The sequence below is a fragment of the Rhinolophus ferrumequinum genome, chromosome 19, assembly GCF_004115265.2.
Source record: "Rhinolophus ferrumequinum isolate MPI-CBG mRhiFer1 chromosome 19, mRhiFer1_v1.p, whole genome shotgun sequence".
Taxonomy (NCBI): Eukaryota; Metazoa; Chordata; class Mammalia; order Chiroptera; family Rhinolophidae; genus Rhinolophus; species Rhinolophus ferrumequinum.
Genome location: NC_046302.1, coordinates 34,677,743 through 34,966,100, shown reverse-complemented (window position 1 = coordinate 34,966,100; position 288,358 = coordinate 34,677,743). Strand labels below are relative to the sequence as shown.

Sequence of the window (288,358 nt, the reverse complement as noted above, 5' to 3'; positions counted from 1 at the left end):
GATAGGTGGCTACCATCACTAAAGCACTGTGAAAATCTGTGGCTGCTCTGGGGCCAGCTCAAGGCAGAATTGTACAATATAAGAGGTTGGGTTTGGCTCTTCTCTGTCCTCCTCCATGCGTCATACCTGTCCCAAACCCTCTCCCACTCCCTTCAGGAACATCTCCCATTTATCTACTTCACCCCTCTGTACTTTTTCCCTCCCTTTTATGCCATCACAAATTCATCCCAGGCCAGTGTGAGATTCTCAGTTAACAGGGAGAGACCACGCCTCAGGAGCACATGCATTTGAACAGGGAGAAGACTGTCATATAACCCAGTGGAGTGACATATTTACAGTTGAATTTCCAAAAGATATTTTGGCCCGAGAGTTCTCTAAATGCAAATTACATCGCAGACCATCTGGGTGTTCAGACAGCTCTGGAAATGGCCTACAGAGGGATAGGCACAGACAAGGCTGGCTCTTGGAAGTGACCCTGAGGAAGGGCATGAGACAGGAGCTGAGCCCCAGCCTCCAGGAAGAGCTGTGACTAGGGAGAGTCAGGGCAGGCTGCCAGTCACTGGGACGAGCTGGACAAGAGGAAAGCAAGCAAGGAAACTTCTGGGAAAGAGCCATTTGGCAATAAGTCACATAGATGCCACATCTGACTCATATGGTAGCTTGTGGGGAGGGAGGTCTTCTGCCTGTTCCACAAGGGTCCCTAGGAAACTCACAATAATGAGCAGCATCAATACATAACAACGATTCAGCCTCAGTGGTGAACCAAGCCTGTATGATGAGGACAACCAAAATAGTAACAGAAAGATACCTGAATATTCCCTTTTTTTTAAGTATAAAATTAGTATTTTCTGTTTATGTATGTCCCAAGAAAAGGCATAAATGTATCTTCAACCACAGTCTTTCCTTTTGCAATGAGTATTTTTATATTCACCACAGACGAGTAACATTTCTACTTCAGAGATTCTCTAGAAAGATTGCACTGTAATTAGAGATCCCGTATATGGGGGAATAATGTGGAACAAGTACAGATATGGGAGGGACAATACCAAGGGCGAACACGGATTGAAAAATACAACAGCCAGCAGACTGTATGACATGCGTTAGGAAGAGACCAAGGATGAACATGGAAGGCCATGTCTGACTCAGCTTACCAAGAGGGTTTGATGGATAAGGAGATTATTAAAACACCAGCCAAGCTTCTTCCCATGTTACCTCACTCAACCCACAGAGCAAACTCACAAGGCTGGTGTTTCATGTCACCTCATTTACAGATGTAGAAACTGAGGCTCAGAGATATTAAGTACCTTGTTCAAAATCAGAGAGCAAGCCAATGACAGAGCCAGGATTGGAACCACTCCTACACATCTCACTGTATTCCGTAGATTTTGAATGCTGGAGAAACAAAAAGTGATTTGAAAACATATAAGGGAACGTTAGTTGACTAATAGGAGCCCATAAGCCCTAGGTGGTACATTAACAGACTTCTACATGTCTGCAGCTTTAGGGAAAGTTTTAATCTGACATTACCAACACAAATGGATTAAATCCCAAAGACTCGGAGAGAATGATGTCATACTCTTGAATGCTAATGCTTTCTTGTTTTTGGTTGTTCTTATTGTTAGGTTTGTCTGTTTGTTTGTCTTACTTAGTAAGTCCCCATAGGTATGAGAAAATGCCTCGTGCTTAAATGAATACTAAAATAGTGCTTCAAATGCCTTTTTTATTTATGGTGTAATCTGCTGAGTTCCCAAGAATGCACCATAGACTCACTGCCTTTTCAAAATAGGGACCATCTAAGCTTGTATAGCAAGTCTTCACCCCATGTTGTCAATAGGTTCTGTGACTAAGAGAGACAATGTATAATAAAACCAGTTTTACCATAGGCTAATTGATATAAACAAGAGTTAATTTCCTACGGCATCTCATCAATGTTATAACAAAATGATGTTGAATGTAACAACGTTATTCGAGGACCTGCTGTGTGTGATCAATAACACTCTAAATGTGTTTATTCACCACTCTTTTCCTAATTATTAAGTTTGGGTGTATTTCAAAAGACATTTAATCTATCTCTGAGTCATTTAATTTGAGCCCATTCAAATAATTCAGAAGTAGACTGCAAGAAATATTTGCTTTTCTGGTAGTAACATACCTTAAAACTTGGTTCACTGAGCCAACATGAAACAAATCTGTCAGTTTTCAAGTGAATTTTTTAACTTTGAGGTTGAAAGAATAGATTGTTAGCAGACAACCAGTACTTCCTAACTTTATTTTCTGTGCTAAAATCTGCAGTCACTCCACAACATTTAGGAGCATGCAAGAGGCCCAAGAATGAGTTAATCTTGTGGGATGCTTACGTACTCATGGCACCATCTCTTCTGCCCTGTGTTCATATCCCTGGGTCAGTATTCATGTTTTTGCCCTGAGGCCAAACTGTGCTCTTTTTTTCTATGCAGCACATTTCCACATGAACCTCTTAGGAAAAGTCTGCATTCAATAAAGAAAAGCCAAGTCAGAAATAAATCATAATATTAAGTTACAGAGGAACATGACTGAATACTGAACAACTGGTATACCACGATAACACAATTTAGGGCAGCTATAAGTAAAATCCAGGTCAGTATCAGGAAGCCATGCAAGGTGTTCCTTATTGAACAGAAAGTCACTATGTAAAACACAAGTCAAATGAAAAGTACATGCAAGATATTTTATCCCATCTGAAGATCAGTCAATCTTCCTAGAGCCACACAAACGATATTTTTCCCTGTGATGTGGGTACTGAGAAACAAAAAATTTGTGATCTCCCAACTAGGATGTGTCCTCCAAGTTTGTTATTAAAATAGTTGAGAAAAATATAAAAAGCCTTCACTAGAATAATGGCCAGGACTGTAAATCTCTGTATAGTTCAGATGTGGGGTCTATTATAGCCTGAATGTCTGCTGCTTTCTTTAGGTTTATGGACAGCCACAAACTTTCTAAAGGGCTAGGTTGATCTTATCATCCCAGGTTGAATTTTTCTGCTGGCCATACAGGAAGTAATTCAATCTCCCCAGTTTGATTTATCAGGTCCTGGATGATCTGGCTTCTTCTTACGTCTCAAGCTCTCCTCCAGCCACTCACCTTCAGGCACACCCAATTTTCCGGAAAAGACTTTTAGGATTCTGTGACTTGGCACATCCAACTGGGAAAACTTTGTCTCCTCCACACCCCATATCACTTTACTAATCTAATCAGTCGGGCTTACTGGATAGAAGCCATGATGTAGATATCTTCATACCTGTAACTCCAAACCAAAGGCCCAGAACCTTCTAGAAACTGCTAGATAAATTTTTTAGTATGTTGAATAAAAATCTCCTTACTAGGACCTAATAATTAAGACTTTCCACAGCATTCTCAGCCAAGAGAAATTTAATACATTCAAGGCTTTGAAAATTAAACTACTTCTCCACTCATTTTGTTAATATACCTGTTATTTGGCTAGAGCTGAGGCCAAGATTTTCCACATATTTTAAGTAATATCACTGCAAGTATGTAAATGGAACAAAAAAGTTAACATGACTGCAGAGCTAGAGGCTGCATGATGACTTCTCACTTGATGCCTGCACATGATGTGAGGGAGAACATGGAGAACCTCCAGTGCTGATTCCACGGTTACATGCTTACACTTATTTAATAAGTACTTTATGTTAAATATCAAGCTCTAATCACTTGCCATAAATGGGAGCTGTATTGAAATGAGTCACGAGGAATTTTAGCTTTTCATCTTGGCAACATACCCACAAGTTGGTAAAGATTCACTGGATACATACTACGTGTCTGGTGTATATGGGAACAAACACCCGATTTTTTCCTACACTGGTTTCCCCCAAATTCTGGAACTAAAATTTTTTAGTAAAAATAGAAAATGAACTTTTTTTTCAGGAAGCACAGATTGAGGTAAATAGACCAAGTTGGGAGTCTGCATGTTGAGGATATTATGGAGAACATCCTGTGTCATTTTGAAGTAATTTACAGACTTTGTGCTATAAGACACACTGATATCCCCATCGTTGTCCTCTACTGAAAGAGAAGCAATCAATTCTCCTTTCCTGCATCTTGTCTTCCTAAATCCTGCTGAATGTACATGATTGCAATCCTCTTTGGAGAGATTTTCTCACGGTAGGATTGGAGCCCGAATGATGCGGTGGTATTAATAACTATTAAAGAAATGTAAGCTGAAAGTTCAAAGGCAAATCTATCCCAACAAGCATCTCCCCAGAGGAATTATCATTCTGTTACAGAGTAAAAATCCTCCGTCACTGTTTCATTCCCCGCAGGTAGCCTGGTTATGTGGAACTCTCCACCAAGAAGGCCAGATGGACCGATGAGGTCTTTCTCCAAATTAGTGGTGGATTCACTGGGCTTTGCCTTTCTGACAAGCAAGGGAGTTTGCCACCCATTTCTATGTTGCTACAGGAAAATAAAATCGGCTTTCTCAGTGATGTGCATCCCAGGGCCTTTGTGATGAATCAGCTTTCATAGATTCTTTCTTTGACCTTATTAAGGACAGACACAGCAGATAATTTTCATAATGCAGCCTCCAATAGATCAAAAGTATTGCTTCCAAAGACTGCATAGCTGAAAAGACTAATTAATGTTTCTTTGGGGAGGGAGCTAGAAAAGTAGTGAGAAGATGGAACAATTTAACCAGAGCTTGGGCAATAAAATGCTGGCCTTAATTTTTCTTTTTCTTATCTGCCTGCTTCACACTGTGAATCAAAAGCTGCACGTTTAGCCTGGCAAAAAGAACCATAACCAACCCACAATCAATGGATTCCGAATGAGAACAGCGAGCTGAGCATCTGTAATAATAACCATCAATTATGTGAAAACAGTTTGATATACGGTAGGATATGTGAAAAGTTTGATACAGGGTATTTGTCTAATCACCCCTAATGAGAGGGTGTGGTGTGTATCCCAGAGACCTTTGATAAGTAGACAGTATAAGATTCTCTTCAAATAATTGCATAATGAGGATGTATGGACAACTGCGTGGCCTGGGATATATAAAATAGTAAGGGCTAAGAACCACATATGAGTCTGAAGGGAGGAGCCTCTAACCTTCCCTGGCATGGCATATGATAAATCAGGTGCAGAGTTAACTTTACTAGAAAGAAAGATTTGAAAGCGGGAAAAGTGTATTTGTTCAAAATATCAACCCATAGCAACAACGAAAGCAACAACCAAAAAAATTCCACTACCTACCTCCCAATAACCAGAGAAATAGCCAGTGAATGATTCAGAACAGTTTCAGCCAGGCCCCCAAATTTCATATGATGGGCTGTAAATCCTTGTCAGAGCCTGCTCTGATGCCCCTCAGTTATCCTGCTTCAGCACACTCCTTTTGAACTAAGAATTCTGGTGTCTCCTCAGCACAGAGAACAACAGAAATCAGAGTGTGCATGCTTTGCTTGCAGTCTACCCAGGCAGCAGCATGAAAGAGAGGGGACATGATCCTGCCACCAGATTCCCCTTATCTGTCTAAAGACAGACACTCCAAAAGGAACTCAGTTGTCATTATTCCCCTCCCCAGGAGTTTCACCAGCCAGGGAAGACTGAGTCTGGTCAAGGAGAGGAGACAAGAAGTTGAAACTACACCCAGACAAACTTTGTCACAATCATACCGCCCATCTATTCCATGAAGGGCCCAGTCATCTTTCCTAAAAATCATTTACTCTCCCGTAAAATGTCTACACCCTCTTTCCCCTTTCTCTGTTAAGATGGTATTTAATCCCGAATTCTAAATCCACCTCTTTGCGTTCCTCATTTTACCCCTAATACCTTCCATACATACATGAGTTATACACGTTAATGAACTTGTTTGTTTTTCTCTTGTTAGTATGTGTTTTATTATAGGACTGTCAGCCAAGAACTCAGAGGGATAGAGGGAAAATTATTTTTCCTCCTCTACAAAGCTGTGTGCTGCGCAGCCTGGGTCAATATTTCACAAAAACAGAAAAGTCCTGAGTCAGCTAAGAGTGGCTAGCGGGTAGCTAAATTCTTAACAGATCCAATTTTCCACATTCCCTTGCCATATAGTATGTCTGCCAACTCAGGACGCTCGTGAGACTGAAGAGGTACTCTATTAATAATGATATCAGGTCAAGAGGAGTAAATGAGGACTGAAGCAGGCACACAGGACTATGGTTACCCTATTCACTCCTCATGATCTGAAGACTTTGAGTAAATAGAAATATACCAACCTCTCCAAAACATCAAAAACCAAGAGTTCAAGGATTACAGCTGCACTGTACGTTTTGTATTCAGTCCTTCACTCCGTTCTCTCTCCCTTGCGTTCCCTCCCTCGCTCTTTTTTTCTTCCTTCTTTCTTCCTACCAATGTGTATTAAGAACTATTTGATAGTTTCTGTGCAGAAAGTGATGATAAATCAGAAACAGTCTCTGTATTCATAGAGCAGGGAGTCTGAGGGAATACCAACATTAATAAAATAATCACACAAATACACATAAGTTGCGATTACAAAAAGGGCTGTAAGAGGAGGTTCAGGTGCAGAGTGCTTGGGATATGTATATGCATCACACAGGACCCAATGAAGAGCCAATAAGGTTGCTCAGTGCTTCTGCTAATAACAAATCATGATGGTCATCACAATGCAGCCACCACCTCTCTGTCCTCTAAGGCCATAGGGACCACTGAATACTCCCTCAGAGCACTTCACTTTCCGAACTCGTTTTCATCAATCCCAAGAGTTGTATCAGGGTTACCTCATTTGATCTTCAGTTTAAAACGACACCATAATTTCAGTCACTTTTATCCCTAGCATAGTTGGGTGACTTTGAGACAACAGAGGCTATCCACCCTCGAGGCAAGGAAAGGAATTGTTTTGTTCATAATATGGTTGGAGAAGTAAAAACAAACTCAGCTTGATCTTAATGGCTTTCCTCTTTGGAAAGGAGGCACCCTATAAATATATGTATGTGGATGTTATTATGTTAATATTGCAAATGGAGACTCACAAGAGAGAGCTAAGCAGAGCCCATAAAGAAAGAACAGAGAGAGCCAAGACACGCCATCAGAGAGACCTCTCATCACCAGGCGTGGCTTCTTGCTGTTTGTCAGCTTAATCTTAAACCAAGCCCTAAAGTTCACCAACGCTTCTGTAATTTAGATTGTAACACTTAAAATCTGTATAATATTGACTCAGGCCGAAGTCTTCTGTTGTCTGTGAGGGGGATTTTCCTAAGTAAATTAATATCATGAAGTAACTTGCTGGGCGCTAGCTTGAGAGATATTTAAACAATATCTCTAAATTATTTCCAAGCATTTTAGCAGCACCGACTTACGTACAGACTATAGAAACGAGAAATCATTATTTCTTTTAAAACAAGTCTCCTGTAGAACACATGAAAGATGTTTTGTTTACATTTATCTTCAAACTTGGGGGAGTAAGACTGAAGTTTTTTAGAAAAAGAAAGTTTACATTTCATATTTAGCACTAATATTTCAATTTTATTGTAACTCACAAAATATTGGACACGAGTGATTAATGCAGTGTCCTAATCTGCTGTTGCCATGGAGATGCTTAATAACGTCTGCAGGAAATATCATGATGCTCATGTTCCCGCACAGTGATGGAACTCATTTTTCAACCAGGACTACAAGAGGGAAGTAAGTCTTTATGCTAAAATGGAATCTCCTCACCACCCCAACGCCCAAACACCACAAGTCTTAAAGAATCTACTTCACCGAGAAGATCCAAGTCACAAAAAAGTTGCACCCTGGAGCTGAAGGCAGCAATTCTAGACCCCTAGAGGGGCAAAAATCCTTCACCAAATGCAACCAATAGAGGTTCAATATTGAAAAGCTTTATTCTGAGTAAGTGTTTCAGCACAGACCATGCCTTCATAATAGGGCCTTTAAATCACGAGCAAGATCCACAACTCTTACGGCATAGACGAGTATCACAGCAACTCACAGGACAACGACACCTGGATTCAAACTGGCTCCTTACCCACAGCATTTAGGATCATCACCAGCTCCTTACGACAGACGCACTGGGGACCAATTCCAGGAGTTTTTATCTCTTACTAGATAGTGTACATTGCATATGGTCATTTTCTTTTCCGCAAGAGACCTTTTCATTATCTTCTTAAGTCTTAGTTTTAAAAAGGAAAAACAAAAGTCCTCCATTTGGTGTAGTCGAACGAGGCAACTCCATATTGACCTCAGACACAAGATCCTGGGATCTGGACACCGGGTAGGAAGACCCTCGATAACTGAACTTGCCTAATTTCTACTCGGCTGTCCAACAGGTTTCAATCACCCATATCACTTTGTTACCGCACGCAAAAGTGTTCACAAAACTATCCTAAAGGAGAAAACTATTATAATTTCTACTTACACGTTCATAATCCCCTTGTAAGATGTATTCGGTATGAGTTTCATAATGCTATGAATAAATAGGGATAACTGGGAGGCGAGCTGGAAGTGTTTAGTGCTGGGGTGTAATTTAAAAAACTAGGGGACTATTGCTCTAGACTAGATGAATCTTAAGACAGGATTACATATGCTTTTTCTTTATAGATTCAGAACCAATCTATGTTGCTAGAAAATAGTAGACAGGCAATAAGTACATGCTGAATAAATGAATGAAGTGATAAGTGAACATGGGCATGAACTTTACTCCTGTACTCTGTATCAGCCTATCTTCATCAATTAGAGAAAAAAACTGTCAGAACCTGATCATAAGAAACAACTTCAGTGAGCCTAACCATCGGCTCTGTATATAGGAGACACAGCCTGACCTTATTAACCTCTCATCTGTCACCAGAGCCCCTTGGAGGAGGCCCTGATACCTGCTGAGGAATGCTGGCCCTTCTTATCGGCAGGCTCCCCACAGCACAGACAACCTTGCACCTTGTTATATGAATACATAGGACTTGGAGAGTTATTGGAGAAAGTTTTAGTCGCTAAGAAGGAAAGAAGTAGTCTGGTATAAGCTGAGAAAACATTACCCAGCCCAAAATATGCCCTTCTTTCCACCTAGAATAAACCTGGACTTGCTTGCTCTGCCTTGTCTCCAGGTTTGTTGTGATTCTGCCTGAGCAAAACGGTGTGGATTTTGCTTTCTTATCTCCCCATTCTTCTGCTTTTATTCTCCCTTCTGGACCTCAAGAAGGAAGGCGCTGCAGAGGACACAAAGAATGAGGACAATGTTCATGAACTCATGTGGAAAGATGGCCAATAAATATTGTAGAATAACAAAAAGCAAGACACAGGATGGTGTATATATGGGGAAAGAGCCTGCAAAGATGAATGGTGCTGGGCCAAATATCCAGGAGCCAATGTGGAGTTGTGACAATTTGGACCTCAAAAAAAATAATGAGTTTAGTTCAATCGAAACAGATTGAATCAATGAAAAGTCAATGAATACATCATGATACTATAAAACAGAAAGTCACAGAAATCTCACTTGTCACCATTTGAGGTAAGTATTAACACAACTCCTCTGAAAACTGGGAAATAAAGGAAAATAATTGATTGTTTATCTTGTTTTTCTGGTAGAAACTGGCTTTCAGGGTAATAAAACAACATACTTAGTGAGGAAAAAATTCTTTACATATGAATCTAAGCTAATAAATAAAGATGGAGGGGTGGAATTTTTAAAACATTTCAGAAACTATAACTGCTTCAGGCAAGGATTATCAATTGGTGTCAAAACCAGTAGGTGAATAGGTAGTACAGTAATACATTCATAAAGACAAAGACACACCACACAGATTACCTTCTAGTCACAAGAGAACAAAGTAATTCTAAAATGGAGGGATGAATTTTAATTCAGAGGTCAATGTCAGTATCACTAACAATGGCTGAAACATATATCATGTGTCTTCTGGCATCCGAGGATAGTATATATACATATATCTAAAATCAGCCAGACATGTTTAACTTGAGTCCATTAAACCTTTCAACATAACTTCCAGTACATGGGAAAGACATGCGATATGAGATATGGGCTAAATCACACCATAAGCCAGACAAATGAAGACATTCTATAGGACAATTGACCTATTCTCTTTAACAAGTCAGTGTTATAAGCAAAAAGGGTTGGGGGAGGAAGGAAGAGGGCTATACTAGATTAGAAGATACTAGAGGCAGAGGTGTGCTGGTAAATGTCTCACAACCAGTTCAGAATGCTGGGGAAGCCCTGAGTTGCAGTATTTGTCGATTTTCCTGCTGTAGACACCCCCACCATAGTGACTTCAAGTTACATGTGTGACATCAAACAGCTCATGACATTCCTGTGCATGGAAAAAGCAGGTGTATCATGCCACTGTGTAGGGGACATAACGAGGTGGTCCTGGACTGATACTGGAGAAACCAACTGTAAAAGTCATTTGACTGTTATTGAGGAGAGTATTTGATGAGTCTGTAATTCAATAAAATGAAAAGGAGGACATCATTAATGAAAAAAAGCAGGTTGCAGAACAATATATACAGTATGATCGCATTTGGGTGCAAAACATTGTAGACTTGCAGAGCTGGTTATACAACAAGGTGTTAACGGAGATTTCCGGGTGATGAGAACGTGTTGGTTTGGGATTTTTTTCTAAATTTCTCTAAGATTCAACTATACACCTCAACTGGTCCTGTAACATTGGGCTGTCACATTATAGGGATATTTTAAAAAGGGAGGTAATAAATGAAGCAAAACGGACATTTTGGTGCAGGAGGTACCAGGATAGATGGCATTTGAGGCATTGATGTGTCTCCTCCCATCCTTCAAGGAGCTTTTCTTGGCCACGGCATCCTAGTTACGGCCTCTGAAAAAAAAACTTGGCTGCACTTGTAAAAGTTCACAGATAAAAAGAAGAACTCACAGCTTGTATGTTTTCCCTCTTTCTTTGAAATTCTCGGTGACAACTACAGCCCAGTCCATTGTGAGTTCTCCCTTAGCTTCAGCCTGACAAAGCATTTTTTCCTTTGTTTATTCACTTGTTCACTTACTCCTTCACTCTGCCAACTGTTCTTGATCTCCAGCTACTTGGGAGGCTTGATGAAGACACTGGGCAGAGATGGAAAGATGCAGGATGTAAGTTCCCGGCCCTCAGTACCTCACCAGGCATGCAATTTATTCCTCTTCCTCTTCCCCATGATGGGGTTGTTTAGAGGGTGAAGACCATCATTCATGTGTCTTAGTTTCTGTTGTAAAGTTTAGCACAGGACTGTTTACATACTAGGTACTCGTAAAATAATTACTGACTACCAGATGGACTGACTGTTTTTGTAACTTCCTAAGGCAGTAATTAAACATAACAACCAATAGAGGCCATTGGTTGGTCATCTCCAAGTATTTCTGATCATGTACTCTCCTCAGTTAAATTTGGTTTTAAAAAGTGAGCACTCTCTCTCAACACATGCATATTTATCTATGAATTATACTCATATACATGTTACATACCACCATACTAACAATATGTCTAATTTTTTCTGATTTCTAGACAAATTATTTTATTTCCACTTTTTCCAAATTATTTCCATTTATTTTATTATTCTGGAAAATACTGGGCTAAACTAGCCTTCCTTTTTCCATTTTTCTCCTCTGTGCCCTTCTTCAAAAATCCACAAGGGCAAATATAAAATTCTCATAAAAAAAAAAAAGAAGAAGAAGAAGGATATAGGAATTGCCACCACCCTGAGTTAAAGGCAATTGTCCCAGCCTCCTACATCTAAAGGAAATGTCACCTGATGTGTCTTGTTCTCATAACTCCCACTCACACACACATATACCTCTTCAATCTGGAATGTTAGCCAAGTAAATATAACTTTGCTACCCACTACATAAATAATACCAGCCACAATGCCGCTTCAAATGACTCCAGATGTGCTCTCTTCACTTGCCAGAGAGAAAATAACTTCGAGCTAGTGTCATTTCAGCAGAGAGCTAACTCAGTGATTTTCATCTGGATGAAATAAGGAAGAACTATCAGGACTTGTCTATCACTCATGCAGGTGAGATAGGGACAGAAACAACCGCTCTGTCAAATTGAACGACCTCATGCTTTAGCACTCTTAGACTCCGGTTTAGCATCAAGATGTCTCAGGCTTTAAATGAAATGTCAAATATAATTTGGCTCTGGATTCCCAAGATATATGATTGCCCTTAGAGAAAACTTGATAACTCAGCATTCTTGTGTCAAGTGTGTATCTACCTGATAGGCTACTCTATAAAGGTGGTCCCCCGCACTCTCCCTCCACCACCTAAAAACCTTCAGCCAGCATGATGAGCTATGCCCCATTTCTTGCTTTAATGGGCACGAGACTTCACAACGAAAAATTTTATATCCAGGAGGAAAAGGCCACTGTTCAGAGTTCTCTTTGAGAATCTAATCTGCCCAGAATATGACAGCCCAGTATTAAAATGCAGAGACTTTCAAAATCTTGGGACACAGTTGGCTATGCTCACAACACATAAGTAGGCATGTAATATATATATATATAGATATGTAATATCTATATATATATAGAGAGAGAGAGTGTGTGTGAGAGAGAGAGAGAGACACAGAGAGAGACAGAGAAACAGAGAGATACCGAGACAGAGAGATATCTATAGATATAGATATATAGAGAGATATAGATATAGATATATAGATATAATCCTGTTTCCTGTTTCCTTAAGGCAAAACAAACTCACTGCCTAAACTTTGAAGGGCTGAGGGGCTGACATTGGTACAGCAGCTATTGGACAATGGTGATAGATAGAGGAGTTAATGCCATTAAAAGACTCACAGTCTGATCAAAAGTGATATTTTTTGGGAAATTAACATGGTAGATAAAGAAATCTGATAGCCTTAGCCTTGAGTGTACATAAATATTTTAGTAGAATTTGATCTGTAGCAAAGGGTCTTTCTCTCACTGACACATCAGAGAGTCAGGAAGTCCAAACTACATACGTCTGGTATGCTGAATGTGAATACCACCAGGAAATGTCTCTGGAAGGGACGACGAGTCATCCTCTTCTGAACAGACTGACTCTGAGGTTTAAAATGCATGGCATTACTCAGAGTTGCCTCCTATAGTAGCAACTAACTGCGGAGCATGTCTTACTCTACCTGCTAGCTAGCTGTCACCTTGGAAACCGAGAAGCAGAGCCCTGAGGTATGCGGCAAGTGGATTAATAAATTTAAATAACAATTCCAGATAACAAGAAAATATATGTCACAGATAGTTCATGATTAATTCCTAAACCAGTTGCACAAACAATATATGCTTGGAAATAAGCGCTCCCTACATTTTCTCAGGTTAGAGTTTTATAGACCATTTTCATATACCTACTTCATTCAGTCTTACAGAAATGACCAAAGATGGACCGTGGACATATGAACCTGCCCCACTAACACCAAATAAATACTTTTCTATTCATTTACCAGTGTGTCACGCCTCTGGAGGGGTACTTAGACGGTGAAGAGTTCGAGCACACAAGACAACTGGGCATCTAAGGAAGGTGTAAGAGGGTAAAACTTTGAAGGTAAGTAGGATTACCTGGGGGACCTGAACAGGTTTCATATCCTACCCATAGCCCTGGGGTCCACACAGCCGTCAATCACCAGGTTCTGTCCAGAGGTCCTTCTCCAAGCAGCCCTCCTCTCCATGGCTATCCTGCCTTAAGGTCTCCCATCTAGGCCTGGCACACATCTCTTCAGTGCTCTCCCTGTTTCCCTTCCTAGGCCCCTTCTGACTAGCAAATTACATCACATCACACCTCTATGGTGCTTCAGTGACACCCTGGCCTGGCCCCCTAACCCCCCACCCCAACCCCTCGGCTCCAGGTGGCTTCTGCAGTCTTGACTCCCCACTCCTCCCCAGCAGACCTGACTGGCACACTTGCTGTGCTTTGAGTTCACCACTGCCTGTCATCAAAGCTTGTTCTCATGAATGCCGACAATTTCCTCCTCACAGCCCTTCTTGAGGAAACCCCATTGTCCTAGAGCCCCCTCCTCCCCAATACCAGGCTGCCTGAAGCACTGCAGCCTTTTCCTCCCCTTGAAATTGTTGAGTGTCAGGCTCCACGGAACAGCTATCACCATGGTCTGGAATAGTTTGTATTTAATGGGACATCTGCCACTGTCCTAGAATCATGGCTAAGACTGAGGACAATGAATAAGTACGGATACATTTTAAAGAGAAGCTAAGACTACTAGCCATTCAGGTTGTGTAAAAGAACACTAGAAATGTGAGAGAAAGTTCAGTGAAGAAATAGAAAGTTCTTGGCTTTTCTCAATCAAGGGACCGGAGGAAAGACTTGAAGACCACGATTTACAGATTCTGGGGATGGCTGCAAAAAGGGGAGGCTGCAGTCCCACTCCCCAGTGGGATACTTCCTGTGCCTCCAGATCACAGGCTTCAAAGCAGCCAGGGGTCCAAGTGAAGCATAGAGTGAGAGTTCTTAGAAGAACTTGAGTTAGGAGACATGTGGACAGAGACCAGAACCTGTTTCCTACGCAGAGGACTCTGGCGGCATAAGGCTTAATGATCCAGGATGGCAGGGAGAGGGCAGCAGGCTGCAGCAACACTGTTGGGCTTGACCAGTGCATGGCTGAGAGGCCAGATGGCCAAGAGGGAGGCAACTTGATGAGATCCTGCCCAAGAGGGCTGGATGCTTGTGGACTGACCTCCGAGGGACAAGAGCTAGAAAGGGGTTGCCAGGGGTCATCCAGAATTTCCTGCGTCAGGAAATTGCATGGCAACAATCCCCGTGTTGGGGGTACAGTGGGGGTGCTGGTCAGCAGAGCTTGTGAGCAACCTACCAACATGTCCCCCCCTAGCATCTGGACACCTGCTATAGGCAAGGGAGAGGCTGCCTGCCTTACAAACCATCAGCCATGGAGTTCTTGCCACCTTCAACCATGCAAAGTCTAATGTATAACCTCACCTCTCCTCCCTACTATCCCAAATTCTTGAGGAACATGAAACAGGATGGGGGAAAGGCAACGGAAGAAAGACAAAATCGATCATACCCGTCTCCCTGGTCACTAAGCCACAAGGTAAACCTATTCTGGGGGAAGGAGAGAAGCTTACATTAGATGTGATCTTGAAATGTTGAAAAGGGGAGAATGAGACTTTTGAATACCTGAAAGGGCCTCTAACTACTCAAAAAGAAGTTAAAAGAGATTGCACAGCTATGGAATCTGCCCAAGATGGCATCAAGAAACAAAGAAAGGAAATATGATAAAGCAGGCCGAAAAAATAAGAGTATATGGCCATTTCTTGTTTATACTCTACAAACTTAAGCTCAAGTGATAGTAATATTTTATTTTTTACATATATGTGTATGGGCACATATGTATTAGGTTGGTGCAAAAGTAATTGCAATTTTTGCAATTATTTTTAACCTTTTAAACCACAATTACTTTTGCACCGACCTAATATATGTGAGTGTGTAGAAAGGAGCTGTATGTCTATGTGTATATATGGAAGGATACATACAAATATCCTTTCCATCTGTAGGTTTCTGACGACAGAGGCATATTTGTTCATTTTTATATGCCCGGCCCTGGCACACTGCTTACAGTAAGACTGAAGATGAGGGCCGCCGGGGTGGACACAAACATATTATCTGGCGTACCCACAAGGGTCAGGTTGTCAGACACAGCATCCTGGGACCACACTTTGCTCTTTGTTCCCACAACAGTCACTTCCAATCAATGCTGTGAATCCAGGAGGAATTCTAAGAGGGTCTGGAGTCATTAGATACCCCTTTCACCCTCCCAGCTCTACTCATCTTCCAAAGGCCCACAGAGATGGGATGATAAATCCTGTGGACAGGAAAATACACTCATGTGTCACTCGGCCCCTTTATCTGAGGGTTTCTATCTGTCCACTGTGTCCAAGTGACAAAGGCATTCGTTATGAAAATGGAACCTCCCAAGTCATCTTTTATAAACATGACTTATCTGCACAGCCAGGTTTGTATGAGGTCCCAGCAGTAAATGAAATTTCTAAAGGAAAATGTGAAGGTAAAGTGGGTGGATGAGGAGGCAGCTTTGGGGTATTTTCCTGAGAAAACGACTTAAAAGTATTCTTCTAGGCATCTATTGCTGTGTGACAAACTACCCCAAAATGTAGTAGCTGCAAACAACTGTTTTATTTGACTCACTCTTTTGTGAGTCAGGAATTGAGGAAAGGTGGCGCTGGAGCTCTGAACCACGCAACATCAGCTGGCTGGTCGAGGGAGCAAGAGTAGTGGAGGAAGAAGGGTTCACATCCAATATGGTATCTTCGCTGACTGCTCCAAAGCCTGGGCTGGATGCTGGCAGTTGACTCTGGCTGGTGGCTGGGAGCCCAGCTGTGGCTGTTGGCCAGAGACTGACATTTGGTATCTCCGTGTGGCTTGGGCTTTTCACAGCAGGTGGTTAGGTTCCAGAGAAAGTGTCCCAAGAGCGAGTGTACCAAAAGGCCCAGGCAGAAGCTGTGCAGTTCTTTTGACTAAACTCAGACATCCCAGACATCATTTCTGCCACATTCTCGGTCAACCAAATCATTAGAGGAGCAGAAGTAGACTCCATCTCACAATGACAAGAATAACAAAGGATTTGCGGCCATTTTAATATACCACAGGGATACTGAGATGTATTTCACGTGAAGGGAGCTGACTGCCTCTTTCTTCACCTGCCTTTACGTAAAAGTAGTATAGAACAGATGATAGGAAAATAAAAGCTAGGTCTTCCTTATGACCTTGAGCAAATCATTGAATCGTTACACACACACACACACATACACACACACACACACATATTTAAGCATATACCGCAGGTGCCAAAAAAAGTACACATTTTAAGAGATATTATCTATGTATTACTTTTTGAAGTTGAATTGAATTATGGTAGCAATGTGGAGTACGACCTTTGCTCAAAAGATGGTGTTAATCAAATGAACGCTAGTGTCATTCATTGTGTGACAATTTTAGTACAGTTGTTTTTTTTCTTAGAATGTATGTACATTCTTTTGGCAGCCTCTGTATTTACTTAATTGACATTTTAAAACTCATTGATGACATATAAAATTCAGAAGATCTGCCAGCATTGCAAATACTGCCTGAAATTGAGGGTTGGTCGCTTTCTTCAGATGGGGCGGCCACTCTCTAGTCTTCCCACATCACTTGGGTATACCTCAGGCCAGGACCAGATAGGTGTTACAATGTGCTTCTCTATCACATGGTATAAGAGTTAAGAGCACAGAAATGGTGGCTTTGATGGCATGTGTTCAAATCCCAGCTCTGCCTATTATAAGCTCTGTGACCTTAGGTAAACTATTAACTTCTTGCCACCTTACTTCCATTGTCTGTCTAATAGGGATGATACCAGTGACTTGCCTCACAAGGTTTTATGAAGATTAATTGAATTCATATATACTACACGATTGATACATAATTAATATAATAGTATATTAATTATATATGTTGAGCTGTGCCTACTATGTATTATTCTCATTTTCACAGTACTATAATCATAGTAAAAATCAAATGAAAGGATTAATGTAAAATTACTTTGAACATGTGTAGGCATAATACATAAGTATTAGATTATTATATTCTTATTACACGCAATATAGAATATTTCCGATAGATGGTTTCTCCAGTCTTCTCTAGAATATTTTCAGGGCAAGAAATTTACCTCATTCGTGATAATCTTGTGACAATGGCATCCACGGTTAGTGGTTCTGTGTTTCACAACTTCTTCCTTAAATCAAGCCTACGCGAAAGCCACGCTAACATCTCTCCAAACAAGTGAATTTGCTCACTTCTGTGATCTTCCATAGGTTTTAGTTTCTATACTCTTCCTTTGCAATTGACTTCCTTATTTTCTTACTTAACTAATATATTCTCATTTCAAATATACATCATGTGTCAGACCCTGAGCAGGGGCCCAAGAACAGTGCCCAGCTCCCACATGAGAGAAGTTTAGAGATCAGTGCGCCTGCCTGCGTGTAGTATAGAATGCTACAGGCCATAACTGTGTTTTACTTTTTCCTGTATAAGAAAGTAGCACATCGCCTTTTATTTCTCTCATGTATTACCAGTTAATTAGGTGCTTCCACAGACCATATATCAATTGATTCCGGGTCAAACAACTCTTGAAATAAAATATTAACATTATTCCAACATTAGATATGAGGAAACTGAGGTTTGTGCAATACTCTATCCACGCCACCCCTCTGACCCATCTCCAGAGCTTGGCATAGGGTTGAGCCCCAGAGGACCCTTGAAAAGAGTGTTCAATAGATGAATAAACCATATCTGAGCCAATGATGTTCTGGCTACCATTGTTCCCAACGCTGAGCAGCTAGTCAAGTTTAAAGACAATGTAGCCTGTTAGAAAACAACGCTTCTAAATAAGAGGAGTATGAGACCAGAGGGCATCTCCAGGAAAACTTGGGAATCATGAATTGTCTCATATGTTTGACTCTATAAAAGTCTATAAGACGCATTTGGAGCATGTGGGAAGAATTAGCAACAGATATGTTAAAAACTGACCACATTTTTTAAATGAGGCAATTATTAAATCTGGAATAAACAAAATGCATATATAAGAAAGCAAACATAATTTATGCACAGCACATGGCTCAGAAGCAAATGAAACAATCATACTGAATTAACTAAATATATTTACATAACCATATTGGAAGAATGGGAGGGGTAGAAGAGCGGTTGAAACATGCTAAATCTTGTTCTGCCATAATTACAAAATAATAAGGACTGAAACAGATAAATCAAGAAATAACATTATTAGTACATTATTTAGGATTATGGATTCAAGGACTAGAATTATTAAAATAATTGAAAAACGCTGCCTCTGGGGAGCAGGACTGGGGTGCCAAGGCAGATGGGATAGGAACGAGGATAGTGTAAGCCGTTTAGAACTGCATTATTTGATTTTTTTAACCTCACATAGGTGTCACTTTTATTTTTTTTAAAATTAATTAACCACAAAATGAAAATGAGATACCACCTCACACCCATTAAAAAAGAAGAAGAAAACTTTTCTATACTATAAAAAAAGAAAAAAAATACCACATAAAATAAAAAGCGTTGGTGAGGATGTAGAGAAAAGGGTATCCTCATACAATGGTAGTGGCAACATAAAACAGTGCAGCCACTATGGAAAACAGTGTGACGGTTCCTCAGAGAAATTAAAAACACAATTACTGTAGGATCCAGTGATTCTACCTTGGGATATATACCCAAAAGAATTGAAAGTAGACTCTCAAAGAGATATCTGTACACCTATAATCATAGCAGCATTACTCACAATAGCCAAATGGTAGAAGCAACACACGTGTCCATCAATAGATGAATGGATAAACAAACTGTGACAATATATACAATGGAATATCATTCAGTCTAAACAGGAAAGAAATTCTGATACAGGCTACAACATGGATAAATCTTGAAGACGTTATGTTAAGTGAAATAAGCCAGTCACAGTAAGACAAATACTACATGATTCCACTTATGTGAGATACGTAATCAAATTCAGAAAGACAGAAAGTAGAAAGGTTGTTGCGAGAGGCTGAGGTGAAGGAGGAACGGGAAATTGTTTAATGAGTATAGAGGTTCAGTTTTGCAAGATGAAGAGTTCTAGAGATTAGTTCCACAGCAGTGTGAATGTGCTCAACACTGCTGAACTTTACACTTCAAGATGGTTAAGATAGTAAGTTTCAAGTTATGTGTATCTCACCACAATTAAAAGGGTTTTTTCCCTAATTAAACAAAACATCAACAAACAAAGAAAATACAGCCTCAAATGTGATGAGGTCATATCCATGCGATAGTCAAATACTTACCAACCACTATGGCATGGTCATGGAATAATCAGAATGGACAAAAACAACTGAGAAACAAAAAAATTCAGCAACTAGCTACATGCTTACTCCATAATATTCAAATCCAAGGTTTGACCTTTTGTATCTACTTGTGACTGTTTCATGCCTTGAGATCTTAGTGTAATTCTGGAGGAATTGAGCATATAGCAGAAGTCAGGACACCCACATATGATGTGTCAGAAAGATCACTGAACTTAAAATCAGAAGGCCCGAGTTCAAGCTTTGGCTGCTTAGCTATGTCACTAATCCTTGGCTGACATAGCTAACAATAGTTACCTACAATTCCTGGGACATAATAGGAACTCAAGAAATACTTATTGAATAAATCAAGAAAGAAAGAATGCTTAAAAGAGATAATATGAAAGCACATTATAATTTATATTCCGCTGTAAACATAAGGAATTTCAGTAAAATTACACTTTTCCATGCCTAAAGTATGAAGTATCTGGTTATGACTTGCGGACTCCCTTAGGGCCCTGAAATCACCCCATTTCCAAAGTGACCACTTATTCTTTGAGGATTTTTCTAAGTGCACATTATGTATTACAACAAGCTCTGAATTGTGTTGCAAAAGGAGAAATCAAAATTATTCTATGAACACTCAAAGGTGTGACCCTTTGACCACATCGGGTCACCTCTGCATGGATAATCTTGGCACCTGTACTTTTGGAAACTTTTTGCAAGTATAATTGATATTAGAGGTCCAAACTCACAAAATCACAACTGAAGGTGTTCCTTGGGCTAACTTGCACACTCAAAACCTCAAATCCTTGAAAACTAGAAATATGACCACGGAGATTTTTTTGCAGCCTGCTCCAGGTTGTTCAAACCCGATATGACCTCTTTAGCTTCCAAAGTACCCAACGAAGTTGGGATCAACCCTCTAGAACTGTCCTCAATAAGCAATCCAGGTGAATCATCAACTGCATTTATCCTCTAATGAAATAAAACATAAAGTGCACAAAACAAGAAGGTGTTTTATACTAAATCTTAAGTCCTCTAAAGCATAAATCAGAAAAATAATACTGTCTACAATAGTTAACTTCAGCAGGATGTAACACAGGAGGGCACTGAAGCAGCTGAAGACATTGTTAAAGAGAGGTCTTCAGAATCGTAAGGCCAAGGCCTTTTGAAACTTGAGACAGGTCTTTTGAAACTTGCTCTTCCACCTAAGGACAGTCCCAATTACAGACAGTACTAGGGATTCCCTTGGCTTTCTCTTCCTGCAGCCTCCTCCCAGAATTATAAATTGCAAAGACCACTGAACTAGTAAGTCCAGAGTCTTGGATTTAGTGGGTTTTTTTGCATTAAATAGTTTGGTGCGACTGCATCTATAAATTAAAGAGTGTGGTTAAGATGGTCTCTCAGGACTCTTCCAGTTCTAAGATTTTTCAAAGAAGTAAGTCTGTTCCCCCTGTGGTGTCCAAAAATTTCATAATTAGCCAAACTTGGTGATAACTTCTTAGAAACTGCTGGCTAGAGGGAATAATAGGAGAGAGAGGGGAGGCCATTTGGTTCAGAAAGTCTTCTCTCAGTGTTTTAGGGCATGGGGAGGGGCTGCCATTGACAATCTTAGGGTTCATGAATATTGCTTGGTGACTATACACACACTTTGGGGGTAAAAGACTGACATCCAGTTAAAGTAAAAAGGGAAAAGATGTTTTAACCTCAATCACTAAGGTACTGGAAGAAGGGGGAATTGGAGAAGTTAGCAGATTGCAAGGGCTCATGAAGATGTACTCAAAAGAGCCAAATCATTCATCATTTCTTCATTCATTCTTCCAACAGATACTGATTTACTCCTTCTATGTGGTAATAATTTAAAACAGTGCCGAAAAGCACCGTTCTATTTGAATTGTGTTTTATAGTTGTAAACACTATTTTATAGTTTCATCTGATTGTCTTAACAACTCTATAAGGTGTAAATGGCAGGTTAGTATTTATTCCTTCTTAAGAAGAGAACAAATCTCAGAGAGATTAAATGAGTTTAATAAATATAACAGAGCTAATTCACTGAAAAATTGGGATTACAATTCAGGTTTTCTTATTCCCGCTCTTATGTTCCTCCTATTAAATCACACGCCCACCTGCTCCTACAAGGTCCTCCTTTCACCCTATAAAGGGGGTGGCCTTTGGCCCCAACATGTTAATGCCCTTTTCCTTCCCTTGGTTACTTCAAAACAAAGAATTGACAATAAAAGTCCTATAGGAGTTCATATTGGGTCTAAAAGGAGGTGGAAATGTGCATTTTCTTCCCAAGAGGTAACATCCTGTTATCCCTGGGCCATAGAAGAAGAGGCTGAAGTTGGGCTCCTGACTCTGACAGTAGCTTTAGATGAACTTCTCTGGACCTCAGGCCTATGTCTGCCAAACAGGTGATAACACCTGCCGAATCCAATTGGAGCTTTGTTTCTAAAATCATATCAGGTACAAAATGCAGAAGCCCTTTGAAAACAGGAAGTGAAGCCATAAATGTGGTGTGGTTATTACGGTTGTTAAATGTGTGGCAGGAGAACAGATAATAGCCAATGCTGGCTTGAGTGCAGGCTTGGAGATCAAGCAAATTTAGAGGAGGGGGATCTTGATACAATTCCTAAACAAAGGAACCAACTCCATAAGCAGCTCAATGCTTGGAAAATAAGGGACAGTTGGTCTCACAGCTTGGCCAAGCAGGAGAGCTGGCACAAGTCCTTAGATCATCGTCTCTGCCTGGTGAATCGAGGGGGCCTCGCCAGGGGCTGGACGTCAGCCTCCTTCTGGCTGGAGAGAAGCAGGGGAGGTTGTGACCACCTGTTCTCAGGATGTCACTGGGCCTCTTGCACGTTTTGCTGCAAAGGCAAACAGAGTTCAAGCCAGGACCTTGGCAAAGTCACAAAGCAGAAAACCTCTGCCTCCATCCTCCCCCACTTCTTTTTCAATCTCCCCATTTCCTCACCTCAGTGACCCCTGGCAGCTCACAACCATGACTCTAGTCAAAGCCACCATGTGGAGACTTTGATACCCCTGCTCCCAAACTCACTGAACCTGCAGTGCCCCTTTCTCATCCTACACTCAGGAAGCTGCCAGCTGGAAATCTGAGCTGATATGTAGCTCACGCTGAAGACCTTATAAATGATCACATTTAAAAGTAACTTCTCTCGGGAATATTAGCATGTTAATAAAAGACTCTAATTTTCACAAAAGAAAGAAATCATGAATGCCAAATAGATTGTCGCCAGGAAAATCGATGAGGTCACAGGTTTGACGTCTTGAGGCTAAGGCCAGAGGAGTAGTGGAAGAATTCTAATTACTCCCCACCAAAACCTGGCATTTCTTGGTCCTGAGAAACTTCTTAAAAAGTGGAATAATTAAGCAAGAGCCAAAAAAACAAATACGAAGCATATACACGTATGACAAAATATTAGCTTTTATCAATTCCAAATGATGAGTAGATAGAGGCTGTACTTCTCTGTTTTTTTGGGGTATTTTTGTTTTTTAGTTTGTTTTTAATTAAAAGAATAAGTAAAATGGGCTCTGGAAACATCAAATGAGGAATGCAATGTTAGTAAGACAAGTAGCTCTGTGGTTGCTGTCGCAAAGGGCTCCGAGTGACACATGTAACAACTCTGGATGTTCATCTAGATTGTTCCTTTAATGACCTTTTCAACAAACTAGAACCTGGTGAAGGAAGTTTGAAGAAGCTGACAGCAGAAACAGCTAGGGAGAACCTTCAATTAGATGATGCAGGTTTGACATCTATAAAAAGGGAAAGGGAAGGAAGAATTGGGTAAGAAAGACCTCACGTTGCAAAGCAGTTCGGTTGGGGCAGATGGTGGTGGTGGTGGTGGGTTCCCTGAACTCATTGGAGTCCATTAGAGAAATCCCTCATCAGGCAGGCGTGGCCTGGTTTGAGTACCCCTATTGTGCCCGCTCATTGCCTGGCAGCAGCCCAGTGAAAATGTGACCTAGTGTGAACCAAAGGTGTGACAGCTGAAGGTAGTCAATCAGCTCTGCTCCCCACAGCAAATTCTAGAGAAGAGAGCGCTGGGTGGGACATCTCCAGGGCTCTCATAGAGTGGGACTGTCAATCCTATAACCCCACACACCAAGATGGGGACAGATGATCCAGGCAAGACCAACCAGAGCCCATCTCTGGAGTTGACGTGCAGACGTTAGAAGGAAGCAGCTCATTTTTCCCACTGGGGAATCTGAAGTAGGTGAATTCAGCCCTCCTGCTTTCCTTGGCACATAGGGGAAGCCAAACTGCTTCAAGGAGAAAATAAGAAAAAGCAGCAGGAAAAAATAAAGTTCAAACTGGGGAGCGCTGAAGCCAAGAGCCATTAAACATCTTCCTTTTATTTTTCCTTATTCTAGTTTGAGTTGTATTTCTGCTACAAATAAAATCGTACTCTGCCTAATATCTGCATGTTTTCATGGTAATTATCGCAACGCAGCAGAGCCGGACAGGCCTTTACAGGTCACGTGACCCTCACTGAATATCATAATAACCTGAGGAAATTCGTTTTGATACCTCAGTCTGGACCCCACTGCAATCCAAATGAATCAGAATTTCTACAGGTGAAGCCCACACATCAGTTGCTGTTTTCATTTTAATTCTCCAGGTAATTCTGATGTTTACCCAGGGTTCAGAACCACTGGTCTTATCAATCCTCATTTTTGCAGATGTGGAAACTGAGGTTCAGACATAAGAAGTGACTGGTTCCAAATCCACAGGTTCTTGGAGATAGACATGAGTTAAATGCAAGTAAGGATATTTCTAATCTGATCCCTCCTTCTTTTTAAGAATAATATATCATCTTTGAGTACCAAACATTGGTTTCATCCCTGAAACCAATTCTTCTATAAGAAGCCTATGTTACTCTGCCTCTCCTAGTCCTGGAGTTATTTATTTAATTATCAAAACAAGAAGAAATTACCACTCCCTGAAACAACACCCAAGTACGAAACAGAAAGTGCGTTTCTCCATCAGCACAAGTCACGACTCCACTGTGCCATCTGATGGGAATCCATTTGTCTCCTTCAGCGCTGTCAGCCACTTGGCACTGGAGAGCGAGTGAAGAGGGATTCCAGACCGAGCCTTGCCGTGGAGAGCAGCACAATCAGGAGAAAGGGCTGCTGGTGTTCACTGCACGCTGCTCTGACACACAGTGGCCCCTGGTTTCCAATAGCCTGATATGATGATGCATTTCCGTTGCCCTCAGTAGTTCCTGCAACTCAAAATCCAAGTAGATTCCTCAAGTGTGTGTCTTCTGAAAAGCCACCCTCTGGCTGAGTCTTCTTTCTATAGGTATTTCATAACCACTAAGCACTTTATCATCTAAAATATTAGTAGGAGAAAGCAGAATGCAAAAGAGTGGTGTCGTTGCAACTAAGTAAAATGAGTAGGAAAAAAAGCATGAGGTCATGATGACATGTCTAGGTTATGGAGCTTGGGATCTAAGACAACATGGCAGGCGCCGAAATAAAGGAGACTGAGCAGAAGTCTAGGCAAGCTGAGGGACGAGATGATAACCAACTGTCTGAGGAATATTATAACGGATCAAATTCAAAAGTAACTTGTCTCAGGGATATTAGCATGTTAATAAAAGACTCTAATTTTCCCCAAAGGAAGTAATCATGAATGCCAAATGGATTGTCTCCAGGAAAAAGGCAAAGGTGAACGGGTATAGTGGACAGACCCAGGAAGGACTGAGGAGAACATGAAAGGATCAAATCCCTGGAAAGGGGATTCATGTTGTGAGGGAAAATATTTCCAATGCAATGACAAGTCTACCAGGAATCGTTGTTGAAGGATGGAGTAGAAGGCACTGTAAAATACGACTAAGGACCAAAACCTTCTGAATCTGTCACTAACCAGCGTTATGACTTTCAACATTTTACCCTCTTGGGCCACAGTGCTCTGACTATAAGATAACATGGGAGATCTAGGTCAGTCAATGTATATTTATCAAATATCTTATTTGGGTCAGGCACTGTGCTAGACATAGGACATTCAGTGGCTTGTCCAATGGAACAAGTAACTGCCTTGTTCTCATGGGACTTTGGTCTAGGGTAGTGGTTTTTAAACATTTTGACATGACCCTATAAGAAATATCTAAATATATTTTAAATCAAACACTGCATGTGTGTGTGTATAAAACACAATTTTCATGAAATAATATCTAACCTTATGTTTAGTGTATTTTGCTATTGGTTCCGTTCTATCACATTTTTTATATGCTGTCATTACATTGATTTCATATCTGATTAAAGGGCTGTGATCAGTAGGTTGAACAACCTAAATCTAGAAGATACCCTCTAAGATTTCTTGTAGCCTTTTAATTCAGTTATTCCATCACTAAGATTTCTCTCATCTCTCAAGCTTCTCCAAGAAAGCAACCATTTACTTAATCTTTATTTAAGCCTTTTGTAATCATGTGGAGAATTACATTCACCTTCCAAATCCAGAAAAGTCTCACAGGTGGAATATTCTTGGCAATGGCACACGCCACTTCTACTACATCCTGTCTGTGACTTCCATGAGTTCCCTGACATTGAATAGCTCTGAAGTGCTATTGGTATTTTTTTTTCAAGTTGTATACTCTCTTTTTTGTTGGTAGAGAAAATCCACTTTCCTCCAAAATCTCAACTTCATGTAGCAAACCACTGCACATGGCAGAATGTACATTCAAGACCAACATATTGACCAGGTATTTCCAGGAGAATGCCTTTCCTTCCGTCATTTTGCGCTGGTGGAGCTGGTCTTTATCTAAGAACACAGTGTTTGCACCAAAAGGACTTTTCCTACAAATGAGAGAAACTTTTGAAAAAGAGCTGTGTACCGGAATGGAAAAAAAAATTGCCAATTTCTGATAAAGAAATCATGCTTTTTCTGTTTTTCCATAAAACCAGAGCAAACTGGTCCAAAGATGATCCTTCATTTCTGTGTTTGGTTGGTTGCTTGTTAGTTTTCCAAGAGAAAAGGGAAACTTCTAAAAGTGGCAAATACAAGGAATTTTTGAAATGTACATTATTAAGAATGTCCAAGAGGCCCTAACACTCTCTCTTTATTAATTAAACAGTGTGGTCTCATGGAAATGCCATGGAATCAGAGTCAAAATATAAGAATTTGAGTCTGGCTTCATTTATATGCATGTTGACACAAATGATGACTAAAAGCCTACAGTCCCCACTGAGGAATTTGGAAAATATGCAACATTAGTTAATAAAAGATAATAAATAGGTAGAATGAAGGGTTTTTATAAGACCTGCGTAACAAATATGAAATCTCTACCACCTATGAATTCCACGAATGTCACCTCCCTCTTGTCACACATGTCAAACACGTAGCCTGCCAACTAACGGAACAGGGATAGGTCAGTGGAGGATTGGAGGTAACGGAAGCATTATATTGAAGGTCTCAGGCCATCTCAGGGTACGGTAGGATTTCTAGAGTGCATGGAGAGGGGACGCTAGTGATTATCTTACCGTGGAAATAGTGGGGTGAAATAATAATTCTGTTTGAGTCAAAAATACTGCTTTGAATCCCACATTTTCTGCTTTCAATGCTAATCTCAGCCAGGTTCCATTTCATATTAATCTCAATCTCCTTATGTATTTTTTTTTAAAGTAGCCTTGTCTGCTTTACCTATGTAACCTCCTTGTTTAATTAAAAACAGATAGTTCTGGTAAAAGAATTTTATAAAATTTGAAGTGTCTTAGAAATAAAATTAATAATATTCATTCCATAGACATGTATTGAGAGCGTGGGCTAGGGCTGAGGAACATAACTGTGAGTAGCCGGGCTGCTTTCCCCAACTATTTGTAATAGCTAAATGGGAAGAGAGAGCGAGGTGAGGTTTCACAAAAGAGGTGATATATAAGCGGGTTCCTGAAAGATAAAATGTAGCTCACCAGTCACAGCATGAAGCAGGGTTGGGGGAGGCACGGCTGGAGGAGAGACTTTAAGAAAAAAGAAGATTCCCAAAAGAGAAATAGCATAAGCAGAGCTCTGCAGTCGGTTCAGTTTAATCAAATGTATGTGCCTTGAACTAGGGAACTACGATGAACATGACATAGGTTCTGCCCTCCTTGGATAGACAAGGTCGATGTAATGTAGTACATCCCATGTGAGAGGTGTGCCCAGGATATTGCAGGCGAGTCAATCAATACCTAAAAAGTTAGCCAAGGAAGAGGAGATCACACCTCAGACCAGGAAACCAGCTTATATGAGTGCATGAGAGGATGTGAAAGCATGTAGCATGCAGGAGGAAAAAATGGCCAGTTGTAGGGGAACAGCAACAAGAGCTCAGTCTGTTTTATGTTAATGGTGATGGAAAATAAAGATGGCTGTGCATGGCTTTCGTAGACAGCGAATGAGTTTATTCTTTATCCTGTGAGTGGTGGGGCACAGACAGTCTTCTGAGCAGACAAATGATAGTGTCAGGAAAAATAATTCTAGAAGCAGTAAGCTGAACATGCCAAGGTGGAGAAGAACTGGAGAGAGAAAACAGATTAGTCGGCTCCAAAAAAAAAAGAAAATTAAAAAAAAAAAAAAAAAAAAAACAGGCCTGAAATGGTGATGGACCAGAAAAAAAATAATGGCAGAAGAAATGGAAGGATCAGACATATTTTTCTCATCTATCCGATGGAGGGGGAGTTCTTTCATAATATTAATTGAAGGCATTTACTAAAATTTATTTCATTTTAAAATTCTGATACCAGGCAACTTTCTGCTGTTTATTCTTCAGGATGCATTATAAAGATCAACATCAGAGCTATGAAGCATTGGAAGCCCAGCCCTAAGATGGACCAATGAGGAGACTGAGACCAGAAAATAGAGAGGAATGTCCTAAATCAGTCAATCTTGATGGCAGATACAGGGAAAAAAGTCCCATTCTTGCGACTCTTTTTCACACCAGAATTTCATCCTAGGAACCATCCACCATTGTCCAGAGAGACCAAGATACACAGTGAGACCAGGCTCCTGACAGAGGTGGTGGAAGCTCTCAGTTCTTGGCTCTCCTGGTTGCTTGAAGTGAGAGGCACAAATCCTTCATCCCTCAGGCACAGCCCTCCCAATCACACATTCACTGACAAATGTTCACCGAACCCTGCTAAGAAACAATGCTGATGCCGGAAGCTGGAAATGCAGAGACAAATAAGTCCCAGGCCTGTGACAGGTCTAAAGCGAATCCTTAGCAAGGTGGGCGGCAATGTGCTGAGCATGCACCCACCAGCTGGTGGAGTCTGGGATTGCTTTTGCTAAATCTGGAAATGTTATCCATAGCCCGGTAATCAGGCCATGCGTTCACTGGGGTGGAAGTGCTGATTTGGACCTCAGTCTCTCCTGGATGAGAAGCCTTAAAGCCTGTCTTGTCAACTTCTCTTCCTGAAATCTTTAGCCATTGACTGGGAGCCTGGTTGCATCCAGACAGCCAACCTGCCATGGGCCTGACTTCTAGCATCCTTGCTGCTCAAAGACAGTCACTGCTATGTTTCACCCAATCAGAATCTCATGAAGTAAGTCTCAATTTGTCGTACATTTGCACCCAAGCAGTTTTACTACAGGCCACCTCCTCAGGGGTCAACCTAGTCAATTCTCTTAGTCCCAATACTGCCTGGTCCAAGGTACTCCTTTTCACATGCTCCCTGCTACAATCCCAGAAGTGCCTTAGAGCGACACCACCTGAGACAGGACAAAAGATGTGGAAGACATCATTTATCAGGAAACCCAGAATAAAATGGGGCTCCTCTAGGTACTGGGAGCAAAGTACCAGGAAGCAGAACAGAAGGCAGATGCTGTACAAAGTGCTGAGCCCAACAAACAAAACCCAGATAAACATACAGTTGTTTGGATACTGCTTCATTTCACTCAGAGCTTATTTAATCTGGGCTCAACTGTCCCAATTAAACTCTTTGGGTTATTTATACAGAAGTGTTGGGCTATTGTGGGTATTCTCCACTCACAGCTACCAGGCTATTTGTGTTTCAACCTATCACTAGGGTTCTCAGAACAAAATGAAAAGTGAAACAGAAATAAACCACCCAGAACCATCAAAAGGGCGCTCCTCCCTCCTCTAATGAGCCACCACAGCCAAACAAATGATGCTTTCAAATAATGCACACATATTGCCGTAGCCATGGAAACACACTAAGCAACAAAGAAACCTTGACCTTTCCCCATCTGTTTAGAATCTTCACAATGACACATTAATTTAAACATATGAAAACAAAAAAGGGGGGAACATAAACATTACATTTTCTATAATTCCCAGGCAGCACCTAGCCCAGTGTGGATAAACTCCTACGTGAAGAAGGAAAGATGCAGTCAGTTTTAGCCCAACACTCCTAGGTGGAACCCGGGTGACATTTTACTGGCATTAAGCAAGATGACTCAAATATGCTCTGCTGCTTACGGAGCGATTCCAGGAAAGGCTCCAGAATGGACAGCAACAAGAACAAACACTAGCCAGCATAAATATTCCCAAGAGACGGTAATGGAGATCTCTACAAACTAATACACTGGGAGAGCTAAAGCTTTTTTTCCATGCAGCTATTGTTAGCAGCCTAAGGCTGAAGACAACTGAGACAAATTGAGTCCAATTCTATCCAATCCAATAAACATTGAAAGAGGCCATCTCTGTTTTCTTGGATAGATAAGAATTGGGTATAGAAGAAGTATAGGACACAGGTTCTGTCTCTAAAATAGTACATTTCTTTGTAAATAAAGAGATGTTAACTCACTTAAATCAATTACAAAAACTGTGAAAGGTAAGATGGATGTTGGAAAAGTAATAAAAGAAGGCCTGTCAAGTGTCACTAGAGCTAAACTTGGAGATAGAGGAACATTTTTCAATAAGTTAACTGTCATATGAGTAGCGAGATGAGTCTAAGATGAATTTAACTCTTTAATGAAGGAACCAGCTGGATGGCAAAGCCAGTGTGAAGGAGTTGTGAAACTGATATGTGTTAGTGGGGAACAAAAAAAAAAAAGAAAAAGAAAAAGATTGCAAACTTAAATTGAAAACCAGTAATGTCCTACAGAACAATAAAACCATAGCTGGGAGGTATCTTTTCTACCCAATAAAAATAATTTGCAACATATAAATCTCCCACAAGTTAGCCTCCAATTTTAGAGAATCCAAACCCTGATCAAATAATAAGTAATAAGCTTTAAACAAAGTTATCTTCCTCCGGAGTGTGGGATGACACTTGGGTGGATTTGTTCCAAAACGCTCTAGGCTGACACTGAAAGGGCATGCAGGATTCTTTCTGCCTTACTTCCAACTTTGGGAAATTTTTCCTTAACAACGGTAGAATATAAGTAGAGAGCAACAGTGGAAACAAACATCATTAAAACTGAAGGAAGAGGAAGGATGACAGGGTCATTATCCAACCCTCCACTCAAGTGCATTATTAGGAGAAAAACAATACTCTCAGCTACGGACTGAATAAGAGAAAATAAGATTCAGTTTTAATCTGAGAAATACGGGCTTGAGCAGATGATCTCACAAGATTAGAATTATGTTAAGAATCTTTTTTTTTTTTTCCATTTGCTAGAAATCCTTGTTGGTACGTTACAAAAAGACTAACAATGGAGTAGGAAATCACTTTTGAGAATGACTGACCCCAGTGGAAAAAAAATAAATAAATCAAGAGCTACCTACAAAAAGGAATTTATTTGGTGTTGTTTCCCTTGGAGATATATAAAATGCTCAATACTTGCTGTTTTCAGTGAAGAGCTAACTAATACATTGAATACAACCGATACGTACTCAAAATGTATATCACCCTTCAATTTCAAGTGAGAGTGGAAGAAAGGGAAGGAACAGTGGGGAGAGGCAGAAAAATGAAGGGCAGTAGAAAGAAGAAGCATGAGGAAAAGACTGGACAGGAATCGAAAAGACAGAAAAATGAAGGCTAGGAGGAACAGGGGAAGGGGGCAGTTGAGACAGGGGAATCAGGGAAAGTCACAAACAGGGAGGGGGAAACATACAGAATATGACATTAAAAGAGCAAAGTGGGAAGGTATAGGCAAGAACAGAGCGATGTGGTAGAACTGAAAGTAAAGGCAAAGCTGAAATTTCCATTTCCTTATTATTCACTTGCTCTGTGGATTTCTTTGTGATGGGGTTAGAAGGAAGCCTGTGATCAGCTACTGGACCATTAGTCAAAGTTTTCAGTTACTCTATTCCTTAAACCCAGAGGGGAGAAACTGTACTCCAATTCATAAGGAAATTATCACGCTGCCTGAATGAAAGGAAGCTGGAGTCTGAGACTGAGTCCCTGAGATAACAGGTTTCTGTTCCCAACAAAACGTAGCAGCTGAGAAGAGGTGGCCCATGTTCAAGGCCCAGCCGGGCTTTCACCCCACAGTCTCAAGGCCCCTGGCCACCTCCTTGTGTGTCAATAGTAATGTGCCCTGTATCTTGAAAGGAGGTAGTCAAGTTCGAGTGAAATGACAGATGAGAACACACTGCCAGGAAGTTTGGCAGCTTTCCATGCCCAGTGGTGACCTCCGTTGTCTGGGTGGAGCAGGTCAGGTAGCGGCCATGCCCTCCAGGCCACAGGACACACACCATGAAGTCCCTTCTGTTCTCCTGCTTCTGGGACTAAGCCTTGTCCCACTTCACCCTCTGCTCCCCACACAACCCACGCTGCCTGTAAGTGGTTAACACCAATTACAGAGCCGCTGCTTGGAAGTTTTCTGCTTTTCATTTCTGTTTAATGATGTATTAGCCAGGGTACTATCACGTCGGCTTACTTAACAGCATTTCCTGGACAATAAAATGTGCTTGGCGCCCACCTCGGTCCACAAACCCCACAATTAAGTAATCGTTTGTCCTCACAAGCTTGACAGAAACAGGAGTTTGAGGCGGGCTGGGAGGAGCTCGGATTATTAAAGTAATAAATAACCTGGATGCCCCCACCACGCCACTGCCTCCCCCTTCTTATTTACTTCCTTTCTGTGGCTTAGGAGATGGGAAGATGGGGGACTTAATTGCTTGGAAAGAAAGTTGCCTTAGAATTGCACAGCACTCTCATCCCAAAAACAATAAAATAAAACTAGGAGGCTCTAGGACTACAGCTTAATAACAGCTCTGTGGCTGGCTGGGCTGGGCTTCTTGGCAAGTGCTCGCTCATTCTGTTTCTAGAAGAGCTAGACTCACTCCCATCCATGAAGGCACTCAGTGAGGCCGACAGCCACCACGCTGGCCAAAGGGAGGCCCTCTGAGATGAGGTTCTCATCACCCTGTCATTTGTTCCATGCCCTTTATTCTGTTTTTAATTATAAGGTTTTTTTTTTTTCCAAATCATTTGGCAAATATTATTTTAGGTGTGGAAATCCCTGGATTGTACCCTGTACTTAATATTTTTAAATGTCATTTTTTTTCCTCAGCATTCTAGCTCATTTGATCACAAGTTTATAAATTATCACAAATCCGTGCATGGCTCAGTAACCACTCATTTATCCAGTTCTTATCTTTTTAGATTATTCTTGTATCCAAAACATTATATAAAAGCATTATGCAAGCAAAGCAGTTTTCTAGAAAGTCAAAATAGATGTCATATATATGTACATTTTTTTCACTGTATTTTACACATGATTCTCACAAATATATTTATGTACTTTCCCAGTCCCAATCTAGAAAGTAATAATCATTCCCACAGGCATATTTTTAGGGACGACTCTTCTTCCTACTTCTCTTGTCCAAATTAAGCTTGTGAAATTCACATAACAGTAAGTGAACCATTTTTAAGTGAACAATTCAGTGGCATTTAGCACATTCACAGTGTCCTGCAGGCACCACCTCTTATCTAGTTCCAAAACATTCTCATCCCCCCAAAATGAAACCCCATACCCATTAAGCAATTCCTCCTTCTTCCCCCTACCCCCAGCTGCTGGCAGCCACCCATCTGCTTTCTGACTCTGTGGATTTATCAATTCTGTATATTTCATATAACTGGAATCATGTAATATGTGACCTGGTTTCTTGTATTTAATGTTTACAAGGTTCAGCCACGCTATAGTGTGTATCAGTACTTCATTCCTTTTTATGGCCAAATAACATTTCATTGTGTGGCTGGACCACATTTGTTTATCTATTCATCCATTGATGGACATTGGTTGTTTTCGATTGTTGACTACTGTGAATAGTGCTGCTATGAACATTTGTGTACAAGTATTTATTTGAACACCTGATTTCAATTCTTAAGGGTAAATACCTAGGAATGGAACTGAAGGATCATATGGTAATATTATGTTTAACTTTTTGAGGACTGGACAGACTGTTTTCCACAGTAGCTGAACCACTTTGCATTTCCATCAGCATTGTACAAGGGTTCCAATCTCTCTAATTTCATTTCATATACAATGGTCACAAAAATGTTTATGTATTTTCCCAGGCCCTAGTCTAGAAAGTAGTAATTCTTCTTGTGGGCTCACTATTAGGGACTAGTCACTCCTCCGTCTACTTCTCTTATCTAAGTTAAACTTGTCCAGAAAAACACTTAGTATGGATGTTCCTAATTATAGTACCTCACAGTTAAGCCCAAAAGATGAAAATTTCCACTCAAACGTAGTCAAAATTGCTGTAAAGAAACTTTGAATATTTTAAATGTCAAGCACTGAAAAAGGTATCTTCAAATATGCAAGGTCCCCAAAATTTTCATATACCCGTTCCAACCTGGATTCCAAACAGGTTCGCTCAGGGCTGTCATTATCATGTCCTCCTGGGCAATTGTACTGGAAGCAGCTGGAATGAGTGGGAAACAATTTTGTACAAAGAAAATGAAACAGATTAAAATCAAAGTAATTGCTAACTTAATCATATAACAACATAGAAAGTGAGAAAAGGAACACTCAGAGTATTCTTTACATTCGTTATGGGCATACGAATGTAAATATGATTATTAATTTCACCAAAAAATGATAATATAAAATTATATCAGAAGGATGGGAAAACAAAGAAGTTGGTAGCAGGAGAGGTAAATTGTCAAGTATTGTAAATGAAAGACAACAAATGATATCTAAAATGAATGGATCAAAAGATAGTAATGCACATGAATGTTTCAGGTGTTTATTGATATATAACAACTCACCCTAAAACTCAGCAGTTTAAAACAACCATCGTGTTATTATTATTTTTCACATGTATGTATCTCTAAGACTTTTTACAGAATCAACTCCATTAAATAATATGTGTGACAAATTATATTTTCAAGATGGCCTCAATAGCTCCAACTCATGCATTCTTTTTGCATTGTAACATTGACATTCTTCCCATTGAGAGGTGGTGTCTATATTTTCTTTCCTTGAATTAGGGTAGGCCTATGATTGTGGTGGAAGTGAATTATGTGATTTCTGTGACTAGATCATAAAAAACAATTCCACTTCCTCATGAGCCTCCTGGGACATTTGGAACCCTGAGCTACCACGTAAAATGTTGGAGGCTGCCATGTTATAAAGAAATTGATGGCATGTAGACAGGCCACATGTAGGTTTGCTAGCCAACAGTTTCAGCTGAGGTCCCAGGAGGCTCACGTGCAAAGACGTTTTGGTTTTAGGATCAGAAAATAGAAACTCATTTTCAAAAATGAACTAGAAGTATGAATACACACACATACTATACAAAAAAGACCCCAGCTCTATAACTTCGTATACTGCCAAGTAAGTCATCTGATTTCTACGAGCCTATCTTTCCTAAACTATAACACATGAAGACTAATAGCTTCCTTGGTTGTTTCACTGTATTGTATTTATTTAATACTGTGATCTGCACTGATCAGTTCTCTCTGCACCTCAGTTTCCTTTCTCTATGTGTAAAATGAGAGATTTTTGATCTTTAAACCTCCTTCTGATTATAACATTCTCTGTATCTATGAAAGTAAATTAACCATTCTGAGTGTTGGATACATGGAAGTATCTTATGAAGAAAGAAGGAAGTTTAGTTTCAGAAAGATTCCAGAAGCAATTGAATTAGCCCTTGCAAAACAGGTGAGATTTAGTATAGAGAGAAGAGAGTTGGTTTATTTCCTTGGACGAAGCTAAGGACAGATATTGGACAGTTGTTCTAGCTGCATCTTGCAGCACTATTGGCATTTAGTATTAATTCTAGGATAGACTAGGTATGAAAGAAATATATATTTTGATTTCTTGGTGATGAATATTTATTGAAGGTTATCATGAACACCTCTAACCGTACCTAAATCTAAGCTGTTCTCATTTCTTCATACCTCTACCCCGAACTGTGTATTCTATTTTTTTGTGACTTTTCACAAAATTTAAGGATGCCCATGGACTTCTGCTTCTTGCCAAGAAGGAGCAACACAAGTCATATTTACCTTCCATCTGAAATATTTTTTTTCAAAAGCAGTATATAAACAGTTTTCAAAAGACAGAACATCAAGCACTCTAGAACAGTGATACCTGAGAAACAGGAAACATTACTCTCTCAACTTACTGCAAAAGAGTGTACAGAGAGCGTTATAAGGAGGTGGAGCCCAGACAGAGCCCTGTGGAGCCAGGTGGTCTCCATGAGTTGAACAGATAGAGCTGGGTGTCTGGGAAAAAACAAGGCAGCTTGAGTCCAGAAGACGAGTACCAAAGTACAGAAGGTTGCACAGGAAAAAAAAAAAAAAATTCTGAAAACCTGCAGAGTCCCTTGAGTATTCAGCATGTGAGGATGTGTATGGGAAAACTAATTCAGGCTGTGAAATGAACCATCTGAGATTAGAAGAAAAAGTGCCCAGCAACCATACGGGGCTGGGAATAGTACCTGTTCCCACCTGCCAGACTTGAAAATCTCATAATTCAGGAGGCAATGTGGGGACTATTTAGAAGGGTCTTTCTCCACTAGTAGGGAGAAATTAGTCCAGGGCAAAATGCTGTTCTGGTCTCACCTAACAGAAGTTTAAAGTCATACCGAAAATAATCAAACTATTTCCAAGTATTTTAACTGTGTACTAAAATAGAGTTCACAAAACATCTATAAAAATACAAATCTATCCAGCATCCCCAAAAATAAAATTTACAATGCCTGGCATCCAATCATAGAAGCCAGAAAATACACCCCTTAAGAAGGAGAAAAATCAACCAAAACTCCATTTAACAAACAAGAACATTAAAATAGTTATTATAACAACTAAAAATTTGGATATGACATAAAAAGCAACCATAGTAAGACTCTCTGAAAGGTGAAAAGAATGCAAGGACTTGTGATACAACATGACAGTGAGTTCACTGGGTTTTCTTTCATTCTGCCATACGTCAGGGTGCTGGAGAAGTCTGAAACCCAGAACTCTAAACAGACACAAAGTTCCCAAAGAAGCTCATTTTCTCTAGCCAAAGTACTGAGAAAAGATCGACCTGACAGAATAGAAAACCTTTTTGACAATACTCACCCTACTCCAGCCAAACACCAATTAAAAACAAACAAACAACACTCAGATTCCCTCCTTCCTGCACTTTCAGAATTTCAATAGGGCCAAGAAAGTAGCAGATTATCCAATACCCACCCAGTGGAAAAAGGTGGTAGCGCTCCAATGTTCCCACCAGGGTGGTGATGGCAGGACTAAGTGAGGAACCAGCCCCACATGCCTGTGCAACACCAACAAGGAGGTACAAATTCATGCTTCACTTTCTCCAGGGAGATGTCATCAGGGCCCAAGCAGAAGGTTACATACACCCTACTCATGTGCAATAAAGCAGTGAGATTCAGCACTTCCCTTTTGCCAGGGGGGTATCATCAGGGCCTAGCAGGAAACTAAATATTCACTCCCCAACCTGAACCTATGTACTGTATCTAAACAGGGTGACAACCTGCTACGAAAAGAAGATTAAATAGGATCCAGAGTCTCACAACATAATACCAAAAATGTCAAGGATATAAATGAAAACCCCTCTTTAAACCAAGAACTAGGACACTTACAGATTGAATGAGAAAAGACAATCAATAGATATCAACACATAGATGACTCAGATGTTGGAATTACCCGACAAGGATTTTAAAGCAGCCATCATAAAAAGTTTTCAAGTAGCAATTATGAACATTCTTGAAAGAAATGAAAATGAGAAAATCTCAGAGGGAAAAAAAAGAAAATTTAAAAATAACCAATTAAGAAATATAGAAATGAAAAATACCATAACCAGAAAAAAAAAACCACAAAAAAACAAAACTCTGACTAGACAGGCTCAAAAGCAAACTAGAGACAACAGGGGAAAGAATCGGTGAACTTAAAGACAGATCAATAGAAATTAACCAAAATGAACAACAGAAAGAAAAGCAATAGAAAAAAAAAAAATGAAGAGCACTTCAGGGACCTCTAAAACAATAACAAAAGATCTAAAATTTGCATTACTGGACTAGTAGAAGGGGAAGAAAACTGTGGGATTTAAAAAAAATATTCAAAGAAATGATGGCTAAAATTTCCCAAATTTACTGAAAGGCATAAATGTACTAATTTAAGAAATCTGAACCCTACATAGAATAAAGCCAAAGGAATTCACACCAAGACATATCATAATCAAACTTCCTCAAACCAAAGACAAAGAAAAACTCTTGAGAGAAGTTAGTTTTATCTGTAGTGAACAAGAGCTATTTTGATAACAGATTTCTCATTGAAAACATGGAAGCCAGAAGGAAGTGGCAAAAAAAGCCCAGCCTTTTTCCAAGTACTGAAATCAAGTATCTGTCAACAATAAACTCTATATCAGTAAAAATATCCTTCAGCAACAAAGAGGGAAATAAAGTCATTCTAAAAATAAATATAAGAAAACTTTTTGCCAACAAGCCTACTCTTAAAGAGTAACTAAAAGAACTTCTCTAACAGGAAGGAAGTAGTAACAGAGCAGAAAGAGACTTAAACATAATAAAGGAAGAAAGAACTAAGGAATGGATAAAAATAAGAGTAAATATAACATACTATCCTTTCCCTCATGAATTTTGTATATTATATTTGATGGATGAAGCAAAAATGATAACATCATCTAATGTGGTATTCAATGTATTACAGAGGAGATACTAAAGACATTTATGTTTTGAAAGTGGGAAGTATAAAGTGACCTAAATGAAAATAAGCGTTTTTACATTTAACTGGAAGTTATAAAATGTTGATACAAGTTGACTGTGATCTATTACATATATATATTTTAATATCTAGAGCAACCAATAAAAAATATATACAACATTATATTTAAAAAATACTAGGGATAAATAAAAATTCTTTAAAAAGTTCCAATAATTCACAAGAAGGCAAGAAAAGGTAAACAGCGAAACAAGAAACAAAACAAAAAAAAAATAGCAAATTGAAGCACTAACATTTTAAAGAGTTAATTGTATTCCAGGTGGTAAAAAAAAAAAAAAAAAAAAGTAGAGATATAGATGATATGAAAAGCAGCCCAACAATCTTCTAAAGTTGAAAATTCCAATGTCTGAGAAGAAAAAAAAAATACATACATATGTAATGGTAGATTAGCCATTCGATGACAAGATTAGTGAACTTGAAGATAGAGAAATAGGAACTATCCCAAAGGAAATAAACCAAGGGGAAAAAAAATTATCTTTTTTTAAAGAGCATCAGTGAGCTGGAAACTATTTCAAGCAATCTAATAAATATATAATTGAGTCCTTAGGGGGAAGAGCAGAAAAATATATATATTTGAAGAAATAATGACGGAAGCCCCAAAACTTGATGAAAACTATAAACTCACAGATCCAAGAAAGTCAACAAATCCCAAGGACAAGAACAAGAACATGAAGAAAATTAAATAAACCAAGACACATCATCATCAATTTTCTCACAAGCAGTGGTAAAAAGAAAAATATTTCCCCTGACGTCAATGGAATAGAAATAAATAAAAAAAGATATCTAAGAATATCCATGATACTTGCAAACTAAATAATGCATTTCTAAATAACCAATGGAATAAAAAAGAAATAAAGAGAAATCAGAAAATATTTTGAACTGAATGAAAATAAAAGAGCAACATATCAAATTGTGTGTGATATAGCCAGAACAGTATTTAGAAATTTACAGCACCCATCACCCATTAAAAAAAAAAAGTTCTCAAATTAATGACTGTAGTTTTCACCTTAACACACTACAAGAAAAAGAATAAATGAAACACAATGTAAGTAGAAGACGGGAAATATTAAAGAATGAAATGGACACCAATGAAAGTGACGAATTCTGAGATTTGAGAATCATAATGGGTTCCAAGCAAGACAAATAAAAATAAATTCATGCTAAAAATTTCTCAGTGTACCTGCAGAATGTAACAGAAAATGAGAAATTCGAACCGCTACGAGAAATGACTATTTCTCTAAAAAGAAATGACAGACTGATACCACATATTTTTATAAGCATTAATAGATGCCAGAAGACAAAAGATTAACATACTCAAAGTAGTATGGATATTACAGTCAGACAAGATTTTGACAGAGAACTAAATGATCATCCAAGAACAAAGTGCAAAATAAAAATGTTTTTCAGATATACAAAAACTGGAAGTGTTACATAATGACAAACCCTTAACAAAATGACTATACAAGAGATATTTCCACAAGGAGGGAACTGAACCCAGGAGGAAAAAGAAGAATGGAAGAGGCAAAGAAGATAGTAAACACGTTGGGAAGTATAAATATGTACTGAGGTTTAAAAAAAGAAAAGATAATGTTGATTAACTTTGGAGGGTGTTTCAGAGGAGAAAAGATACTAATTAATTTTAACATTTTTAGGATAAGCATACATGGTTAAAATGTAAGAGTGACCAGAAGAATACAAATCAAATGGATAATTCACAAAGTAGTAGAAGTAAAAATGGAAATTGAAATCTCAATCATTCTACCAGAAGTGAGAATAGGAGGAGAGGAGAAAGCAAAAAAGATAACAGAGTCTACTTTAGATTGAGGGCTCAGGGAAAGCTGCCCTCTAGGAAACGACAGTTGATTGAGATTTGAATGACACACGTCATGAGGCCTGCAAAACTCTGAGAGAAGATCGCACTTTCTAGGCAGGGATAAGAACAATAGTCAAAGCTCTAAGTAAAGAGTAAGCATGATTATTTGTGGGATAAGAGCCTAGTACATGGGAGGAATGTGGAGGAAAAGATTCCAACGTGGGCACATCAAGTGCATTAGGATCTCTAGGAAATCAAAACTATTCTTTTTCTGAGATGGAGTCAGGAAGGTTTGGTGGAAGAGAGGGCATTAGAATCAGGTGAGGTTGTGTGGGTTGGGGGTAGGTGCCGCCCAGGCAAAGGGAAGAAATGGTAAGCAAGCTCCGAAGTTAAAGGAAGTCCAAATCCTGGAGCTGACTCGGTGCCAGCTGAGATCACCAAGTACTCTGTGTACCCTGGTGGAGCGTCCTCCTCCCCATGACTCAGATCCTCCGTTTAATCCCTATGTCCTTGTGAGTGTTTGCCCGGTCCCAAATTCCCCGGTGTGAAGGGCAGAAGTAAAGCCCAATTTTTTCCCTCCTGTATAAAACTGAATGTTAAATACCATTTTCCAGGCTGATTCCTACCATGCTTCCTGGGATACTCTTCTTGACTACCCCAGAGATTCTAACTGGCCTTCACTCTTCTTTCTTCACCTTACCAACTCAAGTTCTATGTCAGCGTGTGTGTGTGTGTGTGTGTGTGTGTGTGTGTGTGTGAGAGAGAGAGAGAGAGAGAGAGAGAGAGAGAGAGAGAGAGAGAGAGACAGACAGCCTGTGTATTGAATCCCAATGTCATTCTTCTACTTACCTTACAGAACTGTAAACACTTTAAAATAGGATTGAGTACCTTAATCCAAGGAAGAATATGTGCTCCATTTCTGACATCAATATATGTGGGGAAATCACAAAAGTCCCAAATAATAACATCCACGTAGGGAAAGTAAGCTTGAGAAAAAACCCGACCTGTTTAGCATCTGTAATTATCAAACAGACTCATTGAATATTCAAGCTACATGCAGCCTTAGAAACAATCCAATTCGACTTCTTTGTATTTACCTATGAGAAATTGATGCTAAGACAGGAAACTGGCTTTCCTTATCTAAAAGCAGAGCCTGCCTTGAAATCCAGAGGGTTCTTAGTTGTGCAAAGGCCACAAGAAGGAACAGAAGAAACCAAGTTTTCTTGTTATAATAAGATAGCTCTAAAATAAGTCTAAAAGATCAATCCTTTAAAGAGAATTAAAGTACCGACTAGGAGGAAATATTTGCAAACTGACATATCTGATAAAGGACACGTATTCAAAATATACAAACAACTCTTAAAACTCAACAGTAAGAAAACAAACAATCCAATTCAAAAAAGGGCAGACAAGCTGTATAGACATCTCACCAAAGAAGATGGCAGATGTTAAATAAATAATGAAGAGATGTTCAATTGCAAATTAAAACAAAATAAGACACCACTACACCCCTATTAGAATGTCTGAAATCTAACATGCTGACAGAACCAAATGCTGATGAGGATGTGGAGAATCAGGAACTCCCATTCATTGCTGGTGGGAATGCAAAAATGACACGGCCACTTTGGAAAGCCGTTTGGCAATTTCGTACAAAGCTTACCGTACATTTGACATGTGCTCTAGCAATGGGGTTGCTAAGTATTTACCAAATGATTTGAAAACTGATGCCCACACAAAAACTTGCACGCAAATGGCTACAAAAGCTTTATTCATAGTTGCCAAAAATTGGAGGCAATCAAGATGTCCTTCAACAGCGTAATGGATAAACAAACCAGTACATCTATGTAACAGAATATTATTCAATAATTTAAAAAAACCCAAAAAACAAAAAAAACAGCTATCAGCCACAAAAAGACATGGAGGAATCTTAAAAGCATATTGCTAAGTGAAAGAAGTCAGTCTGAGAAAGCTAAGTAGAATGATTCCAATTAGAGGACGTTCTGAAAAAGGCAAAATTACAATGACAGTAAAAAAAAAAAAAAAAAAAAAAAAATCTGTGGTTGCCAGGGGTTCAGGGCTGGGGCAAGGAGGAATGAGTAAGTGGAGCACAGGGAAATTTTAGGGCGGTGAAACTGTTCTGTATGATGCTATGATGCTGGATGCATGACACTACATTTGTGAAAACCTATGGGACTGTACAGCACAAGAGAGAACTCTAATTAAACTATGGACTTTCGGTAAGATTAATGTCTTACCAATGTTGTTCCTCAATTGTAAGAAATGCACCAGACTAATGCAAGATGTTAATTCTAGAGGAAACTTGGCTGAGGAGGGAATTATGGGAACTCTCTACCTTCTGAACAATTTTTCTGTAAACCTAAAATTGCCTTAAAAAATAAGTCTATTCAATATTTAAAAAATTAAAAAGTGTTTTTTGTTTTTTGTTTGTTTTTTTTTTTTGAAAGCAAGTCTCAACAGTAACTAGGACAGAAATATTTATCATTCAAACTATCAAAGAGATAGCAGTATGATAACAAAGACTAAACCCAAGCATGTGGCCAATATTTGTTTATATTTATAAACTTAACATTTACTTACAAGAAAGAATATTTGGAATAGAAAGATAATATTAGCTGGACAAAAGAAACAGGAATTCCAAATACTATTACATATTTACAGATATCCTGTAAATCAGACAGAAGTTTCAAGATATTTCTCTTTATGACCTATTCTAAGTTACTACCAAATCCTTATCCAAATCGTATAATTTTCTTTCATCTTCTCTTTGTTTTTGTAAGCCCATATTTTGTCTGGGATGTTATATTTCTTTCTTAATACTTATCTGTATTTTTTTTATCATGTATTAATAAATCAAAGTTTTAAAAAAGGTCCAACTGTCAGAAAGTTACTTTATAAACGTTGCCTCTAAAACATGTGTTCAGAGATTTGCACTAAATTATGGTTAAGGGAGAAGTTAAGAAAGACCCTAAAATTATAGAAAGAGGCTTTCTTCTTTTAGTTATTTATGGGGAAAACAAACTTTCAGGCTTTGGCAGTGCGCCCAACCCCTCTACTAGCTTAGTTGGCAGCGCCATCTAGTGGAACAACTTGTTTCTACTTTCAGTTTTACTAGCAATTAGCTAGATGACTCCAGAGAAGTCATTGAACTGCGTCAGTTGTCTCTTGCATAAAATTGAGGATAACAGTGCTTGCTCCGTCTACCTTCTCAGCTACTGGGGTGAAAAAGATGAAGTAGCACACAGCCTCGGGGTCTTTATTATCACTTCATAGCTGCACTTGAAAGATGAAAGTTAATTTTTGCTCTAATTCTAACAGAAAGCAGAATCCTCAAGTCACGTGAATTTAGGTAAGTTTGGCTGAAAACTATTGGTCTTCTCCCCTTCTAGGACTGTGGCATATATTAACCTAATGAATGCATCTGAAAAGGTATGAAATGGCTGCTTAGGCCCCAACAACCTTTATATTGCATGTGGCCCACACAAGCCAATTAGGAAGGAAAATGAGCCCAGTTCCGATACAATCAGAGGTAAACCTCAAAGGAGGCCACGAAGGGGACGCCATTCTCAGTGAGTAAACAGACAAAACCAAACTTGGACTTCTACCTGTCTGGGCACAAAGGTCACACCGGGGATTCCACAGCAGTTGACATGCCCAGTCTGAGGTCCCCTAATTGCCTTTCCTTGCCTGTGGGCCATCTTTGTTTCTTTCTCTCTCATTCATATTCAGGACCATGATTTGGAACCTTGAACAGATATGCAAAGTGTTTCTTAAATGTAGACAATTGAAATATAAATGTTCTTCCCCTGAGCTATTAATTATTTTATAGCTTTCCCCAAGCACCCTCCGTATAAACAGCGACTTAAATGGTGACTATAAAATGTGAAGAGAATTTTTTCGCAGTTTTTCTGCCCCTGCTTCTCAGGTGCTTGTTCCATCTACACCCATTCCTCCCCTCTCCAAGTATATAAGGAAGAACTACACCAAAGATATGCTTTTTTGTGAGATTGTAAAGAACCAGATCTTTCAGTACAAGCCCTGCCACTAATCACGCATTTGACCATGTTTAAGTTGCCTTAACACTTGGGCCTCAGTTTTTTCATCTGTGGAACAGAGTTAACCAACTAACTCATTAAAAGCATCAGCAGTGCCTGGGATAGTAAGTCCTCAATAACAAATATTTTAACAATAACAAATACGGGTCTTTCTTGTTTCTGCACATCTTATAAGCAGAGGCATTGACTCTCTTTGTTCTGGACTATACTCTTAAGGATGTGTATGTATCAAACAGCCTTAGAACTCTCCCTCTAGAGCCAAGGGCAGCTTTGTTTGCTGCCCAGTAAATGAGTGATAAAGATAATGACTGCATCTGAGGCAGAGGTTGGAAAGGTCTGCTTGTAGCCCATTAGAAAATACTGAAGTTTCCTATGTTTGGGGTTTCTCAGCTGTGAGACAAACCCCTACGTATGTAGCATTGACCTGGGTTGGTCCTTGTCACGTCAGAAACTGAAGACAAGGGGGAACTGACAGGAACATGAAGTTCAGGCTGCTTGCTGTGCTGTGAACAAATGAAGTCCTTTGTCTCTGACTCAAAGGACTCATGGCAGATGTGCCAGTGCCCATGGAACTGGGCTGACCAATTTGTTAGCTTGCAAGGTAAAAATCTTAGACCCTTCACAATTCTTTACATCACTGCTTCAAGTTTGTTTTCTAGTCCCCTGAATGAGCCCCCTAGGCTATTAGTCAGCCAAGGTGAGAACTCAATGAAATGGACTCCACTTAGAACTTGACGGAATCGATTAGCTATTTGATAAGAGAAAAACCATTGCTTATCTAAATTAGTCTAGTTTTCCTTTTTTAACACCAAACCAACCTGTGTGTAAATACTTGTATGTATACCCTGAACTGTCCTCTTATTTGAGCTTCCCTTGCCCACCAAAAGAAGAGAGCAAGTGTGAGTCATTAATGATCAGAAACATCAAATATTGGTTATTCACTATAAGCCAGGAATATTATATGCACAACTCAAATTATTACAGTTCTTGAATGTTTTGCCATTTTACAGAATGTGAAACTAGGTCTCAGAGGTGTTAAATACCCTGCAAGGGTCACACAGTGTTTTGCAGAGCTGGATTAAGAACTGAATGTTGCCTGACTCCAAGTAGGTCCAGCTCTACCATCTGATTCTTCAAGACAAGGTAGAGCAGAGAGTCATCCTCAAGAGTGTGAGTACGCTTCTCTACCACAAATTTCTCTTCTTCTCCTATCCTTCTGCCCGCAGTTCCATCATTAGAGAAGAGAGACAGTGCTGCATCGTGGGGAAAAGCATTTCACATGAGATGAAATGAACCCTCATGTCTTGGGGCTGACACTTACTGTGGCTTTAAATCCCTTACCTCTCTGAAAATCAGTTTGATCATCTGTGAAATATATAATAAAATCTGTCTTTCTTATCAAATAGGCTTCTGTAATTTAGCAAGAAAAATCAGAATGAGGTAATATATGCAAAAGCACTTTTTCAGCCAGGTTTACTTTTGTTGTGGAAATTCTTAAAGAACTCCATTTTTTAAAAAATTTTTTTATCTTGGATACTCAAGGTCTTAAAAACTGTCCATTTAAAACTCAATAGAAAGGAGATGAATTTTAAATGATAACCAGTTGACAGTAGAGCCCAGAATAAACCTTTGAGGATTAGGATACACTAGTCCTGTAATCAGGTGGTAAGAAAAGAGAAAGAGGTGGGAGGGCTCCGATTTCACACATTTGCCTACATCCAGCATTGACTTCAAAAGGTCACACATTCCAAGTGCGACAGGAAGGAAGGAGCCGGAGACTGGCACTGAGTCAAATACCGTGAGCTTTTTATCTTCATTTCAAGTATTGATTTATTTTCCAAATAGAAGCTGGGACACCAAATCAACTAAGAGCATCCATCTGATAAAAGATATGCAAATATCTTTATAAATACACAGTATCATCTATAATGTTGACATGTCAGATAAAGGCACCAACTTTCACTTAAAACTAAATTCTAAATACAGGATGCAGATGCAGAGGTTTCACACATACACACACACAATCTATTTTATTTTCGGCTCCACAGGCGGTCACAAATTGCATATATTATTCATAGACCTCCCAATCCCAACTCACCTTCACATATGAACCAGAGTTAAATATTGAAGGAACCTCCAACACCAAGACTTGAATTTTAAAAATCAACCAGATTATCAGAATTGCCAAGAAGTACTCTGAAAATGCAATTAGGGCACATATTATCTCTGAATGTGTTCAATAATAACAACAACAAAATAATCCAAACAAAATAAACCTGGTCAAATATTTGCCAAGAAGAAGCAGTCCTGGGCTACGTCCCAAGGGCCATCAACTATTTCTTTTGCATCCTTAGGAAAAAAATGGGGATGTGGAGTCCCTGAAGGCAGGGGGAGGTCCCACCTGGGGAAGGTAGGACTGCACAGAGGTGGCCCTAGGATTGATTTGTCAAGTGACAAGTGACCACCGAGGCAGCTCTCACTTGGCCCAAGCCAGCCCTGAGCTGGGAATCCCTGGGAGATGATGGATGGTTCTGCACTGACTTTCTGAAAGGAAGGTGCCTGTGGAGAGAGATCCCAATTTGCAGTTCTTTTGTTCTTTTGTTTTGTGAGCGCTGACCTCTTACTGCCTCCTCCTTGTTTTTTTCCTTCTCTCCTCCCCAGGCTTTCCTTCTTCATATAATTCTATAATGCCAAGGGGAAGTCAGAATAAAAATAAAGAATAATCAGGGTCAAAAGACCAGAGGGCCCATGTCTGATCTATCTTGTGTGGCTGATGAAACCTCAGGCTCCACAGTACCAGACAAGACATCAATGGAATCGATGTGGCTAAATTAAAACGTGCAGAACATTCGTGTTTTACATGCAGCTACTGGGAGAGAGGAGGTACAGCCAGGAGGGTCATAAAGACCAAGTACAGGATGGGCTGGTCCACCCGGCTCTGAGACTGGCAGACAGGGAGGCCAGCAGAAGCTGATGAGAATCCAGGCATGAAATGCATAGAAAGAACAATCAAACCTGATAAACACTGATAACAGTGCTTATTATGATAGTTCAGGTTGGAGGGGTCTTTTATCTGATCATAAACAATGTGCTAATTTTAAAATTTGGAAAACACAGGAACCCTAAAACACGGCAGGGCTTTCGCTGAATGAGTGAATGTACCCAGGTGGGCCAGTGACTGACGGTTCCACATGCAGTGCACACTGATGGAGTCCTCACTACTGGACGTTACCTGTATGGGATGTGCATCCTTGACACCTTTCAGTAGCCAAAGCACAGAACACAATAGCAACTCAATGCCTGAAATGGACAAACTCACTTGCCAAAAGGGAGATATGGACTGCCCAGGGGCTAACAAGTTGGCGTCTTCATTCCCATTGGGCTTCAGATTCCCACTGAAATCTCAGTCAAAACATCTGGACACTGTTTGAGGCATCAACCAGGATTTTAAAAGTTTTCCTAGTTCCCTGCAAAAAGGATTAATTACTGTATATATTTAACAAGGCAGTATGTCTCATCAATGTTTCTTCTAATCCAGCTGAATGCATAACTTTAATATTTCACTGTCTAACAATTCAACATTTCATCTTCATGAAGCCTAGCTCAAAGAAAGTTCGATAATACTGTTTTGAATCAGCTACATCCTGTCCAGTTAATAAATCTAAAGTACTTAAGTCCCCCACTCAGAGTCCCAAGTCTCCTGTTGAAGAGTAACCCTCTTTGTTTCTGCTACCCAACCTCCACCTTCTGCCTTAAGCCCACAGAACCAGTGGGTTCACCCGAGTGGCACTGTAATTATGATAATAACTGATACTTACACGGCAATTACTACGTGCCAAAGAGCTGTTGTAAGTGCTTTACATGCATTAACTCATTTAACCTTCACACAACCCTATGAGGTAGGGTCTAATACTATTTTATATGTCTGGAGTGGCTTGCTCAGGGGAACTATAGTCTAAGGAGAAGAGGAGAGAAGAAACACTTAATCCAAGGACATTTACTCAGCATTGAAAGGTTGAAGAGATTCTGAGCCCAGCTGTGTTTCTCACTGAGCTTCTCCTGTGGTCCAGCTTCTCCTGTGAACTAGCCCTACAAGTAAGTGGCAAGGAGAAGAGACTACAAGTAACACTTCTATGGGTCCCCTGCAGGAAGCAGAGTGCTCAGTGGGCTGGTATCTGACTCCAGGAAGACAAGAGATGGTCAATGCATGATTGCAGGGACAGTAAAAGAGAGTCACTTCTTCACTGGGCAAAATGTGCATAAGAATTTCTCCTGGGCTTGATGTGGTAAACACAGGAGAGAGAGCTCGCGTATCCCATGCCAGAAAACTGCCAGGAAGGATAATGGGTTCCAGCAGACAAAGAGTCTGCTTCAAAGCAAATTTCCAAGAGAGAAGGACTGAGGGCAAGGCAGCCGGCTAGAGGAAGTCACTGGCAGTGGAGCCCCTAACGGAGGCCTCCAAGAAGCCCACTAAACGTGCACATGAGAAAGAGATAGCCTTAAACACCTACTGGACCCAAACATCACAAAGCTGTCTCAGAACAGTACCATTCAGGTGCTTTCTAGTCCTCTTGCCCTCTGCCCTCCTCATCTCCCTACTTTTGAAGGGTCACAAACCTACATTAGCAAGATGGGATCAGAGAAGTATAGAGAGATGAATGGTGATCCCTCCATCCCCTTCACCAGCCTCATGGTTCTTGCCTACATCCAACTATCAGAGGAAGACCACCACAGCAAAGATAACACAGCTGCAGAACATTTGGGTTAGGGAGAGAGAGAGGGTAGGATCCAGGGGGGCTGGAGGGAGGAAGACAGGGAGGGTGAGAAATAAATGCACTGTATCCCACCATCACAGCCAGCACTCTGCAAAACACACTCCTGACAGAGTATCAAGGACTAAAAACAGAAGCAACAAAGAAAGGGAAAGAGGAACTGCCAAGGATTTATTAGGACAACAGATATCAATTGCCACGTCTCCAGGAACTTGAAAAATTAGTTGGGTTACTAGAGAAGAAGCATTTCGCTTTCAGTATGACTGATAGCAGGGATCAAAAAGCAAGAGTTAGCAGAGCATTGTGAATCCAAATAAGCTGCTTAATGTTGCTGAATACAAAACGAAAAACAAACAAACATACAAAACCTAGATGGATATTTCAATCTTGCTTCTTAGAAGGTTCAAATAGAGAAAAATGGCAAGTTTCCTTCGCCTAACACTGCCTCTTTAAGTTTTAAGAGTCTATATGATATTAGACTAATTGAGAAGATAAAATATTTTTTGGTAGTACATGATAACATGGTCATGACAAAGCCTGCTACCTCAGTGAGTGAACAAGACTGGAATCTATATAACACTCTGCTGGGACCCTCCCCACCGCCTCCACCGACTCCCCCTTCCTCTGGCTACTGCCCTACCCCTCATTTCCCATAACTCAAACTTGTACTTGTGCCTACTATTGGGAGACGATATATACACTACTCACGTGCCCTCTTCGCACACTATTACCTGAGACATTGTTTTTTCAAGGGATATCTGTGGTCAGCTGCCACTCAGTGTAGTCCAACAGATCAGGGTCTTGCCTGGCTGTCCAGGAACTCTGGTCCCTGAATTTTATTCCACATCAAAAGACCCACCCACTGCTGACAAGAATGCTCTTGCTCGAATGTCCACTGTCATACTCTGAGTACTTGTCTAGATCAACCCGCTGTTGTTTAGTGGGTGATGGTGGGTTATTGACTTCCAGGTAGCAGGGCTTCCTCTTTCTCTTTACCCTAAAGTAGACTAGGAGGTTCTTTTCCCCTGAGGTATTTCAGGTCACCTTATAGAGTCTGCCCTGGGAGACGAGGAAACCGCTTGTTCCTTTCTTGGCCTCTCCTCTGCTCATCACAGCTCAAAAGACAAAGTTCTGGAATCACAGCTTTCACCTTCCTTTTCCCTGTGGAGCATGATTCAAACCTTTCACCCGGTTGTTTGTAACGATAACCAGTGCAGTCTGCAGCACCCTCAAGCAAAGATACCCCATCATGACACTCTGCATAAGAATGTTGCCGTTTTTTTTCCCCAACCAGAACCTTAAATATGGTGGCGATCTGTCAAGTGAATGGATAAATGAATTGGAAAACTATAGAACTAGAGAGAACCACAGAATAACAAAATGTTCTTTCTTAGATAGGGATTATTAAAACCACCCCCCAAAGAAAATCTTCAAGATTTTCTAAGTTTTCAATGAGATCACACAAAGATCCTTGGTACACACTCAGGTATGACCTCTCCCCCACCAAAAAAAATATTTCCATTGTGCAAATGGATGACACAAATTTTCTTTAGACAATGGTGTTGCAAGTCACTCTTTGTTCAGGCCACATTGAGGTATCACCATAAAGTAGATTTTGAGAGAGCAACCCACTACCACCATGAGTAGCTTAGCAGAAATCTTTCTTACTTTCTTCTATATGCATATAGATAGTCCATCCAAGCCGAGGCCTCTCAATTGAATATTTTTTCTATTTTTTTTTTTGTTCTCAAATCTTTCTCAGCTATGCACTCACACTGCCCCATCCTGCAAAGACAACGTCAACACCAGAAATTCCATGATCTCCAAAATCTTGGCTTCAAACATCCCACTCCATGACTATCTCCACCTACCCTTGAAGCTCTGCAGCTCACTCATGCCCATCACAATATTTTAAATATGGAGACCTCCAGTGTACTGACCCCACCACTTTCACAATCTACCCACTCTCCTATCTACGGTCCTACCCCTCTTTGTAGAGCTTAGATAACGTGCCTCATCAATTCATGCTCTCTCTCAAAAACTCCTGAATTCTCTTACTCTGCTCTACCTTCTCTGCATTCATGGGACCAAACACAGGCTCTGGACAATCCCCAATGATCTGATTTTTCCATGCTTGTAGCTGAAGATTGTTAGAAAAACAGAAATTACACAACTGTCTTCACCTTATTTCATGATTACAGTCTCAAAATGGACAATGGATACTGCCAATGATTTCCTAGGATGACTGTCCTAGCCTGAGCCATCTGGCAAGAAAAAGAAAGAAAAGGCATCCAAATCAGAAAAGAAGAAGTAAAACTGTCTCCATTTGAAGATAACCTGATCTTATATACAGAAAAACCTAGACTTCACCAAAAAACGGTTAGAATTAATAAACTTTACTAATAATCAGTAAAGTTGCAGAATACAAAATCAACATACAGAAATCAGTTGTGTTTTATTAAACAAACAACAAAATACTTGAAAAAGAAATAAAATCTCAAATATAATAGCATCCATAATAATAAAACACTTAGGAATAAATTTAACCAAGGAGGTGATAGATCTGCATGCTAAAATCTATAAGATACTGATGAAAGAAATTCCAAACAACATACATACATAGAAAACTATCCCATGATCATGGAGCAGAAGAGTTAATATTGTTAAGATGTCCATGCTACCCAAAGCCATCTACAGATTCAATGCAATCCCTATCAAAAAACCCCCAGGCATTTTTCACAGAAATAGAGAAAAGAATCCTAAAACTTATATGGAACCCCAAAAGACCCCCAAATAAACAGAGAAATCTTGCAAAACAACAAAGCTGGAGGCATCACATTTTCTGATTTCAAAGTGTACTTATTATAAAGCTATAGTAATCAAAACAGTATGGTACTGGCATAAAAAGACACATAGGCCAATGGAACAGAATTCAGAGCCCAGAAATAAACCCATGCATATATAGTCAACTACTATTTAACAAGGGAGCCAAGAATACAATGGGAAAAGATAGTCTTTTCAATAAATGGTGCTGGGAAAATTGGATATTCAATACAGCAAAAAAATGAAACTGGATCCCTATCTTACAACACCCATAATATTTAACACAAAATGGATTAAAGACTGAAACATAAGACCTGAAACCATAAAACCCCTAAAAGAAAACATAAGGAAAAAGCTCCTTGACATTAATTTTGGTAATTATTTTATATATATATATATATATATATATACATTTATATAAATGTATATATATATATATGTGTGTGTATATATATATATATATATATATATATATATATATGGCAAATATGACCAAAAGTACAAGCAACGAAAGCAAAAATCAACAAATGAGATTATGGCAAGATAGAAAGCTTCTGCACGATCAAGAAAATTACAAGACAACATAAAAAATAGGAGAAAATATTGGGAAAACCACATCTCTGATAAGGGGTTAATATCCAAAATATATAAAGAACTCATACAACTTAATAGAACAAAAATACAAATAATTTGATTTTAAAAATGGCAAAGGACTTGAATAACATTTTTCAAACAAGATATTCAAACAGCCAACAGGTACATGAAAACATGCTCAACATCACTAACCACCAGGGAAATGCAAATCAAAACACATCACCTCACACCTGTTAGAATGGCTATTATTAAAAAGACAAGAAAAAACAAGTGTTAGTGAGGATATGGAGAAAAGGGAACCCTTATACATTTTTGGTGGGAATGTAAATTGGTACAGCAACTAAGGAAATCATTATGAAGTTTCCTCAGAAAATTAAACATAGAACTACCATATGATCCAGTAATTCTACTTTGGGGTATATATCTAAAGCAAATGAAATCATTAGCTCATAGAGATATCTGTGCCCCTATATTCATGGTAGTATCATTTACAATAGCCAAGACATGGAAACAACCTAAGTGTCCATGGATGGATGAATGTATATAAAAAAAAAAAAATGTGGTATACACACACACACACACACACACACACACACACAATGGCATTTCCTTCAACCATAAAAAGAAGGAAATCTTGCCATTTGCAACAATATGGATGGATTTTGAGGACATTCTGCTAAGTGAAATAAGTCAAAGACAAATACTGTATGATCTCACTTATTTCTGGAATCTGAAAGAAACAAACTCATATAATAGAACGGTGGTTGCCAGAGGTAGGGAAATGGACGAAGACGGTCAAAGGGTAGTAACTGCCAATTACAAGATGAATAAATTCTGGGGATATAATTAATGTACAGCATTGTGACTATAGTTAACAATAGTGTATTGTATATTTGAAAGTTGCTACGAGAGTAGATGTTAAAAATTCTCCACACACACAAACAATTGTAATTATGTGAAGTGACAGATACGTTAATTAACCTTATTGTGGTAATCTTTTCACAATCATTCCACAATATAATCTCTTTACAAACCTTTCACATCTTTCTTCCCTTATTACTGTCAGCTAATAACCTTCCCTACTATTACACTGGAAAATTGAAAATTAAAATTAAATTCCCTCCAATTTATCAACCTTCTTATATCTTCCCCCTCCTCTTACGATGGAAAAATCTCTCTCTTCCCGTCGGAAACAAAATTCTCCAGTTCTCTTGGGGGATGGCTTCTCACCTTCTTGGCGATTCCACTCCTTTATTTACAGGTCCATTTGCATTATGAGTCTTCCTTCTTGTGACTCATCACCGTCATCTTATGGCTCTGTTATCATCCATGTTAAAAAAAAAAATCATCCTTTTATCCAATACCCTCTTTCATCTACCCCTCATTTATCTACAACTCAATAGTTAGAAGAGTTGTATAAAATTACTGTCTCCACTCCTACACCTACCCTTCACGCTATGACCACTCCAGCCTGTCTCTACCTTTCCACATAAATAATTGTATCAACCGTCCTTCAAGGAATTTACATTCTAATAGGAGATAAAAATGATCCTACGACCATTTTCTAGTATGCAATTTACATTCCCTTAGTAACATTCCCTAATATTACTCTCTAACTGCTGTTTTCTTTTCCTGTCCTTGGAGATCTGCAATGAAGAACTGGGAATTGGGGAGATGCTGGTCAAAGGGTACAGACTGGCAATTAGAAGATGAGTAAGTGCTAGAAATCTCGTACACCACATAGTCTGTCAACAGTACTGTATTATAAATTTCAAAGTTACTAAGAGACTAAATCTTAACTGTCCACAACACAAAATAGAAGTGATAAATATGTGACATGAAAAGGTGTTCACTGATGCTACTGTAGTAATCATACTGTAATATATAAATATACAAAACCGATGCATTGCACGCCTTGAAATTACAAAATGTTATTTGCCAATTACACCTCAATAAAATATATATGTATGAAAAAGAGTTGCAGATGGAAGCCTCCTAAGGGGCACTGCTGTGCAATGGATGGCCTTAACTTTCATACTGCCATCCCCGCCCCCACAGCACAGGAACAGATTTCCCTGAATTTCAGGATATGCATCGGGTTCCTTGGCTGCTGTGTGCTTAGCACACCACTGTCTTCTTTCAGTGTTCCAAGTAAGTCCTGCTTCAAATGGAAATCTTCAATGATGCCTCTTGAAAATGTTAGTGTCCCCACTTGCAGTTGTAGGTGTCACACATTTCTCTCCTTCTTTCTTCGAATCTCACTGAACGGCATGCATTGTGGGCCCACCAGCATTCCGTGCTCACCAGGCACTGTAAAGGCTAATGGACTAGAAAAGAATGGCACTGACACGTGTACTGTGGGCATCTCCTCTCCTCCTGCACATGCCCCACTGTCCCATCAGACTTCACTCACAAAAACACCAACCCAAAGGTAAAATTGTGAAGGCTTTTAACACAGCCACAGCAGAGCATTAAATTAGGGCCTTCTGAATGTGGAGTCCCTGGCAACCTCATATGACCCTGAAGCTGGCCCCGGTCATCAGCAGGTAAAGGGCATTTAACTCCACTGGGCTGGATGAGATTACTTATGAGAATGCAGATAGAAAGAACAAAGGGCCCCGACCACAAGCACTGTGGTGGTTAAATATTTAGAGGTTGACCAAAGGAGCAAAAGTCCACAAAGGAGTCTGAGCAAGAGCAGCCATGGAGGTAAGAGGGCATGATATGAAAACATATCTGGCCATGATGCATTAATTATGTTTTTCTGGGATCCTCATTCTGTGAGAGACTGAATAGGGCGGCACTGATGTCTGAGGATCTCACTATTAAGATTCCGGTATAATTACCAGTATTTGGGTGAGAACGGCAGAAGGGAGTCACTTAGTTGCAGACTAGAATATCAGTGCTCTCAAAGGGAAGGGTAATAACACTTGAGAACAAGCTCAACACAGATTTAGAATTCAGAGATGCTCGTAAGAAAATTTGAGTTAGGTGCCTGTACCCATGTTCACCAGATATTTGAGGGCTAATTCTGCTGTTTCTGTGTTAGCACGTGTATGTGGCCTTTTTTTTTCCCTAGGAAAAGTCAAGCCAAAACCTCTACCCGGCAGTGGATGGTTGCTGCAACCTATGAAATAAACCAGAACCCTGGATATTCCTAGCATATACCGGGGTGCCAAAAAAAAAAATGTATACAAGGTCAGACAATTAAGTTCACGAACTCATCCTAGAAAAAGTGCTACATACCTCATTGCTGAATATCACTACGGTCACCTTCGAAGTACTCCCCTTGGGAAGCTATGCACTGACGCCAGCACCTAGTCCACCCTTCAAAGCAATATTGGACCCTTTTTCTGGAATGGCTATCAGAGCTGTCGTCGTATTACCCTTGACGTCCTGAATGTCATCGACATGTCTTCCTTTCAATGTTTCCTTTATCTTCAGGTAAAGAAAGAAGTCATAGGGGGCTAGATCAGGTGAGTACGGAGGGTGTTGCAATACAGTTACTTGTTTACTGGCTAAAACCTCCCTCACAGACAGTGCCGTGGAGCTGGTGCATTGTTGTGATGCAAGAGCCATGAATAGTTGGAGAAAAGTTCAGGTCGTCTAACTTTTCCATGCAGCCTTTTCAGTACTGCCAAATAGTAAACTTGCTTAACTGTACAGATGGTACCAATTCATAATGAATAATCCCTCTAATATCAAAAAAAGGTCAGCAACATCGTTTCAACAAGTTCGCGAACTTTATTGTCATACTTTGTACACATAAGTTGTATTCATCTTTTGTTATTGGTATATTTTATTACAAGTTCAATAGTTTTTTTTCATTTCTTAAAATGTGTATGCACTTTTTTTGCACTCTCTGTATTTTGAGATGGGAGGCTAATTCCTCAGATGAACCAAGAAAAAGAGTGACAATAGACCCAGAATATCAATTTGGCTTTCTCCCCACTAACTTCAGCATCAATTTATCAGAACTGGTACCACCACCCACATCTGCTGTATATAACAGGACAGAAAGGACAGGGCGGGGGTTACCTTTTTGAAGGGAGTTCAGTATTCAAAGAGAGGTTATTCTTCTCCTTATGGTGAAGGAAATGGTACTTTCTCACTCCACGACAAGGAAAAAGGCCCCAAGAGAACTGTTCGTAAGTTTGGAGGTGTCTGTTTATCCGCTGGGACTTGTCGTATGTTTGATTTCTGCCTCATGCTCTATTTTCCAGTCACGAGTGTTTCTTGAATTGAAGAGCCCACGTCTCAAATAATGTACAGACTTAAATAAAGCATCATGCGGTCAGTCTTTAAAGATCTAAGTCTCCTTAGCAAATTGGACGTGTGATCCAGCACTGGGTAGGGCTGACTGTTAAGGAACCACCCCCGGGGGGCCTCCTGCTCCTCCTCGGCTTCCTGGCTCCTCTCATTCCTCTGCACCTGCCCAGGCTGTTAGGTCACTATCGTGAGCCACGCAGGAAAGCAGTGCATTATCCCATTACCTGGGAAAGCAGTACTGGAGGGGGTGGCGCCTGCCACGTGCTGGGAGGCCCACAACCGGCGGATAAATACACCGGGTGGAGGTAGAGACCCATGCTGAGCACAGGCGAAGGCCACGTAAGACCAGGTGGAAGCTTCAGCCTGACCGGAAGTTACCCTTGAACTGCCTCTTCCTGCTGCCTCACCTGGAGGCGGAGGCGGGGCCAGGCGGAGTCTCCCTACGTCTCCCACCACAGCTGCCCGCCTCCCTGAGATAGAGAACAAATGTTTCCTTACCTTCGAGTTGTTTTGGTTGTCCTTTTCTTAAAAGCAGCCTTGCTGAGGTCAACTTGACATGTCAAAAAACATAATTCAATAACTTTTTGCGAATACTGAGTTGCGCAGCCATCACCCAAATCCAATTTTAGAACAGTTCCATCGCTGCATAAAGTTCCCTCAGTGACCCTTTCCAGTCCATTCATGTTTTCACTCCCAGCCCCTGGCAACCTCTGATCTGCTTTCTACCTCTGAAGATTTACCTTTTCGGGAAATGGGAGCTTGCAATCTGTGCTCTTTTGTGCCTGGCTTCTTTCACTTACTGTTAATATTTTTTAGGTTCATCCATATCGTTGCTGAATAATATCCCATTGTAGGCATGTATTACATTTTGTTTAGCCAAGCACCAGTTGATGGACATTTGAGTTGTTCCACTTTGGGGTTATTACGAATCATGCTAAGAACATTTATGTGCACGTTTTCATTTTTCTTGGGTAGCTATCTAGCAGTGATAGATAGCTAGGTTTTGTATGTTAAGTTTGTTAAAAGATTTAAAAGAGAATATTTGATCAAGAAGCCAGCTTACTGAAACTAAAATTAGCTAAAGTTGGTGAAGGAATTTCCAATTAAAGTTCTTGAGAATTAACCATTCTCATACTCATTTTTGAAACTTACTGAGCTAGACTTTTGTACTAACCATTCAATATCAGGTAAAGTTAACTAAACATTGGTTTTCTTTGATGACCGGTAATGTTGCAAAGAATCATGATTATGAACATAAAAGGCATAGCTTAGTGCTGTGTAGAAAAATGGGGCTGAAGGTATATAGACATTAGGATATACTTTGAGATTTTAAAAGTTGATTTTACTGAATTCCTGAAACTTAAGTTGCTTGGTTTTGTGTTTTTCTTCTCAAAAGAGAGAACAGATTTCTTAAAAAGTGTGTGGTACCTAGTTTTACAGCACAGAAGGTAAACTTTGACACTCATAGATTCTGTTGATGATGGCCCAAAGAATTCCAGAGGTTTGGGAGATGCGGGTTGTACAAAGCATTATGAGAATGAAAGTGGATCGTGAGGTCTGGGTTTCTTCAGATGACTAACAAGTGACTAGTCCTGATGGTCTCAAGGCAGATAGTGGTGCTGATCTAAACTGACAAGAATTTAAGAAACAGCTAAATTCTAGTTAAATTCTATGGGTCATTCAGATATGGGTTAGTCTACCTATTTTGAGCTTATGTATATCCATATCCCCTCCACCCGTTTAGAATCCAGAGTTTTAAAATGGCAGAATCAGGGTGCCATATTAACTCTTTATCAGAAAAATCAGACACCTTATTTGGGGAGTTACCTTGTAAAATCAGACAAAAACAACAACAACAAAAAAATCGGGACTCCTTGGAGAAGGCTGACTCTAGGGCTGGGGCAGAGGAAGTACAAGATAAGCCTAGATCCTCTTGTGACAAAAAGTACGGAGAGGCTCAAAGGATATTGGAGTCATGTCAAGGGACACAGGCACCAGATTGAATATATGTCAGTTTTGGGTCAATTTTACCATCAAAATAAGCGATAATAGGAATGCATTTATAATAAAATAAAATATGGATTCATAGAGTCCATACTAATATACACAAACAATTGGTGAAAGGAGAGTTCTACTGTATAGTAGAATACTAACCAGAGTACAAAGAATGGAACTTTTAAAAAATTTTTTATCACCATTTGGCTTTCACCACAGTAATACTTGATTCAGGCAAGAATCATCAATGTATGCTAAACGTGGTGGGTGAAAGTGTGGTAAAGAACAGGATATTTACATAGTTCTAAAGTATCTCCTTACAAAACACTTTAATTTACTAACTTTAGAATGGAGAAAGCTGGAAAGCACCATCTTATCCAAGTAATAAGTTATCCCCACCAGGAATAAAACAAATTGGTATCATGTGCCTTCTGATAAGATTCCCTGAGAACACAGCATTACTTCCAAAGTATTCTTTCCAAAAATGAATAAAAGTTGAGCAAAATTAGACAAACCCAAACTGTGGGTTTTTCTACATAGTAACTTCCTTGTACTTTTAAAAATATGTCAAGGTGAAAAAAGACCAGTGGTCTGAGGAACGATTTCAGATTGAAGATTTTCAGATGCAGCAGTTTACCTTCTCTAAGTGGTCACCCAGGTGGGACATGCACCATCCTGAGGCTGCTCATTCCATTTTTTAAAACTTTATTAAATATACATTTACCTTTAAAATATCAAGTCCATTCTTTATTTAGATTCCTTCAATTTTTAGCTGTTCTTTTTCAGTTCTAAGATCCTATCCGGATGGTATACATTCTTTATGGTGAAGTGCTAATATATCAAATTATTCATTTTGGAAAACTAATGTATGTTTTTCTATTTAGAGTGCATGTTGTTTTAGAAATTAGCCAGCTTAAAACAAAACAAAAAATCCACCTAAAAGTCTTGGTCTGGTTTAGTTTTTTAAAAATTGCAATGTTAGATCTATGCTTAAGAGTATAATATACATGATTATAGTTTAACAGTTGCATGGTTAAGCTTTATTTTGCCTGTACATTTTTACTGTATGATTTATTTCCCACCTCAAGACAAGTATGAATATTTGGCATGATAACGCAACTCAATGTCTTAGAAGTTTAATTTACTAGCTACTGCCTGTACCTTTGGCAATAGTCTATGACAAAAAAAAATAATAATAGGCTTTGTTTCTTTGGGGATTCAAGTCTAATGGACGTCATACACACACCAGAAGTCAGTACTACTGCCGTTGCTTCTGAGAAGAGAAGAGCAGGAGAATTTGATGCAAGAGCATGATCACTGGAATCTGAATAGTAACTCAACTTCAAATCCCAACTCTGCTCTCACTGGCAGCCTAACCATGGGCACATGATTCAACTTAAACTTCTGGAAAATGAGAAGACAATTCTACCTCACAGGACTGTTACACAGAATAGTGAGATAAGGCATAAGAAACAATTAGTATAGTGCTGACATGGAAGAGTAAGTAAGCCCTTATACGTAATGTTGACTGCTGTTATTACAATATATACCCAGCTGACAACTCTGTACTACAACTGAACTGGGGAACATCTAACCCTAGTGTATGGAGAATGGCAAAAACCAGGTTGTATGTACTCTTTACTTACGAATGTGAGCCACACTTGACTTCTTTCTTTCCCATAACCCTCTTCTCAGTGGCTGCCATCCACATTTTGTCTCCTGACTCAGAACTCTCACTCTAAAAACTTACCATACATGACCGTGGGACTCACACTTTTTAATTAAAGCACTGTGTCCTCACGAATACATTTCTCAAAAATCAAAGCAAATGTCTTCGTTTTCAAACACTGTAGAACTTGTCAAAGCATCTGGATGGCAATGACAAAGAAACATAGACTACATTATAAAGACAGAGACCTCTGAACAAGAAACCAATGGAATTTGGGGGAAATAGGAGCAGCAAAGAGGTTTGCTGTGAGCAACAGAAATTGAGATTGATAAATCCCTTTCCTTTCTGATGTAGGCTCACTACACACAGCCAACTACTCTCAGCAAAACCACAGTCACTGCCCACCCTCAGTCAGTACCTGTCTTCCTTCCCAGAAAGCTTCATCTCCCTTGTAATTCTTATTAACTTGCACTAAATAAAAGGTTACTCACAGTCAACCCTCCTCACTAGTTGTCATTGTTTACCTTTGGAGATTTCACGTTAGTCCAAAAATTACTTACAGAGATCCACTATAAACATGCTACTATCTATGCAAAGTGTGGAGTTTATAAAGATGATAGTTTTGCCTTACAGTCATTCAAACAGGGATCAGCAAACGATGGTCTGAAGGTCAAATATGGCCACACCATTTATTTACAAGTTGTCGATAGTTGCTTTTGTTACTAATACAGCAGAGTTGAGTTGTTGTGACCAAGACGATATGCTTCCCAAAGCTGAAGATAACTTACCATCTTGGCTCTTTACAAAATAAGTCTGGCAACTTCTATAGCAGATGCAAGTATAACAAAAATGTCCCACTTTACTAAATTCCAATTAAAAAGCTATAATTATAGTTCAGAAGGTTGGAGAGGTCCCTTTCAACAGGGTTGTTTTGAGAAAACTTTTTGGAAGACATGCCAACAGACATAGGACTGAAAGATAGAGAATAGACTAAAAGTTTCTAGGGAACAAAAAATGATGTAAATATGTGAAGCAAAGAAAAAGCAAGATAGAGAATGGAGCTTGCCCATTAGTTTGGGCATAAACTCTCTTAGGAAGATTTACAAAGGTCTTTGCATCTTTACCATTTTTCTAATCTGCATTACGTGTTTTATACAAATCACATTCCATATGCCTCTAGGATGTCTCCTGCTTGTATGCTTCCTTTCTAGCTGGTAACTCCACTCTAAAGAGGCACACTCACAGATAAGAATTTGGTGACAAACATCACAATTAATGGTAGTCTCTGAAACTGCCTTAAGTTAACCTTCTTAATCTTTTCTGACATTTGATAATTAATATGTATTCGGCACCAAAAGAATGAGATATTCTTTTTCTTACAAACCAAAGTCACATGACTATGCAACATACTAATTTGGAAAGATTATTATTGTGTTGCTTTCCTCATTTGTGTGCATTCCTTTTTTCCCAAAGTTGCATGAGGCAAAAAAGCTAGATGGGTTAGTAGGAATTGTAGTCTTAAAAGACAAAAACATAACTTTGCTTAAATCAGAGTGGATACATTACATTAACAGGTCTAAAGGAATTTGAAAACTACTTTTGCATCAAAAAAATTTTATTTCAGAAAGACAATCTATGCTTAACACGTACATGTAAAAATATCTCAGGCTCAATCCCAAAAGCTGTTCTTGTATTTCTATTTGTCCAGTTATCCAAATATGGCTGCATTTTCATGTCCTGCTTTATGTATTTACAACTTAAAAGAACTGTGAACTATAGGTTTCAAAACAAAACAATATTTATAAGAGAAAATGAATGTTTTATTTGAAATATATACAATTCTTGAACTGTAAAAGAAAGAGTGATATACCATGTAAATCTTTAAGTATTGTAAATCAGGCCAAAACAAATACTGGGGGGGGGGGGTAGGCGGGGGTAGAAAAAACAAAGGAAGACCTTTTCAGAACTGAGACAATTAACCCAAATTCATATAATTAACTGCTTTCCAGATGTGAAGAGATGAGGGAAAACAGAATGTTTCAAACTCAAAGACTACAGTGTTTTACTATTTCAACATAAAATTCCTCCAGAACTCTCATACGTACATGATCCTGGAACAAGCTTCTCACTTCTTAAGTTTATTAGCAATCTGTACATTTGAAAATAAATATATACAATATTTCAAAACAAACTCTTCAAGACCATATTTAAGCAATGACATCCATAGAAACTTAATTCAGCCACCGTGTAACAATTAGGGTAGATGGTATCTTGGAGATTAAAATGTTCTCTTTTTTGCTTGTTACTCTCAAGTCTTCATTCTACACAGATGGCATCTAAAGTAGTTTTCTTACAAGCCAAGCATCTTGATAGGTCAACCCAGTTTCATTTTCTCCAGTACTACAAAAATGAACAATAAATAAACAAATAGAAAATAATTAGCTTCACTGTTCACGAAGAGAGATAAACAATAATCTATAGTTTTAAAACAATGCTTAGAAAGAGATAAACACATAATTCTTTAATAGAAAAAAAATTAGCTAGTTCCAGGCCTTTACAAAAAGACACCCATTAAAAAAAAAGTGAAATAATTACTTTACTAAATGCCATGAAGAAGATTTCAATTGACCAAAATGTGCAAAATTCCTGAGACTTGGCTTAAACATCAGTTTGCATGAGAAAATATTGTAGGAAAGGAATGTTTGCTGACTGTAAGCTCAAGATCACTCATTATTATTACATGGTAGCACATCTAGCACTAAGAAGGCAAAAACCCCAATGAATTCTGCAATGACAGACAATATTTTGAGACATGTACACATATCTTGGGGCAACATTTTTTTTTTTTTAAGAGTGTTTTTCCAGGACCCATCAACTCCCAGCAAGTCATTGTTTCAATCTAGTTGTGGAGGGCACACCTCACAGTGGCCCACGTAGGGATCAAACCGGCAACCTTGTTGTTAAGAGCACCTGGCTCTAACCAACTCAGCTAACCGGCCGCACCACCCCCTTTTTTAAAAAAAAATTTTTTATCGGTGCAACATTTTTAGAGAGACTGTGAAAACCGTAGTTTATTCCAAAGAGCCCTTCCACAACTACTTCATTCCACAAACCACATTATTCCATAACCACTTCATTCCAGAAATGGTGTCAAACAAAATCAAAGGCAGTAGTCCTGAAAGAGTAAGACAGGCCCAGTCAAGGGTTGTCTTGGGGCCAACACGTTAACAGTGTTCATTGTTAAAATATCAAGTAGAAATGAAATAAATCAACATTTTCAGCACCTATTTTGTGCTGGGCACCCTTACCACATTATCTCATATAAGGCTTATAAAGAAGTTATCTATGATACTGCCCTCTCTTATTTTCTCTGGAATTTAGCATTCACTGAAATTGAAGGAAGGCTACCTATTACTTTTGAGGACTATTTAGTTAGCAAAAATAATCAGTAATAGTTAATGGTTGTCTTTAACATGTACGGCTGCTGTCAGTCTCTCAGTACAGACAACTCTCATCATTTTATTTGGGTAAACATACACTGAGTGAATGCACATCGCAAATGCCCTCCTGTTCAATAACATACATACCGGCTTTATCTTGGAGGGATTGAGAATGCCATTTATGTGTAACCAACCTGTTTCATGATGGAAAAACCCTCACTAACAAATGTTTGTGTGTGCGCACATGTGTGCATATGTGTAGAAATGTGAAAGATGCTGACTGATTTTAATTTAAAGTGGCAATTCTAGAAAGAATATGGCAAGATTTACTTTTAATGCTAATAAAAGGAATGTCATTAAGAAGCTGTTTCAATGCTTTCTTAAAGGCAATATCAGAGAAAGTAAAAGTAAACTTTTCAAACGGTCTTTAGCACAACGCACACATTTAATCGGTGCCTACTACGTGCCAGGAACTGTTTAGGTTCTGTGAGAGACCCCAGGTTACTTAAGACGAAATGTTTATATATAGAAAGAGTAGTACCACACAAACACACACACACAGTTGGGCAAATGAGTGGGGAACTCACTGTAGGCAAAGAACAACGGTGTACTGAGTGGTGAGGAGGAACAGTGACGGGTTAATGGGCAGGAGGAACTGTCATGGGGGTAGCTCATTAGAGCTACACAGAAAAGGTTCTTTGTCAAGGCTGGTGGAAGATAAAAATTAAAAATGCAAGTTAAGGGCAGCCAGTTTGCTCAGTGGTTAGAGTGCAGTGCTCATAACACCAAGATTGATGGTTCGATTCCCACATGGGTCAGTGAGTGAGCTGCGCCCTCCACAACTAGATTGAAAAAACGACAACTTGACATGGAGCTGATGGGTCCTGGAAAAACACACTGTTCCCCAATATAAATTTTTAAAAAAATGGAAAAGAAAATTCAGGCTAAAGTCAAATTGTGAAGGGTCCTCACTGACATGTTAGGAATTCTAAATATCCTGAAACAATTAAAAACTGCAAATGTGTGTATGTACCTTTGTATGTGTGAGAAAAACGCTCTTAGTGAACAGAAGGTCTCTGATACATCTCCTAAATACTTCAAAGTGTCTATGTCTGTTGAAAAAAAAAATGTCATAACTGTGTAGCAGAGCCAGTCTCAATTAGTGACCACCCTGGACATTGGAAGAATTTATATAAAGGGGTTTGATGTAACACAGAGGAGCAGGAAAACAACAGTGTAACAACTAACTGTATAAAAAAGTTATTGAAGTAAACAGGGAAATCTTACCATGGATTACATTCAAGCGTTTGAAAACGTTCCTTAGAGAAGTTAATAAAATTAAACTTATATGAATGAAAAATAAACTGCAGCACATTTTAGTTGAAAATTATGGGACATTCTGCTGACTGTTGCTATTACAATAATTAACTGATCTTAAGACCTGAAGACATTTGTAATGTAGCAAGTGCCTGTATTATGTTTTTATACATTATGGGTTTTGATGAGCAGTTGTGTAGCAGTGCTGGCTGCAATGAAACAAGGGCACATGTAGGTCAACAAAATTCAAGCCTGGCTTTTGGCCAATGTGCACAATACATGTTATCCCATATTTATCTCGGATTAACTGTTCCCAATGCCTCCTTTTGGTATCATACTATTGGCTGTTTGCACAGCTGATTTTTATCTTTTGGTAGTCAGATGGGTGACTTAGGAGAGAAAAGATTAAAGGTCATTTTTTATTTTGAAATTTACAAATGTATTTTCAACAACTAGCTAGTCACGACAAAATGTATTCCTATCTAATAAAGCTTAGATGTACACTGAGAAAAACATTGTTTAGAAACTATTGTCTATTTCTACAACTCACGGTTTGGGTCTGAATCTGGATTTTGTCACCTATTAACCTTGAGACCTTGGGCAAGTTATTTAATCTATCTAAGCCCCAGTTTTCCCATCTGTAAAACAGCTCTGGTGACACACCTACTTCGCAGGTGTGAGGATTAAAAGAGATGATGCAGAGAAAGCACTTTACATGATTCCTGGAGCATTTATGTGCTCAAGAGGCTGTTATTATTGCTATTACTGTTGTTTCTGTTTTTGTTCATATTCCTCCCAGGATACTTGGAATAAATTAGGGATAGATCTGGGACACAAAATGATACAAAATAGGTTTGTATGATACACTGGTATTATGTTATTATTTAAGCCACTGGTCTGGGAATCATCTGATTCTTCAGAAAATCATTTACTAAATTAAAAACAACACACACAAAAAAACCCATTTGATTTAGAGAAGAATTTCTATTTGGCCATAGAATTCAATACTTTGTGTTTTATTCAACGAAACAGTTTACATTGCTGTTCTTTATTCCTAATGGTAAAATAAGGTCCATATAATATAAGCTTGGAAATGATGCTCTATTCTCTTCTCCTCAGGGCACCGTTTGCATCGACGCCTTCTCCAAGTAGATGAGAGAATAGTGCAGTTACAGTGGAAACATTTACACTGGGTTTAGGTCAGCACATAAAGGTAAAACAGGAATATAAATAAACAAAATTACCCAAGAAAAGCCCTTCAGAAAGCAACATGTTAGACACAGACATCTCTTAAAAAGTCCACAACGGGATGTTTTCCCCCTAGTACAGTACTGATGCAAAAACAAAAAACAAAACAACAGAAAAAACCCGTTTCTTTGTTTGAGCAGCCGATGGGGAAGAAGGCTTGCACTTGAGAGGCCATGTTGCACAAAACAACATGAGCCGGCAATACTGGAGTCACATTTAACATGGTTAAGATGTCATGTCACAGGAGGCACTTGGGATCAGAAACACTCCTGAGAGAGCGACATTTATTAGAGGACATATGCTCTTCAGGGGAAATGTCAGGCAGAATATAACCACACCATTTTCCTTCTTTCATTGTTTTTTTTTTTTTTTAATCCATCTCCCACCCCCTGCTCCCAAGTACATATAGTTAAATTTTCTTCAGTTAAAGGCACATAAGATATGACTACACATTCACGTGCCCTCTGCCTGGACCTGGGCTTTTCCTCTTTGAACACCATAAGGGCTAAGGAGGGATTGTTGCCAAACGGACAGCAGTGATGTATAGTTAGTTCCTTGAGCTGGAACTCAGGTTCACTTTCTATACCCAATCTGTTCTTATTTTTTTACACTCAATCTGCAAAAAATACATCTTTAACATCAGTTACTCTACCAAGGTTCAGTTAAAGTGATTTAATAAGTATTAAGATTAATGGAAACCACACCCCATTCTCCACACTTCTACCATCAATCAGTGAAAAGAGAAACAGGCAGGTTAGAAAAAAAGAAGAAAGAAAAAGGGAAGAAATGGGCTGCAGTGTGAGAGATTACCACTGAAAGTTCTAGTTTTAGACCAGTTGGTGACCCAAACAGAGTGATCTTTACCTTTTTTGTACAGGTAAGACTAGAAACCCCTTTAAAGATCACTTCAGCAGAGAGAAGAGTTCCGCTGATGTAATTTCAAAGACAGAGACCCAAATTAAAGGGTTTTTCAATGGAAAATTTGTAGCACTAATACGTAAGTGTTGCTAAGCAACAAATATTGCAGTGTTTAATCTCTATACTTCCTAGGAAATGGCATGATGGAAGAAAATTTTAAAAAAATTAGCATTTTAACATCATAGTTGGATCTGACAGATTTTGTCTTCTTTTAGAATATCAGTTCTTTTATGCTGACACACTATAACTTTTCTTAACATTTGGATCAGTCAACCTCCACTTTTAAAAAAAAAACTGGGTTCTACAATCCATAGTGATTACTAGGAATGCACTAAAATTAGCATAAGTCAATTACCAATAGGCACCCTTATAATAAATGCTATGAGTGGCAAAATAAAAGATGTCTGTTATCAGAAGCTGAGTGTGCATGTGACGTATTAGTATCAATACTAAGTAAATATATATAGAAATCTGAGTTTCAGAAAAAAAATCAACTTTAGAGATTAGTTAAGAACCAGGTATGCTTCTGTAATTTGACTAGACTTATGGGAAACGAATACTTTCTTTAGCATCTCCTGTGCCCTTCAATGCCTAGCAAGTTCCAATGAAATTTAACCACCTTATTCCTATTTTGATATTGTTTCAGTGGCACAATTTATGGGCACAGGTGACATACTTAAGGAAGCATTTTCAAGTTAATTTCTTAGGATAGTGAATTTGGGATTCTGGTGAAGAACATCTGCTCAGTAAGCTAGGAAACCACCTCAGTCTCCTCATCCATAAAAGATGATAATGCTCAAACTCCCTTTGATGGTTACAGTTAGAATTACAGGATACCAAGAAATGGGGAAGCACTATATGAAGTACAAACTTCAAATAAAATGAAGCTACTGTCCCAGGTATTATCCCAAATAATGTGTCAGTCATTATAAACTAGAGAGCTGAGATATGATCTATAAAACTTACCTGCGTAAATACCCTAGCCGCGTTGAGCCCGCACTCTGACCAGTCTGGGAGGATGGTGCTGCTGTCCTGAACTGGCTGGAGTCGCCCAGGTATTTGCTCTGGACTTTTCTATTCATCACGTTATTGACTTGTTTTTCTACACTATTTTCTTATCAAGAATATATCCTAGTCCAAAAAAATCTGCAACCGCGGCCAAAGTAATTTTAAATAATAAATTATCCAGGATTTCTGTGTCTTACTGTGTTTCCCCGAAAATAAGACCTAGCTGGAATGTGTCTTTTGGAGCAAAAATTTAATATTAAGACCCGGTATATTGTGTTGTATTGTATGGTATTGTATTATATTGTACAGTATTATATTATATTATAAAAACCGGGTCTTACATTATAGTAAAATAAGACCGGGTCTTATATTAATTTTTGCTCCAAAAGACGCATTTGAGCTGATTGTCCGGCTACGTCTTATTTTCGGGAAGGCACGGTATTAGGTGAGTGGCAGTTAAGTCTTCAAAGGTGACACACCTAAGTCCCCTGCTCTCTGCGTTCCTCGCCTCCCAGCAAGAGGCAGAATGTGTTTCTTCCTCCTGTGAGTCTGGCCTGCCCTTGTGACTTGTTTTAAGAGCACTGCTGCTCTCCCCCTCCCATCCCACTGGGGAAGCCAGCTGCCATGCAGTGCAGCTGCAGCTCCAGCTAGACCGCCGCATGGTGAGAATACTGTGAGCCCAGGGGAAGATCAAAATTCAAAATTCAACGTACGGTTTCTACTGAATGTGTGTGACTTTCACACCATCAAAAAGTTGAAAAATCTTATGTCAAATGCTCATAAACCGGGGACTGTCTATAGATTAAAATGTTAGTAGTCAGAAAATGACAGGAAAGGATCATTACAGAAATGGTTCAAGAAACTGACGAGGCTTGATGACATAGTGGATACTGGCTGAGGGAGAAGTCCAAGCAGACAGGCTTTGACCTTGGGTAATTAGTAACAGTATTATTAACTGAATGTGTAAAGTCAGGAAGGCATTCCTGACAGGCGTGGGAAGGTATGGGAGAGGAATGTGGCCTAATTTTCCCGTTTGCTAACCTTTTTTATAATCATTCTCATTACGAAATTCATAATTAATATAGGTTTTAAATCTGAGGTTTATCAACATTGGCTAGTGTGAAAAGGTCTTCCCTGAGACATTTGTATGGAAGATTCTGCTAACAGTCAGTTTACGGATAGACTGTCTCAGTGTGTGGTGCGCACTGCTTTTCTCAGCTTCCAAACTCCTTTCCCAGCAAGTCACCATTCCCTAAAACCCAACAAGTGTTGAAGTTTCACTTACCAAAGCCTCTGCTAGACCCCAAGTCACTCTCAAGAAGGCTTTATAATCACCACTGACTACAAAGAATGGATACACCAGGGTTGACGTGAGCTCCCAATTTACTACACAATTTCACATCCCAGTGAAATAAGAAAATTCCAGTGGGATGTTTTAGACTTAATCGTGCATGGAACATATTCAGATCAGCTGGCTGGTGAGATGTTTAAAAAGGCTTGACCGAAAAAAACAGAAAAGATACCAGTTGGCAGGAGAAAAGTATAGCTCTGCAAGGATTCTGGGGAACGTGGAGAAGCTGCGATAAAGGCACTGACCTGGGCGAACTTGTGAATCTGTTCCACCACAGCAGCAAACAGAGCATGGACACTTTCATCAATCAGACTCTGCATGTAATGCACCGCCTCTTCATCGGACAGGTCTAGTCGGAATTTATCCTGAACCTACAAGGTTACAGTCTGTTAGTCTTTTGAATAAAGAAGAACGGACATATTTTGAAGAAACAGAATTAAACTGATGTAGGCATTACAATAGATTATGAGCTATTTCTATTCCCAATAAATGATTCACAACTTATAAAGAGTTCGGAATGCTATTCATTTGAGTAGGGAAGTTTGTTTCTGCTATATGTTCTTTATATCACCCTATCCTAGTTGCCTGCAAACGTTTTTTAAGAAAAAGAAAATATGATTCTGTTAGGCCCTGCAAATTCAAAAGTAGATTAAAAAAATAAACACATAACCCTGTTCTTTTAACTCAGAAGTGTGCTTCTTTTTTTTGCATATCAAATCTAGAACTACCATATAAGTTAAATTGTGATTTTTATTAACAATCGCCTTTACATTTTCCCTTATTCACTGTGAAATATATAGGAAGGTGAGATTACATTAATATTCTCCCTTCCCTCACTGCCTATACAAGAACAGGAACTGTGTCTGTCATTGGCAAAATAAACTGAACTACACCTTCTAAAATGTCTCCTTGCCTATACTCGTTCCCTGTGCTTCAAAGAATGACTTCAATTGGCCCATAATTTCCAAAGAGAGAGGGATTTTTCTTTAGGTTCATATTTAAAGTTACAGTCGATTCTCAATTAAGTACTAGAAAAATTAGTAGAGATATAAGTGAGAATGGTTCCCTAAAATATAAAAGTCAGTGTTACTGAATGACTACTTTGTGCAAAGCACAATACATGCAGGATTTCACTTGACTCTCAGATGGCTCTGAGGTAGACAGTATCTTCATCTATAAGATGCAGAAACTGAGGTACAGAGAGGTACAAAGCCAACCCGGGGATCCTTAACTGATGATAACAGGCTCACGCTTCCAGACAATGTCACAGCACTGCACATAACCATTATACTCGACTTCTTTCTCTGCCTATAATGACTCACATCTACGTCTGAAAGACAGGCGAAGAAAAAAATGGGATTTCCAAGTGGATAAAAAGTAGTCCACACTTAGTAGTTCTCTTTAAAGTAAAACTACTAGAAAACTAGGAAAGGACAGACATAACCGATGGCTCTAGCTCAGCATCCGTACCCCTTTACTGGATTGAAGGTATCAGATGATCTGACAGTTCTGCAGGCTCAGGATAAGTGAGTAAAGGAGAGGTAGACATATAAAGTGAAACAAATTTCTGTAGAGTAAGATCTAAGGATATATCTTCAATGAACTAGCTCTCCCATTTCTGGATCCCTGTTAATGACAAACATGTTCCTTGAATTTAATCCTTTATTTCCCTTTACTTCTAATTAGAGTGATCATGTCTTGACAATTTTGGAACTATTTTTAAAGACATCAAAAAACTACAAAGCAGGACAAATCAAAATAAAACTTTAGCCCCATTTATCATTACTTGCATTCTTTTATAAGTGTCTGAATTACAAACAGATGATATATGTATTTGGCATACAAAGAAAACGTGATTTGTCAAATATGAAAAAAAATTTCTTTTATAACAAAGGTTAACTGCGTATAAACGGTTGACTTGATATCACATATACTGACTTTGTTATTGTACCCTACGTCCTTAAGGTTCTAATCATTTTCTTCAGGCTACATTCTCTGTTCTTCAGATTATGTAATTTTTATTGATTCATCTTTAGGTTCACTGACTCCTCCTAATGCCATATCCAATCTGCTTTTAAAGCTATCCAATGAATATTTCATTTTAACTATTATACTTTCAGCTCTAGAATTTTCGTTTTGTTTTTCAATCCCTAGTTTTTATTTCTCTGTTGAGAGTCCTATCTGTGCAATCATTATGCATTTATTTTTCCTTACGCCCTTGAAAAGATTTGCAATAGCTTATTTAAAGTCCTTTTCTAGTAACTGTCACATCTAGGTCATCTCAGGGTGAGGTTCTACTGAGTGCTTTTTTTTCATTGACTGTGGGTCACATTTTTCTGTTTCTTCCTATATCTAGTGATATTTTATTAGATAGTTTTAATGTGATAGAGATTCTGAATCTTGTTGTATTCCTGTGAAGATTCATTTAAGCGGGCAGTCAACGTGGCAGAAATCACATCCAAACTCTGTCCTCCCATTGGTAGTCAACAGCATAAAACTCTGCTCAGTGCTTTAAGCTTCTGGCCACTACTCCCTGCTCCCCTGGGACCAGGGTGTCTGTATAGTTTCAGTCAGTCAGGATTTGGGACAATTTTATATGCAGATGGGGGGCGGGGTTCACCACCTCTGTAACTTTCATCTTTCCAGAACTGTGCCCTAACTTCTGGGCTATCCGTTGGCCCCTCATTAGGAAGTCTGCACCCAAAACAATCTGGAGATTGTCTTCAAGTAAAAGGTTACAAACTTGCAAATCTCAGCCTCCACAGTTTGTCTTTCAAGGGTAAATACCCTTTTTTGGTTATGCCTGTTCATGGTTACTCCTCAGTGCTTCCAAATGACATTTTATTTTTTGTACAATATTTAAAAATAGCTATCCGGATCAGTGTCCTTGTCTTTGAAATCGGGTACTCCAATGCTCAGAAAATTGGGGATACACCAGAAGATCGAGGGAAACAAGTTAATATTCATACTGTCAATTTATCCTTCTTGTAAATACAACCACCACTCTAACATCCCCTAGCAACCTTGTACCATATTTGAACCATCTCAACCACCAACCATTCACAGGAAACACAACAGCTTCTCTGCAAGACAGTCAGTCACTCAGCCATCAGTGGGCCACTATCTACATTTTGAGGAGCCCATTTTACCATTATCACTACCAGCTCTTCAAATTATCTAAAAGTGCCAGTGAACATGTATTCCTTCATTTTAGTCTTGCTTTTCTGAGTTACTCATATAAATTTACCCTTTTTTTTTTTTTGTAACAGTTACCAAACCTATAAAGATCCTGGTAACACCTTCCTCCCATTTTTCTGTCAGCATTTATACATCCTGACTCTGTGGTGTGTCTGTATTCATCTTAAAGTTTAAACACTGTTTAGAAATGTTATAGAATATGGTGGGACTAATGATTTTCTTCATCTGTGTACTACATTTCCAATTGATTATAAATTTTACAGGCTTTTATATTAGCCACATACCAGTTGGTTCTTATTAAGCTTGAAATCAACTGGAAGTTGAACAGCCACCAACGAAAAAAATCACTTGCTGTATGTGCCATGATGAAAGATTCCCTGTTACTGTTAAAAGCTTTGGAAGGTTTTTAATACGAGGTATGTGATAAAAAAATACAGTGAATGCTGTTGCCAAGTGCCATCCAACAGAAAGGCAGCGATCTTCAATACGGGACACGCTGTGTCGAACCTTAGTAAGAGTGTGTGACAAGTTTCAACTTGTTCAGTGTAGTCAGTTGGGTGTGGGCTACAGTTGAGAGCAGTGTTTTAAAGTGTGTCGTAAACCATCCTCCATGATGACAACGCTCCATGTCACAAATCGCTTCTTGTATATGACAATTTCTGTCAAATACAAACATTACAGTGTGTCCTCATCTACCTTATTCACTGGATCTAGCACCGTGTGAATTCTGGCTCTTCCCCAAAGTCAAAATGACCATGAAAGGTAAACGTTTTGAATCGATTCAGGACTCGAGGCAGCCACGACAACGCATCTAAAGACACTCAAGAAAAAGGACTTCCAGAACTGCTTCAAAAAGGGGCAAGGACGATGGGATAAGTGCATTCGAAGTGAGGATTAATGGCAATGTGTCTTTTACTGTAATAATTTTTTTTATTTAAATATTCACCATATTGTTTGATCACACCTCGTATAGACCCTAGCCTTAGGCAGTTGGAACTAAATGAGGCAAAATAAAATAATTTCAATTTTTCGGTTCTTATTTTAAAACCAGTCTCTTATTTTTAAACATGTAATGATATTAGAGATCAGGTCACTTCCTTCTTGGTTTCTAATTTCTAATTCCTAGATGATAAAAATTAGTGATTATCACTCTGTCCTTTTAAAGCCCTCATTTATAAAGTGAAAGTAAAATCCATTTCATACATTTTATATAATCTTTATTGAAATTTGACTTACAAGTAGAAATGAACCGTTATATTTAAAGACCTATCTTTTTAAAGCTACCAGAATCTACTCAGTTTTCTCTTTTACTTTTGATATTCATTCTTATTGTAATTCTTAATACAGAAAAAACAATCTAGACCAAAAATTCAAACTTCACATTATCACTTTACGTTTGGATATCTTATCTTTAAAAGCGTAAAATACTGGTAATATTAAAAAAAAAAAAACTGAAAATAATTTTATGGCGTATTATAAGCATGATTTCAAATCTTGAAGTTATAATTTTCTAAAGACAGTCTCAAATAACATCCTCTTTGCCAATAACAAAAAGGACAGATTTTACATGTGGTTGCATCATTATTGTATTGGACTATGGGAGAGGTTTTAATCAGGAAATTTTGTATTGTATCTAGCCTATAAATACCGCTATTGTTATTTATTTACCAAAAGGCAGCCTAACTTTCCTAGTCCAACACTAAAGGGTAGTGTAACCTCTCAAATTGTGCTGGGGAGGTAATTATTTATTCTCTTGAATTATTAGGCTATTGTCTACTAAGTTATCTACCTGCTCATTTCAATTTTCCACTCACAATAAAATAATGATGTAAGAGTTAATGTGAAACATTGACAAAAAAACCATTTCTCACAAGATGCTGTAACTGGCAAAATCTGCATGCTCTACAGACTATCATTCAAGTGAAATGATTCTAGAAAGGTTGTAATTAATAAAACATACTTGCTACTCAATTAGCCCTTCCTAGCAAGTAATAGAAAGTCTCTGATATATCTAAATCTCGTTTTCAGCTACCATTTTTACACTTAGTACCTTTTAAGTAGAGAGAACATTTTTTATTGTAGCCCAACACTACAATTTTCTGAAAGAAGATTTACTAAATATACGTCCTTGGCAGCATAGCATTTTAAAAAAAAGCACGGGCATTTCTCACCAGAGGTATCCACTGTAATAGACACAGTCGTGGTGCCAACCTTAGGCAATCAGAGTAGTGTTCCTAAAGTTAACTGAGTTCTTTGTATTTCAACGAATTACCAGTTGCTGATGTCCAATCAAGTATTCATATCTGCTACAAAGGACAAAATCTGATTTCTCTGTTTTCAAAATGGAGACCTGTCATGTCATTTTTTTCTTTTAACTTCATGGACCTCAATTTGGATACTTAAAAAACAAAACAAAACTGGAGATTCAATAGCATAGTTTTCTATTGAAATTTTAGTACCCTTATACTTACAAGTTAAATGAAACATTTAACGATTATCAAATACAAATAAAGAGCAACACGTTTTCCTATATTTTAAAACTACATATATTTTTCCAATCTGTCCTTGAGGATTTAACATATTGATGTGAAAAGACAGACAACCTGAAGAAACACGATCCTGGCTATTATATCTGCTCTCTGATAAATATTGGATGACAGATACTTTCCTTTTTATACTTCACACTTCTGGCAATGAGACATAACTCCCTGTGCCAGAAGATTCTTTTGGGAACCATAACGAGGAATTATTGAAGTATGTAGAAGCATAAGTAACCTCATCCAGCCTGTGATCTGTGACTCTACTCAGTGGTCAGACCAAACTTGTGAGAGGTTAGGGGAGCTAACAGCTAAGCAAGGGTCTCCCACAGTCTTCATATGCTTTGCACATCGAAGGGGCTGCCAAGCAAAACATGAGACCTCCTTTTATTTCTAAAGGACAATGTACTAAAGGTGAATTTGAACAAAATAAAACCCATAGATTTAGCCTGAAGTTCTTGAACCACACTGGAATTGCACAACTTTTAAATTGCAAGTTCTATGTGCATGCACACCCACAAACACATCCATATCCCCGACCCCTAACACGCCAATTAGTACTATTAAATGTTGTCTTGGACAGCGTTTTGATGAGCACTGATCTTGCACCCACCCACATTTACAGGTGTATAGAGCCATTTCCCAAACAAAACACAGCAACACATTTGTAGAGAAATTATGTTGTTTTTATAAGGAGCACAGTGATTTCATTTATACCTAATCTTTACCCTTTGTCTTTGAAAGCTCAAAATACACTATTTCGAGACTAATTTAACATTCACTAACACAGAAGAAGGCTTTTGCTTAAAATAATTTAGTGTTTAGCATCTCTGAAATAATAGTAACTTTCATTAAAATAAAAAGCAGACATTCCCCTTTAAATTTTTCTTATTCAAAGTATTAGAATTAGCAAAATGTTTTGCCTTGTATTCATTTCTTAATAATTTAATCACAAAAGTAATTACAACAAAGGAACAATTTTCAGTCATAAAGGTGAAAGGAAGAGTTTTAATCTAAATATTACTTTTTTGCTGTGTTCATTTCATTACTTGAGCTGTATTAGAATAAAAAAACAATTCCTTACTTGAAAAAAAACAGAATTTAATGTAGAGTAATTAAAAAGAAAAATGATGAAAACTGAACCCCCATTCAACAACTGCTGAAAGAGAATCAACGCTGTAAAGAATTGTTTCTAATAAGACACATGAATATTATTAAAGAAAAAAATTTACATTGCCAAAATTCCATGAGAGTGGACATTATGGATTGCACATTTATTAATCTTCTAGGTACCAAAGGTAATTTAATTTTACAGGTCATTTGAAATAGATCTTCAGGTAATTTTTAGCTGCCTGTAATATATAATTTCTTTCTTTTAAAGCTTAGCAAAAAAAAAAAAAATCAGTTTGAAGAACAACACAACCAATTAATCTTTCAACACAGAAGAGTATTATCTCATCAAACTACTTTGAAAAAACTTGTTACCAGTTTAAAAGGTTTCTTTTTTATTATTGATTTAAAGCAGGGGTGTCCAAACTGTTTTCAACGTTTTTCACCAAGGGCCATACGCGGTAAAATACACAAACAGCCGGGCCACTCACTCGAGGTGAAGGACGTATTGCCTCACCTGGTTTATTTAAGGAAACTAAATATATTTTTGGAATTTGCTGCGGGTCAATAAAAAATGGATTGCGGGCCGCAGTTGGCCCACGGGCCGCAGTTTGGACAGCCCTGATTTAAAGGAATACACAACTGAAAAAGCATTGTTAAGTGGTCACGTTTATCCATTAAACTAGTTCTCCTTTCCCTTAACCATTTTTTTCTAAATAGAGATTCGTATGTATCAAAAAGTTCAGAAAAGTTTTAAACTCCTTGAAGGCATAGGTAACGGTCCTCTTTCAACACACCCTTCCTAGTAGCAAAGTTAATAATTTGCTGGGGAATATATATGTTTTTTATCCCAAATATTTTAACTTTTCTTCATTTACTAGTACATTCTACAGAATCTGACTAAGAAGTCTCATTTCCATACTACAGGTTTATAAAATAGCTCCCTTCAATTTATTCAAAAGAGCTGACACACACCTTGTCAGTGAGGCCTTTTGCTGGCTACCAAATCTAAAATTTCCAGCACCACTACCAACCCAGTATTTCATTTCTTCTCTCTTATTATTGTTTTTCTCTGTAACAATGATCACTACAAATATACCATATACTGGGGTTGCCAAAAAAATGTACACACATGACTTGTATTCCTCTTTTGTTATCGGTATATATTGAATATTATAATTTTAATACAGTTTTTCCTTTCTTAAAATGTGTACACATTTTTTTGGCACCCTCTGTATTTTACCTACTTACTCTTGTTTTCTGTCTATTTCCCTTACTAGAAGGTAAGTTTCATGAGGACAGGGCATTTTGTTTTATTATCACAACACCTCAAACATTGAGACAGTGCTTGGCACATAACATACAGCTCAATAAATTCTGTTGCACGAATGAATGAAGTATAAAGGATATTCATGGAAAGAATATACTCAAGTTGTGGGGAAAAAATTACCTTTGGAATAGAGGAATGCAGGTGAGTACAATTCAACACTAACTGTATTTTTATTCATTAATAAAAGAAGATTTAATAGGGCAAAATGTTAATATTTGTTAAATATGGGTTGTAATTAATGGATGTTTGTTATATGAGCATTCATATTTTTTATGACTTAAATATTTCATATAAAAATTATTTAAAAAAAACTAGTATAATCAGTTTGCTCATTGTTGGAAATTAATCCATCCAATTCTATTAGCACTATAACACTTTGCTTTTATCAATATGTGTTATTTTTATTAGACTACTGGGATAATAGTGCTCTAAATTATTAAAGGATTAAAACAACTTCTGAACAAGCTTCTCAAAGCACCAAGCAACAAGCAGCAGGCACACTGAGCCACGACCCGTTACTCACTGATGTTTGTGATCAAGGAGTACATTTTAAACTGTGACCCTATCTCACATTTTGAGGCAAAATTGCATTTTCTAAGATATAGGCAAATCAGAATAACAAAAATATATATTCCATATATAAGTAATTAGATTCCAAATAAAATTAAACAAATTTGATATATACTAAAATAAGTTATAGAGACAGGAAAATATTTTTGCACATTGTTATGATTACTCAAATAATTTGAATAATCTGTACCTTCCTGAAGCCTTCATTCTCAAAAGCGCTACTCTGTTTCTAGCTGGCTTCCATTCATGAGGCCAATGTAAAAATTTTCCAAGTCGTAACACTACAAAGTAACGTCAGCAATCATTATTTCATCAAAGTATAAAAATCTACTTCTACTTCATTAAAAAGCCAGCCAATATGAAGCAAATTTTAGCCTATTCCAGCATAACTTTCCAATATTATAATGACTTTAATGTCAAATTTATGTTGCAATTGATTACTTCATATTCTTGATAAAACAGCAGAAAACAAAGAAACCTTTTCTGAAATACCCTTTTGGGGGAAAATATGGTGAAAAACCTTTTTGTCAAGGTGCACTTAATTGAAGCTAGAATAAACAGGTAGGGAGTATTAGTCTAAAGAAAAAATGACTAATGTACATGCTTTTTTCCTTCATAAAGTGATTTCTTCATATGTTAAAAAATAGTGCCACAAAAATACTGGTAATAAAAGGGCACTGTCCCTAATAAAATAATGATTTTTCAAAAAGAGAATCCAAAATGGAACAAAAAGATCTAATAAGAACAAGAACATGACCTAACTGGCAGAATAAACTGGAAGACTCAGTTTGACAAACACTGTTAGAATTTTCATAAATAGCTTTTGAACATGAGTGAAGTCAGGGAAAAATGAACATATGACAGAGATAAACGGGTTTAAAATAAACAGCAAAACAGACCCTGAATACAGCAATGCAAAAAAAAAAGCAACATTTGAAATATGGGGCAGCCATCAATTATAGCTAAGGAAATTTTTATCAACTAACTATATTTCTTGATGAATAAAGTTTAGTCAATAAAAAAATCCATAAAATGACAAAAGTAAGGCATGTCCAAAACTAGTGTGATAAGTAGCCTATTTGCTATGTGGGGTGGAGGGAGAGGTGGTTACTGAAAAAGTGATTGCTGGATAAAATAATAAATGAAATCCTACTAAGAGCACAATTTTATTAAATGGCAAAACAATGAATTATTTAAATTAAAATTCCTCTAATTGCTTGCCAAAGACTTAAAAATTAGGTAAAAGAGATTAGCCTCATTCATCTTTGCAATGGTCTGAATATCTGTGCCTCCCCCGAATCCATGCTAAAATACGAATGCCTAATGCGATGTATTAGGAAGTATAGCTTTTGGAAGGTACTTAGGTCACGAGGGTAAACCCTTCGTGAATGGAATTAGTGCTCTTATAAAAAAGACACCACAGAGCTCCCTAGTTCCTTACACCATGTGGGGACACAAGAAGTTTGTGACCTGAAAAGGACCCTCACCTGACCATACTGGCACCCTCATCTTGGATTTCCAGCCTTCAGAATCGTGAGAAATAAATTTCTGTTGTTTATAAGCCACCCAGTCTCTGGCACTTTGTATAGCAGCCTGAGTGATCTAAAACAATGCTCCATCCACAAGGATATCTTTCCAATGCTCGGTCAGTTATGTCAGAACTTAGGGCTTTTCAGACCAATTATTTTCAACCAGAAATTCCATCAGACACTGCTACTGTCCTTTAGTTATTTTATACTTTTACAAGTTAAAAAGCTATACTATCGTTCTTTGAAGTTCAGTATTAATAATCATATTGGTATTTAAGATCATCTTATGTTATCTTTGGGTAAATAAAGTGCTTGATATATAGCCTCTCCCTCAACCCCAATGAATCAGAGAGTCAGAAATTAATTTGAAAAAAAATCTTCAAATCTGTTACCCTTTGCTCCCACCTTTTACTGGAACTCAAGGTAAGATAGTTTTGAATAACTATTCATCTACATGACAGCTTTCCTTTGTTCATCTCTTTGCAGGTTGAGTTAAAAAGGTCTCTACTGACACAGTAAGAAACCTCTGTAACGTTGGGTATAGATCGGAAGGATAAAGAATGGTGCTGTCTCCTACATGCTATTACAATATTTTGTTTCTGATCCTTAGTACGCTTAGCCTGGGAGTGCCAGGAATCAGGTATCCTACTAGGAATAGTAAAGAAGAGCTAAACTTTTCAGGACGAAGAGCAAGGGCTGTGGTAGAAGGCTGTCTCTCTAGATATAGTGGCCTACTCATGTGACTGTGGGTATGAATCGAGAAAGGGACAGCACTGGCTGCAGAGGTCTTGAGGGGAATGTGAAAAAAAATTACACATGAGGTCTCTGCCTTATGTTGTCATTCTAGGGCCAGGATAACAAGGGGGAATTGGTTGTTAAAACCCTAACATCTCTTGTATATATGAAAAGTAGACTGCAATTCTAAGGATACATAAAAATTACCTTTTTCACAGTTTTATCTGGTTCAAGAGCAATGTCGGGAATGTTTGCATCCACCATCAAGGAAAACAAGTTCAAAATCAGATTAGAATACCTAAAGGAGAATGGGACAGAAAAAAAAAATAGCAATGTGTTAGAATTCTGCAGTTCTTCCTTGTAACAAGAACACCCCTAGAAATACTGGTAGCTAGATCTTTATAATAATTAGTATTACTCCTATGGAGAATAGAGTGTGGGAGTATTCAGCAGCTGTCTCAATGAAAATCAAGTCCTGAAAAAATATCTTATTCTGGCTCCTGATAGAATGCCTGTTCTAGGTTCCACACTACGGAACAAACTTTTGGAGTAACCACCTAAGAATGACATTCGTCTCAGTTTCTAGTAAGTATATTCTTTTTGAAGGGGTCTAAGGAGAATCACTTCCTACATAATTAGCATTTTACTAATAAACAATGAAGATTTGTCTTTGCGAACTGATGACAAGACTCGGCCCCTCGAAGACCACTTCAGTGTCATGGGTAAATGAGCAAGAGAAATCCTGTCATCCCACTCATCATTCATGAGTATCCTCCAGGGACGCTAATCCCCACTCTAGGAGCTACAGCGACTGGTTTGAATAGAAGCAATCCTAAGTAAAGCAGAAAAGAGCTAGTAGTCTACTGTATTAAAAATGGGCTAGATATTTAAATAGTGTAATTTTTGGATTAAGCTGACCCCTCCATAAACTAAAGGTTTATCCTCGCAGGTCCTCAGACTTTTCATCTTCCTCCAAACAAGGAGCAAGATTGTTACTATTCCAAATGCTCGTTTTCAGAGGCAGGGCCTCATGGGAAAAGGTGTACACAGGTGTGCACTGGGTACAATCCTCCTCCAGCTCCAGAATACTCTCTCCTTGGGCAGTTATGCTCTCAGTGGTCCCTTAGCACGACAGTAATAAAAGGAGATTCAGATGTGACTTTGGGGACAGATGTGAGTAAATAAAGCTTTGGTGTCAGGCAATGAAGGCTTTTAGCTGGTCTCAGTAATAAGTGTCAACACAAGCGCCTTGCATTGTCTTCTCTTGGGGAGGGAGGTCAGGATTTCGGAGGTCAGGAATCTTTATCCAGCCATCTACCTATTCACAATATAAAAAAGCACAACCTGTTACATAAAACTATCTAATACTTGAACTGTAATGATAATGGAAGTTGTAGACAAATATGAGTATCCATATGAACCTCAAATGACCTATTTTATCATCATTTTTGGATTTTACATTGCCCACGAAAATCAGAGGTACTATAATGAAAACTTCTACCTTGATGTAATCTTCTAATCAAGTTAGGCCCTAACTCACTTATTCTCTTTAAAAAAAAAGTTAAATACAGGTAACCCCCATGTAACATGGCACTTCTATAATACGGTTTCACTCTAACACAGTTCAAGAATTTGGGAAAACCCTCGTACAACACGGCATCCTAGAACACGGTTTCATCCTAACATGGTTTGAGAATTAGAGAAATCCCCGAATAACATGAAGCGCAATAAGAGCTTTTAAGAGCAAAAAATATCTCATTCGAAATTAGGGAAATCCCCGAACAACATGGAACCTAATAAGAGCTTTTAAGAGCAAAAGATATTTCATTCGAAGTTAGGAAAATCCCCGAACAACACGGAATATAATAAAAGCTTAGTAGTGATGACGAAGAAAACATTATTTAATATACATTAACATGTTATACTTTTGGTGAAAACTGCTTTAGTAAAGATTTTTCTCAATTATAAAAATATAATAGTATGTGTGTTTTTTTTTAATTTTTGGAACCTAACCCCCTTTCTTTTTTGTACTAGTTCTTTGTTTCATATAACCCGGATTCACATAACACGGCATTGTTTTTTTTTTAGGGACCTACCAACCATGTTATATTGGGGTTAGCAGTAGTTAAATAGCTTTCACCCAGCTTTAAGTCACTGACTTTCTTGTAGGAACTGATAAAAAGTGTATCACAGATGTTATTCCACTTCTACTCATATTAATTTTATTCATTCAACCAACACATATTTACTGAGTACTCACTCTATACACTGCTCTAGGCACTAAGGATATAGCGGTGAACTGAACAAACAAGGTCCCCACATTCATGAAGCTCACATTCTGGAGGAGGCTGGGCACTCACACAATAAACTGATAAAGATAATTTAGTATCCAGTTGACTGGTAAAAGATTTTTTTTTTATTTACTTATTTTTTCAAGATTTTTAATTAAAATATAGCTAACATACAATATTATATTAGTTTCAGGCATACACCATAGTTATTCAACATTTATATACCTAAGGACGTGATCACCATAAGTCCAGCGACCATCTGACACTGTACCATGCTATCACAATATTATTGACTATATTCACCACGCTGTACGTTATACCCCCATGAATTATTTGTTTTATACCTGGAGATTTGAACCTCTTATTTCCCTTCACCTTTCACCTTCTTTTTAATTTTTCAGTATAGTTGACATCAATATTATTTTATATTAACTTCAGGTGTACAGCATATCTCAATAAAAGATTCACAAATGGTTAGACATTTATATCATTTAAGTGATCCCCTGACTAGTCTAGTACCCACCTGGCACTATACATAATTATGGTAAAAGATTTTTAAAAAATAGAAGAAACAGGGAAATGGTCAAAGGTTGATGGAGTGGGGCGAGGAGTCATCCTAAGGAGGTATGGCTTTAAGTGTGCTGAGAAGCAACTGAGTGGAGTGGCACACTCAGATAAGCATTTTTGAAAGCTCGCACCAGCCATCTTGTGGAGAATAAGAAAGGAGACAGGGGAACTACTTCACAGACGTCCACATGGAAAAGAAACAATACTGAGGTTATCAGGCTTTATTTTGGAGATGGAGTGGATGGCATTTGCTGATGGTTTCAGTAGAGTAGAGGCGATAGCACAGAGGGACTAAATGTCACCAAGGATTTAGCCTAAGTATAATAATAGGAAACGATGGTTATTTAACGAATAATAAAGAGTGAATGAAGGAAGAACAGGATTTGAGGCAGAGAATCAAGAATTCCATTTAAGACATAGTTTCAGATGCCTATTAGGATCTTAGCAAAGATGCCAAGTAGGCAGGCAGATAAATCTCAGAGGAGATATCAGGACCAATGGTATCCAACGTCATTAGCATTTAGATCCTATTTAAAGTTGCAAGACTAGATGAAAATGCTTAAGGAGAGAGGTTAAGGGGAAAAAGATCCAAAATTAAACTCTTTACACTGGTAATGGAATTTCTAGGTAGTTCATTATGTAGAGGTCAGGCAGAAGATGAAAGAAATCACCAAAGAACCAGGAGTGGCCAGTAAGGCAAAAAGAAAACAGGAGAGTGGGCCCCCCAAAATATAAGAAAGGTGTTCAGAAGCAAAGACATGATCAACTATGCCACAGCTGCTAGAAGAAAAAGTGGCCACTGAATGTGGGAGAAGTAACTGTTTATCTTGATAAAATTAGTTTCCACAGCAGAGCAGGACTGGAAGCCTTACTAGAGAAGGCTGAAGGAAGAAAAGGAGGCAAGTAAGTGGAGACAGTGAGAATGGAACTTTTTAAAGTAGATGTGCTGTGAAGGAAAGTGAAGAAATAGGGCAGCAGTACCATGTTTAGCAATATTCCTGGCCTCTCCACTAGGTACCAGTGGCACTCACCCAGCTGTGACCACCAAAACTGTCTCCAGACAGTGCAAAATGTGCTTTTGGGGGCGGGGAGTGGGAGGTGGGTGGTGGTGGTGGTGGTGGTGGTAAAATAGCTGCCAGTTGAGAACCATTGATTTAAAACCAATGGCGAGACTATCATGACGGTTGGATTTTCTTCAGTAACACATACCCGTTGCACTGCACACATGAAATAGGAAGGCAGACAGCTCTGAGGAGGGTTGGAGTTTCAGCAGGTGAGGTTATAGGACTGGATTAAAAACGCCTGAAAGAGTTTAGAGGAAGGGGCAGTAAGAGTGTAGGGCCATAAAATTCAATGGGGAAAGGAGGAAAGTGAGAATATGAAGTAGATTGTAAATGGAAGTGTCAACGAGGTTTAAGACTTGTAGAAATGAGGACACATTCAGAACGAGCTGCAAAGGATAGGTGTTGGTCAGAGTGGAAAGCTTGGGATGGAGATTTGTGGAGGGCTAAATTCACTAATACTGATGAGAGGGAGTGGCCAGTGTTGGCTCTAAACGAGGACGACGAGGCCCTGAGAGGGCACGTCCTGGCCGGACCATCCATGTGAAGGCTGAAGTCAGTGTCAGTCGTGGCGAAGACAATGAGTTCTCAGTGAATGAGAGTGACTGGGAGAGAGGCAGACGATGGTTAGCAGTGGACAGTACATCTGATGGTGTGATGTCATAGTGCGGGTATGTCTATGCTTTCCTTCTTTAAGAAAAAAATAAATAAATAAATGGCAAGAGAAGAAACAGTTTGGATGTGGCAACAGGGAGCAAGAAGGGCCTCGAAGTCTCTCTCTAAGCGTTGTGCTATGTAGGATATGGAAGTAAAGGATCTGCTTGAGAGGCCTGCAAAGACCACGGTGTCAGCAGAGTACAGCCAGCTGCTATGTATTATGGGATGAAAAAAGATGCTTTTTCCATGAATCCTCAATTATTCATAGTCTGCTTTGTTGATTATATACATTTTCTCCCAATTTTGCCGTAGCAGAATCTCAGGAATCTACACAGGGTAACACAGGGAGGGGAATACAAGGCTCAATTTTGAAAGACGCATTTCAGAGGTTCTCAAATGGCTGCCCATTATGAGTCACCGGAGGAACTTCTTGAAAATATCAGCACCGAGCCCCAGTCCCAGATGGATTAAATCTGATGGGGCCCAGGACGGCCCCTCCCTCCCCATGTTCCCCAGGTGATTCTAATGGGCAGGCAGGATCCATGTTAAAATGTCTGCCTTTATGTGTTTCTTTTTCAAAAGGCAAATATTAATTTGTTCTGGATTATATGCTGGTTTAAATTTAACCACTCATGTTTCTATTATTATAGCAAAGGGAAATAGAATATAAATAAATATAAAATAGAACAATCTAGAAGCTTAAACATCCAGTTACTTTGTGGATAATTTTTCACTACCTTAACTGTATTAATCTTTTTGTATCTGTTGCCATTAACCTGCATTTTCCATTTAAGACAGAACAAGTGACCCAAAACAGATAGCATATATTAGTCATTCAATATCCTACCCAGAAAAATGTATTTAAAGGTTACTAATAATCTTTAAAACCATTATCAAAATATTATAACATTATGTTTAAAAAAATGATAGAGTGGGAAAAGTGTGCAAAATGAAGTCTAGAGAAAGACGTAAGGATGGACGTCATATAATTTAGGTTTTTTAAAAAGGGGTGGGTTGAGTATAGAGTTCAAGAAAAATGTATCCTTTCTCTTACTCATGTACACCAACCACCATGCTACTCACCGCATGTAAAGATAGTCTACATTTTCCCATAAAAACCTTCAATATACTAAAAATAGAAATGCATTTAACCACAAAGAGCTAGGTTCTTACAGTGATTCACAGATCTATTTCCAATACAACCTCTCCAGTTTGCATGCAACAAATACCAAACTGGACTCCTATTAAAAAAAAGCTTTATTTAATAATTGTACTACATTGAGGAGGGAAAACAATGCCATTAATGATGAAAGACAGTGCGATCAATATATTCACTGCTGTTTGGTGACTAGGCAAACAAACTTTTGTCTATCAGGTGAATTCCTATGTCCTAAAGGACATTTTTACTAACTGAATCATATTCCAAAATACAACATTAAAAAAAAATGTTAATCATAATATTAGGGTCCAGATAACTGCAATTGAAGCACACTGAACTTTAAAAAAATAAAACAATTGTTATGAAGACTTAACATAAAATTATCTAATCTCTTTGCGATTCTTCTCAACAGTGAGGAAAAGTTAACTTTGGCTCCACATTAATAAGCTGTCTCTGTTTCCTGATGCTGCAGAATTGCTGCTCACCCATTACCAACGCCAGTTGATAAAGTGCAGTGCCCTCTCCCTGCTTTCAGTAAGACAGAGCATCTCCAACATTTCTCTACTTATCATTTCAGGTCATCCTGTCTGTCTCCTCACTGAGATCGCCATGCTTCCATCTCGTTTTCTGTAGGCTCTGACTGCTTTAAATTAAAAAATCCCAGATATTAAAGTAGAACTCTCAATCCTCTGAAGTTGCTTCTGCATCACCAGGCAAATCAAAAGAACACTGATCTTCTCATTATTCCTTTGGCATTTCTGGAAAGTAAAATTGAGCCACTGTGCCACCCAAAGGATAAAGAACGTGGTCGTTTGTAAAATGCATGTTAAGAGTTTGTGGCGTGTGATAGAGAATGAGTTACCAACGAAGGCTTATTAAGTCAATGAACAGATTAAACCTGATTAATGTAGGACAGACATTTTCCTACAACCAACAGCATCAACATTTGCTAGGCACAGAGCTTCACCCTGGATGGGAAGCAGAAATTCTGGGGGTTCTCATACAAATACAGAAGTATCTCCTTCAATGAACACACACTGAGTGTCTATGTTCTAACCACTCTATGTGAGTACATGAGGTTACAGAGACAAAATGGAGCTGTCTGTGGGTTGTATTTTCACCTGGAAGAGCATACAGCGTCGCCTGGGCTGGGATTTTCAGTTAGACTAAGAATATTCATTTTGAAGAGTTAGGTTGAAACGGAGTTAGAGACAAATGATCCTGTCATGTCTGACTAATCATCAGAGCCGTATCCTGAATTTAACAAACATAAATTTTTGTTTCCTGACGATATATGTTCATTCCTAAGTAAACTAGGATGAAAGAAGCAGAGAGATCGTGGCACTGGAGGAAAAAGGAGAGAGAAAAAAACAACATTTTTTTTTTTTAGTAGAATGACTGATGAGGTGCTAAAGAGAGACAAAATCATTGTAACGTTTATTATTCATTCATTTACAAACTTCTAAATGCTCCTGATGAGCAAACAAAACGAAGGCTGATAAAGATGCTAAGGAATAAAAATGACTGTATTGATATCACTCTAAATAAGCTAAATACTTCATTGATAAAGAAGTGGGAATCAGCTAGGGAGAAGAAAAATAACCCAGCTGGTGATTATAACCCTTCAAGGCTGGCCTTGGGGAGATCTGAATGACAGGAAGCTATTTAACATTTTCTCTATCCCAGCACTGCCAAAGAACACAGTATATTTTATTAAAGTGATTTCAATCCACTGATTTTGAAGCCTCCTCCATCTGCTTAATTTTGTGTAATGCCAGCTTCATGTTTGGTGAGATTTAGCAATCAGATAATTAATGGGAAAACAAGAAATTCTATCTTTTTTCCTATAATATCCGAGTGTTTATCAAAACAGATATCAAATGCACATTAAGAAATATTGTTGCCTATGTCATTCTGAAAAAGAATGACGCTAAAGAATGGATACATTTGAACAACTCTATTTTTCTTGCTCTATGAAATGAATTTACCAAAATTCTCTATGTCAAGCAAATCAACTTACCTTCGAAGGTGGAGAAAAGCCGTGTAACACTGTTTACGGAACTCCTGGTACTGCTCACTTTGCGTGCCCCCCATTCCTTCCACCATTTCTTTATTCAGCTTCATTGGAGGAGGAAGAGGCTTCGGATCCCGGCCCAAGATATATCCAAAGTCTATGTGGAAGAGTTTGCCTGGATGTTGATAAAAAAAATCATTTGTTTCCAGAATTATCTTAAGGAACTGGGAAGGGGATATGTCATACAATTGGTAAAGTGGTGTCTCTTGATAAAGAATATTAGATGAAGGTGCAGTCTATCAAATTGTTTGATCCTCTCTAACCCCAGGCTTGGGGGTGGCCTTCAGAGCAAATTTTAGTTCGTTTCAAACCACATTCATTCAGATGAAATTACACTTAACATCATCCCACAGTGACATTAATTTAAAAATTTAAATCCTACTTTTAGATGCCCACAATCAGAGACAGCCAAAGCCTGGACAAGGTATTAGCATCAATAATATCTTGTAGCAAATCTCTCATGCTGAAGCTTAAGCTAACTACCCTTTATACAGCAGAAGGCCATTTCTTTTAAGTATTCTTAAAATGAATCCTTCCTTTAACTTATCACTATTCTTCACCCCAAATCCCCACCAAAAAAATCCTCCAAATTTCAAATTACATCCTGACCTCCATCTAAACCATTTCCAACTAATGTGTGTCACTCATTAAATTCAGACTAAGAAACCAAGCACGATAGTCACATCTGCCAACAGCTGGGTACTGCTGTTGCGCCCATAAAGACAAACCCTGGAGCAGTCACCTAAACTCATAGACCAGATATCAAGAATGTGATTATTCACTTTACAGAATGACTCATCACAGAATTCATAAAGCATCTTGTGATTTACAGGTAGGTATAAAGTAGCCATACATTTTAACACAAAAAGCAACCCCACGGATCCCACAATTTTAGATCCACGCAGGCAGGGACTTACATGCCTGTTTGTGTGTTGCTGTATCCCCAAGCTCAGAATAGTCTCTGGCACATAGTAGGCACTCGTTGTTGAATGAAGGAATGAATTCATTTAAAAAGCTAACGCGCCCACTCTTGTTTACCTTGTAATACATTATGACCTGTTTCATCTGGAAACCAATCCTCAATTGTGTATTTGAGAAGCTTACCTTTTTCCTTCCTCCTCAATGGTCACCAGCGAAAAACTTTTCTTCCTGAACACATGAGCTGCATGTGTTCGGTTTTTGCACACTTCTGCTATCTTGCAAAATATTTATATATATTGACTATACCCATTCAGACGTTACCTATACCCTCTTCTGTCTACCTCTTTCTCTGAACATTATTACTCTTCTCTGTGAATTTTTATACTCCATCATTAGATCACTGTGGGGAAATATAAAACAATGGGCACGGAACTGACTCTGGTTGTACTAATGAAGTCCTAGGTCCAAAGATCAATAGCGCTGCACAGACAGGCACGCTGAGCCGGTAGTACAACTATACTTTAGTACAACTGACACCTCCATGTCTCACTTGATCAAGCACGTGACTGAGCAATTGGCTTAGTCTTTCTAAACCTCACTTTCTAAACTGCAAAATAGGTTAATACTGCTAATTACCTCATAAGGCAGACTTAAAAGAGATAACCTATCTGATATTTAATATGGTACCTGGTATGCAGCAAACACTCTAACTGGTAGCTGTCATTATTCCCAAATAAGTTATAGATGAGTCTGTCAGCAGAATAACTACCTAGAAAACCTCATTTAAGTCAAGAGTGGTTACAGCTATAGCCTTGCCCCATTTTAGAAGTTATTTCCCCAACTCAGAGAAAAAAGCCATTTTAGTCTGACTACAAAACTAAAATCAAGCTATTCAATATCTACTGACCAGGTCTCTTAAATGTGATTGCAAATGTTTATCTTAAATACTTCAAAACATTACTTTTTTTAAAAAAAAATATTTTAAATACTGAACTTCATACAATATAAGTATTAATAACTACAATTTTAAAGATGTTTCAAATATACTGAATTGATATTTATATGTCCCTTATGCCTGAGATCACAACTGGCAGTAATTAATAAAATTAAATGTTAAAGGCATAAGCAATCTTATTTTTTGCAATGCTTTCATGCATCTTTCTTACAAAGAAAAACTAAATAATACATTAAGTTGGAAATCTTATGAAACTTTGAAAATGAGAAAGAACTCAAAAATCTACCTAGGCCTAATAAAAAAAAAGTCTAAATTTTAGACAGTAATGAAATTAAAGTAAAGATTCAAGATAGATACTGGGACTATGTTCATACAACAGTAAAGAAAACTAGATTGCAAATTATCTGGAGTTGGCAGAAGTTGCATTAAATTTGGGACATAGTGTTCACACATAAAGAGAAACAGTAGCTTACATATGAATGCTCATATAACAAGTATTCAAAGATTTAACCACTACCCTCAGCTGGCTGCAAAAAAAAGTAACCATTGCCCATGAACTATTGCCCTGAAAACCAGATTTATCCAAATCATGTCCTTTTTTTTTTTTTAAGCTTATACAGGCTTTAAATGTTCTACTCAAAATAGAGAACTGGTGAAAGCTCCATTAAGAATTTTTAAGAAAATGGATCTATCTACTATAGTAAATGACAAATGGGGACATAAGATGAGAAGAAATGATAATTAGAAATAGATAGCAAGGAACCTACAGAAAACTGGAAAATGGTTTTGTTCCCCACCCCTCAAAAAATAACAAAGGCACTAACAGCTTTGCTAAATGGTTCCTCCAGCTCACACTGAATCTGCATGCATTTCGTAAGCAGTTATTAATGAAGCTTCTACCTCACCTATTTCTACTCAAACACCTTAGCTAAGCGCATATTAAAATTATTCGTTTACTTATCTTTCTCCCTCACACTAAACTGTTAATGAACAACTAAGAGTCGTATAATCAAGAATCTTGTTTTATTTATTTTTGTTATAGTTCTGAAACCTAGGATAGTACCTATCAGACAGGAGTACTCAATATGTCTAATTTGCATTTATTTAACCAATCACATCTTAGTTTTAGGTTTACAGCTTAGATAACTTTTAATAACACTGTGAAACCTGAACATTCTTATGAAAAGTTGTTTTGTTTTAAAATTTTTTGTGTATTCATTTCCATGAAGATCTACAATAAAAATAATAGAGGCCGAGTCTGGACCATCTGGATGCTGCTTTACTAATTGGCAGTGTCTTGTGATTTCAGTGCTTTTGACTGGGTTAGTATCAAACAGCAAAGCTACTTTAATTGTGTTAGGCTAATACTAACCAAAGCAGAATGAGTTTCACCTTGATATTACATGACAGCATCCTGAACAATGGAGGTTATGAAGTACAAGTCGAGAAAAGTGTTGTAAGAATATTCATGTGGGATATGATATTAACAGCACTCTGAACTCAAATTCACTCTGCAGGTGACAATTTAATTTCAATATTACTTCTGTCATACTACTGTTGTTAGATTAAATTTAGCTATTTGTAACATGACTTAATTTATAAATCTGTTTTTATTTTACAATCATGTAAGAGTAGAAGTACAAAAAGTTAATAATCAGGTTTTATGTTTGCAAACATTTAAGATTGTAAAATGCAATATTCCAACACAGGGGGATTCATTTCTATTTAAAACAGTTCTCTGTATTACTCAAGATTGAAAAATACCTTTTCAGAATCCCCAAATAGGCTTCAGAGGTCTCTAAACACAATGAAATCAATTTCGGGGGAAATCCACAGAGTTCACCAAATTCCCATATGAAGTCCATGATTCCAAAAAGATGAGAAATTAGTTTTAGAATAAGGAATTTGAGAATTGTCGGACTCACTGGGAAAGCATCATCTCCTAATCTCTTTAGTTTAAAGGAATATGTTGTCGTTGAATTTGGTGAAAAGTCCATTATCAACTTCTATTAAGGATTTCATTGCCTTCAACTATATGTGTATAGTTGAACTATACCTGTAACTATATCTGTCCAACTAGCTAAGCACTTCATTTTGTGCTTTACTCTCATTCTGGAGCCCCCATTTATTTTCTACCTTGTTAGACAAACACCATTCTACTCTTCCAAAGGTAAAGAGATGAGGAACATACATTATTATAGGCACAGATAAACTTCCTTGGTTTTATTTATTTAAATAACATTGTTTTGTTCCAGTATAATTCCTAATGATACTCGCACTTGAGTAGATAACCATCTGACCAATCTTTAATTCAAAACTGCCACCCTTAATAAGCCACGCTATCCTAGTATCAAATGATATCAGCCATCACACATGCTTTAGTTAATGGGCTCTGTGCTTTTAATAGGAAACCCAGCCCCGATTTTCTTCATTTCATTACAGGCATTACTGGAATTCCAATGTCAGTTATGCATCACTGCTTACAAATGAATAGTGTATTTATATCCCTCTTATAGGAAAACTCTCAAAGAACAGGATTACTGCTTAATTATAAGGTATAAAAAATGCAATATCTAACAATGAAACCATTATTATGCTTCGCAAGTTCGAAGAGTCATGTATTTTGAAAAGAGACTATTAATGTTTTTTTTAAAAAAACTATCCTCTTATATACCAAAGGGAATGGCTCTTTTAAAGTTAATATCTATAGATGAAACTTGTCAGGACTTTTAAAGTGCACTTCGTGAAATTAAGAAGAGATGATTAATTAATTCAGGAAGTGTGGTCTTATTCAAATCTATTACCTTAAATAGTCAAGAGGTAAAGAGTACATAAAACAAACTGAATGTTGACTGTAAATTCCTCCTTATGTCCCTGACTTGTTATACAAAGGGAATAAGGGGAGTTAATTTAATTTTCCTGTTATTTGCATAAATGACATGAACTCATTTCTAAAATTAGTTCAAGACATTTGTAGTTTTAGCATTAAACATAATAGATACTGCTGAAATTAATAGTATTTCATAGCAGAGTTTTTCTAAATTTCCATTTTGTCTAATAATTAAATGCAACCATCTTGAAATTGTTAATTATTCCAGTTTTCACACCTCTGCTTACTCCACACCTATTTGACTTTCTTCTTGTTCCCTATACTCCAACCCTAGTGTTCTGAAAATCCCACAAAATTTCCAAATTAAAAAATTCTTCCTGCCACTCAACTTCAGAGTAAGTTTCCCATTCTCCCAGTGATTCTGTATACAACCTGACATGTTACTATTTTTCCAAAAATGCCTTTCTATCTCATGTGAATGTTGTATTGTTCCTGTTGTCCTACCATAAAACCTAGAAACAAAGATGGTGGCGAACAACTATTTATTGATACAATGGAACCTGTTATTTTTGGAATTAAAAATGCTCCCTGTACCTACACTCCCAATACCCCAATACTTATGAATGAAACTCTTGTGATATACTTGGTTACAGGTATCTCTCAATTATAGTTAAAAGCATAGAAATGATGAAATATTTTTCAATAGTTTTTGAGTAACACAGAACAATAAGACATACGTAAGTACAGATTAGTATAGACATTCCAATTATCTGCTAAATGTTTCATATAATTTATTATTTCACATTCAACTGTTAAGATGGCTTCTTATGAACAGTGCCAAAAGTATGCTAACTGATGAAAAGGGGACAAACCATGTCTACTAGACAGTATATATGACTATACAGTCTATTTCCATTAAGGAAAAAACCAAATTTTTAAATGTTATATGTTTTTTCTATAGTCATTAACCAATGAAGGTTTTCCTCCTGAAATACTCTTTTCTTCTAGAGAACTGTTTAATGTCTAAAGCAGAACAGTAACCCCTTGAAGATGAAAAACAATGGCCTTCAACGAGCAATTCTAAAATATTTTGGTCTCGGGACCTTTTAAAGTATTAATTAATTTAAAAATAGTAAGTCAATAATATTTTAACATAACTTGTTTTTTTAAGAATAACTTTTCTAAAACAAAAAAATAATTTAGTGGGAAGAGTGTCATTGTCTTACATTTTTGCTAATCTCTTTAATGTCTGGCTTTATAGAAGACAGCTGGATTCTCCTATTTGCTGCTTTTATCAATCCACTATGATATGTAGTTTCGATTGAAGTAAAAGAAGAGAATCTAGCATCCAAATAGATACAGATTTTACAAAGGGAAAATAATTTTAATACCTTTTTCAGATAATTATGGATAGTTTCTTTGCGACTAAAACAAATTTTCAGGTCCTACCCTATCTACTGAATCAGAAACTCTGAACCTGGAGCAGTCTATTTTAACTCATTCTCCAGGTGGTACTGACACAGGCCAAAACTTAAGCTTCTGATCTACTTAATACTGACTAATACAACTCTCAACTTAGGTCATTGTGGAGGATACAGTGGCAAGATGAATTAGCTAAATGAACCCAGGGTTACACTTACCCTGTATTGTATTTACAACTATATTACCTTAAAATTTGATGCATTTTTTGTTCTAGGGGTCACTAAGAAAATGTACTAACTTTTTAATAATCTGGTTTATGGTTGCCAGTTTATAGTTGAACTTTGAATGCTTTAAAGTACATTAAAATTTGCCTTTTCCCCAAATTGTGCACTGGAAAGCAAAACACAGTGTCAACCCAGCATTAAGGAATACATCACCTGATAAGAAAACTTACACAAAAAAATTTAATATTCAAATCTACAATTTTATTTCAATGACTGAATTAAGCTTTGCCATATAAAAGGTGATCCAAAAAGAGACAGAATTATTTCCCTCCACAATCTGACCTCAGATCATTTAACCAGCCTATATATATATTAGCAGCAAAGACATTGTTTAATTCAGCTACTGGGGCTTTCACTAGAATGCGTTTTTCTCCATTTGACTGTCCATTTGCAATACCTTCTTCATGAGTCAGCCTAAGTTATTTTCTTCACGAAATAATTTCTACATCCTTAGGATCACAGAATATAGCACCTAATCATTTTTCATTACTTCTTTTTTTTAAATTTTATTTTATATATTAGTTTCAGGTGTACAAAACAACATAATGATTAGATATTTACACCCATCACAAAGGCTGATAAGCCCTCTCTCCCCAAGTACTACCCCTCTGACATCATATATAACTGTTACAATAATTGTTATAACTGCTCAGCTTCAGGTGTACAGGGCAGTGCTCAGGCATCTACACAATCTATGAAATGATTCCCTTGATCATAATCAAAATGCCAAATGTTAACGACAAAGAGAAACTCTTGAAAACATCAAGAGAAAAGCAGTTAGTTATCTACAAGGGAACCCCCAGAAGACCCTCAGCTGATTTCTCAACAGAAACTTTGCAGGACAGAAGGAACTGGCAGGAAATATTAAAAGTGATGAAAAGGAAGGATCTACAACCACGATTACTCTACCCAACAAGGCTATCATTTAGAATTGAAGGACAGATAAAGAGCTTCCCAGACAAGACAAAGCTAAAGGAGTTCATCACCACCAAACCAGTATTATAAGGAATCTTAGAGGGGCTTCTTTAAAACAAACTTTTAAAAAAAGCCCACTTGCAACACCATTTACATTTTCCTTATCATAAGGTTTCAGTAACCATGAGAAGACTGACTTCTTAATACTGAATATTCAAGAAACTTTCAAAAGATCAGATTTTAAATAATGTCTAAAAAGAAAACTGTTCACATGAAGAAAAGTCCTCCTCCTTATTTAAACATCTGAAGTAATGATCAATAGACTAAAAACATATTTATGGATAAAAAGGGAATGTCATATGTTTCTGGCTCTTTTTCGCATACATCAATTGAGAAAAAACAATTAAACTGGTAAATAACAATTAAACTGTCCATAGTCTATAATAATAAGAGAGACAAGAAACAGATTTTTCATGAAATCCTAAAAGTGGATAAAAATTACATTAAAAAATAGTTCATTTATTCATTCTAAAAGCACTTACTGAGTGCTTACTAAATACATAAAACTTTTTATATTCCCTTTTTCTCATTTCCCAAAGAATAAACAAGCACATTAAGAAAATAAGTATGTACTTTTAGGTTTTATAGTATAATCTTCCTAACTGAATAACTTAAACACAAACAGCTAAGGAGGCACCATCTGAAGAGTAACTAAGTTCCTTCTGTGTAAGAAGATTTTGAACACCACAAGCAACAAAAAATAAAACAAAGTACGTTTCTAAAATATCAAAATTTACCTTCAAACACAGAAACACAGAAACATTAAATTAATGATCAAATTGACTGCCTTCTTTAATATAAAAGTTCCTATACTACTGAAATAAAGAGCCACTCAAAAGAAAATTTAGAAAGTAGTAACTTAAAAAAGTTTGGCTTTTAGGGTGGGAAAGAGGAATTTTTTAAATAAATTAATGATCTTATCTCTAAAATTACGATTCCAAATATCAGCCACATAAGTCAAAAATGGAAAGCATTCTTATTTCTTAATGGCAAAACTAATGAACAAAACCCTAATAGCTACCCTGTTTCCCCGAAAATAAGACCTAGCCAGACCATCACCTCTAATGTGTCTTTTGGAGCAAAAATTAATAAAAGACCTGGTATAATATAATATAATATAATATATAATACTGGGTTTTATATAAGACCGGGTCTTATATTAACTTTTGCTCCAAAAAACGCATGAGAGCTGATTGTCTGGCGAGGTCTTATTTTCGGGGAAACACGGTATGTGCTCAGTACCACAAAATGATTGAAAATTCTAATATGTTACGTGTCTAATTCAACCCTCATACCACCAGGAAAGACGTTCTATTATTATTTACATATTCAGAAGAGACTAAGTCAACATATTAGATAACTTATCCAAAGTCACACCAAAGGTGGAGGGGCAGTTTAAACCCAAAGAATTTGACTTTAGAGCCTGACATATTAACCTATGTGAGATGTTCCTAAGAATTAAAAAAAGGAAATGAATCAATTTCATATAAAAGTATGGTAAAGATTAGGACAGGAAGCATTAAAAATTTTTTCCAATTAGGATAACAATAAGAATGACTATTTTTCTTTACTTTGAGCTTCCTAACAGAAGGCTCAAAGAGTATTACTCTGAAAAGCCCTGACAAAAAGGCCACCATTCCTCCCACTATACAAATGAGTGTAATTCAGATTAGAAGGGCCATACTTAGGACCTACAACTAACTTTCCAGGTACTACAGATACTTAGCTCCTTGCTTTCATTTGTGAACGTTTTTTAGTTATTTACATATTGATTGTACATGTTCATTCTATTATTTACGTTTGTAAACCATGAACAATGAACAAGTGTTTCATTTATACTGGTCTTCCCCCACCCCTGTGATTTTCAAAAATGAACTTGTCTCCAAGGAGTTGGGATAAACCCAAATCGTGTTTCGAGTCTTGCCACAAGTGATTGTTCTGAATAAATTTAAAGCTTCCTCAAAATACATCAGAAAAAAATCCATTTTTTCAATCACATTCACAACTTAAATTTTATGATTCCGTGCTTAAATAATGCTATATTAATGCATTAGTAAGTGAAATATTATTCACTCCAAATTTGCTTCAAGAAAACAATGTTATAATCGACCACAGGAAAATACACTGACAAAGGAATTTAGTGTTATATTTATGATGGATACACAGCACCCTCTGCTGTACAAAATGAAGAAAACATCAACCAAGCTAAAAGGATCCAAAACCAAATAAAGCACGGGCAAAACAATTTCTTGGAAAACTGTAATTGAGACCCGTATTTCACATTTTTGCATACTACCACTGTATAGATTTTGAAATTCTCTAGATTCAGTGAAGCACTTTCCTTTACACACTCCTAAGTTTCTCAGTCTGACCCTTTTCTGTCTCATCTGTATTTACAGGGTGGAACAATGTATTAGGGTTAAGTCCAAAAAGACCCCAGTGAAATGAAAACTGGGTGTTTCTTATTCTACCTCTCATACCAGAGAACTGGACACAGACAAATCAGTGGAACTCTGATTCCAATTCCAAACTACTTTCATCCAAAGCAGAGGCATAGACTTTAAACCTACCCAAAATGGCAAATAAGAACAGAAGACAAAAGATGCCGTACTTTGAAGAATGGAAGAAATGTTACTTTTCGTTAAAAAAAAAAAAAAAAAAAAAGCTCCAGTAATAGAGACAACTGTACAGTTACATAAGATAACCTAAAGTTCTAAATTTTCAATGTTACAGTCTTTATTGAAGATACAATGGTCCCAAAATATACAATGGAAGATGTATCATCGTATTCAAGCACTGACATGTATTTCTTGCAATGAACCACGTTCAAAATTCATTTTGAATATATAACAGTTGTCTAAAAGTTTATTTACCACTTATGTGTAATTAATATAACAAAACTGCTTTGAAATATATGGACTGTTAGTAAAAGATAACCAAAGATAAAAAAATATTTGCAAATCAATTATCATGAATTTCTAAAAGTTGAAGAACGCATTATAATTCCATTTACCTTGACACAATCACACTTTCCTTATATAATATAATTTTATTTAAATTAAACCTGAAAATTGAAAACATTTATCTTAGTAAAGATTTAAAATGTTAACTATATGATACACCTAGATGAAACGTTACAAAGCAGTTAAGAAAAAAACAACACAAAGAAAGGCATTTTAAAAGAGAATGTGCCTCTTACCTAGCACATTTTAAGGTAAGGTTTGTTTTTAAAGATAAATTTGGAGCACCCTCTAGTGGAAAACTGGTAACAAGAAACTTAAAGCTTCTGTTTCTGAAATTTTATAATTAAATTTCCATAAAACAAGGTAATTGTGACCTGGGCCACAAAAATACATTAGGTAGACTCCTCATTCCAAATCTTACTCTTAAAATACCCTCATCAACACGCAAACGCACGCACAGGCACTCACGCGTGTCAGCACACATATGACACCAGTTCTAAGTCCAACAGAAAAAGTTCTATCTTATCAATTTCCAAAAGAAAATACAAGTAAGACCTGTGAATACAACACCATAGATGTATGCTACTCTGTACATACATTTATCGTGGTTATAAATGATTAAATCATAGAAACAAATGGAATCACTTTGGTAACTTGATACACATGGTTAGAAGATTCAACCAAAAAGAGAGCTAAGGAGGTAACACAGGAAAACTTCTTGAAAATTACAATTCTCTCCAAACACACTGTAACATTTTATAAATATCCTTTGCTAAACTAGCGAATTAGGTAAGAACCTCCAGGACAATTTGATTCCATTCCTTCAGTCTTGGTTATGAAAGGTATTGCTTCGCCTTGACACAGATATGGTTCCCACATGCCACCTGTACTACAGATGATTTATTACATTAGCTATTTAAAATTGAATCGAAGAAATTGCAGACTGTGTGAATGAACAGGGTTATTCTATTAATAAGTACACTACCCACTAATATTATGTTAAATCCTTAGTGTCACAATTTGGGAGGAATATTAACAAAACAGAAAATGTCCTTATCTGAGAGACTATTTAATTAAGTAATTTAAAATCTATTTTCTGAGATAGGCTAAAATAACTTGAATTATTTAGCTCAGGGAAGAAAAGCCTACATACAAGAGCAGATATATCGATTCATTCATTAATGCGACACTGATTTATCAAACACTACGGCTAGGTGTAGTTCAAGTTCAAGGCTCTGGAGGCATGGTGGAAGCTGGGTGAACAAGGTCCCTGTTCTCATGGAACTTGCATGGGAGAAGATGACGCTAGGAAATCAACAAGTTCCACGAGAGTCAGGATTTTTGCCTGTTCTGTTCATTTTGGTATTCCCAGCACCTACAACAATACCTGGCACACAGTAGATGCTCAATAAATATTTACTGAATTGTAGAAAAAAGATAACTTCAATTAGTGATGTGTTGTATAAAGAAAACAAAACAGAGAGCAATGGGGCAGGGTGGGGTGGCAGGTATATGTTATTTCAGATCGGAGAATTAGAAGAGGCTTCCCTAAGGAAATGCCATTAGAATTTTAATAACCAAAGTGAGACTTGCAAAGATCTAAAAGAAGAGCTTCCCAGGAAGAGAAAACAAGGGCACGGGGCTGAAGCAAGAGTGGTTTGACATTTACACTTGATCTTAGCCAAAAGGCCGAGAAGCGATGGTTTGACATTTAAATATTCAGACTGGTTTAAGTGTGGACAAACCACGGCTGCCATAGTGAAGAGTCAAATTTTATTCAAATAGTTTGGGCAAAAGATGGTGGTGGTTTCAAATGAGGTCAAAGCAGTGGAGGAGAGTGTAAATTCTTGATCTATTTGGGAGGTGAGGAGGAGACCTGATTTGCTGGTAAGGTCAATATGGTGAGATGAGGCCAAGAGTTATATTGAAAACGACTCCTAACTCTGGTGCTTCAATGACTGGGTTGCTAAAGCTACTTACTGAGATGGGACAATGAGACGAGGAGCAGGTTTTAGGCAGGTTGGTGGAGGAAGGGAACAACCTTTACAACTACCTATATAATTAAGAGTTCAAGTAAGCGATTGCACATTTCAGTGTGAAGCAATTAAAATGGATTGAGTTAGAGAGCTGTAAGTTTGGCTGTTGTGTCCAGAGATGATGTTTAAAGCCACAGGGCCACAGAGTTATCAATAAGAAAGGGGAAGAGAATGATTACTCCATGGAAAAGTAAAGAATTAAAGATAGAGGTGAAAGTGAGTTAAGTCTGATGAGAGTTTAATAAGAGAAAGAACACTCTAACATTCTAACTAGAGCTGTACAGTAAGTAAGAGACTGGACTTTCCACAAAGAAGGCATTACAAGAAGCAAGGGCCAGATGGCCATCTAGAGAATTACTTACTTACAAAGGGTGGGAGTTTCCCCCACACTCCTTTCACAGGTACCATTTAAAGAGACTTTTAAGACTCTATGATTTATCTTCACTTATGCAAATTATTTTGTTACTCAGTAGATTCTCAGGTGAAAAGTCAATGGCTTATAAAATGTATTATCTACTAGCAGCTATTATATCTTACCTGTTTTTGTCAGCAAAAGGTTATCCAGGTGTCTGTCTCCAACTCCGAGTATATATGTGATCACACAATATCCAGCTGCAATAAGAGTTCAAAAAATTGTGAAAACCACAAGCAAATCAGGTTATACATAGCAGTGAATATAAAAGCAGTTTGTGCTACTTTAATTTCAATTTGCTTACTACTATTTTTGATATCTCATCTAAATTCTGAAATCAAATTTGTAATCTTCTTTGACTCTATGAAGAGTGTATCACTTGAAACACTAAAGAAATTATTTGCAACAAAAAATATCGCGTAGAATTTTGTCAACGTATAAAAGTCACTTGTATCAAAAGTTAAATTAGGTTTCAGGAACCTTAATTATAACATAAGTCTACCACTCTCATTTCAAATTGGACACATGTTGATGATGACAGTGAAAAAGAAAAAGAAGTGTCTACAGAAACATACATGACTCAATCAGACCACAACTGTGCTGTCTACAAGATAACAAAAGTAAATGCAGGGTTTAACAAAAAAATAGAGAATCTTGAAGCACAAGTAGATAGAAAAAAAAAATGAATTCACTTAAGTGGTAAAGATATTTATAAAGTTCACACCATAACCTTCTAAAGAATTAGGAAAAATTATATATGACCAGGGCTAGGGGCAGTGTTATTGGCTCTAGCTTTATTATTTTATCTTTGTCTTCTGAAAAGTCTGGAAACTTGGCACGTGTTCAAAATGATCAAACAAAATTTGGAGATTGTTTTTTCCTCCCTACTTCTCCCATTAGTAACCTGACAACAAATGCAACTTGCAAACATACATGTGACTACAGCAGTATTTACAAAACCATGTTTATTTCACCCAATATGTAGAAAACAGACTGGACTACCTGTTAGTGACCAAATTAATCCTGTCTAAATTCAATAAACATTCAAGTTCGTTGGACTCAGGGTCTGAAGGCCATTCCAGAAGTCCAAAAGTGATGTAAGCGATGCTAGAATCATTGGAGTAATTTTTAATTATTAGTAAACATAGATACAATTTATTGAAGGCTAGGCTCTTAGTGAGGTACGTTATTTTCATCATCACTAGCCCCTTTAAGTATTAGGATCATCCTTCAAATGAAACATGTCAGGCTCCAGGAGTTAACAGGATTGTCCAAGGTCAATGGGTCGGAATTTGAATTTAAGTTTGACTCTGAGTTCCTTGCTCATGCCATTTTTGCATTTTATAATTCCTCCTCCCCAAAGTGGCTATTTTGATAGGCATGATATTCAACAAGATAGTTAAGCTAAAGTATATTTGTTTAGAATAGATAACCATATTCTAATTGCAGAGAACGTTACATATTATATACTTCAAAATATATCCGTATCTACAGAATGAATAGAATCTACAGAATGAGTAGATCACATACTACCATTCGAAAAACGCTTCTAATCATATCACTAGTCTACTAACAATTTTTACTTAATTGTAACATAACAGTTATAGTTGACTGCAAGCAAATCAGTGAGTCTCAAAATATAGTAGTATGTCAGGGACTAATAGTTTGCCTACACAATATCCTATCTATACTTAAAAAAAAAACAAAAAAAAAAAAACAGGATTTATGCGGCAAGACTGCCTAGGTAAAAGACTACATTTCCCAGATTCACTTGCATGGATCCGTAACATAATGTTCTGGAAATTAATCAGTGAGCAAAGTTTTCAAATTTTAGTCAATATTTATAGGCTCTGTTTATGTGTATATATATTCCAAACAGGAAAAAAATAAACATTCCTTTACTAAACAGATTTATGATGTAAAAACGTTTACAGTGACTATCTGAAAGTCAAGTAAAAAAATACAAGATAACTGTTGGAGGGTACGCAAAATATCTTACTTAATAAGGTACTGAAAGCTAGGTGTTGTGAATTAAAGATGACCACACATTTTTTAAAACTCTTTTCATTCACGGTGGGAACTATACTCCTTTCCCCATGAATCCAGGAAGGCTCTGTGACTGCTTTGACTAATAGAATACGACAGAAATGACAAAGCACCAGCTTGCCAGTCCAGGCCTTCAGAACCAACAGTTTCCCTCTCCTGTCTCCTAGAATACTCTTCTTAGAACCCAGCTCTGAGAAGCTCCAGCATCAGAAAGGCCAGGTGACATCATTGACAAGCCCAGCTGAAAAACAACATGAACTACCTGTCACGTGAGTGATCTACCACTGAGTTAAGTCTTTAGACGATCTGTAAGTTTTTCAGATCATAGAAAACACAGACTTGAAATCAGAAAAAAACAGGAAAGGAAAAAAGCAGGGGGAGACAAGAAGGAAGGAAAAAAAGCAGGAAGGGAGTGAAGAAAAGGAGGGAAAAATACAGAGGAAGAGCAAGAGGGAGTAGGAGAAGGGAAACATTTTGTCTGGAATATTTCAATGCTTTTTTTTAGTCTTACACTGTTACGTGATCATTTTTATGAGAAACATAATGACATGTAACACATGTTCTATTTCTTCAGTGAAAATGAGAAATTAACAACATAAAGGATTCTAACAGACATACACACACGTTTTATTTTAGTGTTTGCAAATTTCCTAGGAATACATTTTATCTATACCTCTCAGCCAAAAATGTATCATCAAGTGTAAATTTGGGAATAAATTATGGGGTTCAAAATAATCTAGAATACTACTTCACAGGAGCACTGTGAAAAATTTTTAAATGTCTTTGGCTCCTTTGTCGAAAACATTTTTAAAAAACATACAATGGAGAAAAGACATCCTCTTCAATAAATGGTGCTGGGAGAATTGGAAAGCCACGTTCAAAAGAATGAAACCAGGTTACTTTCTGTCACCATGTACAAAAATTAACTCAAAATAGATCAAAGACCTAAACATAAGACCTGAAACAATAAACTGCATAGAAGAAAACATAGGTACAAAACTTGGGTTCAAAGAGGATTTTATGAATTTGACCTCAAAGGCAAGGGAAGTAAAAGCTAAAATGAACAGAGCTATATCAAACTAAAAAGCTTCTGCACAGCAAAAGAAAACATCGACAAAACAAAGAGACAACCAACCAAATGGGAGAAGATATTTGCAAACAACGCCTCCGATAAGGGGCTAATATCCAAAATATATAAGGAACTCATATAACTCAATAACAAAAAGACAAACAATTCAATTAAAAAATGGACAGAGGACCTGAATAGACATTTCTCCAAAGAGGATATACAGATGGCCAACAGACATATGAAAAGATGCTCGACATCACTAATCATCAGAGAAATGCAAATAAAAACCACAATGAGAAATCACCTCACACCGGTTAGAATGGCTATCATCAAAATGATTAATAACAAGTGTTGGAGAAGCTGTGGAGAAAAAGGAACCCTTAGACACTGTTGGTGGGAATGCAGACTGGTGCAGCCGCTATGGAAGGCAGTGTGGAGGTTCCCCCAAAAATTAAGAATAGAATCAACATATGATCCAGCAATCCCTCTCCTGGGTATCTACCACAAAAATCTGAAAACATTTATCCTTAAAAATATATGGATTCCAATGTTCATTGCAGCTTTATTTATGGTGGCCAAGACATGGAAACAACCAAAGTGTCCTTCGGCAAATGAATGGATAAAGAAGATGTGGTATATATACACAATGGAATACTCCTCTACCATAAGAAAAGAACAAATAGTGCCATTTATGATAACATGGATGGATCTTGTGATTATCATGCTAAGCAAAATAAGTCAGAAAGAAAAAGTCTAGAACCACATGACTGCATTGATATGCGAGACATAATGCGGGATATAAAACTGAAAGCAACAAAGGACCAAGACAAACAAATAAAGAAACAAAAACTCATAGACACAGACAATAGTTTAGTGGTTACCAGAAGGTAAGTGGGGAGGGGGTGGTAGAAGAGGGTAAACGGGGTCAAATATATGGTCATGGAAGGAGAACTGTCTCTGGGTGGTGAACACACAATGTGGTATATAGATGATGTATTACAGAATTGTACACTTCAAACCTATACAATTTTACTAATCATTGTCACCCCAATATATTTTAATTAAAAAAAAACAACTTAAATGTCATGTACAACAAAGCAATGTATAAACATAAAATGATATGAACTTTAAATATACTTGTTATATGTCTAGAAAGCCTCTACTTGCTCCCCCAGCTTTGATTGCTCCAGTACAGGTAAAAATATGGACATAAACTGACATAAATATTAATATAAAACAAGAGTAGCATATACCACATAACATTCAGGGCTCAACTCCATCATCAACTCCTTTATTTACCCTACCTTGAACACTCTAGGTATATACTTAAAAAAAAAAGGCAACAAAAAAATACTTTAAGAAAATAAAAAATAATTCTCTAGAATGTAAACTTCATGAGGACAGACACATGGGAATTAATCCCTATGGCACGCTGCTACTTATTTATTTCCAGGAATGGACCGTAAACACTAATCTAAAAATACCATGAGAAGCACCTTCATAACACAACACTGTTATCTTACCTCTGGAGAATTAGCTAAAGCATGAATATTGCTGACTGAGATTTCTCCCGCAGTCTACTTAATTGTAATTACTCAAACACAGGGAAAATGTAGGGGAAAATTAACAGCTTCCAGGAAGAGATAATTTGTAATGATAAAATAGAGAAGTGATTACAAAGATACATCCATTAAAAACTAAATAGAATTTATACCTCATTACTACCATTATATCAAAACATTAATGATTTCTTTCATTGATATTTTGTATTCTTTACTCTTTGTATGTAGCATTTAAGTTTGTTATGGTCTGAATGTTTGTGTCCCCCCAAAATCTACATGTTTTAATTCTAATGCCCAATATGACAGTACTATAAGGTGGGGCATCTGGGAGGAGATTAGATAATGAGCCCATCCACCACCAGATGAAGATACAAAAAGAAGTATTCCACCCAAAGAAGACCCTCATCTGACCATGCTGGTACCTTGATCTTGGACTTCCAGCCTCCAGAAATGTGAGAAATAGATTTCCGTTGTTTATAAGCCACCCAGTCTCTGGTATTTTGTTATAGAAGCCAGAAGGGACTAAGACAAAATTTTAACATGTTCTACATGTATAAGAATATGGCAATATCAAGACAGCAGACACTCCTTTATTCTAACATATCAATGGAAAGCAGTAGTTTGAAAAACTTACCACAGCTTTTGACATAAGTGTCCATGACCTCAGCACTGATCCCATATGGCCCATTCTCACTTGGTGCATATTTTCTAAAAAAGTTCTGAAAAGTTATTATTTACATGTTTACAAATTCAATACAATCCTTAAGCACACTGGAATTTTGAAATTGTAAATAATGACCATGGGTGTCTGATCTAAAATTTAGTCAGGAATTATAGAAGGCAGATTTTAGGGAGCATATTCCTCTGGAATCAGTCTAATGCTATGCTTACAGATTGCTAAGACTACACACACACACACACACACACACACACACACACACACACATTATTCATATGCTGCTCCTTCTGTGCCGTAGGAAAAACATTACATAAAATAAATTATATAAAATAAATTTACAGCTATATCTCTATACTTAATATATCACTGTGTTTCATCTATCTCCTGCAAGTGAACGTGAGTGAGTTTGTTTTTAATTACAGTTGGCACTCCCTATCCACCGGTTGTATATCCCCTGACTCAACCAACCCCAGAGAGAAAATATTCAGGGGGAAAATGGTACCTTGTTGCTAATGTGTACAATGTAGTTAAGGCTACTATGTTGCATGTGTACTGCGCATGTACAGACTTTTTTTTCCTTATCATTATTCCCTAAACAATACAGTAGAACAAGTGTTTAATTGTATTAGGTATTGTAAGAACGAGGGAAATGCAAACTAAAACCACAGGAAATTACCAAACTTTAGAAGTGTGACAATACCAAGATTAAGCAAATACATATAACAATGAGAAACTCAAGAGGTACAACTATTTTAGAAAATAATTTTTAATTATCTACTAAAGTTAAAGATGAAAATAACCTATGGCACAGCTACACTATATACACAGATCAGACAAAGAACCAACAATCAATATACAAACTGTCATTACTTTACAAAAGCATAAATGCACATAGCAACACAATTGGTAACTTTCTTGAACATTTACTTCAGTTAGAAGCCATGTTAAAGCTCTGCATGCATTTCATGTCCTCTTCAGAACAATCCCAGAGCCAAGTACTATAAATGATCACCCAAATTTTATAGATGCAAAACCTGAGTCTTGAAGTGTTTTGTGAAAGGGTCCCCAAGACCTGTGACAGGTATGATTTTTCAGATGGAGTCACAATCTTAACATACAGCTCTAGCACAACTACGGTTTATTACAGCAATAGGCACTGTCTGTCTAGCAACCATCAAAATTTTGAAAGGAAAGCATGTTTGCTATAAATCACATTATTTGCACAGTACAGGGATAGTGAACCACCTGTATCAGTTAGGGAACAGAAGGATCATACTGAAAAGTCAAGTTCCCAGATCCCAACCAAAGGCTAACCTTGCAATCAGGCCTTTCTAAAGGTAGTAGTCTCAGGCCTGCTATATTAAGTATTTTCTGCACAAAGAGTTAAACAGTCACTCAGTGTTACATAGCTAGAAAGGTGCAGAGCAAAACTTCAGCCCCACGCTGTTTGATGTTCTGACCCTGAGCTTTTAACCCCAAACATAAGAACAGAATAACTACTACTTGCTTTGCCAAGAAATCAGAGTAATACTTTTCTACAAATCTAAACTCTATACTGAATTACTGGAATACTCTATACTGAAAAAGACAAAAACACACTGTAGCAAATGTCCTCTGTCAAGCCCGTCTCTGTATTATCTTTAATCTCAGACATATCAATTTTTCTGTGTAAATTACACACATTTTTCTTACATAGGGAAAAAGAAAAATTATACTTAAAAGATAACAAAAATAAACCATTAATATATAATCAGAGCTAATCTATGTATTTAAAATGCAAAAAAGAAAAAAAAATTTCAAGGATATATATACATGGCTTAGTTGAGAAACTACTTGCCTTTCCTTGTATTAAAGGAGAACAAAGAGGTTGGAGATGGAGGATAAGGGTCTTAAAAAAGAAATTGTGCAAAACATGCACAAGCAAAAACATCACTGTAGCACTATTCTGAATAACAACAAAAACCAGAAGTGATCAAAATGTTCATCAATGGTGAAATTATAATATTTCATTCTTTGAAATATAACCATAAACTTTTAAAATGTGTTCATCAATTAATTCCTGATCTCCTATTCTGTGCCAGGCATGGTTTAAGGAATCGAGCATCTGTAAATACTAACACAGAATAATTTCCAACTGTTAACATTGTTTACTTCTAAGGAAAAAAAAAACTTGAAGGAAGAAGAGTAACTAAAAAGAGCCTTTAATTTTTAACTCTACACACTTTCATAATGATTGAAAGTTTTATAACAAGAAAATATTCATGAACTGCATAAATCTTCAAAATAGATACTGTACCTGAATGCTTCCTTCCGTATCAAGAACTTCAGCCACAGGAACTGACTGGATAAACTGCATGAAGCCTACAAAGAAATATGCACAATGCATTAAGCATAGTTCTTGGTTAAAAAACACAAATAAAGGTTCTGCTAAGAATAACTTTTATTTGCAAATGTATACACTACACACTTGATCAACTAACTTAAAGAGATCTGTAAATACTAAGTTTATAGTGACATTTATATCATAGTTACTATAAGGAAACTTTTTTTCTAAATTCAGCTAATCTAATCTGTATGTTTCTCTAGGCCAATTTCTATTATTGTACGTAAGGAACACAAAGTAATAGACCAAGCGTCTTAAATCTGGCATAAAAATTTCTTCTTCCTGTATGCTGTAGTTGTTTTGTTTTTAACATATCAATTAAAAATATTCCATTCCAAATTTAAAATCACTTTAAGAAATCCAAAATTATGTAATATCAATTGCGTAACCCTAAAACTGTATTATGTTCATTAGCTTTTTTGTTTTATACTCCATCTTCTGCCATTTCCTGGAAATGATATGAGAAGAAAGTATAAATCCTTTTAAATGATCAAAAATAAGGGGACAGAGATAGAATTCAGGAGAATACAAAGGAGAAAACCTAAGTCTAATCATCTGGAAACAACAACATGAGTGCAAAACAACAAATCTATGAAAAAAAATCAAAGTTGAATGAAGAAACCTATTTCAGGATCATAAACAATTGTGATCTGGTTTTGGTGAGCCTTATATCATAATTATTTGCATCCAAATTGGGAGACTGGATACTCCTCTTAAATATGAAATGTCTCTTTCATTCTTATATCATAAATAGGGAACAGTCTTCATTAATTCACTTAAGATTTGTACTGTTTTTCTACTATGTAGCAAGAACTATCCTAGGTAAGAAATAGAGCCTTGACCTGGCCTTCATAGCCCATACAAGCTTGCAAGTTTTATTGGGATAACGACTATGAATGGGAATAGTGTAGCAAGACCTAAATTACACTAGAGATCAGAGGGCATGTGACAATTTGAGCCATGTTTTGAAGGATAATGAAAGTTAACAGGTAAAGCTATGGAGAAATGAATGATAAAGATAATGCACACAGTCTGTGTGAAGGCCTTAGGCTGAAAAGAGCACAGTGCATTCGAGAAAATAAATGGAAGCTGGCCAGTGTGGCTAAAGCCTAGGAAGCAAGGGGGACGGTGGCAAAAGGGAGGCTTCGGACAGGAGCAGGAGGAGTGTCACGCCATGCCAGAACTTGTAAACTAAGCTAAGCCTTTTTTGTCTTTGTCCCAAGAGCAAATAAAAGCTAGTAAACCAATTTATGCAGGACAGTTAAAGAGCATATTTGCACTTTTAACAAGATCATTCTGAGAGGAAAAGGAGAAGAGGAATTAAGCCATCAAAAAGATTTGGGAGTGGCTGTGGGAAGGGCAGGAAACCTAAAAGAGATACTGTATTGTGCCATGTATAATATGTTCCTGTGTACTATGCAGACCCACGTTTTTGGCCCAAACTTTCAGGGGGAAAAAAAAAAATCTTTCGTTTTAATTTTTCAATTCAAATTTTTACTTGTTTACATTTAGGTACTTGTTTTTTGTATTATAAAGGATTTCAAAACTTAGTTTTTAACATATTATGGTACAAGAAATTTTATGTAACAAACAATTACAAAACACAAGAACACATACAAGATACAAGAAAGTTTACATACCGGTAACAAATTTACGATATTAATGCATCATAGGAGGCCAAGAACTCTTCGTCAAAGTTCATCTTAAGTTCAACAAAACCGATTATCATAATCCATGGTATTTTTGCATACGGATACCGTTTCCCCAAAAAGAAGAGCTAGCCAGACAATAAGCTCTAATGTGTCTTTTGAAGAAAAAATTAATATAAGACCCGGTCATATATAATACCGGTCATTATATAAGACCTGGTATTATATTATATAATTATATCTGGTCTTATAGTAAAATAAGACCGGCTCTTATATTAATTTTTGCTCCAAAAGACACATTAGAGCTGATTGTCCGGCTACGTTTTATTTTCAGAGAAACATGGTAATATCATTATTGATTTCTAGAGTTACATTTTTAACTCATAAGCATAAATAAAAGAATTAAAAACATTTATATGTATAAGGAATTAGTACTACCCACGTAGAATGCGCATCCTTATTCTTCTCTCACAAATCTGGGCAAAAAAGTGAGCATTATACATGGCAAAATATGGTACTTTTGTTTCTCCAAGGTATCTAAGGATAAGAAACTCTAAGAGAAACAAGACTATGGAATTTACAACAGGCACTAGGCTAGCATTCCTAGGGAATCTTCCACCGAACTTCCAGAGGTTATTCAATCTCAAAAAGACTTGGATGCTATAGATCTGTATTAAAAACATTAATAAGTGGCTTTTATAAGCAGAGCACAGTACAAAGCCACTCTGGTCATAGTATTTCTGAAATGATGATTTGAGACACATTAAGAAAGTACTATGAATTATAACCAGTTTTGAATGCAAAGAAATACATCATTAAGGTTTTAATTTTTCTCCCAAAAATTGTGTTTAATGGTTTCAAAAAGGAAGAGAGGGAGAGGTAGGCAGGCAGGTTCAACTGGTCTTCAGTGCTACAAATGAGTTCAATCTCGAATATTCTGAATAACTTTCAATTAAAATAGGAAAAGCATACTCATTGGACAGTAAAATAAACAATCACAATGTAAAATAAACTTACCATGTTTTGTACTAGTGGCTAATACTTTATAGGGTGTTAACTTCAAATCCAGATTTTCTTTCCGTAGCAGCTTGTGATCAAAAGATAAAATACGTTAATCAAATGTAAAGACTGTTATGAAACAGTTTTTCAGGTGAGTATTATAAGCAGTTTAATATAAGAGATTTAGGAGGTGAACCAATATTAAGGTTTAACTAAATTATTTAGTTAATTTAACTTCCTTCATCAAATGGATTAAGCACTTACTTGATGGTATGCTACATTTTTTGTCTTATTCTAAATCACTGTCAGTAGTTAGCAATGAACACTGGATTTCCTTCTAGTGATGTATGCAGTTTGTTTTTTTTTCTCTTCATAAAGTACTTTAGAACTCAGAAAAAAGGAAATGAGGGCGAATATGTTTCTTTAAAAGTCAGGGACAGGGATGGGATTTTAAAAAGAAGATCTAGTTGACTAAGCGGAAGGAAATTACTAACTCTAACATTGAGAGAACTTAATTGGGAAAAACGTTTTTATAAAAAAGAACACACGCAGTTTCATTTTATACTCCTCAGAAGGGCCATTCTGCAGCGTACACAAATAGCCAAATTTGTTCAAGGTCAAGTGGACACTGCTGAGCTCTGTACCTGAATGTTACAAAAATACCCTGTGTCCATATGCAGCATATGCACTAAGCCGTAGCTTTCTAAAATGAAATAATGTTCCCCACCAAAATAAGGTTATGCTCACCTTGTCCATGAGGGAAATGATTTGAAGAATAAGTTGATCTTGGCGTAAATCATCCCCATGCTTAAATATAACTGGATATTTGCCTCCATCTTCTGTCTTAAAGAATAACTGTGCAGGCATAAGGGCACTCTGGAAATAAAAATATTGTTTTCAAGTTTAGGTGTAAGTTCATGCATAAAAATTTACTATACACAAAAGAAAATGCTGACATGTAAGGTTAACAGGTAAACAGGACCTAAAGAAACAAGACGCGTTAGGGTCCTTTGGAGAAAATGGTGAGCTAGCTAGTAATAGTCAGAAGACCACATGGTGTAAAGACCACAAGGTCTTGGGTCAGTTATGGATAGGAGTCCAGGCCCTGCCAGACAGGAGCTAGATGGTCTTGTGCACATTCTTTGATAAGTTTCCTCACCTGTCATATAAAGGCAACACCTCCTCTGCCTTAAGAGTCGTTAAGGCAATCTGAAACTGGAGAAGGTCAGGAGTCTGGCACCATGCCGGATAATGTGTTTGCCATCAGTTCTTGTATTATTAGTGACATACTGGAGTGAAGGAGGTAGAACAGTGCGGCATATAATGCACCAGATAAAAAGTCAAGAGCCCTGGTTTCTTATGGCAGGTATGTGACTCCCTGTACAGCTAGCAGACTCAAATTATTCTTTATAAAATGAAAGGAAATCTCTAATACCTTTATCTTTTATTCTGGAATAACTGTAGGCTTTCCCCAGAATCTTTCCCTTAAGTAGATAAAATCTCTAACTTAGTTTAGGTATATGTTTAAATCAAATAACATAATTAATTCTCCTTGAAACAAAATCTCACATTGAGTAGCCCCCTGAGGGACCGCTACTTTGGAGATAAAAGCTCAGAAAACTGTTCTGAGAGATATGCTCTATTAGTTTTAATCACTGAGAAGAAAGTATATAAGATGGAAATTTGGAGAAAGTTATAATAATCCAAAGAAAAGAAATGAGTCTGACAAGTAAGGAAAACAAATGATGATAACCCTAATTTACTTTTGGCCATGAGAAATAACAGGACAAAACGTATCACATAGAGGGATGAAAAACTATGTGATAAAGCAAATATAATAAAACGTTAATAACAGAATCAAAGTGGTAGGCATACAGTTATTTACTATATTCTTTCCCATTTGTTGTGTTTAAAAATTTTCCTATAAAATATTGGGGGAAAAGGCATCTAAAATGCTTTATATATGTTTAGAACTTATAACCTCTAGTGGATGGAAACTCTGAACTTCAAGTTATCTTAAATTTCGAGTATCTTTTTATCACTCCAGGCAAAAATATATTTTATCAATGACCTTGTATCCTAGTTCACAAAAGCTCAAGAAGAATAACTGGAAGTGATCTTCCTGAAGCTAAACGACAAGCAAGAGGAACTTTGGTGTGATTTCCCTTTTCAGATTCAGATCTGGTTCTGCACTTTAGCTTTCATCTGAAATCGAAAGCTAGTAGATGACAACCACAAGGTAACTTCCACCGCTTTAAGGGGTTCACTCCCCATAAAGATCTAGCTCTGGCTTTTACGCTAAGGGCCATAAACACCAAATACTAGGTCCATAACCTTTTCAGCTCTAACTTCATAAAGGGACAATAAGAATTCATGGATTCTCCTGCAACTGTGTGAAGAAAATCCAGGGTATGTGCAAGCATATGGGTAACTTTCAAAAGTATGTAATCCATCACTTTCACTGGACTCTCGAAGGCATTCATGACACAAAAATGATTTAGAATTACTAAACGAGAGTTATGTAGCAAATGCCCCAAAGCCATTAATCCTAAATTTCAACTCAGCATTTTCAAGAATGCCCACATACTTTGCCTTTAAACACACCCTTTAAAAAAATCTGAACTACGTAGTTCTTACTGTAACGACACCCCCTTTTATAAACCTAACTTGTTGTTTGATGATCCTTTCCTTATCTGATACAAAGCAATTTCCCAATGCAAATTATGCCCTTCACTACTTAAAAATAAAAATGAAGTTACAGGAACAGATATCAGATAGACAAATGTTAAAAAGTTAACTGGGACTCATCCTAAACATGCAAACTTATGAGCTGAATACATAATATAAAATTTTCAATTTAACTTTTTTAAAAAGAAGCTTACATGGTGTGGCTCTGATTTATAACTAGTTCAAAGAATTAAAGATTAAAAAACAACCCAGTGAAATAAAAATATTTTACACATTTCACACTTAAATGCTTACTGGTAATACAAGATCTTAAATAAAAACACACTGATAAATAAAAGGTGTCTTTTTTGTCTAGCAGTTATTAAATCAGATACAATTACAGATATTACCTGCAATGTAACCATTTTCAAAGGTAGTGTCTCTGTTCTAGCTTTAAAGAATTAGGTTCCAATCATATATATTAAAGGTCCATCACAATTACCTTGAATAATGTAGCTGTTTCTGGGATTATTCCTCTAATTTTCACCTGGGGTTCTAAAGGCAATGGGATAAGCTCCACATCTGACAAGTTCATCTTTTCATTGTCTCCAAGCAATGCCTGTAGTCTCTCGTTCTAGAACAAATCAGAAAGGATTAATTAGGTTAAAATGGAAAAGTAGTTTATAAAACATGGTAAAGACATAAAGACTGATTCTATTAACTTTAAAATATCTGCAAAGCACAACAAAAATATGTGCAATGTAACATAACGGAGACAGTGTTTATGTGAGATAAGCACTTATAACCCAGCTGACAAGAGCAGCAGCATGCATGAAAAGGAGTAATTCTCCGACTATGAAAAAGCTGGACTTTCATAAGATTAGGGACTACATTTCTCTTGCTGTGGCTGACAACCAGGAGTATACCAGACCTAGATTTAAAGATTAAATTTCTGTTTTCAAAGGCTTTGTGAAGCCACAAAGAGAAACTGTAATTTCATTTGAAGCTTAATTTTCCATGACCAAAATACTAAATGAGCATGTCATTATCCTGAGCGAGTGCATGTTTTGGGTTGAAAAAGTAAACTCAATTCACTTGGAGGAACTTGAATGCTACCTTTTACTGTTCATTGACTCTGATCAAACTTTTCCTAAGATAACATCATTTATTGTCTTTAGCTCACATGACTACTGCATTGAACCAAGATTTAAGAAACTGAGAAACTCAAGTCACAGTGAAACAGCTTAGCATCTGTAGGGTTTAGACTGAACCCTTCCATTCAATTTCAAGAACAATCTATTTCCTTTGAAAGTTGTAAGTCATGTAGCCTTTAAACAGGTGCGTTTATTCTTTAAGGGGGAAACCTTGACTTGTGAATCCCAGAAGCATGAAGCACTTCAACCGTGATCCCACTGAAACACATATGCATCACAGGAGAGAACTCTGAAATCAGTGAGACGGGAATTCGGGAAAATAATGTTTCAAGGACCCCAAGACATAAAATTAAGTTCTTTCCCTTCAGTAACACCCCAATCCTCCTTCTACATCATGGAGAGTTCCAGTTCAAGTCAACTGAAAACTGGTATGAATTTTTACATATTCCTTACAAAAATTAGTACATCTACCTAACCAAATGTACTATTGGATGTACTAGTATGAAGCAATGTCAACTAATCTGAATTTCAAGCTATCATCACCAATTTCTAGTTGATGTGCTAATAAGCTATAAAATAACCAGAAAGCAGACAATAAGGGCGAGAAACCCAGCCACTTCCCACCACCTCCACTGCTGTAAGCCCCGGGGTCCAAGGCACTATCATGTCTCATCTTGATAACTGCAATAATCTCCTGTTCTTCAACCTTTGCCTCTTACAGTCTCTTATCAAAAACAACTAGAGTGCTGCTGCTAAAACAAAAGTCAGCTCATGTCAGTCTTCTGTTCAAAACCTGCAACGGCCTCCACTCGTACTTAGTGTTTAAGCCCAAGTCCCCCTAACGGCTTACAAAGATCCACTCCACCTTCTTCCGTATTATCTCTGCCCTCATCTCCTATTACTCTCTCACATACTCCCTTTGCTCTAAAAACACCGGGCTTCTTCTTGTGTCTCAAACATGTCGCACATGTTCCTACACCTTTATCCTTGCTGTTCCTCTGGATGGAATAGTCTCCTCTAGATATTCACAAGGTTTACTCCATCACCTGCTTCAGGTCTTTGTTCCAATGTCAAGTTCTCAGTGAGGCCTTCCCTGACCATTCTATTGAGAAGTGAAACACTGCCTTACTACTGGAACCCAGCTTTTCCGATTCCCCTTGTCTACTTTATTTTTCTCCATAGCCTAAATTATACCCAACATACTATGTATTTTACTTAATCATTTTGTTTACTTTCTCCTCCAACAGGAATGTAAGCTCCATAAAGGTAGAAAGTTTTATATTCACCATTATATCCCCAGAACCTAGAAAAGTGCTTGGTATATGTACAGAGCAGGCATGCAATAAATTTTTACAGAACAAGTAAATGAATAGTACCACCTAAAGAATCACAAAGTGAAAAAGACTACTAAACTTGCAAAATAAAAGCTTTAATTTTATAAAAACATCAGTGGAAAACACCTTTTTGTTACAACTCAAACATCTACTCAGAGACCTCTTCTAAGAAGAGTTTTTCCTAAACTATAAGTTGAGACAGAAAGAAGATAGCAATAATATTATCATTTCTTTTACCCATTTGATACCTAACTCACAGACTACCTTGCCACATATCTAACCCTGTTGTACTCACCATATGTCTCTCCCAACTTCATTACAAGGGGTGAAAAAGCGCTAATATGATTTTAAATTATTAGCAGCAATCATTTCATTATTAGTAGTAGTAACACAAATAGAGGTAGTACAGAGTCATCTTGGCATTCCTCCACAGAGCTAAAGCTTGTTTCTGTGTAAATAAAATTGTCTTTTACCACAACACAAAAAAAGTCTGAAAAGATTTTTAGCCAATGTTGAGACTATATGTGAGACAGTCTAAGTTGAAATATAGGCTCTGTGGCAAAACAAAATTTATTTTGGAGGGGTGACGTCTGAAATAGGTAGTCATTCTCCAGAACAGATAAAACTGAGGGGTCTCATGTCTCATCTTGATGACTGCAATAATCTCCTGTTCTTCAACCTTTGCCTCTTACAGTCTTGTGTGGTAAATAGAAGAGCATATTACCCCAAAACAAACCATGCCTTAAATATATGCCCCAAAGTGAGTCACAGTAACAGACTCTCCCTCTGCTGGTGGGCGTTTGGAATCACAAGGCTTCTCACACAGGCACTTCTGGGCCTAGAGGCTCCAGGGGAACACAGCAGGGATTTAGTTATTTAACCACGGTTTATGATTCCTCTCAACAACAAAGAAAATGCCAACTGAATAAAAACGTGTTTTTCCTCAGCCTAGTTTCTCCTTCCTAACCTTGTGAACATTATTGCACGTACATATCTCTGCTAGCAATTCTCGTTAGACCTGGTCCCCTGCCTTTGAATTCCTGACTCAATTTTCCACATTCTCCTCTCTCCACTTTCCTCTCACAAGCCTGGAGAGCTACAGTAGCATGTACTGTGATTTTTAACAAAGGTCACAAAGAAAGATCTGCCTATTATGGGATGAGGTAAAGAGAAGATACCAAGTGAGTCCTTCATATCATTTAGGCTATTGATTAGGTAAAGGGACATATGAAGAACAGATACTCATCTATTCTCATCAAGAAGCCTCATTGTTGAGAGCAAGATCAATGTAATAGCCATAAGAACAGATACAAAACCAGAACAACTAGTTCTGCAACCTTAGGGAAGTCACTCTAAACTTTCATTTTCACTGATGAATTCTAACCTAAATGATCTCTAGAGGTCCTTTCCATGTCATTGAATTCTATTCTAGGATGCTAAGATTCTAAAATAAGAGCCAAGAAAATACTGTAGGTAAAAATATGGACTCAAAATGGCTGGGTACCGATCCCAACACCAACACTTACGAGCTGAAGACACTGGAAAAAATTACTTAACCTCTCTAACCCTACTTTTCCTCATAATTGGGATAATAATAGTACCTAACTTACAGGGTTGTTGTGAGGATTAAATCAATACATGAAAACTCATAAAACATGATCTCATATATAATCAGTACTTTCAAGTTTTCCTATTACTATAATGACATGGTAAGAATTTCATAAAATATATCAACCCAAAAAGAAAGTACCAAAGCTCAGTATTTTACGATGCCAAGACATTATCAGTCATCAACAGAAAGCAAAGCCCATAGGTTTACCTTTTTCTTACGATTTCCGCTTTCCCGCTGCACTGCCTTCATGAGGTGCACCAGCCGATCTACAAACGTCTGCTGTGCAGCCAGCAAAGAACGCATAACTCGGACAGACTTATCACCCTGCAGGGATTCCACAGAAAGGAGAATTAGTTCTGTGCAGCATAATGACCAGGTCTTCTTTAATAGCATGGGTGATCTTTATTTACTCTTCTAGTAGCTGCAAACTTCAATACAAAATGTAATTGAAAAAGATTATCTTGATTCGGAGATAATGACAAACCTGCTCTTTTAGTTAAATACCACCAACTCTTCCACAGTTGAAAATTATCTGAGTCTTCCATGAACATTAGAATCTATCGAAAAGAACATTTTTGTGTTTTTTCCCCACATACAACCATGTAACAAGATAGAATTAATTTACCCAAAATGCATTACTTCACTCATTCATTCAATAAATATCTGGACGTCTATGTCTTCAGAAATGTGCTGGGCATATGGCAGAAACAATATTATCTCCAAGGGACTAACAATCTAGTAAAAATGGAACATACTCAAATAGCCACATATTACATGCTTGCTTAGTAAAATATAAGTCATAAAACTAAATGTTATAGTCGTATGTAGTGAGTCCCAGTTCCTAAATTATAAAATACGTTTTCTCATTTTAATCTTTCATTTACACTGATAACGGCAGCTGGGCAAATATTATCATCTCCAAGGGATGGGAGATTTCAAAGATGGGAAATTCCCATTTCAAAGATGGGAAAATTTAAGCTCAGAGGAACTGAGATTTCTTTCTCACAAGGTGAGAAAGGCTGTAGGTGATAGAACTGAGATTACAAAAGAGGACCAACTGCTTATTTGCTAATCAGTTTGATATAGATCCTGAGCGCCAAGAACTATATAAAAGTTACATCTTAAAGAGTTCATAAGAGGTGATTTAAACTATTACAAGTATGAAACTGAAGATGAAAGATGCTACCAAGTAAAATATTTCTGTAAATCAGATTAAGGCTGTGAGTTTTCTTTTCATTGCCTGTGCACCCTCTACTGGCTGAATGGTGACACTGCTTTAAGAATCACACAAACACCAGGGGGAAATTGCTTTATATATCTCTAAAAACTGTTTAAAAAGCAAAAAATATATATATATGTATATCAGTTATATGGAAAGTATGACCATTATCTACAATATGACCACTGCCATATTTCTGAGAATGTCCCTAGTCTTGAAAAGAAAAATAGAAAACATCGATGGAAATGGAAAAACAGAGCTTTGGGGATTTTTCTTCCATGCATAGGTTTATTTCATTCAATCGGGGATCAACAAACTTTCTGTAAGGGGCCAAGGATAAATTCGTTAGGCCATACACTTTCCATTCCAACTGTTCAACTGCTATCATGGTGCAAAAGTGGCCAAAAACGATATGAAAACAAATGAGCGTGACTACTCATATGTTCCAATAAAATTTTATGAACACTGCAATTTGAATTTCACATAATTTTCCTGTATCACCAAATATTATTCTTCTTTTAATTTTTTTCAATCATTTGAAAATATAAAAACCATTCTTAGCTCATGGGACATGAGCCAAACAACATAGCTCAAGGCAAGAGGCCAGATCGGGTCCATGCACTGTGTTTGCCAACCCCACATCAAATCGTTACCTTCAACAATGCTTGGCTGAACCGTCTCATTACGTTCAGGTACATCTCATGGGTCTTTGGATCTCTCTGTTGAGTATCTTGATCTTCACATTCCACTATCACATACCTTAAAAATATATTAAGTCATTCAGATGATTTGAATGAAACTGAAATTCATTCTGTAAATACTTATTATGCCTTTCCATTACAGCAGATTAATTCACAGGTGCCAAATAATTAAATGGGAGTAAGGAGACTAATTTATCATCACTCATTTAAAAGTAGAAAGTTAAGGAACGTATACTATCATCTATAAAAGGAAAATTAATAACAATGCCTTATTTGCACAATATCCTAGATTTTCTAAAATTTTGGTGTCAAATCAAGCATTTTCTCCTAATACTTTATGAGTACATAGAGCGTCAACATCTTCAGAAATCACCTAAGCTCACATATCTGCCAAGTGACACTAGACAAGAATATTTTCACAACCTATGTGATACTTTCGGTATTACGTAAGAATCTCTGAAAACCAATCTGAAGCTATTCCCCTCATTAATATCCTTCTGAAAGATGAATAAAAATTTAAGTTGATTCTTCCTTTCCCATCAAATTTTCCCATTTCTCAAAAACCCATGTATAATCTTCAATCTTTTCTATCATAAAATTGTTGTCTTAGACAGTCAAAAGAAATTTTAAATATTTTCTTAAACCTAAACTACATATACAACTACAAAATCATATAAGCAGTAATCTGGATTAGGTCTTTTTAAAAATAAATGTTATTAAATTTATTGAGTTAACAGTGGTTAATAAAGTTCTATAGGTTTCAAGTGTACCATTCTACAATAATCATCTGGATATCATATTGGGTGTGCTCACCACCCAAAGTCAAGTCTCCTTCCATCATTATATATTTGACCTCCTTTATCCTCTTCTGCCTCCCTTCTCTCCCCTTTCCCTCTGGTTGAATTAGCTCTTAGAGGTCTTCTAATCCAATGTTTCTGTTTTGTTGTGTGTGTGTGTGTGTTTCGTTTTTTTTTTTTTAAGTATAGTTTCAAGTGTACAACATATAAGGTGTGCTTAAAAAATACATTAACTATTTAAATTTTAAAAAATAGATTACAGTAAAAGACACATTACCATTAATTCCCCTCAAATATACTCCCCCTCAGTTCGAACACACTTATCCCATCATTCTTGCCATTTTCTGAAGCAGTTCTGGAAGTCCTCTTTTGTAACTAACTGTCTTTAGTTGCGCTGTCATGGTTGCCTCAATGTCCTGAATCCATTCAAACGTTTACCCTTCATGGTCATTTTGACTTTGGGGAAGAACCAGAAGTCGCACAGTGCCAGATCCGGTGAATATGGTGGATGAAGACACACCATAATATTTTTACTTAACAGAAATTGCTGTACCAGAAGTGATGTGTGACATGGATTGTTATGATGGAGGATGAAGTAAAGACACTCACGAAAGAGGACTTCCAGAACTGCTTCAGAAAGTGGCAAGAACGATGGGATAAATGTGTTAAAAGTGAGGGCGAGTATTTTGAGGGGGGTTAACGGCAATGTCTTTTACTGTAATAAATTTTTTTTACTTTTGTAAGGGGAATTTATCTGGAAATTGGAAGAATCAACAGAGCACAACGCATATAAAAAAGCCCATTTTTAAGCAAATTTGTAACTTGAAAAAACAATCTCAAAATATTCTGAGGACACTATATCGTTTGAGAACTTCCAGCCATTGGGTAATTTCTTTGTATCAGCTGGCATGTCTAATGATGGCAATCCCATGAAAAGCTTTGTCATTTTTCAGTCTTCCTCCCACACGCCTACGTCTTATTTCCAGATGATGCTTCAGGGAGGATGGAAGGTCCATGACCTCCAAGATTAGTGTCGTCTACTGAAGCATCAAGACCTGGCAAACTGAGCACACATCATATGGTGAGTACCAATATTTGGGGGGGCAGGGGGTTAAGAAGATATTTGAATTTATGCCCCTAATCAGAAGGGTTTTGTTATCTGGTTTACACTGAAGACCTATTTGGGTCATTCTGAGAATAAATTTTCTTCTGTATTAGGAAACCTCATCGTGAGACTTGAGATATACTGGTTTGGAGAGTTCCCTCAGTTTTTCCTGGCTTTGAAGTCCCTGACCTTGTAATGAGGTAAGGACCATTGGAGGCAGATGAATCTTGGGTAAGGAATCTAGTAATGCAGTTCAATTTCAATCCTGGCTGTGCATTCATCTATACACTGCTTAATCAGGTCTGTATCTGTGAGATTTTTTTGTTTTTCTGGAATAGAGTTCTGGCTTAATTTACTATATACTGTTCTTCTTTAATGATGTCTTCCATCTGCCCTGATGCCGCCTGCCATTTCCTCGCAAGCCTGAAAATTCAGTGGTAGAGGCAGAGAACTTCTTGTCATGTTGCTGCTGTCATTCCCCCATTCTTCCTTCCCCCATCCACAGAAGCACCACAGCCCCAGGAGGGCTGAGAGGAGGCGGTGCTGGGAGCCAAACTGAGCCTGGGCAGATGGAGCTCCGGCATGCCTGGTAGCAAATATTTTTTATTTAAACATTCACCGTATCTTTTGATCACACCTCGTAGCTCCCTTCAGAGGATATGAAGAAACTGATGCTAGATGCTATATCTTAAATACTTTCAGTAGCCCAACATACACAATATATACTCTTATATAGAGAAATGTTTTGAAGTTTGATAAAAATAAGAGCCTTCCCCTCCCAACTTCCCAGTGTCATGCTTTACCATTATAATAACAGGTGTTCTGGAAGTCCCAAGTTGTATCACCTAGAATATTCTGTCAAGTGGTATGAAGAACTGAACCGTAACACCATATCCACCATATCATGTTCCCAACAAGCGTTGTAAACCAAAAATTCAAGAAGGCATTCTTGAATCTTGAATCAAGAAAGCCTCTTAGAGACACAGGATATATATGACTAAAGTAAAATTAATTAAAATTAAATAAAATTCAAAATTCAGTTTCTCAGTCATTCGATCCACATTTTGAATGCTCAGTAGCTATATATGCATCACTGCAGATTAATTCCATCACTGCAGAATGTTTTATTGGACAGCTCTGTACTACACGAATAAGCTAACAGCAGTTAAGATAAACTCGTATTTCCTATTCATGGTATTCCAAGATGTTTGGTCACTTCAGGACACTACCTAAGAATGTCGCACAGTGATTCTAAACTGTAAAACTGTCAACTATTCAAATCCAATCTGTAGCCTTTTATCCTTTAACGTCCTTGACTGCATGATCTTAGTATATTGATTGTATTTTTCTGTGTTTATGTAGCAAAGTAATTTCTAAATGAGCAATACAGATGACACATTGTACAGTCTCCATTGTTCTGTTTTGGTCTTCTTGGTCACCAAATAAATACAATGGCCACAGTGATTGCCTGTGATTGAGGGTACATGTTGATACTCATGATAAAGATCAAGTATCAAATACCTTTCAAAATCATTCAAGCCAAAGTTCTGCTGCAAAGATAAAATATCTAAAATAACAATATCTAAATTTTAAAAAATTACAATAAAAGATTAAAAAATCTAAAATAAAAATAACAGCACCATTTACAAACTGTGAAGGCAAATTAAGATCAAGACTAGAAGACCTAGATTTGAATCATTTCTGAATTCTCTTCACAGCAGTATGCTAGATTCTACAAATCACTCTACGGTATGCCCTTTAAACCTGTCATCTTCAAGTTAGAAAAGCAGACAAAAGTGTCCCAGTAACCATTTTAAGATGACATCAGTGGACTACCATACCTGTTTCCTGGTAATTTTGTTTTGTGGGGCAAATAACCTTTATTACTTTGAAAGGATTTAACAGTTATAGAAAATATGTCAAAGCATCCAAAGTTTATTTTCAATTTCAACATACTGGTATAGCTATAAAAATAAAATACTGAATGGATTTATAGATCCTGATACCTAACACTTTATAGATTGGAGACTATAACTCCCCTCTGTGGCTTAAAAGTTTGACACTATTCATTTTAAAAGGATTGTTTGCACAACAATAGTCCCCTAAGGATTCAGCCATAACAGAAATCCCATTTAAACGACTGGAAAGGGAAGAAATGAAAAAGGAAATTCAAAATGTTCAAAAGGTAATAGCACAATCAATTAAAATTTGTATTTTAATACATTTGTTATAATAAAGTAAAGCTTAGGGTGAGAGGCACTTAAATTGTCACATTTGATTAATATTTTTATACTATTCTGTCCGTGATCAAAGGAAAAGACTGATCATTTTAAACCAAATGTTTGAAATGACTTCCCATACTTTCACCTACAATCATTAATGCAATGTCTATCAAAGTCAGAAGTCCACATCACCCGCTTTTTTCCCCCATGAGTATTTCTGAATATGTAACAGGAGCGAACTTTAAATATGGGAAAAACAATTGCTGCTCAGAGAATGAATAGGCATAGCACATGCCACTGCTTCAATGATTCAGAGATACAGTAGGAAAACATAAATCAAATCTAAGTTTGATGGAATGTTTATAAGACTGGGAGCTGGGGCTACACTTTGTTTATTATCTGTGGAGAAAGGTTCTTTCTGAACAGAAATGGTTGCCTTGTTCAAAACTGCTCATCTAATAGGTTTCCTACTGTTCAGCATCTTTCAGAATGGCTTGAAAACTCGTCCTATTAGAAAGAAGAGATCAAAGATACTATCACCACTAATTTTAGGTTTTACAATGAAATCTTGTCTATAGTCTAATCCAAAGAATGCATAATTTGCAGGTGCACACACAGCTCTTATAATAGTAACCAGTGTAGATTATAAATTCTGAGCTAGAGAAAACTTTCCATGAATATTTTAAGGAAATAACAATACCTATAACAAAATCTTACCAAATGACTTAAAATATATAAAATCTTAATTTTAAAACAACTAAGAAGCTTACCAGTACCTATTCAAAAACTCGGGAACATGCTCCACACATTTTTTAATTTCCTTTTAAATATTTACTTAGAGTTTCATGAGGAAATATTTTTCTATAACACCAGTGAACAGACATTTACTTAAGAAGTCAGGTTGGAATATGGAGAACATTCATATGCAACAGGTTACATTCAAAGGAAGTAGTAGCAATTTGGTAATGTGAGAATTTCTAAGTAAACTTTTTAAAATAAAAATGGTGCTTAATAACTAGCCAAAACATTCTGTGGGTATATTTTCAAGAACACACTGAAATTTACTATGAGAAAAAATGTTTTATGAATATTATATTAAACTGCTAAAGTAAAAGCAAGGAACTATTTTTCTCCCCACTTCTAAAGCCAAGAAAAATCACAGAGTGTACAAAAATGACAGATTTAGTCAAGATTACTGATAGTGGTTTTCTTTTTTGTAAAGAGAACCATAAAGACTGAAACTAAATAATTATTTATTGTTTACGTAAATAATAGACAAGTGTGTTTGTAAAGAGCCCTTTAATTTAGTTACCTGTTTCTTCGCTTCAGGGTGCAGTGTGCAGGATAACATTAGGTTTGGAGAAAGGGAGAGTAAAGTTAAGGCTTGATTTGACCTACTAAGACAGTTTTTCTAAACTCAGTCTAAAACAAGACAGTGTTTTATTTTGCCATGGAAAGCAAAGTGCCTCATTATTCTTCAAAAATTATGAGCTTTCAGAATGGATGCCTATTAATTTGTACTGTTTAAATAAACACAGTAAACTGAGCTGTAAGGTTAGATCAGAGATCATTTCCACAGTTAAAAAATATCAAGGATATCAAGTTTTAAGTATTCTCTCAAACATACGAAAAAGGCTTCAGGTAGGGCTTACCCAGCTGGCTCTTCCCTTTGTTTGCTCTGTAAAACTGGATAAGGCACTCTTGTCTAGTGTTTAATCCTAGTGCTTTTTTTTTTATCATTGAACCAAAATACTTCTCCCAGTGGCTTACGCTTCTTGTCCCTTACACTTTAAAATTTGGGACAGATAAAGCAAACCATGCTTCATATTAATTGTGTCTCAAGAAGTCAATTAACCTTTCTATGCCTTAGTTTCTCCCTTTCCTTTGAATCAGAAAAACTGTTCTCATGTAAAATAGAGGTATTTATACTTGCCCTATGTAACTTCACAGGGACAAATAAGAAAAGGTCAATGAAAATACTCTGTAAATGGCAAAGTGCTAGATGAATGATCTAATCCTAGTTCAGGTTCTTTCAAGTTCAATTACATCATGCCTCTGCCTCAGTTTCCTCATCTATAAATTAAGTAACTTCAAATTGAAATCTTTTGAGTTTTGTATGATTCTAATGTTTTGGTAAATAATGTGAAAACACACTCTGAAGGACTATGAAGTATCATACACTACTTAAATAGCATAAAAGGCAAACAGATATCAAACTGAAAAAAAATTACCTTACCTAATTTTATCTTAAATACTGGAAAGTCAGTGAAAGGAAGAGAAACTATGGCACTAATAAGCATTTCCATGAGAACAACTGTAAAGGAATAGAATTAGATGTACGAGGTATGATCAAAAAAATACAGTGAATGTTTAAGTAAAAAAATTTATTACAGTAAAAGACATATTACCATTAATCCCCCTCAAAATACTCCCTTTCACTTCAAATACTCTTGTCCCATCGTTCTTGCCACTTTGTAAAGCAGCTCTGAAAGTCCTCTTTCATGAGTGTCTTTAGTTGCACTGTCATGGCTGCCTCAATGTCCTGAATCATTTTGACTTTGGGGAAGAGCCAGAAGTCGCACGGTGCCAGATCCAGTGAATAAGGTGGGTAAGGATACTTCGCAATGTTTTTTATTTGACAGAAACTACAGTATACCAGAAGCGATGTGTGACACAAGAGTGTTGTCATGATGGAGGATGATTTACAGCACACTTTAAAACACCTTCTCTCAACCATAGCTCACACCTGACTGACTGCACTGAACAAGTTGAAACTTTACTAAGGTTCGATGTGCCACTTGCCGCATTGAAGATCCCTGCCTTTCCACTGGGTGGCTCTAGGCAGCAGCATTCACCACATTTATTGATCACAACGGAGAGGCTCTGTGTCACACATCACTTCTGGTACAACAAATTCTGTCAAACAAAAACATGACGGTGTGTCCTCACCTACCTTATTCACTGGATCTGGTACCATGTGACATCTGGCTCTTCCCCGAAGTCAAAATGACCACGAAAGGTAAACATTTTGAATTGATTCAGGACATCAAGGCAGCCATGACAGTGCAACTAAAGACACTGATGAAACAGGACTTCCAGAACTGCTTCAGAAAGTGGCAAAAATGATGGCATAAGTGTGTTTGAAGTGAGGGGGAATATTTTGAGGGGGATTAATGGCAATGTGTCTTTTACTGTAATAATTTTTGTTTATTTAAACATTCACCATGTTCTTTGATCACACCTCGTAAATACTGCATTTAGTCTTTTGACGATTGTTCATACCTTATTTAAAACTGACTTTATGTATACAGTATGGGAAAAAAACAGCCCTAAAGAGTGACAAGAAAATAAACAGAAAATTATATTCACATACCAGTATAAATAATTAGCCAGTGTTGAGTTTTTGCAGGCTCTTGATATCAAGAAGGTGCAGAGATCTTGCTGAAAGAATGAAAGGAAATGTATATGTATTACCTTCAGCTATTAACAAAGAGGAACTAAGAGAGTATACATTTGCCTATCAGTTTTTATCTACACATCTTATGTCAGAGATCAGATTTCATGCATGGATCTATCCCTGCCTCCCTCCATCCAGTATTTATTCTAACTCAATATTTATTCCATAATGTGAGAGGCTAAGGCTGCCATGGCTCACAGACTTCCTTGTCCTACTGGAAGCTTAATATTTAGTGTAGGAGAGAAATATTAAAAGAAATAGTCCTGGAAATAATTTAGACAGGAAAGTCAACAGAGGCAGCAATCAGGACGTGATATTTAGGCAAGACCAAAATGACACTACGTACTAAGGCCCTGAACTTGACTGTTCAAGGAATTTTTAAAAGGCCCAATGTGGCTAAAGTAGAGTGAACACTAGACTAAAGGAGGCTAAAAAGGTAGGCAAAGTCCGGGTTGTTCAAGATTTTTAAGGTCGCATTACTGAGTACAGACTTTATTTCCAAAGCAGTGGACACTCAACATAAGATCTTAAGGAGGAGAGTGACATGACCGGATTCACACTTACTGCAAAGCACTTCAGTCGCTCTGACAGGCGCACACCTGACATCAGTTAGTCCACAAGAGCTAACCGTGAGACTGGAGATAAAGAGGCGTGGACGGACTTTACAAAATATTCTGCAAGTATAATTAATAGGAATTGCTGATGAAGAGGAAGTAGGAAAGAAATACTGTAACTCCCAAATTTATGGATTGGGCTGATTTGTTATATCACACAGATGAAAACTGCAAGAGAGGAACGGGCTAGCGCGTGGGCAGAGAGCTATATTTTAAAATACTAAGTTTGAAATACCTGTAGGATATACAAGGGTCTGAGATCCAGTAGGTTGATCATTTGAGTATATGAATCTAAAACTCAGGTGAGAGAAATGCACTAGAAATATAAATTTGAGTTTACCAGTACAGCCTAGGGCGAGAGTATAAATTGAGACTGGAAGAGGACCCTGAGGAACATTAAGATGTCAAGCAGTGGAGAAAAAGTGCTGACAAAGGAAACTGAGAAAGAACAGCGAGAAGTGAAGAGGAAAACAAGGGATGTACGATATCATCTAAACCATGAGAAGAGTTCCGTATTCAAGGGAGTGATTTACTTTGCTGAATATTGCTGAGAGGAACTGAAAACTATGCACAATCATAAACATTAAAGTCATTTACTACTTTAGCAAAGTAAGTTTTAATATAATAATGGGAAGTAAAGGCCAGAACGATGAGCGTTAAAGACTGGAGAGAAAGGAAGGAGAGAGTCAGTAGGTACAAACAACTCCTCTGAGAAGCTGGATCATGAAGAGAAGTCAGAAAATAAGTTGCTGTTCCGCGGAATGTAGTATCAAGAAAGAGTTTTTGTTTTCTCATTTCTGAATTTTTAAGACAGGAGGTATTAACACACATTTGTATATTTCCACCAGGAAAAGAAGAGAGCCTATCTTTGAAAGCAGTTGTATTTCTTCTGTGTAAGAAAACAGAAGCAAAAGACGGGAAAGGGTTCATGTCTGTTAACCTGTGATGGGAAATTGGGACCATTCTTACCTATGGTTTCTGTATGTTTCCATTAAGTATGAGCAGAATTGTCACCTGGAGATTGGGAGACAGGGCATAAAGAACAGAGCAGAAAAGGTACGAAACTGTCACTGCAGAGCAGGAAGAGCAACCCAACTAGAGAAATGTAAGATGGCAGACTGTGTAGTGTGCCAGCCTGACGTTTGTGGTCATGAATTTATAGTGATAGCAACAGCTTAGCTATGTTCTTTTCTTCAGCAGTATTTAGGCACAGAGAAATTAAGCAATTAAATATGCTTATCAAGAGTTAAGGTTTTGCCAGAGGAACTGAAGGACCAATAAAAGAATGATTAAAATGATGAGCTATGGGATAAAAGCTATATTCAGAGAAAAGCAAATATTAAAGGGGGCTGATGAACAAAGAAAGGGGTAGAGATCAATTGATTAGAAGTTTCAATGCAGTATGGGTACTTAAGAAAGTAAGCTAGAGTAGTAAGAGCTTGTTATCAAAAAGCAGATATGTCATTACTTTCAGAGGTGGCAAGAAGTCATATTTCCAATTTTAGAGCTAAAAGTTTAGCACTAGAGTTTAAATGTGTAACATTTAAAAACCCAGTAAGGAAAACTTAATCAGAAAGCCATAATATAATGCTGACTCCATTAGTTAAAAAGGTAAAATCTAAGTCTAAAGTTTATCTTTGACTATGAGAAGGACACTATACTTTTCTATAGTGACATACAATTTAAATCAAAAATGTGTTTCATCTGACACTGCTTTTTTCATTAAAAATATTATTTACAGAGTTTAAATAGGGGAGAATTAAATTGAAAAACTTTTGTGAAACAGGAAACACATACAGTACAATTTTAAATTCAATTTGGATGAAAATCAATGTGGATGAGCAATATTTTAAAAAATTTAAACAATTAGATGAATCTTCTTTAAGCAAAAAAAAGTCACATATTGAAGGTCAGAGATGTAAGAAGAAATAGTGAATAAGGATACAGGTAAGTACTTCTAAATAGTTATTGATTGTATACAATAAAAATTATTAGCTAATCTGGGGGTTAAATGAGATAGAACTAAATCACTAGATAAAAATTACATACAAGTAAACAAGTGTACTGTTTTGGACAAAGGTAATACTGATTACACCAGACTTAAAGTTAAAGATAGATGTTAAAATAGCTAGGATAACCAGCAAAAGAATCAATATAGACAATATAACCTCTAAGCTGGACATAGAGATGGAAGGAGAGGATCCAGCCAAAAACAGGCAAGAAAAAAATATGTTAAGAAAAAACAGAAAGTACCATATAAGATGGCGAACAAATTCCAAATACAGCTCTAATCACAGTAAAAACAAATGTGGTAAAAGTTCCAGTTAAATAAAAGACAGGAGTGTTAACCTGGATTAAAAACCAAACTCAGTTAGACGATGTTCTTAACAGAGAAATCTAAAATACAAAGCCACAGAAATATTGAAGGAACTGAAAAGTATACCAGTGAATACTAATAAAGACAAAAAAGACTTGAAGGCAAAAACATAATTAGATATAAAAATGTTTATTAAACAGTGATAAAAGATTCAATGTATACTTGAATGCACCTACTAAAATAGCTTCAAAATAGTTAAAACAAACACCGAGAGAAATACAAGAAGTTGATAATTGTACCACTATACAGGGGGAATTTTACTCTGATTCTTTCATAGATCAATTAGAAAAAAGTATCAGGCAAGGGTACAGAAGATTTCAACCACACTCCTAAATTTCGACTAAAAGTAATATATATGCATTAAAAAGTCAACTAAGCTTTCTAATATCAAAGCATGTATTATTTTAAACATTAGGGGTATGAAAGATTCTTCTCAAATTAGAAATCTTAGGAAAAAAATTCAACAATACATACTAGATCAGCTTCCACAAAGGTACTTCCAAATGTACTTTTCAGAGCAACACTAGCCAAATAAGCCTATTTTACCTCAAACATTAGTCTACTTATCTATAAGGATTTAATTTTTTGACTAAGTTAAAAACAGCTTCTTAGTATATTATCCTTTTTTCAAAGTCATCCTTTTTACAGTGTAATCACAAACACAATTACAATAATGTTCATTAATATATTAACGATAAATATTCTGAGTTTCCTTAATAAAATATTCAATGTTATTTTCCTATTGGATATGAATTCATTTACTGGTGCTCAGAGCACCAATAAAATGCCTTGAATTGAAGATTACCTGGCACTTTTTTCTGAGAGGTAAAACAGCGTGCATATCATAAAACAAGTTATTTAATAACATTGTAATATTTCATTAATCAAAGTTCATGTTCTAAAGAACAACATAAAATATGGATCTGGTAGGGATTCTCCTATAGGAAACTTGAAAAGCTCTGTACTCACCTCCAGATTTTCACCATCTGAACCTTCTTTTGTTTTAGATGCAGGAGGAGGGGAAGACACTGGAGGAAGAGGGCTGCTTATAATTTGGGAGCTGAAAAAATAATAGGGGATATTTCTGATATGTAAATATTCTGTCTGCAAAACAAGACAGACATTTTTTCAGCAGGGTTCAGCTCAATTTTGTCTGGTTAAAATGTCACATCTTAAAGTGAGTACTGTGCAAAACTTGTCATATTATGCTCTGGAAAAAGAGGTCCCATAGTCATAAAATATGGGTAATAGCCTCTTGGAGATATATGTGCAAGTCTGCATATTAAAGGTTTTGATAACTATTGTGGTTCCAAAAAAGAGGGCATTATACTTTAAACCAGCATTTCAGCATTTCCCAAACATATAGGGCCACAAGACCACCCCGACCCCTTTTTCTCCTTTTTATAAAATAAAATTAGTGACGAGTGGACCATAATTTGGTAAATACTGGATTACAATTTACATCCTGTCATAAAATCTTAGACTTCTAAAAAGCATTCTAGGTGCCATAAGGAGAAAGGTAAATTAGCATAACCAGAAATTGTAGGCCTCCAGTGTACAGTGGGAGAAAATATAAGGGAGTTTCTTTTCCTAAATATAGAAGAATATAAAGCAGGCCAGGGAAGAAAAAGTTTTTTTTCCTGTTTTTCAGTTCTTCTCTAAATGAAAAACAGAAGATGAAAAACAGCAATAACATAAATATAAAGGAAATTTTAGAAATATAATCATGAAGTCATGTGATAATTGAAATAATTGGACTGATTAAGGAAATCTGATTCTAGATCTCATTCTGTCATTAACCAATCTCATGACCTTTACAAAACAAGTTGATATTGATGGGCTTCAGATTTCTCACCCAAAGATTCCTATTTATCTCAAATTCTAAGATTTTATGGAAAGCACAATGGCAAAGTAGAAAGAACAGGAACTTGGGAGTCAACTCTACCATTTGCAAGGTAGATATATGACTTTGGGCAATTTACTTAACTTCTAGGTAAGTCTTTCATATCTAAATTTGGGAAATGAATATCTACCTCAGAGGATTATTGATGAGAGTTTTAATTGTTACTATTGTTAATAGCTGACTTTTAATTCAAGAACATGCTGTTTCTTTAGCATAATTACTAAAGAGGTGAAAAGCAGCCAGTAAAAGAAATACAACTCATACAATAAAATATTTGAGTTCAGTGACATGCCCAGTCCTTCATTTTATCTTTGCATGAGCAGTAAAGAGTATCCAACCCTTAACCATGTCGGACAGTTTTCTAAATGCTTTATGTGTATTAACTCAGTTAATCTTAAAGATCGCTTACTACTGCTATATCCTCACTTTTAAAATGAGAAACTGGGACCACATAGAGAATCATGTAACTTACAAGTTTATACAACCAGTTAAGTGGCAGAGTCAAGATTTTAACTTAGGTATTCTGATTCCACAGCCTGAAAACACTGCTCTGTAATATAGTAACTTGCATTCTGTGAGTTCACAGACCATATTCACTGGTAAAACTTCAAACTTAGTACCAACTAGGGTTTGGTACATCTGAGGAAAACAAAAAAGAGAGTGTTTGAAAAGGGGGGAAACTATCAGATTTGAAAGTAATTCCTCCCAGGAGATCCATACCTATCTATTTCTGTAGAATTTATTCCAGAACTGGACACACTCTCTGACACTGAACCCTGATTATCCTTCTTGGTAGGTTCTAACCCATTCTTTATATCATCAAAGTTTTCATATTTGAGAGCTTGGACCAGCTGTAATAGGTACATCAACAAATCCTGGAAAACAAACAAACAATAAGCTAATATTAGAAAAACAAATGCAATATGATTATAGACATAATTTATTCCTAAATATCAAGCTAGCAATTTACTTGTATCTACCACTTATCTATTTATTAGCTGTGCTACCTTTGGCAGTTTACTAGGATACCTAACCTCTGGCGTCTCACTGGGTGCTGATCTATAATATAGACATAATCATTTAAGCCTTAGAGACGAGTTGTGAGGAAAAATCTGTTAATAGAACAAAAGTCACAGAACAGTGCTTGGCACAGAGTAAGTGGCCAGTAAATGCCTTATTTGAAGTAGTATACAAAAAGCAAAGGAAAAAATAAAAACAAACAAAAAAAAATGATTGAAATGATTCATGTAAACTAAGAAATTAAGGAAAGATACTTTTTTTCAACAATAGATCAAAAAATGGCATTTTATGTTTAAGATTTCAAAAGAAACTCTAAATTTTCAACTTTTCAAAGAATCTGCTTCATAACCTTTCTGATTAGAATTTTTTAAAATCCTGCATTTTTTTCCCCTGAAAGCTCATGTTTTAAAGAATTTACTTTCCTGACAACTACCAATAATGGCTTGAAGAAAACAAATCCCTAAGCCTAAATTTCCCATATTTTTATTGACAACCCATGGGACAACTGGGACTAAAAAAGTGTCAACATAGTAGCTGTTACCTTTCTGAGTGTTCCCCTAATGTAAAAAGACTCTTCAAGTTTAATGTTTAGAACAGAACTATTTTCTATCTTACTCTGTAAATGTAGTCTTTATCCCTTCCCAATGACTATAACAAAACTCCAAAAAATTTTTAAAGCATCTAGTGTCTTCCAGTTCCATTTGTCACTCACCTACTTAGCCCCTTGAAACTTGTAATTAGATAATTTTGAGACTTTGCCACTACCCATTCAATTTCAGTTTCCTCTTTTAGCCCAGAAACCTGGGTAAATCCCCTGTAAAATTTCATGGCACACCCTTTCCTTTCCTATTTGTAACAACTATAGCATTTGTAATTACTTATGTACTCTTTGTCTTTTCCGCTATATTACTAACTCTGTGAGGACAAAGACCATTTCCCAACCACCTGTTTTCCCTTACTTAACACCATTATTTATTTTTTCACAGATTTTTCTTACAATGACATAATCAACACTTTCACCATTACCCAAATACTGACAGTAATACACATGATTTCTCCACTAAATATGTTTTTTTCCACAAAAAAGTTAAACGGGAGGTTAACTGGCTTATTAATTCTTATTCAAATATATCAAGCAACGTCAGCAGCTAGAGAAATCAATTGACTGTATCAAAGCACCTCTGTAGTGTACTGTTTATAAAAACTTTTTAATTAGAGAAATAAACATCTGATTTTCTATTATTGTATTTGAGATTTATGTCATTTAATGGCTATGGGTATGCTCCCATGCTTTTTCTAAGAAAAAAGTGAATCACATAATAGAAAACTAATTAATATATTTAATGACAAGTAACCTTGGGAGGTTGTAGGTTAGTCAGTTTCACGACTAGCCTTTATTACCAAGGAATGCTTCGGAATTGGCGCTGAACATATCACCTGTTGTGCTTTCCCAATGACAGAAAAAAAAAACTTACCACATGAAATCAAAAAAGCAGCACTGTTATGAAATTCCCCAGGAAGGAGAAATTCAGAGGAAAACTTTCCTCTTTGTAAGTCACTCATCATCATCTGATTTGCTGGTCATCTGGTATTCTATATTCAAACTACACTTTCCTTCATTTGCATGGAAATGAATTAACTTCAATAGTAAGTACAAAGTCTGTTTGCTCATTATATAGTCACATCTTAAAAAATATAAAATTCCTTCAACCATGAAGGACACAAGCATACAAGTAAAACAAACAAAAATCAGGTTTCCATCTCAGGCAATTCAATAAAAATTTCCCAAGAGCTAGGAAATATTATCTAGATAGTGATCACCATTTCTCTCAAGAACAAGTTAATTCTATTGCTTCTAATTCTAGTGCTAATGCAAAGTTCCATGTCAAAATCATTCACTGACTTCTCATTTCTTATTGAATTAAGAGTAACCCCTCATGTAGACATTTACAGTCAGACATGGGTTCTGATCTTGCCTCACATACAGATACATATGTTCCACACACCTGTTAAAGTGAAATAATTTCTGTTTTTCTTGCATGTTCCAATCACCTTGCCTTTGTTAATATTGCTCTTTTCACTTGAAACTTATGTCCAAGTCTGAAAATTCTATTCTTCAGGGTCCATCTCAAATGCCATTTCCTCCTCAAATGCTAATGGGAAATCTCTCCTTTTGAGTCATATGTCAATAAGAAATATGGCTTTAAAGATTAATTAAGTAAAATAATAGCAAGTCAAATTGAGAAAGGTATTAAAATACTAAGATTTAATTTATAAATATACAGATAGTATGACATTAGGAAATCAGCATAGATTTCATATATAGTATATATTATATATAATATACTGATGTTTTTCAGATAACATGATGCTATATTGACAAAAAAAAATAGGAACCCACCTAACATCTATTAGAAGTAATAAGAAAACTCACTACACTGGAATGGTCAAACATAAACATTAAAACCAAAACATAGTTTTCCATTTAACTAACAAACAAAAATAAGAGATAAAAGGGATAAGGGTAGTTCACGATAGTAACGATAATTGTCGCAGAATAAATCTAATTTTTTTAAAAATGCATAAAATTTTTACTGCCTCACAACCTGAATAAACAACTTATGTCTCCAGGAGTATCATAAACATGTCGATTTTTCCCTAACATAAAAATTTAAGGTAGTTCCACTTAAGATTTTGGTAGTATTTAAGAAAATGACAGAATTATTCTAAAATTCTTAGCAAGAATACATGTACAAAAATTATAAATAAAATTGTAAAAAAAAAGAGAGGATTTGTCCAATCATGTGTGTTCAATTATGAAGTCATTGTCATTTTGTTAAAGTATGATATTAGCACAAAAATAAGATTTGTAGAGGATTATTAGCAAAATATAAAAGGCATATATATTTTGGACTAATAATTCCAATGCAAGCTACTTGTTCAAAAATATGGATATATATATATATATATATATAAGTCTTTACTAAAATACAATTATAGCAAAAGATTGAAAATAACATAACTGCCTATCAGAAGACAATGACAGGTTAAATAAACTATAAAATACATTTGCAGTAAAATATTATGTTGCTGTTTAAAAAGAATAAGGTAGATCAGCAGGAGTCCATAAAGTCTAGAAAAACAGGATTTTTTTTTTTACAAATTAAACATGCCCTTGACTTCATTTGCCTTAATATTCATTTGCCTGTTTCCAGACTTACGGACACCAAATACATGTGTATATAATGAGAAAATGTCCAAGATTATACTGTTCAGTCAATAAGGCAAGTTTTTAACAATATATTTATAGGATATTCCTATTTACGTTAATTTTTAAAAATAGGTGTATATACTATACATGCATATATATACTTGCAATTTGCAGAGAATATATGGAAAGATATATGAGTGGCTACCCTTCTGGGGTAAGAAATGGTTGGAGGAGTAGGTTGTCAAAGGAATGTTACTTTCTATATTATTCTTTCACAATTAAAAAGCAAAGGTTAGGGGGGAAGAAAAGGTTAATATTACAGTAAAGAAATAAACCAAATGCTGTGGGAGCAGAAAAGAAACAAACAAAAATTCTGCTTGCTTCCTGGGATGGTTCAGAGAGGTTTCCCAGAGATGGTAAGGTCTGTGCTACAGGTTGAAGGATGAATAGGAGAAAGACATCTGGGATGATGAAGAAACACATGCTACTGGAGAGACTGTGGTACATTCAAGAAATTAGACTAATTGTCCAAACATAAAACACAGTATTTTTCATTCAGGTTTTCCAGTTGTCCAAGATGTAGATATTTAGACAAACTGACCTCTGATGTACCTTTTGACGCTATGATCATATGATTCTAGTATTTTTTGCAATACCAAAAAACATTTGGAGTTTATAAAACCATAAATACTGTACTCCGCAGATACAGCAAAAAGCAAGAGGACATCTCAAACCAATTAGGAATGAAAGGCACGATATGCCTGATTTTAGCATGAAATTTACATAATATAAATATGCAATCTTTCTGCATATGTGCATGAGTACAGTTTTCAAAACTTTGCCCCACATAATTTTTTCTTCATAAGTGTCACGTGACATAAGCAGCTATTATCACTTTAAAAAAAAAAATAGGAAACTGAGATGAGACTAATATACAGTGTTCCCAAAGACATATATATATGTATGTATATATATTAGGTTGGTGCAAAAGTAATTGTGGTTTAAAAGGTTAAAAATAATTGCAAAAACTGCAATTACTTTTGCACCAACCCAACACATATATACCCATACATATATATGTACACAGAGTCAGAGAAAAGACAAAATTCAGAGCTTAATATACATCTAACAAATAAATAGTAACAGAATTAAGAGACCTTTTCTTTAGCTGAATATATACAATTAATTACTGAACTAAGTTCAGAGAAAGGGAAATCATAACATAACTTAATCACCATACTATTTATGCTATATCTCTAAAACCTAAAAAAAAACTAACAATTAGTGAACCATATTTTGCAGTTTAGAATGCATGCAATGTTTCTATCATTATCCTCTACCTCATAACGAAAATTATAAAGTGCTCTAGAAATAGCTCAGTATTTGCATAAATGCTGTTAACGTCTCTAAGCGCGTGAAGAAACTAAAGTCAGACTATCAAAAAATGATGATTTACAATTTTTCGATTTAAATTCTGAACCCACCATAGGGGCTGTTTTGACTACTCCCCAGAGGCCTTTATCTAAACTGTATGACTCATGTCAGCCATATACAGAGAATTAATGACTTAAAAGAAATTTCTAATGAACTTCAAAATAAATATTTCAATATTTCAAATAAATACTGTAATACATTTTTTTACTTGTGACACAGTAAAGACAATTTAGAAGAAGATAATATGCTGAATAATGATGCTTAGAATTGCTTTTTGATAGGAGAGTGAAAAACATCCTATGTGAAAAACATCCGCTGATAAAATGATATAATATCGTGAGATTTGTCTCAAAGTAATCTAGTGGAGGTAGGCAACGGTGGAAGAGAATAAGTGATGTTATAGGTGACTCAAGACTGGCTGTGAGTTGCAACTGCTGAAGATGGGTAAATTACGTGAGCATTCACTATACTATTCACTGTTTAAATTCTACTATAATTAAATACACACGTATAACACACTGAGCTTGATAAATGCTGTGTTTTGCTGCTTCTTGAAATTCAGATACCACTGCGAATTCAAACCGATTTAATTATTTTTATAAATGTCAGATCATAGATGTGCTATGGAATCCACATTCCTATATATATCAAGGCTTGAGAAGAGTTATCCCATATCCCATAAGCCCTATAAGCTAGATTATGTTATGTTTGACAGCACATTCACCCTATAAAAATTAATCAATAAAAAATACTGCTGGATTACTCTCCCTCATTAGAATTACTAAAATTCAAAATCCAGCAATACTTTGTGTAAATAGAGTTCCTCCTTCCCTGTGGCCTTATATGTATATAAAGAGCCAGCATAAAGTTCGCAGTCTTTGCTTTCCAAAGGACTCAAAACCACCTTCAGAAAATCTGCATATACACACAATTGTCAGCAGCTGAAAGTTTAAAGGAATTTGAAGGAGAGTTAGATGACCATGCATCTCTATGTTTTAAAGGCCCCAAGGGCTTTTCAAGGCTACAATTAAATGTGGCTTGTTGTATACTGACTGATAGAAGGGATCTGAATTACTCCCTAGCTGGTGCTGCATTAAACCATTTTTCATTAGAATTCCTTTTTCCAGACAGAGCAATACAAGCTCTGCTGCCAGGTAAATGTCCTGGGAGAGATTGTCCTATCACAAAACAGATCAGGAAGTAAATTTTCATTTCACAGAGGAGTCCTTGGAGGAATATTTTAATTTTACTTCTGAAAATACAACTAGTATATCCTCTTCCCTTCTAAAAAAATCTCCCCACCTTCCCCCTCCCTCTCCCTCCCTCTCTCTCTCTCTCTCTCACTCACACACACACACACACACACACACACACACACTCTCACAGTCTATCTAATCAGGCTGTAGTTTAAGATGTACCCAACATGAACAATGACAATAACGTACCTCGTCATCCGCCTGTCGCAGCCGGGCGACAGCGTAACGCCTGACTGTTGGGTTAGTGTAATGGGAGGACAACAGCTCCAAGGAGTCCTCTACATCCATGGGCTTCCATTTCCCCAGAAGTTCCAATGCCTGCTTGGCCTCCTGAGGGAGAGCCCAATTAACACATTTCAGGAATTTTGTCAAAGCCTAAAATCAGAAAAGATGTTTAAATTAGAAACAGCAGACTATTACCTGGGGTAGGGAAGGTCGAGGGTGACTAGACAGAGTTCCACGTGGTCCTGATGGAAGGGCCACAGAGCCCACGACAGGCTCCTTATGTAAACACTACACAAAGTGACACACAGGATCCTAGAAAAGCACTGCGGGACGAGGAAAAAAAAAGCATGTTGCCTGTAGCTTTACAGCTCAAAGTACTTTCAGCACCCTATGGATTTTTACAATTTCTTTTATTTTTTCTTCACCGTGCTTTTGTTATTTTTAAATACTTCAGTCTCAAGACATAGATATAGTTGAGGCATGCCTCATGAACTCTGAGATGCTTTTGAGAAGACCTTCATTTTACATCTACGTGTAACGTAAAACGAAGCAGCCAATGAACGAAACACTCCAAAGCCAAGCGAGGGGAGAACCCACACCACTAACCCCACTCTTGAACATTTCTCCAGGGTCACTAGTTTCCTAGACACTCACATACTCATGAGGACTCAAACTAAACTGAATATGTTATTTCTCTCTTGATGCAGAGAAGTAACTATTTAAAAAGACAGACAATCAAACAAAAACTCCACAGAAACAAACAGAAAAATAGATAAATACAGAAGCAGCAGCGAATATTCTTGATTCCGCTGGGTGGCTGCAGCATTTTTCTGGAACCTTACTTCTTGAGATAGATGGCATACTGAAGTTTTCACCAAACTTTCAGGTAAGTAAATTGCCTCAGAGTATATCACTCATGGCTGCATACATAATAAATGCTTTTTAAAGAAAGCTGCGTATCTGCTTTCTATAAATAGCAATCTCTATTGCCAGGTCTCCCTACTGGCAACACTTCCCTGGCTGATCCCAAGACGTTTTCTTCTTTCTCTTCCTCTAGGAATTCATCTCTTAAACAAAGATAACTTTAAAAATTTAAATTCCTGCTAAAATCTCTTCATTCGTAAACTAATCAAATTCTCAAGAAAATATCCGCTGGGATAACAAAGCACAATCACTGGTTAGTGTGGCATAAAATGAAACTTCATGCCCATTCCCTAACTTATTCTTGATATAACTAAATTTTTTTAAAACAAGGCACTACGGAGATTATCTAGTCCAACGTTCAAACTGCATATAATTTCAGAGAAGTCAAGTGGCTTGATCATCACCTCAAAATGGTGAAGAAGCTGAGTCCAAGTCCACTGACGCTCAGCCCGTGCATCTCCCACTGGGGGGTCCTCCTACCAAGGCCATCTCCTAATTAGCTAAGCCCCTACCCCTCAGAGCCACAACTCCGCCAACACCGATCTCCTAAATCCATTCCCAATTCCTGTCAACTATTTCCTAGCAATATTTCTTGTTTCCCCTCAGACTGATTCTCTCTATACCACACATCTGGAGTTTGGAACAGCCTTCCAGCTAAGAGCCTCAATAACTGTTACCCGTCTAAGCATTTCATACAACCTCTCAGAAGCTCAAGTTGGAAGTGATTTTGGCACAAACTTCCCACTGTCAGCAGAAATTTACCTTGTAACGTTCCTGACATAAAGAGGTCCAATATTTTCTTTATTCCAATGACTAATCTCCAAAGTGTGTCTTACATTTATAGACAGGGAAACCATTTTTGTTGTTTTATGAACAACAAAACTATAATGAACCAAAAGACAACAGTGTTTTCATGTAACTTCTTCCCATTGGTCAGTTTCACTGTCTAGAGAAAATGACAGTAAATTTAAGCCCCTCTTCACATAGACAATGTTTCCAATGTTTGAAGATGATTGTCATATGGTTATAGTGTGGTTTCCAGATCAATGATCTAATCACTCTAATCTGTAAAACAAACAAAAAACAAACAACAACACAATCTTGGCTTCTGTCTCAAAACTCCACTGGTACCTCTCACCACAATCCAAACCTCTAACTCTCAGTGAGCTAATTCTTGTTGTCCTTCTGATTCAACCAAGTTAACCTAACTCCTGTCTACAAGACTTCCTTATGCTCATCCAAACAGTAGTGTCGTGTTCTGTAAGGCCAGGATGTCAGAACTTCAATTTTTCCAGGCAACTTGCAGCTCTTCTATAGGAGTTGTGTCAATCTTGTTACCTTCATTTAAATGATGCTCTTCTAACCACCAAATGCTTTTGTGGGCAATCTCATCTCTACAGCTGGAATCTGCATTCTCCAAGGATAGCTATCCATTTCTCCTGTACCTCCTTCCTGCACACCGTTTAGCACAGTGTTTCTCTCCAAATAAGAACACAGACCGCCCTACTAACTTATTCCACAGGAATTATTTTTCACTTCTAAATTGTATTTCTAGGTTGAATGTAGAAACAAAGCAATACTTCTTAAATAACTACAGCAAAAGCTCTTCCATTTCATAGTACATCAGCAGTCTTAACAGAAATGTGCAACTGTGTGCTTATTATAAGCAAATCTTGCAGCATACTGATTACCCAATTCAATCACTGAAACAATCTAACTCCTAGATTCTCAGATTTACAGATATACTAAGATTTACAGAGTACACTACAGCCAAGAAACTTAAATTCCACAATTTTATAAAGCTAAATGTTACAAATGTAAACAAAGAGGTTAGCAGAATGAAGATGGAAACAAGGAGAAGAGGAATTAGAAAGAAAGTATAAGAATAAAGGGCAGCAATAACAATGATGATACTTAATCTTGAATGCTTTAAAGACGCTTTATTGATCTATGTAAAGGTATGGGATTCAAACGCAATTTTATCCCTAGAACTTCCACAGATAACTGGAATGTATTTACAAGCTGCAGATCCAGGGTGTTTGGGGTCAAATCCTACTTCTTGGGTCCAACAATTACTGAGTCATTTGGAGCACATTATTTAACTTTTAAGTGACCTATGTCATTAGATTGTGGTAAAGATTAAATATGTTATCTAATGTAAGTGTTTAGAATAGTACCTTGTATATAATAAACACTTGACAATTGTTAATTATTTTATTATCCAATATTATGTTATTCTATTTCTGATGTTGAGTCCAACCTTAAGTGTTAACATCCGAATATTTATTACCATGTTTTCTATTAACAGCAATAAACACTTCGTTACCTTCCCTTTCAATCTTAGAATCATCTCACTGGCAACTGCTATTTTTAAAAACACTATCACAATCACTCCAGAGCTAAAAATACTATTATATATTTATCATGTATATTTCTAATTTTAACTTCTACCAACTCAATTATTGGGCATTTCTACTTTGTTGCTAAAGGAAAACCGATTGCTCCACTCAAGACACTTCCAATACCAAAAGTGTGGGTTTTCCACACCATCCAATTCCCTGATTCTCTGTCGACACCAACTGGGTGTCCTATAATGTAATTCGATTCTGACATTAACTACCTGGAAGTCCAAGGTAGTGCAGATTCCAAGGGTAAAGGGTCAGTCTCACAAGGCTGTGTCTCATTTCAGATGACAATCTTGGGTCCCCAATTCTGTCCAACTTGGCTACAAATCCTTGTGGAGGGTTCCTCCTTGTGGAGGGCTACAAATCCTTGTGGAGGGTTCCTTGTGGAGGGTTCCCACCACACCCTCCTCAGGTTTGATAATTTGCTATAATGGCTCACAGAACGCGGGGAAATACTTTACTTATTATTGCTGGTATATTATAAAGGCCACAAGTGAATAACACAGATGAAGAGATACACTGAGCAAGTTCTGGAAGAGTCCCTAGCACAGGAGCTTCTGTCCCCGTACAGATTAAGGTGCCACCCTCCCGTCACATGGATGTGTTCACCAACCCAGAAGCACTACGGACCCCGTTGCTATAGATTTTTATGAAGGCGCCATCATATAGGTATGACTTATTAAGATCACTGGCCGCTGGTGATGAACTAAATCCCCAGCCTCTCTCCCAGAGGTTAGGGGGTGGGGCTCAAAGTTCTACTCTCTAATCACAAGGTTGGTTCCCCTGGCAATCAGCCCCATCCGCCAAGAGACACATCATTAGCATAAACTCCAGTATGGTTCAAAGGGGCTTATTATGAATAACAAAAGATGCTCCTCTTCTTACCACTGGGACATTCCTAGCGTTTTAGAAACCAAAGACCAAATTTATATTCTTTATTATATCACAGTATCACAGTTCTTCTAATACTTTCAATTCAAAACATTCAAAAATAAAAGCAGGGGTAACCAGTTTGCTCAGTGGTTAGAGCGCAGTGCTCGTAACACCAAGGTTGCTGGTTCAATTCCCACATGGGCCAGTGAGCTGTGCCCTCCACGATTAGATCGAAAAACAACGACTTGACATCCTGGAAAAACACACTGTTCCCCAATATTCCCCAATAAATAAATTTTAAAAATAAAATAAGAAAGCGTCCCCTCACCCTGATCCTTCTACCTGACGTATTTCCTTATTTCAGGCACTCAGGCCTAAGTCCTGGGAGTTGTCTCCAAGTCATTTTACACAATCGCCTCTCCTTCCCTTGGCCTCCAATATTGCTCTCAAAATCAGTACATGAGTCTTCTAATTATGTCTCTTTTTTTCATTCTCAGCTCTGCTCCAATCCACCCTGGTTCGTCTTCCTTAAAACACCATTTGCTCAGATAAGATACATATTTTGTTGCGTTCGTGGTTTCCTACTACCAGAGAAATCCAACGCCCAAGCATAGAATTCAAGGCTCATCACAAACTTCCTCCATCTTTTCTATCTCATAACCATCCCTTTGAACTTTCTGTCTCTGCACCTAACACTGCTGTACTCATGCTTTTGTTCCCCATGAAAAATAATCATTAAGAAATACCAGGAAAGCTTATTCAGATGTTAAGATCAAGCCTTGCTCTGAGAAACCTCCTTCGCGCTGACCCTGTTCTACTCCACATCTCCATTATAGTAATTACCTAAAGGTTTACAAAACAAGTAACCCTTGATCAATTACTATGTGTCTCCATTTTGATTGTACATAAACACCTTTTCTCTAAAACAGTTTTACTTTATATAAAGACAGAGAAACGGTATCTTGAAGCCCAGAGTCCTGAATAATTCTAGGCAAAGGACTGATAAGAAATGCTTGCTGAACTGAATTCATGTCTGCTATGATTCACCACCAATTTCTTGTCGGGATGCACAAATACGACCACTTGTGTCCTGACAGTCCTGACGTCGCTGCCTCGGTGGCTGCTTCAGACGCAACCTCCTATGGACATTCAGTGCATCCCTACCCCTTTCACCACATACGACTCTTCCTACTGCATTTCCCCCCAGCCATAATGGAAAGACATTTAGTTAACGTAAGTTATTGTTAATCAACATTTTTATAAGAGAGGCCATTCACCATGGTAAAAGCTAGTTTTGAAAAGTTACAGTATTCACACTTTGAGTTCCATAAAAATGAGTCACTTCTTACATGCTATGAATCACAAAATTTAAAATACTTCATAAATTTAACGGGTTTTGTTGGACAAAGTTATTACTGCAAACTTTTAAGGTATAACATCAAGTCTAGACTAGAGGGTTTTCATCCGAAACACTTAAAACTGTGTGCCAGCAAGGCCTGGCACACAGTCATTGAGAAAAATATAGGTGGAAAGACCAAATTTAATTAAAAAATAAATAAAAAGTATAACTCTGTAAGAACCAATTTCCACCAATTTGTTTTTCTGAGCACTGCTTTCTCTCTAGAAAATCATTTCAGCCTCAGGGCCCAAATGCCAAATAACCTAAATCACTGTTCCTAAGAAACTGACACTGAAAAGAATTTCTTTGTGTAAATAAATCAAGGGACAAAGGTACAAGAGTATTTGTTTTCTACAAAACCCGTTTTAAATTATTACAGAGATACAAATGTGGCTGTGTGAATAACTCCTCTGGTCACTTCAAGGCCAATATATATTTGGTTGACTGAAAAGTGCTTCCCGAAGATTAAAAAATACCGTTCACTCCACTCTAGTGATCATAAAAATCCTATCATATGTCCTGAGAATTGAAGTTTCGAAAACTTGAAATCAACTAGTTAAATGAAACTTGTCACACACTTTATATCACTTGAGCATTTTCTTTCTTTTGCACATATCTAGAAGTAATTGAATTTCAGTGGGAAGTGACTACTTGTTTAAACAAACAATTTTTCTTGCAAGCCTTTCTATCTAAGGCAGTTCTGCTCTGTAAATCCATTCTATGCTTCTTGAACTTATACATTCTAACAGGTTTAATTCAGTATCTTGCTGTGTATTTTAGACAAGATTGTGCTGCATTCAAGATACAATTTCTGTTACCACGCTTATTCTTCATTTAACAGAGTAACATATACTAACTCAATTTTTTTTTCTAAAACACAAAATCACAAACCTGCGATTCTATTGATGAACATTTCCTTTTTTGCAGGGATGAAGAGAATAACATGCAAAGCAATGGAAAATTTAAAATTCTTCTCTTATTCTTATCATGGATATAAGGAAAATGATTAGAATTCATCTACAAAGAATTTCCAAAGGCCTCAATCAAAGATAAGGATGAAAAGCTGAAGAGTTCAGATGAGCTGCAACTGGATTTTTATCTTTACTTTGGAAACTAAAGAAAATACAACTGTTTCAGAAAAACAAGTAAATGTAGCTAAAGACCATCCCATAAGGCCATGAAACATTCATTCATTCTTACATAATCATATAATGCCTTTCTGACAGATACTAATTTTTCTTTCTTTTTTTTTTTAAATAAATTCAGAAGAAAATGATAAGTTCTGCTATTTAGCAAGTCTAGAGGCATCTCAGCTTTTGTAAGCAAACACTTTATAAAGGGTGATAAACAATTCTGACCCTAGATCAAGGGACTTTCCCCTGGATGCACAAAATCTACCAAGTGCCACACAATATGCCCGCTCATATTCAAAGAACTGGGTGCCTTTTTGAAATAACTTTGATACTAATTTTCTTGATGCTTCTCAGTTTTACCCCCAATGCATTTCACAATTTCTGCCATGGGCATGATGCTGCCAATATTTTCTCTATAATCCTCTTTTCTGTGTCTTCAATGACTACCTTCTCTTCTAACTCATAAATGTGAGCATATCAAGCAACAGCATTTATAAACTTTGTGATTCTACACAGGTTCCTTACTCCGTAAGACTCAAGTTTCCTCATCTGTAGAACAAATTGTGTGTATGTGTGGGATGGCAGGGGTCGGGGATGGGGTGGGAGGGTGGGATTTAAAAGATCCCTGGCACATAATGGCTATTTAATTGATGCTGGTTATTATTATGATACTTTAAGAGTTAGCCCTTGAATCTATGTTTAAGAATTGGCACACTATTTTAAGAACTGGAAGAACTTAAAGTTCACTATCATTTAATCGATGCATATTAAATATGAGGAAACTAAAGCTTAAGACAGGTGAAGTAATTTGCCTGCAGTCAAAAAAGGCTTCTTAGTGGCAATAGTAAGACTCAAAACCAGGTCCCCAGACTACTTACTTCATCGCAATTCTGTCTCTTCAGAGACTGCGTACTCCCTGGTTTCTTTATGGAAAGCAAATGTTCAGTTCTGACCTAGCCTCTACCCTGCACTTGAAGTTGGCTGACACTCTACCAACTCAATTTCCACATTTCAAATAACATTTCTCATACTCTGTCTCTAGCCACATTTCCTCCAGAAATCTATAGATATTTTAATAATGTTAATATTTTGCTAATCACCTAGGTTCAAAGAGGAGAAGAATGAAGACAGAAGTGAATCAACATTTGTTCTTCACCTACTATGCACCAGGTACTCGGTGGGGTTATTCACCTATAGTATTTCACCTATGAAGAAGGAAACCCAGCTTCTTTAGAAAAATGAGGAAACCACGCTTCCAAAGCAATTTACCTCACCTTACCTAGGAATAACAAATTGTAGTGCCAGAAACTAAACCAAGTCTCTGACTTAACCCATTCAGGCATTGTCTATGCATCAACAAACGGGTACGTGTCTGTGTGAGTATACCTCTATAATTTTTTTTTAATGGAGTATCATATATATTGTTCTGCAACGTTTTAAAAATTTAACAATAACTGTATTTCCTTGGCAGTTTGACCTCATCTTGTTCATCAACAAATTTCATAGATAAATTTGACATAGATGAAAACATTCAAAAAACTCACTTTTTCTTGATTAGTAAGATAATATCTGAACTTCCAAACAAGATCTTGTTCTTCATATGTAAGTTGCTTGGTTGGTGGATAACTCACAATAATCTACAAAAGAAAAAAAAGAACTACTTTTGTCAAATACATTCTTTCTGTATGTTTCCTATATGTATTTAAAACTTGTCATTTGTCTAAACATATCTATACTAGAACTATTATAAGCAAGGATAACATACAGGCAGCCAAGTAAGACTTAAATTTGCTGTACTTATCAATCCAGAAAGGGTATTATTAGAGTGGGAGGGGGAGAAAAAGATGAAAAAGTCATACTCCATTTAAAAGTATATAGCTATAGAGATGATTTAATTCAACCAGAAACAAAACAAACCAAAATAACAAAAGCCTCCCCCCAAAAGGGAAAAATCCAAACAATAAATGTTTCTCTCATCGCATTAATGTGTGTGACAATGCATGTGTGCACACCCAGGCCCCCGTTAGGCAATGCACCTAAAAGCCAGGTTCTAAGACCGCTGTGTCACAAAATTTTATACTATTTGTACCTCTGTCTCCAGAAAGCTCAATAATAATAAAACTACAGAAATGTGAAATTGCTGAAATCAGGTAGGGTTCATTAACCTGGAAAAAACATCCATCTAAATCACTTTTAACTGAAGTGTTATCACATCCCTTGCAACCAAAATACCCATTTAATTATTTTTACATTAACATTTTATGAATTCTTACATTTAGCTGATCTCTTGTGGCAGCATTAGGTTTGAGATCATGGTCAGAAGGTCCACTTCTTAAACTCCGGGCAAGCTTGTGGTGTTTGCTCTCAACTAAATTCTCCTAAAAATTATTTAAAAATATTAATCAACAATGCAAACTTGACCAAAAGCAAGATTCAATAGCCAGTTAGGAACAGAAAGATATTTATTTTAGACCATTTTGTAATACTTAGTATTTTATTTTTGTTACAACTTCATAGTCTCCTAGGTATGTTTTAAAAGTATATCACCATCGTGAGATAGGGAAACTAAGCATGCTTTATGCTTTACTGGTGCCATAATACGCACATGCCATTCCAGCTTCTTAAAACATCTACCCCTCATTCTCCCGGTATTCAGGTTTTCATCCACTCAAACATCACCTTCACTCTAAGATCTTCCCTGACAACCCAGAGTAAAGCATCTCCTCTTCCTATGAGCTACTAACAACCTTGTGATATCATTGTAGCGTGTCATCATCATCTTAGCAGTTTAACCGCCAGGAGTAACGGAGGACAATGACCATGGCACTTCAATAGACACATGTACTGTTAACTATTTCACCTGTGGCCAAAAAGGTGTGTTTTTAACATACTGTCTTTTCTTAAGGAATTTTTAGTTTATTTATTTTTGTGTGGGTGAACTGTCTGTCAATGTCTTTTTCCTAATTTTCAGTTGGCTTTTTGATCATTTGTTCTTCAGTTTCTAAGAGGTCTTTATATTGTAAAGATTCAGCCCTTTGTGATGTAAGTAACAAATAGTTTCTCCCAATTTGTCAGTGATCTTTTGACTTTGTTATGGTATTTTTGCCACACAGTCAATTTTTTAATGCAGTCAAATTTATCAATCATTTCTTTTATTGCCTCTGGATTTTGAGTCATTGTTAGAAAGATTTTCCCTACAATTCAGAGTAAAGTACTAGTAAAATTTTACTTTTTTAATATTTAAACCCCTGATCCACTTGGAGTTTTTTCTTCTTTATGGTGTGAGGTATGGATCTGATTCAATTTTATCTTTTTCCAAATGGCTAATCGGTTTCCCAGCACTATGCTCCAGTGATGAAATACCACCTTTATCATATACTAATCTCCGTATTCATTTGGATCTATTTCTGTGCTTTCTGTTTTGTTCTACCAATCTATTTGTATATGTACATGTGCTAGTACCACACTGTAATTATATAAGTTTTATAGTCTGTTTTATTGTCTGATACAGTGGTATAACCAGGTCAGTGGCACTCAGTTACTTTGTTAAAATATATCCCTCTATATAGTAAAGGGGAAAGGAAAGTGGTCTACCTTTTTAAAAAAAGAAACAAACAAAAAAAAACTTTTGTTTTGTGCTTGCTTGCTTATATTTAAAATGAAAAACTTTTAACAAGCGCCCTACTTTTTGTTTGTTTTTAATTACAGCATTCATAATGTTAAAGCTGTAACTGTTGATGAGCATTTTCTTTAGAAAAGAATACACTAAATATACAGACATCTCATTTACCTGACATTTTGGTATAAGTCACACAAAATTGATACCTATGATCCCAATAACAAAACTTGTTTACTCTTGGGAATTTTGTAGGTAACGACCAAGTATATACATTTGTGTCTTTCAAATATCCAGAATGCAAAATATTTGATTTTATAATGAAAATTCAGTGTCAATTTTAGATATATCAACTCAATATTATTATGCTGCATTGGGACTGTGAAGGTATATAGGGTATTTGTTTCTAAAAGATTCCCAAGCGACCTTTTTTTTCTAACTTTTTACTCTTTTTTTCCCTATCTCTTCCTCTGATGTTAGACCATTAGCCATTACTTCCTGCGTGAATGACCGGTATTTACCTCTGTCATCATGTTTTCATCTTCCAATGTGCTACTTTTAATCTATTACTTTGGTCTCATTAGGAAGGTAACTAATCTAATTAGAAATTCATAAAAGAAGAACAAAATGGTTCAGAATGATGGAAATGAGTTATGAGCATGAATATCACGGTATCTATTTTGCCACTAAAAGGATTTTTTGCCTGGAACTTTCTATATCTAAAGTCATGTAATTAAACCTCTGTTGCAAAGCAGGAATTCTTACTCTTTCATATCCATGAGAGCTATCATCTCACAAACTCCAATAAGTAGGCATCTCAAAACCATCTAAGATGCCATGATTCAAACTGAATAGTTCTAGTAACTACAATAATCTTCCATATTTTGCAACCAACCCACACCCCTAAAATTTTCACCCTTTGATCCTAGTGTTATATCCTGGTATAAACTAAGTCCCTGTCTTTACAGTGACAATGTTTTAAACACAGGCAGCATAACTCATTTTATTGCACTTTGCTTTATTGGACTTCAGAGATTTTTTTTTTTTTTTTTTTTTAACATAGTGAAGGTTCGTAGCAACCCTGCATCAAACAAATCTATAGCACCATTTCCCCATAGCATTTGCCCACTTCATGTCTGTGTCACATTTTGGTAATTCTCGCAATACTTCAAACTTTCTCATCATTATTATATTCATTATGGTGATCTGTGATCAGCGAACTTTGATGCTACTATTTTGACTGTTTTGGGGTGCCACAAAACTACCCTTGTAAGAAAGTGAACTGAATCGATAAATGTGTGGGTGCACTGATGCCCCACTGACTAGGCATCCCCCCATCTCTCGCCCTCTCTTCAGGCCTCCCTCTTCCCTAAGACACCACAATATTGAAATTGGCCGATTAATAACCCTACAGTAGCGGCTAAGTGTTCAAGTGAAAGGAAGAGTCACACATCTCTCAGTTTAAATCAAAAGCCAGAAATGATTAAGCTTAGTGAGGGAGGCATGCTGAAAGGCAAGATAGGCCCAAAGCTGGCCCTCTTGTGCCAAACAGTTAGCCAAGTTGTGAATGCAAAGGAAAACGTCTTAAAGGAAATTAAAAGTGCTACTCCAGTTAACATACAAATGATAAGAAAGCAACACAGCCTTATTGTTGATATGGAGAGTTTTAGTGGTCTGGATAGAACATCAAACAAGCCACAACATTTCCTTAAGCCAAAGCCTAATCAAGAGCAGGGCCCTCTCTAACTCTCTTCAATTCTTTGAAGGGTGAGAGAGGTGAGGAAGCTGCAGAAGAAAAATCTGAAGCTAGAAGAGTTTGGTTCACGGAATTTAAGGAAAGAAACCATCTTCGTAACATAAAATGAGAGGTGAAGCAGCAAGTACTGATGTAGAAACTGCAGCTAGTTATCCAGAAGGTCTAGTTAAGAGAATTAATGAAAATGGCTGCACTAAACTACAGATTTTCAATGTAGAGGAAACAGCCTTATGTTGAAAGAAGATGCTGCCTAGGCTTTTCATAGCTAGAGAGCAGAAGGCAATGCCTGGCTTCAAAGCTTCAAAGGACAGGCTGACTGTCTTATTGGGAGCTAATGCAGCTGGTGGTTTAAGTTGAACCAATGCTCATTCACCATTCTGAAAATTCTACAGTACTTAACAATTGTGCTAAATCTACTCTGCCTATGATCTATTAATGGAGCAACAGTCTGAATGACAGCTCATCTGTTTACAACATGATTTACTGACTATTTTAAGCCCACTGTTGAGAACTACTGCTCAGAAAAAAAGATTCCTTTCAAAATATTACTACTCATTGACAATACACCTGGTCACCCAAGAGCTCTGATAGAGATGTACAACTATATTAATGTTGTTTTCATGCTAGCTAACACAACATTCACTCAGCAGCCCTGGATCAAGGAGTAATTTCGATTTTCAAGTCTTATTAAGAAAAACATTTTGTAAGGCTACAGCTGCTACAAACAGTGATTCCTCTGAGGGATCTGGGCAAAGCAAACTGACAACCTTCTGGAAAGGAGTCCCCATTCTAGATGCCATTGAGAATATTCGTGATTCATGGGAAGAGGTCAAAACATCAACATTAACAGGAGTTTGGAAGAAGTTGATTCCAATCCCCATGGATGACTTAAAGAGGTTCAAGACTTCAATAGAGGAAGTAACTGCAGATGTGATGGACGTAAGAAGAGAACTGGAATCAGAAGTGGAGCCTAAAGATATGACTGAATTGCTTCAACCTCATAATAAAACTTGAACAGCTGAGGAGTTGCTTCTTATGGATGAGCAAAGAAAATGGTTTCTTGGAAGGAAATCTACTCCTGGTAAAGATACTGTGAAGACTGTTGAAGTGATAACAAAAGAGTTAGAATGCTACGTAAACTTAGTTGATGAAGCAGCAGCAGGGTTTGAGAGGACTCCAAATTTTGAAAGAAGTTCTACTGTGGATAAAATGCTATCAAACAGCAGCAAACGCTGCAGCGCAATCATTTGAAAGAAAGAGCCAATCAATGTGGCAAACTTCACTGTCTTATTTTAAGAAATTGCCACAGCCACCCCAAACCTTAAGCAACCATCACCCTGGTCAGTCAGCAGCCCTCAATATGGAGGCAAGACCCTCCACCAGCAAAAAAGATTACAACTCACTGGAAGCTCAGATGATGGCTAGTATTTTTTAGCAGTAAAGTATCTTTTAATTAAGGTATGTACATTTTTTTAGACATAAGGCTATTGCACACTTAACAGACTACAGTATAGTATAAGCATAACTTCCATATAGGCACTGGGAAACCAAAAAATTCATGTGACTCGCTCTATTGCAATGTTTACTTTATTGCAGTCGTCTGGAACCAAACACGCAGTATCTCCAAAGTGTGCCTGTACCTGTTCTCCCAAGTCCTCACTTTATGACCACATTCCCTAGCTCTTTCAATAATCCAAATAAAATGGCTCCCCAATGCTGTATCATCCTAACGTTATTTTTGCATGATAGTATTTCTTGTAAGAATCCCATCTGAATTTGATTCCAGATAGCTGAGTGGATTTATAAATCAATTTTAGATAACTGAGGTATACTTTTTAAAAAGAAAGTGTATGATGTGGATCTATGATGTGGATCTAAGCTATAATCATGAATAAAGCACTTTCATAAGAAAGGTGACAATAACTCACCATAGACATCTGAGGGTCAGGAACTTTCACTATCTCAAAGCTGGTTAAAATTGGAGATGACTCATCACCATCCTGGATTACAGTGTAATAAGTTAAAACATACAAATAAATAAAATGTAACCAAATGGTGAGAAACAAAACATAATAATGTACACTTCAATGTATTTAATTCTATTTCATGAACATCATCCCTTCCTTTAAAAAAATTAATCTTCCTTCAACTGTATTTTAAAATACGTATCTATTTTTTACCTTTTGTTGCTGATAAGACTTTTTGAGAAAAATGAAATCTAACAATAAAAATTTGTAATCGGCTTTAGAAAGATGAGGTCTGGAAATAGCAGATTGCTTTTTTCTTTTTTTTTTTTATACTTTGTTTATGACGACAGCGACTCAAAAACAGTATGTCCTAATTTTCAAACATGGAACAAGAAACAACATAATTAAAATATGGCACAATGGATGTGTTGCATCACTTGCAAAAACTACTAAGTGGATGTTTGTATGTTTGTAACTTCAAATGATCACAACTGAGTTCCATTCAGAAGTAGAATTTTAAGTGTGGGATTAAGGTTACTCAAATTTATACACAGCTAGAGACTCAGCAGCATTGATCCTGAGAGGGGTGCCTACTTGACATAATGTAAACTTAAATAATGAGAATCAATTCTTAAGAAATAAAGCTGTCTTATTTTGTTGGTATTATCATTTTTGAAGAATGTTGGCTTTTATTTTTATCCAATTCAGGCAAGAAAGGTAATTCAGCATAATAAATGTCACTGCATACATACTGGAAAAGGCTAAACTAATTAATAATTCAGGTTAAATTCATTTCCTCACATTCGTACAACTAACATCAAGTTTTTCTGTCAATTTCCAAATGCTACTGTATTTTCAATTTTAGATATGTTCAACAAAATCAGGACAAACTGAATGAAGGGAAGTACTTTGTGACTTGACTTTAGTTCAGTAATTGAGTCTTAGAGAAAACCACAAATTCCCACAGCCGTTGTTTAACAGGCTGGTTCTCAGTCACAACACCAGAAAACACATTTATCAGCCCAACTGTGACAAGTAATCTTCACTAAGGCTATCTGTCACAAAAGACAAGTGACAAGAAAGTCTATTTCCATTAGATTCAATACACTGGCCCAGCAATCTTTACACTAAGTGGAAATATGACAGGGTAGGTACACAGGCATTAATTTATGAGCAATTTTCAAGAAGCAGTAGAAAGAGGTCGAGAACCTTTTCAAAAATACTTGAAATACTTCTAATTTCTATTCTGTTATTATTTCATCTATTATCAAAGCTGTCTTTCAACAGATCCTTCACATCTCCAATGTTCAAAAGTACCACCTCCATTAGCATGCTTTAGCAATATAAACTCCAGATCGGCAGGAAATATTGCTTTTAATGAAATCACATATAGTATAAAATGTAAAATATAATTTTATTAAAATGTATCCATGACAAAATTTCACTCACCTACATTTCCCTTTCTTTTTAACATAGTTTTTCTAATGAATTAAAAAACGTTAGTCTATCTTTCTACCTTCTTTTTTTCCCTAGGGAATATCATTTATAAAATAAAACACTGAAACAAATTAACATTTCCTACCCTTTTACTAAAGGAAAGGGAGACAAGCTTAAGGGAAAAAATATAAACTTGAAAAATATAATAAAAGTGATATAAATTAACTATATAAACCCTATACCTCCATTATGAAAACATCCTTCAAATAATAATTTATAGTTATATTTAAAAATCACTTGTGACAGCTTAGCAAACAACACTAAAATTTAAATCTAATTTAAAAGTGCTGTTTCTAATAAATATATTGCATATAAGCTTAGCTATCGGATAGAAGAAATACTATTCTACTATGCCATGTATCAAAAGTCTGTCCTCATTCACAGTGATTTTAAGCATTTGTCTAAGCATTTCTAAAATAATTGAAGGTACCTGATTTATGTGGTTTTGAACTATGCATAGAATTATTTCTGTAGCACTTAAATGAAGACCCTTCAACAAGCATTTAAGGCACAGGTGTTTTTAAAGTAGCTACATGTCAAACATATTTTACTTTCTTTCACACAATGAGCAGACCAGAAGAAATCCAGAACTGGATATGTGTTATTACTCAGCCTACTAATAACATAATTTTCTTAATTCTGCATATATTATATACATAAATGCAGATCTATAAAGTCTTTCACACGCATACTTATGTTAGGGTCACATATACAATTCCAACACATTATATATACCCTCAAACAACAAACAAATCCTTAACATTTAACAAATTACCATTTAAAAATGATTCCTTTTTTACTTTTCAAATGAATTCTAATTGTTAATAAAGCTATTGCTTTAATGTCCTACATGTCAATTTGCAGAACAATTAATCATAAAGTTTTTAATCTCTTGCACATTTATTGAATTCTGTAAGCCAAAACTGCATTACATGAATGATCGGCTTTTATAATCTTGTTGTAGCTATATGATTTGATTTGTGCATACATAAACAGCTGCTGCTAACAGCTGTCTACTGCCATCTTGCAACCAAATAATTCATCTCAGTGGGAACAACAGTAATTTTTTTTAATGGTTCCCCTCCCCTATACTTTAGAGACCATAAACAATTCCAAGACAAATTTACCTTTTCATAATAAACAATACCATATTCCTTATCATCACACTTGACACATCGAAATTCAACCATCAAGTACATGAAATTAGAACTTCGTTTTTCACTCTAAAAAAAAAAAAAGGTTTTTTTTTGTTATGTTTTTAAAGAAAAGTGATCATCTTTAACACTCTCTTAAAGAATCAGTATATATTGTTATTCCCAATTCAGTAATACATGGATCTATAAAGTACAACTTAAAATTTAACCAATTTTTATTTCATTATTATAAATGAAATTGTTCCATGTAGCGCTACTATTTTATTACATACTGCCCTGCTGTTTAGCCAGTAGTACCCACTATTCACTTATAACTCCCTCCTGAAACTTAATAACACTGCTGCTTTATTCAACAGTCTGGATTTTATTACATAAAATCTTGACAGTATTTTGTATGCACTTGTACGTAAACTATTTTGTTTCCAAAATAAATATTTTTTTTGTACTTCTAACAATTTTGAGCAAAGAACAGCTCATCCTTAAACCATATGATTACTCTAACTATAGCAATTACTAAAAGTATAACAAAAATCAAAAGTAAAACAAAGCATGTTACTAAGGACTGAGGTCAATTATTTTCAACACATATAATCTTTACAAGTTTTTCACAATTTATAAATGGTCTTAAGATGACTTGCAGTCGTTTGTAAATTTTTATCAATAAACTAAGTATACTGGGAAATGGTTACTTCTTCCTGAACATAAAAAAATGTTGACTCTGTGTATCAATTTGTCCCCTTAAAAAAGCACAAATACTATGTAAATAATGAAGTCTAAAAGGATAATTAGTCTTGACCCCAAACAGTTTTTAAAATAGCTTTAAATCTATAGGTATACAATCATAAAAGGCTAAAAAGGTCATTTAAATTGTTCAGCTTTATGAAGCATATTATATAGTCTATTATGGTAATGGTGATGGTCTCTGTCTTTTAAAGAGGAGGGTGGGGAGAATGGGAAAGGCTGGACAAAGTGAGCCCTAACATTTCCTTTTCTACCCTAGGGATACCTAAAGTGAAGACTAGAAAAATATGGATAAGCATTTTGGTTAAACTAGTTTTAGAGGGTGATTATTATAAAAACTCAAAAGAGTAAACTTTTCTTCCAGTTTAAATATATGAGAATGCACTATAAATAATTTTGTAAAAGCTGCCCAGTATTCACACTGAATATAAAAGTTGTTAAATACCACTAATTTCTTTTTAAAAAATGAACAATGCTAGCATACAACTTTTACAAGTGTTCGTTGTAAAACTAAACATTACTCTCTTTCCACCTCCTGAAAACTTTTCAGAGAACACTGATCTGTGGAAGTCACTCACTATAAGCTATGCATATCATAAAACTGGTATTTCTCTTTCCAGATGTGATTAATATAATTGTTACTTCTGCTTTCTAGATAGCAAATGTTAGGCCAAATACCTAGTGTTTCAGTGCAAATATAGAAAAAAAGAAGAAAAAATGTGTTCTAACTTTTGAAAAGAGTTTCGTTCAAGCATCTTTTACACATATTCTACACCAATACACAAGATCAAGAAATAAACTACTTGAACCATATAACTTTATTAAAGGTTCAGAGTCCTATATGTAGTACATAAGACAAGAAGTATCTTAACTAGGAAAAGGACTTGCTAAAGATGATTTAAGGTCACTGAAGACGTAGCACTGTGCTGAATCTGAGCTGCCATACAGAGTTAGAACACGCAAGTGAGGCATCAAACTTATACGGGCTTCACTTATGTGATATTTATTATACTTATAATATCCACTACCTACTTCATGGTTGGACATAACATTAAAATATAAGAAAGGCAGCTATCCCAAGTTTTCTATTTATTAATATAGAACTCCCAACTACATGTTACCCCAATAATCCCACATTTGTCAGATACCTGGCAATGAATAATTATTCTTAAAAAAATCTTGATTTAAATATCTGGAGAAAATAGTTTGAAATAAAAAAGAGAAATACAACCCACCTCATTTATCATTTCAATTTCTCTAAATGTCAATCTGTCCAGCCAATCTACTTTCACCATGTGTCCTTGTCGATGGGCTTTGGTGAGCTGCAGAACAAATATAATGGAGAAAATGTTAACGTACATCTCACAGAAAGAAAGATAAAAAATAGTAATGCTCATCCTTTCAACACCATACTGGAAGTGATGGCTAGTGTAAAACAGAGACTAGGAATAAAGAAATAAAACTGTCTTTGATCAGAGATGACATGATCACTTATGTAGAAAATATGAGAGAACGGACAAAAAAAAAAACTCCTGAAACTAATAAGCAATAATAACAAGGTTACAGAATACAAGGTTACTACACAAAAGTCAATTACTTTTCTACATACCAGCAATGAACAAGCGGAATTTGAAATTAAAGACACAGGGGTATGTAAATTATATCTCAATACAGCTGTTATTAAAAAGAAAAAAAAAAGCAACATTTACATTAGCACCCCCCAAAATGAATCTGGTGAAAATATAACAAAATCTATAAAAAATCGATATGAGGAAAACTACGAAACTCTGATGAACGAAATACAAGAACTAAACAAAAGCAGATATGGAGGGTGCCACAAAAATGTATACACATTTTACGAAAGGAAAAAACTATATTAACTCTAATACTCAATATATACCGATAACAAAAATGAACACAAGTTACGTTTAACTTCTGCAATTATAAGAGGCACTCAAAGTGGTTACCATCAGCATCCAGACACTTCTGATTATAGCAAACTACTCTTGAGCATAGATAACATCTCTGAAAATGTGTACACATTTTTTTGGCACACCCGGTATATTCTTGCTTATAGATAGCAAGATTGAGTATTGTCAGTTCTTCCCAACTTTATTTATAGATTTACTAACATAAAAATCCTAGAAAGTTATTTCGTGGATAACAAAACGATTGTAAAGTTTATATGAAGAGACAAAAGATCCAGAAGAGCCAATACAATATTGAAGGAAAAGAACAAAAATGGAAGACACTATCCAACTTCAAGAATTATTATAAAGCTACAATAATAAATGTAAGGCAATTTGGCATTGGCAAAAGGATAGAAAATAGATTGAACAGAACAGAGAGCCCACAAATAGACCCATGCAAATAAATATAGTCCACTGATGTTTGACAAAGGAGCAGAGGCATTACAATGGGGCAAAGATAGTCTTTTTCAACACATAATGCTGGACTAATGACATCCACATACAAAAAACTGAATCTAGACACAGAACTCAAAATGCATCATAGGCCTAAACGCAAAATGCAAAACTGTAAAACTCCTATAAAATAACATAGAGGAGAAAATCTACACGACCTCGGGGTATGGTGATGACTTTTTTAGATGCAACACCACAGACATGATCGATGACTGAAATCATTGATAAGCTGGACTTCATTAAAATTAAAAACTTTTGCTCTGTGAAAGATACTGCCAATGAAAATAAGAAGACAAGCCACAGATTGGGACAAGATATCAAAAGATACATTTGATAAAGAACTGTTATCCAAAATACACAAAGAATTCTTAAAACTCAACGAAAAAATAAGCAACCGGATTAAATAACAGGCCCTTAACAGACAACTCACCAAAGAAGATACACAGATGACAAATACGCATATGAAAAGATACTCCATATGATATGTATCAGGAAAAATGCAAATCAAAACAACAGGATATCCCTAAACACCAATGAGTGGCCAAAATCTGGAACACGGACAATACCAAATGCAAGTGAGGATAGAGGACAACAACTCTCGTTCATTGCTGGTGTGAAGGCAAAATGGTACAGCTACTTGGGAAGGCAAGATAGGGGGTTCTTCCAAAACTAAACATAATCATACCATAACATCCAGGAATCACACTTCTTGGTATTTTCCTAAAGAAGCTGAAAAATTACATCTACACAAAAACCTACACAGAAATGTTTATAGCAGCTTCATTTGTAATAGCCAAAACTTGGAAGCAACTAAGGTGTCCCTTAGTGCTGAATGGATAAATGAACTGTGGTACTCACAACAGTAAAGTATTATTCAGCATTAAAATGAAATGGACTATCAAGCCATAAACAGACACCGAGGAAACTTAAATGTGTATTACTAAGTGAAAGAAGCCTATCTGAATGACTGATGTATCAGTCCAACTATATACATTCTGGAAAAGGTAAAACTGGAAAAGGTATAGAGACAATAAAAAGATAATTGGTTGCCCAGAATTGAGGGAAGGAGGGTTGAACAGGTGGAGCACAGGACTTTCAGGGCAACGAAACTACTCTGAATGATACTAAATGATGGATACCTGTCATTATACATTTGCCCAAGCCCAGAGAATGTACAACTCTAACAGTGAACCCTGAGGTAAACTAGGGACGTTGGGTAATAATGATGTGCCAGTGTAGGTTCATCAATTTTTTTTGTTTTTGAGTTTCATCAGTTGTAACAAATATACCACTCTGGTGGGGAATATTAATAATAGCTATGCATATATGGGGGCAGAAGGCATGCGGGAAAGCTCTATACCTTCTTCTTAAAATTGCTTTTATCTCACCTTCACATTTGATACATCCGGATACGTATCAGAAACCATACACAACTATCAAGATAAGAAAGGCTTGGGCTAATGACCAATCATTATGTTTTGTTAAAGAAAAACAATTAAAAAAAATTTTTAAATGTCCACAATCTGACATCTAAACATGTCAAAAAAGTCATTTTCACTTGTTTCAGAATTCATGTTTGCCGCTAATATTACTTCCTATATAGAAAGCATATTCCTTGCTTCCCTATATGAATACTAAGGATGACTCTTCCCAAACTTACGAATAGCAACCAAAGAACGTATAGTCAGGACAGCAGTACCGTGACCTGATAAAGCCACTTTGGACAACAAGTTTAAATTATCCTAGATACATTCACATTTGTGTATCATTATTTACAATAAAGAAAATTTAGACATAAAAGAATGTAAATGTCCATCTACAGTGGGAATTGTTAAGTAAACGATGGTACACACACTATGAAACGCCACAATCAAAAAGAAAGGAAAACCAATATACCCCGATAGAGAAAGATCACTGCAATACTGTGAATGCAAATACTGTGAATGCAATACTGTTTGCAAGTCTGCCTCCTGCACCGGACTCTGAGATTGAGAGCAGAATTCCTAGATATTTCTCTGCTTGATTTAGTTTTATAATTTCTGCAGAACTGGAACGTTACCACTCAAAATGTCCCCTAGCCACCTGTGCTATTGATCTACTACTATGTAACAAAGCACCCCAAATCTTAGCGCCTTAAAACAACATCCATTTTATTCTTTTTCAGGATTCGTGGAGAAGTCATCATTTTGAAGGACACCTGGATATGTTTTTTTCTATTGGTCTAACAGTCTCTGCTGAGGCTGTTGTCATTTGGTGGCTGGAGCTGGAATGTCCAAGAGCTTCACCTGCATTTTCTAATGCCTTTGTGGAAGAGGGTGGGCTCAGCTAGCAGACCTGGGTGGTGGGGCCTCTCTCTTCCTGCTTCTACTCCCAGGGCTGCGCCATCTCCACGGTCTTTCAACACAGTCACTCCATCAGGGTAGCAAGACATCTTACATGGTGGCTCGCTGTTCCCAGAAGTGCAAAACCAGAAGCGTTCAAGCTGTCTTAAGTGTTAGGCCTAAAACAAGCCAAGCATCACTTCGGCTGCATCACGTCACTGAAAATGAGTCACACAGCTAGTGCAAGTCCAATGCAGAACGGTACGAGTAGAGGGAGGCACGTTTCATGGAGGACCGTCTTTGGAGACTAGCTAGCACAGCACTTCTTGGGAAGTCCAATCATAGAACCGATTGCTCAATTTACAAAAGAGCAGGGGGAGAGAATCTGGAGATGGCAGAGTTCGCTCCTGGCTGGATTTTAGGCAGCAGGGAAAAGTCTAGAATTAGCTTTCATAACTCCTAAATGATTGGCCACTGCTTTCCTCTCCAAAATAATCTACAACGCTCTGACTGACAGGCTACATTCCTGCTACCCTTTTCAGTTCTTCAAACCATAAGAATTTTTACTTTTCTGACTCAATGCAGGTGAAATAATTAAATAATTGGATGAAAAGATTTTACTAAAAATTTTGTAAAACTATAAAGCACTATGCAAATCGTTAGCAGCTATTGTAAACGCCCCAAACCTATGTCATTTCTTCTCTCACAGGTGATGTTAACAACGTAGAAAGACTTGGCTATTTTTCTCCAGTCTAAAGCAACTTCTGGTTCTCTCCAGGCTGGGAACTTCTATAGATAATGAAGACCAAAAATGAACTTTAACAATTTGTATTTCATTTTGTTTCTGAAATGCCAGTGACCTATATCTTTCAAAAGAGAAAATCTGCATTCTGTTGAAGAGCAGGGTAAAACTAGTACACTCTGTTTCAAATTACTTGTGAAGAAATCATCCTCACTAGGGTGCCCATCCTAGGAAAAAGATGGGTCAAGAAATCAGTGCATTCTTTCTTTGTAAGAAACACAAGTTTCTACAGAATCCACAAGAAGTCATATAGCGCTCAGAGGAGAAGCCCACTGTCACAAACAGCATAATTACTGGACTTGAACTTCTCCCAGAATTAAACAGCAAGGGGTTTTACAAGCTATTTAAATAATGAGAATCTGTAAGAATGAAATAACAAGATGTTGAGGAAACTGCTTGGGGTACTAATCATGTATGATGAGGTTTAATGAGGACAGAAATATGTGCTTAAGGAAGATGTCTCAGAACTATAGGTGTTCAATACAAGTGTCAAGGACAGAACTAAAAGTAGGCCAACTTGCTGCATTGGATATAGACTAAGAACAGCAGGGAAAATGAATGTCAAACCAGATCGTGGTGTCGGGAATAGACAGACTTCCACGATCACTACTCACAGTGCCTTGTTCCTTATTCGAATCTATAAGCTCCTTGAGAGCTAGAGCTGCGAGTGGTTAAGAGAACCTAGCACTTATTCACTCAAGAATTTTTTCTTTATTGAAAGGCCTTCCAAAGTGGAAGGGTGATAACATTGAAATTAAATGTTTGTATACTTTGGAATTCAGCTCAAGAGCTTTGGGGAGTCGATGTACGGCAAGGGGGGAGGAGTGACATTTCAAAAGGAATCTGGAGAAGAGAATGATTCAGGCCCTTGGTCCCTTTTCCCTAGCATTTATATACCGGTGTATTTCACTTTACGGAGCTTCATTTTATTGTACTTTAACAGATTGAAAGCAAGACCCTCCACCAGCAAAGATTACAACTTGCTTCACTGTGGTGGTCAGGAACCGAGCCTGCAGTATCTCCCAGGTATGCCTGGATTCTCAACATAAATGCATACATACCACTTGATTGCTGTTGGTCAGTTTTAAACTTCTGTCAGGTCCTCTGCTCTGGAGATAATCACAGAATGTGAAGAGAAGCAAGTTCCCTGCCCTCCAAGAACTTAAAGATAGGAATGGGGGAGCCGTTCTTATAGTAAATGCCTGTGTGTGTAACTACAAATTGAAACAGTGAGATGAAAGTAATGAACAGGGTGCTGTGACAGAAAATAACGAGGTTCGTGCAAAGGCCTCTCAGGCAGGTAACATTTAAGCAGAAACTTGAAGGATAAGGGGTCAGCTAAACCAGCAGGATGAAATCGTCCAGCAGAGGAAATAGCTTGTTTGTCAGCATGGTGCTGACCTTGGTGTTCCCAGGCATTAAACAGAGATGGTAGTTCTCAGTAACTATTTAACTGAAAATAAATCAAGTTCTCTTCAAGGTGGAGAGTAGGAAGATCTTTACATGCATATATGCTTATTGCGAATCAGCTTTCTTGAGGTCATCATGATTTAGATTTTTCTAGACATTACATTTAAAAAGCCTGAAAGGGAAAAGGAAAGAGTGAGAAGGACGGAAAAACAATGTTTATCTATTTCAAGTCTGCCCACAAATCTGTAGAGGTAAATGGAGAGACAGACAGATGGACAGACTCAAAAGGAAACTGGAGAGATGATTTCTGCTTTACAAATTTTCCCTAGCCAGTTTCTTCCATGTTCACATACCTAATTTATCTTTACAAAAGACACCAATGAACACGTATTTATCAAACAATACTATATACATGGCCCAAGTTCACAGATGCTATGAAAGGTGGGTCAGTTTTGTTTGCTTATTAAAAGGTGGTATAATTGCTTAAGGAGTTTAATAGCTAGCTTTGAAAACAAGATGAACACATAAGACGAATATAATAGAATAAAAAAAATCAAAGATGTATACTAAATTTTGATCCTGATTTTAACTACCCACATATACTTGTGATGATGTCTAATAACTTGGAAACACAGCATATGAGCAAATCAAATAAGCCATCTAAAAACAACTCAAAAGAAAAATCCTCCCTTTTTATTTTCAAGCCAATAGAAAAATCTAAAGTTGCTAACGGCTTTACAAAAGCACAAAATTGCAAACATTTTGAATACCCAACCACAGTACATTACTGAAATGAATTATGGCATATCCATACTATGCAAAATCCTGAAGTCTTTACAAATCATGCTATACAAGTACACCTTGTTATACAAATACACCTCACTTAACAACATTGATAGGTTCTGTAACTTTAAGCGAAACAACATGTAACAAAACCAATCTCACGACAGGCTAATTGATACAAACAAGAGTTAAGTTTCTAAGGCTTGTCATCATTATAAGGAAATGACGTCATTTGAGGATCTGCTGTATCTTAAATGACTTGAAACAAATTTGAGATGCCATTAAGTGTAAAAGCAGAATTCAATTAAACACACACACACACTATGATCCCAATTTAAAAATAACTACATATACATTCATACAGAACATATGATTTACTGAAAGCACATCAACTAAAATATTAATGATAATTATTTCTGAGAAGAGGGTCAGAGGTGATCTTTATAGTCTTTGTGCTTTAACAATCTTCTATTACTGCAAAAGATGTATATTATCTTTGTAATAAGGAAAAATGTTATTTAAAAACTAACATTTTTTTAAACTGTAGAAAAAAATCTCTCTTGAGAAAACCACTAAAGGTCAGCATTTATTAGGATATGATAAATAGTTATTTTACCTGATGATAAAAACTCAAAGAATAAAAATGTATTTGATTAATGATACCATCTGAAATGAAAACCAGGTAGAACATAATTGTTCTTTCAAATTATTTCTTCCAAGAGCCTTTCAACTAGGTCCAACTAAAGAACCATATAAATTAAATGATGCTACCATTTTTCAATATGTGGTTAATAAAAATTCCTATAATATAGAAATTTATAAGCTTTAGGTACCAAATAACCTTACTTATGTCAAAAAAAAAAAAAAACTTTAACAGAAGAGTTGCACAATAAATTGATTCCCCTCCACCAAAAGTAGTTATATAATAGGTGATGCTTGGTCTACCGTGTTCCCAAAACACCGAAAATAAGACCTACCCCGAAAATAAGCCTCAGTTAAGATCGTCAGTCAGACGGACGCATTTAGTACATTACGACGATGTTCCAGAAGAAGATGACATAACTGTATTTGAATAAACGTAGATTGTTATACATGAAAAAATACGACATCCCCTGAAAACTCGCCCTAATGCATCTTTCGGAGCAAAAATCAACATGAGACCCAGTCTTACTTTAGGGGAAACAAGGTAGATACACATATACTTTCATAGACAATCTAAGGGGGAAAAAATGACAAAGCTGTATTTTTTTTTTCCTTTTTTTCTCTGCCACTTGAAAAACAAACAAAAAAATCCAGCCTCCTCTGTCACCAGATAGAAACCTTAGATTCACAAAGCCTATGTGAATGTTCAAAATTTCTCTCTTGAAGCATTTATAGGAATATTGGCCAACAAACGTGCTTGGTACTACTATATGCAAGAATATATTTTTTTCCAGCATGATTTTACAGGGTTGTGTTTATTCAACTACCTCATATCTTGTTCCTCTAAATTCCCTCAAGTTAAAGGCCATTATGTAACCTTTTCAACCCTAACACTTTCCTCAGCCTAGACTAGAAACTGAGCTGAATTAATAAATACTCATTGCACAGAATTCCATTATTAGTCAGCTAATCCATTTGCATAATGCACTATAGCTCACTCATAAATTTCTATTATTAAAAAGTATAATTCTTCAATAAACATAAGACAATGAGTCTTATCTGTACTGAATCAAATACAAGCAATGCAGTAATTTATAATTCAAGACAAAATGTAATTGTATGTAAGAATTCATTTGAACTACTGAGAGTAGAAAAGGAGTTGTGTGTATATGTTAGAGAATTTGCATACACGCCCGTGTATTTAATTCTTAGGAAGCATAGGAGTTACTTCTATCTTCCTGATTAATGAAGTCTTAGCCACAAATCTTCAATTTTACTTTGAAACTCTACATGTAAATCTTATTCAGGAAGAGTGGCATTTGCCTCATAAAAGTTTCATTCAGCTAAAGTTCTCAAAGATTAATCTCGTCTTAAAACCACGTTACTTCAATTTTCCTGGGAGAAATTATAGTTGTAAAGACAGACAATAGATTTACAGGACATAAACCAATATTCTTTTTAGAGTTCAATCTTACCCTCACGAAACAAATTTAGTGTACTTGCTACCACTGATTTCAAGACAAATCTAAAAGTTTTGACAGTCTTAGAAAACAGTTAGCAATCCAAAATGACTGATAAAAGGAAGATTCTACTATATATCATTAGGAATAAATTTCTAAGAGATTCCCAAACCCTTCTTTTATGACACAAAAGAATGGCAACACATAATCAATTCAAATAAGCTATGTTTATAAAAGTTACGCATATTATTTATACAAAAACCTGTAGCTAAGAGGTATTTTTGATGATGTCAATGGTGTCACTGAACAAGTTTCATAGCCTCGAAAATTTCAGCAGCTGTCATCATAATCTGTTATTACTGTCATTTACAAAACATTTGAGGAAGGAAATAGAACAAAATGAGACTATTCTGCCCAACTCAAATTTTATAGCCAGGATTCTGGGTTTTTTTTTTCATTTTTAAAGCTACAAATGTCTCCATTAATATGTCTGATCACTGTTTTCCTTCCTCTAAAATATAGGCATTTAAAAAACAAGATTTTTAATTTTTTTTCCCTTGTCATTAAAGTATATCACTATAGACAAAATATATAAATGGGGCACTCACATTTTTCAAGAACATGAAATTATTTCTACTGTACTTATTACAATATGGTCAAGTCACAATGGCTTGTTTTACATTGTAGATAAAATGTAAATATAACAGATATATACAGACAAAACCTTGTATGCATTTTCTATGTCCGTTTACTTAATGTGGGTTACATGATTTCGAGTACCAGATTCACATTCCAAAATTGCTATACTTGGTCTAATGCTATACTGCATATACTGTTCCATAACTAATAGTTCATAAATGAACTGGTTGGAAAATAGAAAACTAAAGATTATCAAGCTACCTCAGTTATGATCTAAATCATTATCACTATGGAAAAAAAGACACTTTCTTTATGTGAAGAGACCTAATCAAGTACAGATATTACAAAGAATACCAACTTCCCAAGAAAAGCCCTAACATAAAATCAACTCAAAGTATCTCTAAGAGTTTAGTGTTATATTCTGAAAACAGTAAATTACGTAATTACAATGAGGAAGAAAAATCATTAATAGGTCCTACTAAATAATTTATACTATTAAATTAGTTTTACTAAGAATGTTCGTTTATTCATGAAAATGATTTCACATAGCTGCTGAAAGGTAGAAATATATTCAGAACCCAAGAAAAGTATACTTAATCAACTTGCTATGCTATGAATAAAATGGTCTCTGAGGTTGTTTCTTTTTCAGAATAGCTAACAATAATAATAATAATAATAATAATAATAATAATGGCATTATTATGATTCCTAATATTAACAGAGGGATTGGAGTCCAACTGATCATATTTTATCAATGAAAAAATATCCACAAATACAGAAATAACTGGTTATTCAATGAGCCACCACGAGAGCTATAAATCAAACGTTTTGACTGCCAGTCTCTGCCCAGTTGTAATGTATCTCATTACTATTTAAATCTTCAACCAGTTTTGATAGTTCTATTAATTTTAAAAGCATAAAATAAAGGTTATGCCTCCATTTTTCAAAACATATCCTTGGATAATCCCATGTTCCCCATTTCTCTAAAATCTAACTACAAAAATATCATTATGTGCATACAGGTTTTAAAATACACATAAATCATTAATTTGATAATCTATCCTAGAATTTATAACAAAAACTGATGTCCAGTTTATAACAAAACTCATTTCTTAAATCACAAAAAAACAAAACATTTACCGATCTCATTTTCCAATAAATCTCTTCCGTTCTCTAGTTTTGTCTAACATCAACAGCAGATAAGTAAATAATGTTGAGTTTACTTTCCAGTGTCAATAATGTAGAAGACAAAGATAAACTGAAAGTCCTCCCACAACAAACAGCTAAAAATGCAAAATAACAGTAAAATAGGTGTAACAATTTAGAAAAGTAACCTCTGTAAAGGATGAATTTGCAATCTAAAATTATAATCCAATAAAAGCTAAAGTCAATAACCATAATAAAAACTGGAATATATGCACCAGAAATGCAGATAATAGAAAATTTGAAATAAAATATTTCCAAATAAAATAATATAAACATATAAAAAATAAATCAAAGAATCAAAACACAAAGAAAAGAACAGGATGTTATTACTATAGGTATACACAGAAAATGCCAAAAAAATGTATACACATTTTAAGAAAGGAAAAACTATTAAAATTGTAATACTCAATATATACTAATAACAAAAGATGAAAACAAGTCACATTTGACTTCTGCAATTACAAGAGATACTCAAAGTGGTTACCATCAGTGTCCAGACACTTCGGATTACAGCGAACTATTGCAGCATTGACCAAAGTGTCCACTTGCATACATTTTTTTGGCACCTTCGGTAGTAAGCCTTCAATTTATATGTCCAGCCCAAATCACCTCTTGTGAATCAGTTTCTCTTGGGATGAATTCACCAAGTCTCTCTTTTACATTCTCAAATTGTTAAAATATCTTGCCTTTCCTCCAAGCATGTTGAGAACCGTTTTCTTACAGTCCAAGACTCATCTCTAACTTGGTTCATTATTTCATTCCTCGATTATAATTGTAATCCAAAAGTATAATGTGACAACTTTAGTTTTTTTCCCCAAAGTTCCTGTTACTCCCCTTTCACCAACTTGTTTCTTCACATAGGTTATAATTAGTCCTGGAATAGTCGTGTCTATTTTTCCTCAACCTTCTGAAAAATTATCCTGTGATTAAGCAATAACTTGGCGAAAGCTTGGGTTAAATAAATGAGACTTCACTGCTAACTTTCTAGGTGAAAGTTTTTTTGTTTGTTTTTTTTTTTTTTGCGATCACACAAAGAAACTATCAGTCACTTCTCTACAGCTCTAAAATGTTTCTACAAATTTATCAGCATCTGTTCTTTTTATCTTTTATCCTTAGTAAAGGGGTCTCACACGTGTCTGTACCCTGAAGTTCCTATATTTTGTTTCTTTGAACAATATATATCCTGTTTGCAGTCGTCTTTCCTTTCCTCCTTAACCTTAGTTCTTTGAGGTCTATGGGTGAAAGAAATCTTAAGAGCAATTTTTTTTTACTGCTTTTGATTTATGCATTGGCTACACCAATTGAAGCCGTAAGTATTGTTTGTAACTGGAGTCCATTCACAGCACAAATACGTAATGGATACTCACCACAGGTTAGTCACTGCTCACTAAGGTACTGGGCACCATTTTTTATGCCATACCTGAGGACCCACAGGTGTATATACATTGTTTTCATATTCCCTCTGCCTCTTCTCCTATTTTCAATTTTAATCTTCTTGATGAGAACAACACCATGCAAAGTCTTCACTATCCTTAAATTTTAAACACACCACTGGTACTTATCTTTGGAAAGACATTTACAGAAAGAATTTAAAGACCTGATTTTAAGTCCTGGTTCTATAACTTAGTAAACATGAAACCTTAAAAAAACACTTAAGTTCTCTAAGTTTCCATCTCTTCATGAGTTTAAAAACAATGTGTGTATCACGAGTTTGTGTCGAGGCCCAGGGCAGGCCACCCCAAAATACCCCACAATGACATGTCGATTACTTTGAATGAAAAGTTACTTGATGGCATCCAGTCCAAGAAGGGAATGTGGACCCTCCCTTGTCTCCTTGAATCAGAAAAGTAAATCTCCCCTGTGAAAGGTGGCCTCCTTGCTCCAGGGGTGCTAAGAGAGAGAGACACCTTAAAAGCTAAAGTTAAGGAATCCAGGGCCGAAAACCTCATATAAACAAACCCTGTTACTCCTTTACTAACTTACTCTGCAAGCTCAAACTTTGTTTAATAGAGTCCTTACTAATGAGTAGCCAAACCTACAGTGCCTTTGTCCTCTTATTTCTCCACAAATTTATTGTTTCTTTGTCTAAAAAGTATAAAAAGCTGGCTGGTTCATCATTTCAGAGAACATCATCTATCATCTCTCATGCACACATATTAACTTGGTTTTTCTGGTCTTGTGTTAGTTTTATTATTGATAGAACTAAAGAAGGGGAGAGGGGGGAATTTCCCCCTCCCCAACATATATTACAAGTCCAATTGTTACACTTGTTAGAAGCAAATAAAAGCAAATAAGAGAAAGTAATAACAACAGCTAACATTTATTAGCGCTTAGTATTGCCATGCAATATACTAAATCCTTTAAATACTTTATGTCACTTATATTTAGTCTTCACGATAACTCAAAAAAGGAGATATAACTATTATTCCTATTTTACAGATGAGGATTCCATGGCTTAGTGAAGGTTAGGTAGCTAATCTAAGATTACATTTAAACCATAGACACAACAGAATCTGAATGAAAAACGGTCTCCAAAGCCATGATTTACCCATTTCTCCATTTCAGTTCTCAATCTATGCTAAAGGATTTTATAGATATTAAAGCACTTTATACATGCAAGGTGATTATCATTACACTTATTATTTTGTCTCATAATGGCCCTAACAATGGCAGCATCGACCTCTTCATATACTTTGTTGCCAACATTTAGAAGTGTGCCTTCGACATAGCAGGTGACCGGTGGCGGAGATAAAGAGGACTTGTCCACATACTTAAAATACAAATCTTGGTGAGTGACTCTAATTAATGCCTCAAGACAAGTACCCATCCAATGCAATGTATTCAATTGCGAAGTGTTTTCTTTCAAGGACAAATATTTCAGCAGGTCAAATAGTACTATAAAATAATTTAAAATCTAGAGCCTTAATCCCACCTCAAAAAATTATGTGACCAGAAAATATCTTGTTACCTTAACCTCAATTTTAAAGGATTGTTTTGTGATCATGACAATTTGGTAGTTTGATGCAATGTAGCCAGTACAGTCAAGTAATCCTGCAACTAGAAAGATAATGTCAAAAAAGCCCTTTTAAAATTTCCCCCAAACTGCAGTGGCCAGGCATCTTTGTGAAGCATGTAAATGCCTAACTATTACATAGTTTTGTACACCTGAAACAATTTTTTTAAAAAATGCAAAAAAAAAAAAGAATTAAGAAAACATTAAAAGTAATAATAAAATGATTAAAAAAATTTTTCTCCCAAACTAAGAGAAATACCTCTCAAAACTTTCTCTCCTTCAGGCTAGTTCCTTCATGGCTCACTAAGAAATCAACAATCTCCTGAAGACTAATTTAATTTCCAAGGTGCCTTGAAAAATGGCATCCTGGGTAGCAGACACAAGTAATATGATTACCAGAAAGACAGTAACATGGTTACTCATCCATTACAAATTAGTGAACGGGCACTGTAGGCCAATGCTGTCCAACTGAACTTCTGGCAATAATGAAAATATTCCACATCTGCACTGTCCAGTAAGTAGCCGCTAGCCGCATGCGGTTGTTGAGCACTTAAAATGTGATTATGGTAACTAATAGAGCAACTAAATTTTTAATTTAATTGTCACATGTGAATTGCGGCTATTACCTTAAACAGTACAGCTCTAGATTATAAATAACCTTTTAAATTGACTGACAGGAACCTATTCACAAGATACTATGTCGTTATTTCTGGATGAACTAGAAAAAGCCAGTGCCTACTGTTATGAACCTGAGGTCTGGACCTTGGACCACAGTGACCCTGTGCAGGCAATCCGAGGGCAGCCTGAAACACCCCCACATCTTCCCACAACTTCACTGCACCAAGGCTCACAACATACCCCAGCCTCTCTGTGTCACTCAGACCACAAAACATTTTTCATCTAGTCCTTACTTTCTCTTTGCCGCCTCTTAATCAAATTGACAGAAACGAAAGCACATGCCAAAGGCATCCAGCAGAGATGCTAAAATGAAAAGGAGACAGTTGAGAAGCATGGTTTTGCACTAACCTTTCACGTCTAAAGACGTGGATTCAAATATAAATCAAACACTAAAGCTGGGCAGTCACATCCAAAACCCCAGGTGGATATGCATTCTAGTCATAAAACTCTTATAGTATGACAAGCTGAAAAACAGAGCAGATGGAAACAATGGGCAAATCTGCTCAAGGCCACAATCATGAAAAGGCCGGAACATGGGCAATACAAGTATAAGTGATGCTCCAGAAGTCTGGCCTTTGATTACTTTCACAAACCAATGCAAACAGAAAGATACTATAATAGTAAAAATTCATTAGGGAACTCTAGGGATGGGAAAGAGAGGATGACAAGAAAGATGGGGGAGGAAGGAGTATATATTACTACATGTATGTCTTCCTGTTCCCTACTAAGTCTAAGAAATCCAGTTACACACAATAAGAACTAAACTGGAGACTAGTCAGTTTTGTTTCCTTTTCTCACACTACATAGTTTTCCCCAAAGGAAAACTACTCATGTTCACAAAATGATGTAAAATCATTAGAGAGGTTAATTCCATTAAAATTCTTCTGAGAGGATTTGATTTTTTGTAAACTGTTAAACCTAGAAATAAGGCTTTTAAACTGCATTTATTCACATTGCAGTTATAATTCAACTTTCATCGCTAAGCAGTAAGTCAGAGTAAGAATATTTAGTCCAGCTTGAGTTTGAGGTTCTTTGCTTAACAATTATCTAACGCCATCTTTTCACAGGCCATTTAAATAATAGTTCATCTTCATTTCACAGTCCTCTTGTCCCATTATCCCCAGGCAGCCAAGACTAACGCATTTCTATAACTGAATAAACTTTCTAACATTGCAGTTTGAAAACTGTCGCTATGCCATTTATTTAGGCTCATGGGTACAATGCATGGTAACTCTGCTTTCCTATTATTAAGATTTATGTACACCTTTTTACTCTTGAGCCAAATGCCCTCTCAACAATTAGAAACAATCACAGTAAATTCACTGGCTGGAAAATCGAAGTGCAACAACAGGATATAAACCATTCAGTTCTAAGCATGTAAACCTCATCTATTTGAATACTCATTTCTTTTCTTATAATGGGAGTGTGAAAATTATATGTATTACATCTAAACTTTCTGTTCCTTTTGTATGAAAACAGAAACATGAGCATACACATTCTTGCCCAGTTTTTAAAAGTGTATTGTACCAAAAACAATTTCAAAATGTTTTAAGGAAGGGAATGATAATGTAACTGAACAAACTTTTTAATGTGGAACCAGAAAAATGAGATGTGGGTGAGAGGGAAGAAGAGTGATAGGGAAGCAGAAAGAAAGAGAGCTATTGTGTCACAATTTTGAAAACAAAACAAATATTAAGTATAATTTTAAATTCAAAACATAAGAAGTATCAAAGTATACTCTTTCTCTGCTAAGTTTAGAAGTTAGGACCATAACAAATATCAAAATATCAAAGGGACTTATACTCAGGAATCCAGTCTGAAAACTTTAAGAAGCCAGCACTAATCAAACAACAAAAATAAAATCTAAGAGCACAGCCATGTCACTCACATTGGGCAGGCCCTGACTAAAACTTGAGGCACGTATGTTGCAGAAGAAAAGAAATGACGTGAACACAACACGTTCAATTCACAATTGCAAACTGATGACCACATGTTTATTCTCTACTAAAGTGATAACTATAAAATCCAGGTAAATAAATAATCCCAATTTTATGCTATGTCAGTACTTTTAGAACACAGAATATGAATAGCTGCATATACACAGAACCTCAGAAATCATTCCTTCTAAACTTCTGATTTTACAGGCTCAGAAATTATTTTCCCTGAGCTGGTAGGATGGCAGATCTCTGACTCACTAGTGTTTTTCCCACCGTAAATTGCTTCCAAGTGCTCAACCTTCCAATGTCATCAAACCTAAGACATTTTAAAACACTTTCTTCAATAGCAGCAGGGAGGTAACAGGTTCTGAAACCTCCTCAAAGCACATGACCAACTTCTGTAGAGAGGAGAATGAAACATATTAGCCCAAAGTGCCAAGAAATAAAAAGAGCTTCTTTCAAAGAGGGAGCAGTTCCTTCAACAATGCTACAAACATGATGTATTTTTACCCTTAAGAAAAGTAATTACTGGTTTTAATTGTTTCTATTTAGTTCCTGGGGAACATGAGTTAACACTAATGCAAGCTGTCACAGCACAGCAAGCTCTGAAGTCTCAAAAAGTACAATTAATTCTATTAAGGGCAAAGAACTTTGAAAAGAGCTCATCTCCAATTAGCATCATAAAGACTGTAAGATGCTTACTCTCATTAATTTTTATTCCTATTTTAAAGATTTAGAAACCAATGCATAAAGACTTACTTGAAAATTGTTAACCACTCTGGGTAATACAGACAATATATAAAATTTTAGTAACTACCTCTTGAAAAAGGAGAACCCAACTTGCCATACGCTATCATATGAAGAATTTAGACTATCGATTGTTACCAATTAACAAAAATGCTAAGGAGGCATCTTCACAACACCTCATTTAGTTCTGCATATGCTTAGTCATCGGTTCTGGAATTGCAAATGTGCACTGATACCCCATACAATTCTTTCAGGGGTTATTCTTTCAATATTAAAAGTTGGTCATTATTAAGTCACATCTTTTTTCTACCATAAAAATCAAAACATAAAAACGAGAAATGTATGCTATTAACACTGTGCTACATTAAAAAGCCAGAAGTCCCGTTCAAACAATTTCCAATGCTGCATATACTGCTGTTTGAAGAATGTCATAGCCAATTGTTATAAAAGTTATTTTTGAATCTCCCATCGAAAATAACTGGAAAAAAATTGAGAACATATGAACAGCAGCTTATATAGTTCATTTAATGAAAACCAAAGTGGATGAATTTCAAAACTATACAGCTTTGTATTTCTTGACTCTATCCATTCCCCCTCAAATTTAGTTTTCTATCCCTAATATGAATTATAATACTGTTCTCGACACAATTTAAGAGCACTTGCTTCTTCAACACATGCTTCTTTCCTCTTGCATTTGAGATTTAACCGTTTCTGACCTACAGGCTATAAATGAGCTCAATCTGATGAAATTTCCATTAACTATTCAAGGTTTATAAAAGTCCCAGAGTAGTTTAAATGAAAGTTCATCACTAAGATAAACTCTTAAAGAGAAGGCAGACACATGAGAAGCCTGAGAACATTCGTAATATCACATGAAAGAAGGTAAACAAAACTCAGAATGAGTGTTTGTGAAAATTATATTTATTTATTTATTTAATTATGGAGGAGGGAAGGTGACAAGTGATTTGGTTAAAAAGCCTGTTAGGAAGACATGACATCATTTTTGCATAAAAGAGCTATGCGAAGAGACACAGAAGGGATTTGGCAGCAAAAATTTTATGTTGAAGCACGAAGCCTAGCCAAGGCAAACACTTCCTCTTTTCTCATACAGATTTTTACCGCGCATAGGTTGAGGTAATCAGCTGTAAAACGCCTGGTATCAAACCTTCCCCAGACGTTAAAGACGCACACGTACTAACAACATTGCAAAGGAAAATTACACCTAAGAATTAAAAGAAAGTCTCTTAAGAAAAGAACTGTAAACGGATCTTTAAACAGTATCCAGCATAGTGCTGTATGAACAGATACTGACAAAGTAAGTCATACTGTTCTGATTTAAGCACAGAATTGACCTTAGCTTTTGTATTTCTAAATGAAAATACTTCATTAAGCAATTTTGAAAACGGGTGGAGTGGAATGAGGGCAATTTAGACTAGCTAATAGTATAAATAGTGTATGGAATCTTCACTTCCAAACAATGTTAAGAATCTCTAGCATGTAACACTTGCATCTTTAAGACTAAGTCAGCAAAAAAAGGTGGGCGGTCCTCTTGAAAATATCACCAAAAGCTCCACATTTTCAAATCTGATGGCATTACAGACACAAAAGGCCATGTAATATATGATTTACAGGAAATGTTGAGAATAAGAAAAGACACAAAGATAGAAAATAAATTAATAGTTACTAGGGGAGGAGGAAATGGGGAAAAACTACTAATGGATACATGGTTACATTTTTTTGTGAAAATGTTTTAAAAGTAAATAGTGGTCATGACTGCACAACTCTTTGAATTTTCTAAAATCTAATGCACTCTACACTTTCCAAGGGTGAATTTTATTTCAATAAAACTACCATTAAAAATTAAATTCAAATTAAAAAATAATTTGACAGAATTCATAATGTTCATTTATAACACAACAGACATCATTCAGAGCCTTCCACTTGTTCCAATAGCTTCTTTTTTACCTTGGCAAGACGGCTCATCTGATCTTCTGAGAGAGTACTGCTTGTTCTGCCAGGAGTTTTGGTGGGTTCTGATCCATCTGCTTCTACATTAGGCCAGACTTTCAAGTCATGCATCCCCTGGCGAAACATGCTAGACAAAAAGAGAATGTTTAGGGTAGAAGTAAATGAATGCAGTTCATTATAAGAAATTTTAGATCCCTTAAACAGAGAGAATTCCACACTAGGAAATGCATGTCTCGCTTGCCAAGCTTTAAGCCTCCAGTGGCTTGTAAAGTAATTAACTAAGCAACTAAAATCCATGTAACAGTGTTTTTCACAGGCCATTTTTTTCTCCTACAAGCAGTTAGAACTTTTAGAGAGATTCTAAAGGTAAACTAGAAGGAGAGAACGATCACTAACGGACCATACATCCTTCATCTTTTCGGTGGAAATCTTAGAAATAACAGAGATCCAATTCCTACCCAATGAAAGAATGTCAATTTACAATGACTGAAACAAAATTTGAATAATTATGTAACTGTCTACTTGAAGTGACAATTAGCATAGTAGATTGTACAGTTAGACTACCTGGCGATTCAATCCCAGCTGTGTCATCTATTAACTACATGACCTTGGGCAAACTACTTAACTTCTCTGTGCCTCAGTTTCCTCATCCATAAAATGGGATAATAAAGAGTACCTGTACCTCACAGGGCTGTTAGTAAAATGAAATAAATCAGTGCAAATAAAAAGTACTTAGAATAGTACCCGCCACATAATAAATATTCAATGAATGTTAACTGTTATTATCATTTTCACTAGGTACAGATTGATTTTTCTCCTCTTCTTTTCTATAACAGTAATGTCTAAAAGGGAATATAATAGTAGATTCACATAAGAAAAAAATACCCATGTCTACAAATCAGAAATTAAACACATAGTCAGAACTCAACGTGAGCTTGGTGATCCTTCTTTAAAGTGAAACACCATATGACCTTTGATTGTCATGGCTCCTTCAAAAGGCTACCAAGGAGATCTAGAATAAAGACTGAACAAACTCATGAAAGAAAGAGCTTTAGCCAACTATGTCTTCTAAATAAGCTACTATCAAGCTTCTGAGTTTGTTTTTGTTTTTGTCTTTTTTATGGGGGGGGTTAAAAACAAAGATAGTCTTCTGTTAGTGTGTTCTCTCGTCTGTATTGGAACACCCTCCCTGCTCACCTGATCTGGCCCCCAATGACTTCTTTCTTTACCTAAAGATAAAGGAAATATTGAAAGGTAGACATTTTGATGACATTCAGGACATCAAGGGTAATACAACGACAGCTCTCATGGCCATTCCAGAAAAACAGTTCCAAAATTGCTTTGTAGAGTGGACTAGGCACTGGCATCAGTGCATAGCTTCCCCAGGGGAGTACTTCGAAGGTGACTGTAGTGATATTCAGCAATGAGGTATGTAGTGCTTTTCTAGGATGAGTTCGCGAACTTAATTGTCTGACCTCATACTGACACACCTTTTTCCATCTTTAAAAACACTGACTTAACTGTAAGTGTTTTACATAAATTTTTAAAAATCATTATTAGCATGTTCCGACTAATGGAAAATTTCTTCACAGATTTTCCTGGAGTAAATAATAGAGGATTTTCACTGAACACTCTGCAATGTATGTAAGTAATGAGGCCATAAACATTTAGATTGGGAACTGTAAAGGATAGCTACAAGCTCATGAGCACAATAAGATTAAAGACTGTATCTGTTGTAAGGTCTCCAAGGTTGCCAATAAACAGGTAATATCCAGCAACCATATCTGCGAAAGCTTACCTTATAGGGCCAATATAAGATACACTGACTCGTTGCAAAGAATCAAAATTCTCAATATTCACCATATTAAAGACTTTTTTAAAAAAGTTACATTTTAAAAAAAGTTCATTTTCTTTTCTTTTCAACTGAGATATAGATTCAACATGGAGCAGACCTGCTTAGTCTCGAAGAAACTGAGCACAATGAAGTATTTATTAACATCACTTTAAATGAATATCCTTAAACGTACTTTCAGAAACATGAGAAGGTCCTCCCTTCCTTTTCCCCAACCCCCTACACCCCAGTGACTACTCTGACTGGCTGTACTTACATAAATGAAAAATAAATACATCTGGCAGGAAGTCACTGTACTAAATGATTTAGCTGCCCTGGGATGGATCTGGAGTTAAGATTTAAGGACGGGGACATGGAGGGGAGGGGTGATGACAAGTGACTCAAAGGATCCAGTGAACGTATTACTTTCTTTTGACACTAATGGAACCTTTGCAGAGAGTTACACAGCCTCCAGGGGGCAAGCCAGAAGATGCTCAGAGCATCATGTCCACCTGGGAAATTAAGCCAAGCAGGCAAGAGAAAAGAAACAGCACAGCAGTACCTCCTTCACATGCCAGCAGAGGCCCCAGCAACAGCTTCTGCCACTGCCAGTGCCAAGCCACTACGGCAGCCACCACCCGGACTTCACAATTCACATTTGGAAAAAAACATCTGGAAGAGAAACCTGCCTCTTGCTTATGGTTCTTTGCCAATTCAACTCACTGTTCAATCCATCCTTTACCTTCTTAGAAATCTCACAAGCTAGACTTTCAAAACGAGGACAATTAGTTATGCTACTCATATCCCAACAGATCAGTCTTTCAATTATTAATTACACTATTCTCCAAGAAGTACTGCTTCACACTGACTCAAGTACACAAAACAGACATTAGCAAAGAACAAGAGCTGGTGAGCTGGTAGTGACAGGAGTCTTAATACTGTAATACAACTATTAGATGCTTTGAAGACCTCTTTTAAAAAACTACAATACTAAGTCCATACCAGGACATTTAGGGAACAAAGTGAGGAGCATCTGGTGTTATTTCATTGCTTAAGAAACATGTGACGAAACTTCGGTCTAAAGTACCATTTCCCTGAGTCCTAAGAACTGTGGAGGCACATGACATGATGTTAATGGCAGGTGGAAGAAAATTTGCACAGGCTACTTGCTGAGCCCACCCAGAGGACGCATACGTGCTGCTTCTCTCCCTGGATGTCAGCAGCACCACGCAGAGAAGCAGCTGTGATCCAGTATGAATGGATGTCTGCACTCTGCTACAGAACCTGAACATCCTGAATATGTTCTTCCACAAACCAAAGCTGCACAGGAAGTCCAGTATCGTGCTAGGGAACACCTGGGCTTGTCTCCACTGCAACCCAATTGGCCCTCAAGGAAAGGCCCCAGGACACAGGGGAAAAGGAGTTATTTTAATCTCACAGGGTTTCTTAGAATTCCTTTTTCTGAGGTGAAAGTCAGTATAATAAGCATCAGCCTAGAGGGAATAGAAGTAAGTTGATTTAGTGTCGCTTTCCTTCCGCAGTGTTTAAAGTATCCAAAGACCTCTATTAAAATTGAATGCCATCATTTGGCTAAATGCCCAATAACCATATAGGTGTTCAACTGGTACAAGAAAATGTTGATGTAAAACCTTATCTTACCTTAAATTAAGTGACAGTGAGTTGAATATCCCCTTATATCTGACTGGGCACAAATGGAACCATTCTATTTAAAGAAGGATTTTTTTTTTTGTAGGTATTGTATACATACTTTGCAAAGCAAACAGATTTACTATCATTTGTATTTCATTAGGGATTTTTGTGCTCCAATTTCTAATATTTAGTAACAGTTATTTTCACTGTATTTATTCTTATCATTATCCACCAATGTTAACTTCCAGATACAGGAGAATATTAAGTTTTTGCTTTAAACTAAATGGAAGTAAAAAAAGTGAGCTGATTTAAAAAATCAACTAAATAAGAGTATATGTATTTAGTACAGAGATATGGCAGGGATTCGGAAAGTGGTAAGTCAATGACTCTTATTTGCGAAACCCCGCTCTAAGGGAGGTAATTTCACAGAAGCATTGCTGCTCTCCAATGTTTCGTTTATGTCTAACATCTAATGTATTCAGGACATGGAAGAATAATATGAACTATTTCCCAGTTGAGTTAAGGAAAAAAAACACATGACTCTCCAAAACTTAAAAGTCTTAATTCACTAAATACCAGAAAAACTAATTGAAGTTTAACTCCCACTTAATGCTACTACTACCTTTATGGAAATCTCTGGGGTTTAATTACTTCTTAAAGTAGAACAAATACTCCTGATTTATATTTCAGGCATGTTTCCAGCATGTTTGGATGGAAGGTAAAGGAATTATTCTTTTACTGGGATATACACAGAAATACAAATAAAGTAGATATCAGAGGATAGAGTAAAGGAAGAAACTCTGAAAAGAACTGCATACAAAATTCATACTGATAGGCTACTGTGAAAGGTTAACGCTGTGTTTCTCAAAATGTGGTCCATAGGCCACCTTTCACAGAATCACTCAGGATATTAAAAATGCTGATTCTTAGGCCCCATCATAGACTTACCAGATGAGTGAGAACACAGGAAGGTGCTTTTCTAGTGAGCTCACCAGAATGATTGTCAGAAATAGTAATAGATTGATTATTACTGATTTCATATACTTATTAAAAACTTGTCAAAAGCCGAGTGAGAGCAAAGCAGTGTCACAAACGTCAGTCTGAGTTTATTTGCGTTAGGCAGATCATTTCACCACACTTCTGTGGAAATTTCAATCATTTCACACCCATACTCTAGTCAGAATGTCTCCTGAAACTCTATCCTAAGGTCATCTAAAATGCACATGAGTGATAAAGAGGTGTTTTTATGAGGGAACCTCCAGCTGATATTCCAGAAGGTGTAAACCACTTATCAAGAAGCCTGGAGGAAAAACCAACAGGTCTCTCTGGCTGTTTCTCAAGAACATTTAACCACTAAGATTATAGTAAGAGTAATAAACTACTGTGTACTTTTTTCTTTGTGGAAAGCAAATCCCACCCTAGAAGAAAAAAAGTAAAAAGGAACAAATACTCTGGAAAAGGAACAATATTGATTTGATAGTATGACTGTTCTACTATAACATGCTATTTTATGAAAAATTATATTTAAAGTCTGGAGGCCATAATGTCTCACGCTATGTATAAATGATTGTTCCTGCATGGATTTAAATAATTAATATCTTTTTAGTAGTTACATTAAACAAAAACACCTACACATTATTAAGCAATCAAGCTTTTCTAAATGGAATTACATCTAGATTTTATTCATGAATTTAACTAAGCCTTTCTGACACATCCTATTCCTGAACAGAAAAGTTCAATATTATAAAGGTGTCAATTATATCTTTAATTAACATATATGATTCAATATAATTTCCCAACAAAATAACGAGCTTTTTTTAAATTGAGGAAATAATATTAAAATTTATCTGATAAAACAGAGAACATCCAGAGAAAGTCTGAAAGGAGAAGTAATGAGAAAGATTATTCCTATCTAATATTAGAACATTTTATAATAGTATTGAAAACAGAATAGTTCAGAAATAACGATAGCCAATATCTACTGAGCACTCATTAAGCTCATTACATCTTTAGTAATTTATCATCATAAACTACTCTATGATGTAAATACTATTGCTGTCTCATTTTACAAATGAGGAAACTGAGGCAGAAGGAGGTTAAATAACTTATCTAAGGGCACACAGATACGAGCCAGGATTTGAATCCAGAAAATCTAGTTCTACAACGTGCTGTCCTAATCACCATACAATATACTACATTTTTTCTATTAGATGTCAATACATGATAAATTGAATACATAAGGATACCATTTCAAAACAGTTGGAAACAATGGCTTATTCAATGAATAGTGTTGAGACAAATAGCTAGCCATTTTTTTTTTTTAAATCTGACCCAATACATCACTCCTTTCACCAAAGTAATTTTAGATGAATCAGATTGAATTGTGAAGGAGTAAAACCATAACAAAACCATTTTTAAATAGGAAATGACTTTCTAAAACATTAAATTCACAGGCCATAAAAAAACTGATAAATTCAACATCATAATTTAAGATCCAACAACAGCAAGCAAACAAGCAAATAAATAAATTTGTAAGAAATTCAAAATATCAAACAAGAAAAACAATATCTGCAACATGTAAGACACAAAGGGCTGATTTCATTAATCTACCAAGACCCCTTATACATTAATAAGAAAAATGACAACTCAAAAAAAGAAGAAAATCCAAGAATTGTATGGTATGTAAATTATACTTCAATTCTCAAAAAAGGGACAAAGGACATCAAAAAGCAATTCACAGAAACCTAAACAAAAAAAATAAATGTCCATCCTCATTCAAATTTAATGATGTGAAAATTAAGTCAGGAAATAACATTTCTCAATGTTAAATAACCAACAGGAAAACCAACAGGAAAAACCAACAAGTTTGATAGTACCTCCATAAGCTCTCTGCCATTTTGCACTGAAGGGAGCTATGATGTCTTTCAGAGACTCCAGGTCTGGGGCAGAAAACTACCCAATGTGCCTGGAATAGCTTGTCTACCAAAGGAAAGACTACTCATGATTCCTGGAGAACTATTAAAAGGACATGGGATCAACTTGAAGGGGCTCCTACTGATCAGTAATAGGAGTTTTTTAGCCTTCTAAAGAATAAAGACAGCAATGGATTAAAACACTTCAAAAATGTTTAAGATTAAAAGTTCATGACAAAAATTAAAGACGAACAACAAAAAAAATTATCACTTTTGCAGGTTACCAGAGCACCAACTCATTCTTAAAACTGGTAAAAGGGAAAAATAATGAAACATGCATCCGCCCTTCCTATATGAACTATATACCATGGTACCTCAATACTTGACAAAAGACCAAATTCTTTTCTGACAATTGTCATTTTTTTTTTAAAATTTACTTAAATTATTGGGGTGACATTGGGTAGAAACATTATAAAAGTTGCAGGTGGGCAATTCTACAATACGTCATCTGTATACTGCACTGTGTGCTCAGCATCCAAAGTGTGGGTCTCCTTCTGTCACCATATATTTGACCCCCTTTACCTTCTTCATCCTCCGACCATCCCTTTTTCCCCTCTGGTAACCACCATCCTATTGTATGTGTCTATGAGTTTATTTGTTTTTGTTTGTTCATTTGTTGCTTTCTGTTTTATATCCCACATATGAGTGAAATCATGATTCTTGTCCTTTTCCATCTGACTTATTTCACTTAGATTGGACAAAGAAGATGTGGTACATGTATACAATGGAATACTACTCAGCCATAAAAAATGATGAAATATTGCCATTAGCGACAACATGCAAGAAGACCAAGTTCTTTAAAGAAAAAACGGATCAACAAAAAATACCCTTCAGGCCTATGGGTTTTGTTTTTTTCACAATAAAATTCTATTATATGTAAATTTTTAAAAACTGAATTGACAAATTTTCTATTATAATTATTACCACTATTAACAAATTAGTGCTTTTGAAACCCACTTATTGTCCTTTTTGTCATTATTATGACAAAGCAGAAAAAACCATAACAATGCAATTATAGCATATGACAGACTTTTTTTCCTAAAAGCAAGATTCTAATTTCCAATGACTATTTTTTAATAGGAATTACATTACCAATCACTATTAGTAGAATAATATAAATTGTGTTTCTTAATTAATCTATCTGTATATCCCACAGGAAATATATGTCAAATTCAGTTTCAAGAATGACAGAATCACAGGTACCAAACATGTATACATACTATGTTTCCCCAAAAATAAGACCTAGCTGGACAATCAGCTCTAATGTGTTTTCTGGAGCAAAAAATTAATATAAGACCCGGTCTTATTTTACTATAAGACGAGGTATAATATAGTATAGTACAGTATAATATAATATAATACAGGGTCTTATATTAAATTTTGCTCCAAAAGATGCATTAGAGCTGATTGTCTGGTGAGGTCTTATTTTCAGAGAAACATGGTAGAGAACCAGACTGAGCATAAACTATTAAAGCCTGCCTAAAAGATAAGGACCAGAAAACTACAACATTCCTATAGACTAGGAAAAGAGAATGCTTACCCATATTTTCCAAAGAGAGAAACTGTCGTTCCACCCACAGGCACTGCCTTTCCTGGTCCATACACATCCCATATTGTCAGGGCCACTTGGGCATTCCTGGGCAGGTCTGGGTATTTCACAGGCAGTTTTAGCCATTCATTCCAGCTATGGAAATAAAGTTGACATAAACATAAAACTAAGGAAATAAAATCAACATAAACGCGTGTGTGTATGTGCGCACATAACTTTTTTTTTAAATTAACAGACTATATAAGGTTTCACCACAGAAAATGTCCCAAAATATTTAGTTAGTACTACAAAATATAATATGGCAGTTATCTCAATTTTGCTGTAGGCAACTTCAATTTTACATACAGAACACATGAAAAAAAATTTTGAAAAACAAAGCACATGAAACATAACAATGGTAACTCCTTTAATCGAGAAACTCAGAGAATATCTGGGAAAAGACTTAAACCTGTTAGAGCCAAACTGTTTTGAGCCAAACTGTGATTTTCTATAAGCATTCTCCAGAACAGTTCTATATTATGAAAAGGAAAAAAAAAAATCAGAATTGCATTTAAAATGCTGAGGACAATATGGCTCCATAATGTACAGCAGTGCTAAAGAAAGCAGAAAATTACCAAAACCTTAAACGGCTGAAGTAGATTATCCACTACCTTTGTAATATGAAGAAGTTACAGGACAACTCTAGACAGAAATTGACAATTTTTTATGTGAGATTTTTCTGTTCCTCAAGTTATTTCATTAGCTCTTAGTTTTTTTATGCTTTCAAAGCATGTTTGAACGATTTCCCTAAGGAATGTTTGTTCCTTTTTTTATTTTTTAATTTTTTTAAAATTGGGGAATATGGGGAACAGTGTGTTTTTCCAGGACCCATCAGTAGTTGTCCTTCAATCTAATTGTGGAGGGCGCAGATCAGCTCCCAGTCCAGTCGCCATTTTCAATCTTTAGTTGCGGGGGGTGGGGGAGGTGGGGGGGTGGGGGGGTGCAGCTCACTGGCCCATGTGGGAATTGAACTGGCAACCCTGTTGTTAAGAGCTCGCACTCTAACCAACTGAGCCACACGGCCACCCCAGGAATGTCTGTTCTTAATAATACAATAATGACAACACAGCTCTTTTTTTCTCTATTTATCCCTGCAAATTTTCTTCTGTAGTCAAACTTCATTTTAGATTTGACAATTTCAACTCCCTTCAACAACATATAGCTTTTAAAAATCCCGAAAGAAAACTGTGCAAACAATACAAAATACCCAGCAGACACAGAGAATTTTTTCTTTCTCTTTACTCAAAATATTCTGTTTACTCAAAATTATTCTCAAAGGGGCATATACCAGTCTAGGTCAAATACATCTGCATGGGTAAGAAATTGAACAGAGCTTTGAAAAACTTATAGGACAAATCATTTATACCCACCATATAAATAATTTAAGGACGTACAGAAAATTAGAGATGGCAATCAATTTAAAGGAGAATCAAAGCCATTAAATCCCTTTCTTCAACAAAGTTCTTAAGAAAACAAATCACATGCTTAAAAAAGTCATTCTCCATTACAGATAAGCTTGAGGAACTAAATGAATTTATTTATTACTATCCACATGGTAGACCAGGCTGAAAAGGTAAATACTGAACAGTGTCCATCTTCTGACAATGAACAAACCGCAGAGATTAATTAACACAGGCTAAAATAAAAGTCAGTGACAATATCCAAAATGAACTGTGAAAATTCTCACCTCTATATTCTGTTCTTTAACCAGGAAACAATATATCTGGCCAAGCAATCACCTGTCTCGAACCTTTGGCCATCCAACCCCAGGCCTCCACACCTTTTTAAATCAAAGCAACTGTACTTTAACCTGTTTTACATACTGGGCTTCTGCACAAGAGCTGTTTTGAAGAACATGAATCTGCAACTCAAAAATAGTTTGAACACTGCTCTAGAAATTTCAGAAATTATAGAAAGATCTAAGCAGACACCAAAAAGCTCTGTGTTTGAAACACCATTTTGTTCTCTCCCTCCTCGTGCATCATTCTTTCCCCAGGCTCCAACCCTCATGAAGCTCCAGACAAAATTCACCTAGCAACTTTCAAAACATTGCAAGATCATAAAGCGTGATTCCAGATGGTTCAATCCCCATGTAGTCCTGCTGTCACACACCACTGTACTAACTCTCTGGTTTGATTAACGCACTCCTAAATCCTAACTTTCTAATTTTTAAATTATATTAGACTGTTAGTGTATGTCTCTCTCTCCTAAAGCCATTTTAAATCCCTTATGGGACAAGACAGAATATAAATTAAAAAAAAAAATTAAATCACTTGTCTACGGAATAATATTCCTATAAAAACTTGGAAATTTGTAGTATCCCACAGCTAAAAATAAGAATTTTACCTTAAAAAAAAAAAGTACAGGTTTCCCTCACTATGGACTCTGTTATTACAGGACAGGATACAACAGAATTTGATGAATAGACTTGGATAAATCTTGAATGAATTCCTCACTATTCAAACTCTCAGAACTCACTATCAGAAACTGAGAAGTCAAATTTAGATAATTTGAAATCTTGTACTACTCAAAAATACTACCTGAACTAAGAAAATGGAGAACTTTGGATAGCAAGAGATCCTTTTATGGTATAATTTACTATTCCCACAGTTTAAAGAATATTTCTTTCAAGTAAGTACTTATAGAAAATGATTGCCGTGTAAAGTTTGCCCTTGTTGATTTTAGGAAGGCAGCGTTTGTTTTCACAAATTGTAAAAACTTTAATTCTTAAATACTAAAGAGCAGGATGTACAAAATCTGCAAATGCTTTCCCCTAAGCCCAAAGAGGAAAAAAACCGTCTATCCTCATGGTACCCTACTCAACATGAAGTATCTTCTCAACTTATTCTTTTTTTAAAAACAGCTGTTTTAAACGTTTTAATTTTTTAAAAGGCCACTATTAAATTATTTTAAAGTACTTATTTCATTAAGTAGCTTCACAATTTTTAAAAAATTCTAACTTTTAGAGAGCAGATATGGAAGTTCTTATATCCTTGAAAATACGTAACTAATGCAGAGAGGAGTTGGCAAATGGGAGGAGAGTTTATTCTCCCTGTAACTGGGAACTGGCTTTTGCTCTAATTTTTTTTATTGCCAAAGCATGGAACAAAACCACTACACATTATTTCCTTACCGAGAAAAGTGGAATTCATAAATATTGACTTTCTAGAACTAAATTTGTGCCTCTAATGTTTTTTTTTTTTTTTTTTTTTTTTGCGGGGGAGGGTGTCACAATCCACCTCAAAACATCTAATAAAGGCTTTGGGCTCTGTCCCTGTAAAAATGTACAAGACATACAAAATTCTGCCATACAATTTCAGGGCTCTGCAGATATCCTGATTCTAGTTTAAGAACCTCTGATACAATTGAAAGAATTTTGGTTCATTGTTTTAGGTGTAATGATGTAGTTATTTTTTAAAATGAGATATACAGAAATATTTACAATTAGGATAATACAATATTTGGAATTTGCTTCAAAATAACAGTGGGTATGGATAAAATAAGATTATCCTTGAGTTAGTAATTATAGAAGCTACGTGATGAAGTCTTGCAAGTTCATTATATTATTCTCTCTACTTTTACAGGTTTGAAAATTTCTAGAATAAGAAGTATACACGCTTATACTCGTATATATTTGGGTGTGAATACATCTACCCACAAAAAAACACTACGGACAAAATCACACCATTAAAATAGTTGGGTTTTGATGTAGCTAGATCAGCAGAGCTCAGCCTTCTGCTCTTTCTGAAAAACTCTTCCCAGCCTGTTGGGGCATACTTTGTAAACATAGGGTTGTGCCCTCAACAGCACAGCCTGGCAGTGCATGTGGGCACACACCATGTCTTCCATGAACACTCTGGTCATAAGTTCCTTCCTTGAGAGGCACACAACCTGTGTAATCCTGCAGCGAGCCTACCAGAGTAGTGAATAATATTCAAGATGCAGCATTAAAACCATACCATACAATCTATCAAATAAGAAGTATCAAGAAGTTAAATTAAGGACCCATAATACTACTCTGGAAAAACAAGAATTTCATCTTCATTATATTCACCTTGTATCCTGACAATGGTATGCTAATGTACCATGCTCAATAAACCATGGACTTCAAAAAGAAGTTAATTTCATATTAAAAATAATAAAAATATGATCAGAACAGATGACAACAGATCTCTCTTTAAAGATCTGAGCTCCAAACATCTGGTTGGACATTTCAGACTATCAAAAAGTGTTTATGTGTTCAAAGACATAGACTAATAGAGAATTTAAAGATACTACATATGTGTTTTTGGTTTGGGTCATTTTGTGAATCAGTGAAGTTTTATAAAAACATGTCAATATACAAACATATGTCAAAAAATACAAACACAAATTCACTTCCACCTTAACTACAGTTATAATACCTCTACGTATAATACTTTATCTGAGTAGGTAACTGCGTTAAACTACGCAGTCAATACTTACAGGTATTAAATAAAGAAATTAAAAAAAAAAAACTATTCTGTAATCACCACCAAATCATATTTACAACATCTATAAAGAAATGGGAGAATGGTCTGGAACCCACCATATACAAGAACACAACTTACTTCCATCTTGTACTAAATGCCTTGTAGGATGTTCTCACCGGCAAGGCCAGAGGCTTCCCTTCTGCAAAAACTTGACAAGTAACATAAAGGTCAGAGCATGTGTCTTGGTACAATCCTGAAAACTTCAACATTGGGTCTTCTAGAACAGCTTTATAACTCTTTTGTTCTCTCTTCCCTTCCAAACTTCCTCTGGAAGCATAAGAACAACAATGTTTAGACACATATTTTTAAAGCATATATACAACAAATACTAAGAAAAGTTTATGGGTCTGTCACAGTAACCTTAATCTACCTAAACATTTTCCTGCATAAGAAATTAAAGTCACTTTGACATCGAATAAAGGTCTCTTAAAATCCTAACATACCTAAAATCATTCTGATCTTCATCAACGTATTTTTTTGTTAGGCTTCTAATTTTAAACCTTGTCATCAACTCTTGGTCTACCTTCTAGACATCACCAGCTTTCCAGGCCTTAGTTTCATTTTCATTCATTTCAAGCTGAGTACTTATTCATCTATTCTTAACACTTACTATACTAGGCACAGAGGCCCATAAGTGAATCACAAGATAAACAATACAGCATTACAAGAAAACATTAAATCCTTGCATCTGGGGAGAAAAGTTACTTTTAACTGTATTCTTTTTTAACTCTTTCTATATATATATAAATATAAATATATATATATTTACTATGTAGATATATTATCCGATCATTTCCTTAAGTTAAAAAAGTGTTATAAGTCACGAAAGATATGCACAGGAAAGAATTAAAGAGGTAGAAACATTGCTCGGACATTAATATTATGTCAGATATTGTACCAAGCATTTTCTATACTCTTACTTTTCACCATATTCTCATTTTATAAATAACGAATCAGAGATCAAACATCACAAAATAAATAACAGTGCTGAGGGAAAAAAAAACAGGCAGAGGCCAAAGCTAATGTTCGTCCCATCACAGAAAGATACTATACATCAAAAAGTCTGGGAACTTGGAGGCAGGGGCTTAGTATCCCAGAGATGCCTGACATGAGCCTGAACAGTATGTGGGAGATGGGAGCCAAGGAGGTAGGGAGTCATCCCAGAAGAAAAGAACAGCATGCCAAAGGCAAAAAGAAAGATGGTGTGACTGGGGAACTTCAAGTTGTTTGGTGTATATAGCTAAAGCATAAAGCTCACTTGGGGAAGACGCTAGAGATGACAATGAAAAGTAGGACAGTATGCAACTAAGTAGCCACTAAATTGTGTGGTGTCTGACACAGTGAGCATTGAAAAAAACCTGTCAATTGAATTATCTGAAGTGAGAATAATATAATCAGATTTCTATTTATGTTACCTTTGGCAAGAGTAGAAGAACATAATAGAGAGGTGGAACTGAAAGCAAGGAGATCTGTTAGACTTTCAGACAAAATTAGAAAGGGAAAAAAGTAGACTAAGGAGACGGCAGTGGGGAAGAAAAGGGGGCATGGATCAAAGATTTCAGCAGGTAGATTCAAAGCAACTTGTGAAGGATTAAACAGAGAAGGTAAGAAAGGGGTGTCTACATTACTCAAAGTTTTTTGTCTTAACCAAGTCTATGAATGATGCTAACAATCACCGAAACAGGATGAGAGAACACAAGAAAATCAGAGTTAGAGGGGTAGGCTAATGATATGCTCAGTTTTGGACAAGTTGTTTTTAAAGTGCTTTGGGACCTCCAAGTGACCATGCCTTATGAGAATTTTAATATTAAATTACTGTGCTAAGGAAAGAGACATCAACATACAAGTTGCTAGTAAACTCACAGAAATAGATGAAAAAGAATAAACAGAATTAAAGCATTTACTGATCTCTCATTATATGATTCTAAATAGATACTTTCAGCTCCCCCAAAACCAATAATGGGAGTCTCAGAAGCTAAAAGATGGTTAGTAGTGAATTTTACCAAACTTCTGATTTATGCTGTATCTTTGCCTTAAAATAGTCAAGGTGTGTATCTGTTAATAATGGACCAGTTTTTTCCTTCTTTCCTTCTGACGTTCAAAAGTTTTGAAAACTACATTCAGATGTCCACGAAACACTGACAGAAATGAGACTGAAGTAAAGCCCTTTATCAGATGATGACACACAAGTCCTGTATAAGCATCTAGCAGTGTATGCTGCAGAAATTGCTTTAAATGGTTAAAGTATTATACAAATGAACAGTGTGATTGTTAACATATTATTTTTACCACCAGTACAAAATGAATAAATTGTCAGTCTGAAGTAACTTACTTCTGAAAATAAAAAAAAATAAAAAAATCACTCAAATCGCACCTGACAACTGAGAAAAAGTATTTACTGCAGGTATACAGCCCTTTGCCTGAGGAACATTTGTTGAATATTGATTAAATATATTATGATATTGTGATTAACAATTTGTGATAAGTTTCGCATATGAAAATACTTCTCTAAAGCTACCTTATAATGAACATAATTTCCAATTCGGTCCTACCTGTCCCTCATCTCAGTTCCATTATTCTCATCTCAAGATGTCATGCCCTTGGCCTTTACTTCAACCATGATGTCCTAAGGTATTCCTGCAAGGCTCTTTTCTCGTATCTTCTGGTCCCTTTGCAACTGGTACCCTCCCCCTGGACTCACTACCAACTTCCCTGGCTAAACAATGCCAGACCGTCCAAAGATTCAACCGAAGTTTCTATCAACTCCTGTGCTTCTAATATTACTGTACATCCATGAGTTCCTCTTATTCTAACTTAGCTACCACCTCTGCCTGTGTCTACCTCTCCACAACTTCTGCAATCTCCATTCCACTTTCCAGACCCGTTCTCCAGTAAAGATCTTCCAATTATTAACTGCGGGACAACGACTTTACCGAGACCTGATATTTTTTCTTCTGCAAAATAGGACCGTAATCCCTCCAAAGGTTGCTGTGCACAGCAAAATGCTTTGAAGAAAGGAAAACATCGCGGGGCTTCGGGGTGTACTCCTACCGCTGTTCTTCTCACAGAGACCACGTCCTCAATCCTCCTCCCACGGGGCCCCTCTCCACGTCCCCGTTTTCCTCCGCTTCCCTGGCCACAGCCCTCCCTGCCACCCCCAGGGCCGGCCTTGAGGCTACTAATCTTCTCTCCCAAACCCACAGGCCCCTGCCTCCCCGTCCCGAAGCCCCAACAATCCCAATCGCTGTCCCCGGCTTCTCTTACATCTTAAGCTGCACGTTGATATCCAGGTCACAACTGTAGATGTAGTGAAACTTCTCCGCTTCGCCCATTGCACCCCCTGCAAATGCAGCAACCTAAGGTGGGAAGCAAGGCGCTGCAAACAGCCAGGGACTGAACCGGCTGAGTCCCACAACACAGGCGCTTCCGGTTCCTCCCCTCAGCCTGACGGCGCCAATCGCAGCCTGGTGCGCGACCCGACGCGGGGAAATCCCCGCCCAAGCGTCCTTCCTGCGCCTGTGCAAAGGAGGCCCGCCATCTTGCTTAAGGGTAAAGCGAATTCCGGAAACACACGTGAGCTGCTTACATTCCAGTTTCCGTGTTCTTCCTGTCTTAACGGGACTTGCTTTTTTTTTCTTTTCTTTTAAGAAAAGCTGTCATTTGAGCTTGAGCTGTTCCTCAAGTCAATCCCAAAGAAATCCCAATTTCGTAAAGAATTGTCACAACTTTCACTGGCTACGGACTAAACAGGGAACAATCACAAGAATTGGAATTTTGCTGAATTTAAATTCCAGTGGCCATGGAAACATTGTAGATTTAATCAAAATTTCGCTCTCTCTCAAGCAAAGATTTCTTCTTTCTGCTCTAAAGAATGGAGAAAAGACGGCAAAAAACAAAGAAACCTGAGTTCTAGTTTTGGCATTACCAATATTTATGCTACTTAGGACAAAGTACCTGAGTGCTTGTTTACACTGGGTATGTCAGACCCACTGTAGCTTTCAAGACTTAACCCTAGTTAGAACCTAGAAACGTCCTGTAGCTACTCTAGAACTCAGATTTCTGAACCCTCTGAACTCCTACAATGCTCATTTTTGTAATATTTAATATTATCTAAAATTGTAATCTTCATTTCCAATTAGATTCAAAACTCTAAAGAAGTAAAGTGCCATATTCTTCTGTATCTGTCCCATTAGTGCCTAATACATTTCTTAGTTTAATAATTCCCATTTATTATTATTGGTGATACTGAACAAATTTCTCCACTTTGTATGTATTTATTTTTAGATGCTACATTGCAAAAGAGACATAACTAGAGTATGTATAAAGTACAGTAATTAGGGGAAAAATATCTTTTAAGGAAAGGTTGAAAGGAGTCTAGCTGTTTAACCTGGAAAAGAAAAGAAAAAAAAAAGGCTAACGCAAAACGTTTTTTCCAAAGTAAGTTCTCAAAAATATCTGTGGAAGCAAGATTAAGGAAAATATAATAGTTATTCCCCTATAACTTAAAGTTCCAACAGAAAGACAGCAAACTTAATTTGTTCTTAAGATAACTACCACCAATGGTTCGAACTTAACAAAAAATGCAATCGCGTCAAACAATAAAAATTGAATTTCTAATCATCAGAGCTGTCCAACAGTAAAGAAATAGTTACAAGCTCCTGTCTCCATAATTCCAGACATGGGGGTGAGGTTTGTTGTGAAACAAGTTTCTCAGACTTGAATAAAATATTAACAATCTGTAAAAACTAAATTCTCTAATCTCAGTGCTGACTTACTCTTATTATAATGTTATTAATGTATAAACCTATATAAAACTCCATATATATATATCTTATAAATTATTAAAATGCCAAATTTACAAATTAAGTATAAAAACTTTAACAACCTTAATGTAGTCTTTTTGCTGAAACTCTATTGCCTATAACATGAATATGGCATTGATTTCTTTTACAGACTGATTATTTGAAATTCTGCAGGTGTATGCTATTATATATCACATGGCAATTTAATTTTCTTGCCTTATTTTCTATTCAAATTACTATGAAATCTTTATTAGTGTAAGTATAATGATGGCATTTGGCCTTTACTTGACCCCAAAGCACTTTTTGTCTTAAATCTATCTCTGTTCTTTTCTTATTAGTGCATTACAGTTAAAGCAATACTAACTGACCCCAACACAACACAGAAAAAGGTGTAAAAATGAAGTGTCAATACTTAAAGATATTTATTCATAGAATCCATAATAAACTTATATTAACTTTTGTAAAGATAATCATCAAGAATAAATAATGTTAAAATTTTATCATTGGAAAAATCTTAGACGATTAGACTATAATTGTTAAAGACATAAATGCAACAAGTAAAACTAACATGCCAGTAAGAAGAAAGATTTTGGTAGGTCATAATGGTAGCATGGTAAAAGTCATGGAAGCATGACTTTTGCAAGCATGGTAAAAGTCACAGAAACCAAATGGAAGCATGGTAAAAGTCACAGAAACCAAAACTGGCAGTGCCTTTCACGGACCAATCATGGGTGCAGAAGATGTTGGTTAGTAGATCTGAGTAAAGAGTCCAGTTGACAAGGCCATGTCCATAGGGAAAATGGAAGCCTTAGACATTTTATTCTGAAAGGAGAGGAATGACATTTTCTTTCCCATGTGATCTTTCAAAACTCATAAATATAACATGCACTCATAATTATAGAACACGATTTGCATTGCAAGAGCCCATGGTTCCACAGACCACTTCCTGTCTGTAGACAAATAACTTTTATGCATAGGAGATTTCTTCATGGGGTAAGCCACTTCATTGACTATTTGGTTCCAGATCTAATTCACCATCAGTATTGCAATTTTGATTTTTTTGTTTCTCTTGCTATCTTGTTTCAATTTCCTATTTTATTATCCAAATAATAGATTTTAATGATGATTGAGAAATTTGTTGATAATCGTCCATTCCTCTAATTTGCTCAGGAGTCATGTATTGATTAGCAGGTTCAGTTTTGTCAGTTTCTGTCATCCAATTTATTCTCTTTAGCTTGGAATAAGAAATTGTACTCACAGCTTTATAAAGCAACCATCTATTGTTGAGCTACCATCAAGAAAAAAAATGAATATGATATTGTGAGGTTAAAATGATCTCATAATTCCTTTTTATCCAATTAAAAAATTGCTTTCACATGTTTTCTAGTAACTCCAGGGATTTTAGAACCTAATCACATAATAGGACAACAGTGTAAGGAAACTTGAAAATTCCTACCTCATAAGCCAAGATTCTTGGCCATTTGTGAAGTGACAATGTAGAAAACGATGGACTTGAGAATGTCTATTAGTGATCCTGAAGCACGAATCCACAAGGCCTGGTGGTTCCATTCCAAAAGGTAATTTCTATCAGCTACAAAAGGGAAAGGATCAAAAGCACAAGGTATTCTGAATAATAATTAAAGTATATCTTGCACGTGTACCCTTGTGTAATATGTCTATTATGTAATTGAAGAAGCTCCTCTCTCAGTGTCACAAGTGAGAAAAGAAAACTTGTAGTTGAATAGCATCACTCTCGAGAATCTCAGCTATAAAAGAGGAATGAGGTTATATCTCCCCTAGGAAATATGATCAGTTCATACCTGAGGAAAACGGTTGTGGGTTGAGATCTGTGTGACTCCTCACCTCCCTCACTCAATATGAGAGTGATTTCTAAGACTCAGATGTTGGAAAAGAGAGCTAAAAGACAGTGTGAGAAATATCTGGTTGTTATTTATATTGTCAAGTCAAAATGTTAAAAGATTTTTTTAAACTCTAAGGCCCATCAACTCTATGTATTACAAAACTGTACTGGACCCTGAAAGAGTCTCCATCTTTCTCCCCAGCTCCCGCCAAAGAAACTTCTTTTAGATTTTTACATTGCAAGCCTAAGATTATTCCTTCCTCTAAGTTCATCTTCCTACCCAACACTACAGTTGAGGCATCTAACTCAAAAATCTATCCTACCTTGTGTTCTTCTTTCACAGTATGTTCAAGAGTTTCTGTGATAATAAAGATTCCCCCATTTTTTTGAAAGTTCTGGTTACACCAGTTCACTTCTACGGCAAGACCTACATTAGTACCTGTTTTCCCTAACCGAAAGAAATGCAAAGAGAATAAACAAACAAGCAAAACAGAAACAGACTCATAGATACAGAGAACAAACTGATGGTTGCCCTATGGGAGGGGGGTTGGTGGACTGGGTGAAAAAGGTGAAGGGATTAATAAATACAAATTGGTAGTTGCAAAATAGTTACAGGGATATAAAATACAGCAAAGGGAACATAATCAATAATATTGTAATAACTATGTATGTATGCCAAGTGGGTACTAGACTAATAGGGGGTCGCTTCATAAATTATATAAATGTCTAGTCACTATGCGGCACACCCGAAACTAATATAATATTGAATGTCAACTCTAATTAAATTTTTTTTAATAAAAGTGAAAATAGCATTCAGCATTTGTTTTGCAGCAAGCTGTTACACAGGTAGCAACACTTGAGCAGCCAGCAGCGAGAGTGGCCCCCACCTTGCTCCTTTCCCAGGAACTGCACTCAGCATCTCAGCATCAGGCTGCCATTGCTTTGAACTGTTTCTGTGAGCATCTGTGCTTTATCTCCATCTATTTTGTGCATCCAGTAGCAAGATGTGTCCTAAGGTATCAGAAAAGCCTAAGACAGCACATAAGGGTGTTACGCTTCATGTAAAACTGGATGAAATTAAGCTATTGTGCGTGTGCTGAGTTTTGGGTCTGGGAATGCTCAAAAGTTTTCCTTATAAATTAATGGTAATTGCTTCTTCCTTTACACCATTTCGGCTTAAGAAAGGTTTCACAGAAACACCCTACTTTCAGATCGCAGGGGAAACCTGTAATTTGGTTACTGTTTACTTCCCCACTAGACTCCAAGATGTGCAAAGGAAAGGTTTGTGTTCATTTTATTTACCATTGTCCCCTACTTTAATTCCTGGCACAGAATAGGGATTGAATAAGGAAAGTAGAATTAAACTAGCACTTGAAAAACTACTATTTGTCAGATAACATGTTAGGCGATTTCATGTATTTTATATTATTTTATTTTATTTTTTCAACATATTAGTGAATTAGGTTCTGTTACCCTATTTTACAGAAAAATAACTGGAAAGTAGGTTAGGTGATTTGTATATGATGAATAGTGATGCACAGCAGGACCAGGTGTGTCTGACTTCAAAAGGCATGATATTTTTACCAAACTATGATGGAATATTCCCGAGAAATTCCTGAACTTACTTTTTGCAGCAGAAAATAAATTATTAATGGCAGTGGCTTAAGCATCCTTGATGTTATTTAGCACTGCCATTGATCCCTCTGCCTCTGTATAGATTATATTCTCAGGTAAACATCTTAACTCATTACCGATTAACTCCATGGAGGGAAGAGATTTTTGGCCCACTCAGCATCTTTGAAAGTCATCCATTTATTTAACAAATTTTCACTGAGTATTTAAAATGTGCCATGAACTAAACCCACCATTGTTTTAGACAGTGGCCTCTCCAATCTCACCGGGGAGAAAACGGTAAGCCCATCTGCATGTGGAGCCACCCCTGGCATCCCTCAGTGTGTGTTGCCTTTGTGATCATGCAATCTGTCCTGCGGGAGCATAGGCCACAAAGGCCTTTATGCATGTATTCCATAAATATTGGGGAATGATAATGACTTTACACATTTCTGAGAACTCACTGTTAGAAAACCCATTGCAAGGAGTGCATCCTCAGCCCACAGTATGTTTGATCTACAATTCTGCTCTGTGTTCATTCTTGACTTGTGCTTCTACATGCCCCACAGGACAGAGATGCTGCTTTTATTTTTGGCAATTCTTATTGCCTTGCCCGTGTGCATTTGTGCTTGTGCATGAATAGTTAATCACAGAAAGGTTATTGACCTGACGACACTCAGACTTGCTTCTCGGAGACAGAAGGAAGAGGAGTAATCAGAGTCTGAGTCCATAGACAATGATTAGTGACACAAGTAATTCCACATGATCTCTTAAATCATTCTAAATCACTTTGCCACCTACCCAGATTCTGTAAATGTACAGGGACAACGTGGCAGAGGCCCTAAAATGAAGGAAAGACCCTCACTGCATTGTAGGAATTTATGTTTTAATGATGAACAGAACAAAAAGCCTATGTAAACAATAAAAGAAACCCTGGAATGAGAGAGAAGGGGGTGAAAAAAAGAATTGTTCACTTGAGAGTCTGCTTGGATTTGGGCTGTGCATTAGTATAAGAGTTCCAGAAGTTAATACTCTTTCCAGAAAAATGGGGATGCTTCTCAAGCTGGAGGAGGGATTTCATAAGGGAACAAAGGCTCAAATGAGAGAATGTGAGAAATAACACACTGGGATTTCCATCTTCTCAGAGAAACCAAGTCTAATTAATGTGCAGGGGTGAACCTTTGACTCTTTTTCTATCTTCAAGACTATTGGAGGAGGTCAATGAGAGGACGTCATAGCCAGTTGACTCAAGAGCAGGGCACGGACAATTGAAGGCCCCTCGCCCATCCCCTGTCCTTGGAATGTATATTTCACCCACCATTTCCATAGCTGGAGCCAGTTCAAGGATGCAGCCTTGGGAGAGTAAGGTGTTGCTGGTATCGTCTGGGTGGTATAATTGGCTGAACTCGGTGTAGGCCTTTGTCCCAATGTAAACTTTGAAGATTCTGACAGGTGAGTGTAGATATTCACTTGTTTTTCAGCTATCCAAGAGAAGATTCATAAGTAGGTTCCTTTGTTTATTAAAACTGACACTTACCAATCTGGAGTGGCCTGCGTCTTTCTTTCATCTCACCTTGCCCTCTGTGTGCAGACTTCACTCAGGAAGCTCTGGAGTTTTTGAACCAGCAAAGACAAAACAACACAAAAGTGCTGTTCTATGCCAGGGCTCTTCACAACCACCAAGAGGAAAGAGAGGATTTCCAGAACTACAGGGACTATTTAGAACTGGAGCTAAGTTTAACTGTTTTGTGAAACCGTTATGTCCTATTTGTCTCTCCATGTTTGTTTGTAGATATCAATTCTGAATATCCTTTCTCTTATTCTATATTCAAGTTTTGCCTTTATCTTCACCAGTAAGTGGTGTGGTCGATTATTAATATTCATGGTAGTTAGGTTCTATAAGGTCACAGTGAACTGGATTAGTGAATATTGAAATATTGCTCTTAGTGGAAATAAAGGTTTATGTTCCTGCGAGCCTCTGGTCACAACATTTCATTAAACAATGATTATACAACCTTGTTTTATGTATGTTTCTGTTTCAAGACACCTTATTCAATACATGTTGTTGATTTGTTAACACTGAACTTATGGCCAATAGCACTATAACTCATGCCTGAATGAAGCTTGCTTACCTAACACATGCACTATTTTCTCCATGAGGCATATTGATTCTGATTCAGTAGACGGGGTAGTGTTCTCCATGAGGCATATTGATTCTGATTCAGTAGACGGGGTAGTGGGGCCTGAGTGTCTTCATTTCTAATAAGTGAGGCTAAGACTGTCTTGAGTAGCGCTAATCTGAACCATCCACTCCTCTTCATTTAGAGTCCTATAGAGAGTAAGAAAATTGCCCAGATCATACTGGTAATTATAGAGTTGGAACTGGAGTACAGCGTGTCAGAAGAGTTCATAGGAAAGATGGACCGCTGTGATACTAACAGGCATCAAATTAAATGTATGGTTAGGGCTTCCTAGGAAGCTACGATCTGCTTTGGCTGTTGTATGCTCCTCCCCTTCTCCATTCCTTTCTCAAATCTCTCTGAATTTTTCAAAGGCCACCTCTATGCTGTAGAGGACCTTCTTCAGACTTCGTGAAAAGAACAAAACCTTTCTAATAAGATTTCTAACAAGCCCAGGTAAGAGTCCATTCCATTCTTTCCATCATGCCTACATTTTACTATATATCCATTTCTCCCTCCCCTGCTCAAAACCCTTCAATGACTCATCACATCTGAAGGAAGAAAAATCAGGTCTCCTACTTAAGACTGCTTTAACTTCTAGATCCTTACTTCGGCCTCTTTTTGGTATGCTGTTTTTTACTGCCTCTCAAGGCAGGCTGTCTGCTTAGGCTCTAGTCCACTACAGTCTTCTGTGCAATCCATGTTTCCTTACATAACTGTTGCTTATGCTATGTATTCTCCTGAAAAAAGTCTCCTCTTTCCTCATTATCCCACTTCCTTCAAGAACCTGCTTCATTACATTTAACCCTCATTGATCTTCATACACAAATTTTCCAAACTCCAAGATATCTTTAAAACCCCTACACTTATTGGCATGCATATATATGTACATTTGTTACTTGTATGAGTGGCTCAGGGCCAAAATTAATTCATCTTTGTATTTTCCACAGAACAACAGCATGCAAATTTGTTATGGCACCTGTCATTCATTCATTCTTTGAAGAAATATTAATATTTATTGAGCATCTGCCATGGGCAGGGATAGCACTGGAGAGAAAATAGACATAGGTAGACTGCTCTCTCAGTTAGTCTCACAGAGAAGGCATAAAATTTTTAGAAATACAATAATCCTCATTATTCATGGATTCCAGATTTATGAATTTACCTACTCTCACTAAAATATATCTGTGACCCCAATATTAATACTCGTGGTGCTTTCGTGTTCACTCACAGACATGTGCAGAGTGGAAAAAAATTTGAGTCGTCCAATGTACACATTCCCAGCTGAGGCTAAACAAAGCACTGTAAACAAGTGTCCTCTTTGCAACCTATTTACTGCCATATTGTTTTGCATGTTTGTGCTTTTTATTGGTGACTTCACTGTTTAAAATTGCCCTCAATGTAGTGCTGAAGTGCTGTCTAGTGTTTCTAAGTATAAGAAGGTTGTGATGTACCTTACAGAGAAAATACACATGTCAGGTAAACTTCATTCAGGCATGAGTTACAGAGCAGTTGGCCATGAATTCAATGTTAATGAATCCATAATATATATTAAATAGGTGTCCTTAAATGGAAAAAACACATAAAACTAGATTACATATTGATTAATGAAAATGTTGGGACCAGAGACTCACAGGAAGTTAACTCTGTATTTCCCCTAAGAACAATGGTTCTTTCAGTATTCACTAATTCAGTGTTCATGGCTGCTTTGTAGAATAGAACTACTGCAAATAACCAGAAATTACTGTAATTAGTTACAATAGTATGAAATACGATACAGTGTTCATGGGAGCACATCAGAGTGGTTCTTACATTTGCAGGGTGCAGGTAGATAAGGAAGGCTTTGCAGAGGAAGAAAGGATGAAGCAGAGATCTGAAGGATGAGTAGAAGTTTGCCAGGTGACTGGGGAAAAACATGGATGGGAAAGAAGGAAGAAAAGTGTTCCAGGAAACAACCTGGGTTTTCTCAAAAGAAGATGACTTAAAAGAAGCACAGAACATAGTAAGAAGGGAGGATGAGTATATTAGTTAGCCAGGTCTGCTGTAACAATGTACCAAAATGGAAACTTATTCTCATGCTTCCAAGGGCTAGAAGTCCAAGATCAAGGTATCTGTAGAGTCGGCTTCTTCTGAGGGCTGTGAGGGAGAATGTATTTCATGTTTCTCCTCTAGCTTCTAGTGGTTTGCTGATGATCTTTTGTGTTCCTTGGTTTATAGAAGCATCAACCTGATTTCATGCCTTCATCTTCACGTGGCCTTCTTCCTGTGTGTATGTCAGTGTCCAAATTTTTCTTTTTTATAAGGACACCTGTCATATTAAATTAGGTACACCCTACTTCAGTATGAGCTCATCTTAACTAATTGTATCTGCAATGACCCTATTTCCAAATAAGGTCACATTCTTTAACAAGAATTTTCAGGGGAAACAATTCAAACCATAACTAAGAGGAAAGACGATTAAAGAGACGAGGAGCCAAGGCTTGTTTAAAGAACTCTAAAAAGTTCAGACTTCACCATAAAGGCAAGGCAGAAAACAAAATTTTCTTCAAAGAAGAACTGTTCATTTTCCAGTGACACTCCTCCAGGTTATACGATTTAAGGCTTTCATAGCCTTTGAGCTATTTCACCACTTCATAAATTGCAGGTAACTAATAGCAATGCAAAATAATTCTTACAGACAAATCCAAATTGACTTCTCTCTGCCATCTTTGGAAAACCCAGTGTTGCCTTAATTTGCATATTCATGTCAATATTCTTGATCTAAATATATGGGGAATAATCCTTTGAACTGGTTATGACATTGGCCTGATTCCCTCTTAAAAGTGTAGAATAAAACTATTAACATGTGTTTATTTTTATATCTATATGAGAGTTATCATTTTACCTTTTTCTGAAAATTACCTTCTACAGCAATGTGAAGCCCTCAGTGGATAATACATTAATAAATGAACAACTGCATGAATAAATCAGGTTTCCTAGTAAGTAAATTCTCAAGAGGCAAGACAATTTAGTTTTAGTTAATAAGCAGATTGATAATGACAATGTTGAACTTTATCTGAGCTTATCTTCCTGGAAACAGGGATGGTTAAAAAACCACCTACTTTTTGTGACCCAGAAAAATGGTTTACTGCAAAGAACTACCCTTCTTCCTATGACTTAGATAAAATTTGCAAATGAATCCCTGTTTATTTATAAGGCGACCACACAAAGACCCTCCAAATTTCCATTCTTTGTCTCATAAATGATTAACAAAACTGTTTGTCCTCCCCAAATTAGCTAGACACAGAGAGAAATATGTCTTGTTCAGCTGACTGACTGAGAATCCCTCTGATTATCAAGACAATCCCAACTGTAAAATTTCTCTACTTATAACTGGTCTACTTCTCCCTGTAAAAGTCTAAGATGAAACCATCCTGCTGAAAAACTCTGATCTTCAACTCTGGGGTGTTATCCCTTTAGTAATAGCCTAAATAAAAGTAATTTCCTTCTTTGTTTGGTTTTTGTCTTTGACAAGAACCAATCATAGATTCTAAGTACCTCCAAATAGCCCTGAAATTGGAATGAATCTACAATTTAATGGACAACTTGTAGGTCCAGTGAAATTATTATTTCCTCTTAACCTTAGATCCAATGTCAAATCTATTTGTTTCTCTTTTCCCCTTCCATAGCTGGAGTCTCATCCTGTAGTTTTTGCATCTATCACTTCAACATAAAAGGTCTGACAATTAAGTTCACAAACTCATCCTAGAGAAAGTGCTATATACCTCATTTCTGAATATATCACTATGGTCACCTTGGGAAGCTATGTACTGACACCAGTGCCTAGTCCACCCTTCAAAGCAATTTTGAAACTTTTTTTCTAGAATGGCCATCAGAGCCATTGTCATTATTACCCTTGATGTCCTGAATGTCATCAAAATGTCTCCCTTTAAATATTTCCTTTATCTTCGGTTAAAGAAAGAAGTCATTGGGGGCCAGATCAGGTGAGTAGGAAGGGTGTTCCAATACAGTTATTTGTTTATTGGCTAAAAGCTCTGTCACAGACGGTGCTTTGTAAGCTGGTGCACTGTTGTGATGCAAGAGCCATGAATTGTTGGCGAAAAATTCAGGTCATCTAACTTTTTCACGCGGCCTTTTCAGCACTTCCAAATAGTAAACTTGTTTAACTATTTGGTTAACTGTGTAGATTATATCTGCACAGAGGCAGTCTCCATTATTATGTTTGTCTAGTTGGTACAAATTCATAATGAATAATCACTCTGATGTAAAAATAAATGTTAGCAACAGCATTGCAAGGTGTTTGTGAACTTCATTGTCAGACCTCATAGTGCTGCTGGGAGCCTCTGCAAGAGGGCTGACTTCTCCCAGCACAATAATCCCCCGATGAAAATAAAAAGAACTTCTCGTTGGATTAAACTATTTATAATTGAACTAAAACAACTTAAAATTATATGAAGAAAGAGAAAGAAAATTCCAAAGGTAAAATTATACAACATGCCATTTTGTCTCTAGTGGTACTTGATGCATAAAGTCATTTAGTGTGATATGAACATTTTAGTATCTGCATTCCCAGATGACCTGAAGGTTACTGAAAGTGTTTTTCAGTGCAATACACAGAAGCTATGGATTCACCTTTTCTACAGAAGGCACCCTTTTAAAATGTGAGTTTTTCTTAAATACTGATTTAAATAGTTCTTCCATGATTTAGAATCTTTCTGTGGTTTATTGATTTTTTCCTTAGCCTCACAAATGACCTCACCCTTTTTTTTTAATTTCATTTGAACAAGATGATTTGCATGTTATATGGGTAAGGTGACCATCATTATGAAAGGGCATAATGTGCTTACAGGTCAGTATTACTCTACAGAAAAGACAAGCTGTATTTATTCAACACATGTGTAGATGACCTAGAATGTGAGTTACATTGCTATGCCTGTCTGTCCTTTTTTATTTAGCATGCTGCTTTCTTTGCTATCGCTTCACAATTTTGCCTTTTCGCCCTACCGTGATCAGCATGTAATACGACCTTTATTTTCTTATATACACGAAAGGTCAGAACAGTGCCACACAGATATTGGCACTAAAAAAAATTAAAACAAAAATTATCGATGTTAAATTGATTATCTTTTGAGTAATTGCCTCTAGGTGAATGACAGGGAGCATTTGCAAATCCTTATTTTTATTAATACGTTAATCTTTTAAATACTAAGACAAATAGTAGACTAAATAAACTTGAGGCGTCGCACTGGGGGAAACTTGGATAAAAATTTCTTAACAAAGGGAACCAATAAATTCAGTTTTGCTAGTGTCCCCAGAGAAGAGCAGTGATTAAAAGAAAAAGGAAAAACAAAAGCCAGGACTCTTCATTTCTGTTTTGTCTTCTGTAAGAATTGGTGGTGAGGCTCCATTGTACACATTCCGTAGATTGTTAAGTGAGTAAATAGCTTTGGAGAAAAGAGGGAGCAAGTACAACACCAACACACACACAATGCTGATCAGTCCCTTGTCCAATTTTATGCCTAAGGAGACCGACAGGCCCCCAATGTGATTTGAATCTTAGAGTGAATTCATAAACTCTCTTTTGTCTTTTTCCTTCCCTCCCCACACCCCATCAATCAGAGATTATATCTGCACAGAGGCAGTCTCCATTATTATGAAGCTGGGCTGCTTCCGGATGTAAATTTGTACTTTAACAAAGCGAGGAAAAGGGAAAGAGAGAGAGATGCCTGGGGCAGGGTCTTTCTGTGACCCCAGGCAATCATCCTTCCCCACCGAGCAGTCCCAGGACCCAGCCTAGGATAAAACAAACACATCTGCCCCATTCAGCTGCTACCTTGCCTCCTCCTGCCTTTTAAGAAGAGGTTTCTCCAGAGCCTACTTAATGAGTGCTGCCTGCCACTCTCAGCCTGGCTTTTACAGCATGAAGAGCACTCTGCACACATATTGAGCTCTTCTCTCTATTTTGCACTTCAAGAACTTAAGAAGCTTCAGGGGAAATAAAGATTCAGGATTTTTTTCTCTCCCTCTATTGTGATGTACATTTGCTTTCCCTACAGGATGCACTGAAGCATCTTGAAAACGCACACGTGGCTTTCAGAATATGGGGCACTCAGAGGCCAAAGGCATGTGGTCTGCTGATCCAGGGCTAAAGCACAAGGAGGTCCTTAGCAGCACGAGGCCAGGAGCACACCCACCTGCAATCCTTCCCTTGGCTCATCCAGCCCTGCCAGGTAAATGAGAGTGGCTGAGGCTATAGACAGGGAGAGAATACTGGGTGAAAACCCCCCCAAACACTTGTACAGTATTCCCCCATTACCTGCGATTTCGCTTTCCACTGTTTCTGTTACCCAGGGTTAGCCACAGTCCGAAAATATTAAATGGAAAAGTCCATAAATAAACAATTCATGAGTTTTACATCGTGTGGCATTCTGGGTAGAGTGATGAAATCTCGCGATATCTAGCTCCATCCTGCCGGGAACACGTGAATCGTGCCTTAGTCCAGCATCTGCACGCTGTATACGCCACGTGCCTATTGGTCACTTAGTAGCCATCTTAGTTATTGGGTTTACTCTCCCAGAATTACAGTGCTTGTGTTCCAGTCATCCTTATTTGATTTAATAATGTTCCCAAAGCACACGAGTAGTGATGCTGCCAATGAGATATGCCAACAAGAAGCAGCGAAGTACTTCCTTTAAGTGAAAAGGTGAGTACTGTACAATAAGATATTTTGAGAGATCATATTCACATAACTTTTATTGTAGTATGTTGTAATTGTCCCACTTTATTACTAATTATTGTTTTTAATCTCTTACTGTGCCTAATTTATAAGTTAAACTTTATCATAGGTGTGCATGTTTAAGAAAAAACATAGCATATACAGGGTTTGGTACTATCTGTGGTTTTGGGCATCCACTGAAAGTTTTGGAACGTATCCCCATGGATAACGAGGTGCGACTGTACTGTCTTCAGCCTCAATTGCTATCCATCTTTCTGCCTTCCCAGCTCTTCTCCCAGGCCTGTCAAAGGCCCTCTACTTTTAGATTCAATCCCTCCCCAATGTCTGAGATAATCTGAACTGAGTAGAAAATATTTAAACTGTTCCAGCTCAGCACTCTTTGCTCACTCTTCACCCCTGCACCGACCCAAACACACACCTACCTTCTCCAATCCAGTAGGAAAGCTGATCTAGAAGTGTGGCCTCTTGCATTAATACCTCTGTACAGAGCTGGGCCAACCCTTAATATTAAAGTCTGGATGGAGAGGAAAGTAGTGGACAGGAGCTCAGATCTTCAATAAATAAGGAACCCTAGTCCTTAGATAAACCGGTAGGGGAGTACAGGTAATGAACCCTGCTCGCAGGAACTTAGAAAGAACAAGGGGTTTAAAGCAGGGCCACATTATGTCTTTCCTAGGCCCAAGGCATACTATCGCCTTCCTTCATAAAAATAACAACAACAACAATAATAAAAAGTATATTTTACATCGGCATTAGTAAAAGATGAATATAATTCAGGTTGGATTATACTTCTTTTTTTTTCCCTTCTGATTTGAAAAAAAAACAAAATATGTTACCATAGTCTTGTAAAAGCAGCATAGGTCCTCAGCACTGTGTCTGCGGTGCCCAGTGGGTGTTGCCCATTGTTTGAAGGGGGTTGAAGGAGACTGGTTGGAAACAGTAGTGGAGATCAAACATTTACCTACCCTACCTCCTGGCCCTGAGTAGGTGGTGTGTAAGAGGAAGAAGAAACAACAGCTTTCAGAAATGAGGCTGAGGTTGCTGTCTGATTGCAAAAGATAGTTCCAGAAGGCCCAGGGAAAGGATTCAGAGAGGAGAAGGATGGAACTGAGTCAGACTGAGGTGGTATGGTCAAACGGGAATGAAAATTCCGGTGATGGTGGATGATGTGGACTTAGGTGGTGAGGGGTACACGGCTGTGCAGCTCGATGCCTGGGAGCAGTCCCGAGTGGTTTCCAAGTGGGTGGGTGGTCCACGAGAGCTCTACTGTGGAAATTCAGCCCACTGGAAGACCTACTTTAACCTCAGAGAGAACGTTTCCTCCTGCTCTGAGGATCTGTGAAGTGACTGAGAGGGTGTAGACTTCAAGTGAAGCACATTTCATGCTTTATCTCATGTAATTCTTAGGACATACAACAACCCATTTTACAGTGGAGCAGTCAGAGAGATAGAGAAGTAAACTCTTGTCTCTGTGACTTGTGTGTGTGTGTGTGTGTGTGTACATACACGTGTATATACGTGTCTGTGTATATACAATTACAGAAGTATATAAACAGAAGGATGTATATATATGTATATATACACAGAAATATGTATATATATACAGAAGTACGTATATATACACACAGAAATATGTGTATATATATATACAGAAATATATGCACACATATATTTTTATATATATATATATATATACACCCATACACACACACACACACACACACACACACATATATCAGATGTTCTTGCTGTAGTTTCAAGTTTAACTTGAAAAGTGAGGCCCCCTGAGTAATATTTTATGGTTCATTAATGTATAAGGTAATACTTTTATTCTTCAGGCTTTATGTTCTTCATGTATCTGTGCCACCCACAATGTAATTGCCCTGGATTCTAGCTGTCTAGAAGGCAGGAAACATTTCTAAGGCAATTTCAATATATATAAGTGTTAAATCATATTTTGATGGTAGTAAAAAGACAGATTTTACAGCTTCCTATATTTAAAATATCAGCTATCTGTAGTCACAGTTATGGCAATGGGGAGAGAGTAAAAGAGCTTCCTATTTTCATTCAATAAATGTGTGAAGCTTTATTGCTTGTCAGGGGCCTACCTCCTGGGGCTAGACTTGGCCTACTAGCTGGTGACTCTAGACTAGTTACTTAATTCCTTTAAACTTTTGTTTACTAGCCATATAAAATTACTTAGCTCAATTTCTGGGGGTTAGTAGTTGCTCAATAAATAATTATTATTACTGTTGAATGCTTACTATGTGCCAGGTATTTTGCAAGCTCTTAGGGATTCGGGGTTTATTCTCAAGAAGTTTGTAGTCAGGTTGTGAGACAGTGAAAGAAAGAATTACCCCTCCCCTGACACACACACACAAACACACACACATACACACACACAGAGTTGTGCACCCTGTGAGAGAGATAATGCACAGTGGACTTAGAAACCATACTGAAAGTGACTAAATACCCAAAAGACCCAGAAGACTCATGGAGACGTGGTGGCATTTGGTTTAATTTTTTTTGTGTGGGGGTCCATCACAAAATGTCCTGAGAACATTTTTTTTTTAACCTGAGCTGCTTAGGATTCCCTGCTCAGTTCCACACCAACTGGTATGGCATATAGCAGAGTAAAACTGGTGTCTGACATCTGTATTTTCTGGATGAGCAAAACAGCGTGGATCAGGAAACTATTCCCCAGATGTTGGAAGCTATTGCATTGTCCCTCCTCTTCAAGCTGTCCCCTCATCTCTCCTTTACCTTTGCTCTCATCCTGTGAAACTGGGACACGTTTCTTGGTCATAACTACCAAGGTGAAAGGTAACCCAGGGAAGTGTTTTCTGTGATTCCTTTTTTCTTTTATTTTTTTCTACTTCTTCTTTTTAAAAAGTTTATTTTTTGCTAAATGAGCAGCAAGAACCTCAAACTTACTGTTTCTCAGAATCAACAGTAAAGAGCCCTGCACAGCTGATAATGTTTGGAGTTTTTCTCTCTGGGATTATAGGCCTTTTCACAATGCTGATGCATGGTTTTTAGCTATGTAAGTTCTGTAATGTTAGTTCTGAATGTTTTCATAATATTCCCCTGGTAGTTAGAAGCAGGGAAAGATTTATTTTAAAGGGGAAAAAATAGATCATTATTTCAGCTCCAGAGTCACAAGTTAAGAAAGGAAACTTGGAAAGTGTAAATGCAATACTCCTGGCTCAACCTCCTAATCACCTCGGGTTTTGCCCAGCTCCACTTATTTATCATTTCAATTACAGAAGAGATCTATTGCTACAAAGAGCCATATTGTGTCTATTGTCTAAAGAAAGAAAAAGCAATTCAAGGCAATTTAATCTTTAAAACTCTTTTATGTGAATATTTTTTTCTACCATTGAGCATTTTAGGAAATGAAGAACTTTACTTATAACCACTTTCTTTTTATCCTCAAGTCATCTGAACTTAATTTGCTTTTCATCTTTTGTGATAGTGCCTACTGCTTTCAACTGAAGCTTAATTATTATGCTACCAATTATAAACAGATTCAGTCTTTCTTTTTCAATCATATGAAATTTACCAAAGATCTTTAAAAAGTTCACTAATTTACCTGCTACCTAGGCCATTCTCCAGCAAATTGTGTGTGCAACAATGTTTTTCCTACACGTTATTCAAGAAAAGTTAATATGAATTTTTTTTTTCTCATGATACCATAAAGACCTAAAACTGAAAAAACAAAACAAAACAAAACACACAGAAAAACCCCATGTGTTCAGGTATATTTTAAAGATGTTGTTTCTATTTCAAATGCAAATCTCACTTCAGTGGGAAAATCAGATATGTCAGGTACTCAGCAAAATATCATGAGCTCTGACAAAGTATCTAATAACGAAGATGTGTTCATAAATATATACTAGAACATAGAGGTCGCACTTACCACATAACTGTATAAATTTTTATATACTTTTACAGCATATTGAAAGTTTCAAAAAACTAGGATCTTGACTACTTCTGCACATTTCCTGAAACAGGCCAAAATACTGGCATTAACCTTAGGGGATAGAATTGTCCTTCAAAATAAACATAAAAGGCTCTCCCCTACCCCACAGCAAGAGAGAGCCAGATAGAGCCAGTTGTTCCAGATGTGCCTGCCCCCATTCTGCCCATGCTAGGGAATGGGGCTGGGACTGGGGGCCTGATCCCCAGCTTCCAGCTCTGCAGCCTCTCTCCTGGGGTGAGGGGGCTATAGTCCAACCAAAGGAAGAACTCAGAAACGTCTTGTTTATTTGCGTTTGTGACCAAGGGGCCCTCCCCGTACCCAGATTTATGGCCTCGTTTTTCACTTGTATGTTTTTCACACTGTCAATTTCTTGTACAAACCCAAAGGAAAAAAATTAAAAAAAAAAAATTGTTTAAAAAAAAAAGGTTAAAAGCAAAAAATCTGTCCTAAGGCAATAATCACAATTACATAACGATAAACATTTATTTTAAAAAATTATACTTTCAACACAAATTATAGTAGCAAACAAATAAATAGTCTAAATGTTCAATAAAAGAGGATTGTCTATATAAATTTCTAAAATGGTAAACTCTAAAATAAGTTTTTTCAATAATTTTAGTGTCATAAGAAAATGGTCAGGGTGCAGTTTTAGGTGGAAAAAAGGAAGATTTAAAACTATACATACTAGATGAATCTAATTAATGCATGTAATAGATACAAAAAAGACTAGAAATATTCCAAAATACTAAAAGTGGTAAGAGTAAGGGAATTTTTAGTATCTTCTTTAAACTTTTCTATACTTTGAAGTTTTTCATAATAAGCATGTGTTACTTTTCTAATAAAAACAAAAATGAGCTTTTTAAAAATGACTTTAAATCAGATTTTAAGAGAAGCTCATCATTAGATTAATAATTATTTATTCTTTAAAATCTTGAAATATACACATCACAATTAAATAGAGTGTTCTTAATCTGTTTAGTTATTTTAATGAAATGTCTTTTGTGTGTAGAGTGAATTTAAAGAGTTGGTATATTAAATCACATGAAAGTGGATGACTGTAGGATGAAACCTCTTCAAATCATGTGGCGATGACTAAAATTTTAGAACATATGATATTCATTCATTCACTCATTCCTCCAAAGTCTTTTTGCCTAGAAAGACTGCTGGTTGGGCTGATTCCTGCCTGTGAATTTGGGGAATGTCTCAGCTGTCTGAATTAAATTATCATACTCCAAACGTTTGGTTATGATCAAAATAGAGGTCAACTCAAAATCTGTGGACATAGCTGAACAAACAAGCATGAGAAGACGCTGAAGGGTGGAAAGAAATGGATGGATGGCCTAGGGACTTCAGGACTTGGGCAACCACGGGGAAGTGAGGTCCGCAGGTTTTCTTATTGTCTCCATCACATCCCTGGGTTTGATCCAGCTGACAGAAGCTTCCAACCTGGAGTCACCAACAGGCACAGACAAAAACGCTGTACGTAAAGTCTATTTCTCCTAGCCAAAGAATCTGGAAAAGGTTGGCCTAAGAGAAAAACCAGCACACAGTCCAACTGTGGTTTCAGCAGGACTGAATGGTGAACTAATCTTCCATCCATCTCTTCTCCAGTGAAGCAGGCTCCCAGACAAGGCATTCGCATCAGAGTCCTATATGGAGCTGAGCCTCCACCCCTAGCAGGTAACGAGAAGATTTAAAAAGATGGTGGAAGGAGGACAGTTGTGGAGGATTTGAGGGGTGCGGTGGGGGTGTTTCAGTGCCACTATCCTTCACTCCTCTCCAGTCCCATCCACGTCAGCAGGGCTCAGTGGGGAGCTGAAACTGCATGCCCGTGTGGCTGCAGTGAGACTGAATGAGGCAGTGCAAAGCAGGGCTTGTCTGGACTCCAGTACCCCTTCTTCCCACCTCCTCCCCTCCCATATCCCACTCCCTCTCATCTTCTCTTCTGAAGAGGCTGGTGGGGGGCCAGTTTCCACACTGACCTGGCATCTAACAATACAAAGTGAGTTGGTAGGAGGCAGGGATAATTGGCACTTCATTTTCTCTCTTCTCCTCTTCTGGTGTCAGTGGAAGGCCCAGCTTGAAGCTCAGTTTTCACTCCCACTGGAGGATATGCTGTGATGCTAGTGTTGTCTCACTTTCCTTGAAAGGTATCGGCCTGGCCAAAGTGGGAGATGAATTTCCACTCCATGCATCTACAAAGAGGCAGCAGGAATCAGGGCTCCACTTTGGTAGGGGTGGTGTGGGAGATGAGGAGATGAGGTGTGGGAGAAGCAGAACATAAACACCCACCTGGACCTCTCATTACACATCAACAGGTGGACTGCCTGTTAAAAAAGACTAAGTAGGAGCCACAGTCTCATAATATAATATTCAAAATAATCAGGATACATTTAAAAAATCACTTGTCATACCAAGAACCAGGAAAATAATAACTTGAATTAGAAAAGACAATCAACACATGCCAATACCGAGGTGAATGATATATTAAAATAGTCTGACAAAGATTTGAAAGCAGCTATTGTTAAGTGTTCAGAAAATAATTATTAATTCTCTTGAAACAAATGAATAAAACAAAATCTTGTTAAAGAGATAGTAAAAAAGAACCTAATGGAGATTAATAGAACTGGAAAAATACAGTAACTGAAACGAAAAACTTGCTTGACGGTCTCAGTGGTAGAGTGGAGATGACAGAGAAGAGAAACAGTGAATTTGAAGCTAGATCAATAGAATGTACCTTGTCTGAACAATAGAGAGAAAATGGGCTGGGGAAAAAAAAAAAAAAAGAGCAGAGTCGCAGGGTCCTGAGCTAAAATTTGTGTCTTTAGAGTCCCCCAAAGAGGGAAGAGAATGGGACTGAAAACTTATTGAAAGAAATAACTGAAACTTCCCTAAATATGGTGGAAGATGTAAACCTACAGATTAAAGAGCTAAGTGGACATCAAATACAATAAACTCCAAGAATCACATCCCCTCCGGTTATGGGTATTAGCTAAAAAGAGCAAAAACATTTAGGCTAGAGAAGGGCATATCATATTGCTTAAAGATCCATATTGTTCTTTTTAAAATAAATAAATGAGCAAACAAACACATAAATACCACTCCCTAGGGCAGGTGGAAATAAAGTTGGAACTTTATTAAAGTCTCAAGCTACTCATTTGCATGCTTAGTTTTTAAAATCTTTGCTTCTCTTCCTTCCCTCATTTCTTTCTTTGGGATGTTCATTTTATAAGAAAATATTTTATGTTTTCTTTACCCAGGAAATGTTTATTGAACATCTATACTTTGTTCTAGGCACTGTGAGAGATTCACATAATACAAAAAGGGAAAAAGGCAAATTACCTTTACCTTAGGATTTGAGTTCAGTGGGGGACACTAATGTTGATAGGACCATGTGATAAGAAATGTCAACAGATGTTATGCCAAATGGAATCACAGCTTATACTAATGTAATTTTGGTTCTTATTGGAGAACAGACATTTATTTGAAAACATGAGTGGTAAACCTCTTATCAAGTGACGGTAGCAAGGCCTACTTTTATCATGTGTACCTTTCTATTTGCTGCTAGGTAGTGACAGACACTGCGTTGGAATAGGAAAATCATTCAGATCAGTCAATAATTAAGGGTTGGCTTTAGGAAAAGATCAAGTTCCCACAAGGTGGCTGTGTGCAGAGCTGCTAGAACTGAACAATCCCAGAAGAGCTGCACCCAAGTTCAGACTCTAGTGTCTACACTCAGACTATATCCCCCTCTTCTGCAATGCAGAGCACCTCAGGAAGGGCATGCAGCTGCAGAGGGCAAGATCCTTCTCTTGCAGCTTCCACTCATGGTGGAACCAGTGCTACTCAGCCAATCACATTGCTACGCAGGCTGGCAAGAGACTTGGGAGGACATACATGTGTCAACACTCTGTCTTTTGTGTCCAGTCTGAACTGAATGATGCTTTCTTAGGTTGCTCAAAACTCTGTTTATTAAATATTTTTTTAAAATCAATATTTGTATAGGGAAACAAAGAGTCAAACTGTCTCAATCCTTGCTCAAGGACTCCAAACCAAGAGAGGTGGAATTACGATTTCAGAACAGGTCTTCCAACTATCAGGCGAAGGCCCTCTCAACCTCATCAAACTAGCATTTCTTGCAGGATTGAATCAAAAGAAGATATAAATTCCGAATGATAAAAATATATGAGAAAATATACTATTCATAGCTTGAAAAATTTAAACAGAAAACTCTTGTGACTTAAATGTTTAAAGATAAGGGAAAACCCATTATTGACCAGGTAGGAGGCATTAATGTTTCATTTACTAATGTTATAAGGTCTATGTGAATTTATCTTTAAAATTTGAGGAAATGACTTGATTGGCTCCATTTAATATTCTTATTTCATATTCCATATACCTTGAATTGAGTACGAAATAGATTGTCCACACAATATTCAAGTTCTGTAGTATCAGACAAGAATCAATCATTATTGTACTTCTGAAGTGGACAACTGCTGGGAGGCCAGTCCAGCCCACAAGGCTATCTCCCTTCTGAGATGCTCTTGATTCAGAGTGAGCTCCTGGCATCCCTGTATGTATGATGTGATCCTTCCTCCTGCCCTATAGCTGATTGGGTCCGTGTGGGACATCTGACCTATATGGCACCCTGTATGGCGTCCTGGGATATGATATTAGAATCTAGAAGTGAGCAGTCTGTGTCAGGAATTGTAATGTAAATCAAAGCTGAGGAAGCCAGTCTGGAGAGAGAGAGAGAGAGAAAGAGAGAGAGAGAGAGAGAGAGAGAGAGAGAGAGAGAGAGAGAGAGAATATGAACGAATGAAAAGGCACATCAAAGAAGTAGAGGAGAGATATTCAGAGACAATACTTCTACCAGTTTTACCAGATCTGGTTCTTAACCTTTTCTGAGCCTTGGAGGCATTCCTGAATTTGAACTCTTTTAAGCCCCTCCATATCATTTAAATAATTTCTTCTATTTGGCTTAAGCTAGTTTAAATCAGTTTGTTACCTGCAGTTAAAGTATCTTATGTAATGATTGGGTTTCAAAGGCTCTATAAGATCTGGTCCTATACTAAATGGCCAGCCTTATTCTCCAATATTTTCTAATGCTTTCTTTACATTTGTCACTCTCTTTTTACTCACATGGACCTCACATCTCTCCTTTTGCTCATGTTGCATATCCTAGCCTAGAATGCTTTCCTTTTTTCCAAATAACAACCTTCTTGACAAAGCTCAAGCTGAATACCCTTTCATACAGAATTGCTCCATCTTTATTTAGACTCATAGTCTGCATTAGTCATGATTGATAGGCTATGTTGTGGGAACAAATTACCTCGAAATATCAGTCATTTAACAAATCTCTATTTCTTGTTCATGCTAGATTTCTAATAAAGGTCATCAGAGATTTTGCTTCCACACCATCACTCAGGGAACAATACCTAAAAAAACAGCTATAGCAACTGAAACATACAGTAAACTTAATTACTGAAATTAAATTTGTTCCTTCTAAATACTTTCTGGAATATAGTATCCCATTTATTTAGGAACAAGACTTCCAATATACTCAACCTTAGAGGTTATCTGTGGACCAAGAAATAAGTGAACAGGAGCCCTGAGATTCCAAAATATCTGTTATTATATTTTAGCATTAATCAATCAGATTTTCTACCTATGCAGATGCAAAGGATACTAAAGTTTTGTTTGTAATTATCTAACACTGAAGTTTTGGAAAGACAAGAGAAGGAAAAGAGGTGGCAGCCAGTTTGGGAAAAAAAAATTCTGCAGATGTTTTTTCCTTCCTTTGGGAAAAACAGAAGCCAAGGTCATTCAATATTTAGGGTTCAAAGATTTAAAAAAATGATACAAGAATTTAAAAAATAATCCTATTTGGTCCACATAATGCAGCCGGAGGAACATGCTAATTTATTTAACTTGTACCTTTAAGTAAGATTAAGAAGTTAATATTATATTAGGTTGGTGCAAAAGTAATTGCAATTTTTGCAATTATTTTTAACCTTTTAAACCCCAATTGCTTTTGCACCAACCTAATCCCTATTCTTCTGCTATGTCTTAGAAGGAAATGAGTCAGTGTAAGAACCCTGCTCCTGCATTTCTAGCACCCCATCATACTCTAAAATTGCCCCACACGCTTCTACTTTACCATCTTTAGAGAAAGGACTAATTAGTAAAAAGGGAAAGGAAATGGGAGAAGGGGACCTGGTTCCAGAATAGGGTTGCTAGAAGTGGCATTATATCCATTTCATGAGGATAAAGTCCTGGTACCCATCCCAACTTCTCTGGTTCTCCCTGGGACTGCAAAGACAGAGATTCATCCACTCTTTAACACCGAGTCCACCCGAAGCCATCCATCCTTAATGGAAGAATGGCTGGACATAAGAGCCTTCCACCTACCAGTCAAAGTGCTGTGCAGTCGAGTTACAGGAGTACAGGGCAATTGTTGTCCTTTATTTTCATTTTCTCTTTATAAAAAGGTCCCTTTTTTTCTTTCTAAAAATGACTGATGTTAAAGAGTTTGCTTGAAACATGGGGAGGGCTAGGCAGAAGTGAAGTAATCCCTCTGTAAACCTGTGAAAAGCCTTCATGGAAGGTATTCTGCAATGACAAAAGAAGTGACTGTTGACAGCCGGGGAGAATGGGACACTCAAAACCAAGACAAAGCCAGACGGTGCATAATAGCGTGTTACAGACAATGGACATTCAGAATGCTGACCTGTTTTCATGCGGAAAGAGGGGCTGTGGTCATTCTTCTCTGCTTCAGAAGTCAGGACACAAAGCGTTTCTGAGATATTTCTATCAAGTGTGGTTAAGGAAGTCCCAATGTGGGGCTGGGCTGCAGATGAATTTCAGTTATTTTGTAATATTTACCTATAGGGAACAATTTCTTTCTTAATGATGACAGATGAATGCGTTATCACTGAATTTTGATTTCCACAAATGGTTTTCCTCACATCTGATGAGAAAGAGAATACATTTTGTACGTAGAAATAAAAACCTATGAAACAGAAGAAAAATCAACATTTGATATCAGAAATCTTAGATTCATTATTGAATAAAACTGGAAGAAATCTCATAAAATTCTATGAACCAACGTCGTGTTTTCAAATAAAAAGTGTCTAAAAGCTGTAGGACAGTTTATAACACATTCTCTTCTGGAACCCCTCTACAACAATGCCTCACATATTTTCTGTGAACTTTCTAAGGAAATTCTCATAACTATGATAATCACGATAGTCTTTGAAAAACCTAATCCCAAATTTCCCCTCATAAACTTTTAAATAACAGCTTTCCAAGATGGAACTCACATACCATAACATTCACCCTTTTAAAGTGTACAATTCAGTGGTTGTTGGTGTATTCTGAGTTGTGCATCCATCACAACTAATTTTAATACATTTTGATTAAAGAAACCCTGTTATTCACCGTTTATCCTTCCCTTATCTTTTGGCAATCACTAATCTACTTTCTGTTTCTATGAGTTTACCTATTCTGGGCATTTCATATGAATGGAATCGTACAATATGTGACCTTTCGTGCCTGGCTTCTTTTACTCAGCATAATACTTTCAAGGATTATCCATATTGTAGAAGGTATCAGTGCTTCATTCATTTTTATGGCCAAATGATATTCCATTGCATGGCTATACCACATTTGTTTATCTATTCATTAGTTGACCAACATTGGATTGTTTCTATTCTTTAGCTATTATGGATAATACTGTTGTAAACAATTGTGCACAGTTTTCGTGTGGACATATGCTTTTAGTTATTTTGTGTATGTACCTAGAAGTGGAATTGCTGGGTCATATGGTAAATCTATGTTTAACTGTTTGAGGAACTTCCAAACTGTTTTCAAAAGTGGCAGCACCAATTTACACTCCTACTAACAATTCACAAGGTTTCCAATTTCTCCACACTTCTCTAATGCTTGATATCATCTATCTTTTTGATTATAGATATTCTGGTAGGTGTGAAGTGGTATCACATTGCGGTTTTACTTTGAATTTCTGTAATGACTAATGATGTTGAACATCTTTTCATGTGCTTATTGCTCCTTTGTATATCATTTGTATATTTGTGTATGGAGAACTGTCTATTCAAATTCTTTGCCCATTTGAAAATTGGATTATTTGTCTTTTTATTGTTGAGATTTCTTGACACAATTATCCTATTAGACATACGATTTGGAAATATTTTCTCCTGTTCCATGGGTTGTCTTTCCACCTTCTTGATGGTGTTCTTTGAAACATGGAAGTTTTTAATTTTGGTGAAATCCATTTTATCTATTTTCCTTTTGTCTCTTGTACTTTTGGTGTCATGTCTAAGAAAACACGGCCTAATCCAAGGTCACAAAGTTTTTCTAAGAATTTTATAGTTTTCATTCTGACGTGTAGGTCTACGATGCATGGGTTAATTTTTGTGTATAGTCGCAAGGGTCCATTTCATTCTTTTGCATGAGACTATCCAATTGTCTTAGTACCATTTGTTGAAAAAACCATTCTTTCCCCATTAAATGGTCTTGACACCCTTGTTGAAAAATCAATTGACCATAAATGTAAGGGTTTATTTCAGGACTCTCAGTTCTATTCTGTTGATCTATATGTTTAGCTTTATGCTAGTACCCCCCTGTTTGATTACTGTAGAGGTCTAGTATTTCTCCTTAAATTTAAATTGATTTCCTCTTTCTATGCCAGAGAGGCCTGCCCCATCATTATAAGTCCTTCTTTTCACAGAGTTATAGAATATCTCAGCTGGAGGGGAACTTGGAGATTAGCTGGTCCAGTCACTTCATTTTACAGATGGTGACTCTAAGCCCCAGAGATTTGTGTGTGTGATGTGTTTATAGGGGCTTTCCTGCATACATAGTATCAAGTTTAAAAATTATCCATTTTTCATATCTGCTTAAGTCTGTTTTGAAAGAAATCAAATATTATAGATTCTGTACTCTTGCATAATTCTATTCTTCTCATTCCCATCCCAGGAAAATCTACTATCTTGAATGTAGTGTGCATAATTTCATGTTTTTGTGCTTTTCCAGAACCAATACCAAGTAGTATGCTTTTCTTTTCTTTTTTTTTTATCATTCAGCATCATGCTTTTCTCATGTTAGCATTGTTTTTAATGTTTATTCATGTTGATACATGTAGCTTTGATTCATTCATTTTAAATGTTCTATCGTATTTTATTTAATGAATATATCACTTTTATATATTTACTCTCCTGTTGAGAGACATTTGTGTTTTCTCCTTTTTCTTTTTTGCTATTATAAGCAATTCTTATACATTTGTCCTCATGTTCAGATATGAGTATCTCTGTTGAAGAAATGCCACTGGAGAGAAACAGAGGACCTGCAGCTTTTAAACTAGATATTGCAAATTTCTCCCCAGAGAGCTTCTCATAGCTCCTCACTTGTATTTGATATTGTCACATTTAAACATTTTTGCCAATTCGATGTGTGCATGATGGTGTCTTATTATTTAATTTGCATTTCCCTGATCACTAGTAAAATTGATCTTTTTTTCATATGTTTATTGAACATTTGTTTTTTTTTCCCTTTCCATTACTTAAAAAGTACTTTAAAAACACATTTCAGAATACTGTCCCCCCACACCCCCACAGTATGAAATTCCTGCTTTATTTAGCCTGTAATTAAATAAGATTCCCTAAAGACTAGTCCATTCTACTGCTGCTGCTGTCCTGATGCTGCCACCATCGCCACCAATACCTCCACTACTGCTGTTTATTGAGTGGCTGCTCTGTGCCTAGAATACTTATTATTCTAATTATCACAAAAACTTACAGAGACATTTTAAAGATAAGAAAACTGAGATTTGAAGAAGCTAAGTGATGTATGTGAATTCATTCACTTAGAAGTGATGGAAATTATATTCAAATCCAAATTCATTTTTGTTAAAAGCCCCTTTTCTCCCCTAAAGATTTTTCTTCTATCAGTTCTTTCTCTTTATTTATTTTCTCTAAATGGATTGCCTCATCCCCATTGATTTTTTTTTGTATTATTTTAAAGACAATTTCCTCGAATTATCAGGGATATATAATTTTTTTTCTGACTTTTAACACTTACTTTGCAATACATTAACATTTCTTAACTACAGTGTAGATTTTTAAGAAGAATTGTTCATTGCTTTCAGCAAATGAATTGAGTAAAATGGATGCTAAAGATGTGTCATTTGGGTGACCATTTGAAATTGTCAGGGGAAGAGTGAGTCATTCCTAACTAATTCCAATTCATATAATCTCAGGTAGCAGCAATGGGGACAATTCCATTTCTCCTTGTGTGCTAATGATATTTGCAATAGCCTCCAATGCCTTACTGAAAGCATGAAATATTTATCCTTTGTCTCTGTAATCTGTGCTTTATCATAGGAGGTAACTGAACTAATTTAAAATGTTATGTTCTTCTGGAAACTCTGTTGATGCTTGCATGATATTTTATGCACAAAATAATTGGTACTTGATTGATGACTTGTTCTGATATTTCAGGTTTGCAGATGGCAATCTGGCCTCATCTGTCTTTATTCATTCATTCTATTCAGCAAACATATATTTAGTTCCAATTATATGGCAGTTACTGTGCTTGGCTGTGGGCATAATAATCCCATATCTACATATTTATTGAATATTTACATGTGCTTGGCATTGGGATAGGTGCTTCACATGCATCAATTTATTTAATTTTCCCCAAACCCTTATAGGTTTATTGACCTACTTTTAAAATGAGGAAACTGAGGCTTTAGAAATTAGGCAACACTCCCAATCCTACCAAACTTGTAAGTAGTGGACACTTGATCAGTCACACATATTACCTATGACAGTCTTGAGAGAAAGGAAGTATTGGCAAGGAGTGAGGAGGGAAGTGCTCAGGTCTAACTTGAGGCATCTGAATGTGGGCTTCTGGGAAGGTACCAGACATCATGAGATACTGGGACTTGGTAGTCAGGAAAGTGAAAGGTAAGGACAGTAACTTATTTAAAATTTTGCGTGTGACAGACATGCTGTTGCCTTTAGTTGTTGGAGGGGGGTAAAGTAGAGTACAAAAACCAGTCTCCTGCAATGAAAACAAGTAACTTATGTATCTATCTTTAGTTATTTATTTGTTACTGTTAATTCACCAGAGACTTTATTTCTGATAACTGATCTGCACAAGGGTCCATAAACAAGTATTTCCAGGCTCACTTGTTGGAAGCCATCTTCTGACATACATTGCTTTGCAATGGGTTCTGAATGTGGTACAAATGGATTTAATTGTAATTAACATCCTTGTTTTTATTAAAAGTGAACTATAACATAGAAGATCCATGCTTGTCAACAAGGCTACTTAGCATGTCACAGTTTTCCTTTTCAAATGTGCTTCTGCAAATATTAAACAGACAAATGATTCTACTGTGATGTGAATAGAAGCCACACGTCTGTAACTCCATGGACTCTGTGAATATGTTCCCTGCCATGTCAATTAATTTTGCTTCCTGAAGCATATTCTTTCATGTGTAGCTTCATCCATGCTGTGTGTTCTGCCTGAAATGATTAGAGGCCTGCTAAACTGGATAAAAATAACAAATTAAAAACAGAAAAAAAAAAAAACACAACAAAACATAATGGTTTTTCAGAAGTGAGGCCAGAACTCGGAGTCTGTTTTCTTTCCATTTTCTATGTTTTAATTTATAGTGTAAATTAATCTCCTTTCTCCTGCCCCTTGATAAGAATGGCCTTTTGCACTCTATTAACCCCAGGTTCTAGAGAGAGGCAATTTCCTAACAGGTGAATTAACACTAGATAACATTACCTCAAATGCCAACTCATTTAATGTATAATTGAAAAAAAAAATTAGGAGGGTGTAAGGCAATGTCTTAACTTTTTTTTTTAACATTATAAAGAGTTTTTTTCAAACTAACTATAGACTCCCTACCTCCCGAGAGTGATTTGCCTATTAATAAAGCACAAAAACAACTCCCACTACCAGTGCATGAAGAAATAGCCCCCAATTTCCAATTACTTTTGCCACCGACAGTTCACTGGACTGTTAAGACGCATTCTGTACCATTGTGTGGATGTGGTGAAGCCAGGCAGCCGTGTGTGCCTCTCTTTTTCATTATGCTGTAATTAGACTGTTCCACTAATGGAAGGAAGGAAAAAAAGTTTCTAGAGAAAATGACATCCAATGAAGCTCGCTTTGAAAAAAAATCACCGGCACAAAAGAATAAAAAGTAACCTTTTTGTCATGAACACTGTGAAAGGTTTTATGCGTTAACTAAGCAGCATTACAAATGAAAAGTCGGAATCTCAAATTAGCTCAGGCATAATTGTATGTTTGCTTGCAAATAATAAAGCAAAAAGGTGATTCAGACAAGCTCATTAGTCAATAATAAGGCCTTTCAGAGATGTACACAAGAGACTTTCTGGACAGGGATGAGCATTTCTAAGAATTCCGGATTCTGTATTTCTGCTCTGTGAATTCATTGAGGATCCCCTGACAGTATTCCCAGACTGGGCACTTGCCCTTTTGTCCTTGAACTGGCTTCACCTGAGAGTTCAGCTCTTCCTGTAGGTTATTAATGTATTAGTCACCCTATAAAAATTCCCTTGATTTATTTTTCTGGTGGAGAATTTAATTCTTTCTCCTCTTAAAATTAAAAACTCAATTGAGTCTCTCTGCTCTTTCAGTCTTGCCCTGACACCCACAGTCTTCTTTTCCTCTTTTCTCCTTTTCTTCCTACTTTTTTTTCTCACTCAACTTTGTATTTTTAGTATTTTGTGTGAATGTGACATTTTCCTTTTTACCTATAGAATTTCCCCATTCTCTCTCCCCAGTGTGAACTGAAAACGGCAATTCTTTATTCCGTGCACTGCAAACGACTGGCAATCATATTGCAGGTACGAATATAACCAAATGTCTCCCTTTTTGGTCTTATAAGTTCCTAGAAGCTTGGATGCCCTTTGCAATTTCTCCTTTTTTGTTGTTAGCAGGCTGGGGATGGAAAATGTTGAAGTTATCAGGTAAATACATTGTTCTGATGAAAGAGATTTTTTATTTATCTGAGCTTTCATATATTACTGGTTTATGTCTGATTTATACCTGATTAACTGTCTGTAAAATGGTTCTCTGGTTCTGTTTCTCTTTTATATGGCAATTAACAAACATTATATTTTTAGCAGATTTCCATGGTGACCATATTTTTCAAACAAAAATTCAGGATCCAGAATCCAACAAAGGACTTTTGTGCCAATTCTGCCATTGAGAAGCACATTGTTAGATTTAGATTGCGAGCTTGATAGACTTGAATACTAGGATCTTTTCTTGTTTATGGGATGACAGGACATTTAAAATGAGGGTCCATGAAGGTTTTCAGCATAGGGCTGTGGGATAGACAAAACAAAAGGGCTTTCTGTACAATTTTAAACACACTAGTTATATCTTCATTTTTTTCCTCTCTCAAGAGAGCATATTTGAAAGAAAATGAGTGAAAGTGACATTGTTCATGGTAGAGCCTCAAAGATACCCTGTTTTGTTAAAAATCACATTTTAAAGTATTTTCCCTGTTAGTATCTAATTACTTACATCATGCACTAAGATTGATCTTAAAGTACTTCACAGCTGTTATGAACCAATGAGGATGTCATGACACCTTGGTTGAGAACTGGTGATTTAAGATATGGTCCTGTGTCAAGGAACATAATGTAGTTTGAAATTATTTGTGATTCTCTACCTATTACTGCCAATGAAGAAAAGGGGGGAAAAAGGAAAAACATGACAATTTGAAAAGGTCCATTTCAAATATAAAATTTTCTATCTTGCCTGTCCTGACTACCTCCGCCAGCGACATTATTACTGTCGTCAATACCATTAGTGTGATGACTGCCATCATCAGACCCTGTATCTCTGAGACTCACACGCAAAAGAAGACACTGTGTGTCTCTGCTTTTGAGGGCCTTTGTTATTGTAGTGCAACATCAAAAACAAACAAACAACACTCCCCCCAAAAAAACAAAAACAGGAAAAACCAAAACAAATCATTTTCAACAAATGTGGAAAATATATTTTAAAATTGATTAAATTGCTATTAAATAAACGTTCTCACACTTCTCTATGCATTTTATACTGAATGCTTCATTCATTATTAAGACATGTAACATGTAAATGAAAGTTGGATAAGCGGAGATTGAACAACGACAAAAAATAGAGTAGCTTCTCTTTATGAAATATTGGTATGAGTTAAATTTTTATAAATAGAAGATCATTCTAGTTGAAAAATGCATTTACATAAAAGGGACTGCTCAATTTTCAATTGGCCTTGCAGCAAGTTATATGTTAAATTGGACAATTTTTTTTTTGGTAATAGAAATAATTACTTTTAAATATATGTTTTAGAATTTTTTTATTCACATTTTCTTATATTGGATTTTCTTAGCTTGACATCTATTCAATGTGCAGTCTTTTTTGCTTCATTGTATAAATAGGGTATATGTAACAAAACATATACTTGAAGAGGGTTCTGATTTCAATTCCCAAAACTGTTGAGGGATCTTGCCACACTTGTGACCCAGAATTTATAAATATAAAAGAATACAGGTATATATTTATAAATTTACTTAGGACCTCAGATGTAGAGGATTTTTTGTTTGTTTGTTTGTTTTTTGCTCTCAGTTGCAGCATACCGTCACCATTAGTTCATGCAAAAACTCATCACTGTACCCTACTCTTATAAATATGCTTTTCTTCCACATCCACTTTATTCTGTCTAATATATACCTTTTGGTTTGTATGTGCTTTAATAAGATGCATGTTTTATTTGTCTGTATGTTTAATGTCTACAAATGGTGTTGGTATAACAGTCTGTGTGTGGGTTTTTTACTGTTTTTCGTTTTATACTTTTTCACTAAGTACTATCTATTACAGATCCACTCATTTTGCTGTGAACATGGATTGGCTATTTAAGAATTAGGGAACAGCTGGGAAGCAAGTAGTCTTGACTATACTATAAAATAAGAGAAGTCTTGGGACTAGAATACAAAAGCAGGTGTGGATAAGAAACCCAGAATGACACATAAAACCTCCAAAAGTATCATTATAGAACATCATTAAGTATCCAAATATGAAGTACATGGTGATAGCTGGTAAAATTTAAGAGGAGAAAGAAATCAGTAAGGGGTGTAAAGTAAAAGAAATCTAGAAATTGAAGAACCCAAGATTTAAAAACGCGGGAAGAAAAGGGATTTAGGTGTTAGAACTGGGGCAGGGGGAGAGGAGTAGAAAAAGAGCAATGAGAGTAAAGAAATAAACTTGGAGACCGTATGTTACAGAGTAGCGAGAAATAATTTAAATGACCTCTTATAGATCTGTAGCAACATTGGGAAAGTGATTTTGCTATGGCCTTGCTCTCTCTTCTTTGTTCATATCTACTTCTTTTTGCTGATTCCCCCCTTTCTCTGCTATTAAAGAGGCCTCATCAATTGTGCTACTCCATTCCCATGTCCTTAGCAGCTGGTCCAAAGAATAGACATTCAAGAAGAACCAGGAATAGTCTGTCCATGAATTTAGATATAAAGACTCTTGGTAAGAAAACATCCTCTTCTTGGATCACCATTCCTATGGAGGATGTGTGCTGGAGCTTTTGGCACCATCTTTCCCAGGCACAGAAGGAAGGCCTCTACCACATGCTTAGGTCTGAGATGAGAAGCAAGCAGGTCCACATGATGGAATCTACAGGAGACACGCAGATGGAGAAAGGGGACAGTTCCTCCAAGGAAAGAAGCTAGGCAGACAAGAGAAGCAGATATCCATTAAAGTTTCCCATGTGATTCTCACAACAGTTCCAAGAGGCTATGGAATTTCCATTCTTATTAATAATGGGGACACAGTTCTCCTGGCCCGAAGTCAAATAATTTGTATGTGGTCGAGCAAGAACTTGACCAAAAGTCACTTAAGATTAGAGCGGGAAAGTGAAATGATCCAAGTGATATTTAAGAAAGGTTAACAATAGAGAGATAAGCCCTGATAGCTACATTTTATTTTCGAAAAAAATTTTCTTCTCTTTCCTTTCAAGTTTGCTTTTTCCCTCCTATGTTCTTAAAATCTGTGAATTACGTGACGGTTCATTGAGGGTAAAATTCAGGAAATCAATGCCAAAAGCTTCTCCTTATTCAGAAAAAAAATTAGCATATGTCTGGATCTTAAGCGCACACCCGTACACACACTTACATACACTCTCATTCACACTCACACACAGAGCCGTTTATTGAGTTTATTGGGTTCTAGGTACCTCAGGCATGCCTTACACGTATTATCTCATTACCCTCACACAATGACTGTATAATGCAGTCTATACTGTTAATTACATTTATAAAGTCACAGAAAGGTGAAATAGTTTGCCCAAGTTCATGAAGGTAGTAGGTGGTAGAGCCAAAATTCATACATAATCTGATTGCTAAAACAGATGTTCTTTTTATCCACTAAGCCATACAGCTAAATAATGTATGCATATATAGGGAAAAAAATGTGTACATACATTTTACTATATAGGTATATTTCACACAATTTATTTGTGATTGCTAGTGCCAGACAATCTATAATCAATTGAGCCACATGTGTATTCCATTGGAACTCAGAAAATTCCTTAATTTAGTATTCTATTGTTAATTAGAATAAATGGACGCACTCAGGTCTGGGCCAGTGTAAATTTAATTGCCAATAGATGACCAACTCCAATTCTTTTTATATACATAAAGCCCAGATTCTTCATGAGGGAAGATGTCAGATGTCAAGCAGTCTGATATTCACAAGTACATTTCCCTGTACACCATTTTGTGACATTATCTGTTATATATATGTGTGTGTGTGTGTGTGTGTGTGTGTGTGTGTGTATACCTTTGCCAGGACTTAAATCCTACTAAATGTATTTTTAATGTTCCATTGCTAATATAATTGTTCTTGAGTTGTAATATAAAAGATCAGCACTTAGCCGTTGGAAAAATAACATTTTGATGGTATCCGAGACTTGGGGGAAAAACTCTACCAGGGATCCTGTCAATATTCAGCTGACAGAGGCTACTCCTGCTTGTTTCAGGGGAAGATCTTCAATCTGTCTGCAACTAGCTGCCAAAACTTTTGGATGAATAGGGAAGAATATAGTCAATCACCCAGATGTTCCACCTGCAGGAGGCCATGCACCAGCTACGTAGACACAACCAGGTGTCCAGAACATGAAGACAACACATCTGGAAGGTGTGTGTGTGTGTGTGTGTGTGTGTGTGTGTGTGCGTGTGTTAACTTTTTGAGGGGATATATTGAAGTTATTTTGAAATAATTATTAACTCCTCTATACCCAACTCTGAGATAAAGTATGTATGACATAGTTTAGAAGAATGTTTAAGTAGAGTTCATATCATACATATGTTGGTCTTATTGACAAAATGTAGATAGTTCTCTCTCAGCATATGTATGAACGGATTATCTAATGTCCAACCCTATTTGGATATTGAATAGTTCATCCTGGTAATGGTTAATTAAACAATGTATCCATCTCTAGTTTTTCTAGATAGCTTTCCCCCATCTCCATGCCAACTTCTAACATTTTATCAAGGTTATCAAGTCCTAAGTGAATTCAAATGACCAGTAAAGATGAGAAAATATGCCCAACCTCTCTAGTAACTCAGGAAATATGAGTTAAAATAACAAGATACATTGTAAAGTTTTGAAAGGGGGGCGGGGATATGGTCAGAATGCCTTTTTAAAGGTTTAGCTCAAGATGTAAATAATGCAGATCTGATATTTTTAAAAAACATGAACAAAAATGTAGTGATTTAGTATATGAAAATATCATAATATTTCGGAATAGTGAAATACTGATCAGGGTACAAGAAAGGTTTCCTGCTACTGAGCTGGAGCATAAGGGCAGAAGAGAAGAGGAGTGTGGATTGGGCTGGGGTAAAGGCTGAAATGCGCTCACGCTATACTGCAGAGGCTGGTAATATGGCTTATGGTGGGGAGCAACTGGGAGTTGGGGGCGCAGAGACAGAATTGTATTCTACAGCTGATGTCTGTAGATGTGTGGACAAGTCTCTCTACAATAGAACTGAGGTCCAGATGTCATCAGTCTCTCCCCCTCACCCCCAGCATGTGTTTGCAGTGGGCTTACATTTGGAGACAGAATTCCATTTAGAAAAATAATGTCATTATTTAGGAAAGTATCTTGGTAAAATTCAGAGAGAAAAATTAAAATCCTCACTGTGTCTGCAAGAATCCAAGCCAAAAATGAAATAATTACATTGTTCTGAGTTAAAACTATATAGAAATTGAGATGGGAGAGAGAAGAGACATAAGAGAGGGAAGGAGAGAAGAGCCAGTGAAAAGACACAGGGCTGAGTTGCCACAGGTGAAGTGGTCTGTTGAAAAAAATCCCTGGGGGCGGGGGGAAGGGGGGTTAAAAAAATTGAGAGAGCAAAGTCACTTGAAAGGCTAATAATAATTTTGAAGTTATTTGCACTTCTATAATGTAAGCTTCCCTTTTCCTTTCCCCTAAATCATTGATAACATCTGATGGGATTTTTAGTGGGAACTGAGAAAGGGGCTATCTTCATACTGAGTTGGTGTGGTCTGGAATGCGGTGTGTATCTGAGAAGGTGAGAAGCAAGACCTTCAAGCAAGAGGTCATCATTAGGATATATCCCACCCACCCCCATCTTCCCAAGAGTTTGGAGAAAATTTGGTAAGGGCTTTGGATTTCCACAGGACATTGACTGGAGTTTGAGCCAATCAGATAAGTTCTAGATAAAGATTCGAAAGAGCAGGAAGCCATGAACTGACATCTAGGCTACTTTGTAGGTTTGGAGCCCTATTCTTTTCTTGTGAAAATAATAAAAAATTTTTCTCCTTTAAGAAATAGATTTAATGCAACAGCTGAGCACTGTGATAAATTGTCTGCAACTAGTGTGGACCATCTGGCTGTCATGAATAGTCTTAAATAAATCGAACCAAAAGTAAGAAATCTAAGGAGACAGTAGTTTCCATCTTAAGAGAATGTGTAAGGTTTGAAAAACATGTTTTGGTTTCCAGAAGCTTATTCATTGCAACTGGAACATTAACTAGTTGTAGATGATTACGACACCATGACTAGCTCTAGACAGTCAAAGCAAAAACACAACTATAAAAGGATTCACAGGTCTCAGAATATCAGACAGACCCTCCATAACTAATTACTACTCTGTTCTTACAAATTTGTGCTCCGGGACTTAGTCTTTATTTGGCATTAATGGGCAACTTTTGACATAAAAACCGCTATGTCCTGGTGATTTCTTTTTATATGGGTCCAAATCTAAAAGCATTTGTGTATTTTTTTCATTCGTTCATTCTCAAGCATTTATCGAGTATTTACTATGTGTTAGACACTGTGACACAGCACTGAGAATACACAGATGACTCAAATGTGGTTCCTATCCTGGGGAGCACATGGTCTAATGAAAAGAGAGCAGGCAAATAATTTTAATGGAATTACAAGTTATGAGGCTTGGGCAGGGTTCCAGTGGGTAGAGACAGGTAACGACTCTGGCAGGGGAAGATGGAAAGGACTTCAAAGAGGAGGTTACTTATGATAAAAGCACAATATAACCAGAATCAGGGACTTAAGGTATCCTCTAGGAAATAAAATAGATTTCTTGAGCTGTAATGAAGCATAGACATATAGAAGGCCTAATTTTATAAGTGGGCATTTTATTTCTCCCCATTATTCTAACTACTGAAAAACATAATCAGTTTGGATGATGACACATCTTAATAATCATATCTATCATGAATATATTGCATATGTATATTAGCTAATAAGCCGTTGTATTATAAAGACCCCAGATTCAGTGCCTTAAGGAACAGTTTATTCCTTACTCATATAATTCCAAGGCAGATGTTCAAGGTCAGAGGGCAACTCTTGCACAGCGATTCAGGGAACCAGGCTCCTTCTGTCCGTGACTCTGTCATACCCATGGATTTTTGGGGGTATAGTTGTTATGTTCAGGGTCAAGATTGGAAGGAGGGAAGAGAGGATGAAGTGGGCACACTGCTTCCTGAAAGCCCCCTAAAGTAGCACATACTCTTTTTACTCACATTCAGTTAATTGGCTAGAAATCAGTCTCAGAGCTGCATCTAACTGCAAAGGGGAATGGGAAATGCAATCCTGTCTTGTCCCCAGGAATGAGACAGTAGGTTTTGGTGGCCAGCAAATATTATTTGCCATAGATATAAAATTAAAATTGATAAAAATTCCAATGTTTCTAAATTATTCTAAATGGGTCTAAACCAATAAGATAAAATTTCTCAGCATAGTATGTAACTTCCTTTATTTAGACTAAAAAAATTAATTGCATAGGTACAGAATAAAAAGCCAAATTAACAGTGATCACATGGATAAAAGAGCTGAAGATTTTGCTTGAAGACTAATTCAGTATGAGCCCTAGTTTGATGTGGTTCCTGAAAAACAAATGCAATAACATACGAAAAAGCAAATACAATTGTAGGCTGCATCAATACAAGTATACAGGAAAGAAATGAATTCTGATCCAGGAAGATTTAAGTCAGAATCTTTTAATAGGGTTCTGGTCTTGTTTTTAAGAGGCACATGAATGAATAGAAAGAGTGTGAGATGATGAGGCGACAGGAATCAAGAAACAATGTTGTTTGAGGGAAAGTAGTAAAGAAACCAGATTCTGTCCTAGAGAAAAAAATATCAGACGGAGAGGTGTGTGTGTGTGTGTGTGTGTGTGTGTGTGTGAAGTGGGGAAGGGTATGGATTAAAGTAGTCCTATAAACTTAGAGAAATTTAAAGTTTAAATGCTTGAAGGTTAGCCATATGGAAGAGAAAGTAGATTCATTCTCTTCTGCATCATGAAACCAAGGAAGGAACATTTTGGCTTAATACGACGAAGATCTGAATAATAATTGAAGCTCTCCAAGAATGGTGGAATAGGCTGCTTGCAGAGATTTACATCACTGGAAGTGATTGATCAGAAGCTGAATGACCTTGTGTCAAGCCTGCTATAGGGAGAATTTTCTCTTAGAGCGAACTAGATGATGTCTAAAATATTTTCTAATTCCATGATTCCCTAAATTTGGCATTATTACTATGGCTCTTTTGGATGATTCAAGCCAAAATAAAAATCCCTGTACAGACCTATGACCGAAGGCCACCACTGTTAACATGGCCAAGTGGCATAGACAGTGTGGTCAACATTATAGACATTCCCTTTTCCACTGGAAAAGCACTTTTGCAATCATTTAACTAGAAGCTTTTTCCACGAGACATCATTTTGCTTGAAACTGAACACTGACAGACAAATTATGGTTATTCAGACTTGAGAATTTGGCAGACATTTTTTGAAAAAGAACAATGTGAATCTATACTTCAAAGAAGCAATGGACAATATTTTTTGCCAATAAAACATTCGAGCTTTCAAGCAAAAATTGGCAGCATAGAGCCCATCTATCTGCCACACGAAAATGATAGTTCCCCGATACCTAAAGAATTTTATGATGAGACCAGTATTATTAACAAATCTATTTTTTTGATATTAGATAATAAAATGTGTCAACATTTGGATGATCTGTGTAGCTCAATAAGCCAGTATTTTCCAAATAAACAATACATAATATTATAAAATCATGGATGGATAAAAGATCTGCTCAAAGTACACAATAAACAAATGTATTTTTATTTAACAGAGTACAAAAATCATTGAAATGGTTTTGGATTCCACATTATAAATAACTTTAAAGAAATTACCGCTTGTTAAGTTTTGGTGTAGTATCAAAGAAGAGTATTCACAATTACAGTGGTACCTCGGTTTTCGAACATAATCCACGAGTTCTGAAATGTTCGAAAACAGCCCACAGCTAGGCCTCAGGATCTTGCACTCAGCAGCGGAAGCCGTGTGACGTGTTCGACTTCCGAGTCATGTTCGAAAACCAAAGCATTTACTTCCAGGTTTACAGAGTTCATAAACCAAAATGTTCGTCAACAGAGATGTTCGAAAACCGAGGTACTACTGTATCTGAAATTGCTACTACAACACTCCTCCTCCTTTCAAGTCCATATCTGTCTGAGGCCAATTTTTTTTTCGTGTACTATAACCAAAATCACACATCTCAATACTAAACGCAGAAGCACATATAAGAATCTAGCTATCTTCTATTAGAGCAGACATTAAAATGACTTGCAAAAATGAAAAACAGTGCCACTATTCTCCCTAAATTATTTTGCTTTGGAAAAATCAGTTACTTTTCTTCCACATACATTATTTATGTAATACATAATTAAGTCTGGCAGAGTGTCTCTCACATCACTGTGAAATATAGCATCTATGGAGGCCTTGAGGTAGATTGATTTCTAAAATGACCAGTTTTCTTTACTTCTCTCTATATCTCTGTGCTAAGTGACTTTGTAGTTCATCCTATCAGAAGGTGGAGACTATTTATGATCTGAACTGATCTTGTGATTTGCTTTGGCCAACTGATTGCAGTGGAAGTGACAGGGCGCTAGTCCCAGGCTTGGGCCTTGAGAAGTCTTGAATGATTCTTCTCAGGACCATGTGAACAAACCCAGGCTAGCCTGCTGGAGGTCAGGAGAGCACAAAACAGCCCAGATGTCCCAGATGTGGCCGTCTTTGACCAGCCTATGGCCAGCTAACTAATTAAATAGGAAACTATTTTCCTATACTCTACTCATAATACTTCTGACACCAAATTGTTTTTTTCTCCCCACATCAATCAATACTCCAACTCCCTGGATACTAAATGGGTGTCCTATCATTCCATTACGACATTAATTACCTGGAGTTAGTATAGACACCACAGGTTACAGGCTCAGTCCATAGACTGCTCCCATTTCAGATACTAGTTGCAAGTCCCAGGTTGTCACCTGTATTTCTGACCAACTAGCTATAAATTGGAGGCTCCTACCACCATCTCTTCAGGTTTTATCATTTACTATAAGGACTAACAGACCTTAGGGAAATACAGTTTACATTTACTGGTCTATTATAAAGGACACGAATGAATAGCCAGATGAAGAGGTACATAGGGTGAGGTCTGGAAGGATCCTGAGTGCAAGAACTTCTGTCCCCATGGAGTTGGGGTGTGCCTCCTCCAAGCATGTGGATGTGTTTATTAACCCTCATAGTTTAGAGGTGTTTGTAGAGGCTTCATCATCCAGGCATGATTGATTATTAATTCCGTCTCCAGCCCCTGTCCTCTCCCCAGAAGATGTGGGGTAGGGTAGGGGGTGAGGCTGAATGCTCCAAGCTTCTAATCATGGCCTGACCTTTTTGGTGACTAGCCCCCATCTTGAAGCTCTCCAGAAGCTCTCCAGAAGCCCATCAAGAGTTGCCTTCTTAGAACAAAAGACTTGCCTATTACCCAGGAATATCCAAATATTTCAGGCACTTTGTGTCAGGAACCAAGGTCAAAGACCAAATATTAGAACAAAAGATGCTCCTAGCACTCCTGTCATTCAGGTTATTACAAGGTTTTAGGAATTCTGTGTCATGAACCCTGAGCAGAGACCAAATATGTATTTCTTATCATGTCACACCAACACATATGTATGAGAGCTGGACCAAGAACAGCACAGCTGCCTACATGATCCATCACTAACCACAGGTCATGTGTGGGTCTAGCTGAGACTGGAACTACCTTGCTAACTCATGGACTTATGAACACTAATTAGTGCTTGTACTTTTGGGGTCATTTGTTATACAGCAATGACTAATTGATACAGGTCTCAATGAGAACCAAGACTAAAATATTTCCATTTAGATATCCTGCAACAGTAATATATAACCTGAAGGATAAATAAGGTTAATAAGCAGGGCAGGGAAGGGAGAATATCACAGACTGGGGAGAAGGGACAATAGTAAGAAAATGAAGTGAGTTTCAAATATATTATTTATTCAAGAGTCAGTGGATAAGCTAAAGTGGAGACAAAAATTTACACCAAGGTGCAGAAAGAGAAAGAGGCTGGAAAAGTGAGTTTGAGTAAGACTATAGAGATACTGACTAGCATGGCAGCTTCTATTGTTATCCTATTTGCAATCGAGACCCACTGAATGTGGTAATTATGGTTTACTCCATCCCAGTTTCTTACTTTTCTGTTTCATTTCAGCCAGTACTCAATTCTAAAGTGTTTGCGAAAGTAGAGCACAGTGTCAATAGAAGCACCTGGATTTTATTGCATTGAGTAGTGACTGGCAATAAAGGATACATTCACAATATATTTCCTTGTGAATAAACCACAGCCTCTCTCTCTCTCGTCTTTTTCAGCCTACATGTTATGGATAAAGCACACTTTGGCAGAAGATGAGCCAAGATACTTCCATGTAGAACAAAGAAAAACTGATGGAAGAAATAATTTCCTCCATATAAGGAGGCACATGCAGAAAAATCATCTTGCTTTAAGAAAAAAGAAAAAAAAACTCGTCTCCTTTTTCACGAAAGGCTTTAAGTCTTTCCTTTTTCTTGAAGAGCCATGTTAATTTATTGCTGGCCACTAGATGGCACTTGTGTACAGCATTTGAAATGGATTCCGGCGAAAACAAGAGCACCTGTGGTGTGGTCAGAATAGAATCTGAGGTTTTGCTCTTACACAGGCGGCTTCCTCCCCCACCCTGTGTCAAAAGGGGTGTAGAAGAGAAAGCCTAAATCTTTTCTGTGCTTTTCTGACTTATAAAGAAAAATGAACATGGCAGAAGTGTTCCTGATTAGATTGGGAGAAAAAGGATGATACATTCCTGCTGGATGAATCAGGAGAGATGATGTTCTGTCATTCTTTAGATATAGACCTGAAATACTAACTTTAAATTTATGGTTGCTGGTACGAGCTATGGTTCTGTTTATCCAGTCGGTACATTTGGGTGAAGCATGAATAGTGTGTCTTCCAATTGGTTACTTTATCAACACTGACGATTTCAGAAGATATAATGAATCTTACACTTTTGGGTGAAAATAAATGGATCTCACAAGTCTTCTTATCAGATCACCATAGTTTGATTCATCTTTATGAGAGCTGGCTGCCTGGTTGTTCATTGCTGCCTTCAATTCATCTGGACATTTTCCGATGATGCAAAGGGTGATAGCAACTGTGAACATCATCCACAAATGTATCAACACCAGTGTAGGACACACTTTCAGGAGAGAGAGAGAGAGAGAGAGAGAGAGAGAGAGAGAGAGAGAGAGAGAGAGAGAAGAAATACCAAGCAAGCAGGCAAGCAAGCAAACAAACAAAATCCCAAAGATGCAAGACCTCCCAATCGAAGGCCAGAGGAATTGACAATCTTGCCTAACCTGTGCCCTTCAATTCTCCAGCCCTGGGGCTGCTATCAACATTTAGAACCCAGCAAACCACGCTCCTTTTCTGGGAGGTAAGATACTGGCGATCTGCCAGTTACAGCTCTGCCAACCCCATTAGCTTGTCACCGCTGTGCTGATGCTGATCTTTCAGGTCTCGTCTAATCTGGCCTTTCAGTAGCCTCAGCTTTCTCCTGTTTAGCCTAAGCTGCTGCAAGTGTGAGTTTTGAAGCATCGCCAAATCTTATATAAAAGGGACATCTGTCCTAAAGAAGATTGGGGGGGGGGTCAGGAAGTCCCAATAGGGCAAGAAGAAAACAGCAGATTGAGTCATAGGAGTAAAGGGACATTAGAAACAGAAATGTATGTGCTGGGAAAGTGCAACACTAGACACAAGAGCCCTCTTTCATGTCTCTGGTCCTATGCCTCTGACCTCTAGAATGTCATCTCTTGGTCTTCTTCTTGGTCACTTGGAACTTTTATGCTTTTCTCCAAATGTCCTTATCAAATCCTGCCTCAGGAAAGGGATTGATAAACTTATTCCTACAGAAGACGGCCATTTTTACAGAAGAAAAAGCATGCATTTGATAAAGCAATGGAATAAATAAAATTCTAATGGTTCTGTAGGAATGCGTGTTTTGGTGGGCAATCTCAGAGATACCGCCCTCCTGTTTATGAAGTCACCATTTAGGCTATCTACTTTTGTGTTTTTTACAAAACATTCCCTGACGACATCAATTAATGTAAGGGTGGGAGCCTAGTTAGTTTTGTGGTTTTGACAACAACAAATATGTTCAATTTGATTAGGAAATAAATAGGGGCTGAATTATTGGTAAAGTGCCAGAGTTGGAATTTGGGGAGGGCCATGCATAAGAACGTGAAAAAGCAAATACATCGAAAACTATGCAAGGGAAGCTAGCGGGTCATGTGCAGATAGAGACAGCCCAGGGCTTTTGGAGGCTTGCTGAGTTGAGGGAATGTGAAAGACACCCAAACACCAGGAAGGAAAGAGGTAGAATTCATGGAAGGTTAAAGCAGGGAGTCACAGGTCCAAAAGGCAAACAGGTTCTAGAACTGACAAGGTCTGAATAGGCCACATCCCCACTGATGGCAAACACTATCAGGAACAATGAACTGGCCCAAGAGCAGAGGGCCAGTTTCTCCCTGCTGTGTTAGTTTTCTTTATTATCATTGTGCCCTGAACCCGGAGGCATTTCTCATTGCCAGAAGGAGGTCTGAGCATTAGGTAATACCTACTACTATTCTCAGGGACGAAGAGATGACCAGAAGATTCCTAATGAAAGTGAAGTGGATTCTTGTGACTATTACGGGAAATGGTCATATGTCATATCAAGGGCCAGTGGCTTCCTGTACTGGACAGGTGTGTTTTCTTTGTTTTGTTTTGTTTTTTTCTTGCTTATGATATCGTTCCTTTTTTTTTTTTTTTTTTTTTTGCTACGAATATGTCCATTCTTTTGAGTAATTGACCTTATTCTACTTTACTTCATGTGGTTCATTCAGGTCTGCCAAACACAGCATCTCAATCTTCTGTTTGCAGATTAGGCATGTCACCGGGTCTTGTCAACCATAGTATCTGTAACATGACTGGCTTATGATCCGAAGCCAGCTAATCAGATTTCTTTTCTGGATTTTAGATAGACAGACAGCTGGATAGCTAGCTAGCTAGATAAAATACTATCTCTTTCTGTGGAATAGCAAAGCAGGGATGATATAAGCCTGGAACTTTTCATAGCCTTGCTCCCTTCTCTCCTCAAACATGGGGCAAGACTGTTTGAAGTCATGGAGAATGAGGCCAATGGGGAAAAAAAGAAGCAGAGATGTGAGCTCAGCAAAGACAGAGATGATAAAATAGCTCCATCTTTGATCCTCCCAGTTAAAGAAAGTACCCAGTATAGTCCTTTTTGGCTTAAACTATTTGAGCTGGGTTTCTGTCACTGGCAACCAGGAAAATCTTGACTAATATATTCCCCAACCAATCCAATTGAGTTTTCTAATATGTCATATCTGTTGTTACTAGGAATTCCATTAATTGAATTACTTACATCTCTAGCTCAACTTGCCATTTGATTCTAGTAGAGAAAATAGTCAATATCTTTAGAAGTAAATATAACTATAATACAAATTTTAGTCATCTTGACTCATGATCCTTTCATAACCTGAAGCACAAGTCCTAGCTATCCTTGCAAGAGGTATTGTTTAGGACAGAATCAAATAATATTTGCAACAACTTACCACATTTTTGTAGGGAAACTTCTAGTGAATGGATTTTTCATCAACTCCTGGGCTCTTTTCTTAAATACTGTGATGACTGACAGTGTGCTGAACTGGCCAACATTCTTCTCTTACGTTTTCTCTTAAAAAGGACCAAAACTAGGTTGAAAAAAAAGACTTGTTGGAGTTCAAGGCAGCTTAAACCTAGCAGCAACGAGATTAGAGAAAGGAAAAACATGCAGTAGCAGGAACTAGAATGTATCTATTGCTTTTAGGTTCTATAGACACTCCACTTCTTCTCTACCCCACTGCAGTAGAAATGCAGGGAGCTTAGTCCAGTCCAACTCCCTTATTTTGTGGGAGAGGGGACCCAAGAGATTAATGAAGTGACCTAGCCAATGTCACAAAGCAAATTTGTGAAGAAACAGGACTCTGTCTTCTATTGATATACTAAATTTCACGTAAACACGTGTCTTAAGTGAAATTATTTTGTAATCATTTAAGGTGGTTATTTTCCCCATTTAATGAGTCCCAGATAGTAGATCAAACAAGGAGTTAGGCAATCTCTTCTACAAACGTAAAAGCAAAAGTATGGTGAATTCATAGTTTATCTTTTTCCCAAAGTACCATCATACCATATCTTTTTTTTCCCCTGTCCCCTGGCATGACTTAGTTTTCTGCCCTTATGCCATTGCTTTTGTCATTAGCATCTCTTGACATAGTCTTTCTACTCCTTAGTCTGATTCAACATACATGTAGTGAGTACCTTCGCTCAGCCAGCCACTCTCAACACTGACAGTATCCATCAGAAATAGAATACAAACCACGCTCGAGATTTTAAATTTTCTAGTTGCCCCATTAAAAAAAAAAAAAAGAAAAAGTGAAATGATTTTTAATAATATATTCTATTTAATGCAATACATTCAAAATATTATTTTAACATGTATTTAATATAGAAATTTGTTAATGGGACTTTTTTTATTAGTTTCAGGTGCACAAAACAATGTAATAGTTAGACATTTATCATTTATACCCCTCACACAGTGTCAGCCCCCCTACCCCCATCCACTATCCCTCTGACATCGCACACAGCCATTACGTTTCCACTGTCTCTGTTCCTAATTCTGTACTCTGCTTCTTGTAACCATATATGTATATATATATATAAATATAAATTGTAGCTGATAATGGGCCATTTTATATTCTTTTCTTTGTATTAAGTTTTCTAAATATAGTATGCATTTTATACTTAGAGCACATACCAGTTTTGATTAGCCACATCTCAAGTGCTCCATCACCACATGTAGTCATTGGCTATCATATTGAACAGTGCAGGGGAAGAGCCTTAGAGTAGACTTATAGTGCAGTCAAATCTTATGATCAAAATCAAAAGATGAAAAACCAAGCTCTATTTTCCACCTGTAATTTTTCCTTTATTTTGCAGGTCAAAAGATTTTCCTACTCTGAAGTAATATTTTTGTTACTGTGAAAACTCCCCCTTTTACCATGAGTACCAACAAAGATCCAGGCATCATGCTAGATCTTAGGCAGGTCCCTCATTTTTTCTCTTGTTTTTTAAGATTTTATTAAAATGTAGCTGACATACAATATTATATTAGTTTCAGGTGTACACCATTGTTGTTATTCAACATTTATATACCTAAATAAGTGATCACCATAAGTCCAGTAACCATTTGACACTGTACCATGTTATCTCAATGTTATTGACTGTACTCCTCACGCTGTACTTTACATCCCCACGACTTATTTGTTTTATACGTGGAGATTTGAACTGCTTATTCCCCTTCACTTCCCCCATTTTAATTGTTTCAATTATAGTTGACATTCAAGATTATTTTATATTAGTTTGAGGTGTATGGCATAGTGATTAGACATTTGTATAATTTAAGAAGTGATCCCCCTGATTAGTCTACCAGTACTCCCCTGGCACTATACCTAGTTATTACCATACTATTGACTATATTCCCTATGCTGTACTTTACATCCCCGTGACTATTTTGTAACTACCAATCTGCACTTCTTAATGCCTTTATGATTTTCACCCTGTCCCCCAACCCCCTCCCTTCTATCACCCCAATAAATCTAGTACCCATCTAACACCATACGTAGTTATTACAATATTAGTGACTACATTCCTTATGCTATACCATATATCCCCATGACTACTTTGTAACAACCAATTTGTACTTCTTAATTCCTTTCCCCTTTTCACCCATTCCCCACCCCACCCCTCCCATCTGGCAACCATCAAAATGTTCTCTGTATCTATGAGTTTCTGTTTTGTTTGTTTGTTTATTTTGTTCTTTAGATTCCATGTATAAATGAAATCACATTGCATCTGTCTTTCACTGTCTGACATACTTCAGTCAGCACAATATCCTTCATGTCCATCCGTGGCTGCCACGGATGGCAAGAACACATTCCCTTCCATAGTCAAGCAATATTCCATTGTACGAGGTCTAACAATTAAGTTCGCGAACTTGCCACCGTATGCTTACATTGGCAGCACTGTACAAGTAGCTCAGTAAGGTTTCATAACCTTGGTATATCTGTGTCTCACTGCTGTATTAGGGCTGCTTGGCTTCCTAGTCTTAGTAGAGTGGCCTTCTGTAGTAGGTGTCCTATGGGACTCAGTGGTGCAGTCTCCCTGGCCGCCAGAGCCAGGTGCTCCAGGTACATCCCTTGTGTGAGTTGTGTGTTCCCTCCTGTTGTAGTTGAGACTTGACTATTGTTTGCACAATAGGAAGGATTGACCCTTGGGCTGATTGATTTTGAGGACTGGTTGTGACTACAGTGGAGGAGCTATTGTGCAGGGACTGACACTACAGAGAAAAGTTCACTCTAGGGGAGCTGTGGTGCCTGTCCTTTGGGTGTGTCATCTTTGGAGGTGGCCAAGTGATGCTCAGCCCTGTCCAAAGCTGACCACTGTGCCTGCCAGTCCCAGGACCTCCTGGGAATGGATCCACTGCAGGCCAAGTTCAGCCGCTGTCTATGCCCTGCCTGTGAGCTTCAAAGCAATCCAGAGATGGCCACAGCCTGCACTGTGCTTAGAGGTGCCTTGAGAGACCAAGCCATGAATCAAGGCCAGCTGTCAATAGTGCCGGGCTTATGGCTGCTCAGCCAGAGGTATGGGACACCCCGAAGCTAGATGATGCTTATTTGAATTTTGTGAACCTTTGAGTGATTTTAGGAAAGTCTGCAGCATGGGCCAACGCAGGCTATTTATACAAAAAAGCCACTGGCAATGGTTTGGGTGTGCCCCAAATTTGGGTGAGGCGTGGTCTAGGGCAGGGCAGATGAAAGGTGATAGCCAGTTTGATGGAGACGTCTGCCGCCTCCCGCGTCTGCACGCAGGGAGTGGGAGGGCTCAACAGAGAAACAATGGCTTCTGCCAGTTCCTCCATCTGTGAGAGAGCTTCCCCTCCAGCCCTCACCCTGAAGTTAGGCAATTCAGTTCTTCCCCATATATCCCTGGCACCTTTTGAGCTGCTGTCCCAGCATTGGAGCTCAGAGTGAGTTCGTCAGTGGGTAAGTGTGTACGTGGTCTCTTTAAGAGGAGCACGTGGGAGTGCAACCGCCTTCTGGCTCACTCAGCCACAATCTATGCTGCTTTTCACAGTGCGAAGTCACGGGAACTTCTCTCCTCAGCACTGGAACCCTGGGCTGGGGAAGGCCTGGGACTTCTTGCTCCTCTGGGGGAGACCTCCACAGCTGAGATATATCTCCCAATATTTAATGGTCACCTGCGGGTGTGGGACCAGCTCATTCCACGTCTCTCCCCCTCCTAGCAGTCTTGAGGTGGCTTCTTCTCTATGTCTGTAGTTGTAGGGCTTCAGTCAGGCTAGACCTCAGGTGATTCTCAATAATGGTTGTTCTGTGGTTTAGTTGTAACTGACGTGGTCCTAACAGGAGGTAAGCACAGTGTTTACCTAATCTGCCATTTTGACAAGAAAATATCTCGTTGTTTTGAATCCCTGGAACACTTTGTCTGTATCTCTTGGGGTCCTAATATACTTATCCTATGTGTTTTTATACCTCATCATATGTGTTTGCTTAGATTATGTATTTTACTAAAGTGTAAGCAGTCTGCCCACAGGAGCTATCACTTACTTATACCTGTATATTCCATTCTGTTTTACCTGGGGCACACTATTAATATAAGGACATTGAATTGTATAAATGGGATGGAGTCAAATCTCGTATATTATGTTTTCCCATTTAGAATGTGAACATCTTGAGGGAGACTCTATACTTTATTTTTCTCTGTGTGGTCTCAGAAACTCATAAGAAAAAAAAATGTACAAAGAATATACTTGCCAAGTATTATTGATTGATTTTGATTTAAGGTAATGCAGGCATTTTCCTACCCTGAAGCATGGTATAGGTGAAAGGAGATGGAGGTCTGATGCTCACTAGGTGTTCGAGGTGTTTGCCAAATGAGTTTGTGTCTTTGGGTAAGATGATTAATTTCCCAGATTTTTTTTTTAAACCAGAATTTATTTCTATTTAAAAATGTTCAAGAGATTTTAAAAAGGCCCAACGATGTTTAGGTTTAATATAAGATTGTAGTAAGGTGAAGTTTGATGTTTCCTCCATTGCTAAAGTTTCTAAATTTTCTGTCTTATGAAATTAGATTTGAATGGAGCGCAGATTTAGTGGAAAAAACGTGCGCTTTAAATTGAGAAAGACCTGGATTCTAATATTGGATTTGCTGCCTCCTACTTATATTGTTTGGTTTAGTTAATTTACCTTTTTAAATCTTAATTTCCACATTTGTAAAAATGGGAGTCGTAATATTTATGTAAGTGGTTCTAATGCTGACATGAACTTATGGATTCAAAACCTTTTACTAATGTCTGACATATGACCATAAATGTGCAATAGATGCTATTTTTTTTTCTTATCTCTTGCTAGAAGGAACACAATTAGTAAATGATAAGCTGGGGTTACAAAGTAGTTCTGTCTAAGCTCTGATGGCATATTATTTCTCTTTCTTGTAACTTCCCATGTGGCCTTAGGCAATAATGCAGCTACAAGATAAATGACCATTAATCTGGAGCAAAGTCTCTGAAGCAAGTCTCAGGGCTCTGTCCAGGACTTTGTCCAGGTATTTATTGAAGACCTGCGTGAGGACAGTGAGAGAACGCTGATCAAATTTGTAAGTGGCACAAAGCTAGGCTGAATATCTAGTATGTCACAGGTCAGAATCAAGGCTCAAAGAGGTCTTTAGATGCTGGTGTAATGGCTAAATCCAATAAGACAAAATTTACAGGGAATAATGTGAGGTCTTGCACTTCAGTCTGAAAACTCAATTGGGGAAGATGTAGCTTAACAGTAGATGTGTGAAAAAAATCTCAGGGGGGTCTTAGCTGGCAATAAACTTGATATGAATCCATAGTAATAGGATTGTTCCAAAAGAGAAGTCAGTGTTTGGTTGCATTCATGGGTGTTTAGCACCCAGGATGAGAGGAGTGATCAATCTGATTCTCCGTGCTTCCTGGACGATACCTGGAGTTTTACATTCGATTTTGGGTGCCACACTTGAAGAGGAACAGAGACATACGAAAGCGTTTCACCACTGGGCAGAAACCTTCGGCGCCATTCGTTCATGTAGTCATGAATCACATCTTTACTGAGTACCAGCTGTGTTCCGGTCACTTCCCTTTTCTCCTGGGATATAACAGCAAACAAAGCAGACAAGTAATTCCTGAGGGAACTCAGGAAATCTAGTTGGTAAAAGGGAAAACTTAGCAAATATATGCTACCCATTTTCCAATATTTGAAGGCATAGCATCCTTCTGGACGGTCACAGAGCTACTGCTAATGTATATATTTTAAGATGAACCAAACTATATAAGTAGGAGGCAGCGAAGCCAATATTAGAATCCAAGTCTTTCTCAATTTATAACCCATGTTTTTTGCACTAAATCTGTGGGCCATGACTTTCCACCAATTAAAAACTTCCACTGATTAAATGGGTTGCTTTGTAACTAGGGTATACAGTCTAAGTTGATTGATCTCTAATAGGCCATAAGTGGGAGTCAAATATAGTACAATTCGGTGGTAATAAGCCCCATGATAATAGGAATTCTAACATAATGTACTTGACCATCAGCCTCTTTGTTTCTCTTCTTCAAAGGGGATGGCTACATTTGTTTTCTTAGGGGTGGAAAGAAGGGAGAGCTCAGTTGGATGTGAACAAGGGAGGGAAGTAGAAAGAGAAATAGTAGGCAACCCCATCCAGTTAGCAGGCCCATATTCTTCTGGCCCAGTCTCTTCTGACCCCGCTTATGGAACAGGTGCTATATCATTAAATGATTCCTGGAATTGCTGCAGCAATCTTAGAAGTCCCAGCCAGCCCCAAAGCCCTGAACGGCCCTCATCAATATTAATCTGGAGTAGATAACCACCACCAGGTGGCGCTATACCATAACTGGGATCTGGATAGAGCCAGATTATACCGCCAAACGAAACGCCACACTTGTCGTTTCATTAACTTCACAATAATTAGCTTAGACATTTTATGTGATTGAAAAATTTTAGTCCACTTTTAAAATGATGGAGGAATTTTGCACTACAAAAAGCACTGCTGGACCATATCACCTCTAAACTTCCACACAGCCTTTTGTTTATCTAACTGTCCTAATTCTGTGGTGATCTTCTCATCCTCCAGGACTCGTTTGAATGTTACGTTGTAATGTCTAGTCTTATTCCACCAGCCAGAAATACTTTTTCTTTATTTGTATTTCTATAGAATCCTTTCGTGTTTACCCTCATACAGTTATTAAGTTGCATTACAATTCCCCAGCCCCAATACATTCATCAGTAAATATTTGTGAAGCACCTGCTCTTACCTAACCATAAGGAGAAGAAATTGCACATGATTTTAATGGGCTTTTAGGACAACTGGGCAGATCAAATCACATCAGATCAGCACGGGCCCTCAGCATTGTTGGATAGGACTCCACAGTTTGGCACTGAGAGGTACATTGTTCTGAGGTAGGAGAGGTAGGTGTGTGGGACAGGGGAGAAAGGAAGGCTCCCAGGGAAGCCAGGACTTCTCGCTGCTCTGGTTACTCTGCTGGGGGATGCCTGGGTCTTTCACAGCATTATGCTATCACATGATCTGATTTTCCCCAGGTTAAGAGTAGACTGAAATTGTGTTAGATGAATATATCTGTATATACATACACATAGATATACGTAATATATTTCAGCATTTCAATCTATGAGGCCAGGTTTTCAGGGCAGGGTCATGGAGTTACCAAATGTTTTATTTTAGCAATTATAGCTCCATTAAAAATAAAACTCACCTGCATTCTAAAAGTATTATCTTGATAGTTAAAGTGGCAGAAAATAATTGTCAACATAGCTGCCTATAAACGCAAAAATTTGAAACTGGACCATTTCCCCAGTTTGCCTGTTTTTTGTTTTTAAATTCAAAGCACTGGCTTCATCGGTTTATATTTATTTATTGTATGCCTCTAAGACAGCCATTTTCTCTCTCTCAGTCTCAGAATTATCATATGTAAAAATATTACCCTACCTTTCTGGGCTATCAAGAGGCTCAAATTTGATGCTTAATGTAAAATTACAGAAGAAGTGCTCTTCTATGTGTATTTTCTACATCAGGCAGGCAATTGCTGCCTCAGTTCCTCATATTCTCAGTGCTTATTTCTTGGTTTCTGCCTGCCATTGACTTTACTTGATGAAGTTTAATTGCTGTTTTTCACGATCAATTGCTGTTGGCAAATCTCTCCAAATACCTCATGTTTTTTCCATCAATAAATAAGGGATTAAAATTATTTCATTGAGTGCAGAGCAGTGTATTGGTCTTTGGGAGGGTTTTAAATGATCTAAAGAAAACTCGGTCCTTGCCCACCAGAAGTCAATAGTCTTAAGAATGTATTAACCAAGGCACAACATTTTCGATAAATACGGATATTAAGCGCTATGTTCCATCTACCTGGAATTTATTCTAGCAAGGCACAAAAAGAGAGGTTGTGGAAGTCCCTGCCCTTTCTCCTTGGTGTGAAAGAGTTAAGAACATTTTCCAAACAACCTGATTCTTCTCAAGGACATCGTTAGATCTGTTATCTGTCAATTCTCATCAACCACTTTTGAGCTATGTAAAATTTTTACCTGGTGTTAGAACTTGTGAGATACCAATGACAATTGTTAAAATGTATTAAGTATTTATTATGTTTTACCATACTCTGCATTTCACACGCGTCATCTCATTTTATTCTTACAGCAACGTTGAAAGGGAGGATTCTCTGATAACCCCCATTTTATAGACAATCACATTGAGACTTTTTGGAAGCTATTTGTCTTAGAACACAGAGTAATTGAAAGCACTGGGATTCTAATTTAGGTGTTTTGATTGCAGAATTTGCATGACAGTTTTTGCTAAGCTGCCTTAATAGCAACTTTATTCATTTTTAAATTGTTTCTTTCAATTTTTTGATGCCTCTCCATTCTCTTTCCCAATTCTGATACTCTGTGATGCCATAAACTCGACCATTCCAAACCTTTCATGCGTAAGAATTTGTGGTGAAACAGAAGCAAGTTGGTCTAAGAATTAGAAGGTCCTCTCATTTTGGCTCCACAAACATTTACCTGTTTAAATATGGGAAACTCACTCAACTTCTCTAACTTTGTTTCCATCTCTGAGAAATAAAGATGAATGATATCTTCTGTGAAGGTTGTGAAAAGCAGTAACTGAATATAGGTGAAACTATGGTAAACTGCAGTGGGGAAAACGAATACAACATATAATAAGAAGCATAATTGATTTCAACTATATCTTGTTGGTCTTTGTACTTCCTTCAGATCTTTGTAGTTTGACATCATAGGGGAACTCTTCATTTTCTCAAAAATTGTAAATGTCTTTTTTGGATCTTTCAGAACAATATGAAGAATTTCGGAAGTAGATCTATCAAAGGAAAGATAGTCTCTGTCTCTCTCTCTCTCTCTCTTTCTCTCTCTCTCTCTTTTTCCAATTTCTTGTCTTTAAAATGCTCTTCTTTTTGACTTCTCCAGAAGAGTCTGAGATGGGCTGAATAAGTTCTAAGATATGGAAAGGTCATATTTGCATAGCAATGAGAGATGGGGGTGCTTTCTAAATGGTTGTTGAGGGCTTCCTAAGACAGTGCTGGAATCAAGAATCAACTGGCTCTTTAAGAGATGCAGGTCAGTGATGACCCCATAAAACCATTTCCTCCTTTCACATGTACAATTATTGTGCTACCTAGGAAGAATTCCAACAGGTATTATGGTTGGACAATATGGACTCCTATTGCTCCCCGGACCTCCAAGGATACTTTGTATGAGTAATGACTGGGTCTTTCAGGAAGGGTGGCACACACAGTCTAGCCCTAGTGCTGAAAAATGTCAAGTAAGCAATGTGTAAAGTGGCTATTCCTATACAGGGAGGTGGAGACTCACTGACTTTGTCGGAGCCCAGGTGATGATTCAGTGTGCTGCCAAAAGGTGGTTTTTAACATTGCACCATCTGGCACTTGTGTATCTTGCTGTCTCCCCAAGAACCTCAGTCCTGCAGCCATTCTCTAGTAGCTAATCAGAGGACGTGTGAGATAAGCAGAAAAGAGAAAGGTAATTTTGTAGGAAGTAGGTGGGGTTTTATAATCATTTGGTTGACAGAGGTTCTAAATCAGAGATTTTATGTTTGCGTTTCCCATGGGTTTATGAGGTTTGGGAAATTTGGGCTTAACCCTCTTGAGTTCTCTGTTTTGTAAGGAAGATCATGTGACGTACAGAACTATACTATTGTGCTTACTCCACGCACCCCCGCCATCATGCACATGTGTTCTTTTCACTACCTACAGTATCGTCTTGGAAGAGTATTAGAAACATTGTTTATGAGAATTAATTGCTGTAAGTGAAAATGATAAAGTAGGAAATTATTTGTATTAGTCAAAGTATAATATCAATATATCATAAAGCATAAGTTTTCCTGTTTCCCTGTAAACTGCTGAGTATGATGAGAGAGGAAGGCATTAGCAAAAGTGTTCAAAGCTCAGACCTGTGGCAGTACCCAGAGAAAATTTATCCATAACTCTAAGGCACCGTTTATCAAGTCAGAGGGCCACCTTATAGATATGGGAGGGGAGGCTGACTGCTAGGGAGGAAAAGCCTCCCTCTCCCTGCTGCATTTAGATGGGAGACACAGCCTGACCCAATATGCCATGTTTCTGGTAATTACTTATTCTAATATACCCGATTTAAAAGATGGGAGTGTGAAACAAGCTGACGTGTCAAAATTCTAGGAGGAGCACAATTGCGTTTGATCAATTCCCCACTGGCCTTTCCTGATCTGTGGCAGCGAGAAAGGGCCTATTTCATCAACAGAAGGGAGCCAAAAACCGGTGAAGGAACTATATATCACCACACCACCATTTCTTTCTTCCTTTCTTTCTTTCTTTCTTTCTTTCTTTCTTTCTTTCTTTCTTTCTTTCTTTCTTTCTTTCTTTCTTTCTTTCTTTCTTTCTCTCTCTCTCTCTCTCTCTCTCTCTCTCTCTCTCTCTCTCTCCTTCCTTCCTTCCCTCCCCCTCCCCCTCCCCCCTCCCTCTCCCCCTGCCCCTCCTCCTCCATCTTCTTCTTCTCTCTTTCTTATTTAACTTCTTTTTTTATGGACAGAACAAGCTTTTGTAAAGTTAAAGAACCTTATTTGTACCTTTGACATTCAAATCCAGGATAAGGAGCATGTGCCAAGTCCTGTGCTATGGGAACAGAAGAAGTAGCTTGGAAAGTTGGGATGGGGACAAGGGACCCTCTTGGAGTAGATGATGCTTGAGCAGGGTCCAGAAAGATGAGCTCCACACATTGGGAGCTTAAAATTAGCCACGATGGGCTTATTAATATCATGAAAATAAGAAAACACTACAAAAGTGATGGAGAAGATGCTAATAATGCAGATTAAAACTAAAAGTGTGTTGTCTCTGTAGCTGTTATCCAGTGAATAGGATAAAATTGGAGGAACTATTCTCGTAGTGTTAAAAAACTATTATCGATTGAGCAAAGAAGTCTCTCACATTATTGACCAACAAGTGAAGTTCCAACATCTTCATTGTTTCACTTTCATCTTACTCAGTAACATTTAATTATTATTTTGTTTTCCCCTGGAGAACTTGTTGTTAAACATTTACTAGCACATCACTGCTCTCAGGCTATCGTTCACCGAGGAAGACAAATAGGATGACACAAACATTGGGGTGGGGTGTGTAATATTGATGAGTCAGTTTTGTGCATGTGGGCAAAGCAAGTGCGGAAGAAGAAATGTGACTCTCGGGCATGTGCATGATAGGTTTAATCAGGGAGGTAGAAAGTGCTAGGGAGATCAATGTGAAAAACAACCATAATTAACTGAAGTTAGTAAGGCAAAGTTTATAGATTAGGAAACATTTTTGTCGAGCCACACAGAAATTGGTAGCTTTTTGATAAAGATAGTAGGAAAGGACATTTCAGATGGAAAGAACAGTGATAGCAGAGGCATTTGGATAGGAGAATGGGATGGGTAAAACTCAGGTTCAAATTGGCTGGAAATTTGGGCACGTATAAAAGTTAAATTGTAAGAAATTTTATTTAAAAAGTAGATTAGGGTTCTATTGAAATGGACATTGATAGCCAATATGAGGAGCATATTGTGAAAATATAAGATGAGATAAATTATAAGTAAGATTTTTTTTCTATGTAATGAAACATGGGTAGTTTCAGGGAATCTTGAATTGATTTCCAAATTTATATTTTTAGAGCTGGGAAGAACAGTAATCATTCAGTCTTGTTCTCTAATTTTTATATGAAAATGAAAAATACAGACACATTTTTAAAGGCAGATCCAAGTTTAAAACCTCAGCCGCCTGGCTTGGCATACCAGGCTGCCCCTCCAACTGAGGTTTGTAAGTTTCTAAACTCAGTGTTTTCTGGCCTTTCTGTTGATTATTTGTTTAAATGGAATGCCTGCAATCTTATTGGCGTCCTGCACAGTGCCTGACGCATTGTAGGTAGAGGCTTCATAAATATATTAGCCAAATAAACCCATAAATATCCTGGAAAACAGTGATGACACCTTCGATATACATTGGAGAGCCAGAAAAACCGCCAAACCTAGAACTCTTCGAGAAGTGACAAGAGTAAATCAAAAGCATATCCCTCTAGTTTGATAATTGATTAAAAGTAAAAGAAACATAAGAAAAAAAAATCATGGCGAGAACAAACGGTCTTGCCAGCATTAAGAATGGTGATTTGGAAACCAGGAAGAGACCATTGGAATAGTAATAATACAGACAGACATACACACACACCTGGCCTAATACAAATTACTGTTGGCTGGGGGAGATTGCTATATTGGACAAACCTGGAGAAGTCAAGGAATGTTCAAGAAAGACGAGGGGTGGGAGTGTGTACACAGGCCTGTGATGGTCGCCTGTTCTGACTCCTTACAGGAGGCACTGTTGAGTAAGTCCCCACACACGGGACTCAGCCGTCAGACTCAAACAAATGCCATCCAGAGGCCTCTTCATGGATTTAGGTCAGGGTGAGCATAGATGTGATGATTAACGTCAAGTATCCTGGAAAAGGTTTTCCAAATTGAGATTTGAATTTACTGATAGATTACTAGAAAGAATTTGGTAGAATGACTTGGCTTGTAGTTAGAAGGTAATAAGAGTAATGAGACCCCACAGGAGAGACTTTTTTTTTTTTTTTTTTTTTTTTGGTCAGTGGGAATTTTCCAGGTTGCTGAGACAGGCATATGAATAGAGGGACAGAATTCCTTTTGAGGTATTTTCCATTAGTTAGAATTCCGGATATAGGTCGGGAGGTATTTCGATGTATCTTGGTTAAATTTCATTGAACGTACTAACTCCACGTCATAATAAGCTGGTCTTCCATGTTCTGCTATTTCATTACCCCTTTCCTGATACATTTTAAAGTTTCTGCTTGCTTACTGCATGTTAGACATTTGTTATGTTAGGTACTGTGGAATTAAACATTAATATTATTTTCTTTATATTGGCCCAAACTTAATTTTTTTTTTTTTCTTTTCAATTTGAGTTGGGTAGTGAAAGGCAGGGTTTTGGAATCAAAAAGGACTCAAATCCTATCTTGACTGAATATGGCCTTGGGAAAGTAATTTTACCTCTCCTAGATGGCTTTTCCCTTTTTACTTATCTGTCCCTACTCTGCCTCATTCTTGCCGTTCCCACAACAACCTGAACTAGTTTCTGATAGTGGAGATCTCCACCTTCATGCCTTCGCTGACACTGTTTTCCTCCCCTCACCTCTACATGCAGACATGATGATCTCTGTCCTCCCAAACCAGGCTCCATTCCTGCTTGCTTTCTTGATTTCCCCGTAGGAAGTGATTTCTTCTTCTTCTTCCACTACAACATACCTGAAACTCTCTTATGGTACGTAAGTGTTTCTATATGGAATTGCATTAGTTTGTGTATCTGTTAGCTGATCTGTTGGATAGTCATTGTTGGGGGAGGGTCAAATGTGGGGGTGGTGAGTTGAGATATGTTAATGGATTAGTATTCTTCAGGATAATATTGTATTAACCTGTTTCCTTTTTATCTCTGTTCTATTTTTTTCACTTTCTTAAGCACTTATCAGGCCTTACATTTCAAGATATAGGACAGACAAATAATAATGAGAGCAGTCAACAGTTTGTTAACACTTAGCATGTATACTTGGGCATTATCTCAATGCTTTTCTTTCATTCTCTCATTTAATTTTCAGGACAATATTGTAAGGTAGGTGCTATTATTGTCCTTATTTTGCACTTGACATTGCTGATTCAAGTAGTAAGAATCCAAGTCTCCTTCTGCTTCTGCCACTTCTGACACATTGATTTTGAGAATAAAATAAAGTTCTTCTCGCTGCCCTACCCCCAATTTTTTGTCTGCTTATAATTACATAGCACAAGTGATCTGTTTCCCTAGCTGGTTCTCTAGTCAATAGTTCTTGCTTCAAGTGCTTTGTGAAATGTCTTGATCTTTTGACTTTGTATGCATTTTATAATCCCAAATCCAGTGATTAGTATCATTGCTGCTTTCTCTGGTTGGTGAGTCAATCAATCAGCAAATATTTATTGGATTGGTACATACCATTTGACCTTGGTTTCAGCTGGAGATAACTTAGGTTTTGCTTTGTTTTTGTTTGGAGAAGAAGTTATTTATAATTTCTAATTGGTTATAGGGAGATGTATTAGCCAGGATTTTCCAGAGAAATAGAACCAATGCAGTCTCTCTCTCTCTCTCTCTCTCTTTCTCTCTCTCTCTCTCTGTGTGTGTGTGTGTGTAGATTTAATATAAGGAATTGGCTCACACTATTAATGCAGATTGGCAAGTCCCAAGATTTGCAGGCTGGGCCAGTAAACTGGAGAATCAGGAGAGACAGTGTTCCAGTTTGCGTCTGAAGACCATCTGCTGTAGAACCAGGAAGAGCCAATGTTACAGATGAAGTTCAAAGGCAGTTTGCTGGAAAATTCTCTTTTGCTCGGGGGAGGCTGGTTTTTTTGTTTTATTCAGGCATTCAAGTGATTGGATGAAGCTATTCACATTATGGAGGGCAATCTGCTTTACTCAATGTCCACTAATTCAAAAGCTAACCTCATCCAAAAACACTCTCACAGAAATACCCAAAATGTTTGACTAAATATCTGGGCACCCTGTCGCCCAGCCAAGTTGACACATAAAATTAACCATCACACGAGTGTTCTAAATAGTTTGAACTCAAGTTTGTAGGATGTTGGGAGCTCCCAGCAAAAAGAAATGAGGGAGACTGGTCCATTAGACATGTTGGGCAAGCTGACTATGGTAGTTGCAATGGTCCCTATCTCTCTAGGGGGAGCCAGAAATAGAAAATACCAGACAAAAGGCAGCGTTAACTCAAGTGCAATCCAAGCTGATGTCAATACACAAATGGGATCATTTAATACCAGGTGAAAATGATATTTCTTTTTGTACTTGTTTATTGTCTGTCTCCCCCACTATGCATATTAAAATTTGTATGAATATCATGGTTTCCTCAGTGACTGGCACACAGTGATGCTCAATAATGTTTTATTGTTGTTGAAAGAAGGCGGGGTTGGGTATGGTGGAAAGGAAGGGCTTCTCAGTGGCAGCAGATTGCAGTTTCTGGCTCAGGGCTGTCGTTCAAAGAGGACTGTCCAAGTTGGGATAAGGGATGCTAGACACAGGGGCCAGTCCTGGGAGAAAGGGCCAGGCAGAGTTGGGAAGGGGCACACAGGACCCCTGCTGACTGCCTGGGGGTTTATAGCAAGGCTTCACTCTTGGTGAAAGCCAGAATACAAGCAAGAAACCAGGCCAGAAGGCCAGTCAGATGGGTAAAGAATTGGCTACATCACAGTGAGGGTTAACTAAGGGAAACTACAGTACGATACTCACACTAGACATTTCTTAACAAGACCCTGGACCTATGGCTGCAGTGTATGTCCCGACTTATTTATTGGACATGTTTGCCTATTGGACACTACACACCTTCTCAAACCTTGTGATCAGCTTAGACTCCTCCACCCTTATTTCTTGTTCTATACTGATTTCCATGCAGTATTGGCTGTCTTATCAAAGCATTTACTGAAAACAGCATCAGAAAGATATGATGTTACTGAAAGACATGCAGTGCACTCTAATGTTAAAATTCTTGGGTCTGATTAGGAACATTGCTATTTCTCTTGAAAATTAAACATATCCCAGAGCACCCTCATGAGTTTTTAATAGAGTGTATGTTGAGAATCACTAATTGAAGGGTTTTAAGCAGGGGAACCATATGACCAGCCTGTGTTTTGAAGACACCACTCTGGCCTGTGGATTGGTTGGAATCAAAAGTGGGTTGAGGGGAGATGAATGCAGAAGCACTTGCAGGAGAGAAGGTAAAATGATAGCAGCTTTGTCTAGCACAGCGTTACTAGACATGAAGAGATATGTGTGAATATTATTTAAGAGAAAAAAACATCAAAACACAAGGTTTGGAGCTAGAGCAAGGGCAGAGAAAATAGAGGATTTGGACTCAGAATTATTTATTTAGGAAATAATGTTTTTGAAATATATCTGGGTGATCCAGTTGCAGGGATATTTTCCTTAGCGGCTCACATTTCAGACAAGTAATTTGTTAATCTTTAGTGTATAAATATTGCCTGAGCACTTGATTTCCCCAGGCCTTTGCCATGGGAGAAATCAGGATTCATGGGATATGCAGAGAGGCCTCTGGGTTGCGTTCAATCCCATGATAGTTACATGTGCGACTCCCTGTGCTAGAGGAATGGACAAACTTTGCTTCTTGCCTTTCTCCCCAGCATTGCAAACAATTCAATTCAGGTTATCGAACAGTCAGGTTGAAGAGGCTCAGTGCCACAGGGCCCCTTATCCTGACACCTGGCCTCACACTGCTGAAACTTTAGTTTCTGTGGGTGCTCTCCTCTGCTTCTTTGCTGAGCTGGAACTCTTGCCAAAATAGCTCAGCCTTAGTCACAGGGCTGCAGATCATTGTCCCTTCCTCTGACAGTTGCCATTTTGCTTCTGAGTGTGACAGTTCTTTCCCATCAGTGGTCAACTAGGACTCTAATCCCTGCCCTTTTGATCCCTGAAAGTGGCTTCTGGGCCTCAGAGTTATGGCTCCCTCTATCTAGGCCACTAGGAAGGAAGGAAGTTCTCACCGAGAACCTCTCCTTGTGTCTTGGAGTAGAGCAGAGAGATGTAACCTCACAGATGCAGACTGGGCCCCAGGCAGGGCCAGACTCTGCAACATCTTCTCGTGGGCCAGCTGGCTGCCTTCTGGCCATTCATACTTGTGGTTGGGAACATTTTTATTCCTCCTTTTTGTGATAATGTCTTAGTCCTGTGGTTCAGTGACTTACTTGTGAGACCCCAGGTCCTCTTCACGGCTCCCTCCAGAGGGTCTGAGGACCTGTGTCTGTGTCTCACAAACATCCAGTAGGACAATGGGGATTATGCTGCTCCGCCATAACCCTTCCTGAAAGTTTAAAGTACAAGTTTATTTTGCCTCTCCCAGAAGACAGAATTTCTAAGCCCTGTGCCCAATCCATTCCCCAGTGTATTTACTTCTCTCTATTCATACTTAGGGACTTATTTTCTTTGGGTGTTTGGGGCTAGAAGTTAGAACATCATAAACACAGCCATCTTCTTAATGGAATGAAACATTTAGGGGTTGATAGTGCTTGTCCCCAAATGCCAAGTCACTGTTAGTGAGAGAGGCTCCTAAATTTGTTCTGAATCCACAGTGCTAACACGAGCTAGACATGTACCCCAATTATGGGGGCATATTTGTGTTAGAGTCGTACAGCAGGTACGTAAATGTGACAACTTTCATGTTACACACACGTGACCACTTTCCTGTAAATGTGTGCCTCTCTGTGCCCTTTTAACTGATTTCTGTCATTCAACATCAGAGTAGTGATGACCATCTAATGGTGCCGTGTGACTTTGCAAAACTCCATGTGTGGTCAAACATAGCCCTTTTGAGAGATCCTTAACTCTGAAGCATAAGCTATTTGAAATGGTATTTGCAAGATGGAAGGAACCAACAAATCAGCATTTGTGAGGTGCAGGCAAGATGACTTCAAGCTGCAAAGCTGGGCCTTGACAGACGGATTTAGCACCATTAACAGTGGCTTGTTGAAAAACAAAAATGACTTCAAAACTCTTCCCTCTGAACCAGAATGTTACATTCATGTCTTCGTTAAAATATCAGTTATTTGCTGACTTGTTTTCTGTCGCCCCCCCCCACCCCTACCCCCACCCCCTAGCCTCTCACTCTTTTGTGTCGGAGCTAATGTTCCCAGCGTCTACACTGTGTAGGCCCTGATTATTTGTGAGACAGAGTGAGTTAATGCAGATTTGCAAGCTGTTCCCATTTGTTAAATGTCAGAAAAACACATGCAAGTCACTGGCTTTAGCACTTAGCTGCCAGCTGGCTCTTCTGGAGGCAGGGGACAAATGACAGTCTATCACACAGCATGCTTTCAAAGAAAGAGGGGACCTATTCCAGAACAGCAGCATTGGAGTGGCTTTTAACAACATAAGCAAAATAAGAAGCCAACATCAGTTTTTTTTCCCCCTCTCTTATTTCTCCCCCTGTTGTTGAGTGAATGGCAGCACAACATTTGGGAGCTTTTTAAAGCCTTGGGAATATTGATTCCACTGCTCACCATCCGAGAGAGTGATGGGATAATGGAAGCTTGCCAGAAGTGCTGTAAACTCTCTGGTGAGTGACGATGGAGATACCCTTCAGGCCTTGGGGGAGAGGGTGCACCCCTCCTCACCCCTGTCCTTCAAGTGTTTGTAGCTCCCACCTTCCCACTGCCAACGTCTCTGCAAGTGTCTGGATTACAGTTGAATTTCTTCCTGCCTCTCCCTATTGGAATCATGCTGCCATCCTTATCTTGGTATTAGAGTCTGTCACTCAGAGCGCCCACCCCACGTCCTTAAGAAGGTAAAAATTATAGGGTGGAAGTAATGTAAGAATTTTTCCTTAATTCATTCACTTATCCAGTCATCAGTTATTTACTGAGTATCTTGTATATGGTGGGCATTGTGGGGGATGAAAAAAAGTAGGAGACATGGATTATTCCTGCATGCAAAGGGTTGTTGGTGAATAAAAAATAAAATCACATCTAAAAGTACAAATGGGTGCAAATGATTACCGAGAAGGATAATGTCATAATTCTCTGGTATAAAAGGAAGACTTCATGAAATGAGTGGGTAATGGACTGTGCTGGGAAGAACATGAAAGATTTTAATAGTTGGAAAGAAACAAAGCGGTCACCTGAGGTGGGGATGAAGCTGAAAGGGGGAACGAGGAAGAGAAGGTGGGAAGCGGTGTTGGCTGTGAACATAGCCTGTTTGTGCCACAAAGTTAGGGAGTGATGGGAGAAAATGAAAAACTAGATGGAAGTCAGTCTAAGGAGTCTGGGTGTTCAATGGGAGGTTTGAATCAGTGTCACTTCAGAGCAGTATTTCAGATGATTTGTAGCCACTTACTCATGAAAGATCAAATTCAGTGCCCTGATCTAGCTCACTGATTTATGCACAAAACTAAACAAAGTTTTCTCCATGGCAAGCCTGAAGAGGTCGTATTATAGAGATCAAGTCCATGGTTTGCTCAGGACCCTTTTTCTTTGGACAGCGAAGAATTATTTTAATGGAAAATTGACTTCCCCTTAAAGCCACAATCTCTCTTACTCTCACAGAAATGCTTTTCTTCTTATAGGTATTTTGTTAATTCCTCACTGTATTTTGTCAATTCCTATTGCTGTTGCCAGATTATTATTCTTACACGATCATGGGAATGAAATTCCTCCTTTTTTTCAGTTCATGCAACTGGTGGCAACCCCTCACCACCTCTTTTCTTTTAGGATTTTGGTTCTTGCCTTACCTTATTGTTCTTTTCTCTAAAGTCCTAGATGAAGATCCATGTAGGCAGCCTGGGTAATAAGTGGGAAAAACTTGCCACATGTTCCTATTTTTACTCTCTAAGGGCAGATATTACTCATTGACTACAGCACTTTTCTGTGAAGCCTAGATGCACCCCTAGAATCCTTGGCAACATAGCACTTCATGAGAGAAAACGTATTTGACCTTCTTGCTCCAGCCTTAACACTGGAAACAATATTTTTCCCTTCTACAACAGGCTCATAATTCCAAGATCATGCACTGGACTTTTGTTTCTTTTAATCAACTAAAATCTTGAGCTGGCTCTGACCCTTCTTTATCCTTCCTAATGCAATGAACTTCCAATTGTCTCCTTTTTTTCCAGGCTACTACCTGGCATGATTTTACCTCTTCTTCTAGCCAACTGGGCTCCATGGTGAGGGTCTCTACAAAGCGAAGGCCTAATACTGGTCATCCCGAAGCTCTCATATTCTGTGAAGTGTCACTTCATATCCTAAAGTCCCCAGCCTCTAATCTGCCCCCGTCAGAGCTCAGGTGACCTTGCCTTTTACTTTCTGATAAACGCATACCTTTGCCTAGGCTCCTCTTCTTTCCTGAGGGACAGGTGAATCCCTCCAGAGCTGCTCCTGATCCATTCCCACACCTCTCCCTTAAGATGTGGTCATTTTCTGCCTCTCCCTCATTTTCAACCTCTCCCTCTTTATTGGTTTGTTTTCTTTATCCTATAAATAAGCTCAAGCCTCTTCTATCTTAAACACCAAAAAATCTTCCAAACAATCTCTATGTTCCACACCTCTCACCTTTGCAGGACAGTCAAGCTTCTTGACCACACATTCAGGCTTTAACCTCTGAACTTCTGACTTCCATCCCTTCACTTCATTTCAACATTCCTGGCAGAGCATATGAAGGCACAGCTGAGACTCAATCCAGCAGGCTTCTCAGGTTCCTTCTTACTTGACCTCTCACAAATTGTTACCCTTATGGAATATCCCTGAAGACAAATGACCAGCTTCCATCCATTTCCTGACAATGTTGATGATTATGAGTTTGGACTATGATGGTCATAGAAATGACTTGCCCAAACTGTTTCAGTGTGAAAATAGGCTTAGTTTGTATAAATGTTTTAAAAGTCTACTCTTTGGGCTGGTCTTGAGATGTGATACCGCTTAATCCGTAGATGTCGGTATACATCACATAGGTACTCGATAAACATTGGCTGAAATAATAAATAAGTTCATCAGAGATTCTAAATAATGGATACACTCATCAGACTCCTGCCTTCATGATCTTAACTCTAGTGGTTTCCTGGAGTGATAAGTACTGAATATGGGGTAGTGGGTGTGGAGTCTGGCACACTGGAAAAGAGGAGCATTTAACACATACTGGCACTGGAGCTGAGTCTTGGTGGAAAAGTAGAAGTCAGTCAGGCAAAATGGGATATGAGCGCATTTCACAGAGGAAAATATCATGGGCAGAAGGCATGGCTTATGTGACATCACTGGTTCCTGATTCCCTTCTTATCTCTTCCTTTTCAATCTTTGCAGGTTCTTTATCTTCCTGCTCTTTAAATGTTATAATAATTAAAATAGTAACATTGATGAAATACTTATTCTGTAATTTGCATGCATTCTATCATTTAATCATCAAACCATTAATCTGTTGAGCAAATGTTGACCATCTACCACACATGGCTTTTGGTTTTATAATAGAAAAATGGAAAGACACAGGCTAGATCATTCAGCAAGCTCACGGTATCGACTGTAGATTCATAAATACAAGTATATGTGCCATGTGATGCAGCTAATTTGATGCCTAAGAACACAGTAAATAATCAATGTTTGTTAGCTACATTATCAATATAACTCAATTATTTATAAATTGTAAAACTGGCTTCCATTTCTGGCCCTCTGCAGATTCATTTCTCTCTGGTTAGTAGGTATGTGTGTATAAGTATGAGCTCTAAATGAGTAGATGGAAATGACACTTGTGGAAAGAGGTTTGTCTGATCGCTTTCTCTTAGTCAGACACAGCTGAACCTTTGCTCTTCCTCAGCAAGCATTCAAAAGGTGGTTCAAATTATTTTACCTTTTCTACCAATTGTTGCCCCACATACAGAAAATGTACCACCTTCACGAGTGAGTTCATTCTAATGAAAGACACAGGTTATAACAGCCCATAAAAGGAGTACAATTTGATTAGAAGTCACTGGGAAAGGGGAGATCAGAACAAGACAGTATGAAAGTCCTTGGTAATCTCGTATTGCATTCTCTATCTATGTCTCTCTCTATACCATCTCTATGTCTACCTCTAGGTCTACCTCTATCTCTGCCTCTATCTCTGCCTTTTTCTCTATCTCTATCTCTTTCTATCATCTCTATCCCTATCTCTATCCATATTCCTAACTCTACCTACCCCTACACATTTAGCAATATCTACATCTATATCTATGTATCTAAGTCCATATCCATATCCAAATCCTTATATAAGTATATATTTCTATTAACATGGCTTACAAAGTTTGTCTTCATAATTTACTCCAAACTCATCACTTCTACTCCCAAAGAATCAGGATGGCTAGATAATTGTTTTGACACTTGACCTATGTTTTCAATGCGTTGTATAAGTACAAAAGAAGTTTTTAGATGCAGCCGAAGGAAACATTATAAGATTTTCTCTTCTGTATCGTACATACGGCAGTATACTAAGCCAACATAAAAGTAAGGTATGGGACGTAAAAAATAGACAAACAAAAGCTTAGGATGGTGAAAGTAAGAAGAGTATCTAATTGAATTATTTTCCAGAGATAAGAGACCAGGAGAGGAGAGAAATTGCAATCTATACATAGAGTCGATTCTATTGGTCTTTCTAAAAGGATTATGTCATCATGACAAATGTTAGGTAGATGGCCCTGGATGCTCAAGCCTGTAGCTGAGTCAGAATGCATGTGCAGCCAGTTACCACTGGGCTGTTTTCTCGTTGCTTGGATCCAGGATCCTCTCCAGAGAAAAAGAGCCCATGACAAGGCTTTTAAGTGAAGCTAATTTGTGATGGAATTTAATGATGACAATGATAATTGTCCAGGATTTTTTTTTCCCAAAGCTTATTTAAAAACATTCTCTCTCTTTGGATTATCAGTTACATTCCACATTTATTAAGCATACTTCTTCTTCTTTTTTTTTTTGCTTTACCTCCTACTTCTTATTCTATATATAGCTTCCATTTCACCCAAAATTGATGTTCTCTGACCCTTGCAACTGGCATGTACTTTTCAGCCTTTTTATATACCATTTTACTAGCAATGCCTATTTTCTCCTTTCCATCTTCCCAAATTCTTAAAAGCATAGCTCAAGCTCCATTTTCTCTGGAAAGTCTTCCCTTGAACTTCTACCCTGAACTCCCATAACTCTTGTTATATGTATATCTCACTTGGCAGGTGTCTCTATCTATTAGATCGCTTTCAGTTAGAAATGATAGAAACCCAACTTAAACTGTCTTAACTAAAAGAAGGAAATCTTTTGTGGGAGGTCACAGAACAAAGAAATTAAAAATTTGGATGTAGCTTTGGGAGTAGCAGCTGACTGGAGCAGTTCCATGGTATTGCCTGGACTCTTGCAGTCTCTCTACTTCTCTCACCCTGCCTTCTTTCTCAGATGGGCTCTCTGTATGTGTTGGGTAAGTTGCCGCTGTCAGCCTCGGGCCCACATTCTCCCAGTTTAAAAAGTTTAGGACTTTTTGGTGATATAGGGCGATTTTCTTAGAGACCTCTAACATAAAATTCCCGGGAGGACCATAATTTGCAAACTTAGAGCATTGATCATTTCTGCACCAATTGCTGTGGCTACAGGTGTGAATTACCGTGGGGTCAGTTCAGTCTGAACCACAGAAAGAACAGTCACTTTAGGAACAAGAATGAAGGAAGACAGACAAAAACAAAAGACATCCACATTATCTAGTAGTGTAAGGTTCTCATGTTCAAAAGAGTCTTGTAAAAATCTGGTAAAAATTTCTAATGGTTTTCCCTCTACCCAAGAATTCAAACCTTTAAAGTTTGAGACTCAGATTGCTTTGTTTCCCTGACTATTCTTTACATATACTCGTATTTGGTGTTCAAAAATATGTTGAAATGATTTTGGAGTAATCATGTAATATGTCTGCAGGTAGTTATTTTGATTGGTTATGGTATGGTTTTAAGGAGACCAGACTATTGAATATCACACACACAAAGGTATTTACCTGTACATTCATTTTTCCAGTGCTGTGAAATACTCCTGAAACCTCAGACAGCTGTCCTGCAAATATAGCCATTGGGTTGGGGTCGGGGGTGGGGTACAGAGGAGAGCTTGGAAATGTATGACTGAAAATCTAATCCCTTTGTTGGAAAAGCAATTTCGTGTGCACATCTGATGGTGTATTATCTTCTCAAGAGAAAAACATGATTAATAGTAGAACATAATATACAACGCTAGGGTGGCTGGGAAAAAAAAAGCCAATTTTCTGTTCAGCATTTGGACCCCCTTGGAAGTAAGTTGTATTGTAAATTCAAAAGAGTCTTGTATAAATCTGGTAAAAATTTCTATTGGAATAGATGACCTATTTAGTCTATTGCATCTTTAGTTTCTACAATTCTGAGATTCCTTGGGGCGTGTGCAGAATGGAGCAATCGAAGAATAGCAAATTTCACAGTATGGTCTACCATCTGTATAGGAACAGCAAGAAAACTGATGGGATTTCTTTCCCTGGCAGATATTTATTTCTCAAGTGCCTTTAAAACAGGAGGTCTGCAAAATTCTTCATGAGCGGTTAAAACATGAAGATTGATTTACAAATGTATATTTACTAGGAAGAAATATTTCACAATGTGCCTAAAATTTCCATTAAAAAACCTAACCAAATATTTCTAGCTTCTCCCCAGACTCCTTAGATCCCACATTTTAATAAATCAAGGAACATTTGCAAGTGCTAAATGTTAAATGGTTATTCACAGTTAATTTTTAATCAACTAACAACAGTTATTTGTTAATTGAATGCCATTAACAAACCATAACTTGATGCATTAGCTCTTTTGTTATGCAAAGAAACTTTTCCCTACAGCTTTTATATGTCTGACTTCCTTCTAAATAGAACATCAATATCTAAAGACTGTGAATTTAACAAATGCATTTGTTGGCAGATAGGTGTGTGTAAGTATATGTGTGTCCCTGCACCCATTTAAAACAAATCAGAATGTGCTCAAGTACTGAAAATGAAGGAGAAATCCAAATTTATTCCCATGAAAGAAATTAGATAAGCAGCAGCCAAATAGAAACCAATTTGACATTTGGAATTTTAATCTTAACTCATTGTTTTTACTTTGAATTGCTAAGTCGCTTAATATTTCTTTGGCTTCTACTTTCAAGAATTACTTTTGAAAACACGGCTGGATTGATTTTGATAGGGGGTATTTCTTTATCATAGATGGAACAGAAAATTAACACTGTTCTGACAACTGAGAAGACTAATTAATACAAAGCTAATATATGTCACCATCCTGATATATTTCTGAACATGTAACATAACTTTGTGGTATAAAGCAGATACAGCCTGGGTCACAGCGTGGCAAATTATCATGGTTCCAGTGACATACTCGTAGGCTGGGGACAGAGCAGGACCTTAAGAACAAGGTCTAGTGAGGGATGAAGCAGCAGTGCCTTCAAGGTCAGCCCAGTGTCCCATGTCTCCTGTCCAAAGAGCTCTTCTTCAAATGCAGCCATTGGCCAGCTCAGGCTAAAGCACACTGTCGAAAGGTACTAAACTGTGAAGCTTTTTCTTTTCCTTTGTGTATCTCCTCTGCTCACACATATGCTCCATTGTCCCATCAGACTTACTTACAAGACAAAAGCTCAAAAATAAGATTATTAAGAATAATAACAGCATTAAAGTAAGTGTTGGGCCTTTCTGAATGTGGGACCCTGTGTAACTGCCCAGAAAGCCTTATTGTAACCCTGATGTCTCATTGGTTTTGAAAATATATGGGAAGTCTGCAGATAATTGCACTCATTAGAAAGAGTTGGGATGGAGCTAATTAAGGAAATAGGAAGTGTTTACATCAAAATTGAACATATTGTTAGCTTGATCCTTTGGACTATCCTTATAAGTTTGAAATCTCCAGTTATTACAAGTCAATCTATTTTTCACTTTCTGGAAGTGGTCATTGACTTGCCTAAGACTTTTCAGAGCTGCCTTTGAGGTCTTAGAAGCATGTGTAAAGAAAAATATAATATATTGTACATTGTATCTATGCTCTAATTAGAAAATACATTTATTTTATTGAAATACATATAATCCCATTAGTATTATGATGTATAAGAAGGTTCTAATCAATCACAAGTATAGAAAAAAAATGTGGTATTTTTTCAACACTTGCAGCACTTTGTCTATCTAAACATTTCTAGAAGGGTTGAGGTGACCTCCCACTGCTACCTCACCCCATGCACTAGTTCTCCACTGCTGGAACGAAGGCAGATGCATCTCACAGATGTAGTATCTTGATTTCTAATTTTAGGTAGATATTTACTTTCCCAGACTATAAGGTCTTTTCAAGACAGATTAATTCTGTGTCCTGCCCTAGTGATGGATGACTTCCACCAGGCATGCTGGACACACTTCCGTAAAAATGGTGATAATGAGTATTTGTGTAACTCTGTGTAGGATTTTTTTTTTTAACCTTATTTCATTGGGCTCTCATAACCCTATCAAGCCAGTAGTAAAAATCTCCCCATCTTACAGATGAGGAAACAAGCTATGGGGGTGCGGGTTACATGATTTGCTGAGGCTTCAAGGACCCTTCAAAGTTTCTTCCTGTTCCTTGATGCCTGAGAAGTGGGCAAAGGACAAACTCACCCATGGCCATCCATATAAGACCTCCTAAATCCTCACTTCTTTTCTTCATCCTAGTCCACAGGATTGCTCACAGTCCTACAAACAAGCATATGTTGTATATCGGCTTCTGTGGCCTTCTAGAATGCACCGTCCCTGTGGAGGTCTTCCTTTCCTTCCGATTTAGGCTCAGGTTTAGTGACACATCCACAACAAAGACTTTTTGCAGTAGACATCATGTCCCACCATCCCCCCCCACCCCCTACCCCAAACACACACACTTGCAGCTCAAATTTTGCTTCCTTCTCCTGCCTGGATCTCATCGCCCATCCTACTGTGGCTATTTGTATACTGAGGCTGACAATAAAAGCAGCAAGACATCCCACAAACCTAACGTATAGCCTTCATCCTATTAAGGTTCAGTGAATGTTGGTTGGCCACACGACTAAACCACAGCCATTGTATTTCTTCTGTTGTTAGGTTTCTGTCAGTCTTGTCTCTTTATTCGTTCACTATCTCTTTAAGGGAAGAAAAACATACCTTAAACTCCCTTCTTTATTCCTTCACAGAATTTAACACAGAGTAGGTATGCAATCAATACTTGCTGAATGAGTCATTAAGCTTGTATTAGCCTATACTTTTCTTGGGGACCATCCAGAATCAACCATAGTTCAAATTACAAAATAGGTGGCTCATTTTTTTTATTTTTATTTTTTCCCCTCAATAACCCAGCTATTTGTTCTCCTCAAATTGTAATCAGGCTTTATTAGGACTCACTTTTATGTTTGCTCTCTTTAGGTAGCATTCATGGCTTCAGATTCTGCTCTTTCAAACGTGGGCTCTATGTCTCTTCCCCCCAGGGTCTTGTTAGGTCAATGCATTAATGACTGCTATTTCATTCATGTGCCAGCCTTTCTAGAAGTAGCAGCATTATGTTGCAGTTTTCTGAAGACAAAAAACATTAAATTTTAGTGTTTTTGCAACAACTTTTTAACGATGAGAACTTTAGACACCACGAGAGGCAAATGACAGGGAGGTTTCAAGACAGAAGAGTACTTTTTCAGTTCTTATAAATTGCACATCACAGGAATCTGCCAAAGTACAAATGTGGTACTGTTGTCATCCCTGCCTTTTAAAGACAAATAGGAGGGTGTAGGAGAAATTCCCTGTAAGCAGGTTTACCATGGAAATGGGGTTTTTATATCTAATTGAAATTCTTTAATGGACTTAGACTGCTTTTTTTCCAAGTTGGCTGGAACTTGGCGGGGATTTTCCCCCAGGAGACAAGGAGAAGGCGTAGGAGACAAGCTTGCAAGACTGGGAGCTGGTTATGTGATCCTGGATCATAGTTTTGCCCAAGTTCTCTCTGTTGTAAAGTGCACTATCTCTTTATGATTTTTATGAGTCCCTGCCATTAACATTTTACCTAATTAGTCTAACGTGCGAAGTGTTGGCCAGAGAGGCTTGTGAATTTTGGTAAATCTGGTCTTTGGGAGTCTCAGCTTCATCATAAGAGGGGGCTGGATGATTGATCTTTAAGGCTTCTTCCAGCAATAAACTTATATTTATTTTATTTGAAGACAATTATTAGTTGTCCTTCAGCTTTCTCTGGCTATGTCACTTGGGGAATAATTCCACAGATGAGAAAAAGCAAACATAAAAAAAAAACTAATCCTGCATTTCTTTCTTTAAAATATTTATGAAAATATTTCTAATTGGATCCTTTTCAAGCTACTAATTGCTAAACTGAAGATGAAATATTTAGGCCCCTCACACTTGACAATGTCTCTTTAAATTGCTTTCTTCTTCTGCACAGCTAGATCCACATCTGTAAATGTCTAAGTCCTGCTGCCAGCCAGTCTTGCCTACAGCTACTGGATTCTGGGAGAGGCTTCCATAAAACTGATTATAGCATTTCCCTGCCACACAGTGAAAAAACAATGTAGTGTGATATGATAAAGCATCGGACTGAATACAGGGAATATGAAAGTGTCTGTCATCAGATGGGAGGGGGCAAAAAGTGTGGCTTTCTTCTTTCTCTGGGGTGAGGTGGGGATAAGAATTGCATAGATAGTCATTGAGATAAGTTCCCCATCTTTCCTGAGAAATCACTTTGTTATCAGAGCTTTGCCCCTTTCAGCTACCAGTGATTATTGTTAGTCTCCTGGGGCAGGGGGAGGGGAGACAGAGAGAGAAAGTTGTAATAGGGGAGACAAAAAGTGAACGAGGATTAGTATTTGCTAAGTATCCACTCACTGATTATTTCTATATATGTTCATTGAGAGCCCTAGTGTCTTGCTAAGTATCTGATGCCCAGGTACTCAATTTAACTATAAATGAATAAAAACATAGGTTTCCAATTCAATGAAACAAAATTTAGAACAAAACAGATAATTTATTTTGGTGTTAAATGGCGATGCGCTGCCTGAGATTGAAGTTCTGTAGGTGGCAGAAGCAAGGGGCTTGGTTACTCTCCACAGGGATTACACTCCTATGATATAAGGGGTTTGTACAAGTTTAATAACAAGGTGATGAAGTAATTAAAATGACAATAAGAAAGCTGTTTTAAGATAATAAGTTGTAAATGTTGACTGAATGGGTGGCAATAGGGCAGGAAATATTCAGAGTAGGGAGCTGTGCTGGGAGGGGCTCGGGAGACAGGACAAACCAAGAAAGGGGATATATTTAAATAAAAATATTTACTTAGTACACAAGCCAAGTACTCTGTTAGGTCCCGGGCATACAACAATAAGATTTAGGTCATAGAAAAACTTGGATTTTAGATTAGTGGTCCGCAAACTTTAATGGCTTAATATTCATTGGGGATACTTGTGACAATGCAGATTCCTAGGACCCATCCAAGGAGAATTGTGTTTAGCAAGCCTTGCATGGGATATAGGAAGCTGAATTCTGACAGCTGCCTAAAATGATTGGGTATGGATGGTCTGGCAACTATGTGTTGGGAAACACTGATTAGGGCAGTGTTCCAATCGGGGACCCCAGGCCAGCAGCGACACCTGGGAATTTGTGAGAAATGCCAGTTATTGGGATTCACTTTAGACCTATTGAATCAGAAACTATGAGCTGGGTCCAACCATTTGTGATTCAGGTGTTTACTAAAGTATGAGGACTTGGTCTAGAGGCTGTGGTGGGACGGGGGATAATTCCTCCGGGCACACCAACAAATAATGTTTACCCCTTGAATATGTGTTTGTATTATTTAGTTCAATCCAAAGGCATAGCATGTCGTCAAAAAAGCCAAGTCTTTGAGTGAGATTAAAACACAAAGATTAAAGAAAATAAACTTCATTGGGAAGAACTTCCCAACATCAAGTATGTGTACATCTGCTGGGAAGTAGCAGATCAGATTGATTGAAGCAGAGGAGAGCTCGGCTAGCAACGAAATCCTTTTTCCTTCAGCTGTCTTCTCCCTGTGTGCTTTTCCTCACGTTTGCATGTTTCCCCCCTCTCCTCCACTGTCTGAAGGACAGTGTGATGTGGAGCTAGCTGGCCCTGGGACTCAGTGAGTATGCCTGAAGTCAATGGCCTTTGCTAGCACTGTCACTGCTTGCAACTAACATAATTTATCTCAGCCCCAGTTTTCTCTTTCATGTATAAATAATGCGCGCCTTACCTACCTCGGAGGGGGGTTGTAAAGACGATAATAGGAATAGCTAACATTTACTGAGGGCTTACTCTGTGCCAGACACTGTGCTAAGTGCTTTACATGAATTATCTCTTTTAATCTTCCCCAAAACCCTATTATTATTGTACAAATGAGGAAATTGAGGTTCAGTGAGATTAAGCAAATTGCCTGAGGTCACACAGCCAGAAAGTGGTAGAGCCAGGAGTTAAATTTAGACTGTCTGAGTCAGAGCTCAAGCTGTCATACTGAACTACAAACTTTGAAAGGAGATAACATGTAAACTGTAAAGTGCAGTTCACATTGAGGAGAAGGGAGGTGCCCATGTTCTTGGTTTAATCATAATATCATCCAAATATTGTACATGTAATAGAACCTCAATAAGAGCCCGTTGATAGAGGACAATTAGGTGTTCCTTAACGTTTTTTTTCCTAACCCAAAAATCTATTCTGATTATTTTCTCAATGTTATGTAACGGGCTCTAAGTGGTAATTAAATGGAGAAGCTTAGCACAGTTCCCACGGTAACATAGGCACAGAGAATATTCTCTGAAGTTTCTGCCCGGCTCTTGAATTCTAATGTTTTCTCCACATGCCTGGGACAGAAGGTACATCTGCGGTGTGGTTCTATCTCCTCATCACAATTAGCGCTCTGTGGGTTAAACTTTAAGATCTAGGCTTTCATACTCTTGGGATAATCTTAAGTACATTGGTTAAGTAACCAACACCGATTCTCTCCATATATCCAGAACTGTGCCAAACCTTATAGGACATTATGTGTTTGTGTGTGTGTGTGTGTGTGTGTGTGTGTGTGTGTGTGTATCATGAAACTATGGAACTACCCAAGGATGTTATAATCCATTGGGTATTGAGGTGAAGGATAAAGCATGCAAAATGGAACAATAATTAATAATTTGGTCTATAATGGTAACTTACAATGACAAAATAAAGAGACAGGGAAACACAGTTACCAGAGGCACTGAAAATAATACTAGAAGTTTAATAAATTTTGTTGAATGAATAAATGGATGGGTAGTGAAGGATAGCAAGACTTGAACTCTAGTTATGGGCCTTACTACTATTGGTATGATTTAGAAGAAGTTACTTAATCTTTTGGGGCCTCAGTTCCCTCATTTGCAAAATGGTAAAATAATGCCAATCCACGCACCTTCCAAAGCATATGATGATAACTAAATAACATAATGGGTGCAAAAGTACTTTGCGACTTGAGAAGGAAATAGAGTTTTAAATTATTTTCATTTTTGAATTTTACAACATTCAAAAATGTTTTAAATTACTGTTTAAAATGTGCTACAAGTGCAATAAAGCTAAACAAAAATACAAAAATGAAAGGAGATCGAACCCTGTAGATCAGTTCAAATAGCTGGGCTGTAGGCTGAGAGTGGATTTGAAAAAGGGACAAGAGTTCCCCACATAGAGTTCAACTCCTGCTGCCTTGCCTAGCTGACTTGAAACCTAGGAAGCGTTTAGATGTGATCTCAGAGTCAGGAGTCCAGTATCTTTTGTCCAAGAACCATTCTTGAAACGTTATCTTCGGATGCAAAGCAGACAGAAACAATAACTATCTATGCCGACCACTTGGTTTAATTTGGGGAATTTAAAAAACTACAGAAGTCTACATCGATTTCTCTTTTTTCTATAAATAATTATATCAGTGATTTATGAATTTTAATCCTGTTCTTCAAAAAGGAAAATTAGCATGGTAAGATAGAGTTCAGTGTCTTCTTGTCTTACCATTTTTAATTCTGATCTTTTGTCCTCCTCACCACCCTAAATCACGATGTTGAGTTTGACATGTGTATCCTCTGTTCATGTTTAAAAGAACTTGTTTTGTATATCCACATAAATAGTAAACAGTACCTATTGTTCTATTTTTTTTTTCATTCACTGATTTTTGATTACTAGTCAGTGGAAATAAAAAAAAATTAGCTAATTCCCCTTAACTACACAATGACCTATTAAAAATACATTTTAAGACCATGTCCAACTTTGTCTCCCCAACTGGCTCATTGCATTTAAGGAAAGAGCACATTTAGCACAACTCTAGGGTGCATCATATCCCATTTCCGATAGGAGAGGCAAAGCCTGACCAAAAAGGTGAAGAACTACTAAGGAGGATTCCTAATCAATATCATGAAACACAATTCAAACAATGGCCTGCTTCGGAAAGCCACTGTTAGTTGACCTGAAAATAAGCTCTTCTGCGGCTCCCTTCTTGTGCTGTTCTCTGCCATATCGTGCCCTCCCCAGAGTCTTTGTGTGCTGAATCCAAATGAGTGGAGGTTGAGCTCTAGCTGTTCTCCCAAGAGTATTATTATTTTTCTCCTTTCAACTTAAGGGTGCTAATTAATGTAGGAAAAGTTATATGCCAAGTTTGCTTTGCCTGTGGTTTCCTTAGATTAAAGGCTACTGGCAACTCTAGCTCTGTCAGAAGGGCCGATGCTGTACTCTTATCCCCTGAAGGAGGCTTCAGCTCTGCTGACTCAAGACTTCAGCTTTTGATTCCGAGTTATTGGATATTGACCCATCATTCACAGCAGAGTTATGGACCTGCTGCCCTGGATCCAGGAAACTGGGCTCCAGCTTTGCCTAAAGCATCCTCCACCCCTCCTTTTTTAGTTTCTGTTGAACCTAAGCCTGCAAATGTCAATTTCAATTTGTAAAGGCCAGGCAATTGTCAGTTCTTCCAGGGGATTCAGGGCAAGAAGATGCCCTCAGCATCATTTTACAGTATTTTACTGCAGCTCTCCGGCGGTAGCCTCTCTCTTCTTCCTTCCCTGTCCCAGCCTCACCCAACTCACCACCATCTTCCCTTGCAGTGGTGACACTCAGTGAACTAGCTTTTCGTTTAGCCTGACTACAGATATATGAAGGTGTGACAATTACGTTCATGAACTTGTTGCAACGATATTGCTAACCTTTTTTATATCAGAGGGATTAGTCATTATAATTTGTACCAACTGGACAAACAGTTAACCAAGTTTAGTATTTGGAAGTGCTGAAAATGTTGCGTGAATAAATTAGACGACCTGAACTTTTTGCCAACAATTTCCCAGTTTCCACCTTTTCTATAGAGGTTCAAAATGAGTAATATCTATGAGATCTGACAATTAAGTTCGAGAACTTGGTGCAATGATGTTGCTAACCTTTTTTTATATCAGAGAGGTTATTCATTATGAATTTGTACCAACTGGACAAACAGTTAACCAAGGTTTTTACTTACTATTTGGAAGTACTGAAAAGGTTACGTGAAAAAGTTAGATGACCTGAACTTTTCACCAACAATTCATGCCTCTTGCATCACGACAATGCATCAACTCACACAGCACTGTCTGTGAGGGAGTTTTTAGCCAGTAAACAAATAACTGTATTGGAACACCCTCCCTACTCAGCTGATCTGGCCCCCAATGATTTCTTTCTTTACCTAATGATAAAGGAAATATTGAAAGGAAGACATTTGGATGACATTCCAGACATCAAGGGTAAATTGATGACAGCTCTGAAGGCCATTCCAGAAAAAGAGTTCCAAAACTACTTTGAAGGGTAGACTAGGTGCTGGTGTTGCTGTATAGCTTCCCAAGGGGAGTATGTCAAAGGTTACTGTAGTGATATTCAGCAATGAGGTATGTAGAACTTTTTCTAGGGTAAGTTTGCAAACTTAATTGTCATACCTTCATAACCAGCAGGTCTATTAGGATACAACTTCAATACAAAGCAAATTTTAGTACAAAGAAAACCAACTTGTTGGTGATAACTTCTTCTTTGTAGGAGACTACTCTTGATAAAAACAAAATCCTAGTTAACTGGATGATAAGATTCACCAAAAATGGTAATTATGATAATCTTATCGGGAGGAAAACCCTTTTTAGTTTAGTTTTAACTTCACAACTAGTCCATATGTACTTCTCTTTAATTCTGATTGTGGTAAGGTTGCAGTTCAAGATGAGATTCCTATATGTCTATGCTCAGAGAACAACTGGATTTGAGGGCATGCCAGAGGAATTTCACAAAAGCTAAGTAGTTTCTTGGGAGAAAACCCATATTAAGGGATGAAGGAACCAGTTGTGATGATCTTGACCCATTAGCAAAGCCTTGTATTTGGAGTGATGTTGAGGGCCCAAATAAAAGACAGCAAAATGGTTCCACCTAAATCTGTACAACACAGAATGCATGAGCAACCTAGATTTTAAACCCCGTAAACAGACTTTGACAAAAGGATGGAATAGAAGTTCTAAACACCACCAGGCATGGCTCAACGATGTCTTGCAGGATGTGGAGGGCTCAGTGGAAGACATTACCTAAGGGGAGGGGAACAGGAGTGCAGGCCATTTCTGGAGACCACCCTGCCATATGTAGTGGACACCTTTGGAGAATCCAGCTTATAATGTCTCTCTATTCTCCAAATTTTGGTCTATAATGGCCTACCCCTTTTTTACTATCGTTCAATCAGTGGTGAGCATGTGACCTAAGCTAGGCTAATTGGTCTCCATTATCCATGAATTTGCCACTGGGCCCCAAGGAGTTATTTATTTTCTCCTCATAGCTGGATCTGTTTCTTATACTCTCAGAAGCTGTGAGTGGTCACATGCATGGAGAAACAAGGAGGCCTACTGCCGAGGGACTGAGAATAAGTCAGGGACATGGAGAGGAGCCCAGGACAATTCAAGCCTTGGTTTCTGTGATGCACTCTTGTGTTCTTCTAGTATATACCAGTAATTTTTATTTCACAAGGTAGATTGAGTTGGCTTTTGTTATTTACAACCAGAAAAGTCTTACATTCTGGCAGATTTGAAGACAAATAGGGAATACTAAAGAGTCCCCAAAGTGGGGGATGAAAGCTCCCTGGACATTAGTAAGAAAGAATTCAGGAACCAAGAATGAGACAGAAGCCCTTAGTAGAATCAAAGACAATGAGTAGAACTATAGCTAGGAGACTGGGCACTAATGCCCAGGCAAGACTAGCAACAAGGATTGAATGTACAACTGGAAATGCTTGCTTACTACCTTTGTCAAGTCCAGATGACACTGAAAACCGGAGTGGGGCAGAGTGTATGTGAGGGGAGAGCAGAGAGGGCTGAGAGGCCAAAAGTTGGGGTGAAGAGGAAGGCCAAGGCTGATAGCACATCATAAACACTTGAAATCTGACATTTAATGAGCATCTGCTATATGTTTCACATGCTTATATACAAGGCTTTTGCCTAATTATGATATGATCAATTGTCCAAGAACTTACTCATTTTATTTGTAGATCAAGCCACTAGGAAACTTTTTTCCCCAGCTCTGAGAGCAAACCTATTCTCAAGACACAAGATTATGTCAACTATTTTTTACCATCAGATCACTGTGGCCTGTATCTATATGTGATTGAAAGGTATCATTGAATTTTCAGATGAGCCTAGTTAATTATGGATAATATTTTTTCTTACTAGTTTCAGGTATACAAAACAACGTAGTGATTACATGTTTGCACACCTCACAAAGTGACAACCCCAACAAGTCTACTATCCATCGAACACCGTATATAGTTATTACAATACCTTTGACTATATTCCCTATGCTGTACTTTACATCCTGTGGCTATATATATATTTTAAATTATACTTGACATTCAGTGTTGTTTTATATTAGTTTCAGGTGTACAGTGTAGTGGTTAGGCGTGTATATAATTTATGAAGTGTTCCCCCCAATAAGTCTAGTACCCATCTGACGCTATACATAATTTTTACAATATTATTGACAATATTCCCCATACTGTATTTCACAGTGGATAATATTTTTAAAAACACACTTCCTAGACTTCAGAGATAATAAGAGTAAGCATCAGCATAATAATCACACCTATTTCCTGGCAACACTTACTTTTTTTTTCATTGTAAAAACTTCAGTTTTAATGAATATTTCATGTAATCCTTATAATAATCCTGCAGGGAAGGCAACATGGAGGTTTTTCTTTTTCTCATTTCGAAGATGAACTCACAGAGACTTTGAATGACTTGCCAAAAGTTACTTAGCAAGTTAACCTTAGAACCAGATTAGATTGCTATCTCCTCAGACAAGGAAGTTGTGATCCAACTTCTGTCCTCTGTGGCATGCATATGATATGTGACTTCACCTCGTTTCCACAACAGTGCTGCAAAGTAAGATTTGTTCTGTTTTGCAGATGAGGAAACTGTCAACGAGATAAAGCAATTTATAATTACCCAAGTATTTAGGGTGCAAAGATGGGTCAAACCTGGGTCAATCTTTGTAGTTTGAAAGCTGTCTTTTTTCTCTTGTCCCAGGCTCTCTCTGTTCTCATGGTTTGCTGCTGTCCCCAATGCCAAGTGAGGAGACACTCACAGCTCTAACACTGTAGAGGATTCTCTTGAAGAGTCTCAGATGCTGGTGAAGCAAAAGTGGAATTCAGCAGAGCAGAGCCGTCTATAAGAAGTACCACTAGGTTTAAGTTTGTAGTGGAAGTTGGGGGGTGAAAACATGGATTGTGAACAAATTCAGGAGCTGAGGGGGTGGGGGGGCCCTCCTCTGATGGTGACCTCGGACTGTGCCTGGATGGGGACAGGAAGGTTGTTAGCACTAAACACTTACCTGGTGGTACAATTCGGAGTCTAGGAAAGTTCCCTCCTGATCAGCCCCGAAGCATGAAATGTGAATACCTTTTGCTCAGCATCCATTAAATAAATGTTATTCTTCTCCCTGGCAGAAAACACAAATTTTTCTGCTCAGAGCCATTGTGTAGCAGAAGGAACAGAATTTACAACATCCCTCGTTACAACAATGGCTCTCACTTTCCAAAGAAATGAGCTTGGAGGAAAGGAACGCCACTGAGTGCCCAGTGACAGGTTGGCTGGGCTTGCTGTTGCTGCTAATTATCTGACAGGAAGGAAAGGTTGTGCCCCTGGAATACGAAGGGTTTGTGAACTTTGGAGAACGGGCAAGGCATTTTGGTGTCGGTGTCATGCAAACTGGAGAACGGCCCCCACCGGGTTGTGTCTGACCTTTACCTTTTCTCCACTACGGAGCAGACATTTTTGCCAATTATGATCCCAAACACTCTGAAAAGTATCCTTGGCCACTGACAGTTTGTTTGCAAGGGAGAAGCAATGCCTCTGGAATAATACCATGCCCAGGACAAAGAGGAAGGGTAAACAAAGCATTACTTTGTGTTGCAAATAGATGCCTTTGTTAAATACTGGAGAAATCCCCTTGGAGTCCACCTTAGGCAGCTCTGATAAAAATGCATTTGCAATACGCTTAGTGTCAAGAAATCACATCTTACTGGGCCAAGGAGGTTAAGAGCATCTCCCCAACTACAGAATAAAACTCATTAAAATTGTCTTTCCAGCAAGAAAAGACCCAATTTCCTACCCTCTCCACACACTCCTCTTTTTTCTTTTAAACCGATGTATTGCAGAAGGAGAGACAAGATCAAAATAGCCTAATCCGCATTTGTATTAAAAATAATAAGCTTGGTAACAATGGGAAAAATTAATGGTAAACAGCAACAGAAAACACAGCAGAGGCAGAAGTTAACAGAATGTACTTGACCGGCAGGTAACACATTAAAATGCTATTTTGGCAGACAGAATTGATAGCAGACTCACTGAAAGAAAATCCACTCAGAAAAGTTGACAAATACAATCCTAATCCCTTTTTTCCTGCCACATGCTGCAGATGAGTGAAACCCGGGGCTGGGGGTGGAGGGAGCGGGGGATTCTTATTACAACAAATAGGTGTGAGTCCAGAGGAAAAATTTAAGTCAAGTGGACAATTTACAAATTTCCTTTTAAGCATGAAAGGGGACTAGAAACCAGGTTATTTTTTTTCTAAAATCCCAAGCCTGGTGTTTGGTACATGTTAAAATGGCTGACTGAGAATAGGGGTATAGGTGAAAGTTCATTACCAACCCAGAAGTCTTCTCTCAGAAGTAACACCAGAATGAAATAACTTTTGTCAGACAAGCAATATTAGAAAACCTAATTTGGGGAAGATACATTTTTCCTGCTGCCCGGTGGGTATTGGCAGACTGGCAGCTGGGGTTTCGTTATGGCACTGCTGATGAGAATTAGAGGGGAAAGCAGTTTCTGGACAGTTAACTATTGGACTGTCATGGTCTCGCAATAACCTCAAGAACATCTGTCTTCATTTGGGGATGTTTCTAAGGATCGTGTTGTAGTCTCTGATATTTACATGGGCTGCAGTTAATCCTGCATAGCTGGTGTCTTTGCTCATCCAAAGAAAAGGCATCTTTAACGTATTAGTGATCTCTCTGAATCAATGGAGTGTCACAGATGTGATGGAGTCAGAGTTCCACCATAGGTCAGCTAGAATATGGAGATAGGACAGAAATAGAGGAGAGAGGTATATGTACTAAAATTGTTTCTGAGAAATAAGGGGGAACATGGACCCAAAGTGAAGTGAATTTGAATCACACAGGCTGTGACAAGGGCCGATGAAGACGTCTGGAGGCTGAAATCCTAGTCCCATTCTTTGATATTTCTAGTCTCTCTCTTTTTAATATTAATTTTTCTTTGTGATATAGACAAGTCCTAGGGGCCAGGAACATATGTTCCTGTATGCCCTGGTTTATGTCTAACATAACTACCAATAATCCCTTTTTCACTCTCAAAGTATCCTGTTTGGGATGAAAATTATATGATCACTCTATTTGTAAACTCTCTTAGGTTCAGTTCCCATATTTGAAAATAAAGAGATTGTTCTAGAAACTCCTACTCAAACATACACAGGCATTTCCTATGCTCCACTATGTTAACTATGCCCTTAATCAGTTAGTGTAGTTGACAAGGGTCAACAAATAAACTGTGGTAGATTACGATATTTCCCCTAATCAGGGATATTCACCTTTTTAATAAAGGACTTTTGAAAATAAGCTTTTGTAACTAAAAATACTGAATCTTTGGTGAAATTGTAGGCGATCTCAGTTTGTGTCAGATATAGGAGATCTTAAAAACCATCCTGGGTGGCTTATATCCGAATAACCTGGGAAATGAAAACAAAAATGTACTTGGTCTCTAACACTCAAGATTTTAATGAGGCCCCTACTTTAGATTTTTTAAAAACTCCCTAAGTGTCTCTGATACAAAGTCGGCTTTGGAGACCTAGTTCTATCCCAGTATCTTTCATAAGGCAGTAGCAACAACAAGGACTGTTTGTTTGGGTTTTGTTCTTTACCAAATGTATCTGTGGACAGAATTTCCTTTCATCCTTATCAGAGTTCCAGAGGTTTGAAATACTAGTCCCATTTTATCGGGGATAATATGAGACAAATAAAGGAAGGTACCCAAAGTCACACAGCCAGTTAGTGACAGAATCAGAATTGGTATTCTTGTCTCCCGATACCCATTCTGGATCTATTTCTGTTACCCCATAATGACAGGTTGTTTTAGAAAAGCTTGCAACTAAAGTGCTCAGCTCACTTTCTTCCAAAGAGGAGATACACATTTAGGAGGTTGTTGTTTTCTTCCTGGTCTTTTTTTTTTTTTTTTTTTTGATGAACCTTTGATTCTGCTCTCCCCCCTCACTGTGTGTGTAGTGTAGGCTGCCTGGCAGAAATGGCAGGAGATGTTTTCATGTGCAATCAAGGGCATAGATGCATTGGCTGCCAGCCTCAGGCAGGGACACAGACTTGTCTCCCACCAGCAAAGCGATGATGCATTTCCCAAAATGTTCCAAGAATGGCCTGGAATGTGACTAGAGAAGGTCCATGCGGCCCCATGAATGGCTTCACACTGCACCAGCCAGAAAACAAACACAACAGTAATTCTTGGATTAGCATGAAAACACTTCCAAAGGGGACTCAAAGACAGCCTTTTGTCCCTTTCATAAAAAAGAAGAGATGAGGTGTGACAAATGGCCTGTTGGGTGGCTTTCTGTGCCAGGCAGAGGTCATCTTGGAAGGGCAGCCCAGACACAATCAGTTTAATAGAGAAGAAATGGGACTCGAAGCTGAAGAACAAATAACCTTTCAGAAGAGACAAGGTGGTGCCTGAGGAAGACAATTTAAATTGAAATAGCAAGGGCTGATGGGTGGCTCAGTTGGTTAGAGTGCGAGCTCTGCACAATGGGGCTGCTGGTTCGATTCCCACATGGGCCAGCGAGCTGTGTGTCCTCCACAGCTAGAATGAAGTCAGTGAGCAGCTGCTCAGCTCCCCGGGGGCCAGATGGCTCAGTTGGTTGGAGCACCGGCTCTCAATAAGATTGCCAGTTCAACTCCTCCTCGACTCCCCCAAGGGATGGTGGGCTGAGCCCCCTGCAGCTAAGATTGAACATGACACCTTGAGCTGAGCTGCCGCTGAGCTCCGGGATGGCTCAGTTGGTTGGCGCGTGCCCGCTCAACCACAAGTTTTCAGGTTGGACTCCCGCATGGGATGGTGGACTGAGCCCCCCGCAATTAGCAACGGCAACTGGACCTGGAGCTGAGCTGCACCCTCCACAGCTAAGATTGAAAGGACAACAACCTGACTTGGAAAAAGTCCCAGAAGTACACACTCCCCAATAAAGTCCTGTTCTCCTTCCCCCCCGCAAAAAAAGAAAGATTCCTAATTATTAAAAAAAAAAAAATGAAATAGGAAAGAGAGAGAGGACGACTCTCATAGTTTTAAAAAACACTCTCTTTTTCATTGACACATGATGTGTCCAATGCCAACAGCATGGGGTTTGTAGTCAGGAGGCATAGGTATTCCAACATTAGCCAAGCTGTGTGAAGTTCTGGGCTTCAGTTTTTGCATCCATAAAATAAGTCTTAGCAACACCGATGTTGCCTGGTTTCTGTGATGATTCAAGGAGGTTAAAGGAAGTCAGGAGGATGTAAATTGGAGCGGGTTCTGTGACACACACAACTTGGGCTGGGATCCTTGCTTCACAGTGACTAGGTGACATCAGCCAAGTCATTTCTGCCTGAATGGCCCTCAAATTTTTCAAAACTTTTAGAGTGTGTCTATGGAATTAGAATTTAACAAATTAATTCTTAATCAAAATCCTAACCTATAAAACAGGTAGATGTGGAGCTACCCTACTTGAAGCACCGTGGGTTTGGAGGAGGTGTCTAGGCTTTTCCATACCCCTCCTTTTCTTCTCCCATCTCTTCTTCCTCCCATGACAAGGAAGGTCTGAGGCAGCTCTTTTGTTTCTAATCTCCAGGAAACATGAGCAGCTTCTCACTTCTGCTGCCTTTCTCCATCTTTCCAGAATTAATTGGGAAGTAATTCTTTCAAAAACTTCCACTGAGTCTTCTGAAACTTCAATAGAGTGGCCAGATTTTCTCATCTTTGATGATCCTATGAACAAACAGAACAAGTAGTTCCAAGTAAATTAATATCTAGATAACAGGTAAAGACTTTTGATTGACTTAGAGCTGCTTCCCAGGGCATGGGGATTTAAAAAGTGCCTCCAGATTCATAGACACGAGATCATTGTCATTCTCCAAAATGCTCGTTTGTTTGTTCTTAGTAGAAAGAGGAGTAAGAATCTAAGTGTAAATCTCATAGCTAAGAAGTCACTTTAAAGTTCAGGTGACCTAAGTGACTATATAAATGACTAACCCCAGTCTAAAGTCAATAGTGTTACCTAAGAAAATGAATGAGATTTCCTGACTTTCATTTTCACAGCAGGATCTATCACATGTTGTCTTTCTGTGTTTTTCACATTGATATACATGTACACACACACACACACACACACACACACACACACACACTACCATCACAAGCTCTCCATCAGCAACAGGAGCACCAAACCAGAGTCTCAGAAATCTGTATGAAACTGCCAGAAGTTCTCATAACATCATGTTACTTCAAAAGTATTGGCTTTGTATCTGCCTTAGGAAAAGAGAGACCTGTTCCTCTTTCCGGCAATAACCAGAGTAGCATAAACACACAACTGGTAATAAACAAGAGTCATTGATATTCAGCACACATGGGATTTCATTTTAGCTTAGAGGGTTTACCCAAAGTGGCTTGGAATGAACACACAATGTTCTGTTGTTTGGTAGAGTTCCTGTGAATCTCTGGTTGGGTCAGGAGGACTTTGAATTATAAGTTAGAGCAGTATTCTGCAGCCGCTGCCTTGTGCTCTCTGCTGGGAAGTCTCGGGCCTCTTCGGTCTTGAGCTCTCCCAAGCTTCTTTTTGTTTGGGGTTAGCTTCAAACAAAATAAAGGTGTATATTTGGGGATTCTTTGTTCCAATCCTACCTTCAAGTTGCCTGCCTTTCTGTGGTTAGTATTATATTTCTCTTCACTGGGAGGAAAGCAATCTGATAAATCGGATAAATCCATTTACCTTGAAGGGTTTTCACTGAATCTGAAAGGAGGATGCGTGGAATGGCAGTGAGGCGAAATCCACCCAAACCAATGACGGAGAATGGGATCCAGGAAATCAGAGTGTCGCGAAGAATGGGAATGGCTGCTGGGCAGCCGAGAAGAAACTCAAACACTCTCTCTCTCTGATTTGTTGGATTACAGGAACTCCTTTTTTCTTTTTCTTTTCTCTCTCTCTCTCTCTCTCTCTCTTTCTTTCTTTTTTGATTGCTAGTTCTCGGTGCCAATTTGAGCTGGGTTTTCCATCACTGCACCTGACTGTCATGGAGGAAGCACTAAACTGAATCAGAAGACAGGGGCTCTGGTTTCTGTGGGTCACTGATGAGCTGAATGACCTTAAACAGTGTCATTTTGCCTCTCTGCTTCTAACTTTTCCTTTTTGTAAAATGAGTTTGGATATAGAGATTTTTTTCAAGGTACCTTCCAGCTCTAAATACTATAATTACTTTACTATCTATCCATTGAGTTGTATAGATGGTGATTAATTGTGATATGTAGGTTACTACTCAAAATAACAGGGAGATGAAAAGCACCACAATGAAAGCTGACCAGTGTGCGCGCACGTGTGTGTGTGTGTGTGTGTGTGTGTGTGTGTCCTTCATCTGGTTTCTTTTCACCCCCAACACAGGAGGGCAAGAGTGATGTATTCTCCGTGTGCTGCACAGATGAATATCTGGCATCTGATTCTTGATCATTATAAGTGATGTTCAGATCAGGATAGCTAAGGTGAGCACAGGATATAACTGAGAGAGAAACGTCATTGCTCTAGCCACGATCTTCACTCTTTTAACTGCTGTGAAATGAAAAACTACTCCATTGCGGAAATGTAAATGAAGGGAGTTGACTGCTTTCCTTCTTGAATGGCTTACATTGCAGCTTCCACCAGAGGCAAGAGAGTGGAAAAGTTGACCTCTGGGAGTCCTGTCTTAGTCCCTCCATCCTCCAAAATGCTGGCCCTGAAGGAAACGTGTCACACGTCTTCCCACATGTCCTGTCTCACACTGAGTAATGTTGCCCCTCTGCCCCCAGTGGAGCGTTTTAATGATAACGGCTGTCTTCGGGGACAGATAGTGACTTGTCTTTTAAAGGAAGATGAAATCTATTAAGACAGTGAGGACAGAAAAGAAAAGCTATGTCCCTGAGAGGAGAGCTGTAAAGGAGACCACGGTTAGTTCCTTTCTTGCCCCCCTCCCTTCCATCTCGTTCTCTCTTTGTTAGAAGAGTGTACCCTTCAACTGCTCTGCTTTGTGTCTGGATTATTGTGGTTGTTGGTGTATAAAATTGCTGCCGGTGTGTATAATTTATAAGCTCTAAAAAATGATAAATAGTCTCAAGTAAGAAGAGTGATTTGTGTTAAAGTCCTCAGGGTACTTTTGTAAAGGAATTTAATTTCTTGGGGGAAATTGTCTATAACTTCCCATGGAATATTAGTTAACTGGTTCATAGCTGGGATTTATTTTTTGTCATCTTTCTCCCCCATTATTGGTTTTGATAGGTTTACCTGGGCAAATGAGATTATATAGCAAAGTCTTAATAAACTGGGAAACTTAGGAAAATAGAGAGGCTAGTTAATTTATTTTTCTTAGTTTTATTTCAAACCTATTGTTCAGATTCTTTTGAGGGTTTTTTTTTTTTTTTTTTTTCTTTTCCTTTTTCTTTTTGAGCTGTACTCCAGTGGTTTTCAACCACAAGCAATTTTACCATCCAGGGACATTTGGCAATGTCTGGAGACATATTTGGTTGTCACAACTAGGGGGTTGGTAGTGACATCTAGTAAGTAGAGGCCATGGATCCTGCTAAACATCCTCTAATGCACAGAACAGCTTTCCCCCACCCCAAAGAATTATTAGGCCCAAAATGCTAATGGTGTCAAGATTGAGAAATCCTGATGTAGACAGTAGGCTCCAGAGAACATAATTCAATATATGGCTGTTTTTTTTTTTTTTTTTTAAACCAAGGAATTGCTACAGAATTTCACGATTCTTCTTCTCAACTTGAATTCTCATTACCAAAGATGGAGATAGGGAACAAGAAGATGCCGGGGTTGGGCTAAATGGATGGTCCCCACATTATATACAGCCCTAGCTCAGTGTTTTTCTTTCTTTCTTTTTTTTTAAAGAAGTACATGCCCACACGTGTTTTACTATCATTGTTTCACATTTCCTTAATATTTAAGTTCAATTTCTTCATTGCAATACAAAAAATCTGGCTAACTGATGTAACTAGTGAAATGAATTTTAGTTACCTGAAGTAGTACCATCATAGGCTTCTTGAAAATACCTCTCAAGAAAAAATGGTCAAGCATTAAAAATCGTGACCTTAAACTTGCACTGTATGTGTACAACTATGGAGATAAAGACAAAATGTTGGAAAAGGGGGTGTTTAATGGTGGGGATAGGAGCTCAGGTGCAAAGATCACTCTACCTGATACCCAGAACTTGTATTTTCCCCAGCACTGAGCCTGAGATGAATGCATTGACTGAAAATGCAATGAGCACCATCTATATGTTAGTATTCAACCATGCAAATGTGACTAGAACTCCTTAGGCTAGTGTTATCTACTGCCTGATAAAAATGAACTGGCATTGTAAGAAAACTGACCTGGGAGCTGGGAGGTCTATGGATAGAGCTGGGCTGCCTGTTACTTTCTAGTCCTGACTTCCTGTTAAAACGGAATGGGTCTAACTTCCTGTGGGTTGGGGCGGGGCATATATGTAGGGGCCATGTAGGGAGGGGGTGGAGCGCTGCATGTGGACTGCCAGCTGGAGGTGCATGTTCTCACACTGATGTGATGGTTTTGCTTTTTCCCTTACCCAAATAAACCCTCTCTTTGGCAGACTACCTGGAAAATTATTTTGTCCAGTCAACGCAACTGATCTCAGCTTATTTCTTACTAACTCTCCTACTTGAGTCTTCTGCTCTAGTCAACTTTTTTTACTCAATGCCTCATGAACTCAACTTGCATTTTCATAGATGGTTACATACCCACACTGTTTCTTATGACAATTCCGTCTCCTACTGGCCATTAACATTTCAGCTGGCCTTCAAAAGTGAGATACAATTCTATCTTCTTTGTGAACCAACCAGCCAGAAATACTTTTCTTTCCCTCCTTCCCTTCCTCCCTGACAAAATGATAATATTTATTAATTGTGGGTGGGTTAACAGTTTTTATTTTTTGTTTTTGTTTGTATTTTTCTGTATTTAAATTAAAAAAAATTGTGCAATTACTCAGGAGACCCCCAGTTCCACGTTGACATTGACAAAACTTATTGTCTAACCCAGAAGAAGTCTCTTAACCTCTCTGATCCTCATTTAAAAAAAAAATTATAAAATAGGCAGAATAATACATATTCTACTTCTCTCTCAAGGTTGTTTTGGATCAAATGAGGTAATGAACACAAAAAGCCCTCTGAAAAATATAAAGAACTACAAAATGTAAGGCATTATTATTTTCATCAATTTACAAAAGCAGAGTGAATCTCACAAAGTGCTAATGCTGTACATATTCTGCAAAGCACTTAGCTGTATTCTGCACTTAATAAATGAGAGCTCATACAAGCGAATTGTTTCCACAGTGAAGACAGACTGGCAGGAATAGCAGTTAGAGACGGGAGGCTGGGTAAGAGGTTACTACCTATATTGATAGAGAAGCTATTAAAAGCAGAATGTGATTTTTAACATCCCCAGGACCATGCTAGAAATGAATAAAATTTTGTGCGCTTTATCATTTGTGACCCAGAAAAGAGAAGCCCGAAGGCATAAAAAGTCTTAAAATAAATTATTTGTGTGCAAAAGGAAGCAACATATTCCACTGATTTGACAATTTCAGTTTCTCCATTAAGAGTACAAATAGGAGATGGGGTCACTTAAGCAAAATGCTCTCTGATTTGTTAAAGCCTTTCCCGACTACAAATTCATAAGCCTGGATTTATTTTCATGGCTCATAAGTGGCTCAACGTCCGAACTTCTCTTCTTGATTGGTGGGAGGAGGGTCGAATTGCCTGGATAGGTCTGGGGATGTGGTCTGGGAAGTGAGCAGCACTGGGCTTCAGTTGCTCAGTATGGAGCCAAAAGAACTGTTTCAGAGCCAGTGGAAGCTCAGGGGTGACAACTGCAAGGCACAGGAATGGGGAAAGTATGAATAGAATCAACTGATAATGGCTAATGGTTAGTGGGTGGTAGGGAGCTACCTAGAAATCTGTCAGTTTAGCTAATAGATATTCCCCGAGGCAAAGTGGCAGGGACTTCTCTAAATTGCCTGTATCTTACCCTTTCTCAAGAGTTGGGAGGGAACTGTTAAGTATTTCCAGCTGTAAGGACTTTAAATGAATAGTAGATTAATCTATTGACTTAGAACCAGATATGATTATATTTTTGGTATGTGACTATAGTTAAAAAAAAGAGACAGGATCATAAGTGTGAAGAGTTTGGGCTCTAAGTTAGACCGCTTTTATTCAATTTCTGTCTCTGCCATGGATTACCTAGTTGGTATGGCCGTGAGCGAGTTATTCAGCCTCTCCAGGCCTCAGTTTTCTCATCTGTAACATAGGACTAATAGTCCCTACCTCACAGTGTAGTTATACAGGAAAAATGAATTGGTAGTGCAGTGGACATTGCACAATGCCTGGCAAAAAGAGTTCTCAGGAATTGTTAACCATCATTACTGGATGGTCAATAAGGGAAGCAGGCCAAGACTCTTGTATCTCTCCTTCTTCTGCCTGCCCAGCCATGTCTAGTTGTTTAAAGAAATGCTTAGCATTGCAAAGGATTTTTTCTAGTTTTATTGATATATAATTGACATATAACGTTGTAGAAGTTTAAGGTGTACAAGGCAATGATTTGACACCGACATATATATTGTGAAAAATTTACCATAATAAGGTTCATTAACACATCTTTTACCTCACGTAATTACCAGTTTGTTGTTGTTATGTTGAGAACATTAAAGCTCTCCTATCATAGCAACTTTCAAGTTTGCAATGGATTGTTAATTGTAGTTATCACGCTGTAAGGGATTTTGAGGGCAACTGGTGCCTTGTTACTCAAAATGTGTTCCATGGAGCAGCGACATTGGTACTGGCTAGGAGCTCATTCCAAATGCAGAATAATAGCCGTACCCAGTCAGTCCTACTGAATCAGAACCTGCATTTTCACAAGGGCTCTGGTGAATCCTGTACTGATTAAAGCCTGGGAAGCACCCCTCTAGAGCAATGACACAAACAGCATTTTTTGAAAGAAAAAAAAAAAAAGGAAGGGAAGCCATATATTGTTGAGCAGTTTGAGATTGATTGGTCCTAATACTCGTATACTGGATCAAAACACAAAAGTAAAATGTTAGAATAAGAATGAGAGGTAGCACAATTACCATCACAACTGCAGCATATTTATGACAAGATTTGGTTAAGTTTAAGATAATAAGTGAGACCTAAAGAGAATATAACATGTTAAAAACCTTGGAGAAACAACTGCTTGTTCCTCCAGCAAAAATAAAGAAATCAAAGGAACAAAATAAAGGAATTAAGATTAGGTTACTTATTAGGGAGAGAAAGAGGTGATTAGAAGAGACATTTGGGGAAATTATGGGGGAGAGGATTATCAAATGATTGTATAATAAATGAATTTATTTCTTCAATATACTTATGAGCTGCATAATGACATTTTGGTCAACGACAGATGACATATATGCAGGTGGTCCCTTAATATTACAAAGGAGCTGAAAAATTCCTATGACTCATGATATCATAGTTATAAACTCATTGCACAACACAGTACTCACATGTCTGTGGTGATGCTGGTGGAAACAAACCTGCCCTGCCAGTCATATCAAATATAGCACATATAATCCTAATACTTGGAAATGATAACAAATGACTATGTTACTGGCTTATGTATTTAGTGTATTATACTTTTCATCATTCTTTTAGAGTGTACTTTTTCTAATTCTAAAAGAAGGTTTTTCTGTAAAACAGTATGCTGTGTTACACCTGCAGCAACCTCATACATCTCTTGTTTACCGCATCTTTCGATTGCATCATTTTCTCTTGTGTAGACTTGAATCTCATGTTGTTTAGTTCATCATGGCCCCTAAGGCATACAAAATCCACTGATAATGTTGCCAGTAAGGGACCATGTTGAGTGACTGACCTAGAAACAACATGAAAAGTGATTAAGGATTACCACTCTAGAAAATCAGCGATAGTTATTGCTCGCCAGTCACGCATATTCCATTCCACTATAGCTATGATCTTAAACAGCAAGAGCAAAGCGGAAGAAGTTAAAGGATCCACTTCACTGAAGGCAATGCGACTAACACAAATTCCAGAAGGGCCTACCTATATCACGCAAGACGAACAAAAATTCGAGTATGGCCTATATCAAACGTCTAATGACTTGGATTGAGGACCAGACACAGAAATTTTTCTCTCTCACTGCAATCATGATCATGGCCAAAGCAAAAAGTTTGTTGGTGATGTTGAAAGAAAAGGCTGGACCCAACTATGATACTGAATTTATTGCAAACACTGGGTGGTTTATTCAATACATCATATAAAAGTGAGTAGTGAGTCCGTGGGTGCTGATGTGAAGACAGCTGAAGAATTTCTGGAAACTCTAGATAAGCTGATTGTGGAGGAAAATTACTTGCCAGAACAAATACTCAGTATGGATGAAACCTCCCTAT

At 37.3% G+C, this 288,358-nt stretch overlaps 1 protein-coding gene and 1 pseudogene across 1 annotated transcript; both read right to left on the bottom strand.

The window, feature by feature from the left end:
• Positions 1-62,563: 62,563 nt before the first annotated feature.
• PIK3C3 (phosphatidylinositol 3-kinase catalytic subunit type 3) lies at positions 62,564-194,023 on the bottom strand. Its single transcript, XM_033087657.1, has 25 exons — positions 193,861-194,023; positions 190,675-190,863; positions 186,038-186,181; positions 178,042-178,171; positions 159,251-159,337; positions 157,248-157,343; positions 154,585-154,656; positions 149,558-149,662; positions 148,829-148,921; positions 140,515-140,700; positions 134,125-134,279; positions 132,471-132,561; positions 128,427-128,494; positions 120,882-120,987; positions 119,217-119,333; positions 115,412-115,543; positions 112,990-113,118; positions 112,261-112,330; positions 109,508-109,572; positions 107,167-107,251; positions 101,981-102,055; positions 89,004-89,172; positions 81,456-81,546; positions 70,485-70,610; positions 62,564-63,357 (listed from the first exon to the last, which is right to left on the bottom strand). Exons 1-25 carry the CDS (start codon positions 193,926-193,928, stop codon positions 63,343-63,345), a joined length of 2,664 nt encoding a protein of 887 aa, XP_032943548.1. The 5' UTR covers positions 193,929-194,023; the 3' UTR covers positions 62,564-63,342.
• On the bottom strand, positions 122,941-123,307 carry LOC117011899 (LYR motif-containing protein 1-like; annotated as a pseudogene).
• Positions 194,024-288,358: the final 94,335 nt, after the last annotated feature.

What these genes read in the sequence shown, in the direction of transcription:
- PIK3C3 (XM_033087657.1), bottom strand. Translation starts at nt 193,928, where the DNA reads ATGGGCGAAGCGGAGAAGTTTCACTACATCTACAGTTGTGACCTGGAT. An exon ending in GCATTTAGTACAAGATGGAA is followed by an intron (nt 186,182 to 190,674) that starts GTAAGTTGTGTT and finishes TTATTTCCATAG; the next exon opens with CTGGAATGAATGGCTAAAAC. An exon ending in AAATTGAAATGATAAATGAG is followed by an intron (nt 157,344 to 159,250) that starts GTGGGTTGTATT and finishes TTTTTTTTTTAG; the next exon opens with AGTGAAAAACGAAGTTCTAA.